The following is a 277,186-nucleotide window of genomic DNA, read 5'->3' on the forward strand; positions in this document are numbered from 1 at the left end:
GAAGGAAACTCGATACCACCGAGGAATGTATAATTAATCTAATTGCCCAGAACATCGTGCGGCGCTTGCGTCCGTCCGGCAGAAGTGTTCCCTGTCCATCTAGCCCGTTAGTCCCCTGCCCCCAACGTGATTCGGCACAACCGGCACAAGGAGGGGAGAAAAGGGCAGATGGGATGGAAAACATCAAAGACACAAACTGATTGGGCGAAAGAGCAGAACTCAGCCATGCATCAAATCTTGTAGCCCCGTCGAGCCCGACCGAACGGTCCCCGGAAACGGAACGGAACGAAACGGAACACTCTGGCACACCTACTGCTCGGCGTGATAGCCGTGAAAATGAGAGCGGCAATAATGGCTAATAAAGCACTAAATGCATTCATAATGCGTGATAAATCTCGTTTGCGTCAGCTGGCGGGAGGGAGGGAGAGAGAGAGAGTTTAAGAGGCAAAGCGATGAAATTACGTTTGAAGTCGAAACGTCGTGCGCGCCGGGGATGAAAGCGGAGTGAGCCTTTGTCTTTTTACGATAATATTTTATTCCTCATCTTGTGCGCACCAGCGGCAAGAACCAGTGGCAGACAGCGTCTTGGTGGAAATCGTCCTCGCCCTAAAGCGTTCCCTAATCAAAGATTTACTGCACACGATCTATCGACCATCATCAACACCAACACGCGAGCGTGTGTGTGTGAGAGTCCCTTTTTAGGGGAAGAGATTGCTAACCTTTCAGCAAGGAATCCTGATTTTGAAGTGGCCCAAATTTTTGGGTACGATTGAGTTTCCAGGCACCGTAGAATTTCCTTCCCCCTTTTCGTATTCAGTTTCCTACGATAGGGTGCTGCTGCAAGAAGGGAGCGAAAGGCTCATTCATTCGTTTGATGCGCTCCGATGACGCAGGGATTATCGTTCTATTTTTTTTTTCTCTGCCAAGGCTTTGATTTCCCTGCAGGTGACACACAATCGGATGGGTGCCATAAACCGATATTAGCATTTTTGCCATTCTTTAAGCACTTAAAAGAGCGTCCCCGGGTGGGATCACATTTCAAAGACGGTTGTTGAATCAAATCACTGCAAAAGGGCTGGGTACGACATTGCATGCTGATATTAAGCGAGCCCATACGGTTGGTTTATAGTCCACTTTGGTGTTGTTTTATGGGTAGGAGTGTCGGCAGGGATTTGTCGCTTGCTTTCAATTCCTGTTGGATGTATGCGGAACATTGATGTGAAAACTCCGAAATGTGTGATAGTAAGTGGAACCAATGGAATCAAATATGAAACGAGAAAGTATCGCTTCACTCGCTTTACAATGGATTTGCAAGGCCCTCTCTGCCTCCTGTTCGGCTGCAACGTTCCCGCTCTCTACTCGTTGGCGTATAATTTCCTTCCCCACAACTCAAACAACGGCGCTGGGGCAAATTTTAAGCCTCTGAAAAACGCCGACAAAACTATCCAGTCCAGATGCCAGCAAACCCTCTAATCGGGCGTATTCAGCTGCTTCAAAGCAAAACAGACTATAACTTTCGACGGGATTCGCTTGGATGCAGGATGCAGTAGCAGTGCAAAAAAAAAAAAAAAACGCAGCAACAGTCAAAACTCTAAATCCCATCCAGAACAAAGGCAGCCATCGGGGGGGAATGTGTTTGTGTTTAATAGGATAATGCTCCCCGCGCGTCTCCCAGTGTCACTGCTAATCGCGTCCCAGCAGGGGCTCATTTTTAAAATGACACTTTTGCGGATGCTTTTCTCGGAACAATACCATTCGTAGGCGATGCTGATTCAGCTTAAAGGGAGAAATATTTATAATCACCGATGAAAAGTTTCATTAATGTTTCCTTAGTGTTTGTACCACATCCGATGGAACCGATGCAACAAAAGAGCTCGTTTGCCCTTTCGAGCTATGATGTTTTACATCCATTGCGTACTGTTGCTATAGTACCATTCACTAACCAATTCCTTGGAACCGGCTCTAACGACACCCGATCAAGCACACAGCCCCAACGACGCAGAACGAACAACGGCGGACGTCTTTTTCAAACGTGCCAATCCTCAAGAAGGATGACCTCGGGTGATGGGAGAGGGGGGGGGGGAGTTTCCTCCTGGCAACAGTATGTGTGTGTGTCGATACTTTGTCCCCCCTCCTCCCTGTCAGGAGCAATAAATTGGAAGCGATTTGTCACTATCGAAGTTCATAATTAAAGCTTCCACGCTTCCGCGCGGAACTTTTTGCCCCATCGTCTGACCCGCACACACTCTGCTGCTGCGGATGAGGGGAAAGTTTTCATACGATCGGGAACAGCGAGGGTGTTTTCTTTTTTTCCCTTTTTTTTGCTGCTGCTGTTAAGCTGATGTCCGACTCCTTGGACGAGCTGCCGCGAACGCTTCGCCGACTCCGCTCTCGGGATGATGATAAAGTTTTGTGCGAAAAGTTTTAATTTATGCTCGCTGTTGAAACATACTGCATACTTGCTGGCGTTGACGGGCAGGGCAGAGCAGCTTCGGGAACAATGTACCAGCTCCACTTCGGAGAGCGCCAGGTGCAGGCAGGTGCGGGGTACGCGGCGAGCAGGATGTTTGTCATTGGACGGCACGGAAAAGCGCGAAAACGCGAAGTTGGGCCGGGTCCGGGCGCGTCCCAGATCCTCTAATGGACGCGTCAAATGACTAATGGACGAAACATTTGCCACCGTGTAGCGAAGCACTACTCAATCATTTTTCGCGGGTGAAACCGTGTGTGTGTGTGTGTGTGCAGGAGGGATAGTGGAGCGAGCGAGACATTTTCGGTGGTACAACAATCCGTAATGATCCGTGTTTTCTTTTGCAATGGGTCCACCTTCTGAATGAGGTCCCATTTGTCATCGTCGCTGGCACGTTATTTGGCCGGTGTGAGTGGGGGCCAGGCGCTTCATGCTGGCGGGGAAGCTTCTTTCTCCGGCCGGTCGCATGGCGCAACGGTGCAGATTAAGAGCTCCGTGCCGGACATGGCCGATCGTCATTGCCGAGCGCGACAAGAAATATCTTTATTGATATTGCCCATTTGTTCTGATCTCGCGTGATAGGGTGGCCCGCGCCATGTTTGTTAATGATGATTAGCGGGCGCTCACAGGAACACACATACATCGACTTGTGTAGGAAGGTTTTAGCGCGACGGTGAAAAGGATTGGACGTGGATTATTAAGCTTCTGATGGCACGCAAACGAACTATTTCCAGCTGCACAAATACGTCACACTTTCTTGAAGTGTTTTTATAACAAAAAAAAATGTGTGTATGTGTGCGTGTGAGTCAAGTTTCAAAGAAAATGATAAGCGCTTGTTTGTCACAGCAATGAAAGAACCGGTTGCAGCATGTTAGTTTGTGCAGTAATTCGCGTTAAGTTGTTCTTACTTTCTTCGCGTTTTGCTGCGTTTTGCCGCGGCATCGACCGGCAAAAGTGTTATTTATTTCAAAAACCTTTCATTTGCATCCTGCACCTGCTTTCCACTTGATCGGTAAGATGCTTTTTTCCTTTCCGTTTTCGAGTCGCTGTCGTCGTCCGTGTAGTGATGCAGCTGCTGCATGAACCAAGATGCTGAGGTTCCCCACGTGACGTGCAGCGTGCGTTCTGCAAATGAGAGCTTAAGGAAAGTTTAGCACTTTCAGTCCCTCCCCATCGCCCATTCGTCCTGTCCCAGCGCTGTATATTGTTGCATACTGCAGCCGAAAGGAGCTGCTTGCTTCTGCCCAGTTCCTCTATCTCGCTGAACGTCTTAAGGTGCAATCGGCAGCCGGGAGTATTTAGTACGATGACTTTGTGGGGAACTTTCGCCACAGAAGCCACGGGGCGCGCGCGGACGTTAAAGGAAGGTAGCTAGGGGATTTCAATAGAATACGAATTTACCAACTAGATTTGCGTTGCGAGATGAGTGCGCCAAAAGCACGGTTCCCTTGTCAACCGCAACTGCTGAGATGGCGGCAAGGCGAGCGAGCGGGCTAAATGAATGGTTTTGGGGCTAAAAGTTTTGCACCACTCACTGAGCTTTCACCATCAGTATGTGCGTGTGTGTGTGTGTGTGTGTGTGTGTGCATGATTTTCGTCCTATCTTTGCGTGCGGAGCATTGTTTTTTGAGGCGTGCGCGAGTGATTTGTCAGACAAGCGCTGCTGTTGGCGCTTGTCATTCTCTGCACCTTTTCCACCGCCGGACGCACAAAGAAAGGGAAAACCAGGGTGTGCGTATTGAGCGCATACACGCGTTTTGTGTGAAAGTTTGCACGACTGCCGAAATAATTAATATCCATTCATCATCGTTCGCCGGTAAGGCGTGAGCGATACTTTCGCACCAAAACGAGCGTCTTCAAACGAGGTAAGAGGGCAGTGGGGCCTGCTAATAAATCGTATTCATACGCGATCCCGTGTCGAAAGGACCGAATCAATCGATCAGGTTGGTGAAAATGTCCGACTCCGATGGACGATTGTCGATGGTCCACTCAATCATTTGATAAAATTAAACGCAGACCTTTTCGCAACAGTTACACCTCACACCGCTAGCCGGTACATGTCGTTCGTTTGTGGAGTTTACGTTTTGTTCGGTGGAAATCAAAAGTGGAAATCAACAAAGACACTCAGTCAGCTGGCATCGGTTCTCACAGGTCCCTCCCCACCCACATTTGCGTTTGATGCCGACAAGCGGGCCATTTGCCCGGTTCATGTAGTGTGTTGATTGCTGATTACCATGATTAACGGGCCACCGATCGTGATAAGTTAGGGGGCCGGTGGGTGAGTTTTGTGTATCGAATTAATTGCCCGTCGATTGGAGGCCGTAGCACCGGAGCTAGGCAGATTTGGGTGTTGCACAAAACCTTCTAAAACTAGACACAAAACCAACAACACAAACCGTCAGGTCAGGTGAAGCGTTAAGCGCGTTGGCAGCGAAACGGAACGCTGGGGCCGGCTAGAAACAACATTGGACCGCTTTTATAGCCCCCAACGGAGCAAGAAGAGGATTGTTTTAGTTGCAGAAAACCCGTATTTTGCACCCGCCCTTCGAGATGCGCTACCGGAAACAATAGCACAAACATTCGGAGAGGTGAGCTATTGCCCTTCTACGCCTAGATTTATGGCTTAAAGCACGGAACCCTATCTTTGCGCCGTCTTTAATCTCCCGCAAGGCGAGAGAGTTCTTTATAAATAAAACAACAGTCACTACTTGTTGCAGTGAACGGGCGGCAGCAGTTCCGCAAAGCGATTGCACATTTGCAGCCGAAAAGCCCAGGATCGCTTGTGCCCGTACACCAGGCGCGAAACTCGATCACCGAACGGAAGGATAGAACCTGAACGCTGGACACACTTGGAAAAACAATTTCCTACTCCTGCCCGTCGCATGCCCGGAACACGCCCATAAAGAGGAGGAAATTATTGCCAACCTGGTGCACCCGGTGCGCTCGGTTGCATTGCAATGGACCCGCCGGAGAGCTCGACCCAACCCAGCACACCCCGTTTCGCCGTGTTTAATGTTTTGTCGATACGTCCTGCACTGTCGGGCGGTGCCGGGTGTTCTCTTGGTATCTTGGAAAGATTTGGTATCACACACACACACACACACACACACACACACACACACACACACACACACCGGATGCAACCAAGGACGGAGAGAAAGAGAGAGAGAGAGGCAAAGAGGATAGATAAAATACGTGATGTTACAGTGAGCTGGGGACCATGGATTCCCTTTTCCCACAGTACAGCGGGGTGTGCTGGGCAACATTTGGACAGCGTGCCTTGTTTCTTTTTTTGTTGCTTTCCTTTGCCACCGATTTTCAATTTAAAACTGATTTCACCGGTGTCCCATTTCGGGACAACTGGCAAAAGTGGGGCTGATAATTTGATTTCACCGATCGCCCCCGACCCGGCCCGGCGTTGCACCAGTTGCACAACGGAAGCCGGTGCCGGTTTTCCCCGGGGAACAAATGAACTACTTCCCATTGTGTGTTTGTGAAAGAAGTCGAGGGGTCATGTCTAGCAATTTCATTGGCTGCGCTCTCCGTAATCTCTGTGCACATCGGGGTCGTATCGCATCGGTCCATCGGTTACAAGTCACCCGGCCCGGCCGCGAAAAAAGTATTGCCCACAAGTGCCCCGAGCACGGATTCTTTTATGTTTTCCGGTGCTCCGTTTTCGCCCGAAGACCGCTTAAGTGGAAATGATTTAATCACACATCTTGCTTACAATTCTGTCAATCGACAAATCGCGGCGCCCCGCCACGTCGTTCCAAGAAGCAAATTGCAATATCGTATCGCACGCGCTAATAATTGCATACCTTTAGGCGCCGCTTCGAAGGATAATGATGGGCAGGCGGCTGTTTCGCATTTTCTTTCCGTTTCTTTTTGTTAACTCGCTCACACATGACACATACAATTGAAGCAAAAAGTCGTCTTGTGGCAGTGTCTCCACGGGCCTTCACGAGCGGGCGTTTGTGTGCTCAGCTTCTCAAGAGCATGCTTGAAAGCAAAAGGCAGACGACCCCTTCACACACAGAACGAGAAGCACCTTCGAAATATGTTATTTAAATGAAAAAAGCAAGGCGCAGGGTACGGTGCTACGCAAAGGAAGCCTTCCCTTTTTTTTTTTTTTGGTTGCATAAAACGCCTCTACACGCCCTCTCGCCACCGCTCTCACGAGAAAATGATTATGATGATAGTCCTTAAAAATCACTTCGGATCGAATCTGTACACACCGCGTACGGGCGTACTTGCGGCCTGCTTCGCCCTGTGCGTTCGTCAAGAGTGTGCTTTGCGCAACCTTCGCTGCTTCCTTGCGCGTGTCTGTCTGCTGCCTTAGAACCTTTTTGCTCCCGCACCTGCCATCCACGTGCTGCTCGGTAGCCGGGGCGTACAAAAAGTACGCTGCACGAATCCGGTCTCCGTGACGAGTGGCTTATTTATGCCGTGCTCCATCTCTGTGTGTGCCGTGGAAAACTCTAGCTCTCGAGCTCTCGTTGAAATTGTCTCGAAAGATAAGTGCACAGAGCACGGCGCGCGGGCCCAAAACCCGGTTGTTGGCCATGGCAGAGCATGGAATCAGCCAGGTCACGGAAGGTTGAAGAGAAAATCGATGGATAAAAGTCAATCGCAATTCTCGATCGAAATCCACGACACACAATGCGGGGTACGCCAACCACCCGCCACGTTGCCATGCTTCGCGGGCGAGGAGTTTGGCCAATGCAAATGGCACACAAGTTCGGTGCGCACCAAGTTTTCTTTTGACAGGAAAAAAGGGGAGATTTTCGGGAAATTCAGTACCTTCCTTTATACTCTCGCTCGCTTTCTCTTTACACTTCTTTAAGGAGTGCTCTTCTTCTCTCTCTCTCTTCAATCAACTGGCCCTCTTATCGATGGGCCCCCGGGTGAATGTATGTGGGTGAATTATTGGTAGCATTGGCTTGAGGTTTTAGGTGAAGCTGGGAAGTGGATTTTCTCCAAAATATCCTCTTTAATTTTGCAAACGGCCTGTTTTTTTTTTTGTTGTTGCTACCCCGCGTGCAATGAATGCCTTCTTCTCCGGCACATCCCCCCGACGTACGCGTACGAAGCATCATTTGCTCATTGCTGTTTTTGCTTCTTTTTTGGGGACTGTTTTCTTAAAAAGGTTTTGGATGCTTTTTGCCTTTCATGTTTTGTTTTTTTTTTTCTTGAGCGAGGAGGTAATTGCATTTCCACGCACATCCCAGCTCCCGGGATTGTTTTATTTATGAATCGATTTTCAGTTCAGTTGTTGTTTGTTAGCGGGTCCCCGGATCGAGCGAATTGATTCCGGCAACACAAACAATCGGTAAGAGATATAAATTTTAAATGTGACTACACACACACACACGCACACACACACACACACACACACACACACACACACACACACACACACACACACACACACAGGCAGGAAGTAACAGGACCCACACCAAAAAAAAAACAACCGATTGGTAGACTTTTTGTGATGAAATTGTGATCGTTTGTCATACAATAAATTAAAACAACTAAATGCAATGAAAAACGGAGCGTGCAGTTGTGTTGCGACCTTATTCCGGTACATTAATCAACACGGAGACACTGTGGGGAGATCCTGGGCGGGGAAGAGGGGCACCAGCACCAGTGGGGCGGGTGAATTCAATGGGAATGTGTTAATATTTAACAATGATTTTAAACAACCGCAGCACCCGCTGCACGGGCCGATGAAAAATTGGATTGTTTTTCAAAAACCCCACAGCCAATCAATAATACTTCCTGCCCTGCCCTGCCCGCTGCGGTGGCTGTGTGTGTGTGTGGGTTTTGGGATGTGATTCATTATGCGGTCCGTCCCGGTCACCCGGTTGGCAGGGCTTGGGGGGAGTGAGAAGCTTAAACGAAGTGCACACAACGAGCGCACAATCATCACCCGTCTCCATACAAAACCACTGCCGGCCACAGGGCGCTCGGTTCCTTTTCCGGAGGTGGATTAACAAACGCCGCTGTACAGAGGCGTCCTCTTATCGTGCGACGGCCAAACAACCACGCCGGACCGGCTCGGTCTGCACGGTTCGGTGGAATTGAAAACTGTCTTGGCCTTCCGCTCGGCTACGACTACAGCAACCAATTGCCACCTTTCTCCCGGAGTCGGCAAGAAGCAAATCCACCGACCGACCGACAAACGCGGGGCAAATAAATCCAATTCGCTCACTCTCCAGTGATTGCGGGGCAACGTCCCGTGTTTATCCGCTTTCGAGCGCTTACTTCTCATTACCGCGAAGGTTTTTGCAACTGTGTCGCCATTCGGCAACCTCGTCATATAGCGATAAGCCACGGCACGGGGAGGTCCTGTGCGTTGGTTGGTGTTGGCTGTGACAGAACTTTTCGCATGTCTTCCATAGACACCCACCAAAGGGAGTGTGTTTGTGTCTCTTAATCCCACCGGAGCACCGGAGCAATCCCTCTTGTGGTGGCGGTGGCTGTGGGCGCTATAAATTCATCAAAAGTGCATAAATTTTATTCGATACTTAGTTTCTCGTTTCGTGCAGGACAGCAGCAACTTTTCCGCAAAACCCCCCCTCCGCACCGGGAGTTGCATTTCGGGAAACTGGGTGCAGCAGTCGTCGGTTTGGTGCCGGCGTCTTGGGTGCTTCTTTTTCATCCCGTGCCGGTAGCGGTGCTGTTGGTTGCTGTTGGTTCGTCGTACTTATCAAAGAAAGTTCAATAAACGATGGGTGGGTGGTGGAAAACTCTCACTTGTTATCCAGCACCAGTACCACCCGCGAGGGCTTACGGGAAAGTTTTATGCTCGACCGTGTTTGTCTGGCCGGTTCCTTGGGGGTTTGCCGGTGTGTGTGTATTGGTGGGCTGTGATTGCATTCGAGAAGTTTCCTTTTCCAGACAGATGGTGGCGTAGAAAATAGATTTTTATCGTTTTTTATAAGAATTGAAAAGCAAAACAGTCAAGGACTATTTTCAAAAAGGAGAGAAGATGCGAAATTAATGGTAGTAGATTTGGTGGTGGTGGTAGTCGAATAAGAAAATCAAGCTGAAGGTGAAGAACATGAAGAAGAAGAAATGAAGGCAAAGTAGAGAAAAATAGTGATAGAAATAGCAATAGTAGTAATGAAAACAGAAACAAGAAAAAAGATGAAAAAGGACACGAAGCAAACGAAGGAAACGAAACAAAATAAGAAAAAGATGAAGAAGAAAACATATGAAGAATCAAAAAAAGAAAGAAAAAAGAAGAAGAAGGAGAACTTGTATAACAAAAGAAGATCAAAGAAATAGGGATAAAACAACACAGAGTGGAAAAAATACTTTAAAACAACATTTTATAAAGAACAAAGTAATAAAAAGAGCACTTTCACTTGCAAGACCAAGTACTGAAAATAGAGAAAGGACACTAAAAAAAAGGAATAAAAACTTGTAAAACCCTCTAAACCACACCGCTTCAAACAGATTTCCAATGGTCACAAACAGTCAACTCGTAAAGAAGTGAAAACCCGAATAAAACGATCCCCCGAAACGACCCAACTCCCCCCGGTCTCCCCCCCCCCCCCCCTCCTCCCACTGGAGAAAAAGTCAATCTGTATAAAATGGCAAATCGGTTCAATAAATAAACCGAACACATACTCCAATTTCGGGCCAAACTATCTTCGTTTGCCCGGTCCCGATGAAACCGCAAAACCTGTAATCTATAGCCCACGCCCACCCGCACCCATGACCCATCTGGTGCTCCTGTTCTGGTGTTGCTGCACCCAGCCGGATGCTGCGGCGAAACGGACGGGATGCACTAAAAGCAAAATTTAATTGAACAACTTTCACCAATCACACCCACCGCCCAGCGGCTCACCTGGAACCGTCGGAAATGGGGTGGTCGCCACCTTCATCCGGTTGATTCCGATCGGCACAAATTAAGAACTACTTAGCTGTTCCAATTTGCCCAACATGGCCGTTCTATGTGTGGTGGGGTTCTGTTACCACCTTACCGTGTCCATTGATTATCTAGGATTTATCGAGTCCCGCACACATCCTCGCACATCCCCCAGGCACGGTTGTCCGGTTGACTCTTTTAATTGAACATTTTAATTTACTCCAAAAAACGTAAATGTAATTTATCTAGTGCCCTCCAGGACTAGTGCCGGGTACCATTGGGACGATTCGTGTGGTCAGGTGTCTGGGATTGGTGTTGAAAAGTGGCTAATTCTTCCTTGTCCACGCTGCACATTTAGCGTCCATGCCGGGTAAGGCAACGGACAACGAGTTGTAATTTATTCCCAGAGTCCCGCAAAAAGGTCATGTGTTTTAAAATGACTGCTGACTGGTCCCACTCCGAAGAGCCCTCTTTTTGGTGTTTCGAGCGGACAATGGTTCTGGGAAACGTGGGAAGGGAAAAAAGCATAAATAATGCAATTCCAGTGTGACGGATGGTGACTGTCCGTGTTCATACATAAACCATGTGAACTTTTTTGTTTGTTTGTTTGACGACATATCTCTCTATTCCGAGCCTGAGTGGGAAACACGTTTTCAATAATGGTGTGCGCCTTTTAAGAAGGGTCGGACAAAATCATCTTGACCGGGAATCAATAAGATGAGACGCGGAAGCGTTCAAATCCCACCGGACGATGAGGATATTACTTTCTCGTCAATCTTTCATAGCCGAAACACAAGCCCTGGCGGGCTGACCGAGCAGGCCACGATGATCCACCGAACGTGCAGTGCAGGGGAATAGAATTGCGGTGTCCCCTTGGCAACAGGCTCTCGCTGTCTCGCGTCCGCTCATCAATAATCGAGTAATTTATTCAATTAGGTCTCAGCGCCAGCCAATATATCCCCAAAAATGGATCCGGGGTCGTGTTCATCGAGGAATCGGATATCGGATGTCCGTCGGCAGCGCGCTTGAAAGATGAGCCCCGAAGACGATGTTGTTTGCTTTCAAGCAATGGACCAGCGTGTGGGCATGTGGCCTTGAATGCCAGGAAAGTGTCCAGCTGCCGGGCCAAGATTGATGGGATGGTGGGATTTGATGGTCTTCGACCCGGTGGTCATTTGCTAAACAGTTTGCTAATCGATGGACGGGTGGGGCATGGGATGGGATGGTCGTGTCAGCATTCTTCGCACATGATTGACACGTTCGAGATGAGTTTTGAGCGGCTCGGGGGGTAGGTGGGACATATTGGTTACAAGGTGTCTGCGGGGGATGCCGAAAGCGAGGTGAGCGATGTGGCGATCATAATTCTATTACATGGAGATTTATTTATGGTAGCTTGGTAGACTAATGGATACGGGTTGGTTCGTACACGCCCGGAAGGGCTGATCCAAGCAATCCCTTAGAGTTAGCCGGGTCAAGGTTTTGAGTTTGTTGAGGGTTGGGGAATCGTGCATAGACTCGTAACTGCTTCCCGATTCGATCTTGTATTATAGACGGGGTACATGGTACAGGGTACATGAAGTATTGCTGAAAGGCAGAACAGCAATGAACCTTGTCTTGCTACGGAATTTAGCAGTCAGGTGCCTCCTACGTATCAGGAGCGTATTTCTGCAGAACGGATACTCGGAGGGGAAAAGAACCTGCGGTACGAATCAGTAACGAGTGGAGAAGCTTTCGGATGATTTGAGCGTCCTCGACATCACAGATCTGGCACTGAACGCAGTGTACGTTCATGCAACGCTCGGATCAAAGCAAGCGCATGACTTACCAGAACTGCTTCAAGAGCGACGGGTGATCGACATCATGTTCTAGGATTTCATCATATCTGCTCCGGTATAATAAATTGACCGGTATAAATTATAACTTAAATGGCAACGGGGGATCGCTAATGATGACTGGGCAGCACGATGACGTTCTCAGAAGTCTGGCGTAAAGAGATAGAGGTACCGGTCCCTCTATGGTTCAACGGAAGAGTGTAGCAAATGTGCGTATAATCCAGCAGGCCAAGCAGAAAAGACGATTACCGAGCGAGAAGGTAAGTTTTCTCAGTCATACCCGGTCGTAGTAGCAGATACAGTTGCAAGATATGCAACGCCGCCAAGGAGACATGCCTCCACCGCCTTCAAACACGGGAATAGATACGTTCTCGCAACACCCGTGTTCCAGTTTACGCTACAGTCGCCACTGTTTATTTACAACCGAATCTTGCTGGATGTTGTTCTAAAAAGCACAGAATTGAAGCACGGAGTTTGCAGGCAGTGAGGGAACTCCCCTACTCGACATCGTCCGCCGGGATGCCCAGCTCGGCGTTGGTCCACGAGGACGGGTCCGGATAGTCGAATTCACCCTGCAAGGAGTAACGAAACACACAACATCATCCAGGGACCGCTGGCGCATTGCATTGAGACACCCGCAGTCAGATTACGTACCGTAATGTGTTCGTACTCGTGGAAGAGATGCCACAGCACCCACCACCACATGAATCCGCCGGCGACCTGTGCACCGACGCGGGCCAGCATCTCCGGCTTCGGGCCGTTCACTCGATACGACCAGCTGCCCGTGCGGAGTAGTGCGGCGATGCAGATTCGCGTTTCCAGCAATACGCCAATGGTCATTTCAAGGATACGCCGGGCGCCCAGAGAAGGAAAAACGGTAATTATAATTACATAATGCGGAACGCGGTGGCCACTGTGGCCGGATCACACTTACTCGTGGCCATGGCGCACGATCTGGTTGCGCAGGCCGGTGGGGTTGACCTTCGCAGCAGCGGCGCTGCGTTGCAGCAATCTTCCGACCAGCAGTGCCCGGGAAGCCAGCATTTTTGCACCGTGCAGCTCCCGAAAATTTCACGCAAACACGGTTTCTCGAAATTCCTCTCCTCACAAAAACAACAAACAAGTGACAACCAGCTGCCACTTTGACAGCCCGCGTTTGACGTTTCCATGCCCAAGGACCATTCGAGTGGCAGCTCGACACCGATCGGGCAGCTACTCGATTACAGTCCAGCAGATCGAGCAGTTCGTTGTGAAAAAACTGCAAAATATGCTCAAAAATCTCAAAAAACAGCACCCAAAATTACAAAAATTCATTCAAAACGTACAGTTTCCTTAAAACTTTACGCAAAACGTCTACATTTTGCAAAAAAAGTGTTTCAAATTTCGTGGCAACCGTCGCGTGGCGCTCCCTGTCTGGAGAAATTTGAATTTGACGGAGAAATTTGAATTTTGTCGTTGTGTTGAAATTTTGGCCGTTGAGTGTTGTGCGGATTGCATACCGTCGAGGGCGCTGCGATGTTTATAGAATTGCATACTTTCGAGCGTAGTAGTACGAGTTTTATCCAACAGTAGGCACTAGCAGCGTTGTTTTTTATATGCGATGCAAGTTGCATACATTCAGGTTTACGTCGAATGTTGCAAATTGCATACCCTTCAGCGTATAACATCTTTTTAGTACCAAGTGGCAGCGTTTTTGAAAAAGCCGTTGAATTCGAATGTTCTGTGCGTGTGTTGATGATATTTTTTTTCCAATATTTTGGACTCAAAAACCATCCCAATTCATCGTATTTGGAGGTTTGTTATCGCACAAATTGCGCAACCCTTTGAACACCCCTGTTTTTTTTTTTTTTGGGAATTGTTTGCGCCCATCCACGCCCCCTTATCAGCGGGTCAAGAACAGCTGACCAAACTAGAAAAATCCACCCCGAAGAAATGGTTGTTCTGCCTGTTCCTCTGATAATACAGCCAACAGCATTGGTTGGCCAAGTAAATTTCGGCTGTTTGGCAATCAAAACAAACCACGCCGGTATAAAAGCATCAACACGCCCAAACAAACCACATTATCAAATTTGGACAGTCCAACAGCGATTGTAGCCGGTCTTTCCCCGCTTACCGAGCAGTAAAACAACAACCAAGTAAGTTTGGCAAGTAAGTCCAAGTGAGAATTCCCCAGCCCCAATCAGCTCACCATTATTGTGTTCGCGCTCTTGTCGTTTGTTTTAGAAAATGAAATTCCTGTGGCTCATCACCTTCCTGCTCGCGCTCGTCGGCATGATTGCGGGTGACGCCTGCCCGAAAGGCTTCAAGTCGCAGAACAACAAGTGCGTTACGCAGCGCCCGGTGCACGGCGACTGCCCGAAGGGATCCACCTACAGCGCAAAGGTTAACCTGTGCGTCCACAACTAGAAATAAAGCTACCGTACAGGAGTAACATGCTCGCGGTGTTCTTTTCATGGCGTTGCTTGGTCAGGAAAGAAGTATGATCGAACGGTGCCGTTGGGTCAGCTCGTCGCTGGCAGGACAAGACATTCCATCCATTAACCACACTAACCCCATCGCATCAAACTGCTCCCGGCGCCGAACGTGCCGTAACGAAACTGCAAACATTCCATCAACCGCTCCCAGGACACTGTGACCTCGTGGTGAGCGGAAACTTTGCTGGTCCCCATTCGAGCGAGACACTGTTTGAGTTTCGGGGTATAAAGGTAAATTTATTCAATCACACCATGCTCTCCACACACACACACACACAAGCCCGGGAAGGATCAGCCCCATCACTCAGGTGTAAACGCACAGATTCTGGTTGAGGTCGTACTTGGAGTTGGGCGGACAGTCACCGTGCACCGGGCGCTGCGCTACGCACTTGCCTTGCTGCGCATTGAAGCCTTTGGGACACTCCTGCCCGTAAGTGCCGCACACCAGGGCCACCAGCAACACGACCAACCACAGCAATTTCATTTTCGGCTAAAATCACAGCCAAGCAGAACAGAGTTTGGTGGGATTATTTTACTAACTAAATTCCGAAATTCTTCAAGCGTAACACTTACTGCAGCTGGATGGATTTGCGATGCAATGGGTTAGATGGTTTGCAACCTCGATGTAATAATCGAACCCAGCAGCGAGTGCATTTTATTTTATAGCGAGCGAGGGCAGCTGGTGATCCCACAAATACACACAGCACAGCGCTGGCGGATCTCATAATCGCGGTGAAATTAATGTCAATGCTTATCAGCAGCCTCCGCGCCCGATGCCGTCAAATCAAATCCATACACACCAACTTCAAACACCGAATACTGCGCACACAGTAAATGGTGTGGGGGAGGGGGCAATATCGAATTTTAATTAATAATCTCGTGTCTAATCGTCCCACAAACTAGGATCTGGCACAGTGCGAACGAAAAAGCACCGAAAATGTGGGACGGGGCAGTTTGACCAGCGATAACGGGCTTAAAGCGATCCGATTTGGCAGCGATAAAACGCGAACGGGCTAATCCGGTTCGAGGCTCACACACACAGACACAAACACACACAATTGGCACAACCCGGAAAGCAGTTTGTAAATTTGATTTCGACAAATTTTCCCTCCCGCCCCATCCGTTGGAAAGCGTCTGTCCATTTTTGGGTAATATTATCCGTTGCTAACACACACACCACCACCCAACTCTCTCTCTGCCCCGTTGTGGATGTGTGTGTTTATGAGCTTTTTTAAAGGATCGTTTGGATCGTTTTAATCATGGCACTGCCCCGGAAAACCTTCCCTTACTGCCTCCCACTGTGTCTGTGTGTTCCGTAATCAATTTGAAACTAATTTATGTATCTCCGGCCTGTGGTATCCGGGTGGCGATGATGATGATGCTGATGATGACAGGAGAGCGAGAGTGGCATGGGGAAGGGGCAAACCCGATGAAAACGCAGCAACGCCGAGTTTGGATTAACTAAACCCAAATGAATAATGCAATTTTGGTTTTGCTAGCTCGCGGAAACAGGACGATTGCACACTGTGGAGTGATAGAGAGAGAGAAAGGGGAACTACGGCGATGATAGCTGATCGGTGAATGAGCACAAATACTCACTCCCCTTCCTTCTCCCACCCCCCCTCCCCTCTCTTTAGCGTCTGTCTGTTCAAAAAGCATTTTGTGATGAAATTTTAACCCGATCCATTTTATTGGACTGTAAAACGATTAATTTTATGAGACCGTAAGCGGAAAAACAATTTCCCTCCACACTCTCTTCCTGTACGTTTTTCCTCACTTCCCCATGTAATGGCACCACCCGAACAGGGGCATGGATGTGCAACGCGAGCGCCGAGCGCTACGGGAACCGATTACGCTTCGTAATGGGAATTGTTCGAAATAACCCTACCCGCAGTCACCTTTGGTGAGTTTGCTCCCACACCCCAACCTCACAACAACCATCCCATGCTGTGCCCGGGAGTTTCGGGCAATTTTCAAGCAATTGGCAGGATGAAATTCGCCAGTCAGTCTGTCTGTCTGTCTGTCTATCGGTTAGTCTGTCTGCCGGTGGCGTGTTCAGTCCAATACCAGGATGCTTTCGATTACTCCCACGGTCCAGGGTATCTGTTAATGTTTGACTTTCTGCTCCCCGACTTTCGGTTGGTTCGGATGGTGGTGATTGTGAGCTCGGAAGCTGCCTCCTCCTCTCCCATATCGAACGGGGCCATTAGGGCAGTGGGCAGTTGGTGCTACTTCTTCCCGGGATGAAACTGTTTGTTTACCACGCGTTTGAAGAGCCACTGCACTACTGCTCTGTGGAGTGTTTTAATTCATGTTTGGGCACGCTTTTTTACTGTTGTTGCTGTATCTTGTTGTCTAAGGTAATAGTCTAAGGCAGGTATGTCAAACTGGCGGCCCGCGGGCCGCATGTGGCCCGCGTCGATTCTGAATGCGGCCCGCGAGAGTATTTTGAGAATTGCTAAAAGCACTGCAAACCATAAATCTGTTATTACTATGTGTCAAAGTGTATTAAATTTTCCAAAGAAGAACAATCCTTTTATTGGTATATTTTTCGAAACTAACATGAATGTACCCATAACATCTCATAAACTTATTCTACACAAACGTACATATCAATCGAGACCCTTAAGAAACATGGAATCGAATGCAAACTCAGTGGTATTATGTTTCGATTAAATTCTGAATATTAGCATAATTTTGTGCACACTCGATTGCACATTCTGTATGGAAAAATAGATCTGCGTCAACTGTCTACAAACGAAAAAGGAATGAAAATAACTTGATACATACACTAGGAAACTTTGCAACAGTTAGTTATTGATTGCCGGAATCGCATCCACGGCTCAAAACCATTTCCAATCATAGCTATTCCTACTTCGAATCCGGCCAAATCTAACCAACAGTTCCGTTCGGTGCCTTCCGAAGCCTATAGAACCGTTTAGAGCCATTCGGAACCGTTGGAGTAATCGGTTGTCCCACCGAATTTGACAATCTCCATGCCCCCGACTGCCGAGTAAAGGATTCATTCGGCTCCGATTTTTTTCCGACCTTAGAATCTTACATCATTGATATTCAATTGGAGCCACTTCTGTTTTTTTGTCATAATCATGCCACCATAAATGTTAATAAAAATGATTGTAGCCAAGTTGGAATTATTTGTACCCAACATTCTGCAAGACGAATTAATGTAATTTCCAACCTCCCCAAAAATCAAATACAAAATGATATGATTACGCTTAAGCCTAAAGGATTTAGATTAAGAATAAAAATAATCGAAATGCCGAAGCCTTGCAATACAAAGCTAATAGCCATTACGGTAATGATGCGCGAATTTAATGCACTTGCAGGCCATTTTGATTTTAATGAAACGACACGACAATTTAGAGAGCGAATACGATTTGTATAACATTTAGTCGTTACCTATTAATATTATAATTATTACTACTATTACTATTACTAAAGCTTGTGTAACCATTACTTGCGGACTTGCAACTAAGAAATACAATACAATACAATACAATACAATACAATACTTCAGTGAAAAAGTGTGACAGATATTTCCTAGCAGAACTGCCGTAAGAGAACGCGAGTAATGAAAAAAATCCTATTTTAATAATAACTTTTAAAGTACATTAAACATTTTTTCTCATATAAAAAAGAGCACATATAAAAATAACATCGCGAAATTGTACATAAAAACGATTCCAAATAAGAAGCGAGGAGTACAAAAAGCCAATTTGTTTAACAACAAAAATGTAAAAAAGTATTTTACATAAATATTGGGGTATATTTTCCATTCTCAACTTTGCGGCCCGCGAATCACTGAAAATTTTGTACTTGCGGCCCTCTGAAGAAATGAGTTTGACACAGCTGGTCTAAGGGAACGCTCCGATCTGATTGGGGTGGTGCATGAGGTTTGAGTGTCTTAGAGCGCTTCGTTCTCAATTCGAGTGGATGATTTGTCTAGGAAGCTGATGAAGCCAAACAGTGATAGCGTCTGCGAAGAGTGCGTTTGTACTACGTAAATTGTGTTTAAAGAAGGGTTTGAGGGTTATATGTACAGTCTACATACGAAGCAGTCCGTTTCAGAAGAGTTTGAGCGAGAAATGTTTATGGGAGCTTCACCCTGTCATTCGTACTACTCGGTGGTTGTAAATCAAAGAGACAGTTACTTCCTGAAGTTAAGATTAATACTTCCTAACTTAATTCTAATTACATCTACCTTAGCTCTAGATGAGTTAAAATGTAGATTGATTTCGATTAGATTAATATCAATCCCATCTGAATCCTATATGAATTCCTACATGTTTTTGCTTTATAATGAGAGTTCCAATTTTGCAATTTTGGCAATTTTGGCTGTTTGGGTTGTGATGATTGCTTATCATCAATAATACTTGTGATAATAAAAGCAATAACAATACTTGTGTTTTGGTGGTTTAAACCTCATGTTGGAAAACTTTAATCGACAAAAAGAAGAGGAAAAACGAGGATGGGAATACAACGATCAAAATCTTGAATTTGGGCTGGGCGGACAAATTGATTGATTATTACATCCAAGATCTAAACTGTTCTTCTATAAACTGGAAAAACTTCAGCTCGTAGTGCCCGATATTTCAATAGTTGCTCAAGATTCTGCATTCTACGATGTGGTAGAGCCGGCACTAAAACCGCGATCTTGGCCTGCGGTCAGGAGTGTCCGAAAACAGCTCACGGTCTAGCGCCTTCCTCTGCCAATCCGTTATCCGTTGGCCTTAATGGCAGACGCCTTCACGCCATCCTGCCACCTCAATTGGGGCCTACCACGCCCCCGATGGTCCTTGTGGATGGAATAAAAAGAGTACAACGTACAACATGGCCAACCCCCCGTAGCTTGGTCAGCCCCCCGTAGCTCCTCCATTGTCCTTTCACACATACGGGACCAAGGATCCTTCCAATGATCCAAGGATGATGGCATGAACCGTCATTGCATTTGGTGAAGAATTTTAGTATGTACCTGCCACAACGTGGAAAGCAATATGATGTGTTGAAATACTGTAAACCTCTTCCATTTGCAACGTTTTCAAACAGAACTCTGTAGAAATGCTTGTAAAAAAACCCGAAAAACAATCATCGTTTGAAAAACTATAACCACACAAAACAGCTGATAGAAGCAGATTATAACAACTGTTAGAATTAATTTACTCGAGCAGCTGTAGCTGTATGAAAACCAATGGAAACAACATAAAACCGTCTTGTCGTTGCTGCATGATTGAAAGAACAAAACTTCACAAAAAGACGTTTCACTTCAGAAGGTTGCGCTACAGCGCAACGGTCTAGATTCAATCGACCTCATTTCGCCACTTGCCTTGCACCCTTTTCCCTGTGCCTGCGTTAGCCATCACTTTATGTAATCTAATAATTGTGCAACAATGGCTGACGGACGCTTTGGTTCTACCGCTTTGCCTTATCACTCCGTTCGCTCTGCAGCTCACCCTCTGTTATTGTTACTCGCGGCACAGTTGGAACTATCGCTCGTCGTGGCGTCAAAGGTTACGGGCTGGCTTTAACACTCGTCACAGCATAATAACCTCTGATAATGTACGTTGGTTGAGCCGTATTGGGGAGAGGATCGGTCGGAAAGAAATAAAACTGTTCAAAGTGTACTACAGTACGACTGGGTGCTTCGTTGATGATGGTGGTGGTAGTGCTAAGGATTTCTCGTTTGGCATCGGTTTCATCGCACATTGCACCGCACCACGATCCAACCAGCAGCTAATCGCTCCCTTCACTCTGTTCGCAGCCATCAACCACCACCACCACCAACCCATCATGGCTGCTACTGCCGGCCTGTCATATTTCTTCTGCCTGCCGCGGTAAAGATCCACCTTCCGATCCACGTCTTCGCGAACGTCTTCCACATTGTGCTTTCCGGGCGCGCCGGATGAAAAACTTTCCCACTTTACCCACACTCCACCCTTGGCGGCTCGCGAGTTTTACTATTATTTGCTTGTTATTGTTCACGCGTTCTCCACTTTCTGTGGACGGCAAGCATCGTGAGCGACCGTGCGCTTCCGGGATGAAGCGGTGTGGCGGCACTGACGCGTGCGGGGTGGAAACTTTTTAATCTGCATTATTTTAGTGGGAAGCAACTTCATCAGCGACGGGCAGATCAAATTTCTTCCTCCATCCCCGGCAAGAAAAAATGCATCCGGCCCGTTCGATGGCATTCGCTGTATGACAAGTCTTTGTGCAAAGTTAGGCCCCAAAGTTTCATCCCCAAAGCCGAAGCCCGAAGAAGCGGGTTGACTGTTTCGAAAGCCAGGAAGTTTCCAAAAGCCCCCCCCCCCCAACTACTGCTGATTCGTTAGGTCCCACCTAACGTAAAGGTAAAGGTACTCCATAGGGGCAATGGGTGCATGTAGTCATTATTTTCATATTCACCACTGTTTGTGTGTACCGACCGCACAAAATGGCAAGGGAGGAATCAAACGGTTCAAATGGTACCGCCGTGACCGCGAAACGCGAACGCGCGGATCAACTTTACTGGTGCGGTTTTTGTGGGGCGTTTTTGTCCCGGTTGGGATGGCTGCTTGTTTTTTTTTTTTGTTGTGCGCAGGGTTTGCCAGTGGTATTCAAAAACCCGCGAAAAAACTCTTCTGTTCCTTGCTCTTGATGGATGCGCCTGAAGGTATGCAATATAATAGAAATAGCATTGATTTATTTTTGATTTATTATTTTCTGATACACTTTCGATTTATTATTTTCTTCAAATTTAGTTTTCCTGAAATCGTTGTGACATGTGTCTTGTTTGGTGTGGACTAACTTGAAAAACAATTTAAAATTAATCTCTTACAATAATCATCCATTAATTTTTTCGATTAGTGTGCAGCGCCTGAATGTATGCAACTAACACAAACCTTCTTTAAAGCATACTTTTCTCATCGTTTTCGCGATTTTTTTGTAAAAACCCCTGTAAATTTAATTTCTTGCATCACAAAAGAACGAAGAAGAAAGCAAACAAAAAAACAGAAACTACCTCATCCAACCATTTCCACCGAATCAAACGAACTATGATGGAGGACAGCTCCCACGGGTCGCCCTTCTCCACGGGTGCCGTGCTGCTGTACCGATAGATTTTTGCATCAATTTGCATCCACCCCGGCCTAGCGGGCACGAGCGGGAAGAAAAAGGGGAAGCATTATTTTTATTCAGTTTCGGCCCGGCCGGGTTTGTTAGCCCCGCCCGCAGGATGATGCTGTGCCTGTTCCCCGTAGCCGGTGTACCGAATGTTTTCGGTTGCGGTTTTCTCCCTTATGCTTATTGCCCACCCTCCGCCCGCCCGTAAAACTCGCACTCGAACAAAACTAGTATTATTTTAGCAACAAAACAAGAGCATCATTAACTCGTTAGGGAGCGCGGGAATGGCGCCGCCGGTGCCTGCTGGAAAGCCGAAGGCAAGGTGGCGGCGTAATATTTATGCTTTACGTTCATTGAGCTTGCGCTTTTGCGCACGGGGTCGCCAGCCGCTGGGAGCGCGGCTCGTGTCGTGTCGTGGTGCGGCGTGGTGCAGACAACAACAGGTTAGTTAGTTAGTTAGTGAAGATAAACGGCGTGTGCAAGGGGATGCGGGCCCCCCCTTTCCTCTCGGGTGTGTTGAAACAACAACAAAAAACCCCCACTGAAGTGCTGGCAGGGATTGGGCCAAACTTTGTTTCGTTGGGTCGGGACTGACACTGTGTACGAGCTTAACTGAATGACAAAAACCTCGCTCCCGAACCCACAAACTGCTGTATCATTTTCTGTATGGTTGTTCATTTTATACTAATTATGTAAGTTTAAATTGGCAGCGTTATGGTGGTAGTTTGTGCCACAGCTCGTCGGCATCAGGCGACGGAGCCCGCTGGGGTCGGGCGCTTGGTGTGGGAGCGCTCCACTGCGAAGTTCCATCCCGTTGATCTAATCTAACGAGTTAAACGCAGAGCGCTGCGTATTGAAAGGGCTGCAGCATCGGTCGGAGCGGTTGAATACGGCCACTGTACGCTGCTGTTGTGTCTCAATTGTGAACTTTCCAATTGCATCAAGTTCAATTTGCTTCCCGGTACGGTGGCGATGTGCAGCTTCTTCAGCGGACGACGCGCCCTTTCCTTTGGGCAGTTTGGCTCAGAAGTTTGACGGCGAAAGTCGGTGCCCATTTTCGGTTCGCTTCAAATTCCATCGCCGTTACCGCTCTTTGGCAATGGGAGCACTGTGGCGGGTGTTGTTGATGGTGCTGATGTTAGTCGTCGCCGTCGTGCGAGGTAATGCCATCGTCGAACAGTGCCCAGAGAACTATCGCCGTGTGGATGGTGTATGTGTGCCCGCGGTTCGATCGTCCGATCGCAGCACCGGCGGCTGTGGGGCTGATCAAAGCCATGCGGCATCATCGTCGCACGGGTGCAAGTTTCCCAGGACATAGCGAGCGACACTGCAGCTAATGGAAATACGGATACGGTGCAGTGAGGAAAACAATGCAGAGAAAAGCCACCTAGCATCTAAACAAATCAAGCTAAAATTGTAAATGTGCTGGTTTCACCCTCTCGCTGGTTATAAAAACAACTAGACACCAGATTAAAACGATCGCAGCTGAAGTAAGGACAAAGTTTCACTCACTACAGCCAGCCCGGACAGAGGGCGTCACCAAACACAATTAAATAGTGTGTTTGTCTGTGCTGGCTTGTGTTTACGCTTCTGTTTGCAGTGCGATCGAAGCATCGCCATCGAACGCGAAACTTTGCACCCGTCAGCCGGTGTTCCTGTACAGTACAAACAAACTAATTTTCAAACCCCACCCCCTCCCCGCCCGAATGGAAAATGACCGACGCGCCCGTTAATGGTGCGATTCGGTTCGGTTCCCGGACCGTATCCGTTTGTTTACCGGATCAAACTCTAAACATCAAATCACCCCGGCCACCCTTCCGAACGACACCTGGGTTTGGTTGTGTTGGTGGTAGTAGCATAGCACGATTGAGTTGACTGTTTTGACTCGATTTGGCTCGAAAATGGGAAAAGTTTGTCGCCACAGTACCGCCGGTGTGATCGACAGTGATCATTGGCCATGGTGAGAGAGTAAGAGAGCACACACACACACACGGGGTGTTACCACACAATTTAATCGGTAGCAGAAGGCGCCCACCAACCTACCAGAACGTGGGGAAGCGGCATGCTTTAAAGCGAAATTGAAAGCAAACAAGTGCAACAGTGTGTCACTGCTACTACTCCTCCCAATGGTGCTGATGGTGAAACAATCCAATCAATAGAAAATACCCCGTATTTTTCCCTCAGTACTACGCTGTGTGAGTGTGCGTTTTGTGGCTGGTTGGAAGAGTTTTCCATGCCGGTGCTGTGATGGCATTGTTCGGTAACGGAAAACTACTCTCGAAACTCACGCTACCCCTCGGCTCGGCGCTCGGACTCGGACTCGTTGCACAATGGGCTGCACAGCGACGCAACGGGGGCAAGTGTTTGCGTACACATTTTGATTTAATTTGGGAAGAAAAGTTCCAATAAAAAAGTTAAAAATAGAATGCAGAAAGTTGTTTTTTTTGTGTGTGTTTCTTCCTGTACGTCATGCAAAATAGTTTTTTTTTTATTTGTACAACAAAATCCGAAATAAAAACCATTTCTCCACTACCCCTTGCTACTGTGTGACCATTGTGGGCAACTTTTAACCGGTTTCGTCCGGATGCTTCTTAGTGCCCGATAAGTATACCCCGGGTGTAGTGCAAACTAGGCGAACCATTAAGAAAAATCTCACTTCTTCAACTTTTATTCCTTTTTTTTTTTGTCGGCGATAGCTTTCTCCCACCATGTCCCGGTGCGGCTGGTGTGGTCCAGCCCAATCGATGTTCGTTCGATTCGATCCTAGAGTGTATTTACAAACTTTCCTTCGCCAGCCGGTTTTGTGTGTGGTAAACTTTCTTCGCTTTGCACTATGTGGGAAACTACATTCGAAAAAGTTCAGCTCCCTCTCTCTCTCTCTCTCACACACACACACACACATACGTATTCCACACAGTGTACAACAAGCACCACAAAATGGATGGTTTGTATGTTAAGGATTTGTAAACTCAATACGGGGCCTTAGTTTCCCGTTCCGCTCTGGGAATACGCACGAGATAATTTATAGTAGAGTTTACACAACAAAAAGCTGAACACATCAACACGACGGCAAAGAGGATCGTATCAATTGCCTGCCTTTCCCTGCGCTTTCCTAGTTACACACAGAATAATTGGGCACGCACGAAATAGTCACTGCTTTCCTCTTTTTTTTAATCCCGAAATTTTGGTTTGAACTTTGAAGCCGAACAGAAGCTGTGTTCGCTCCAAAATCCACATCCTGATAGTAGGATTTGCGAACGGCGCGCTGTGTGATTCGACCCCGGTGCCCATCAATCATGGGCGCCAGGGCAGCCTCCCCGTAAAAAAACCATTCATCACTCGGTGTAAATTCCCAAATGGGCTACTAAACAAGCGTTTAAATTTCAAAACAATGTATCATCGTCCCTCTGCGCCGGAGGAAGGCTGTCTCTCTCACACAGACACATACACACACACACACACACACACACACACACACACACACACACACACACACACACTCACGTGGATACAAACGGCTGGGGCGATGCTGCACGTGCATGCACAGCAAGCGCCACGGTGCATAAAAGGAAAAGCCGCTTTGCAAATAGATCGTCGGCTATCGCCTGTTTTCGGTCTGCTTTGTTTTGGGCATCATGGCCGGAAAACTTTTGCATCACGATGGCAGCCACTACTGTTTAGCCCTATGTTGGACACCTCGTTTGTAGGAGGAGTTGATGACATGATGTAGCCCGTGGCGCCGCATTTCAGCAGCTAGTAAGGTACTGGTACTGGAGATGATTGTTTATGATTGAAGCGTAGTTTACACCACAATTGGGATTGATTTGTTTTTCCTTAAATGTGTGTGTGTGTGTGTGTGTGTGTGTGTGTGTGTGTGTGTTACGGGGACGTTACGCTCCTGGCAGAGAGTTACGATTTTAACATGTTAAATTTAAAGCATAGGGAAACCCAGCTACATCTGTAAGAAAGGCAAAAGAAGCATTTTAATGGCCTTTTTTTCTTGAAGGGGTTTCAAAAAGCAACCAATTGTGATGCAAAATCACTCATACATGCTGACACAATGGACCAATATTTGGTTCAGTCGGGGTGTTCTTCATTTTCGTTATCTTTTTTTTTATTACTTTCGATTATGAACAAAAGCTCGCATGCTGCCGTCCATGCCGCCCGAAAAAACAAACCGGTGACGAGCCCGAGCAACTCTTAACAAATTGAATTCACATTATAATTTTTATGGCACATTTCCTTCACGTCCTTCGACCATATTTGCTCACAGCCCAGCGGCCAACGTTCGCCCTCCTTCTGTTCCTCCTTTGCCACTTGCCAGCAAGTGCGCAATGTCGACCGAAGGTCAAGCGATATCCTTTTCAAACATGAGTCACGCCCAGCCGGCGCCCACGTCCGGTCATCCCTCGAGGGCAGGATCGGCCCCAAAAACAAACGCGCGCGCGGACTCTTGATTCCGGAGCTTCCGGTACGGTGAGGATGGTTGGTGGCTTTTTTTTTTTTGAAAGGAAGCTGACCGACCGACCGGCCTTTGACGCTCCTTTGTCCTGTTATCGCACTGTCATGGACGGATATCCTCGGGTGCGACCTTCTGCTTTGGGGGCGATGTGGGTGAGATTTACATAGCTGCGTGTCATATTTAATTGTTTTCTCGTCTCAGGCTTTGAAATGGTCTGCATGTTTTGATAAAAACAAAAAAAAAATAGAAAAAACCGGTTTAATTGGGTTTATTCATTTTTAATTCAACCTTTTTTGCGTTGATTGAAGCATTTGCTTTTATCGACCATCGGCAAATGCTTCCGGGTACGGCTTGATATCTCGCACCTTCGAAGCGATTACGTGTAGCCGACAAGAAAAGCGAGTTGATGAACTTTTCCCCGATCTCGAGCACACAAACGACACTGGCGACACGATTTGTGGCAAATCTATTGCACCCGGAGCACTCTCCCCTCAAGAGTTACAAGTGAACCAGATTTGAAGTAGATCGAAAATACACGACACTTGCCGACCCGATAACAAACTTTCCTTTCAAAGCGCTTCCCACTGGCTGTGCATCCTTGCTCTGTTGCTGTGATTGTGGCGCTGTGCTAAACGAAGAAAAGGAGAACGACGGCCGTAGGAGCGTAAGCGCCAGAAGACGACGAACTTGCGCTGCTTCCGTTTGCGTCAAAGTGCATCACGTTGCAACAATATTGAAATAGATTGAGAAGTTTATTTCAACGCCAGCGTGTGTGTGTGTGTGTGTGTCCCACACCAGACCGGCAGCAATCATTTTTGGTTCACAATGTGTGCCCGGTTGTGCTGGGTAGCAGCTGGGTAGAATGGTACAGCGTCACAATGGTACCACTGCACTGCCCGACAGTATGAGCCGTAGTGTGCCGCACGGGAAGGAAGCCAAAACAAACATTCGCCTTACAAATGGACTGATTTGATGGTGGTGAGTGAAGATGACTGTCCCAACCGGTCGGCGCTGTCGTCGGATTTGCAACCATATCAAGACAGCACACGTCACTGTGGCATTGGGATATTGTGGCACATGCATATTGGGTGCATGTGCTGTAGTTTTGGCGATGGCAAAGTTGTGTCTGTGGCGGAAGACACACTCACACATCAGGAGGTGTTGTTTCTTGATTGAGAGTGTTTTGGGAAAAGGATATTGACAGGGAGCAGTGTGAATCAAATGCTGCCACGGGATGTCTTGATTGTAGTTGCTCTATAATGGAACCTTTAAGGATGATAATTGCATAATTTTAGGCGCAAATTTTGTATGTTGAGGAAAATGCCTGAAAGTATGCAATTTGCACTACGAAACGCCTGAATCGTAGGCAACGCCAGCAACAATTGTTACATTTTAAGGATCTTCTTTGGAGTTTTTTGTGGTTTCAAAGCTTTAAGGAAAACTAAACAACGTACAAATTGATTAGCACATGCATGCCCATCTGCCGCTGGCTGTTATCTTCCTCCCGCTGCTAATTATACACTTATCAACCATTCTACAGTACAGGAACTAGTTTTGAGCGTGTGTCCAGATTCGACGACATCCGATTCCTGTTCGACGTTTCCTCTCGCTGCGGAACTGTCTGACAGCACGTCGCACTCCAAAGCGCTGTGGAGTCATGGTGTGGTATGGTGTGGGCAGAACATGTGTGGCGCTGTGTCGGCACTAGCTGCGTGGCTGCTGCATCCAATTTCGTGGCGCTTTTTGGCTCCTTCGAAACAGAGCGCAGTTGTCGTGGTTGCTGCTTGTGAAACATGAGCGCTGCTGTGTCTTCTGCACGGAATGGCTGCTCCTACTTGCCAATGATGAGAACGGCAATGCCAAGATGGCCGGATCTAAGGAAGGATGCGTGACGTGTTTGGGTAGTTGTTACGCTTTGACAGTCTCCGCTTGTGCGGGACAATCGTGAAGACTCACTCCGTTAGCGGGAGAATGTCGCAGGCATGTCTTTTGCTAAAATGATAATCGTACAACTCGATGCGTGTTCGCTGGCACTGCTTAAAAATGCACAACCACACTCACTCACCTTGCACGATCACATTGATTTATACCGGTTTACAATTAGTTGAGCGCGAGGAATAAACAGGACAGTTTACGGCTGTTTAACTACCGCAGCTCGTAAACCGTGGCTAAGTTGGCGGGCAAAAATCAACTGCCTTCGGGCTCGTAAAACCCAAACAGGTGAAACGATGGCGAATCAATTTTTACACTTCCACACGCACTCGCCGGTCGGCTTCCGCCTAACGACTTTCCGATATTTCCGCATAAACAGCTCGTTAGCGTTGCGTGAGCGAGGGTCTTTTTTTCTCGCAGCAAACAGAACAAAAACGGAAAACTTTGTGCTGGAGCTTTTACTTCCTCTTTGCTCTGATCACCCAAAAGCCTCCGCCGCCAACGTGGAACCGTTCGAATCGATTGACCACGTTAACGTGGCGCTGCCTGTAAAGTATTTTGGCGACCACAACATCGCAACTGGCAGGTGAAAGTAGACTTTCTTATCGTGTTTTGCTTTCTCCTTTTGATGAAACATTAATGCCAAAGGGAAAAAAACAAGAACAAAAAAGGCACATTTTATCGCGTACCATCACCGTCCCTCGTAAAAGCGTCAAGTTTTCGATTTGATGTGTTTTGCTAGCGTCGTTTTATTTCGTCCATTGTACGAGGGGCGTTTAACAAAAAAAAAAAAAAGAGAAAATCAAACATCCTCCAGTGAAGTGAGCAGCACAGAGCATCTCTGCCACCGCATCGACGTGTCCGTAATCAGTGCCGTGGAAGAGCCGTGGGAGGTGCTTGTGTGAACAAAATCCCTACAAAACCCATCCAGAGTAATTGCAGTGACCTTGAAGGCGTTCTCATGCAGGACAGGAGCTGGTGCAGGGCGAGCTTTTTCATCACACCACACGGTCGCACGCGATAATGTAACGGACGGCACCGTAGCAAGGGAGAGCCTCATGTTATCCGATTTGCATAATTTTGTATGCTTTGTGTGTGTGCGTGCGTGTGTGTGTGAGTGGGCAGATTTGCGCGAGCGATCAGGCACGTACCCACGGACGCTGCAAAATTCGACACCACACCTTTTGCCATCCCCCCTCCCAATGCTGTATGTTACTAATTTGCGTATCCCGTATGGTTTTTGTGAGGCGGTTGTGAGGTCAGGGCTACCTTGTCTCTGTCACCGTGGCCAGTGTGGGTGTGTACTTTGTGGTGCCGGTACACATCAAAACCTCGATCTCGTGCGACCGTAAAACCAAACCAAACCTTTGGTAGGCTACCCACAACCGAGGGTCGTTACGTAGAAGTCAAACTGTTGTGTTGTGTTGTCCTCCCAAATGGTTGTTTTCATCAATGACATTATCGTTGCGTTTTATGATAATGCGCTCGTGTTGGGGAGGCTGGCTTTCGTGAGGCACACGCGCCGGGCAGGTGTCGCTCTGTATCTGTCCCATCGGAAAATGGCCAGCTAGATCGATCGGTTCGGTTCGGTTTGCGGCACACAAGAAAGGCAATAAAACAATGTTACGAATCTGTTGGACGATTTTAAAAAAAAAAACCGTTATAAACTAAAATGAGTGTCCCCCGTCGAAGCGCATGCATCGAAAAGCCCAACATAAAAATGTAACCACTATAAACACACAGCACCGTACCGCGCACGGTGTTTTACTGTTGTGCAAACAGATGCATCGTACAGCGTTTTGTTTTATTTATTTTTTTCTACTTTTCCAAGCTAGCGGCCACAGCGTCCGAACGATAATATTTATGATTTCACAATACTGTGCGCCGTAAAAAAAACACACACACACACACACACACACACCACATCGGACAGGCTCACCAGCGCTTTGTTTGAAGTGGTAAAATAATAAAGCGCTTTACAGCGCAGCAAGGACACATTAGAGAGCGAGCTAGGTTTTGGGTGCATTCTAACTCCCGTTTGCACTTGCCGGACCCCCCCCCCCCCCCACCCCCCGTAGCAGTTGGCCCCTGTGATAATAGTGACAAGGGACAGGGAGACGCTGAGTTTGTGTGATGATGCACACACTTGCACGCAACGGGCTTTTGATGGTTTTGACTTGATAATGACTTTGATGATTTGTCGTCGGTCAGCGAATAAAATGCTGTGCGAATAAAGGGACAAAAAACCCGAATACACACACATCCCAAAGTGCTGCTTCACCACTTCGTGTGCTGGTTGGAATGTTTGCTTTAGCTGCTAAGCAAAAAGCGTCGCTCTTTCGGACGGTGCATACGTTCAGCCCATGGTGCTGCACATTGTTTGCATTGCGCTATGCGCACCACCTGCAATCAGTGTTTCGTTTCGTGTATGTGTGTGTGTGTGTGTGCTTCGATGCAGTTTATGTATCAGAAAGAAAAAACGAAACGAAAACACAAACGAACAGAGAAACAGGTGCCTCATGTAATTGTTACCGTTGTGTGGTGGTGGGCTGAGCTTCGATCAATAAATTTTAATTTGTTTTTGTTTTTATTAGATTTTTTTTTAAATTTTTATTCACTACGAATAAAACCTGCCCGGCAAGCTGTGAAGCGTCCCACGAGAATGTGTCCGGTGTATGTGTGTGTGTGTGAGTGTGTTGCGGCAATGTGTCACTGGGAAATGTTTGTGTTTGCTGCAACACGGGTACGTGCTGTGGGACTGCACTTTTCATGCATGTGATGAACATTTGTTATCATTACCTTGAATCAATAACCATCCTTAACCCCCCCCCCCCCCCCCCCCCTCATGCTCCACTTGTGGACCGGTGACAACTGGTGCACCGAGAGCCGATGCATTTTGTTTCATTTTATTGCTCCACCGGGACTCGCGGTGCTATTGGAAATCAATAAAAGAATTGGTTTTTAACAGAAAAAGAGATGCTTGAGCTTATGGGTGGATAAAAGGATGAAGCATAAAAAAATTAGATTAAGAGAGCGAGAGCATACAGTTTCGAATCAAAGAGAATAAACAATAAGGGCAAAATGGGTCCTGATGCCAGTTTGTAAGCTAAATGATTCAAAAAATAATAAATAATTAACTTATGGTATAGCCATACAAGTGACTTAACTAGTCATAAATGATGAGAAAAATAAAAAAAATATTTTTCATTGTTTTTAGAGCATAAAGTTTACAGACGTCAATAAATGTAATGTTTTTAATTTTATTAATCAATGTTCAATGCTTCTGATTTTCAAAACAGAAAGAATGCCATGTCTGTTACAAATGATTAAATTATTATTAATAATAAAATTATTAAAAAGATTTAAAATCTCAATAAAACTAAATAAGCATAAACATTGCAATGTATAACAACGGTTGAAAGCTGTAACTTTCTGTCATATCCAAAAAGAAAGTAGATTTCTTACTGTTTTCTACCCGCCTGCGAAGAGATGATTTCCGATTTTCGTTTGTTTCAAGGCAATAGACACAGATAACAACCACTTCCGCGCTGCAAAATGAATCGTCCCGAGCAAACTGTCACCCCAACACTGGACCCAAATTGGCTAAAGGAAACAGTTTGCTTAAAGTGCTAAATTATGCAAAAAAAAACATTCAGCAAAGCGACTCCATACAGCTGGTAAGGTGTCGTTGACTAACTAGCCTGGGCCCATTTAATGTACCGTTCCGTTTGTTTTTTTCTTTTCCTATTCAACTGGCAAGCAGAAACAAATGAAAAACGATCATGAAGCAGCGGTCAAACACACATAAAAGCGCTCGGATCGTCCCTGCCCGTTTTTGTTGTTGCTCCAATCCAAAAGTACCAAACTTTCCTGCAAATATTTCCCACATTTTTACGACAAAACAACACCGGGAGGGGCTTTGAAGGAAAGGGGAATTTCGAATGCGAAAGTCCGAGTTCCACGGTTGCCCTTCCCTACCGGGGAAAAATAGCGAAATTGTAACGAAATTATTCGGCTAAACTTTCAGCGAAATTCTGCCACATTTCTTCTTCTTCCCACCCAGAGCGTCCGTGCGCTCTCGCGCTGGCAAGAATGCTGGAAGTGTTTTCCTGGCGGCTCGCGGGGAGGTTTTTTCCTTCTTTAGTTTTCTGCAACCGTTTTGTGGTCCATTTCATTAAACTGTGCAGGGTAAATTGTGTTACCGCCACAGCAAATCATATTAAAATATTCTAAACAAATGCAAGCAGCGAGTAATAAAAGATTGAGTTTCACTTTAAACTTGAGCAAGAAAGAAAGCACAAACGGAGAATAATGTTGCCCATTGTACACGACAAAACAGACTTCAATCGACACTGTCGACCAGTCACTCCAGGTCTGCCGAACCGAACGAAACGAAAATTGAGTGCTGTGGGTTTCCTTGTTTTGTGGAGTTTCCTTCCCCTTCTTTGCCCACCCTGCTCTGCGACCGCACCGGTTTGAACAATGCGGTGTGGCCGGAAATTTTCTATAAGAAACGTAATTTCCTTTTATTTGCATTTTAAATTGTGTCTCTAATTTCTGGCAAGAAAGGTGCTGGCAGGGACTGTTTGGTGCCAGGAGAGCTTCCGGGGCTGGGTTTCCTGTGTTGGGTACCGGTGCTGCTGTTGTGCCCGTGCCCATGCCCTGCTCAGCTGCCAGCACGGAAAGGCGCAGACAGGACAATGATCTTTCTCCCACGTGAGGCGGAAGTGCGTGTTTTTTGCCGGCTTTTCTTTCCCACCTTTTCTCCGTTGCCATCCCGCCGCGGCGGGGAATGCAAAATGCTGATTTTGCGGTTGCCGTACGGGGAGGAGAAGCTGCAACAAATCCCGGCTAACTCACTGACTCTCTTTCTCTCTCTCTCTTTCTCGCTGTTGTACGATTGCTACTTACATTTCCAGCACAAAGGGAAACGTGAATGGCACTGAACACGCGGAACAAACCGTGCTAATGGTGCTAAATGGGTACACGTCGAATGAGGATTGTTGATTGTGTTGTGCCTGTAACGAGCATTTGCAGCGGCGCTGTTCCATGGCGCAGAAAAAAAAGGAGCAAACACAGAACATGTGCTCAAAAGGTCAACGCGATTACGTGGCCGGTGCTTGATTATAATCGGCCACCGTGGTCGCCACCTTCGCTGTAGTTGTTTTTCTCTTCTTCTTTTTGCTGCTGCCGAGTTGCGTCTCGTCCAGGCAATGGAAAAAAAGGGTTGCATCGGTTAATGGCGCCCGGCACGGAAATGAGTTCATTACAGCAATCGGGGAAAAGGCTACGCTTTAAGGTTTGGGCGCGGCCAGACGAGGGTGTAAATTATGCATTTCGCTCGCGTTCCGGTGTGGTGAAGATTAATTTCAGAACGGTAAGGAATGCTGGCGCAACACGTTAGCGATGGAGCGAGCGATGGTGCATGCAGCGAGCGTTTGGTGTGGTTCGCTTTCTGGTTCCACATTCGGCTTGATGGTTTTTTAGCTTACACTCTGCCCACCCACCGATCCTGTTGACCTGTTGATCCGTTGCCGCTGTAAGCCGCTTCGAGCAGCAGCAACATCCTAATGATCATTACGGGGGCGGGTGGATTTGTCTACTTACCGATGATTTCTTGAGCAAAAGTTCAATGACAGCAGAGAAAATCGATCCATCCAGTATGGTAGCCGGCAAAAGACACACTCATACTCAATCACATCCCCTCCCCCATTTGCAGACATGTAGCAGCATGTTGATTTTTGCATAAATTATAATCTCATTTCCCTAAAGCAGCTTCCATGCGCTGGCTTCATGTACGCCTGGAGCCAGGGGGAGGGAATATTTATTCACTTTCAGCAGCGTTTCGTGCGCAACGAACCATTCCGCCAGCGCCAGGAGAAAAACCGAGAAGAAGCTGGATTTTCGGTGATCTTTCTACCGGTGCCCCGAAGCGGAGATTTACATGTATGAATGTGTATGTATGTGTGAGGGTTATGGCTTCAACAAAGGTCTTTCCGACGATTTTTAGCTCACTCTCTGAAGATGGTCCTACCGACGCTGGAGCTGGTCGTTAGACAAATCCGTCTCCGCCGGTGCCCACCGCCACCGCCGTGCAACAGATCAACGTACCGACTGTGAAGTACAGTGATGTAAATTAAACCAAAACATGCAGTTTTAAGTAGCTTACTCCCCGGGGGCTGCACTCGTAAGCGGATTACGCGTCGTACCGCATTCGGACCGGTCGAAGATGCGGACGGAAGACGATCTTCCCTTTGGTGCCGGCAGCATCCTGGTAAGCACCTGGCCGTGTAAGCGGCATGTTGGCAGTACAGCACTGCTTCCTTAAAACCGTCAAGGCCTGGGCGGACGGGAGGAGACCGGAGTTGGGAGTTAATTTGTGTCAATTTGTGCTCGGAGGTTTTGCAGCGATTTCTTCTGCATTTTCCATGTTTTGTAAATGGTTGAGCGTACGGTTGCAGGAACCCATTAAGACAGCGATTGAGGGCACAACCGTAAGTACTGGTTCGTAGTTCAAAAGAAAGCACTCCCCCTACCTGGGTTTCACCGTTTTCATCTCTTTCGGTCGTATGAGCCCGGCTAATGCTTTTCCATCCGCTTTTGATGCGCTGTGAACAATATTTTGGTTTGAAAATTTAATCACAGAGATCACTGAGGTAAACCAAGAGCCGTACATTTGAACAACTGCAGCTTATCGCTTGGAGAAAGTTTGCTGTGTCGGGTGCCAGTAGGGCAGCAGCAAAGAGAATTCGATGCTGCGGAAATAGTTTCCCATTAATTGAGTTACTTCCCAGCCGGTGCACGGAAACAATGGCACGCGGAACGGACCACTGCTTCGTATTGACCAGTTTGATTAGTTTTCCACTGCGATGCAACTGCAACAACTGACCCGAACTACAGCAACAAACAAACTTGGCAATAAAATGCAATTAATTTGCATCCACTAGCTTGTTGAGGGAACGGCATCTGCACGAGTTGATTTACAGCGTTTGATGGGTGCACCCAACCTGCTGGACTCGCGTTTAGCGGGAATGTAAAGTTGTACCAGCGGACCGTTTCGTTAGTGGAGCAAATAAAGCTTTTGACCTGGAATGATTGCTAGCAATGATTGTGGATGGAAGAGTGTTATGGAGCGGACGTTGCTTACGCTACGGGAAGGAAATTGATTGAATTGTGCATGCTTTTTACCACAGAATTCTCATGCAAAGGAATAAAAAAAGAAATTAAAAAAATTAAAATCTAAATTCCATCTAAATACAGTATAATTGTCATGCCAATTGCATACATATAGGCGTAATTTCAATTAAAAAGTGCTCGTTTTTAAGCATTCCATGCGTAGTTACTTGGAATAGTGCAACCTTTGGGACATATTTTTTAAATATTGAGATGACAATTTGGAAGATGCATTTTGATTCTTTAGCTTCAGAAGTTAAAACAACAAGCACACAAACGTTACTTTTTCATAAGAATAACAAAAGTAATTTAATTAAGCAATTTTCATGCTTTTAATTCACCTTGTTGCTTTTTCCCGTTTTTGTACAGAAGTATCTCACTGATGTTAATGAAACTTTGATGAGCATGTTGTGTTGATGAGCTCAGTCGATGACCAAAGAATGAAAAAAAAAAACACCGATAGCATTGAAATTCCATTCCATGCAGTGCTGTTGATTAAAATGAAGCGTAATGAAAGCGCGTTAAAAAAATGAATAATGTCCCGTCGGTGTTACTTTCCCTGCTGGTGCGTGTGCTTCATTTTCGTCGCTAGGAAATGAGATTGTTGTTTATTGCTGCATGTGGACAGTGTAATCAACTCGACGGTAAGCACTCGCAGCCGACGAAATGGAGCGCACGGGACGGAAGGAATTGATATGCAGCAAAGAGTGTGGCCGTTGTCTATATTTATTACAGCTTTATTCAGTGTTCTTTTTTGAAATTTAATGCAATATCCACCTCTGACCAACCCTAGGACCCTAGTCCATTATTCGGTGCCACTTTGCACGTTGCTTCGTTAATGGTTGACGAAATTTAAACCCTCCAACCGCATGGAGCAAAAGCAAGGCAAAAATATGGGAAGCAAACGAGAAAAGAAAAAAAAACACATCACCCACCTGCACAAAGCGACGGGTGTTTGCAAGGTTTGCCACAAAAATGAAAATGCAGAAGAAAGAGATGCAGATGAGTATTGAGCTCGGTTGACCATTGATCGGAAAATTGCTCGGTAATGGGCGGTGTGGCTGCGTGTGTCATTAGTGATCATATACTTTCATCCTGCGTTATTACGTACCTGTACCGCGAAGAATGTCCATTTCCGTTACATCCAGTTGGAATTGTTTTTTTTTTGTTGACAGCAAACGTTTATTATTGGACCCCTTACTGTCCGATAAAAATCAGATTCAAGTTGGCCCGCTCAAACGTAAATAGGAAGCCGTATGCTGTTTTCCGTGTACCAGCGAAATTGATTAAGAGGGAAAATGAGCTTTTGATATTAATTTTTCTCAAATGTCATGATTAAAAGCTCATTACTGTACTGTTTTGTCTTATACTCGTTAGCCGAGTATAAGGAATTGATCAATTGGTTTCATTTTTTCGTCTGAACTTGGGTTCAGACTCCTGGAATGAATATATTAATCCTGTTTCCATAAATAAGGATCAGAGTTTGACTGATGTGTCCATAGCTATATAAAAAAAAAAACCACCCAAAAATGGTCCGATAAATTTGCAAACCCCTTATGGCAGACCGTACCGCGTGTTCAGACCGACAGATAAATCCTTTTTTTGACTTTGAAAAGGGCAACTGTTTGGCTCAAAAACACGCAACGCTCTGAACGCAAACATTGTTACGTATGTGTGTATGTACCCATTTCCAACAGTTGACAATTTTCATTTTTAAGCTCGAAACACACAAAAACGAGCTAGTCACTGCAAAATGTACAAATAACTGCCGAAACCCACCGTCCCGGAGAACCGCACTGATACGCAATTGGGCAACCACCACCAGCATCACGGAGGTGATGTTTGCTGTCGGAAGCCATCGCCAGTGGTACACTGCACGCGGGTCGGAAGCTGTCCGTAAAGGGAAGGAGGCGAGGCAAACAAGCTGCAACAGTTTGATAAAATTTATTTCGTACCCCGGGAAATTACAGCAAACATGAAACAACAACCCCGGATGCACTTTTAATCCCTGCCTCCCTGCCTGTGTTCGTTGCACCCGCGGCAGGCACGACAGGCACCCGCTCACTGGCAGGCAGGGTTGGAAAGTTTTATTTTTATCACATCACTACCATCACGGTCGTTATAAAAGTGTCTTCACCCGGTGCACTTGAACCCCACACGCACAACCATGCCGTGGCCTAACTATCCAGCTCGACCAGCCTGCAACACAGTGCACCTTAAGGACATGTGTTGCGGTGTGTGTGTGTGAGAGAGAGATAGATGGGTGAAAGCGCACAGTGTGAGCAAACGGTGTGAGCACTGTCAATGGTCCCATTTTTATAGCATCACTCAAGCATGCGGGGCACCCAGCATCGTACTCCTTTCCGCCAAGCTATCATTACACCTGCATGAAGGATGCTTTCGACCCACTTAAAAAACAGGACTGAGCTGTGCGCGATATGAGGTGCAATTGCACCGGCACTGGCATCGATCTCGCGTCCGCGTCGGGCAGCAGAGGGGATTAAAAATGCATGGAAAATTTATGTCCCTTTTATGGGGCTTTATGGGGAAACTCCTCGCAACACTTACGCGAACGCACACAAACGCGGGGACGTGAGCAGTGCATGGGGCAGCAACATCCTTTGGCACGATGCATGTTGGGTTAGTGGGCAAGTACTAGTTTATTTGCAGCCTGTGTGTGAGTATATGTTTGTAGCAAAATCTTTGCAATTATGATACAGGTTATTGCAGTTGAAAAGTTGAATGGCTGTCGCTTAGTGCAATTTGTGGCACACGACACTTCAGTAGCACGAAGACGGGGAATTTATTGCAATATCGAGGGGCTGGAGGAAGAAGCATTGGTAGTAGTTTTCACGCGATAAGAAGAAGTGATTTAAGCTGTTTTAATTACTTGCGGTAAATATTACATCACTAGGACGTTAATGAGCGGAAACTGCACAACATTTACTTGTATGTGATGATAGTTAATGATGCCCATACAATAAATTGAAACAGCAATGTGAGCTCTGTTTTGCTGCTGTTAACATTTGTCGCCGACAGAAATGAACAAGGTGGATTCTAAAAATAGAAATGAACTAATTAGGATTAAGACTAGAACTAGGATGAATTCGGAAGTAGGATGAACTATAGCATAGGATTAGATAGGAAGGCCACGCCCACTTTATAGATTAGGACAGCTAGTGCGATTAGTAGTTTAAGTAGTATTAGTAATTAGGATGCGCGCGTAAAGTGCGTGGGCATAGAAGCTACATTAAAATAAGGGTGGGGGTATTCATGATAAGGACATAGGGCATAAGGAAACTAGGATTAGGAAAATTAGGATTAGGCATCGCTAGAGTAAGATAGCGGCGTAGAACGGCTACGCTGATATGAATGAATAAAGTCAGTTCCGTTCTTCCCTAAGAACAGTGTAGCGTTTGCTTACTCCGCTTGCATACGGGGTTGCGATTCCGTCACTGCAGACCTTTAATTGGGATTATTGCCCGGTTAAGGATATGGTGGCTCCAGAGAGGACGTAAACCTACACAGGAACTCAGAGTAGAGGATCCAGGAAGGACGATTTCCCTCGAAAGCCCAAGCCAGGGCAGGCCAGGACGGACGGACTGTCCCCTCGAAAGCCCAAGCCAGGGCAGGCCAGGACGGACGGACTGTCCCCACGAAAGCCCAAGCCAGGGCAGGCCAGGACGGACGGACTGTCCCCGCGAAAGCCCAAGCCAGGGCAGGCCAGGACGGACGGACTGTCCCCGCGAAAGCCCAAGCCAGGGCAGGCCAGGACGGACGGACTGTCCCCACGAAAGCCCAAGCCAGGGCAGGCCAGGACGGACGGACTGTCCCCGCGAAAGCCCAAGCCAGGGCAGGCCAGGAGGGACGGACTGTCCCCGCGAAAGCCCAAGCCAGGGCAGGCCAGGACGGACTGTCCCCACGAAAGCCCAAGCCAGGGCAGGCCAGGACGGACGGACTGTCCCCACGAAAGCCCAAGCCAGGGCAGGCCAGGACGGACGGACTGTCCCCACGAAAGCCCAAGCCAGGGCAGGCCAGGACGGACGGACTGTCCCCACGAAAGCCCAAGCCAGGGCAGGCCAGGACGTACGGACTGTCCCCACGAAAGCCCAAGCCAGGGCAGGCCAGGACGGACGGACTGTCCCCACGAAAGCCCAAGCCAGGGCAGGCCAGGACGGACGGACTGTCCCCACGAAAGCCCAAGCCAGGGCAGGCCAGGACGTACGGACTGTCCCCACGAAAGCCCAAGCCAGGGCAGGCCAGGACGGACTGTCCCCGCGAAAGCCCAAGCCAGGGCAGGCCAGGACGGAGGGGGCGAAATCTCTCGCTTAAAAGCTCGGACCGAGCTCTAGGACGCTAGGAGAAGCAGTGAAAGTGAAAGTGCAGTGAATAGAATTGGTGAAAAGGAAATTGGTGAAAAGTTTCACGGAGCAGTGTGTGTCCATCGATTTGGACAGAACCAGGAACCGAACCAGGAACCGGTGAGCAGCGAAGTGACGGAGAGTGATTAAAAAAAACTGAAGCCGCAGTGTAGCAGTGAAGCAGTGAAGCAGTGCAGCAGCTCGGACCGAGCTAGGACGATAAAAGAAGCAGCAGCAGAAGTGTGTAAAAGTGCAGTGAATAAAGAAACGCTTTATATCGAAGATACGGAAAGTGCTAGTGGCGTGCGAGCAGAGGAGGAAAATTGGTGAAAAGTTTGACGGAGCAGTGTGTGTCCATCGATTTGGACAGAACCAGGAACCAGTGTAGCAGCGAAGCAGTGACGGAGAGTGATTAAAAAAAAAAAAAAAAAAAAAAAAAAAAAAAAAAAAAAAAAAAAAAAAAAAAAAAAAGCAGTGTAGCAGTGTAGCAGCGAAGCAGTGACGGAGAGTGATTAAAAAAAAAAAAAAAAAAAAAAAAAAAAAAAAAAAAAAAAAAAAAAAAAAAAAACGCAGTGTAGCAGTGAAGCAGTGCAGCAGTGCAGCAGTGAGCAGTGTAGCAGTGTAGCAGCGAAGCAGTGACGGAGAGTGATTTAAAAAAAAAAAAAAAAAAAAAAAAAACAAAAAAAACTGAAGCCGCGTTGTAGCAGTGAAGCAGTGCAGCAGTAAGCAGTGTAGCAGTGTAGCAGCGAAGCAGTGACGGAGAGTGATTAAAAAAAAAAAAAAAAAAAAAAAAAAAAAAAAAAAAAAAAAAAAAAAAAGTGAAGCAGTGAACAGCAAGGCGAGACAGCATGCCTCAACAGCAGTCGCAGCCGCAGCCCCAGCCGCCGCTGCCCCCGCAGCTGCCACAACAGCAGCCGCAGCAACAGCCGCAACAACAGCAGCAGGCGCAACAGCAGCAACATATACAACTGCAGCAGCAGCAAAGGATGCAGCTGCAGCAGTCACAACAACAGCAACAGCAGAGCGACGAGATGCAGACCAGCAAAACGGCGAAAAAGGTTGTGAGTACTACAAACGTTTTAACTAGATCTAAGTCTACTAAGGGGTCCGACGTAGACCCGTCAGAATTATATAATGTTATTGCGGAACTTAAAAGGGAGAACGAAGAATTAGTGCGGATTAAAAGGGAGAAAGAAGAACTAGAGAAAAAACGGGCGTACGAAAGGGAAGAAGTTGAACGGTTAAAAAAAGAAAACGCGGAATTAATGCGTCAAGCCCAAGAGATGGAAGATTTCAGCTTAGGTGAAGAGGAGGAGGAAAATGTCACAACAAATCCTATCGCAAATATACCGAAAGCCGAACCGAGCCCGGATTTAATGGAGTTTATCAGGAGCATGGTGCAAGTTTTAAAGGAACGAACCGCAAGTCCTCCTAGGCCCCAGACAATGGACTTGCCAGAATTTGATGGCAACTTCAGAACCTGGACGCGATTTAAAACTGTGTTTGATAAATTTAAACGCGAGGAAGATTTTTCAGCCTTAGAAATTCTAAGAGCCTTACAGAAAAGTTTGAAAGGGGAGGCAGCTGAAAGTGTCAGCGGAATGCTTTTCGATGAAGCTAACATAGAAGCCATCATGGAGCGCCTTGAAAATGAATATGGCAACCCAAATATAATTTACCAAACGCTCGTTAAAGACCTCATGAGCATAGATAACCCAAACATGGATAACCCTAAAACTTTTCTTACCTTTATGCATGCAATCGACAATATGATAGGAAGTATGACCACGTTGGGTCGAGCAGATTATTTGCAAGATACTATGCTCATAGAAAACTTAGTGGGAAAACTACCGGTCGAACTAATGCGAAAATGGTATCAATACACTTTAAGTGAAAAAAGGGTTAGAACTTTAGGCGACCTTGCGGCATGGCTCAGACCCCAGGAGCAATTGGCAATCTTATTAAAGGCGAAGGGAGCAAAGGAAGCAGACCAACCGTCTTGCTCATATGCACAGCCCCAACAACGCGTAATTCAAGAGCCTGTCCAAAGGCAAAGAGCAAAATGTTTCATTTGTGGCCTTGGTCATAAATTAATTGATTGTCGTAGATTTCAATACATGCATGTTAATGAGCGTTGGAATGTCATAAAGCAAGGTAGAATATGTGCAAATTGCTGTAACCAAACAAATCATGAATCGCGAACTTGCTACCTTCCACCACAGTGCAGAGAAAAAAATTGCCACAAAAAACATCATACTCTTCTTCATAATTTTCGACCAAATACGCATACCGTTGAAAGATTAAATGTCCATAATCACAAACAATGTCTATTTCAAATATTGCCCATAACACTTAAACATAACGCGAAACAATTGAATACATTTGCATTCATCGATACGGGTTCATCGGCTAGCTTGATTCTCAAGCAAACGAAGGAAGCGTTAAAGGCCACGGGTCCTAAGCTACCTTTATCATTGTCGTGGACAAACGGGGTACGTCAAGAGGAGCCCGAAAGTGAAGTGATAAGTGTTAAAATTAAAAATGTCGAAGGAAAATTCCTAGATCTAAACGGGTTACGAACAGTGCAAGAAATGCGTCTGCCAGCTCAATCAGTCAACGCAGAACAAATTAAAACACGATACAAACATCTCGAAGATATAACGTTAGCGAGTTTTGAAAATGGTAGGCCAACAGTATTACTTGGGCTACCTCACGCACATTTGATATATGCACGACAAAGTCGCGCAGGCAAACCAGGAGAACCGATAGCTAATGAGACAAATTTGGGGTGGGTGCTATTTGGTGAAAACAATGAAATTCAAACACAATACACAGAAAAAAACATGGCTGAAAAACATGAGCTCTTTACCGTCATAGAGAACAACGAGCAAAAAATGTCCTTGCATAAACTTATGAGAGACTATTTCTCAACAGAAGAATTTGGGGTCAAACCGGGATCGGATAAATTGATCTCAAAATCAGAAGAAAGAGCTAATACGCTTATGAAAAGTACAATGAAAAAGGTAAATCTTGGTTACGAAATAGGTTTGCTTTGGAAGGATGATAAAGTTGTTTTACCAGAAAGCTATGAACAAGCCTTGAGACGCTTACAAGGTCTTGAACGAAAATTAGAAAAGGATAATGCGCTGAAGGAATGGTATCATGCAGAAATTGCATCATATTGTGAAAAGGGTTATGCTGAAGTTGTGAAGGATAATCATCATCAATTGCTCGGTAACAAAATAAATTATATTCCCCATTTCGCAGTGATAAATTATAATAAGCCCAAACCAAAACCAAGATTAGTTTTCGATGCTCTTTCTTTCATTTATTCTCTTTTACGAATGCGCCTAAACGTATGCAATCGCTAAGCAGAAGCCATGAAATAAGTGCATTATAGAGGACTAAAACGATATCTGAGGATTTTTTTCACAAAAAACTGAAACTTGAACCCTTTTTAAAAATGAAATAAAACTTATCTACTTCACCCTCCCGAAACGATCTGCTGAGAACCGGTCAGCTGTTTCCATTAGATTAAATTAAAGACGCTCCGCCCGATAAATGATCCACTCACCAGGACAAGTGGTTCACTTTTGCACCCTGCTCTGCTTCCGGGGCACGCTCGCTGCCCCGTTGGAACAATTGCAGGATGATCTACTGCAGCCGGTGTGCTATGAATAATGCAACTCACTCCAGCGCGACCGAAAGTGCTGCCGGGCACTCGCTGTTGTGTTTTTATTTCGGCTTATACTATCGGTTTCTCCCGGTGGCCACCACTTCCGTGGCGGTCATTCTTTTTGCTGCAAGCGGCCAGACAAGAGAGCAGCGCTGCATAATAAGCCACTACCGGCCGCGGTGGCCTGCACCTGGCGGTTGGTGTGCTGTCGAGGAGTGGCACGGTTTTGCTTTAAATGGCGAATTTTTAGACGGCGTAAGGGTAGGCCGGCTTGAACCGTTGGTAAAAACACGACTCAAATCTTATCATCGTCGGCTGGTGAGGGTGCTCGGTGGCAAAAGCCGAGCTGTGTACCTCAGTAATCTGACCGTTTTTATGGCGGTTGTACGGACTGGGGCAATTGTTCCAGCAAAACCCTTGACCATGTGGTCAGCCGGACCGAGCCTGGAGCCCGTTCGGTACAATCTGTTATCGCGGTAGCCAATGTTGCGCGTAGGGTCCGGGGGATTCTTCCATCCACCTACGCTGAGTGTGTGAGGGTATTCGTGGGCTTGTTATTTCGTTTTACCGGTTCCTCCTTAGCTCCACCAAAAACCGCACCGTACAGCGCCAGCCCGAAAACAAATTAATCCGCCGAGAACGGTCCTCGGGGCAAATGAATACGCTTCGTGTTTGAGATTTTCCGTCCAGCGTACTTTTGTGACGACCCTCGCCGATTGCCCCCGTTTCTCGCCACTAGCAGCAGCAAAATATGAAAAAAAAATATGGGAAGCTCGACCAACATGCCAGATGAACCAAACATGATAGAGAGTGATCGTGGTGGTAGGAGCGTGAAGCACTGTTCAGAAATAAAACATTTTTCAAATGATCCCACTAATCCCAGCGTGTTGTTGTCTACTCCTTTTTTCATTTTCCTGCTCTCTATCACTCTCTTTCTATTTGCCTCGTTGGTTATGAACGGGAATTTTATTATGATTTCGCCCGGTTGCGTTCTGTTGGAGGGTTCAGTGCAAAATAAGCAAGTCGAACAGAAAATGAAACAATACACGAAGCGTGTACAGTGGAAGAACAAAAACATAATCGGAAAAATGCTTCACTCCGGGGTGGCTGTGTGCTGAGTAGCAGCTTTTGTTTCACCATCCAGATCGACAGATCGGCTTGGAAAAGGGCATTTCGGGGCGTCGGCTGAGGCACCCAGCAAGCAAACATGAGACAAAAAAAAATCATGATTTTTTGACAAGGGTTTAACAATGCACTCATGTAACGTTGCCTTGCGGATGGTGGACTGTTTTGGGGAAGCAGTGTAGTGTGTTTGTGCAAGAAAATTACTAAAACAAATTGAACTACTCGTGTGGGTCTGGCTTTTGCAGGGATGTGCAATTGTTTTAGAGGCGATAAAATGTGTTTATTTATTTGTATCTTGCCAAGGGGATGGAGGGAGGGCGTTGAAAAGATGCAATCAATAAAATTGCGAAGCCAATGGGAAGCATGAAGCAATTTAAAATAAAATACAAAAACCGGATCTTGCTTATTTCGTAGCTTCACCATGCACTGAAGTGGGATAAACACAACCTATTTACATAATCGTGTGCTTCCTCTGAACTGTGTGGCGGGGAGGAACGAGTTTAATATCGCAAGTCCTTAAGATGCTCAGCAAATGTTTGTAATCGGCATACCGTCACTTGTAGGGCGTCATTACCAAGAAATGTGCGATTGTGTAGGCAATCCTTAGCTAGCGACCACGCGCAAAGTACAAGGTGGTGAAGGTCGGTTCCCCCATAACGAATACAATGCGTCCATGTGTTCGTAAATATATTGCCCCCGGTGAAGGAGAAAAATGACATCGGCTACATTTTTAATATGAGCAATCTTTACCCATCATCCGGGTAGATGTGCAAGATTCTTTCCAAGTTACACCACGACCCGTTAGTTGCTGTGAGAGCTGTGCGAGCAATACCGTTTTCACGCGCATCGTACGTATGGAAAGATGCTGACGATGCATTCCAGGAAAGGCAACTGAGCCGGATTAAAAATGACCCACCATGATATGAAGTTATGAGAAATAGTTCCCTCTGATAATCTTCGCTCTTTGTGATGGTGCTTCTATACAGTGAATGGTGAATGTACCTTATTTTAGAAACAAAAATGTAGCAAATTCTTTAGAGCTGTTTGCAAGTAATGTGGAATTACTTTAAAAACTAGTTTAAAGCAAATCTAATGCAACAAAGACACCCAGAGGTTTGTAATCAATCAATCCAACAATAAAACTTCTCCCAAGCTCGCAAGCGAAAGCACAAAGGCGCTGCTTGGTTGTAACCAAACACTGTCCTGGTTCAAGCATTGGCCTTTATTCCGGTTGTAGCAAATCCCCAACCGTTGGCCCTAATGTCTTACCACAGTGTGCTATTGTACTTCCGTGCTTATCTGCTCTCAGCCAAACTGCCGAACAAAGCACCTCCCCCAGCACGCCAAAAACCCACAAGACGCAACGGTTCTGATCTCTGGAGTGTAACAGCTTTCCCCCCCCCCACACTGCCTCACCGCTGGTCGGTGGTGTTGCCTGCATCGCTTGCTGACGGATTTGGTTCCATACACACCGACCGGAATTGGTTCCCCGCATACCAGGTGCTACCGGTGAGCAATAGGGAAGCGACGCGAACGCGGGCGAAATGCAAGCGCTACTGGAATGTAACTGCCCGCTCAGCCAGCTTCCCTTTAGGTGCTGATTTGCGGTGCAGCGCTTATCGTCCGATTGCACATCGACTATTTGCCCAAGCGGGGCCAGGGAATGTTTCCACCACGGTGCAATACAATCCATTTGCAACGGTTCGCTATGTGCACCATGCCGAAACCGTGCCAGAGGGAGAACCTTTTATTGGACAGTTTTCTTAATGCTGCTGTCGCCATTCTGTCATCGAATACCACCGGTGGGGTGGATGAGTGTTCTCTAGCCGGATGCTAGTCCCCAGTTTGCCCCGTAATGAGCACACGGGGTAGCGCTGGGAGAGCTTCCATTTCGACCCTGGTAATGTAATGGCATCGCGAAAGCGAGATGGGGCGCCGAACGTGCTTCTAAGAAATCTATCCGCGTGTGCGAAGTAATTCGCGAAGCGCTCCCTGATTTGCATTTTATATGAAAAGCTCGTGACGAGTCAGTTTGTTTTTTTTTTCTTTCGTCGCCCTGTGTTTGCGAGTTCGCGCGTCATGGCGGTTTGGGAAATGGTCTGACCGGACCATCATCATTGGACGCTTCATCGCTTTCGTTTGCGACAACGCGATCCATTTCGCTCGAAAACCATTCGCAATCGTTGGCTGGGAAATCAAAACGAAATCAGTGGAAAAGACGAATACCATTAGTAGTGTTTCTTAGCAGTCGAAGTAGTCGATTTTCCCGCATATAGATTCCGCCCTTGACAAAAGGGGTTCTCCCGGTATCGATCAAATACCGTTCACCGTGCGTGATACTCTGCTTCTACGAATCGGGCAATCCCGTACCATCGGTGTCGTCACCATCATCATCATCATCAGCAGCAGCGGCATGTTGTTGGAGTATAAATCGTTAGCGAGGGAGCACCGCCGCGAATCAAGATACGGAAAGCCATCGAACAAGGACACGAACAAATAAAAATGGCTAATAATAATGGGCGAGGATTGTGCGATAAGTAAATCGAATTCGCTAGCAGAGATTCCGTCAGCCCGGTGCTCGATGGCCAATTCCAACGACTCAATGATCGAGCCGTACGGAGAAAGGGGCAGCAAAGTACAAAAATACACAAACACACATATTTTACCTCCCACGTGGTAGCGTTCCGAGCGTTTGTTCAATGCATGAGGTGTTTTATGTATCTAGTTCGCTCGAAACGTAGGGAAAAAGCTTTCCGCAAAGGGCTCGTAGTGTTCTCGTTTTCCATGCACCATTCATTGTGAGTGAGTGTGTGTGTGGGTGTTTGAATGGTCAGTTTGTCGGTCCAGATTAGGCATGCTGAGCTTTCGACGGAAGTAACGAACCGAGCAAAATGGCAAAGGTATGGGCCGTGGAACGTGGGTGAGCTAGGAACAAAGACAGAAAAAGGCAGACACCTAGAAACTGTTCAGAGATGTATGATATTAAAACGGACAATGGTGGGGGGAAAGCAGTGGACTAAAGCTACATGAATTATTCAATACCTTTTCACACCTGGCCGGAGCAGCAAAGGCCGGTGGGCCAGTGATTTCGTGCGCCAGCCTTCGATGTCTCGATGGCACCATGTAGAACACTGTAGCAAGCAGATGAGCAGCTAGAGATAGACCTAGCGGGCGGGCGCGAAACGTGCAGCAAGGGAGCCAAGAGTGTTTCCGGCCGCACGGCACTGCAATAAAAGTATTATTTATTCTTCCCAGCCAGGGTCGGGAGGGTAGGGAGGCCGGCCTTCCTGTTTTCTAAGCTGATTGTTACTGCTTGTTTCGGTTCCCAGGCGCCGGGAGTGGGTCACGTCGACGGTCAACGGAACAAGCTACCGGCGAGCAACATTTGTCCTGCAAAGTTGCATACATTCAGGCGTAGTGTAGCGCACATTCGCAAAGCACACAGCCGTTGGTGCCTGCTGGGACGCGCAGTTCTGAAATGGACAAACTGCCCAACGAAATGATGCACGGTTTCGAGCGATTGGTTTTAGAGGCACGGCTTAGCGAACTCATTTTTGCACCAACCGAAACAGTGGCTGAGTCTCCATCAATAATGCAATTGCCAAACACAAGGACAGTTCGCAGCCGCGCAGTACACACCCGGGGTACGCGGAGACGCGCATTAAATGGAGCCGAAATTTACCTTTACAGCTGGTGCAACAGACACGGGCAGCCTTGTGTCGTGATTTGGTGCTATCATTGGCTATTCGTCTGCCCGATTTATTCGCTGCTGGACGCGTCCTCCGTTAAGCTATCAGTAATTCATCGAGCGCTTACCAGTCTCCAATATGTGGCAATGAATATTGCAAACGCGTAGAACAAAGCTTCTTGCTTTCTCTTTTGGATCGCTAAAAATGGGTGGAATTTGATTGTTTTCATGCATGTGGCAGCTTTCGTTTTGTTACTCTACCCCAAGCAAAGCGGAACCGGATGCCAATATGAGATACGGGTAGGAAATACCTTTTTCTCTCCCCAGCCATTCTTCGAGCTTGATTTATTTCTATTATTTTCATCTCATTGTTTCCCAGTCACTTTACGAGTTTTGTGTGCCTGTGTGTCCTGGTTTCATCGTTCGCATACCGGGATGCCGGGAGCCACTCGAGCAAAGTGTCTTCACACCATTCGGCAAGCTTAACGGTGAGAGCAGACACACTCGTCCGCCCAGTGGTGCCTGCGTCTCTTCGATACATTTCCGTCCCGTGCCCTTCCCCGTGGGTGTCTTGGATTCGTTCCGAGAATGGAATACTTGATCGCCCCTCATGTTTGGGCACCCGCTTTTCCCTCCCAGCCAAGCGACGAGTCCGGAACCGGAACGAACGTGGGCAGCGCAAGGGCGAAAATCTCCGGCCCGGGCTTTACGATATTGTCCAGCCGATGGTCACTTGAAGTGGATGAAGTTTTTCACCTACACCCCGCCATGGATGGAACAAATGGGGGAGAATGAGGCAGGCTCAGCTTTTCCGGCTGCTTCAAATGGCCCATTGCACGGTAACGGACCATGGTACGATGTGCCAGCACAGTGGCGTAGGGGGAAAAACATAAACGACAGTGCAATGGGGCAGGGCTGCAGCAGGGATACGGAGCTTACCGGTTCGGTTCGTAATGTTTTGCACTTTATTTTCTGGACCCGGCTGCATTTCATCGCCGGCGGGCGAAAGGGTAGGATGCTTGCTGCCAGCCCTGTGCCGGCTGCTTTCCTTTTGTCTGCTCGAAGACGGTGCAGCGGGATGAATTTCTTGAAAAAGCGGGGGTAGTAGAGCAGCAAAAGCAAAACAATCGTTGAAGCAAAACAAGGTGGAGCGAATGGATTCTTCGGACACAAATGTAGCTAGTACTGATTTTAGAGATACTATCATCGTACCTGGGTAAAAGAAAGAAAGAGAGAAAAAAACGACTGAATCAGTTTTGTCTTAGTGCACAGCTTTTTTTGTTGCTACAAGATGAGACAATGTACGGAAAAGCTTGTAATAAATTTTCATTCAATTCTATTACAAAAGCTTTCGGGAAATCCATTTACGAATGCCGCTCACAGTAATGCATTCAACTCTGCGCAAAGGGTATTGGGAAGCGAAACTAAATCATAGAACAATGCTCTCTATCTTGGGTAATTGACCCGCCCGTGTGTCCGGCTCGCTTCCTCCCGTCCTTGGGCGCCAAAGTTAGGCAGCTACGCTGTTCCAAATTGCAGTCGGTAAAAGACGGATTTGTCAACAGTGTGCTCTACCCGTTCGGTCTAAGATAACAACAGCCGACGGCACTCTCGTACCAATGCTTGGAATATTGTTTTCCCACCCGAATGGCAGCAGGGCCGACGAATAAAGTCCTCAATCACATTCTTTTTAAACAGTGGAATCGATTGACAAAGCAAACATCTTTGCTTACGCTGCCCCTCATCGCTAGCTAGTGCCTTGTTCCGTCTAGCTGTTCGGCATTTCGTCACTCCCGTGCGCTGTTTCGTCTGTTGACATTGGGAACCTCACTCCAGTCCTTCCAGCAAAGCAAGTGGAGTGGTGGGTTTTGTTTTAGAGCGGAGAATGACGGAAAATCCTACACTACGGTGGGAAGTGGTGCCAGATTTCTTTCCCGTTTTGTTTGTGTCCCCACTTTATCTACATTATCTCAAAAGGTTTGGCTAGATTCTTTCTAGGATAAAGACATGCTGGAAAGGAGGGAATGAACAGGAAAAAGAACAGTGTAAGCTTCTCAAAATGAATGACATTCTTGAGGAGGAAAAAAAAACCAGTATCATGCAGCTCATCCCCAAACCGTTCGTCATCGTTCTTCGAAAATGGCTTCTTTTTTGGCTTACGGAATTTTTCACACAGGGACAGTGCAAATTTTAACCGTCAATCTTCACTTCGTTATCGGACAGGAAAAATATCTTCTCAGGACAATTTATGCACAGCACATCCGAGTCTGTCGAGTGGAAGTTGGTGCTTAGGGCTGTTACGTCCAGAGGTCATTGTTTTGTCATTCGCCCAAGTGAACGTGTGTGTAGAAGATACTTTAGGTATGCAACAACAAAAAAAAAACCTTTACTTCAACGACACTGCAACGTTCCGTTTTTTCCTTACATCCGGGAAAAGATTGCACCTTGAGATGGAAAGATAAAGGTAGACGCTGGCAGCCAAATTCGAGCCACACCTTTCGTGCGACGTCAGAGGAACCAGACAGCCCAGATTCTTACAGCATCGTGTGGAAAAATCTGAAGACAGGTTCCTGCTGCCGCGTAATGCCCTGCAGCCAGGAAGACGGTAACTGCAGCCCAAGAACCAAGGTAAGCGGACGAGTACGCAGGAAGCGGGCAACAATGTTGATTGTTTTCGGTGCCCTTTTTTCCTGTGGGCGTGTGTGTGTGTGTGTGTGCACCGTCCGTCTTGTCCCTGATTTGTAGTCAGTATGCACCCGGCTGGCAGGCAGATTTAACACCCTTTTGCATCAGACCGAGGGTGCAGACCGTGCTCGAGGGTATGTGGCCACGGTAATTGAATTTATCAGCTCAACCGCCTGCCCTGCCAAAAAACGGTGGGTTGGCTGTTTGCACCGTGCAAGAAGGGTGGGTTGAGAATTCGGTGATGTTCGCGCTTGAGAGTGATGGAATTGGCGAAAGCAACGAGCTCAACGATCAAGCTTATGGGGCGTGTGTGAAGGGTGTTCTTTCCGTTCTTTCTTCTCCCTCCCTCGAGGTTGAGTAGTTGGATTGAGCAAAACGAGTGGAGCAGCTTGAAAGATTTATGACTGTACAGAAACGGTAGAATAAAACGCTCGAGTACGCTTTGCATAAACGCTAACAAGTGGATTGAAGTACTTCGTTTGCAACTAAACAAAATACTCTGTTTTTATTTTTAACTCACCTAGACGCGCCAACGATTGATACTGAAAGGCGATTATTGAGTTAATACCGTTTGAAAGTGGCGTTTGGAATTAAAAATAAATCTGCTTGAAGGTGAGAAAACAATAACAAGACCCATCCACAAATAGTACCAAAGTTTGTGTTTGGTTGCTTCCCAACTTGGCTTGTTTCACTTTGTCTGGTGACACGTTTTGCGATTTCTGTAATGGCTACGTTTCCATGGTCATGGTGTGTAGTGTGTAGCGAACGCGATTCCATTCCGATGTCCCTGCTAATATGGTTGATGTCTGAACCCGATTAAATGGTATCCTATTACGACGGTTCCTTTTAATTGTGTACACTGCCGAGCGGGGCTCACGAGCTTCCCCCTATAAAAGACTGCTTGTCGATGGTTCACCTTCTCCTTTCTTTCTCCCGCCGCTCCACGCTGTCCGACCGCAACCGACAAAACGCAAAGAAGCTTCATCTCGGTTTCGCCGCCACGCAGCACTTGGAGACGGCACGGATCGGCATTTGCCGTTTGCTAATTAGCTCTGTAAACACGTAATCACCGGTTCCTATGGAAGCCACTTCCGCGTTTTGGCAAAAATGACCCCCGAGATTAGGTGGCACTGGCAGCTGCCAGACGTGCCCGTTCCTAACCGTTTCGGTATTATGGCTGTTGGTGAAGAAAGTGGGAGAGAGAAAGACAAGAGAGTGTGGCTGGAAGCGAGATGTTCCTGCTGGTGCCAAACTTTCCTCTATCGATTGGCCGGAACGGAATGTCAACAACTGGCGCAACATGGAACTAGCAATAGTCGACCGGTGACAAGTCGTTACCAGCAATGAAGAGCCCGAGAGGGAAACTGAGGAAACGGGGAAAAGGGAAGTGAACAAATTGAAAACACACGCAATATGGTTGCAGCACGCGCGCTCTCCAATCGAAATCGACGCGAAATCGTAAATGGGAAAATATGACGCGCATAAAATTAACTATCAACCGCAGTAAAATGTTAATGTTTATAAAGTTGTCAACCGGTTCGGTGTGCCGGGGGGCGCTGCGTTTGGTCCGATGAAAGGCTGTGCCGATGTTGCTTGTGTAGTTGTGCCTCTTTTTTTACGGTGAACAAGCTGCCCACTTCCGACCGGCTTTGCTCCAGCTGGTGTCAACGGAAACGGAAGTTTGGGTGCAGTGAAAAAAATCGAAAACATTTCCCAACGGACGCTACCGGGAATGAAAAAGAAAATGTACGCGCGTGTGATGTTCTGGCTTTGGAACGGTTTTCGATAACTTCGGTTTCGTAGTGCGAGCTTTTGGCCGACGGCTTGAAATTGAAAGCTTCCAAGCAGTAAATCAGGCTTCCACGCGTCTGAATCGACATTCCGGCCAAACGTTGCCTTTTTCGCTTCCGATAACGATAACGATCTTCATTCGACCGTAGTTAGTTACGAGTTTGGACAAGGGGGAGGAACAACAAAACATACAAACATAATGGGATCGTAGCTGAAACAGCCGTTGGAGAATTTGTTTTTCGTTTAGTCGATCGTGAAAAAAGGGTTCAAAAACGGTCGACTGGAGACGAGGAAAACATAGTTATTTTACGGCGTCGCTAAAAGAATGTTATGTTTACGTTAGGCATTTTGAGATGTTTAGTGTTTTATGTTTCCAATTTTTAGTACTGTTTAGACAAAAATTGCATATAAAGCACAATTATTCTTCTTCATTGGTACAACAACCGTTGTCGGTCAAGCCATGGCTTTCAGTGACTTATTCTTACCATAGCAGGATAGTCAGTTCTACGTATGGGGGCACGGTCTATTACGGACTTGAACCCATGACGGGCATGTTGTTAAGCCGTACAAGTACCGACGACTGTACCACCAGACCCGCCAAAGCACAATTAGTGCAGTTTTTATTTGTTTGGTGAAAAAAAGAGGAAAAACTCTTGTTCATCAAACTAAACACAGCATTGTTTTAAGCCTATAATAACACTTATTGAGTGTACAAACCAACGCCTAAATGCCTACACCTTGCCTAGCAAAGGTTGCTTGTTTAGCCTATAGTTTTTTTGCTCTATTAACACTACAAAGCCGTCTGCGGGAAAAGGGCTAAACCACTGCTTTAAAGCCAGCCCATCTAATCACGCGCCTCAAATTAAAATAGTTGCAGCAGCCAATGATGGGCAAACTGTCGATAGACAACACGCCTGCACACGATTAGCATCATCTGGTTTCCTGTTTATTGAAACACACCCTGCCAAACGAAAGCCTTGCACGGAATGGCATGGTTCGTTCGTTTCGATTTCATCTGGCTTCGCAAATGCCGACCGGACCGAGGCTGCAACCATTGCCACCGCCCCCTTCCCCGTTGTGCTGTCATCTGCTTCGGGGTTCGGTTGAAGTGCCGCAAAAGGTGTTGTTTCTGTTTGCGATGCCAGGTGCTAACTGTAATTTGTAGCAATTATCCCAACCCGAAACAAAGGAGCTATCGATTAATGAAACAAGATAAGATTAGTTCCTTGGAGGTGTTGATACAAAAAGGGAGGGGATGCTGTGGGTCAGCTCGGCCGTAAGGAAGCGGGTACGAAACGCTTCCACTGTGCTAGACGCACCTCACCCGACCCGAACCGGTCCGCTGCTAATGGAAACGCATTGCACTTAACCCCGAAACAACAACCGTCAGCACAGCTTAAGCGTCTAGTTTCAAAACACTGCTGGCGTCAAGCGCTGTATGGGATTGCGTTTTCGTGTTCTGGCGTACCAACGAGTCGAAAGGATTATGTTTCGCTCTAACCGTACAGCTACGGCTCGGCACGGAGCTACCTGCAGCAGCCGGTTCGCACTGGCCCGGCAGCACGCTCGGAGTGTGCAGATAAATGGATTTATCGGTGTCTGATTGAAAACCAAACTCGAGCCCTCGCTCACCGGCGGATGTTCGGTGCATGGTGCTGGATGTGTTCCCCGCATGGGTTTGACCAAGTAATAGACGACCGCAGGAATTGCACGCAAATACACGGATCGATTAATTTCTGCCATTGTAATACGAGCGGGCCCGCCTTCCTGGGGACGGTTGGGACCGCCGGTGTTGGGTGTTGCTAATTTCATTAAATTGTTCTTGCGGACAGCATCCATTGACGTTTTTTGCGTGTTTCGGATAGGTGAGCGAATAGGCACGAAGCGTCGTTCGCGAAAATTATCTGGTGTTGATGATGGTGTGCGTGTGTATGTGTGTGTGTGTGTGTGTGTGTGTGTGTCTATGTGTGTGACAATATAATTTGCTGAAAAGTTTTCTGGGACAGGTTTCCGGCCAGTGGCATAGCGCTATGTTTTGGGCAATGCCTGAGCGTGCATAATTATGCCAATTAAACTTCTAACACGAACGGGAGGCCAAAATGTTTGGTAATATAATACATAAAACGTATTATCCAGGACTCGGTTTGAGATTGAACATTATTATGCTAAATTGTTCTCACATACACACACACATCCCACTCATTTGAGACTTGTTTTGTTTGAACGCTTAGAATGCAATTGGAAAGTAAATGTTTTAAATAAATACACTCATCGACATTTTAATTTATTTGCTCTACGCAAAAACGATCGCTACACTATCGCTGTACAAATTGTAACAACCCACCAAGCGAAATAATTGCAACCCATCATCGCGAGCCCATCCGCGGTAACGATGATTGTCATTGACAGTGTTGTTTGCTTTGTCGGCGGGAGGATGTGAAGGAATTTCTCGGCACCGGAATGGGCTCGAGCCGGTCCGCTCGGGGCAGGCTCGTGGGAACTCATCTCTCCGACGCGTGGGCTCGGCTTCGCACCGTAGAGCGAAGAGCGAACGTGCGCTTGAGTGAGGGCGCTTGCGCCATGAGAATGAGTGCCATGTAATGATGTTGGCTCGTGCAGGCAATTTTCGCAAGCTGGTGGAGAGCGGGCAGGGATTTAGCATTGGCTTAGCAAATGCTGCTCGCTGACTCGGTCGTGGATATCGCTCAAGGGCGCGCTAGTTCGGGAAGGTCAGTTTTATTAGGCTTAGAAATGGGGTTAGCACTGTTTGGATTACGCGGTAAGCTTTATTAAATATTCATCCACTGCAGCTGGATTTGGGTGGTTGGTGTGCGGTGGTGGTGCTCGGGTGCGATTTCGCTAATCACAATCAATGTCATTGGCCGGGTGGTGGGGTGCGTTTTACCGATTGGCTTTGATTGTAAGGGGGATGGACAATTTTACCCAAATTCATCCATTTAATTATGGAATTTATTTTCATTTTACAACTTAAATTATTTATATGCTGAAGTAATTATATCGAGATTGAGTTGACAAAACAAAGGACAGAACTGAATCAAATGTGAATGAAATACAGTACTTTAAATAACGGTTCGATTCTAAATCCTCAATACGCATTAAAAAAAAACACCAACGCTATTCTGCAAGATCATAACCATCAAAGAACATGAGCTGTTTAAATGTATTTTCCCCGCTTTCCACATTGTGCTCTGCACGAACGCACTCAGAGCGAGAGGGTGAGAGAGCCACTCTCTTTCTCTTCAAAACTCGCTCGCACCGTCTTAATGCTCACGAAAAATGCGCCCGTTCGGGTTTCGAGGGGAAGACCCGTTCTGCACGAAAGTAAGAAGCGAAGTACACCAAACAACCATCTGGCCACATCTGGCTTCGGGTAGTGGTGTAGAAATCGGTGCCAAACACCGCTTTGCGAACCGTGCCGTGCCGAATGCCAATCTAGGCCACCGATAGTGCCAGTACGTCTCGAACGGTGTGCCGAGGTAAACGTGTTGTAACACCCAAAAACGCACGTGTCCGGGTACGAAAGTGCGCGCGTTCGTCTCGGCGAGAAAAAAGCTCCCCTCCAACCCCTCTCGGTATTGGTGCGTGTAATGGGGAATGGGTTTGTCAAACATTAAATAGAAATAGAAACAGTGCAAAACAGTGCCGGCAATGGAGGAAGCGAGAACATCACGGTCAAGCTCCCGATGGAATGGAGACGCCTGGTGGTTGTTGAGTGCGTAGAAAACGGAACGACGGAGGAGAGTGAAAAAAAACACACACACATCCAGCCGCGTGTGTGCGTGTCAAACGGGCCGATCGATGGGAATCGAAACCCCCATTCGGCTAACCGTGGGGCGAGGTGTGGGCAAAAACCAGTGGTGGAGGGGTTGAATTTTTGGCAAAAATCCGGTTCGCCGTTTCCGAGTTGGCGAAACAAAATGATGCTTCACGAAATGAAACACAATTTCACCTTGCTCGGTGGGCGGCGGTGTTTTCCACACTGGTAGGCGCTAGGCTGTCAGCTTCAGCGTGGTACGTGTTCGTGTTGCGGAAGATTCCACTACAAAGTGAAGGTTTTGTGGCCACAGCGTTTTAGCGAGTGCGAATTAGTTTCAACTGCAAACCGGCCCTTTGCCCAACAAGTTTGCAGCACAATACGCTTCGGGAGTGGTGTTTTGTTTGCGTGTGCTATGTGTGTGTGTGCAGTAGCAGTGGTATAGCAGTAGTGTTTTTGGGGGTGTGTGCGTTAGTGAGATAATCACGGCTTCTGGCAGTGCGTTCTGCAGAGCGAATCAATGCAGGCAGGATTGATGCGCCCCGTGCCGAACGAAAAGTTTTGTATCGTTATGACGTAACGGTGACTTGTTTCAGGAAAATTGTTTGTTCCGGCAGGCAGGCTCTTCGCCCCATCCCGTCGGACGTGATGAAAGTAAGTGAAAACTTCCAGCAACACACACACACACACACGCCGACGGATGAACGTCAAAGGCAAAGCTTTACTTTGGTGGAGGCAAAAGTTTCCCGACCCACCTTGACAGGAGATGATATCCTGGCGCTGCTAGGAAAGTGCCGGCTTTTTTGGGAAGAAAACTTTCCGACACTGAAGCGACATTCCAACTGTTCAACACACACACACACGCACACACGTTTGAAGTCGAGCTCATTTCGTGTGTCACTCAGATACACCCCGCTCATGCCTCTTGCGGCCGTTCGGCACTGTCACGCTCCGCAACAGATTCAGGGTGCTCTGCCACGAAGAGTGTATCGGAAAGCTGAACACACGACCTTTGCTGCTTCCAGCAGGATAATCACCAGCATTCATGTGGTATGTCCCTTTGCCGCCCGGCAAGAGCTAAAGGGGGAGGGACGATGGCGGTGTAAAAGGGTTTTACTATTTGCATGCCTTCGGGCCATAGGCTCACCTTTGCCGTCAACGGCAACATGCACGACCGATGTTTAGATAGTGCGATGTGTGCTCGAACCAGGGCACAAGCGAGGCAAGTCCCCGGATCCGTTGGCCACCCGCCCTGGGGATGAAATTTAACACTGTGCAAGTGATTCGTGTAGTCTGGCAAATTGATACAACCCTTTTGTCCGTATGTGTGTGTGTGTGTGTGTGTCGTTGCCGACAGAGAGAAAGAGAGCCTTCCGTCCCATCGGCTCCGGTACGTCATAAACATATCATGTGCAATTTTATGCTAAATAGCTTTGTTCCCTTCTCGTTTTCGTCCACCCTGTCAAAAGTCGATACACCGGTTTCGGTTGCTCCTCGTTGCCGCACACACACACACACACACACACACACACACACACACACACGATAAGCTCGATGAGAAGAGGCGCTTTTACGGCCGCACGACCAAATGACCGGTGAAAGGATAAGTCACAAGGTGGCAAGTAAAGGGTATGGCAAGAGCTAATAGTAAGCACCACCGGGAGATCGTGTTTGTGGGTCACTTTTATTGGCAGCTCACTTGGCACGGATCACGGAGATGAGATTGGGGCTGTTTGAGGTCAGCTTTTTCATACGTTTTTTTTACTATTCCTCTATCGCCAGGTGTTGGGCCAGGTGAGTTTGAAGTAGGTGGTTGAACTGTGTCAGACTCACCACGTCCCTTTGGCAGGTTAGATGAAGCAGTTTATCCACTGCAAATACGACGTACTTGATGAGCTCAAGGTGAGATTTGTATGACCCAAGTGTTCAAGAATATTTGCACGTCTGTACAGGAGCTTCTAGCGTGCCTATAGATGCGCTTTGAAGAGCTGCTGTACCACCCTTCCTTCCCGGATGGCTTGCAAGTTCCAAACATTAAAGCCTGGTAAAAGTTGCGTCCGATGTTGGATCGCTTTTCCGTCTGGTTTTGCTTGCAACAGGGAAATCGATACAGCACAATCCAGTACCGTTCACTCAACTCACTGCAAAAACCATTCCCCAGTCCATATGGTTTGCAAATGCTTCGTCTCGTTGCGAGTGTGGCCATTACGTACGAACTGAGGGCACATGGTGCGATGTGAGTGTTGCCACTTTAAGCCTGTCTCTCTCCGTGTCTTGAACTTGAGCAGGCGCGTTTCAGGGAAGCTGAAGTCTACCCGTGGTCGGGTTTGGAACGGCCCAACGAACAAAACCACTCCGATACTGTAACGCGATAATATTCAAATTTCAAACACTGGGGAAGCAAGTGCGCGAGAGCAAGCAAAACACAAGCTAAAGTATCGTTAGAGAAAAACGAAAAAAAAAATGGGCAGTGTTTGTTGTGAAAGCCGAGAGCCGAACAGAAGCTTTCAAAAAAGAAACAAACCTCCCACACGAAAGCGAGAATCGATACGGAGAACGAAGGCAGCGAGATGGATTAAAAGAGATATAGTGTAGCCTTCGCAGCGATACACTTGACAGTGAGCTTAGGGAGAGTGTGGAGTGTGCGAGCGGTGGGAAAACCGGAACCAAAGAAAGCAATGGGTATGTAGTGGGATTTTTGAAAAAGCTGCTTGGCATTAGCAATGGTTCATTAGCCGATGATGCTGTGATGCTTTGCTCGGTCAAACTTGAAGCTGAAGCGTACAAAGCGCTGCCAACCGAACGGCGTTCGCGTCGCACTCACTCGATACTGCGCCCGGTTGCGTTGCGTTGGGTGGGTGGGTCTGTCTTTGCTTTCTGCACCACTTTTCCCCGGCCACCAGTGTGACACCGATTTGAGTTTATCGCATTCGTTGATCTGCGCCGGGGCGCAAAGTTATTACGAAAGCGTATTCTAATTTGCATTCGCTGGCAGTAACATTTAGCACAATCGGAGGCAAATCGTGCTGTTTCGCTTGGCTAAAAATAAACACCAATGGCAGCACAATGGTTCCAACCCTCATCGATACACTTGGTCCAGCGCTTGGCAGTGGGTGGATATTTATAGCACCGGTGGTTAAGAATCAGCGTACCGGAAGCGTCCATGGCTCCGGTACCGTGCTACAGCGGCAAAACTGTGTGAACTGAGGCGGTTTTTGTTGTTTCCTTTTGATTTTCTCACTTCCATTGTCTTTCCCGGGAAATAAACCGCTGCGAATGAGTAACGATTCCTCGAACCAGGGAGTGATTTGGTTGAACGGTTTTTACTTATGTTAGTTTTTCCTCCGCGCTAGAATGAATAAAGGAATGTCTTGGGTTGGATTCTATCAATTGTGAATTTAGAAGGTAAATTTTTGCCAAAACAAATAAAGAGAACGAAGAAGAGAGAACAGTGGCAAGAGTAGAAAGGTAACTAAGTGCTACACACCTGCACATCATTTACATTTTATTGAGCATTCCAGAAATTGTTGCTCTCTACCTTTTTTCGCTTTCTGGTGAATTTTTCCTGTGAAAAAATTCAATCAAACCTTAGAACAAAGGTGTACGCCGAGACTCAGCCTCACCTGATGCAACGGTTCTGCGCTGCTGGGCCATCATCGAGACGTCGAGAAAATTCAAGCGAAATGCAATGGTTGTGACAGTTACATCGTTTCGCCGGAACTCATGCTGGCCGGCGATGCAAAGTTGGCCCCGGTGGGAGCCGATTAGAATTCTCGGGAAAAATGTTTTTCCCACTTACAGTTGTCGGTTGCTCCGGGAACTGTCAGTGCTACCCGGAGTGCAACTGGCGCTTATCAAAGCTGGAACACACAGTGCTGGGAAAATGGACAGATAAAACAAAACCCTGCCTGTGTTCTGTAGTTTTCTTTCGCTAGATAAAAGCTCTATGACTGCAATATTCACTCACCCAACACACCGGCAGCATCTGTGTGTGAGAGTTGTAAAAACAGCGCATTTCGTAGAAAAAGAAAAAAAATCCGTCTGCATGAGATCTTGTGCGCTTTAGCAAGCTTAGAAGGGTGAAATCCGTTTTGTTGTGTCTATCTCTGTGCCCCTGTGCGTCGTTGTTTTGACTTATTTCCCTCCAGCTTATCCTGCCACGCTCGACCAAAAAAAACGGGTTTTAAGATTGAAAAATTCAAAAATCCCACGCACATTTTGCAAAACCCCTACAGCTCCACCGTTTCGACTGCTTGGTGCTTGGACGGACTTAGATATTCGCCCCGACCCGGAAGCCGGAAACAGCAACGGAAACGAAGAAAACGTCATAGAACAAGAGCCCGAAACCTCGATCCGCCACGACCACCAGCGGAATCGTTCGTTCGCTTCCGTCCCTGGTAATGTTGGTCGCACTGGGCGCTGGAAGCTGGCAGCGGAGCGCAAACAGGCGGATTTCTGGTTCAGTGTTTTGGGGGTGTTTTTCGCCGATTTCGCCGAGACAAAATAAATGACACACCAGGAACGCTGCTGCAGCGGAGGAGGAGGCACTGGGACGACCCGTGGAATTTAATTAAACTTGCAAATGTGAGAAAAGACGAGCATTATTTGAAGCGCTGTGGCGCCGTTCTGCATCGGTTGATAGTGTCCAACCGGCAACCGGAAATGAGTATACAATTTTGTTGTTTGGGTGTTTGTTTTGTTTGTTTGTTTTGTTATCGTTCGTTTGCCCGTTTGCCTTTTTGTGCAATTGAGATTTAAAGTACATTTTTTAGACATCATTCGAGGCAACGGAAGGTCAAGACATCGTACATGGCAACAGTTGTTGAGTGCGGCAAAAGAGATGGTGAAGATTAAGTGTACTCAATTTCTCTCCAGCGCTTCTATTTGTTTGAGAACGACGGACAATGATTCATAAAATTGTTGCTGAACAGCCAAAAAGCTTATCCAAACAGCTCAGCTTACCGGTAGGGTCAGCATTCCTTAAATTGATAACAAGCTTGTCTTTCCCGAACAGGGTTCATCAAATTCGTTTGAATAGAGGACGGATCAGCTAAAACAAATAGTTCATGTATACAACGTCCTTTTAATCTTGTCAAACAAAAACATGACATTTTTGAACAATTCTGTTTGCTCTTCAAATTCGTCGCTTCTAAAATAAAACCACAGCAAAAAAGGCCACTCGTTTGTCAGAGCTTTGATAAAATAGCGTAGCAGAGATTTATTGAAATTCAACAACCACTGTCACTCACCATTTTCCAGCCCTTCCAAACTCACCGCTTATGCAAAATTAATGTGCACTTTAACGTCCACGTTCATCGCCGGTACTGTCGAAACCAGTCAGCCGTGCGGTGAGCATTTGTGACGTCGCGCTTGAGCCTGTGCCGGTGATGCAAGGGCAGAAATCACAACCCTTCACAATCGACAAAAAAAAAAAAAACGAGCGTCCTCTTCCCCGCAGTACTTCAGATGCAACAAATTCAAAGCCCGCTACATTGACATTCGACCCAAACAACCACCCGTCAAACGTCGAAAAACTCCGACCAGCCCGAAACGAACTTGTTATAAATTGTGTCATCATTAGTGCCAATCAATCAACTATTCTGCTCAACCGAAGCTAAAACCCGGTTTGTGATATACAAAAAACTGTGTGGAGTGGTACATTGGAGGAATAAAACACATACTCGACTCACAAAAACAAAGCAAAAAATAAATTAAAAAAAACCCCGCTGCATCACATAATGTCAATGAGCGGTAGCTTTTCGGCCGTCGTCCCCATGTACGAGCATTGGTTCACGATTTGGCACGGACTGATTATGGCACCGGGGGGCCGCATTCGCACATCACAGAATCCCGCACACGTCAGCTTCAGCTGACAGCGGTTCGTCCCGGAAGCGCTGGAACTGGCTCTTAAAAGCTTCGGAAAAATGCTTCCCCGGCAATACTCCCACTGCCTACTGCACACCATTTTCCATCCTGCCATGTGAGGTGAATAGAGAAAAAATCTGTCACACCTCACTGGCGATACTGGTTTGGAGGCTCGCAGTGCTGCTGGTGGTGGTGGTTTTCATCAATCCCACGTTCCCACACACCGGATGGACGGAAATAACTCAACCCCACCACGCACCATGTGCTGCTTGCGCTTTAAATATGCTTGTTTCGAACTCTCCGGCCTTTGTCTTGTTTGTTCCACACCCACACACTCGATAAAACCACCGAAAGGAAGGAGCGAAAACAATGTTTTGACGCTTCGGCGGAGAAAAGCGGTCCAACGGTGTGCTTATAATCCACAGACACAATCAGGCATTTTTTTTTGCTGGCCTGTTTTTTTTTTCATTGTCACTAAAAATAGGATAAAACTCACGGGCAACAACCAAAAAAAACAGTTCCCATTTTGTTGTTCATGTTGAAAGAGAAAATGTAGCAGAATGTACACACCACCAAAAAAAAGCACACCATTTGACACTGGACGAAACAATTACCGGTTCCGGTTCGGTAAGAAGGACGGTCAGGTTGCTGTGGAGTACTTTAGAGCGGGTGGGCATTCCCTCATTCCCGGCTGGTGCGATGAAGCGAGTGGCGCTGGGAATTAATTTAAATCAATCCACTCCGCCAAAACCGGGCATTATGTGCAGGCACCACACGAGCAACCGTGTGTGTGTGAGTGTATTTGGTTAGTGTCCGATTTTCACCCCCCCCCCCCGGTTTGGAGTTTTCCACTCGACTGGCTCAGCGCGGGCGACTGGCTTAGCGCTTCGGAAGTGATTTATGAGAATGCTCACGAGTGGCGCTCGAGCGTGAAGTATTTCAAATACCCTCGGCCGGTTGTTCGCGTTCGCCCATTCCCACGGTTACGTCGCGTGCCGTCCTTATGTTTGCTTCCGATCTCGACCAGCAGCAAACGACCGGCACACAAAAGAGAGAGTGAGCGAGTACGCAAAAACAACACACACACACACACACACACACAAACCCCAAACGCAAACCGGTAAAAGAAACATTATCCAAGACATTGCACGCTCGGCAAAGCGGTTACGGGCGGTATGAAGAGTTAGAGTTATGGCATGTTACACCGCCCTGTACGTCCCTTCGCCCCATGAACTCTCGTTGCTGGTGTGGTTTTTCTTTTCATTTACCAACAAAAGGATGCCTTCAAGTAGCTACTACCATCGAACCCACAATGGGATGTAGAGCTTGAGTAAAAAAAAAACCCAAAATAAAAGAGAGCACGGCGTTATTACATTTACGGCGCCGAGGGGCGGTAAATGGAGCTGATTTGTGCACATACACGCACTCACACACTCACGCCTGCTGGCAACACAGCTCGAAAATCTCAACCGCAACCGGATATGGACACCGTTTTCCGGTTCCGTTCGCCGGCTCATCAAAATCCGTCCAGATCCGTCGAACGCGCTATTGTTTTGCGTTACTTTCGGCGCCCGCTGCATCAGCTCGAAACCGGCGTTCCGCTTCAGGATTTTAGCCATCGTCGTCGGTGGTCGGTGGTCGGTGTTCCTTGCTGTTGGTGAGCGCGCTGAAAAGCGAGCTTTTTTTCCAAAATAATAAAACAACAAAACAGTACACTTGCGAAATGCGTGCGAGCGATGCGTGGAAAACCTCCCGTGTGAATTATGCTTTCCGCTACCGGATTAGGCAAAACCGGGGCCAAGCCCAGGGTGGCGCTCGTGTGCGCCGTGCTTTCCCGTTTGCGCTGCCGTTACGCTGGCACGGTTCGTCAAGCACTGGAGCCATCATAATCATCGTCCCGAAACCAGCGTCGACATTGTTTCGGGAGATGCTCAACCTCTTCGCCAAACCAAACCATAACAGCGTGATGTGTGCCTGAAGGGTTTTTCGTATTTATTGTAGCGCGCGGGGATTTTCTCACGACTTTATACGATCCGTTTGACAGAGGCTATGTCCACCCCCTTCACGCTGCTCCTCTGTCTGGATGGAAGGTCGTAAATTACGCGCAGTGGTACGATCATCGCACATACACATCCCCAACCCTTATCCACCCTTGCGGTCGGGGGGTTAATATTGAACTCTTTTATAGCTTTTGCCGCTTTAGGAAACGGGTGGCAGGGGGGTTCGCTCTGCTATGGTCCGCCTCTCCCACTGCAAACTGTTAATACTCTCCGGGAGCGGTTCCCTGCCGCAAGTACGTTTGTGTAATTTATCTTGCGTGTAATCTCACCATCCATTGCGGACATTTAATGTTCACACACACACGAGTTACACGGGAGCGAAGGGGGCGAAGTTTTGCTCGGACGGGTTGAGAAATTGTTATATTGTGTACTTGTGCTTTCGTATTGCGCTGAAGCACGTCGGTACTTATCGCGCGGTATTCGCGTCCAGCAGTGTGTGTACGTTAAAGCTGAGCTTGCTGCCTTTAATCAATGCGCCAAACTGCTGACGGCAACCAGCACATCAATACGTGGGAAACAGTTTATCGTCACTTCAACCGACATTAGCTGTCAGTTGATAGGGCTCTTAAAGCTTCATCAATGGCTAGAAAGCAAAAAAAAAAGAACGTTTGAAAGCATTTCTAAACGTGTGGATTGGGTTACTTAAACGTCTGCTTGAATACATTTTAGTCCACAATTGGTCTGTTTCAGGAAATTATAGGATTTTAGTCCATATCCTGCTCCCCAATCACCTAAGCGTATATCATCGATAAAGTCGATGCTAAACCGCGTCTATGTCGTCAAGGACTTTGGAGTTTTGCTGGATGTGGTCTTACATTCTCCAACCATTTTAACTCCCTGGTCACTAGGGCGCGTAAAACGCTTGGAGTGTTGAAACGTGTGACATGTGATTTCTTTGTTCCTCTATGCTGTAAGATACTATTTTGCTCTTTGGTACGGTCCCTGCTTGAATGCTGTTCGGTTATCTCATCGCCGTCGGCCAGGGTCCGTATTGAGACGTTGCTGAGAATGTGCAGAGGTTCTTTGCAAGACTTGCTGCTCGCAGAGATCTTGGGGTTAACTCCTCTGCTCTTCCTTCTGATGAGGAAATATGTCGTTAGCTCGGTTCAATGTCCCTAGAATCCTGCCAATCCATTGCCCAATTTTCCTTCTTAGCCTCACTTCTTCTCCACTGTGTCGATGCATCATCGTTACTTTTGTCCTTCCCCTTACATGTAGCTTCTCGTGTCCTTCGTACTCGTCCTCCATTACTTGTTCCTATACGTCGCACAGTTATAGGACGAAGAGATATCCTCTGTTACTTGCTAAGCAAATGATTAACTCCACATCTCACTTGTTTGATTTTAATCTCTGCTTACATTCCTTTCGTTCCTGTCTACTATCCACTTGCTAAACTCTTTACTCTATATTCATTCCGCTTGCTAGCAAGTGCTACATTAGGTTTAGTATGTAAGTTTTGTCCAGTACATAAGACCATTGTTTAGCCACGAGGCAAACTTTGCAAATGAACTAAATATGGAACAAGAAATACATCATTCGAATCAATCGAATCGAATAAGATGCACCAATTACCCTGTTAATAGATATTTTGCGTTAATACTTCATAATAACTACATTCACGGAAGCTGGGAATGTTTTTTGAAATACACAACGTTCAAGTTCCTTTCATTCACGCTATCCCATACGTAATTAGCTTACAACATTGTTTAATTCATTGTGCTCTGGTTAACAGCGAAGGCATAACATGAATAAGTACTGGCTAGCAATTTATTATTTTGACGGAACTACTTCTTACACCCTTGACTGCGTTGCGTTCGTGCAAATATAGACGTATAGCGACATCATTATTTGAAGCATTAAATGAGATTTTGTTCCACGCAAGCTCATTAAACTAACATTCGCCCGAAAGGTGTGCCATTAATTAATCAGCGCATCGCATTGTAGTGCGAGATAAAAATGAACCCGAACCTCCGTAATGAGCGCCGGTTTAATGAAATGCCTCCCACCGGTCCGAACGATTGATTGCAGCAAGTAGGTAGCCGAAATCAATGAGCATCTGTTGAGCCGTAAATTAATTTACCAATAATTGATCAAAGTAATAAACGTGCCCCGAAGACGCGGTGAAAGTGTGCTGCGCGACGCCTGCACTGCTCGACGGGACGCTTCCAGTTATCAATGACTGGTGACGGCCATCGCTCAAAGTGAGTCGTGTCATGGTAGCCCAAGAAAGAGTGTACAACTCAAATTAAGCACCTTTAAAATTTCACAGAAAACTTTTCCACCAGCACTCACCCGCACACACACACACAGCGTTGGGTTTATTATCTTAACGGACCTTCTCACCCACACGAGCTGGTCCCGGAAGTGACGGGAGCGATGCGGGGAAGGGCACAATGTGCGGATGGAACTGTGCGAAACCGGAGCACGAAAAACAGAAGCTTTTCATAATTAATCACTAATCAACACTTTATTTGCGCTCGTACTTTCAGCCTTTCCTGGAGAGACGGAAGGGGGGAGGGGGGAGGGGGGAGGGTAGAGTGGTTTCCGGGGGCAGCCGTCGCTCGGGCAAGCCAATTCAAGCCAAACGCAAAGGGTAGGGGCCGGGGGTTCAATTAGGATATTAAGATGGCGCACCAAAAGCCTTCCGTCTCGGTTGGAAGGCGAGCGGGCACGCGCTCACCGCTCGATCGATCTTGTGTGTAAAGGATGAAAAAGGGGAGCGAGACTCGGAGTAAAGGGAAAAGCGTGGTTCAGCCATGTCATCATGAGCCAGCCGGGGCAAGTTTCACTTTACACTCAATTAATCTTACAGCCCGGAACTTTGACCCGGACCCGCTGCGGATGAGAGGGTGGAGAATGCTAACAAACCGACGTTTGGGGTGCCACGGAAACTAAAAAGGGGTACCGTGGATGCCCCTACCCAAGTGGTAGAACAAAACGAAAAGAAAAGAGAAAACAAACACCCTCAACCCGTGCAGCTTTCGCTCCGTTGCTAAGCGTTGCGCCGAAAGCGTGGCTGGAAATCTTATTAGCAAATAGAAAGAGCATGGCGGCGGGAGTTTCGCTCCAACAGGTTCACTCCCGGGATCGAGGTGCAGGCGGCATACTTTTGCATTGATTGATAGCCAGCACTGGACGACGTGTCGATTTATTACCTTCTCGTATTTGCAGCCACCGTTTTGTGCTGATTGATTGATGGCAGCAGCTCCCATCGCCCATTACACCCCTTGAGAAAGTGCTTTCGTCCAGCAACACAACCCACTTTGATCGTTCAGGTTTAGTGTCACAGTCAGTCGTCACTGCTCGAACTGCGCCGGTTCAGGATCAATTAAACCGGCCCATGTTTACTGTCTACCGGCTGTGACTTGCCGCAGGCAGCTGCATCAACACAAACTTTCCTCTACTCCCACACACACACACACTGTCTCTTTCTCCCTTCCTCTAACCTCCTCCATCAAAATGAGCACTTCAGCCTGCCCTGCCTTGGGCAATTTCCGGCTCCCGCTAATTTCCTGTCAATGTCTTTGATGGGTCCAATTTTGAGAACCGGACCTCGGGCGAGTTTTCCCCCGGGCCCTGCCTTGTTCGAAGCCATTGTGTTCGGGTCTTTGCGGTCGAAGGAGCTGCAGGAGTTTTCCCCATCGAAGAGAAAAACGGGAGCGCATAAATTCCCCAAACGATCGTTCCCGCGACCAACCTTGGCAAGGAGAGGAAACAATAGCGGACGCTTATCAGTTGCATACCTTCCACCGTATGAAAAGTGGCCGCCGGCCAACGGGAAGAAATTGAACATCGTAAACACACCGATTTCACTGCCACCGTTGCCTCGGTGTGTTTGCGTTTCGAGGGTCGACACTGTCCGGGGAGATGACCCGGACCGGACCTGGGTGGAAAATACAAAGCACCTTTTCGGGTGCGCTCGTTTTTGGTTTTTCAGCCGGTCCAATTTTATCGTACCGTGTGTCGTGCGGAGAGTGTGCTGGGGGGAAAGGCGAGAGGCATGCGGTTCACGGTTGACCAGTGGCCCCGGTTCCGTGGTTGACAGTCCATGTTGCGGTTTAGGTGGGTTGTGTTGTTGGAACTTTTTTTTGGGGGGTTTGTTGTTGCGTGTGTGTGTGTGTTGAACCTTCCTCCTTCCTTCTATTTCAACTAGTTTTCCAACTATCTATGAAGCAAAGCTGTGCTGTTGCTTAGTTGTGTCTCTGTCCGCTGTCGCGCTGTCATACTAACACTGGTTTTGGGCCGGGTTTTGGGAGGAGTTGTTTCCCCCCTTTCACTCGTGTGCGGTCGGGTTAACCCAATGCACACCTCAGCTACATAAATATTTGCCCTCCCTCCCTGTGCCGACCAGGTTTCGAGTGTGTGTGTGTTCCAGCGGTATGCTCCACCTGCAAGCCGGTACGAATTTCGAAACGAAGGGAGGGGAGGGAGCGTGTTTATTTTCACCTGTTTTATTTTCCACCAGGAGCCGGACTTTTTTGTGTCGAACTTAGTTGCAACCCAACCCCACCCCAAAACGTTGTGTGCATGATGTCGATTGGCCGCCAGCACTCTATCTCTCTCATACGGAACGCCAAAAAAAAAGGGTTTCAACAGACACACAGGGGAAGGAAAAATGCCACTCTCAAATGTAATAAAAATAAAACGGAAGCACGTGGAATTTCGAGCTTCCGGTGAGCGAGAAGGCCGGGCAACGGTGGGCAGCGGGGATGAAGTTCGGTTGCCACTTCGGGGGAGCAATCGGAAGCAATAAGGTGCGAACGTATGTACGAGACGCTCATTCGGTATTCATTCGTACCCGGGAGCTATTGGAGTTGGGCGTGCGTGCGTGTTTGTGTCTGTGAGTGCGGCAAAGCTCTCAACTCCCCCAGGCGTTAAGATCTTACAGACATCCGCCCAAGTGGCTCCGCACAGAAACCGAACCCAGCAGTTTGCCAGCTTTACCGTGGGACGACGCAGCGGCAGAATCGTGCCGAACAATCCCGTTTTATCCAATGAATGGGAATAGAAAATTACTCGAAATCAATTTCCATCGTAGCGGGGAAGCGAGACAGGGCGGCTAGTGGTCGTTGCCGCTACCAACGCGCGCCACGCGCTGAGCAAAACGCAAAAGTTTATCTTCGGCCCTGGTGGTGCGGCGTAGGATCTTCATAATCCACAGCATCATCGAACGACGCCGTTACGACGACGACGACGACGGCCCTCATGGTACTCGATGAAAATTAGTTCCTTTCTAGAAGCTTTCCGGCTCATCTTTGGTGCGTCGGTGCTAAAGCCCTGGGGCGTGGTGTGGAGGAGCGTTGGATATATTGCCATGCAGTGATTTTCCAATCGAACAAACGGTCGCTATCGAAACGAAATAACAATGAATATTTGCTGACGGTTGCTGCTGCTGCTGCTGTGAATGCTGTTTATTTAAATGCAATGAATTTAGATGCGCTCGAATGAATTTTCTCGAGCTGATAGAAGGAAGGAGCAGCTACGGCAAACCATAGTCTATAGCTTTTGAACGCACGGGACGGGCTTTTGCTTGGAATGGAGTCGATAGCTGCAGCAATTATGCGCTAAAGTCAATACGGATGGCTCGGTGAACAAAGTAAATTGTTAGCGTTTGCTGTAAACACAGCGCACGTTACATTATTGTATCGTGCTTAATAGGACCGATGTGGGCAAGCATGACTTTTCATCGGAATTGAGATGATAAGTGAGTTGATAATGGTTCGTTTAATCTATTGGCACAATTTAACTCTCATGGATTAATTAACTGGTGCTGTGTTGCTGGTGTACTCAAGACATTGCGATGTAATAATCAATGAGGAAAGGGGATTTTAAATAAGCGAGCCACATCATGTTGACTACGAATTGCTCCGAGGTGGAATAGAGCAGTTGGAGAAGCATATTTTTGCCTAAAAAGAACGAAACTTTCGTCTGTGACTCTATTAAACTAGTGTAAGAACGTCGTTTGCCTTTCCAAAAAAATACATAATTTATAAAGCACCATAAATGGAAAACGAGACGAAACATCATTCCCAAGCATGCTCCCTGGAAAATGGGAAAAGCTTTTTGTAACTATATGTTGCTGTATGTATGTGTGAGTGATATTTTTGCAGCCTGTTGCCAGTTGCCATAATCGAAGCAGAAAACAAAAAAAGGAGAGTAAAAAAAAAACAGCGAGTTGGCACACTGTTGTTGGCAAAGATTTCAAAATTTATGCGCCACACAGTTGCACGGTGGAAGATGTAGCAAAAAAAAAAAAAAAAAAAAAAACAAAAAGGAACCAACCGTGCAAACCAAACACACAAAGCACACAAGGTTTTGGTGCGGAAAACGCATACAGCCGACAGCCAGTGTAGGTAGTAGTGGAAAAACGCAAATGAATATCAACAAAATGAAGCATAATCCGGCCAGTGGTCCGGTTCGCTCTCTTGGCAGCGAGTTTGCCCAACACGAACACGAAGGTTCGGAAGCGCACAGAACCGAAGCAGCTGAGCAGTTGGAACAGATTTATGCACAACTTAAGACGGGCAAAACTTTGCCGCTTCACGCAACTGCTCACGGCTGCTGTAACACAGACACTATCGACAACGATGCCCATTTGCGCAAGACGGCGCAACGTCGGTGGTTCGAGGATTGTTCCGCGCGAAATGGCAAAGGCGGCGACAAACAAAAAAATCGTGCTCGCCTCCCTGGAGCTGGGGACAACTCGTGGGGAGTATGTGTCCCCCGTTGAAGAAGGAAACAAATGTGCATCTAGTTGCTGTAGCGCCTGGGGTAGTGTCCGATTTAGCTGTTTTCGTTTACGTCTGCTCTGGTCGCGCGGACGTCCTTGGGAATGCCATTATGGGTTGTCGTAGGGTTGTGTTGGCTGCAAATCGAAACAATACGCTCCCCTTTGTCTTGTTTCTTGTACCAACGTAAATCAGGTCGTTTGTATTGCTTCATTTAGCCCACCAAAACGATGGTTGTTGTTGTTCCACTTTAAGCTGTCTCTTCGGCGAAAGCCTCGGTACGCGAAAAGGGTGGAGCCCGTTTTTAATGAGTTGCAAAATTTCAGGTGAACTGTACAAATTTTTGGGGAAAACGGCATGCTATGAAAGGAAGAAGCAAAAGTGAGCGATGAAAGATGCTGAGTCAGTTTGGTGCGAACGGGCACCATTATGGCCGCACATAATTAGTGCTAGGGGAATTAGCGGCGGGATTTAGCGTGTTGTACAACGTCTGGAAGGTTGTGGTTGAGCAGAAACGGACCAACACCGAACCAGTGTCAACAACCGGGTTCGTCTCGTTTTTTTTTTGCACGAGCAAAGAGCTGCCAGTAAATTAGATTCTAATGTAATCCAGCGGAATTGAGCATTTGGGAAAGAGAGGAAAAAAATGAAACCCTCTAAAAAAACAAAGAAATTGGAGCAATAGGTAAAAAATTGGTAGCTGAAATGTCTCTCCCGGTGCTGCTGACATGATGCTGCCCGGGCGACGTCATAAAATCACTGCATTATCACAATTGGGATGCTTCTCCTGCTGCACCCGGTCGGTCGGGCTGCAGTGTTCCGGGCACACAGTGAACCAAAACTGCACACAAAAAGCTCATACAATATTCAAGTGTCGTTCGGTAAACCGGTAAACCGCCTTACACCAGCTGGTCGCATTGTTTGGCACTGCCGATGCAAGCATGCGGGAATAGATTTGTTCCTGCCAAGCAAACCTTTTCTTGTGCTGTTTTTTTTTGTGTTTGTTTGCCTTCATCTTCCCCGAAATCTTTAACTGTGTTGACGATCTGTGTTGAAAGCACCCAAGGACAAGAAGGGACAAGCCTGAATTCCGAATGTTGCGATCTTGCAGGCTCTCCAAGATCTCGTCTTTTTTCTTCTTGGAATGCTGCACAAAAAACCACACAGCGACATGAACCAGAAAAGTTAGTGTGCCGAGGACTAGACTGAGAAGTACCAACAAAAAAAAAAGGCCCTCCCAATGAGTACCATAAAATTGGAGACTGGCGCATTAAACCGACTCTCGCTGGGATCGCACGTGTATGTGTGTGTGTGTGAGTATGTGCACATCGCCGTGTCCACCGGTGCGTGGCACTCGGCACAAATGCATTGGTAAGGATTTTCTTTTCCCACTGTTTTTGTGCCACGAGCGAAGGACGAACAAATTTTTGCCGCCGCTGCTGCTGCTTGTCCGTTTTCTTCATGTTGAAATTCCGCAAAAACCATTCCCACAAAAAGGACATCCAGCCAGTCGGTGGTAGAGGACCGAAAAATGACCACCTCAGGAATTGGCATGACGGTGGTTCCCTTGCCAGCCCGTTGCCACCATACCGTGGCCGCTGGGCAGGCACGGTGGAAGCGGCCACACGCGAAAGCTGGGTTTTGAAAATTAGGTCATTTTGCTTTCGTTTCGCAATGGAGTTTCGCTCCGGTAACATTGAAGTTGGAATAATTTCTGCAAGCAGCCGGAATGTACACCACTGCCGGCGGGTAGAACTTTAGCTCTGTGTGTGTGTGTGTGTTTTTTTTCATTTCGCTTCTCCCACGGATCGAAATTGTGATTCCAACTGCGGACGTTTTCGTTTGTCGACTCAATCCCGGCTGCCAAGCACAGTTCTCAGGTTGTTTGCTAATGTTGGTGGTGATTTTATATACCGTGCTTAGCTTCAGTCGTGTTTTTCGTGTGTTGGCAATGGTGAAGATTTGATGTTAAGGCGAGATAGTTTGTTTGGCTTCTGCTAGCAACGGAAGAGTACCCACACTGTACCAGAGTGTAGGCTGATGATAACTGTAATAACCATTATTTTTGAAGGTCAGAAGACGATGCCCTTTTCGTTCAGGTTAAAAGATTTTGAATGATGTGGATGCTGTACCAACAGGGAATTTAAAGAATAACTGTCGAAATTATATCAAAACTTCTTTTAAGCTAGCTATTACCATTAGCTTAAGTGTTTCTTTGTAGTTGAAGCTGATGGTCACTAAAATATTTTTGATAAAAGGCGCTCAATGAACCTTTTTTTTTGTATATTTTTAAAGGTTTTGAATTGCCAGTAACTATTTGTACTGCAGGTTTGTAGTCATTTTAATGAGCTTATAACATCACAAACCCAAACGCTTTGGACGATCCAAAGGTTCAACTCATTCTGGGTTCGTTGCTGGTAGTTCCTTCTTCTAGCTCTACACATTATTTCCATCATTTTTACCAGGAATAACCTAGTACAGCGTTATGGAGCACTTCATACGGAGCGAGATTGCATCAAAAGCAACGTCTCCACCGTTCGTCCGCCATACTGCCCGACAAACACCCATTCTTCCGGCAAGCCTTTAATGTGACGTGAGACCCTTTGTTAGAGTGGAACAATATATTTGCGCGCATACACACTCACAAAAAGCCCTACCGAGTTCAAGTGTCGCTCACGAGCTCACTTCCCCGGATATGTACCATCCCTCCTCACAACCCCCCCCCCTCCCCCTTCAGGTCGCTGACTTCAAATAAAAGCCTTATCGGGCGATAAGGAGAAACGTCTTCTTTTGTGACGGAAGCGGGAAGGTCCGCATTCAAACGGTCGTCGCATCGCGATAGCACGGCATGGAGACAATTCGCGCGGCTTAGGATCAGATGTAAACAAAGCTTCCGTCATTTATCACATCCTTACTGACATCGTAACCGGAGGGAGTGAAGCTGTTGAGATGTGGGATCGCACGCGTGCCACGCGTTTGTTTGTTCGCGCTTTGAGGCATATGGATTTTTTTGCTGTTGTTGCTGCTGATGCTGCTGTCGTTGTCCCCGCGCTTCCAACGAATCACACAAACAATGTTGTGCTGAAGGTTTTTTTCCTTCTTGCTGCAAGTGCCCTGCGGCATTGCTTTTCCATCTCAATTCACTGCTGACCGTGCGCCAGCCGCGCAGGGAGGAAGGAGCAGCGCCGTGGATCATAAATTATCCTTCGCTAGGTGATCTCAACCGCTCATGCATACAAATCCGTTGAGCTGGCCGGATTTCTGCTCTTGCGCGGGATGACGCTATTTCTATGGGTAGACCGCAACACGGGCACCCTAGCCCTGCCCAGCCCACGCCATAAAAGAAGTGCGAACCGTTCGCAGAGCCTGTTCTTTTCGTTCATTACAGTTAGCGGCAAACCGGTGAACGAGAATAGCACCGGTGAAAGGTAGCTAAAATCGGATCTTAAATTTTAACGCAGTCTTTACTGTGATGGTCGTTATACAAAAAAAAAAAAAAAAATTATGCCACGAGAAAAACAGACCTTTAGCTCTCGAGGGAGCGATTTTTCTTTTCTTTTTGTAGTTATGAATTTGCCCCCATCGTGCCTAGAACAAAAGCACGAGCGAGAAAATATGTCCGCAGCAAGTGAAGGGTGAAATCAGAACAAAAAAGCAAGCGATCCGTGTAGAAGAATAATCCACCGCCTGTAGGGAGGGTTCCGTCTCTCGCGAGAAGGAGCAAAAAAGTGGGTTGCGTAATAACAATTATAATCATCATGCTTAAAGAGATCTATAGCTGGAGTATCTTTATGCACCGCTGCACCGTAAATTTAATTACTTCCAGCGCATACGCCAGAGCTGCATCATGTTAATTTAGTTATTTTTATTGCGAAAGAACGATCCGGATGGTACAAAATCATAAGCATTTTAAAGCAATTAATTAGGAAGTAAAAACTAAGTTCCGCTTTGTTAAGTTAAGTTCATGTTTTGCGTTAATAAATACTATTTTAAAGACACTTTACATTAAATGCATAATTGTACTGTACATCTGATTTAATGGATGTTATAGTTTAGAGGTTTGGGTTTTAAATGAAATTTTACCCTTTCCTAGACTAGAAGCAGTTTTTGTGTTTAATAAATATAATTTTAGATGATTTTTATTGTAGCAATAACAATAATATAATCAACTGACACAAAATTCGCATTCTGATGGCAATTGTCAAACGCCTAAAGTTATGCAAATGGTGTCGAAAAATCCATTAATTACAATACGATAGCAAAAGAAGCTTTTCTGAACACAAGAAAATAGACAAATGGGCAAATTATAGAATGAATTCTGCTATACACCTCTTTCACAAGCCTTATCCAATCCAATCACATTAATCAGCGGGATCAAAGTGACAAACTACGCTTTCAGTTCAATCCACTTTTAAGAGAAAAATCCCACGATCGTAGGTTCTCGTACGAAGACGAACCGTAAGCCTCATCCTTTGCTTCCGTTCAAAACGTTGGAAAATAGGAAAATAGGCTGTCATTTCCAGCAAGTTGTAACCCAGCTGGAGCCCTTTCCCGTTTCAGCCACACACGCACACAAACACGTGCAGGTGTTGGCTACCACGCCGTTCCCGGCGTCCACCTCGGCCGTGAACGACCGTAAAACCTGTTAATGCCGGCGCTGAAACCATGGTCGGCTGTGGCCACTTTTGAATATCCGGTCACCACCCTGCGCAGGCCCGCGAACCAAACATCCCATCAAAAAGTGAAACGTCAAGTGCGCAAACTTTCGCCCGCCCAACCGGCGGGACGTCCGACACCTGTGACTTTAGGGCCTCCCCGTGATACCGAGCGGAGCCTTTAATTCCTTCCCATTTATCACCTGGTGTGTGTGTGTGTGTGAGTGTATGGGTGTGTGACATGGTGCCGGGGTAAAATAAAGTGGAGTTTTTCGCTTTTCCGCTTCGCTGGTAACGTTGCTTGAGTGGGGCTGTTTGGGGCTGTGGCTACTCTTTTGCCTTTCTCTGCGACTCGATTAATGGCGGTAATGTCGAGGTAGGCAACAGAAAGACAGCCGTTTGGAACCTAGAAGTTGCCTAGCTGCTGCCAAAGCGCGGAAAACACATTTCGCCAACGGCTTGAAGTCATTGTACGTTTTATGGCTGTAGGTGTATGAGAGCTTGAGTTTTTTTATAATGTTTCACCCGAAATAGAACTTTCCAGAATGGGGGGGAGGCAAAAAAAAAACAACCAAGCGCTATCGATTGATTGATCTTGGTCGCGTTCCATCTGGCGGCTGCTCGAAGCGTTTTGCGCTTACGATAAGGGAAAGGCAACGATGATGATTTGATACATCGATTTTCCCATCACCTTCCGGGGCTCCTGGTGCGCATCGGCTCGATCGAACGTTTGACTCTGGCAAGAACAACCACCAACAACAGCAACCAAAACACAAGGAAGAATAAAAACGAAACCACGAAAACACTCACTACACTCCCCTGCTCGTACCTCGATGTTGGCGACGAACGCTCTATTGACGATATTTATTTACGAGCTTTATACGATCGATCGAACCCCGGATCGGCGGCGTAGGCTTTACCGCGATGTGTGATAAAAGCGCTCCCACCAGCAGCAGCGGGTAGAAGCGGTGAAACCGAAAGGCCAACCGCCACCAGCCAAAGTTGCGTCGGCAAAGCAAACGATGCCAATCGATGCCCCCGCGGGGCGGATACAAAAGAACGGACCAAACCCGTCACTCTCGCCGCACAGTCGTTTAACCGGCGTGGCAATAACTTTTCCGCAATCAATAATAACTACTTCCAGCGGCAACTACACCACTATCTGTACCGTGTTGGGTAGGGAGCGGCAACAGAAATGACGATGCTTCTTCACCGTAGGTGCACGGATTATGGGATTGCTCTGTTTGCCTTTGTGCCTTGTTCGTGTGCGGAATGCTTTTTGAGGCAAAACGACGGAATAGTTTCGTTCGGGGTTTTTTTTTCTCTCTTGTCGCCTTCTATTTGGTCTACCCACATCCTTGACATCAATTGGAAAAAAATGTGCTTTTCTTCTCCCGGGCACTTCACACGACGGATCATACTACTGATCGGTTTATTGTTGGTCGATGGCAAACCTGCTCGGTCCTTATCGGAAACATCGGATCACATGAATGGCGAGCGCGCGCGCTTTCGTTTTCCTCCGTTTCGCGCCCAACGGGACTGAAGAATATGGCCAGATTTACTTCACCGATTTCCAATCGGCAGCCAATTTTACGAGCATTTGCGCGTGAAAAATAGGCTCCTGCGCTGGATCTCCCAAACGCAAGGCAGATGCTTTTACGGGCAAGCTATCCGCACACACTGCCTCCTGGAAGCTTTCGGTACGGCTGCAAGCGTATTTCATACACGTCGTGTGTCGCTCACGATACGTGTCTGTGTGTGTGTATGATAGAGTAGTATGTTATTTTTCATTTCACCGTTCTGTTTGATTTGGTGCCTGCAAGTTGCAACGTCGTTTTTCCCGTTCTACACTGTTGCAAAGGGAGTAACCGGCACCGACACAAAACAGTTTTATGCAAAAGCAGTTGGCAGTAGCAGATATGAGCCAAGGAGCGGTTGAATGGAGCTTTTGAAAAGGCCCCCCGAAAAAAAAAATGGGTGGAAAAGCAAAACGATGGTGTCGAATAAGTGCCGATCACGAGTGGGCAAACAGTTCACACGTGCGGGAGAGTGTGTGAGTGGCGTGGCCGGAACGGTGCAACGCTTTTCAATCCGTCGCTGTGTTGCTTCAAAACATATTTTACGGTCGATTATGCTTTTTGCTTAGCCCGACATGATCGTAACGAGAAAAACAGCTATTTTAATATTGACAGAGTGCGAGTTGGGTGCGTGTTTGTGAGTGAGCACCAAATCGTGGTTATAAAAAGCACATGCTTTCATGCGCATGCAGTGGTTGAAATTCATTTCAACCATCAAAGTGAATTTTGGACCATTTTTTTGCGATGAAGGAACTCGATATAAAACCCGGGAAAACAACGAAACAATTTTAATTGAACTCAATTTTAAAGCCCCAAAAATGTTGACCCCACATTCACCCTTTTCGGATTTTAATCATCATGCGTGTAAGTGTTTGAACTTTTCCTAGATTAAATTGCAAATAAACAAAATCCTCCCTGTGCACACACATTGCGAGCATTCGCTCGGCGAGGGCTGGCAAATTCGAAAACTTTTCGGCATGAAAGCAATCCGTTTATTGGATTCTGTGTTTGGGCGTATGCTGTACGGACATTGCAGCTGCGAAAAAATCATGCACATTTTCTCTTTTATAATCAGCAAACAGGGAGGGTGCAAATGGGGCTGAAAAATGAAGAAGCAGTGGATCATAGGATTCGACGCGATAGCAAGGGCGCCTGTAGCGTGAACGATTTATGGGGCCAATAGCCGAAAGCGTCAATGGAAGAACACATAAAAGTGGGTGCCTTGCTGGTGTGTTGCTGAGGTTGGTGCCTGTTCAGCCCTTCGCCTTAGTGTATTGATCCATCATTCGCGTCGGGCGCTTATTTGAGATCCATCATGCAGCGCGTTTGTCGATTTGTGGTGCTCCATGTCATTGGCAACATTTGTTTCGCGTTACACTTTCGCACTTCTCCGAATGGTGGTACCACGATTCCAATCGTTGCTCATGAAAAAAAACCGAAAGGTAAAATGGCGGAGGCAGCTCAGCTAAAGCATAACACCATCAGCACTCACACGGGGCACCAATGCAGAGTGTGAATTGGCGTGACTGCTGATTAAATTTAATTCTATCCATTGATCGAACGAGCACTTGCCCCACGGGGACAAGCATGGCGAGACACGTTATTGCCGTCTGCCGGAGCGGTCTGTATGGTGCTGAAATTCCCACACCGTCACTTAAACGATCGGCACTCCTTACAGAATTCGGCCGGGGCTGCCGAGTAAGGCTGCACTGAGGTGCCATCTTTAATCCGGAAGTCATAAATTTGGCCGCCTCGCTCCTCATCCATCACTTTCATCGCCAGCAGAATGGAGATCGCTTAAATGAATTTATCATAATTTCAATTTTCCTTTCCTTTTCTCCTTTATTTAGCACCGCCAGGGGAAATTGGCCCTGCATGAAGTTTCTTTAGCATAAAAAGCAACATCATAAAGGCAAAGCCGGAGGACGAGGTGAAAAATAAAGGCTACAGCTACAGCTCGACCCCGGGAGCATCTTCGGCGCTGTAGCACAAGCACCGCTGAACAAACAGAACACGGTAAGTTGGGTGAAAGCAATGCACAAAAGGTTCATGTGAGGCGATGAAGTTCCTTGCTTCAGTGCGGAAAGGGTGGCATTTGAAGCGGAGGGTTCGAAAAGTTGGCCAGGAAGTTGTGTCCCACCGGGTAGGGACCGGGATGGCATAAGCGTATCTTTATGCAGGGCACTGTGCGGTGGGTGTAAGTAAGCGGAGGAAAACTTCATCCGAACAAACCCACCCAACGCTCAATCGATCGATCGAACGCGTTCCCTTGTAGCGGTGCAAAAAGCCAGCTGATGGAAAACTAATATTTCACACACACACACAAAACTCTCGCCACCAGAACTTTGCATCCCGAGGACGATTGCTCGAGTGACTAAATTGGAAAACATCAATTGATTTTGTTGCCTTTTGTGTCACTCTACCACCGGCACCCTTCGCTGCATGCTGCGCTGGATGAGGGAGCAAAACTTGCTCGCAAGAAAAACAATTGCGTTCAAAGCCCTTGTCGAGTGGGAAGCAAGAAAGCCAGCAGTGAGGCGTGTGTTGGGTGCCGGGTTCGCTGTGCTTCGCTACACAAAAGGCAAAGCAAAACAACGTACCCACATACTGTTCGACTTATGATTTTTCAGTCAGTTTTTCCTCTACCACATCGACGCAGACACACACACGCACACACGCCGTGCCGCTCCGTGCAGACTTTGGGGCGGGCGAAAGCAATCAGCAAAATGGGAATCGTTCAATATCCGTTTAAAAGTCGTTGGCGAGCACTTTAGTGTTGAGCTGAATGGAAGCAGCATAAAAAAAAGAAGAAAAAAATCGAAAGAAATCAATCTGTTTGATCCCGAAGCTGTATCACACGTGCCGGAAATTGGATGTCAGCGGCAGACACGATACGCGATGATATGATTAATTTGTTAATGTCAGCACGCTGCCTAGGTGGAGCTGAGCATGGCAAGGATAAATTTAAAAGTTTTGCCAAAACGGAGCTTCCTGATGAGAGGGTGAGATTTTAATTGGTTCAATGCTTTCGGAGATTACGTGCAAGTGAGGAGATCACTTTCTTATGTCAGATAGTAAACCGTCCAATAAGCTACGTTGGATTTTCCATGCAAACATTAAATTCCGGCTAATGTATATTTTCATTATTTTTGCCTCTTTAACGTGCGCTAAAAACTCTTCACAGGCGTTCGCTTTCTGCGAGCACATGTACGCTCGCTCACACACTCATCAACGCATATCGGGCGCAGCGCGTCATAAATATATGTTGGCATTCCATTCGTGCGGCTTTTCATTTACAGGGATTTGTGCATGCATGAAGAGATTTTTAAGCGAGTCGCCTTTATCATACCGCCGCGGCAAGGTTTCCCGCTTACACTCTCCTGGGCTACATTCATTATTCAACCCCTTTTCATCCCGACCGATGGTGGGCCACAGTGCAGCATCGCGATTCCGGCACACCGGCAGTTCTTTGCATTAAAAGTATCCCACTTTGCATGGTTTTCTTCTCGACGTTACGCGCCGGGCCACGGCTGCCGCTGTGCCACTCGAGCCACAATTATCGTGATGATGTATTATGTAAGTTGCAGCATAAATCGTACCGGTGAGTGGTGCAGGAAGTATTTCCCTCGCCTCCTAAAATGTGCCCCGCGCATACCCCCATGTGCGTAGAAGGTGTTGGTCGGTGAAGGCAATTTTTTTCGCTCACCCGCTTGCTCGCTCGTCCTGTCAAGGGAGGACCGAGATTTTTACTCCACTTTGATGCACATAAATAAATCCCTTCACTTTGCCTTCGCTTGCTTCCGTTTCAGGTGTGGATACCGTATGTGTGTGAATGTGTGCGGTTGTTATTTTCTATATAAAAACATATTCCATCTCACCGGGAGAAATATGGATGATCTAGCAAAGGTAGACAGTGCGCTTCCTCCCGTAACGGAGTGCAAAGTGGAGGCCATTTACGGTACCCGCGTGAAAGGGGAATGGGGCACATTTCCTTCGAACACAAACACACTATATCTATCTCTCTCATACTTGACGCCATTATAGCATTCATTTCCGGCACGCCGAGCCGGGGTGAGAATCGAGGGCAAGATTGAGGGTGTAATAAAAAAGAGTGTGTAATGAAATGAATATGAAGTGCTCATTTTTATGCCTCTCTCAAGCGGTTCTGGGTCTGTAATGTCGAGTTCCGGGCACCAGACACTCCAGCCACCGAACATGGCACACCATTACCGAGCCAGCAACGGTGTTGAACGAAAAAACATCACCCCACAAAACCTTCCTCCGTAGCTGTTGAGTTAAGCTTAGGCTGGCTGGTTTGTTAGTCGAGTTATTGAAACGGTTTTGGACGTACTTTGCTTTGGAATTATTATAAAAAAAACTATTTTTTAAAAAATTTAATAAATAACATGGCTGTTTATTCAACACGTTTCATTGCAACGCTTGAACAGATTCAGAAATGTGTTTTTTTTTATTGACGCATGATCGCACTCCCCACACACTAATGGTTCACAGGAGTAATTTAACAGCACTACAAAGCAATGGATCCCACTAAAACTATTGCGTGCTTCAAAGGCATCCAACCTATTTTGCATGAATTTCTCTTAATTTTCACGTGAAACCGGTGGCACTACATTAAATCGCAATTGAAACAACCACATTCACAAATGCAAACCCACCTGACCTACGACACACTGCACTTCTCCGAATGACGACGGCGGTAATTCTGTACCGCTTCAAACAACGCGCCAGACGGTAAGCTTGAACGCATCGCATCTCCCACCGCCATCAAAACGTATCGCAAAGTCGCCGAAATTCTCCCGAGCGGTGCGACGGTGCCGCCATCCGTCGATCCGGAATTATGTCAAGGCGGAAAGTATTTCTATAAATTTCAATGGAATGTTATGATTGCAAGATTCCTTCCCGTTTTTTGGGGACAAAAACCAAACACACACGCACACACACATACACCGGCAAATACATACACGTGCATACATTCCGATTGAAATCATACGCCAGACGCGTTGTGGAGAAAAAGCTCAGTCAGCCATACCGACTTCTTGTCCTAGCTTAGGGGAGCAGTTGTGAGCTTTGTGTATGTTCGTGTGTGTTTAAGAGAGAAAGAGAGAGAGAAGCAGAGATATATAAAGGGAGAGAGAGAGAAAGAGAGAGAGAGAGAGAGAGAGAGAGAGAGAGAGCGGAGGCCACAAGCAGCGAAAATGGAGCCCGGAAATTCAAGCTATCACATTCACCCGGTACGCCGCCGCTTTCATGCCAGTTCCTGTCTGATGGCGATGGACGGAAAAACAGCACCAAACCTCACACTTGCACACTTGCAACGAACAGAGCCAATATTTTTGGAGAGGAAGAAGGGACAAGAGAGGGAAAGCATGATCGCACCACGATGTTGTTGTGCGTGTCTGTTTGTTCGTGTGTATGTGCTGTTGAAGGGCGTGTTAGTGAGTGTGGTGTTTTCCTTCCCCAAACTTGCACTCTCCTCCACTGCCGCGCTGCCTATGTCTAGCAGCACACTTCTAGCGGCACTTCAAAAGCGATCGAAAAAGAAGTAGCGAAACACTTTTCAAACATGATACATCGGCGGTTTACGACGGGCTGAGTTTGTTTTTCTTTTTTTTTATTATTTTTGTTATGGCCCTTGGGCCTAGGTTTGCGCGGTGGCAATCGATTTACGAAGAGCAAACACATGGAGCACGTTTTCTGTGGTAATAATATCACCGCATTACGCCAACCGAATCGCTTGCCCGAAGACGGTTGATGCGTTTTTTCTTCTTCTTCTGCTCCTCCTTCGTCTATTTAATGTTTTGCAAACTGCCTTATCCCTGTGTTTTCGTGTTTCAATTTCAGTGTTGACAAAATAATGCTTTTCAAAACACCGACAAACATTATTTAAACCTAGCCGCCACAGCTGAACTCAAGTGGAACGAGACAACCTGAGCTTAGCGTTGCCGAACGGACAATTAAAATCAACTTACAAGTTTGATAATCATAAGCCACACTCTTAACACCTCCCCCCATTCCCCCCCCCCCCCCCCCGCCACAATTGACGGCAGGGTACAGCGGCTAATCTGCGGCCGAGCTTTGCCCGGGGCGGGATAAAATAACGCTAAAATATCGCTCTGCTACTGCAGGATTACGGGCGGCTAAGCTCCTTCGGTTGGCCCTAACGGGCTGGCCACGAATCCGGGTACGACTCAACCCTGCAGCACGCGACGGCCGTGCTCACGTCAGCCAAAAATGCTCACTTAGTATTCATGACGCAGTGCTGGCAGGACGATTGTTGAAGTTCCGGGCACGGAGAGTGCGGTCGTTTGTACAAGTATCGTGCAGAAAGCACTCGAAAAAGGGGTCCCACGCAGGCAGCAGCTCCCACGAAAGCAGCCGAATGTAGCACTCGAGTACAAATATTACCTCATTATAATATTTGCGCACTTATTCCTGCTCATTACCACTTTTTAAATAGCCGCCCCCACCGATGGGTCTGTGAGGGCATGGAAGCTCGTGCCAGTGTGCTAGCGCTGCAAACCGGAAATGGGTTTCCACGAACAAGCGCAGGAAGAAAAACAAACCATCCACCAAAAACTAGTCTCATTTATCCTACTCGCGTTTGTGTTATGAGTGGGTATCTTTTGCAGTGGAATGAATCTAACCAAAGAAACCGTTCCATCGCTTTTCAGTCGGTTAAATTGCCGCACCAACACAAACAATCGATTCCACGCTTTTATGCTTCCTTTCGCTAGGGTTACAGCAAACGGACGGTACTACACCGCTGCAACGATCCGTTGCAGCAGCATCGGTGGAGCGCTGGATGGAATTGGTAATTCCGGCCGACATGAACCTGCCGAATGGCGGACGGTCGTCCTTTTCTGCGTTAATTAATGGCCCGGAATTGTAAACTAAGGACAGAAAGGGTAGAGGAGAGGGAGGAAACAACATAATCTATGCAAACAAAACAAAAAACCTCCATCCCTCCGCCCCATTCCAGCGAAGCTATGAATAATAAATGCGATAATATTGTCGCAAAACAAATTTACAATTCACAGCGAATCGATGCTTGTTTTTATTTCTCCCTGTTTTTTTTTTCATTGGCTTCCCTTTTTGCATTAAAAACAAGCGTATAATAATGGAGAAATATACATTGGCATACATAAAAAAACAACATTCCTCAATTCTCTCGATAGATTACAATACAAATCAAACACCTACTGTCGAGTGCTTTGACCACCCAAGAGCTGTGTTTGTCTTTTGCCCGATTGGGAATGTATTTCTAGTCAATTAATACGCTGCTAGCGCGCACAGGCTCCATAATCCGTCTGGGCTCTATGTGCTTACAAAAGTATGAATTTGCACTGCTGAAAGCTTCCTTCCCCTTCTACCCCTTTCCAAACCGTTCCCAAGACTCGAACCGTTGTGATCACGAATGACTTTGCATCGAGTGCGGAGCGAAAAAGTGGATGAAAAAGCGTTTCTCCTTTGCCTGTGATAGAATTAAACCACAGTTGGCAAATCATAAATCTTTGCACTCTCGACCCATCATCCGTGCTTGTTCTTGTTGTTTTTTTTTTGCTGCTCTCCTTTCTTTCGCACAAAAAACCCGCTCGTCACATTCATCTCCATAATTCGCTCACTAGAAGCTCCGGCTCGATGCCAAACCATCGCTAGAGAACGTTCTCTACCAAATCCTTGGCACAGCTTTCGAAGCGATGCCGCTAGTAGAATATTGCTTTTGCACCATTTTCGAAAAGAAAAAAGCAAGTAAATAATGGACACAAAAATCCTTTCGAAACCAACTGCCCCACCCCCTCTTCTTCACCATTTTGCCAATGGAATCCGGTAAACCGGGAAAGGTTCTTTTCAAAACCATTTCAACACACCGCGGTCCGCCTGCAACGTTGAGGGCTAAAGCCCACATAGAAAGCAGCTTTGCACCAATGCCCATCAGGGACAGAACCAGCATGTCCTTTCCCGGGGTCTGCTCGAACGATACCTCCATCCCAGCCGATCGAGCGAGATTGTAGAGAGAGAGAGAGGGAAAGGAAAGAAATCCCATGGTTTATTTCATTGTCTTTGGAGCGTCGTGTGTCATCGTTAGTGTTGCTTTGTTTCGTATTCTGTGTCTTTGTGTGTGTGTGTGTTCATTTCACAGCGCTTCCTCTTCACCAAAGGGGCCCCCCTTGGTGGAGCTTTAGCGAGTAATACAAGAGCCTCCTCATCGTACCGCTCCGTTTGGTGGCCTGTGAAAGGCTGAGCCGTGTCTTAGCGCTTTCTCGTCACCCACGGGTGTTTCGTTCCCGGCGGGATTCTACTTTGTTCGACCCGGGGGGAGGCACGCGCGCACGAGATCGGGCCACGGATCAATCTGGGGCAGAGATAGATTTCTACATTTCCGTTCCTTCGGTTTTGCTGAGCGGCTCGGTGCCACTCATTGACAGGGCTCGGTGGTTGGTGCTGGTGGCCCGACTGCCGTGTGGATTGAGTTATCAATTTGAAAACATTTTCACTTGCCAGCCACACGGCTGCCCCTGTTCTAGCCCAGCTATCCGACCGATCCCTGCTAATCGATCGCTCGCCTTTGCCTTCCGTGCCCTGGCATTCTGGCAGTCGATGGCAGCCAGAGAATAGATATAATCAGTGCAAATAGAACGAGCGCAAAACGGGTCGCATCAAATGGAAAGAATAAATGTAATCATTTCCATTCCACTGGGCACCCGATAGGGTTCGGCAGGCAAACGGGCCCAAGCTTTTGCAGGGTAAATGTCGGTGAAGGGAAGCGGCTTTTGGCAAGATAAATTGTCTCACGACAGGATAGGGGCTGTATCGTTTGATTTGACGCCGGTGAAGAGACCTTCACCAGCCCGTCACTCCGTTCGTTGCACAGTTGGGTGAGCTTTTGCGGGCGGCCTGAGTGATCTGAAGTGGCATCAGATTAACAAATGCCAACCACCGTTCGATGCTCTGGCAATGAATTCGCGGGGGAGTTTTATCCTCCCTGCGGATGTTTGTGCACCGCGTGGAGGGTTGGGGTGGGAGTTATTTTTCCCAAGCCCAGATTTTCCCACCGGCTGGGAGCTGTGAGCGCACAATTAACTGTGAAGCTCCTCGAGGGACCAATTGAAATTAGCTGCGATTCATTGTGTAATGATGCTGGCGGGGCTGAGGGAGCCTATAGCAGTGGTGGCCTAACGATTGCAGCCTCAAGATTCCTCAGGCCACACCACACACTGATTAATATTCATCAGTCAGCCATGGCACGTGCATGAACTCGCCACCCTGGGGCGGATTTTTCATCTCAAAGAAAGGATGCTTTCAGCCGCCGGTTGTTTTAAACGTCTTCAAGGATGTGTATAATCACGCGGGGGTACGCTCGATGAGGCACCACCTACGAAATCTTCAAAATGTGCCCCACTTTCCTTCCGCCAAGGGGCAACCATCTCGTCTTTGGCAAAACGGTATACCCCTTTTCAACAAAAAAACACCCCTAAGCTGAGCTTATCCGTGTGCTGTTTTTGTTTTGCGTTTGCACACTGTCCCACACCGAGCGGTTGATATTAATCTTCATTATTCCGTCGTTCGCGCACTGCCACCCGGCCCATCCTACCTTCCAGCTACCGTGTCGCGTACGTGGGCGATTTCGATTAATTTATGCTAAAATATGCACACCAAATTACTTACTCGAGTGTCCCGCATCGGACTGGTTGTCGGTTTTGTTTGACGCACCATCCGCCTCATTCGGCACCCCACCCAAAACTCGGGATTGACGACCCTTTCCCGCCCTGCACGGGCTGGACAAACAAGGGAGTGATTTATGAGTACGGCTAGGCTAGTAATGGGAGGTAAGCTTTTTGTCGTTCATGGCACCGCAAACACTAATGAAGATCGCTTTCGTGGGGACAAAGGCAACAGCAACAACAACAACAAAAACCATCCAAGCAGCTGGCAGAGCTACGAACGAAGAATCCGTTGCAAAACGAGCTGATCGGAGCGGGTTGATAGATGGAATGTATTCATCTTGTGTTGTGCGTTTTTTTTTAAATTGTAAAGTTTTGTGTGGTTGTCGGGATTGGCTGGAAATTAATTCAAACGAACAGGGTTGATTACCGCCGTTCAAATTTGTTATCAATTCTGACCTAGGAAAAATAAAATTCAATACTGCCTGTTCAGCTTCAACATGTCATAACGGTTCTGTAAACAATATCCTCGTAAAAAATAGCTCTTATATACTTTCCCAGAAAAATCTACTTTTACATTAGCCCTTTCAAATCATCAAGCATAATCTATAATGATTTCGAATGAAAGCGAGAATATTAACTTCAAAGTGAATTTTTTCACAGAAAAAAATAATCACTTTACGGCAATATATGTATCGTTTGCGAGAATAAAATATGCCTTTTAATAAGTGAATGTTAAACGTAGACGGTTATTCAGTTCCCGGTAGCAAGGTTGAACGTGGACATTATTAGGTTAATAAGTAGAGTAGACTTTATCTTTGGATGGTCCAAGATTCATGCTCATCGATGTGCTTGGTGAACCTCTATGGACACGAGATTTGAACCAGCCCACTGAAGGATGCTAACGCTCTGAATGTGTTTTCGCGACGTATTCCTCGGACCATATTTGACGATAAGTTTGGGCATGGAGGCGTAGAAAGAACTACCAGCTTGATCAACTGTAAGATGATGGCCTAGACCATGACCACTGTAGAAAGAGGGACCCTATACAAAAATGTACAGTCAATACTAATGCTGATACAACTTTCTTAAAAGGAAACAAAATTGCATTAAATTTCACCCTTTACTGGGTCATTCCTAGAACTCTTTTCATAGTGTGTTTTGGTTTCGAAAAAAAAAATCAATAAAACCATTACTATTCCGGATTGAAAAAATAAAGGAGTAAGTGCTGCTTTCCTTACACTGCCCGTTTGCGTGTACCTTATCAGCTTTCTGGCAGTTCGTTGAAACCAGGAAAACCATTTAGATTCGATAAAACAAAATGCTCACCGAACACATCCCATCCCACCGGGTTCGAACCTTTTCAACCCAAATTGAAAAGCTTGTACGAAATGTGTTGAAATGTTAATCAAATGTACTAAAACCGTAGCCCGTTTTCAGGGAATTTGCTTCGATCTGTATCGCTTACCTGGCTTTAGCTGATGTATGTGGTTTTTTTTTATGTTTTACCAGTTTTACCTTATCCACACTACCGGGACATGGTGAAAAAAGCAAACAAATCGCTTTCCAATTTATGCTGAGTAAGGTAATAACGGTTGTTTTACATTTTCTTGAACTACAGTCAAATGAATAAAAAGAATGAAAAAAAATATACGCTCGCAAGTTCAAATTCGTAGAAGGTAAGCGTATGATTAATTCATTTATCAAAAAGCAGTTTCTATATTTATCGCTGCTAGCTTATTTCAAACTGCGAAAGCCATCACCTGCGTGACGCTTTCCGTTTCACCAGTGCGCCTACAACGTACCAGGCGCCTCCATCCAGCACGAGCACGCATGAGCTGCAGAGGTAAACCTGTTCACTCGTCGGCATTGCTTTTTTGCTCTATTTTGTTTACTATTGAACTAAGCCGCACAACGCACAACAGAAGTGACGGCGGAACAGCGAGCTCGTACCGTTTGCTTTACCGAGTTAAAGTGTTGCCACCGTTCGGTGGTTTTGCGTTTCCATTCGTGACGGAGTGTTGCGTTGGGGGTTGCTGTTTTTTCTATGTCAATCCGGCTCCGAGAACAGATGCTTTGGTATGTGATATTGCTGCCTGTGCGTGTATATGTCTATCTGTGATTTTTTTTCTTTATGCTTAAATAGAAAAATCTACGGAACTAGAAGGAGTGGTGTCATGAATACTTTAAGCCTCTTTTCGAGGTGTGTTTTGATCGGATGACTCTTGTAGCAATATTTATCCTTTATTTTTCATGAGCAGCATTCAATTCAGAAACAGGATTCTATTGTCAATAAAACATTATTTAAAAAGGAAAGCTTTGGGGTGCAGAATTCAATTACATTTGCATACAGAATGGGTGTTTTCCTTGTTTTTGTTACATAGAAAACATATCAGCAAAGTAAAACATTTCACTACACAGCATGAAGTGAACTTTTGAGTCGACCGTAAAACGATCTCTTTTTCTTGCAGTCTCGTTACGAACTTTTCTCTGCAAAAACAGCTCTCAACACAAACACCACACTTTTACTGCAAACGAGCAAAGCTCACCTGTAACGGTTTCATTTGTGCACCAAAGAAACCAACAAGCACTGCAAAATAACATTACAACACTGAACTGAAAACTGCTCTTTACACGTTTGCCTTTACCATGCATTCCATACGTTTGTTTTGCACTTTCGCAAATGCTCAATTCCTGCAGGGCCACAGCGCAAGCATTCAAAGACATTTACCTGCACGATAGCCCGCTCGATTCCTTTCCACATTTTTTCCCTGCAACATTTTTGCACCACCGTCCGTTCGGTTGCGAGCCGACCGGTCTTGCCCGGGCAGAAGGGGGCAGCAGTTTTAAATGTAATAACTAGAATAGTTCCAACACATCGCAAACTCCAACTCCTAGCATTGCCCTGCATCGCTGCACAGCTAAATGTTGGCCCTGGTGCATAAGCAGCATGTCGGAAAGTTCAAGCGCTTGCCGTTCTGCTTGCGCCCCGTGCGAAGCGGTTTGAGGGGGACGGTGGAATTGAAAGCGTATGCATCTTATCATCAGCTGAGATGAGCCATTTTGGGGGATTTCAGGGGTATAACTGGCGGGAGCAGCATTTCAAGCGCATGTAAGTGGGTAAAGACGGGTGGTGCCTCTTCCCGAGGCCAACATAAAGCTAACATGTTAACCCTGTGTCTGTGTTTGTGAATGTGTGTAAATGGATCACCCTCCCCCCATTTCCCCACACGTAACGCTGGCAGGTGTCGGTATGAAGGCACCAAAAGAATGCCCATTGTTAAGCGAGCGTGTGTAGAGCAGACTATGGGCGGCGAGAACGGAACAGTTTGGGCATAAAAAATGCGCACGAAGCTCCCGGCTCGTATGTTGTGGCATTACAAAAGGGGGAAAAGGAAAATAAAAACACGAGTAGCGCCCGGATCAAGCCTCAACCTTGGCCTCAACGCTACGCCCAGGCCACAAAAGGGCCTGGCACATTTGCTCACGTGCTCAAGCTTGCAGCCGGGCATTGTCGTTGTTGTTCCGCTACCTTTCTATACGCTTCCCGAACGATGGACGCCCTCGCCCATCGCCCGGTCCCATTGTTTGAGTTTTGCAACAACACGGGAGCAGTTTTAATTCCTCTCCCGTACAGTTTACACGTGCAGTTTTCCCTTTCACTCTCAACACGTCGTTTGTGCTTCGTCCTGGACCTTAACAAGGCAGAAGCTTTCCTCGCCTTCCAACGGAGGTGCGATTGGGGCACGCGGGAAATGGGTTGTGCTTGCTTTACTTTATTATTTTTTGCCAACCGTCACCGGTTGTACCGCCTCCACCTCACCCGCACGTCCCGGGAGTGTAATCTTGAGGCACACCAACCAGCCCCAACCAACCCGCGGAACAAGCACCCGCACACATTGTTATGTCAGTCAGTCAGCATGAAATGGGAGAAATTTCCAAGCGTTGGCCCAAAATTCAGTTCACTCACCCGAGCGTCCCACCGACAAATACTCGCCCCAACTGTTGGGATCGTTTTTGTTGCAAATGCAAAAGTTCAGTAACACATTTCGTTAACTGGAAAGCGTGTGCGGTGCAGCTTGCTCGGTACCGTTCGTGTTAATTAGCGTAATGTAGCTGAGTTTTCCACATTTAAATTGCCGGCTGGCAAACGTTTTGCATGCTGCAGCTTCCCAGTGCCCAGCGGAGTGCAAGTTTCGCACCACCGCAATTCGACCACGCTACACACAAAACCACTCCATGATCGTAGCTAATGATTTGCCGCTTTTGGGACCCACGCGTTACTGCTTTCCAGACCGGGCGCAGTGCCCAAACTTCCACAACAAGACGCACCAGGGCACCTCGCTCTGGGCTCCGGTGGTGGCGGGTCTCACCAAAAGAACATTGTCTAAATGACGGTCTAATGTGCGCCCATTTCAACCTCACAGCTACCTTCGCTCTCTCTCTTCCAGCGCTTTTGTGACATTTGTAAAGCCCACCGGTGCTTTCAGTGAATCTGTGTGTGTGTGTATAATTTCGAATTCGCCAGTAATAAATGTACTTACTTGTAATTATGGGTCTCCTTCTCCCCCCCCCGACTGGAGACGGCATTAACCGATCTTAAACGTTTTCCTGCCTCATTCAGCTTCCGTTGGCCCCATTGTCTTCACCGCTTGGTTCGGTGGTTTCTCCAGGCAGGAGATCGGTTGTGCTGCTCAAGTGTCGACGGCGTCCCAGCTCTACTGCTCTGTGCTGCTGCTGCTGCTGCTGCGTCCTATTGTGGAGGATGTTTTGTAAAGCGATTATTACAAACTGTTACCGGCTTAATGGCTACATGGGCAGCCCGGCGTCGGGCTGCTGCTACCGCTCACTCATCATCATTGCTACCGGGTGCTTCGAGCTGGTGCTCACGGTGAGCCAAGCATGATTCACCGTTCGTCCCCAATTGCTCGTTGCACACACGGTGCGTTGGTGGTTGCGCTTCGAGAGCAATTAAATTATCACAGCGCTGTGCGAAGTGCGTTGTGAGCACTACATTAATGTGATGTTGTGCGCTGCCGGTGTAGCTGGTGTCCTTCAGCTGGGCCGGGTGGAAAGAATAAAGACTTGCTAATCGGTGTTATTAAAGTGCAGAAAAAAAGGGCGTTCAACCCATTGCATTGCGGCAAGCGTTGAGCTAACAGGCTCAGGTCAGCGTGTTGTTTCTCAAGTACGGCGATTAAAGCTAATGGGCGATTCTAAACATTAATAAACCCATCGGGTGAAGTACATCGTATTGTTACTTTATGATTTAAATAAATAAAGCAATAAACAGAAGGATGTTTTACAGAGCAAGCAAGTGTAGGCCCGGCGTTTTACATTGTTATGAACGTACATTAAAGCTTCTCGAAGCTGCTGCCCGGACAGTGCTCGTTTATGTTGCTTCCATCACTTTTGTTGATGTTTTTAGTTCACATAACAAAGTGTTTATCTGTAAGTGGCTGCTATAACAACTTTTTGAGTTATTTTAGCACTTTTACAGACGTAAAAGGAAGTTTACCGACTCTATGATGAAACTTAATACGTGGTATACACCTTCCTATTCAAAATGATTTTTATACTACCGATTTACATTTTAATTTTAAATAGATCCTTGCAAAATGACGAATTTTTCATTTCAAGTGATAAAGAATATTTGTTCAGTTAATCCGACTCAATGAAAAAAATCATTTTAAACATAATTTGTATGGTTTACCTACTCAAACTATTGAAATAGTCAACAAACTCATAGAAAAATACAAAATAATCGCAAAAACATTCCTTTGATGTACTTTGTGATTAAAATTTTAATTAAAATGTTGAATTCAGGGATTAACATACATATGGTGTGGTGATAAATTGAGCTTAAATTATCGATTTGAGAGAATGCTAAGGAATTGAAAAGTTTAATGGCAAGCAATGTGGCTATCTGAAACTTCAAAATCAAATCTTGTCAAATTAAATTGATGCGAGCATTCATGTGATTCGCAATTGTTGTTTGTTGTTTGAATAGTTTATAGATGCTTTGGCTCCAACGGAGTTCTTTCGCCTCTTATGTGATTCGCAATGAAACAAATAATGTTCGAACTGAAGCTTTATCGGGCATTGGAGCTCATGCATCGAGATCCAGGTAGATGGCACAAAACCCCTGGCGACCTTCCACAATGACGTCAGGCGACAAAGAGCGAACTCACAGTCCCGAGCACGGTATCATCCCATCAGCCAATAGTTCCAATCGCACCAACAGCGCACTTCCACCGTGCAGTTACTGCGCTAGTGTGCTGAATACTGGATCTGACTTTTCTCGTCCGAATCATCGTCATAGCCGCTGGACTGCTCCTCGGATATTTTGAACTGTATCAGCACGATCAGATACGTTGTGATGGAGGAAGCAATCTGTTAAAAAGAAGAAAGACACACACACACACAAAAAGAGACAGAAGAGACGCATCCCAATCGATGGGAGCAACATTAATTATGTATTTCGACAGTGCTACCACCGGCATTTCTGCTTACCCCCGTCAGCACCGACAGATCGATGGGAAACAGCCCGTACGCATTGAACTCGAGCGGATTCGTCACCATGAACGAAATCAGATCGTCCACCTAGTGTTTTTGGTTTGGTTGCCGTTTTGGTGTACAACATTCGGAAATGAAGCCAACCCGCACCGGACACGCACCCGGAAACGAGGCAAATCAGTGGTCGGCGCGTTTTAATATCGGCGATTTTTAATTACGATACTAACCCACAACCACGTTCGTCCTTGCTTCCCTCCCCCGGACACTCACCTTGGTGCGAAAGTCATCGTCGGCCGATTTGGACTTCATGAAGAACAGGAAATTGATCACCTTTTTCCACTTGAGCCGCACGTTCTCGCCGCTGGTAAACAGCGACCAAAACTCGATGCCGTGCAGAAACAGCAGGCTGCAGGACGCGAGCGCATAGATCTCGGACCGGGACGCGGTGAAGCCGGACTTGATGTGGTTCAGCATGTAGTACAGCTGCACCGTGACGCAGGTGAACGCGGACAGCAGCGAGAAGATGGCCTGCTTGCCGAAGCAGTGGTTTATCTTGACCGACAGGTCCTGCAGCAGCTCGACCACCTCGCGGATGTGCTGGATCGAGTCGAGCGGGCTGATGGCGCGGATCTTGATGGTCGCGAGCGTGGTCAGCCGGTTCAGCTTGCCCTCGTGCATGCTCGGCAGATGGTTGCCGCCCATCGCCATGTTGAGCGTTTTGTACTGCGGCCCGTGGCCGTGGGTTTGCGGCTGCAGGGCGAGATTTTCCACACCGACCGGAAAATTGCTGCAACCGAGCGTGCACAAATGTTAGTCAGTGGAAATGTTGTGGTGGGGGTGCTGCAACACGGTGCTGCACGTGAGAAATGGGTGCGCATCCCGAATGCAATCGTGTGCAGTTGCGTGCGTGATTCTGTTTGAGCTGTGCCGGGGGTAGTGTGCACCTTTGCAGCAAAAAGTGAAACACACCAAACACCAGATAGCTTGTGATCAGGTGCAGCACACACACACACACACACAGAGAAAAAAAGAGCAAAGTTCACGGTTGATTACTTCATGCCTCTCAGCAGCAGCATGGCCCGGTCCGACAGGTACAGGATACAGCCGGCGAACTGGAAACTGAACAGAAGCAATCCAAACTGATCTTGATGAGATTTGGGTTTCGTGCAAGCATTAAAAAACGAGAGAGAGAGAGAGAGAGAGAGAGAGCAAAAGAAGAAAAAGCAGATTTCATTTCAGCAAGGTTCACTTCAAGTGGCTTACAATGTATGAAAGCATAACATTTTCATTCCGCTTGGAGGAGGAAAAACTACACAAAATAAAAACCTTCCATTTATTATGCGTTTGAACACGCCATAACTGGTGCGTTGTTTGTTTTTCCCCAAAAACAGCGGCCTTTTCCCCTATCTTTTGACAGCGTAACATCGACAGCTCGGATCACGTTCGCGGTGCGTTTCAAAAGCTATTCTCTTTCACACGAATCCATCCCATCACGGTGCAAGTCATGGTGCTTTGCTGAAGGCTTTTTATATTTCCATAGCAAGTGAATAGGACACACATAAAAAAAGGAGTAGGATAGTGCACTACTTTGCCACATCATGGTACCAGCTTGCCCCGTGGTGAAGCGATTAGAGAGTACGCACACGCTTACCACGTCAAAAAAACACAGCAAAAAAAAATGTTCCGACCATTGGATCAGGCTTTTACCGCCATTCATCTAAAAGTCAAATTCTGCGTCGACCGTCTAATGGGTCGACTTGCTCAATGATCCTTTCGGGATGCAGGAAAGGAGGAAAAAAGACTGCAGTAACCAGCGAGACAAAAGGACTTTTTGCACGATCGGGTGGGGTAATTAACTTCCCGTGCACTTTGCTGCAAAGGCAGGAACGCGCAGATAAAGTGAACCTATTTTTTTTTTACTTTTGGAGCACGTAGAATGAACGCTTGGACAAGGATTTTACTTAGCCGGCGCGCCCAAACGAACCTTGTACACAAATGTACACAAAAACGATCGCCACAGTGCACGAAAGTGCTTTGCCACGCAGGAGCTGCGATGCTCCGTTTGCCGGTTATGCTTATGCACAAAAACGCATCCGACCGTTCCCGTTGCCCCGTCGGGGCATCCTGGCCGTGTTACACAACTAAATACAGCTCTGCTTAATTGCCTATGAAATGAATGGAGGATTTAAGTGTGCTTTTAGAAACGATTTTTGATGGCCTTCCCACGGTGACCGTGCTCGGTGGAGGTTAGTTGAGTGATACCATTCTTTGCTATTGGCCGGGCTAGGGGGTTGGGAACGAGTTGGTTAGCATTCAAAAAAAAAGAATGTTGAAAGCAGCCAAAACTGCTCATTTGTTAGCACACGATTCCATGTCTAATGTAATCTCCGCTTGCCGCCCGAAACACCACCGAGTATAAGCACAATACTGATCGCTGGGCCGGGGTCGTTAAAATCACCGTTGCTAGGTTCGAGGCAGTATCGTGTCTTGTTTCACTTTGGGGAGTTTTTTTGTTGTTGTTTTTCTCGTGCATTTTATTTTCCAATAGCTCCCAACAATACTCATCCACTTTCGTACTCATGGTTACGGTTTCGAAACGACTTACCTTTGGCATACAGAAGGCGATCCAATAAAGCAACGTCCATATACGATTCCAATTAACTCCGATCAAATAAGTGAGCGCCCCGATGGTACTGCCGCAGGTCATGGTGACTGGGGGTGAAAGGTCACGTCACGGGCGTCCGGGAGTGTTCGATGGCGTGAAACATAAAGGAATCCAAAATAAGGGACATCATTAACCATGGGTGAATGGTTCGGAGCGCCCAGCTCGTTGTTACAGGCACGCTCGATGCGGCTTCGTACGATTGCAGCAAACAGTACAGCTCAAATCATTCTGGAAAGCAGGGAAGGTTATCAAAGGTTATCAAATATCACTTACCAATGCAAGCCAGGATGGACACGCGTCTCATTTTGACGTTTGGCATCGTGAAGGAAATACCAAACTGCGTTCGCAGCTTATCGTCGGCGATGGCGAAGGTGGTCAAAATTTCGTTCGCCATCGTGCGATGCCGGATGGCAAAGACGAGCGAAAAGACGTACGCAAATGAGTTGGGAATGAACTGTAACGGGAAGAATGTAGCATTAATTAGACGAAAAATGCAAAGACTTTAACACAAATGCAGACTTTCCCGAGGCGTTTTACGCACAACGACGCCTAAACCCCCTAAATGTATGCAATGTGCGAAACAATACTCCTCTTTTTAACGCAATTTTCTCTCTTCAAACTTGCTACAAGTTTTAGGAGACTGATCGTACCTAACAAAGCTCCCCATTTGTTCCAACTTTAAACTCTCCGTGCCTGGAGCAAAGCCACCGTCACCGGCTGCGAAACCGCCTCCTTCATCAAAATACCATTTTATATCCCGTTTCATAAAATTGATTTCCTGCGCTCCGGTTCCGGTTGCAAACATGCATGCCCAACGTGCAGTCAACGGGTCAGCGGGTGCCCCGGTCACGCTCGTCTGTACGCTCACCTGTATCCAATTAGCGGCGTTGGAAATGTCGGACGTGTTGCCACTCTGCCAGAAGATGCTCACCAGGCAGGAGGAGTACAGCAGCAGCACTGTGTACGTTGGCAGCAGCTGCTTCACGTAGCTGGCCCGCGTGTTGACCGGTACGGTCGGATCGAGCGGGTACGGGCACAGCCCGAACAGCTTCGAGAACAGGTAGAACGATTTGATCGGCTGCATCCTCTGCACAAACGGAGACCGTAAATCTCGACGCCCGAACTGGCACTGATGACCGAGACCATGAAATTAATGTTTCATGCGACTAAAGTTGGCGGCCAATTTCGGCGCCCCGGACCCCACTGTTCCTTTTCCTAGCCCTCCAGCGAGCTCACTCCGCAGTGTGGGTGGGTGTGTGTGTGTGTCCGTTGTGTGTCTTGCCGCTTCAGTTTCGGCGCTTCCTCCGCCAGAAGCGCCTAGAATGAAACGCTCGTTAAAGGAAGCCGTGGTTTGCGACATCGGCGAAACCCCATCATCATCATCGTTCGTCGTCGTTTTCGCCCTCCACACCCCTTCCCGCGATAGAGTGTGTTATTTTCCGATGCGCGTACAAACAAAAGACCTTCCCTCTAGATGGCTGTTCGATCAAGTTGCAGCCATCGTTCACGTTTCGTTTCGTCGGTAAGATTACCGGGCACAGTGACACACACGCCCGCACACACACACACAAACATGCATCAACGTTCAACCCACGCCCACGGGTGCGTTGTTGTTGTCCCAGGCAGAACGTGAGGACACCGGAACCAAATGCAATTATCTTTCAATTTAGATAATGCGTTTTTCCCGATCTCCATTTCCACACCGTTGGAGCGCTAGTCGTTCATGGTTTCAAGGGACGTGAACGGCGCAACATTGACAGCGGAACCCTGGGCGCCCCCGGGAACGGTGACGGGCGATAGGTTTCCATCATTCGGCCCGCTGCACTGCACCCGGAAGCGCCCAAAGCTCGAGCGGGAAAAGTCGTCCGACAAGCGCGGAGATTCCAATCTTATTAGCTGTGGTTTACTGTCAGGAACGATGGTTGCATAGTTCACTGGCAAGTTCCGTCACGGGTCGGATGCCCGCTTTCGCTTCGACAGGGCTCGTCCCAGTTCCAGTCCCAGTAGTGCACCTTGAGCGGAGTTCATTGCGCGCATATCTACTATCCAAACCGAGCACTACACTGTTGCGATCGAACGATCGAAGCAGGATGTTATTAAGAATGGAGGCTCTTCAGACATTCCTAAAAACCGATTGAAAATATTTAAACATTCTTCTTTCCACCAACCCCCTTGCTGGGGGGTTTTCAGTCCTTCCATCAAACGGAAATTGGCATTCCTCATCCGAGGGAACGGGAAATGAATTCGAAAGACACTCCAATCACCGGAAGGCGCGTAATTGAGTTTTGTTACTTTGGTCTTTGCCGAGGTACCGTTTCGCTCGGCAAAAACCTCTTTCCATCCTCGCTCCTCATACCTTCTTCCTCACCAAAAGTAAATAGATATTAACGATAATCAGCCAAATGAAACAAAGCCCTCAAATGAATGCTACCAGGGCAGGTCGATTGTCTCCCGCTTCGGGTTTGCTATTTTCCCACGACGACGAAGACGACGCGCTTTCCTTTCCAACAGCGAAGCCCCACAAATCGGAAGGATTAATCAACGGCCACGGTATGGGATAGCTTTATTTATGGCATTTACCGTAGCGGAAAAACAAGAAAGGCAGGACGCACAAACATCGCATCGGAAAAACTTTTTCCATTTGTCTGAACGGAACGGAGAGCGAGGAGAAAGATCCGTTATTTTGGGGGAGCGAAAGCAACGAGAGGAACTGTGTGTGTGTATGTGTGTGTTTGGGGCGGTGAGTTTTCACCTTCCTCAATCAGCTTCGAGCCGAATTCGAACAAATTTCTTCTGTTTTGGGATTTTAGCTGCCCTCATCCAGTCCTGCCGCTAGTCTGTTCTCCAGAACCTTACCGTGTTGCCTTATTCTTTCTCGCCCGGTTGGGAACTTCTTGCCGAAATAAGACTCTTTCTAAAAGTTTTCCTTCCCCATTCCTCCCGCGTGCGCACGTCGACCACACTCTTCAACCTTCTTTCAACACATTTCCTTCACCGTGCCTTCACCGTGCTAAAGCAGAGCGTTACAGAAACGCCGAGCGTAATTCCTGCGTACACCATTTAGCTTCATCCGCCGGTTGAATCCGGTCGGGTTGCGGGCTGGGCTAACTGTAATTGCAATCGGGAGGCAACGGAATTAGGAGCAAATCCTTTCAACTCAACCGAATTAGATGACAGCTTCTGTCCGGCCCGTTCCGGTTGCGCACCGTTGACGCTCGGTTATTATAATAGCGATGGATTTTGGCGTTTTGTGTTTTCATTTCCAGCGCTGGAACGGATTTCGGTCTTTGCTGATCGGTCTTAGCTTCAGCCGCACGGAATGGTTTCGCTTCTAACGAGACGGGCCCGACACGGGGCAACTGCAACATTCCTAAAAGGCTTTTTTCGTCTTTCACAGGCCAAAGCTCGGTGTGACAAATGTGACAAATAATGAACGAGTGAAGATTATTTGACCGCAAACGATTACGGTGAACTGAGAAACCGGGGGCTCGGGCAAAGGCAATCGAAATTGAATCCCATCAATCAGGGCGCTGCCGGGGCGAATGCTTTAACTTCTTGTGCTGGGGGGGGGGGGGGGGGGGGGGGGGGAGGTACAATTTATCGTATCGGGTTGACTTCCATTCCTTCAACTTCTCATTTGGCCACAGCAATTGGAGCAACGATTGGAATATTAATGCTAGCAAAAGGCTCCAAATTCACTCTAGGCTTCCATTCGTAAGGTTAACATCATGCTGAAACCCGAACCATTGCCAGACCAGTTGATGGAATGATCAAAGCAATGAATATTTTATACCTTCTTTTTGCATGCTTTCAGGACAACGCTTTTGTGATAAAGCATTTTTAGAAACATTTCATTGTTAGCAGTGAGACGCATTATGCACATGATGGATTTTTCTACATCAATGGAAATGATCTTTGTTATGCGTCGATGCTAAGCGTATGCGGGTCGGCCAACACAAAGCATTTTCCGGATCATTTCCCGCTCTAAACGCAGTGCTGAAATCATTCCGATAACAATTGATACGGCAGGCAGCAGGCAAAAGCTGCGCAACCGACTATAGCATCACATCCAATTGGCAAAACAGCAACGCCCTCCTGACGACGAATCATTTGAAAATCAATTTTACAGCCCCAGTTACCACCCGATGCTGCGATAAAGTTACAAAACACTCTCCATCGCCCAGCAATACCAGCCTACCACGCCTATCCGAATCAATGATTTTGATAAACACCACACCCGCATGGGCAGAACAATAAAATATGAAATGTGAGTTAAGCACTGGCTTTGGCCCGGCCAGGAGCGGGATGCTAAAAATTTCATCAACAGCTACCCAACTCCATTCGCTTGCCAACTGGCCGCGCCGGGGCAGAAATGTGATTCGCCATCCTGCGCTGGCTCGTAAATAAAGCATTTTCCCTTTTTGCTCCGCAAACTCCGAGGAATCGATGGCTGATTTATGCTGGCGTACTGAAAAATTCATTGCAACAGTCGTACAATTTAGCTGCCAATTTGCGCCCAAAATTCAGTGCAACGCGGAATGGCGGAACCCATGTGCCTGTGTACTGAACTGAGTTTGGGGGAAAATTCGGTTGAAATTGTTTTTCCACGAATTGATAAACATCACCCCGGGAGTGCAAGGGAGGGCGAGAGAAAATGAGACTTGTTTAAGTGTGTGTCGGCTAAGCAAAAAGAAAAAAATCAACGGAGGGATGCGTCAAGGACAAAAGGATGAAACTCATTACTGGAAGCGTCCTCTGGTCTTATCGTTTGGACAGATCAAATGCTTCTTCCCAAAACGGTTTCAGAAACCTCAGTTAAGTCAAGAAGGTGTACTAAACCCCTTTTCGGTACACCTTCCCGTGCAGTGGGAACCAGTTTTGCCCGACGCACCGGCAAGGGACCGGAAAAAGGGATTTGTGTGTCTGTGTATGTGTGTATGCATGACCCCTTAAAGCACAGCCCATGTGTTATGCGCCGCAGTAGCACTCGCTCGCATGATCCCACTCAAATTTATAGCGGTTTCTTATTGGTTCAATTTAAATTTTATTCCTCCCCGGATCAAAGGTGAAAGTATGGCTCGTTGCGATACCGCACCAGCGACACGTCGAAGACACACTCGGGGCCAACAGCAGGCCTTTAAATGTCTTTAGCATTTCGTGGCACCCGCTCGCTGAACGGTCTCGGCGGACAACGGCGCGGCAAGTGCTTAACAACTGTCGGTCGGTGTTGTGGGAAAGGAAACCCCCTCATGCGAAGAACAGCGCAAATTTCGGCTTAAAAGGGTACGCAACACAAGCCCGAGACAGAGTATGTAGATTTGTGTGAGTGCGTGCGTGTGTGTGTATGCTCTTCCTACTGCCAACTTAACACAGCACGGAAAAAAAACAATTTTCCGATTTACTGCGGCCTGTGACCGGGCTTTTTTATGAATGCGATAAAATCGGTTAATTTAATTCGTTGGTCCCTTTGCCGTAATCAAGTGCATACTTTTGGGCGTACAGTGAGTCGAGCTTAAAAAGCAAGCTCGTTATCGTGTAATTCATATTTTCTACAGCATCTTCCAGCACATATACAACAAGTTACTTGAATTGAAAAATAAAACAAAAAATCCTCGCTACTCCATATAAGCAGTGCAGGCTATTTGTGCCAGGTTTTTAGCGTTCAGCAGGATGCCGAAATACATTTTGTTGTCATATTTCCTTTTTTGTTTTAGAATCTTCCATTCCAATTCCACTGCTACTGGTGGTCCCTTTTGCTGCGATAAGAACAAAAAATGTAAATTAAAAGTGTACTTAAGAATATGAATCATTCAAAACGACCGACCAATTTGCCTCCGTCGCACGGTTGGATGGGTCACGGGGAAAAAAACACGGACAACCCTAAAACAACGCGCTGAGATAATAATAAGAAAACAAACGGCCGTCATGCAGACGGAGCCTCTTAGTCTTACAGCACATCCCGTAATTAATATTCCATTTCCATTTGCCAATCCCGTAATAAGTGTGCTTTTGTCAAAACGCATCACCAACAACGAGCTTTTGCTCAACTCGAGTGACGTTAGAGTGATGGGTCAAGGGTACACGAACAGGTGATGGATGTGCCTGTTCACCTTGTTCCTTCCAGCAAATGGAGGCCAACAGTTGATGACAATTTGATGGACATTTTGTGAATTAGTCAGCGAGAGTCGGTGTTGAAGTACGGTTTGATGAGGGATTAAGTACGCAAAAAAAAACATAAAAAAGGCCGGAAAAAGCCCAGCAGGAGCTTAAGAGGTGTGAAAATAAAGCAAACGATCGGCAGCCAAAACATTCCCGGAAGCACCTCTTTAATCCCAGCGGTGTGGATTTGACGAGCCGTGTTGCGCGTGATTTCACGACACGGGAACATAACACATCGATAATAAAATCACACCACGCTAACGCAGCCTCCGCCCGGGCCACGTGTCCAGGCATTGATCCGGTGGAAAATAATCGTCCCACTGACGTGCCCGTTTTGCACGGAAAGGCCAGCAGGCCGCTCGCATCGCGCACTAACTGGCCGACAAATGAAACTGATTAGGGATCGGATCGGAATTTATTACCAGCAACGTGGCCAGGCATGCCACGCTGCTGCAGTAGCGCTGGCTGGTGGCCGGCACTGACTTGAATTATTGATGAGTCACACCACCGCAACGACATTCGGATGGATCTACCGACCGGCATCAGGATCTCGCAGCTTATCCCTTTCCCCGAAAGGGCCCGACCCGATCCCATTAACGAGTCCTGCAATGCTCGGGGCCGATAGGGACAGTCCCGTCCCGAATACCCAGCTGGGACAGTAATCATTTTCTGATAAATGGCACAATTCCACATTCGGGTCAGCGCTTCAGCTCAAATCACTTCCGCTGCTTTCGGGAGCTCTCGGCACCGCACCACGGGCACGGATTGGCTGAGGCATGGACGGACCGGCTTTTACCATGCACCCGTGCGGCCATTGTGTGCGGCTCTCTGATGTGCGGATACGCGCCCGGAATTGGGAACTCCACCTGACCGTAAAGAAATAAGAAAACCAACCGACCGCATCGAGAGGACCAGCGCCAAGGACCCGGTTTGGTTCGCATGGCAAATTCCCAACCTACCTTCTCCCGTGTGGACCCAGTTTCGGCTGGGCTGTCGAAAAGTCGCATCAATTATGGGGACCTTCAGGATGCTGCTGGCGCTCCTCTTTCGCCAAGGGCTGCCGGATGTCTGTGTGTTGTTCATGCCACTGCCTTTAAAAAGATGTTCTTCAATAAGAACCTTGCGTTGCCACGTGGAAGCACGGACGACTCGAAACGCGTAACTGGAGGATTGCCTTTTATCCGAGCTCCTTCATCCGCTGCCCAAGTGAAGTGAAAAACCGCTTCGGTCATCATGTTGCACAAGAAATGGTGTGGTAAATGATTTCGAACTTTGTCGCCGAGGAAGGAAAGTCCCGCACACACGCACAGCCCATACATAGTAGACATTGAGGGTTGAGGTTGAAATCGCTATCGAAGGTTTCCGCTCCTTTCCAGGAGGGTCTTTTCTCGGTTTGCCGGTTCACAGAGCCGAAGGTCGACTTCTCCGGTAGAGGTCATCATAGCTCGTGTGTCGCACATCGTGTCCGGTGTTTTCGCAACGTTAGTAGCTGCTTAGTTTCTTTTTGCTGCTCTGTTTATGGTGAATGAAAGCGTTCTTTATTTTTATCTCCCGTTTCAGATACATGCCGTGTAGCACACATCAAGGACCCGAGCACTCGACGCTGCCACACTGTTAGGTACGACGAGCACTGAGCTAATCGAAGTGAAATGACTTAAAAAGCGAGGGTGAATAGATTCTGTGCAAAGTAAAAGGGAAAGGAAAGGAAAACTTTGCCCACCGACCGCTTTCTGGCATATTGAAAGGGTATAAATTAGAAATGCAATAAATTATCCACCACCAACGGGCGCAACTCCACCGTGGGGAAATCGGATCGCTCTTGGGAGACCCTCTTACATGAACCTCGGTCGGGAATAGGGTCCCAGTAGCGAATGAAGCAATCTTGTAATTTTATCCCTACAGTGCAAAGCGTCAAGGTTTTACGAGTCGAGCTCACTCATACCACTTGTAACCGACGGAGTGTGTGCATGTTTTCCTCTTCAACAGTGTGTCCCCGGGCGGTGATGTTGTGTGAAGTGTAAGTGCAAAGTGTTTATCGGGAAAGGTGAAGAAGGTTTCGCATCGTTTTTTTTTTTTGGTTTGTTGTCTTTCCCTTCAATTCAGCTTCTTTTGAACGCGCACGATAATTCCGAGAGCCTTCAAAGCGTGAGGATGCAACAGTGCCCCGCCAAGAGCCGTGCTGATGACGATGTACGTTCGCCATCGGTGTCGGAGGCGATAAGCGGTGAAGTCAATGAGAGCGTCTTTTGATGCGAGGATGAGAAAGCCGAAAACCGAAACAGTGTAGCACGTGGCCCGTATGCAGAAGAAAGAAGAAAAAAACAGTAGCACCAGTAGTGCTGGATAAGAAGCACTTCAAGTTTGTTTGAATGAATAGAAGCAGCTAAGAAGGGTACGATCAACAGAAGGCCGAAGTAACGGTAACAACAAAAAACGGTGGAAATAAAAAGCAATCCACAGAGAAGACGACCCTTTTCATCCAGAAAGGATTAACCTTGCGCCCGAGGCGTACAAAATCAAAACTTCAAGTGAAGCATCAGAAAACCTTACGGCTCCGGCGCTCTGGACGCTGGGGAAAAGCGGAAAGGACTGCAAAGGGAAGAAATCCTTTCATCCACCTGTCCAGGTGTAGGGGGGGGGGGGACCTGAACGAAAGCCAACCGGAGAAGGAAGGCAGGTAGGTACAAACCCGCATTCGATGGGAAAAGATTTGCTGTAGAGCAATGACGGCCGGGATGTGGTTGTTGATTTTTCCTTAATGGGACAAACCAGAGCACTCCAGTGGTGGTTCTCCGGTGTTGATCCCGTTGCGTTTTCACCGGCTAGTGGGATAAATGCGGTTCACAGGCCAGCATAGATGATGTGCACCCACCCCCCAGAACACTCTCCCCGGGGGAGCAGTTTGTTTGGCAGGCGCTTCCTTGGACATTTGTCATGTAGGCGTGCAGCCGGACCAGCCGTACGGGGTGCAGAAAGGTGGTGGGTTTGGGTTTTAAATATTTATCATATCTCCCCGGGCGTCTTGCAAAGGGAAATTCTTTGCGGCCGAGTGGCAAACTGTGCATTGGAACGATAAACGGACCCAGTTACAGGGGTAATGATTGAGGTGTGCTTCAATCTTTTATGTCCGCTCGTAGCATTTATCTTCACTCGTCTGTGCGATGCACGCTGGCGTCGGAGGCGAGTGACACTGGCCCCCAAAAAGGTCGTTGATAAATGGTCCGGGTTGAATCACATACCTGGGAATAGTGCGTACCACAATCCGCAAAGGAAACCACAAACAATGAATTGATGCTCGGGGAAAAGACATTTAAATTTATTTCCCCAAACATCACTGGGATAATCAAGGGAAAGCGTCGTTGATTTGTATTGTCAAGCGAGAATGGGGATAAATATGATAATGATACATCATAAGTGGTAAGCTTTTTGATTGTGCCGAACTGTTGAGGTCGTAGTGTGTTTTTCCGTGAAATTTATTTGGATAGAAGATAGAGCAGCTTTATAGCAGAAATAATGCGAAAATGTAATGCTCTTTACATACCTTCTGGCGCTCACTGCCTTACATTTCGAAGAACACACCGTACGATGCCTCGGTGCGAGAGTGTACTCTACTATCGTAAATTACCCCACAATCATGTCATTTGACACGATTTACCGAGAATCATTTCCAGCTCTCGGCGTGCAATTCAGAACTTCTGCCCTGACACTCGAGCCATCGATTACCAGCCCCGTAATGAACCGCTTCATTTTCGGAAAACATGAAACCCAACGATTGAGCTATTCAGTGGCAGCGCTTTTTCTTCTCCACCGTCTGCCAAGCAACGTCCACTTGAGTGACTTGACTTTCACTCCATTTGAAAAGCTGCCAAATTGAAGCTGCCGGCCTGAGGTTTTTTTTTGTCTGCTTGTGTCTGCCACATTCAGAATGTATCAACTCTCGACTTCACTTCTCCACTTAACTCGATTGATCCATTATTCAATCAGCCAAATAAAAGCTTAGTCCTCTCTCACGCACACACACATACTCTATCATCATCGCCAGCCACACCCTGCGACGAACGGCGGGCAGAGCTAACTAGGGCATACACAGACAGGGAAGAGTTCGCTTTGTTGTCAGTTGCTTGCAAACTCAGACCCTGCGCAGGGTGAAATTGTTCGTTTTGTTTGTTCATTCCGTTGATTTGTTGAAAGTTTAACTTTTCAAATGAGAAAAGCTAACACACGGGCTAGAAATGGGGTGCGGTTTTTTGTTGCACCAACACGCCCTCCCCACGAGACGGGATGGAGTGACGAACGATCGATTCTCGTAGTGCAAGCGCTGCACAGAATCATGTGAACCCCTTTGCTTGAGAGCCAGAGAAAAAACCCCCCCAATGCATCCCGAGTGACTGCAACGAATCCAAAAAGGAAAAGGAAAGGCTCCATTCCCACCGAGTTTCTGGTGCGGATTGAACAAAATGTTTTCCGTTTGCTGATAAGCTTGGAAAGCTTTTTGAAGCGCGTTACGAGTGAAAAAGCGGTACGCCGGTAGCGTGTCCCCTCCAGCAAGCGTGATTGCCCGCACGAGGAATGGTGTCACCATTCAATTTCGATGAGCACCAACCGGGACTGATTGGTTTTGTGCTGGACGTGAGTGAGTGAGTGAGTGGTTGCAGTGATGACAGGAAGCAGTCAGTCCCGGTCGCATGCTCGTGTAGCCTGCCCGGGGAGTTGAACATATTGCCGCTGGGCACGCGCGCGCTTACACAAAAACGAAGTAAATTGGCCCAGTTATGCTGTCACCGAAGCTTTCTAATGCCATTTTGCAGTGCCCGTCTGTGTTCGGTTCGTCTTGTTTCATTTGTCGTCTAATCTTCCTCACCCCGGGGGGGGGGGTGGGGGGGGGAGGTGTGGAGCACAAAAAACGACCCATTTAGTGCGGAAAGAAAGAGTTTCCACTGCACCACTGCTCGGACCACTTTCTATTTCGCTTCATTGCACGCCGTACCGTACGTACTTTGCGGAACCGGTACCAGCTCCAGTAACTGACCGACTAAAGTGGCCCTTAAAATAACGTTCACTTTGCGAAACTGTCCCGTCCCTTCCGGCGGCACGATTGCGAACGGGTTTACGCGGCTGGGTGTGCACTCCACTCCGCACCGCTTGATGTCGCACTGTGCTGCAAAAGTGTACACCGCAAACGAACCAGTACTTCCGACACATTGATGTGTCCATGCCGCTGGTGAAGGACATTGGCTTAACAACAACAAAAAATGGGGCAAACAGCCGAACAAGAGAGTGAAAGAGTGTGAGGGTGAAAAAAACCGGACAAATTCCACCATACGGAAACATCCTAAACGAAACCGGCGCTGCAGCCCTCGAGCAAACTGCGGCAAACGCAGCGGCGAAGGTAAACATTAAACATTCATATGTCTGTATGCGCACCGCTCCTCACACGGCCGTCCCCTGTCTGTCGGTTGATGCTGCACCAATCGTTCATTTGCTGAAATGTTGCATATCTGCACGGGATGTGCTGCTGCGCAGCGATGTCGATGCACGGGCAAGATGGATGGATTGAAAGTAAACCGAACCGACATGAGCGTAAAATTGAAACATGTGCAAAAGCGCTTGACGAACTCGGGACGACTGTTCAATCGAGTAAATGAACGGAACGGTACGGATCAGTTCTGGCGCATCGCGTGACATGTTCGGTTTGCATTTCATCTCTCGCGACACATTTTATGGTTTTTCGCTAACTAAACATCGAGCATGACTTTGTTGTCTTTTTCAGCAATGACAGCACGGTACGCTGTTTAGTTGTGCTCATCCGTTATGGATGGTACTTTGAGGCAATGGTTGGGGAAAATAAAACTTTTGCGGAACTGTTTTAGCCAAACAGTTTGTTAGCCATGGTTGGCTGTCAGCTTGTGGAATGGATGATGTAATCTGGGTTGAAAAAATAAAACAAAACTAAAACTTTATCATGCTCTTTTTCAGAGATGTTGCAATAATATTTCCAAATAGTACTTCATTTAAGCGACTTTGTTACGATGTTCATATTATAGACACAATCATTTTCATTGAATTATTAGTTATTCGAGCAAATAGTGATCTATCGCCCCTTCCTTACACATTCGTTCCTGTCTTTTCAAGGCAGAATGTTTGCTTAAGTGGAACTATTCGAAGCATTTAATAGGATAAGATCACCTATACTCTCTAAGATGAATAATTTAATTTTAATAAAACATGTTTAATTTAATTCATGTTTTTTTCAAAACTCAAGAATGCAATTTTAGAAGAATCTCAAACATACAAATCAAAATAACAATTAACTCACAGCAGTAAGTTACTTTATTCGAACATCACGCTAAATATTGTCCAACACATTTCACTGGCCTGAAGCACAAGACTGGCAATCTTCAGCGCAAAGTGAATGATTCAAATGAATAAAACGTCCCAGAAGTGCTACAACACGTTACAGATTAAATCATGTGGGCAGTGAGAAAATATCCGCTAGCTTTCACTGCAAATCCGTGCTACCGTATCGAAACAGCTTGCTGCGTTGGCTCAAATGATTATTTGATATTTCAGTACGGACAAACAGCCTTCTCAAAATAGAATTCACTCAGTGTAAATTGACATTTTCAAATTTGCTGCTGAAACTAATTAAAAATCTTAATTGACCCTTGCTGGCCCGTTTAGTCGAAGGCAATTACAAGCAATCTTGCTGCGTAATACAGGGTTTTCCACCGTTTTAGTCGTTTTTGGATTTTGTTGTTTTTTGGATTCGTTCAATGGTTTCCCACTTATTTCCAATTGTTAGTAATATCTCTTGGCATCCTCCCAGCACTTTAGAAACAAAAGATTCATATGATTTGGGGGAGTGTGTAAAAATCCAAATCTCACCACTTTCAACAAATCTTAACCATCCTTGTGTTCTCACGCCAGAAATAAACTATCGCCGGGCAGCCAGTAAAATCCTTCACCGAAAAAGATTTGAGCTTCAAAATATAACCCTCTCCGGACATACAACTTGCCATAAGAGTCGCATCTCGTGCTCACAAGTACAGACCGGGCCGGCATTTTTACGTGTCCTTTAAAAAATAAATCCTAATGAATCCCCACTACCACGACACCGTAAGGAGTGCTGCGTTGAGCAGAAGTTATGAAGCACTTTACTTTTGAGCCCCGAGACATCGTAAATGACACATTACGCTTCACAGCGCATTCCGCTCGTCAGTGCAACAGCGTCCGAACGAAGTTTTGGCCACTGCACTGCCTTTTTTAAGAGTAGAATTTTAGTGTTTTCTCTCAGCCCTTCTCAAACCTTTGGTCGCACGCTACAGCCAGCAAGGTCGTAGTCGGGGTCCGCCATGGAACTGGTGCAGTCGTAATTTAGTATTTCGCTGCTCGAAGGATTAGGGGCGCTCGGTGTGTATGCCGAACAAACAGCATGCTGCAGAGAAACTATAGCCGAAAAAAATAAAACGCTAGTAACGAATCCTCTCGTACCAGGCTGCCGTGCTGCGAGACGAATGTCCCAAGTGTAAGCTGGCAGGATTTGTGATGTGCCGGCTGCCGGCCGAAGCCCGCAGTGTCCAGCACACCGTGGCACACCAGTTAGAGACAGTGAATCGGATTATTTATTGGTAATAACTCATCCTTCTGGGACTTTTCCTTCCGGTGACACTGGCCGTAGAGGCCCCCGGAGGATCCTTGAAAGGCGAGGCGTCTGTGGCTTCCCCAAAAAAGAAGTGTAATCAATGTTTTTCTTCATCTCTTTCGGCGCAATCCAGTGGATTATGGCACTCCGGGCTGGGGTGCCAAACGGAGCACCAAGTACATAAAGCAGCAAAACCACAGCGTCCAACCAACAGCACCACACAGGCAAATAGGACGCGTTGAAGTACTGTTGGCTTGTAGTATGGGAATTGTCTTAGCGAGTATAATTAAGATAGATAATAACGATGTCACCGTAAAAGCTAAAACCACATACCACAGACCCTGTTACTGCATACCGTGCCGGTCACTAGGGCATGAGACCGCGTGGTTCATACTCTGTTCGGTCACTTTCCCGACCTCCCCCGGTTGCCGAAGGAGACACATTTTTTGGCACGTGATTATACGGAAGCGTGTCTAGCCGCTTCCCTCCTGTGGCTTTTAGGAGCTATGGAATTATTTATTCGTTTTTCGTTTTGTGTTCGGTGGCCATCGTCACAACCGGTCACGCAAATATCTCACAGGAAATCAACAGGGTTCTGCTCTGGGTTATGCATCTTAAGATCACTGCCGCTCCACGGGCCGCTCTGCCGCACACCATTCCAGGAACTGTCCGGCCATATTTGTGCGATAACTAATGGTTCTTTCAGCTCAACGCTGCCGAAAGCGGCACACCACCAGAAACGACCAGACCAGCCGGCCCAACAAAAACAAGCAGCCAAGGATCGCCGCCGCTTCCGGGAGTGTGCGGTTGCTTTTCTCCCCCAAACCGGAAACGAATGGTAAATGATCCTGCGATAGAGCGGAACGATTTATCTCGGCTTACTTTTAATGAGCTAGAAAATTAGATAAGTAATAGAGCCACTGCGTAATTAAGCACTTTCGAGCAGGCAATCATTTCCCATCGGCAGTCGTCCAGCGTTTGCAGCCGAAGAACGATCATGAATATGTGGTTAGTCGATGAGGATATGCTTTTTTCATACTCTTTACCCACTATATTCAGGTGATAAAGTGCCATAATCTTCGACCCTCTGCGAACCAGCACGATGGATGCCTTAAGGTGACAGTTTTCTCGTCCACCCAGGGCTTGCCGGCAGCCGACTCAGAGCTGAAGCAAATATAAACCTATCAATCAATGGCAATCCTTATTAGCGAAGCTGCTGGCGAGTGGAATTGCTTTTCCGTCCTCAATTACTGACAGTGTGTTGTTTACGGTCGGCCGGAGTTCGGGATCCGGCGATTGTTGACAGCTCGCTGTGGGCTGTTTGCTCGATGGCGGGGGGGGGGCTATCATCTCGAGGGAAATGTCTGATCGGAGTTGACATGCCGGATGTAAGAGGGCGAGAGAGACAACGAGCAATGAGAGAGCGAAAGACATACAGCAGGGCAAGAGCTTGTGCGATCTGTGGACAGTAGAATTTGGTTGTGTTTTGTTGGGACCGTGCCAACTGAGACCCGTTTGAAATGAACCTCCATTAAACCGAAACAGATGCTACCCACTTGAACCACTGTTTACAATCTCCAACGGAAATCAAAATGTCATCCTTTTGCACCTTCTCATCAACGGCGTTATCGCCAACAGGAGCTTTGGGGGAGATAGTAGCGCGGGAAGCATTTCCTTCCCTTCAAACCGACCGGATACTTGTGGTCGTGGAATGGGTCGAACGGGAGCCTGTGACAGGTATCTCCGGTCACACACACACACAAAAAACGTGACCGTTAAAACCTGGGACCAGAGCTGGGTGTGGTTGTCCACTAGGAAATGGCACTGCTTCGATATAGTTATCAAAATGTTTACCTTTCCAGTATGTGCGTGTGTTTGTGTGTGTGTGTGTGTGTGTTTACGAGCGACATGCACGAACAAAGGTAGCATTTATCTGCCAACCTAAGGATACAACGCACGCTTGACCTAAATGCCATCGTTTCTCTGTGTCTGTGACCGACCAGGATGGAAATAACTTTCATCATTATCCGGCAAAATTGGGAGCTCGAGTGTAGCACGAAAAAAAAAAACTCGATGCGGGAACGATGGGTGTTTTCATCACCAAGAGCCATTGCTGGCAGACAATTCAATTGGCGTACTTCTGGCCATACAAGTAGAAACCGATACGCATTCGGTCTGTCTGTCATTGAGCAAACATCCAATTTACATGCAGTTGACCGAGCAGCGTGAACTGTTACCGAGCAAGAGTATGCTATGCGTTGGACATAACGTTCTTTGTGATGCAAGAGGGAAAGAAACATACCGAGGGTAGCATACAGCATGCTGCGGTACTGTTTAAGAAATGACACCATTGTTTTGGAGTGCATTCCCTGACAGACATTTCTCACATTTCCAGCACAAGTCAGACCAAAGTCTAGCTACGCTTGAACGTATGTAGCTCCACTCATCCACTGTCCTCCCCATTTAGCGAGATCTGGTGGCGCTTTTTTACATGAAAGAAGTGTAAACCGATGCGAAAGCTAACCTCTCACTCACCTCGAATGCTTTCACGGTAAAGCGTCCGGTAATGCTCAACTTTTGACTTCATTTTTCAACTCCCACAGTCCCACAGTAAGCCCGGTAACAGTTTGCCGACCCCCGGCACTGTACCCACGTGCGCACATTTCCTTCCGGAGGGGGGTGAGAAATGACCCGTACATACCCGCCCCGTTACCGGTGCACGGCTCATGATGATGTTCCCGTTGATGATAGGAGTGATTATGGTGAAAGGCGAAACTTTTGCGCTTGACGAAGGTTCTACGCTCGATTCTGGTTACGGGTACACATCACACACAACGGCACGCGTGAAGCGATCCAACCGACCAAGTGGCGCGTTGTGTGCGGAAACCCAGCTATGAAAGAATATGTCGCCCCCCCACCAACCAACGGATGTTTGACAGGTTCGGGTGGGCGTTGGTTGAGGGAGTTTTGGTTCCATCTCGTCCCCGGATTGTAACTCGGAACGCCTCCGACATGGTGTGTGATATTGGTAGCTTTGCTTAACGACTATTCGCTGGTGCTTGACGACTTGTTTTGTCACACTTGTGGTATGGTTTCGATCGTTCGACAAATTATGGGACAAAAGCTACGGATGCTTTCATTAAGTTTTAAATGAAAAAGCTCTTAATCAATCGTTCCTGTTTCAGTCGATGGGGTTGGTACGTGTAGTTAGTAATGTATTTATTTATTTATGTATTTATTTATAAATCATACATTTTTCAAACATGTTCCAATAAAAACGGCACAGCTTCATTCCCCTCACAACTTAATCCCTTAAGCTGTATGTTTGGCTTGTCAAACTTCTTACTACACCCAAGACCGTCCTCCGTAGCCTAGACCTCTGCACTGTTTCGTTTGATCACCGATTCCTTATCGGGTCGCATCATCATCGGTCTGTTAGCATTTCCACTTTGGCTTATTTAAAAAGCTGTCCCACATTTATTGCAACCCTTCCCTGAAATGCTTCGATCGACCGCAAAGGCATGTTTGCGTTGTGGATCGTTTCGAAATATCTTCACGGCAAGGAAAACTCGCGTACCACTGCTAGCCAGTTGCTACGGCAGCGATCCGAGAATGAGAATGTACAAAATTCTACCACTAGCCCAGAAATACCTTCACCGAATGTACTGGCTGCTCCTGCCAGACTGTGTGTTGTTGGGTTGAAGTTTTATCTGCTTTCGTATTCTTCTTCTTCGAACCCTTATCATGCATTTCGTACCGTTCCACCTTCTCGACATACTTTCCACGCATCATTGATTGGATTATGCACACATTCCTGGCTTTCTTTCCCCTTTTCTTCCCTTGCCACCTTTACCCATCAGCATTTTTCGATGGTGTATCGATTTAACGGTAATTTGAAAATATGTCTGTTTGTGTTCCCTTCTTCTATTCGCTAAACGAGCGTCGTTTTCGTTTCCACCAGCACATCCTCTGCCCCGATACAATCGCACGCTTGCTGGCAGTCAATTTTGACCCACGTTACATTCAACTTATCAGTCGATAACGTCTTCAAGCTCCATTTACTCTTTCCCATTGTGTCACATTGGCGAACTAGTTTCTGCTTTTCTGCCAGCCCTTGTAACAGCGCCGACTAGGTATGGTGCAAAACTTCTTGCAGCTGGCAGCATGAAGGGATGTTCCTTGGCGGTCCTTACCCGAATCCCCCAAAACCAAAAACAAAGTTACAAACAGCTCCGAAAATTTCTCAATTCACGCTCGAAACAATAAATAAAATTACATGCTTCTTGCTGCTGGTGAGGCTCTTCTTGCGAAAGTTATTTCCGAAAACGGGTATGCTCCTGTCGGGGACGCTTTAGTTCGAGTGGCTGAGCGTCACATGCTAGAACAAGTGCGTAAGACAAACCGCCTCTCACATACACGTGCGTTCGGGGCAAATCGAACCAGACCACTGGTGGAAATTGCGTTCCACTTCCACCCGATCCTTCGCCACTGCAGCGCTCCATTCATAAATGCGGTTCGCGCGTCTATGACTGTGTAACGAAAGTCCGTACCGCCCTGTAGCGAACGTAATCGAGGGCGAATGTCACCGCTGCACGGTTGGCACGGTGGACAAAGCTCCGCGGGTGCGTCGTAGCTTCCACACCATGACAGCATGCGAAGAAGGGAGCAAATTGCGAAGACAGTTTTACGGGAAAATTTATTCAGCAAAAATGTCTACAGATGTTTCCCTCCCAGTATAGGGTTGGATCCGTTGGTGTGCTTATTTTCTTCCTGACAAGCGCAAAACAACCCACACACGCACAAACTCCCGAAAAACCCTCAACATGACACGACAAGCAGCGACCCCGAAAACAAAAAATGACCTCCCCCCACTTCGAACGATGAGAATCCAATTCTTCTCCCTGCAACCGACGCCTGCAAGGCGCCAGCGTACTAGGAGGGCCACCCTTCGTGGCCGGATTTTCCACGCAACTCGTCTAACGACTTTAGCAAATTATGTAACATTAATATAATGCGATGTTTTACGAGCCTGCCCTCGCACCGTGACAGAACGGGGTGGTGAACCATTCTCAAAGCCATTCCCACCCTCCAGCCGAGGAAAGGAAACATCGAAACGAAAGCTAATCGTGGCCCGGTGTCGTTTAAAACGTGAAGCACCAAAACAACTTTACAGTTCGTTCGTACCCCTGCATGGTGAGTTCACCCTGGGTGCAAAAGGCCCAAGCCGGGCCGCTCTCACAAATCGTTCGCCACGAAAACATGAATCCACAGGCGCGTACAACTTTTCGGCTCCAGCTACTACGGGGAAAGGTGTCCTAGACATGGCAGAAACCACACGACACCATCCACCATTATCAGCTCCATCGAAAACAAGCCTAACCTCGGGTTGAGGTTATGGGCAGACGGCATGCCGTCTGTCCTCTTGTCACGGGCAGCTCACACACCATGCTGCCATGTCGTTGATCTTGTTTAATTTAGCATACTATTGGTGGCAAATTAATTCTTCAACTTCGGGCCCCTTTTCGACCCCGATCGAATCTCCTTTGCGGGAGCGAGGGTTTGCATAAAACTTTCCCGGGAAAGTAAACGATCAATGCCACTCCCCCATGCCAAGGTGGTGCGGGTAGCAACAACATCCGGAAGCATCCGCAAAATCGACCTGCTGACTCGCCCCGTAGCAACAGCTGACAGCACTTGGTACGATCGGTTGATTAAATATGTTATGTCTTGTGCTTGTTACCCTAGTCACCCTTTCCTCCTTGGCTCAATATCCCACTTGGAGCAGCTCTCTGTCTCACGACAAGTTGCCCCAAGAGAACAGTTGAAAACAAAAAAACCCACAAAACTGACAAACGAGCCAATGGTGGTGAGGAAATTCCTAGAAACAAAAAGGATTACTCCCGGTACGTCTCAATTTTCATCGAACCAAGGCTGAAGGCTACAAACTGGTTACCACCAGCCAGGCAGATCGACGTGCTTCAAGTTCGGGGAGTTTCATAAACAAATGCTCCACAGCGCTACCGTTCAACCGTCCTTCGGCCCGTGTGGCAACTACTGCAACAGTGCTGTGTCTTTACGCAGGGAACAGAAAAGAGTACACCAGGCCGTTCGGGATAACTACTTCCCGGGGACATCAGAAGTGAATGCGGAATGGATTAAGTGGACATCCCACCCAGACATCTCTGCACAGACGACATCCCATGCCTAACGAGCGGTGGGTCGATTGGTGGCAAAGTCTCTGCAAACGTTCAAGTGTTATGTTACAGCAAATGTAACACAACCAGGACGTCTCATCTGATACTCATGTTGAGTGCGGCTGTGGCTGTGCGTGTGTTTTGGTGGTCGAAATCGATCGAACCGAAGACAAAGAGTGGCATGCTTCATCATATTACAGGAACCATTTGGAAGTGCCCGAAAAGGAACGACAGAACGCTAACGGTTTTGTTACGACTGTCCCGGAAAAGCGGCTTAAACGATTTGAATTGCTTTTTAGAGTATCCGGCACAACCGGCGTTCGGTTCTGTGTTTATACACTCGAAGGATTTCCTACCAGATTGATGGGCCAAAAGCAAAACACAAAAACGGAATGCTCAATCGATGTTTCTCTGCATTGATTTAAATACACACACAACCGTACCTACACTGTATCAGCTCGAAAGAGGGAAATGTTTTGCTATCATGTGACAACAATTAGTTTGAATGCTGCCACTGCTGGCATGTTGGTAGCTAGGATTACGATTCATTAGTAGTTCGAGGAGATCCTTTGCCGGGTTCGTTCGTTTGAACGAGCCCAACCCTGCCGACTGATGGTAACGGATATCCGTGTCGGTCAACTGGTTTTGATGAACTGAATTGATATCAATCATCGGAACGGGCAGCAGTGTGTCTGTTTCTAGTGGGTGTGCGTCATTAAAATCGGATTTTCTACCGTCTGCTTGTTGACATTACACAAACGTAGCGCTTAATGAATACATTCTATTGAACTGTTTTTTTTGTCTGAGCCAGCCGGCAAGCTCTTGCACCATCTATGATGGTGCTGTGACTAGATAACTCCACTAGAGTCGATAGTATTGGTATTGGAGCATTCACAAAGTCCCGATGGAAAAGTAATGAGTATGTTATGTAAATAAAATATTTGGCCTTTCAAACAACCTGAACTTTCAAATGCCAAGCAATTATAGCTACTGTATCTCGGTAATTTAAAATGTACAATTTTCCACACCATACCAACACATGACACAACAACTACTAATCTTCTAACTTCACAACGGCACCTAGGTCGGCACCAATGCTGGAAATCGATAAAATATAGACCGATCGTTAGCAACGTGCTTTCAAACTGACCTTCCCTCCCGGTGGGAATTGCTCGAAAAGGTGAGTACATAACCCGAACGGTCCCTTCCACCATGGGATTCGCTTTCCTGCCTGACTCACCTGTAACCAAGGTTCCAAGAGAGAACCTGGCTACCGGTGAGCCAAACCCATCCGGTTGCGGCTGTAGATTTGAGGAAATAAAAGCCATATTTATATCTTTATTATGCCGGGTAGCTGCAGGAAACCATCCTGGCTGGCGTTTATGATATTGTTGGTTTTCGGCAAGGGGTTTTGGAGGGACCGACGGTACATTAACGGCACGCGTCGCTGTGCGTGCGAGCTTTCGTGCAAATTTCGTCCGAAGCGTAGCGATTCATGTACACACGTATAGGAGTTTTACGAGCAGCATAACCTCCGAGCCCCCCCCGGGTGGGTTAACTGGCAGGCAAATAATGCTGTGTATGAAAGGGGAAATCCATGCGAGTGAAGAGAGGGAGAAGGAATTGCAGATTTCTATGAATACTTTATTAGTCATTAGGAAACTGGAAAACTGTGATTCAGCATGATTTTGACTTCCTCAATGTTATTTTCTTCTTCTCCCTTGCTTCGCTTCCCTCGAATCACGGCGAATGATTTGTTTTTTCGCCTAGCGTATATAACTTCTTGGACGATGTTTTTCTGTCCTTCCCCCGTTCCCTGTGCCCTCCTCTTGGTGGGGCGTTTTTTTATATGGTTGAGATTTATGGTAAGTTTGACGTATTATTGCCTTTCGGAAGCTAGGGAAACCCCTCTATCCGTCCGTCGATGCGGGCGCTGATGGGTTGCCCCGGGTGAAGTAATAAAATGCCCATTGGGTTTCCCTTTTTTTTTTTTTGACGCCGTACACCTTCCTTCGCCTGTTCGCGCGCCAAACCTTAACGGGTAGCTTGGGTCCCGGGCGATGTATTTCCATCGTCATAGTTTCCTATTTTCCCATAACTCACGCCGGTGCAAAATAAACACGCACCAAATGGAGGTCACGAACCTGAGCGGCTGCCCGGCTGTTTCGCTTTATACCGGGTGACCCCGCAATATTTTATCAAGCCCTACCCGATCACCCTTCCAACAAACAGACAAAAAAAAAACAACAAAAATGGGACAGCAACGTATTGGTGTATTGGTATACGTGTGCGGCCAAAGCTTACGTAACAGCCCATTTTAGCATACCCATTTGTGTTAATGTTCTTGCTGTTTGTGTTTGGCAACAGAGCTGAATGGGCATATCATTCACTGCTGTTTCTGCGTCAACCCCTGCGCCAACCCCTGTGCGGACGAATAATGATGTGAAATTTGATAGGGCTATATTTGCGATAATTACTTCAATCACACTAATGAGAATGATAATTTGATAATTTTTAACACACTCACCGAAATGGGCGCCGAGTGGGCAAACACCAATCGGTTGAATAAATATGTGCAAGCGTGTAGATAAAAGTGGTTGCACGAATTTCAATAATGAATTTCAATGCGGAATAATCGGTTTCTATAGTTTTGTGGAGATCATTAATTTCACTTATGTTTCGAAATGTAAATTCCTGTAATAGAATATTGGAAGGAATGTTTTAACTAAATTGTACTTACTGTCACTCTGATTAATTAATTGTGATCAATCATCATTGGCGATGGAAATCGTAAAATAACTCAAAACTCTTCAATGCTAAAAGTCGCAAAAATTCCCTTTAATTTCATGCAGCTTTGAACCCAGAAGTACATCCCAATCACTACGTAAGTGTGCAAGTAAATTAAATTGGGATGAACCATTTGATCCAGATATCAATTACGAATTCGAGGGAATGGAAGTGATGTGTAGTGGATGTGTATTATTTTACTACTTGAATACTCATTCACTTTTCATTAATTGGACATTCATTGGAAGCAGAAATCGCTTTTCTATTGCAAAGAATATGGTAACGAATAAAAATACACCATCTGTTCAATGGCAAAATAATCTTCAATAGTTGATGCTGGAAATGTTCAAACAAATTGATACATCCCGATCATTACAAAAAGAATTAAATTTTGCCACTCCTTTGATTTCCCCCGCACCACTAAATTTGTAACCTCGTCCCAACCATCTGTTCTTGCCTACCCCTTCAAACCCCATTGGCTTTTACGATCCTTGCCGATGTTCTACTCCGGTTTTTTGTTGTTCCCTTCGCCGGATGTCAAACAGATAATTTTCTATCATTGAATGAAATGAACCGGAAAATGCTATCGCATCCCAAAGTGAACACCCGCGCCGATAAGATGGCAATGAAACACATGAAAGTGAAAGGAAGCTCATCATCTAATCCGCAGTGGCCCGACGCTCTGTTCGGCGTTTCCCGGGGTGATGGAACATTTTCATGGCTATTCGATCCCTTTTCTGACTCCCCCTGCTCCCTCTCGCACCACCGGAAACAAGCGAATGTACCGCTACCAGGCACCGCCAAGGGTACGACGAGTCAAATGGCATTTCAATATCAAAGATCAATTAGCCGCGCCGTCGTTACCGAGCAGCCGGGTACCGATCGTATAAAACCTTTCCGAGCGTAAGCTTCAACCCACTCACACACACACAAACGCGCACACCGAGACCCCGAGACCTAAAGGCTACGATGGCAGCGACTAAATGGTCAATCAACACGGCCTCAATTATCGGGCTCCGGAATTGTTTCCCTGCCTCCCAGTGTCCCTTCTTCGCCGTACCAATTTCCCGAACCTTTTCCCCCCAAAAAACCCTAGTCGGTCATTATCATTTCCTCTGATTTGTCAGAGCCACATAGCCCGGTTGCCCGGTACCGATAGAAATTTGGCCCCACGAAATGCACAACGTAAAACCCATACACCGACACACCGCACTGTTCCGTTCATTTCGTACCTACCGATCGCTCCGAAATCGCTCGCCATAAAAATAAATTGGATACCGATAAACGTTTGACGTTTGCTCCTAGGGGCAGGGCAGGGAAGCAACCAAAAAAAAAAAACAAACTAACGAAACAACAACAACCACCAACAACCTCATTCCATCGACTCGGAACTCGGCGGTACTCACGTCACAATGGTGACGTGCGGGCGCTGCCGGCAGTTTTCGGACGATTTCCTACACCGATTTGTTGCTGCCCCGTTGCATCGTTTCGGGCCTGGAGTCGCGTAGCCGTACTGGCAAAGTGCGTCCACATTGAAGCACGTACTCACCCACCGGAACTGTGATAAGGAAGGCCTCTCTTCTGCCGGCGAGGTGGGCAGGCATTTGCGTGGGTAGTCGCTGTTTGTTAGCATTCACTATTGTGTCGTTTTCCCCCCAGTTGATTTTGGTAGCAAACGGCTTTGGCCACCATAATTAAATTCTCTCAAATCCAGAAGGACGCCCGAACGAAATTCGATTTTGGTTGCCTTTTTTTAACAGGAAACAAAGCAACGAAATGGGTTACAAAAACCAGTCAATAAATATGCTCCACCATTATCCGGCTGGCCGGATTTCCCTAGTGACCTAGTTACCAGCTTGTTTGTTCGCTGTTAACGGCGAACCACTTCCTACTGAATTTAAGAGACCAACAACTGGCTGAGTGCATAAGCGCGAGGAAGCGAATGTGGAGCTGCTTCTATCAAACGCATTTAATTTTCAAACGTAAAATGATAATAAAACGCTCACTCTTTTTGCTGATCCGTAGCAGCGAAGAGAGAAAATAAAATTTATGAAAATAAAAGATTCATAGAGCTTTTTCTTTGGTTTCGCTCGCTCAAGCCCTCCACTTTGGGCGGGATATCCAATCGCGAAAGCTAATCGTGATGAATAATTTGAAGCTTCCATTGGTGTGCGTTTGCCATCAACTTTTTACGATCATCGGTAGTCAATTTTTAGCTGTGCTTGCCACCGGTCGACCGGCCAACCGGTCCGTACCGTGCGCGACGTACCGCGTCAAACCGTCTCCGTTTTGAAACGTCATTGCCTGAGGATTCAATTATGCAAACGAGCTCCTTTGGGGGATACAATTTATGGATTATTTTGCTTTCCATTGGTGGGCCAATCACGTCACATCAGCTCCACTACGGGCGTACCGGCGATATGGATACATAAATTTAATTACCGGCTCTCCTTTCCGACTAACTGCAAGGCTGGATACGTTGGCTCGAGCTGGTTGGATTGGTTGGAAGTTACTTTGGTGGCTTTTGCGCTGGTAAATGGTTGTTAGGTAACGTTAAAGTGAGATTAAAGAAGATTGGTTTAGTGATGGAAAATAGGTATTTATATCATTTCATCATTGAGAAATGGTGCTAACCATTATGAGCGAAAAACTCAATTTACCTATATTATTCCACAGAGGAACTGCTTGCTACGTTTCCATTGTAATTGCAAAGCTTTTCTAGCTTTTGCTTGAAAATAGTCAAACAAGATACTTTGCTTGATCACCAAAACCGGAAGATTGACAGGAATGATTGTGCTTTAAAGCTCTGTAATTTATTTGCTCTGCTTCTTTCAACAAAGCATTCACGCAAACGAACATGTCTTAGGATACAAAATCAACTTAAATCACTGACACAGTATTTCTTATGTATGTATCCCAAAACAAAACATCCAAACCAAATTCTTAGGATCACAAACACTTGAAAATCATCATATCGCAACTCCAAATATCTTACTGAGATGATGCTTGATGGATTACACTAACGATGGGCTACGCATTCTTCCCATCAAAGTGAGACAACACGTGACTACACTTTAAACATTGACGTTATAACAATGCCCAACATATTCGCTCTCCTATTGCACAATATGGGGAAGAAAAAAATAAACTCAAACACAAAACAACTTCCCAACTGTTACTCCTCAAACGGGACAGGAAGCGGTGCAAAAATTCCACGGCGGAAAAGTTTTAATAGCTTTCTATTTGATTTTCTAGCTTCATTCTTCAAGCGTTTGCACGACAAGAAGAACAGTGGAACAGAAAATAAGTCTAGTTAAGAAAGGTGAGGAGGTTTTTTTATTTTATTTGGTGCAAAAAAGCAGGAAAATTGTTAAGAAATGAACTCAAACACTTCATGGATTAAAATATGCTAATGCACTTGCATGAGAATATATTTACCACTTTAGAGGCGGATGCGATGACTAAAAAAGCTAGAGAAATAGACAAAGCAAAGTGCGACGTTTCACGTTAAAAGCATTTCAAGTATTGAGCTCTGTCAACACACCTCTGCACTGCTTGTTCTAAACACACACCCAACGCTAAATAAATAACAGCACACCAGATTCGATCATTTGCAGTGGTAAACTCAATCGTTCTCTCTTGCGTTATATTCTCATGGTGAAAACACACCAACAACGGCTCTATTGTACCATTTTGTTGCATTGTCAGTGTTTCTTTCTTGCTTCCTGTAACGGAAAGCGATACTTTCCGTTTCCCTTTCCACCAAAACGCTCCTTCAACCACCACCCCAGATGCCAATCAATCATGATAGGCATTTTCTATGCTAATCAATCTCTGACATTTGCATCGTGTCATACCGTGCGCTGCATACATAATTCATACAAACACATCCACCGACATGGGTCGACCTCCTGCCCCAGGTTGCAATGCAGTCACTACGTCCTCTCTTTTCGTTCGTCATCTAGCTAGCTAGGGAAGCTCCAAAGAAGCATCCGTTTCTTGAGTGCAAACGTGCTCACTTCCAGCGCAGGCGGAAAAGAAAAGCCTGTCTCAACACATGCTCAGCCACACGGCAAACGTCAAACGACCCTGTGAACAATTTGCATCGTTCAGCTTTGCGTCTTGATTGAAAGCCCAAAAGATGCCGATGCTCCGCGCTCGTGCAGTAGGCACGATAGTGCGACAGCGCTTAAATCTTGACACACGGGTTTATCTTCGCAATCTCTCTGCTTCATAGACGGAAAGCATCACCGCACGGGCAAACTTGACCGTACCCCCTAGCGTCGCAAACGAAGATTATTTATGAATTTTGATTTCATCACCACACTCGCGAACAGGAGAATTACGCGATTTTGTGTGTGTGTGTGTGTGTGTGTGTGTGTGTGTGTGTGTGTGTGTGTGTGTGTGTGTGTGTGTTTTCCCATCGTTTCACCATACTTTGTGTGCATTTTCCACGCTGCTTGTTAAGTGTAGAATAATGGCAAGCAGGCTTTCGCCCCAATTTTGGCAGCCTGTCTCCAGCTGCTGCCACCGCTGTACCGCGGCTCGGCTGGTGATGATGAACGGGCCCCAACAACAACGCACTCAATCTGACGCGCTACAAAGCGATCTCGTTCGAAAGCGTTCAATAAATTTGCCAAATTTGAATTTTTATTATTAAAATTATGATGCTGATTACAGCTGACAGCAGCGGCAACGTTTCGTCGTGCGGGATTGGCAAAAAAGTTTCCCTCCCAGCAAGGCTTCCATTACGCGTACGCCCATGGCCAGTGCGTTTGCTATCGAGCAAGTCCTACTGGCAGCGTCAAGTCAACCTTGCCACCACCACCTCAGCATTTACGAGCCTGTGCCTTCGGTGCCAGGCGTTGCGTTCATAAAGAAAGCGCGTTTCGCACAATAAATCACGTTCGCAACTTTCACGCAAACGCGTGCCCTAGACATTTACAGCTCATTTGTATGTTCGCGCTTGTTTGCATCGTGCCACGGGGATGAAACCGCGGAAGATAAACTTTCTGGCTCGGCGATTGTTTTCGGGGCAAATTTGTCAGCGAGTGCCTTCCGCCCAACGTTGACGGTGACGTGCATTCGACGATGCCGTTCGGGGCACTGCATCGCCCGAGCCGAGACATTCTTCATCATCACAGTCAAAGTGAGTCCCTTTCCTGCGCAGGAAAACCTGCCAAACAGCCTCACTGGTGGCGTGCATTCCACCATCCTACCGCTCCTGTCCTGATAATTTATGGGCCACCTTTGCCGTGCGGGACGGTTTTGCGTTTGACACTGCGCGGCGCGGTTGTGTCTTAATTATGCTGACATTTATGTTCCACCATAAAAGCGTGCCCGCAAACGCGCGGAAGCATGGGCATCACTCAGCCGAACGGGGTGCGATGTGCTTTGGCACGATGGACAAAAGATTTCATTTCAGCGTCGGTAAGCACTGCCACCGGCTTCGGCGAGTTGCTGATGAAACGTTACCCACGACAACATATTAGACGGGACACACAAACTCCCATACTCGTAGCTATTGTAGGGCGGGCTACTAACCGCAACACCGGCACAGTAAAAGTGGGCGTACGGGAACATCTCTCATCGGCAACCAAAACGGTTGCCACTTCACCTCCGGATCTGGAGGATCTATTGCTCTCCGGCCGACCATTGAGGTCGTCGTTCCGGTGCGAGTGGGGGTCGGCTTAACCGGAAACCGGTGCTCATCCGTGAGTGACTACCACCGCACCACACAGCATTTTACACTGTGTAAGTGAGAAGGGAAGAAAGGAAACGATTCGTCTGGGCGGGTGCGCCCAAAGTGCCTAGTAGGTAGGTCTCAACAGGCAATAAAACGTAAAAAGTCTCCCTGCGCCGGGATGAAACAATCCAGTAGAAAACAGGCGACCCGGCACCCGGTCTGCAAAGCGGTTCGGGCATGAAAGTACACAATAGCAATAAACTGTGTACCGGCGATGGTGGGAATCGAGTAGTGTGAGTGTGAATATTTATGGCAAGTTCTTTGCTAGTCCTTGTGCCATGCTTTTCCTTGCCGTTTCAAGGCACGTCCCTCTCCGAACTAGGCGCCCGAGGTGAAGGTGAATGTCGCATAAATTTTTAATGGAATTTATGGTCATATTTACCCCCACTTGATAACGCTGGTTTTTGGACACATTTTGTTTTTTTTGTTTCCTCTCCTTGGGCACTGTGCGTAGCCAATACCAATCCAACTCACATACACACATTTATAAACAACGGAACTAAAGACGGCAATGGTGTTCCCGAAAGCAAGCGGATACGGGATGTTCGTGCCTGCGGCTCATGGGACGTTGTAGTTAGTACCGTTTCTTTTGAGGGTGTAATGATAAGGAAAAGCCTTTTTCACCTGATTTGCCCCACGCCCTCGTAGCCGGTTCGTTTGCATGGCTATCAAGGTTGAAATGGTTGCGGCTCGTTTATTCGAAATGTTATTGAATAAAGCGCGCCCGCACCATTGCTTTGGTGTACGTTGGCTTCCCATACCTGCCGTGGATGTGGTTTCCTCGCAAGCATGTCATCGATTTAACAATGCTTCTCCGGCAGGATTACAATTTATGTTATTACTCGACAATATTTTCAAGGTTATTGAGTTTAACCGCTCACAAAAAAAAACAAAGCAGCGCTCGTTTTTCGCCCATCAAATTAATGCGTTCCGTAAGCACTTTCCTCTTTCAAACGCGTACTTTTTCACACATTTACACCAAAGCATCCGCTTAGCGTAAATCGCACTTTAAAAGTAGCTGCATTACTTACCTTATCATCCACCAACACTAAACCAAGCGGGTTGATTCTAAACACGACCAGCGCGACCACCGATCCACCACCCCAACCATGTACCGTCCATTTCTTTTGCCAGTAATGGTAGCTTGGCTCCCGTTAAAACCTTCGTAAAATATTGTGTAAGCCTCCGGGCGCCGCGCTGCATTACAATAATGGGTATCGTCAACAGAGCTCATGAATAAATATTCAATATCGTTTTTCTATCGTTGGCAAATCCGTGCAGCGCACGCTCGTCGTCTACACGCTCTGCATTTACGATGCAATTTCTTCGTAACGCCCGGAAGGGAACGAGTCGATCCCCGGTGAGATGCGCCTTGAGTAAATAAAGCAAAGATGACGGGCCCGGTCCCCCCCCCCCCTCCCCCGATTCCCGGGGAAACCGTACCGAAGCAAAGGATGTACATTTTGCATTGTATCCACTGTCTGTACCGGCTGCAACCGGACGGTGCTGGACGCGACCGGCACCGGCAACACACAGCGACCCGTTCGGCTGGGCTGTGCGGCTGTATCGTGACGCGCAGGGAAGAGAGTAATGGATACGCTAGCCTAGCTGCAGCAAAAATTGCATTGCACAGTGCAATCGTCATCAAAAGCAGCTCACCCAGACATCGGGCAACAGCAATGGGCAGAAACCATTCCGGCGAGTACGTGCGACTGGCGGGACGAACCGTAGCGAGTCGGCATTCGACAACTATGATACACGTTCCGTTTACAATCAGATTCCTACCATTTCTCATACTCTGCCGTACCCAAGGTACTAGAGACTTGCTCGTTACGCTGTGACGACGGGCCACCGCCATGGCTCCTCGCTGTATTGTTCTGCGGAAGATGCTAAGTGCACTGCTCGTACGCTCAGGTCAGCTGCCTGTTTCGCACACCATCATTTATGTCAATTTGCTGAACGTTCATACCTGGTGATTTTTGTACCGTCGTCGCATGTGGATGAACTCCGACCGGGCTCATCCTTACGTAGGGTAAGGTTGGTGATGAATCGTACGGACTTGGACGGACGACTTGCTGAAGAAACCATAAATAACTGACTGCTTTCGGCTGAACTCGGATATAGTCAGTGAGCAGTTTCAGTTTGATCTGTGTTACTGTTGAAAAATCGACGCTATGAGTTTTGTTGTGCAATGAATTTGCGGAATGATGTGCAGGAAAAATATGTACGAATTTAGTTAAATTGTAAATGCACCGTAGAACGTTATGAGAAAAAGGCTTAATTAATTTATGCTTTATTTGTATCAGATTTATTTTAAGTACTACATTAATTTCGTATTGCTGATCGCAGAGCTCCTAAATGTATGCGATTTGTAAAACAAACCGAGCAATAAGGCAGCTTAATGCTTATTTACATAATTTTTACAAAAATATTTGTCTAAAACTTCAAAAAACAATAGCTACTTTCGCTTTTTCAATATTCCTTACCAAATATTGTATCACTTTGTAGTACCAGAAATCTACTCTAAACGATGTTGCACTGCGGCACAAAATCCAGTCCATAAACTCCACATCAACCGTGCCAAAATGACACAGCAAAACATACAAAAAAACATCCACAAAACACACGCCACGTTTATATTACCTCACAGCTGGCTTGCTACTAGCAAATGGCTACATTTGGCGCCAGTCACCACCATGGCAACCGCAGCAGCACAGATTTATAGACCGGCTCCGCCACACGCGCAGCCCGGCAATCGATTGACATCAGGCCGATACCGAACCACCGGCCTTAGTTTGGTCGAATAAATAATGCGATGATTGCTTCCGTTGAAAATCTGCTGAAATAATTGGTCCACGCTGAATTATTGAGTCTGGCAAGGGTGAATTTTACCAATTCATAAGCACTGACCGTGGAGCGAGCTGCCTCAACCTCCCGCCCAAAGTCAGGGCGAACCTGCACACCGCGAAAGCTCGATCTAATCGATGCTTCCGAGCGTATCCTGTTTTTGGCGTGCTCACCCACACATATGTGCTGTGCAGTGGAATGGGAAGCGAACGATGAAGAAGAACAAAAAACAAACCGATTGGAACCATCACAGCCACAGGAATGGAGACGCACCGAAAACGCTACGGTCGATGCAGCCGCTGGCACACGCTGCGCTTTGCAAATGACGATACAAAATTTATGCTTTGAGCGTAGGGTGGAATTTTCTTGCCCTGTCAGTCAGTGCTGCTGCTGCCAGTTGAGTGTGCGAATTTTGTGCGCGTCTGTGGCTCGTCTGGAAAGCAGTCACTCTACTATCGACACCATCCCGTTCCGGGCGTCGAGTGAAGAGTGCACTTTCTAATAACAGCGAATCGATTGGCTGCAATCCATCTGGATCCAACGAGTGCCACAAGCCAACGCAGAAAGCATTCGAATGACATCAAACGAAGCCCGGTTTTCCCTATGCAATACTGTTCTCCGCATCAACGACGACCACACACACACACGCAAGCCGGTGTAAGCGAAACGGCATCGATCAACCGGATATACCGAGCGCGCTACGTTTGATTTGGTTTTCTGTTTGTTTTTTTCCCTGCTTCTGATGTTTTCCCACAGTGCCAGTGCAGTGCTAGTGGCGGTTCTCTGTGTGTGTGTTTGTTTGATTGTTTGTGTAGCGTACAAGGAACTGCGATTTGCAACATTTGTAACAGTTGCAACATTGCTGCACAATGCACTCTGTTTGGAAGGTTTCGAAACCATACTTTTCCCGGTCACAAAACGGTGTGGTAATGTAGAGTTGGTGAAGCACTGGAAATGCAACTGACTGTGTAGGGTAAGTGTACCAATTGTGGCTATAGCACCAATTGTGGCTATAACGAACACTATTTTTGCTCTAAAACAGTCTATTTCCATTCTAAAACCACGGAAGGATTTTTCATTTCAATTATGAACATTTTAACACATTTGTGCTTCATTAGTTCCATGCTGGTCACTTCCGTTTGTTAAATATCACCCTTTTAAAATGTGTTGCCAAGATTTTTGGTATCTCTTACCATTTTGCTAAGAGCAGCACTGTATAAGCACCTAACCATAATTTTATCTCAAAATCATCATTTTGGTGCAAAATATTAAGTATTTAACGACCACACACTAAAATCTATCAAAATTTTATCGAAAATATGCCTTTTTTCTGTACGTCCATAATTGGTACAACTAACCTTCGGTGTACCAAATATCGCAATATGCTATGAATGCTTTGTTGACAACTGTAGTTTTGGTCGTAGTGCGTAGTTTACAAGTGATCAAATCGGGGTTTCTCGTTGTAATTTTTGCAATATAAGGTGTTATTTTGTGTTTTAAGCATCATTTTCTTGTAAAGTGTCCGAATGAGTAATCAGTGTAATAGTCAGTAGAATGAAATCGAATCAGTTTCACCAAAATAATACAGCCTTGAATGACTTTCATACGAAGAAAGCGAAAGCTGAAGCCGCTCGTGTCGCCTTATTGCCAAATGCGCTCTTGTTCTTCCCTGATCGATAGTTAGTGCTAGTCTTGGCCAGAAGTATCTTGGTCAGAAGATAGCTGAACTATAGCTACGATTCTTCATTTAAACAAATTTAAACAGACTCCCTGATTTGTGCTCCTCTTCGTATCGCGCTGAAACGGTAGCTGGCTTCGGTATAGCTTCCAGGTGATATGAAGGATTGTCAGGTGTGTGTCCTAGTACGGTGTCATCAGAAAAGTGCACGAAAATATTTTTTTAGGATTAGCCTCATCAATTGTGCGATTAATTGTGCGTGGATATCAATACAACCAATGACAGAAAATGAATATTTTAAAATGTTAATTTTACGTATTTAATGGTGGTTACATACTTATATTGGTGCAGTGAACTTATTATTACTTGATTTCAGTTAAAACAATGTCACAAAGTAGTTTTTGGTGTAAATTTCCACGAGTTTTGACTTACAACCACAATTGGTACAGCTATGGCGAATTGCTAGGAACACTATAGCCATAATTGGTAACTTGAGATGCAATTTTTAATCGAAATTTTCTATTGTTTCGCTAAACATTTAGTCAAAATAAAAAATACTCTCGTTTTCTACACATTGTAGGCTACATAAAAACATAAAGAAGTTTGAAATTTTATCCAATACTCATTGTTACAGGCGTAAAATCGGTATCTTGATGACATATTATAGTCATAATTGGTACACTTACCCTATTACACGGACATTGATAATCGAAGTAAAGCTTAAAAATTAAGCAGAAATGCTTTTGATTCTTCGTGCACCTAAACTGAACGAGTTTCTGGTAAATGTTCGTTGAAGAAATCACTATGTTATAATATTGCATGCACCAAAACACATCGAAACATGCAAAAGGACAAACAAGCTCTCGTAACAATTACCCTTCACTCGTTTTTGCGGATGTGTTTCCGTGTGTGAAACCAACTATGGAGCATTTATGGAAGTCCAAAGACGCATAATTAAATAAACGAGTAACGAACACTTTTTGGACGAATTTTTATTTGCCTTTCCTGCCTTACTGATGCTGGCTTTTTTTATTTAGCTGCCGGTGGAATGCCACCATTCCCCATGGCATCGGTACATGCTTTGAGTGTCGTTGAGCTAGAGCAGCTAAGGATCGCAAAGGCACGGCTGGTTGGAGAGTTGTGCTGGCAAATGTATGTTTCTCCGCTTGATGTTTGTTCATTTGAGCATTAAACAAACAAAAGGCAATTCCGTCTTTTTGCTGCGGCTTGTGTTGGATTGTGACCTTTTTTGCTCTAGGAATTTGTCCACCTCGTGAGCCAAACCTCTCGTTCTGCTATTTTCAGCAATGTTTCACTCACCTTGCGTTCCTTCAGCAACGCTTATTTTTCAGATGACTTGCCGTGTTCATTTCAACCTCAATCGTTGATTCAGGAAAAATAACGATGGAATTTCCCACCTAAAGACAAAAGTATGTGTGTCTGTGTGTGTGTGTGTGTTGAAATCATATAACCGCTAAACGATCACTGCTCTCTGGTAGTTGGAGCTCAACAGGGCTCCCCCAAAGCAACGTGCTTCAAATTCCATATTCCGTGAATCAGATTTAACGCAAAGCGTTTCCAGCCTCGCCCCCTGGTCAGTGCGCGGAACAAGCAGTTTTTGATTTCTGCTGATCTGGTACAATTTCGACGGTGGAAGAGACAATTCGCTGCCCCATTTTTTGCTTGCCTGTCTGTCACTGGGCCAGCGAATTCGGGGAATTCCAAGCAGTACCCCTAGAACGACAGTGGACAGAAGAGGAATCATATGAAAAGCGAGCGAGAGAGACAGTGCCCTTCAAATTCTGACACCTTGCGGCAAATCAGCGCGAATGGTGCACGGATAAAAATATGAATCACTCAGCATTTACCAGACCAGACCGGGCGAAAAATTGAGCAACGAAAATCGAGCTGTTGTCCAGCAGACTGAAAAAAAGCACAGTCACTCAATCGTATAAAATCGTCGCTTTCACGTTTGCGATTACATTTTGCGTTTATTTATTTTATCAATTCTATCGCTCCAATGCAACACAATCACGTGGAATTGTTTTGCCCCGGTAAAGAGAATTCCCGGTGGCAGCGCAATACAAAAAAACCACACGATAGAATTTTTTCCCCCTATATTTACGCTTGTTTGTAATCAACGTGTAGCAGGAGAAACGAGCATGCAAATAAACGACCGTGAGATTGATAGGTGTATACAGTTTTGCAGCTGGTGCAGCCTCCTACTGTGGCCATGTTTGATCTGCGTAGAGTGATTGGTACGGGCAAACATACCATTTGTTTCGAATTTAGAATGAACAAGCGGGGCGTGAGATTGACGCTGGTTGATTGTTTGTTGGTTGCGTTCGCTGTTTGAGCTTCTTACCCACAATGCCAACCGGCCACCGCCGGTCTTACTTCCTATCACGTACGGGTAAATATCAATGAACGTACGGGCGTAGTGTCGTATCCCATAATCCTAGCCACACATGTACACGCCACATGTAACCAGTCAACGCCAAAAGCCCACACAGCTACTGAGCTCTATCATCATAAACACGGCTCAAACGATCCTGAAACGACTTCAGCGAGCGAAGATGCCGCCACGGCAGAAAAAGCCAGCCGTAATCTTTAAATTAAATAAATTAGGGTTCATCCAGCAAAGCCACCAGCAGTGCCATTGCTAGCTAGTGGATTGACACGACGAACTGACAGCCCGTACTTGGGCCCTGCTCTGCCCTGAAAGCCGAGGTCGGCGAATGACAGTAGCGTAGGAGCGTTGAAGGGGCGAAAATAAAAACACTCTTAAGGTGACTTCCCCACACTGTTTTGCGTGCTCCAGAATATGTGTGCTCGTTTTACGGTAGCAAATGTACTTCGTAGCTCACATCATCGCAATTTGGTGTGGAGAGTGCGCGAGGTTGGGTGATGATGCTTGGGCTTTATGCTTACGGCGTGTCGCGCCGAATATTTGCGCGTTGAAGGTACGTGTATACGCTGCGTTACGTGTTTTCAAATGACTCGCCGAAGTCGTGTACCGTTTGCTCATTCGTGGTTAGCCGTGTAAGCTTTAAGTGGCCGTGCCAGAACGTTACCTCGTACGAATCAACCGTTCAGTAAGTAAACAACGACTACGTACGACTGTGCATCTGAGAGGTGAAAAAAATCCCTTCAAAAATCAGAACGCTGATCATTCCATCGAGTGTCTCATTTGTACCTGGTTGTCCTGCGGCCGCCTGGCATCTGGCACGGATGTGGGTCGGCGAGCTTGCTCTTCACAATAGTCGCTTCGCGTTGGTGAGACTTTGTTGCCATCGCAAGTGTTATGCCACTTGAAAAATTCCAACAGCCAACTGCAGCTGTCAGCAGGGAACGCATCACTTGACGCCGTCGTCGCACATTCACCACTTGAGGTCTCGGAAACTCTACCATACCTTGCTCGTCTTCTTTTTTACACTTTGAATTGCGGGGAACAGTGCAACGGTCTCTCCCACTGACCCTCTTTCTTTTTTTATTTCAATCTTGCTCAGCAGCTTCCGAAGCGAACCGGAACAAACAGGGTTACTTCAGAGGTAGCCTCTTTGATGTGGGTGAAAAACAAGGTGTCATTTTCTTTTTGCGCTCGTTCTCTCTCATACTCTCCGCCTGACTCGCTATTTCTATGTAGAGTATACCAAGCGTCTGTCATTTCCAGTGCGCAGGGTGATGAATAGTATGAGCAAGGACTCATCAGTAAAGGTCCAGCCAGACGGTAAGATTCTCAACTCACCTACAGCATTCAAGTGCTTCCACAGCTTCCGCAATTAAAGGACAGTTGTTAGCATGGCGATGAAATGGAACACCAAACCTCACAGAATCCCCCCTTCGGTCCTCTATACTCCTCCACTACCCGCCCACCAACAGCCAGAAGCATCGACTATGACCGCGCTCTTCTTTATCGAATTCCATTAATCAAACATTAAGCAGCAAGCAACAGGGCAGAGTTTGGCTGGGTCGTCCCCGGCACGCTCAACTTTGGTGGCCAACTTTCTAAGCGTCACCGTGCCCTACTAATCCAAGCTTTCGGCAGAGCCGTGCTGTAATTGACTTTAAAAAATGAGCTAGCTGCCAACTCTGCCCATTCCTATCGAAAGCATGTTCGGTGCAAACCGCAAGCACCGAAAATCCAAAGCGAACACACAATCGTTTAATCTGTCCTGCCGCCCTACCGATGGGAGGGGTGCCAGTGCTTTCGGAACTTTTCGGGCCCCATAATTCATAACTATATTAATTTGGTCCACGTTTGCTACACATTTGAGACATCGGAGAGAACGGGGCGTTGGCTGGCGGGAAGGATCCAAACGGGGTCGTGTGAGAGCCACTTCACGCTAAAGTCTGGCCCGTAAAATGGAAGTCAAACACACCCTCTTCGGGCATCGAATATCCACAGACACACACACACAGCCGGCCACATTCGCACACGCTCGGTCGGTCACGCTTCTGCCTGCCAATTGTTCTTCTGCTTGCGTAATCATTTTTGGTCCTTCTTGCCGCTCCCAATCCCTTCCACCACCGGGACCAATGTCGGCAACGAAACCGCGAGTTCGGATTGTGCCAAAGGACTTGTGTCGATTACGCTACGACACGGAGCAAAACCGCACACATACACACTCGCAAAAATTTGGGCCAGTGAGCAATTCAAACATAGCTCGATGATTACGTTTGCTCGGGTTTCTTCTCTTTCGGATCCAAATTACGGATTGAGAGCACAATGTATATAAAAAAAACGTCGTAGACCATTGATTGCCTCTGTTCTACGAGGCGGGCACATTCGACCAAAATGTGACAGTATGTGTGTGTCTGTGTGTGAATGTAATTTAGGTGCGTTGTCAACTGTCACGAGCACAACGCTACAGGGTGGAAAAAGGATTCCTGTTTGCTCCTTAAAATCAACTTCAACCAACCAACCAGACCACGGTTGGTCGAGGCCGGGGCGAGTTGGTTAGGAAGTTTCAAGATTTATTGAATTACTTTTCATTCCACTCATCGATGGAAGGAAACTTTCCATCCCGAGTGGCCCTTTACATCACCGCAACGTGGCTGTCCGTGGATGAAATGAATTCTGGCATTCTTCAAGATCTGCTGAAAATCCTTCAATGTCTCACAAATATTTATAGCGCGCTAAAGCACTCGCTGACAACTCTCTTTACGGAGGTATACTCACGCCAAAACCCGAAAACATCCCAATACCAATAAGAACCAATAAGAAAAAGAGCCACAACGAACCAAAAAAAAAGGTTCAACATAAGGCGGGCTAAAGGAAAGCGACCCGATTGAGCATAAAATATTCACCACCGTTTGTGCCCGGCTGCCGGCCGAGCGCGATGGTCCAGGATTTGGGCTTTCGCATCGGTGTATCCGGTTGAGTATGAAAATAAACACGCTCAAACACGCATTGCCGTCGTGGGCCGCCCGGTGAGGGGGAGATGGTGATGATATCTTTCACATTGACGCCTTCTTGTTTGGCCAAAGGTGTGAATCTGTTTGAGAATGGGTATGTGGTTTGGAAATGTGATTAAGGTTGTATTTGTTTCTTATCTTATGTTTTCATTATAGTGTTTGTCGATTTACTTTGGTCGAGGCTTTAGGTCATTACTATCCGGACAAAATCCTTCAACGTGGCTGTATATTGATGAAAACTGTTTTGTCAATTTGAAGTTAACCACCAGAAAATAAACCTAGATTTAGTTTCAATAATAAAAAATTCAATAATAATATTTTTAACAAATAAATAAAACTACTTAGTTGTACTATCAACGGGCTAAAATAATGAAAATGTCTCCAGAATAGCCTACCTTTAGGCGCCCACAGCGATTAACATTAAATTTCACTACACTACTTTGCGGCAACTATTTTTAAACTTGAATTTTTCAACGGAACCGCCTGAAAAAACCAATCAACCAAAATCAATTACTGCTCTTCCGGAATCGCTATTGCCTTTTTCCGCAATATGCCATCAAAGGTCCATTGTGCACGAAATTAGAATCACTGAACGTAATTGCCAAACAGGAACAGCAGTCACACCTTAGCGCACAAACGACCCGCCATTATGTTTACGCCGAAGCCTACTCTAATGGACGCCTGATGTTCTATTTATGTACAACGCCACCTTCCAGGCCCCAGCTGGGCGTCACTGCGCCCCCTCCTTATCCTTCCCGACTTTGCAGCAAATCGATCAAATATTGGCACAGTGATATAATCCACTGCTTTCTTCGGAGGCCTGAGGTAAGGTAAGCCGTACACACTCCGAACATCGAGCAGCGGACCAGCAACAGGGCAAGCGATTAAGCCGAATTGCCTTTTCTGTGTGGGTGTGTCAGTAAGAGTGGGAGAATTTCGGCTTCTTCCGTCCCCTCCACCTCTCTCTCTCTCTCGCATTCCAAGGCTAAACGGATGTTTGCGCATGGCGTACGAGAGCGATATTATTCAACAGTTTCTCAAAATCAACAGCCCTGTGCCATTATAAACTTGATTGAATTTTAACGATATCGACAACGGAGACGACCCTTGGTTGATCCGTCCACCTACTGCTTCTTCCTCTTAGCTGGAGAGAAGATAACAGCAACAACAAAAAGCAAGCCAACCTCCTCATTTTGACTCTTCACAAACACTCCAACAAAGTACTGCGCCCGTGCCTATCTTCCAGCTCCCATCGGCTGTCCCTGCCAAACCAGTACGGAAACTTCATTTCCAAACCTATTCAGGTGATTTTCGAGCGCTACAAAAGCAAGCCAAAAGCTTGTGCGAATGTTTCATGTGCTTCGTGCGCTTCGTGCGGGTGTTGTTTGCTGCGGTTGTGTCACCGGTGTAAAGAAAGATGACTGTCGCGTATTATTTATTTCAGGCACCATTTCATTCCCCGCTCAAGAGGAACCATCGAATGGGCCACGGTGGGAGACTACCAAAACTTATTTTTAATAGGACGCAAAACCAACCATCTGACTGGCGAATGAAAAACGCCAACGCCAAGCATCTCGAGCCCGGCAGTCGGGTGAGATAATGATGAAAATAGCAAATCCGCCTAGCCGCTGGGGTTGAAATTGAATGGTTTTTCGGGCGGCCCGAACTTCCTGCTTTGTTCTGCCTGTTCTCGGTTGCTTTGCGGAAAGGACGATTGTGAAAATGACAAAATCGTTCAGTGAAAATTATCAACAAACCTTTCATTTTGGCAAAAGCGGACCCTCGAGAGAGAGAGGCGGGTCGAGCAAAATCACCTGTAGTCGCCGCGAAGCTGCCAACCACCTGTTTCTTGTCTCTCTCTCTCTTCGTCTGCGCTTCTGACCATTTTTGCCTTCGATTGGCACAGTTTCAACGAATGATTTTCATTGGCATAAAGCGACACCACCACCACCACCACGTTTGCCCTCTCGTCATCCCCGCTGCCCATCACTCCCATTCGATGTCATCGCTATTCGCCCTCGTTAGCGACAAGCAGCCGGGTTTCGATTGTGATGATTTATTTCCTATTTCATCGCTTTGCCGTACGGAGCCCGGTGAAAGCACGTTTTTGTGTGGTGTGTGTTTTGGCCACGGAATCGAATGCACAGCAAACGGGGTAAAGCTGACGGATCTAAGGACGAGAGAGAGAGAGAGACACAGAGAGAGAGAAAATACCCCGTCGGTAGGGGAATCGCGTTCGGTTGCGTCAGTTGCAAGCGCGCACGGGTTTTATTTTTCTTGCTCTATTTTCCCCCAAACACTCGACAAATCATTACTGTAATGAGCTCGCCCGCCCGACTGTACCGTGATCGATTTCGGAGCAATCAGTGTGCCAGATGGTTTTCTTCTATTTTATGGGTGGGACAGGTTGGGGGTGCCTGTTTTCGGAGAATTGAAACTGATTTTATTTTGAACCGTTTGTTTTCAGTAGCAATAAAACAGGAATCCTTGTTGCAGAAGCGTTCGTACGTTTGTTAAACAAATTAATGTTTTATTTTTCTGAAACATCACCAAATTGCTCAACTGAAATTAAAGGGAATTTTCCCTCTTAGAAACATATCCCACACAGAAACACTCGACCCAACCAAAGGATACCCGTAAGTACGTGTTGGTCTTAACATGGATCGCGCTCTAATTCACTCAGTTCGAGTCATGCCACCTTTACTTTTATTCTACTTCCACCAAAACACGACCAATTGACTTTTGCTCCCCAACCGATGCGATAGAACGACGAAAGTGGAAACTCATTTCGCGGAATTCTTTTCCAATCAGCAAACGCGACGACACTACCTGGATCGTGTGCCTTTACCAGCACAGAAAATGGCACTGGAACGTCGACTACCGCCACGGGTGTGACAATTAATCAATTGCTTGGATTGTTTTTAATTTGAAAATCGATATTCAATTTCCCCGTTTGAAGTGTTTTTCCTGCGACCAGACGGTGCCACTCAATCCCCAGGGAATGTCTTTCCCAGCCTAGATCGTGGATCAAGTTCACCATTCGTCGCATGCAAACGAATGAATGCCATCTTCGTGGGAAGCAGGATGGCAAGCATAATGGAAGAGGGAGAGAGCAAAACAAGTAATTAAAATTTCCTTTTCCCCTCTCCAGTCGTTCACCTTTCTCGGTCTCGTATTCAATAATGACCGTTACCGTTGCTCGCTGCTGGGTGCGGGGCGCTGACAATGCAATAAACGCGTAAGGTGATGGTGGTAAAAACATACACTCAAATCGACAAACAAATGAAGCCTTGGTGGCGTGCTGGCCGTTCAAGTGCTGCGGCGCATCAGATCACCTTCTTTGATGGCCAGCGGAATGCTCAAATTACGATCTACCCCCGCCCAAAAAAGCGATTCGCAGAAGAGGAAACCCGACTCGAAGGATCTCGGGCGTCCTCGTAAATAAAGATTAATTGCATGCCGGCCGAAAAGGGACATTATTAATCGCACGAGACGGGCAGAAATGTCAATTTGCTCTGTCTGCCCGATCGTTGGACGGGTGCTTTATTAACTGCTTGGGGCGCGCCTGGCTCTTCCGTAGGTAATTGTTTCTCGTTATGATGCAAATTGGAATTGGAAAGCAGCAGATGCTGCACAGCGAGCGGGTGGAATGTTTGTAGCATTAGCATAATGAGTATAAGGTCGATAAGTTGAACAGACTGCAGGTTGTGCAACAGGTTACGTTTTGTACTGTAAATGTGTCGAGCTTTATTTCAGTGTAAAAGTTTTTAAAAACTATTTTTGCTTTTTTCATAGAAATAGTGGAATGTTTTTACCATTAAATGAAAGCGTAAAACCAAAACAAAACTGTCAGTGTGTCACTAATCGTATTTTTCCCCGATTGTCATAAAACATTCATTTGTACCGAATTATATCCGCAAATAAGACTCTCGAGCGTCCCTTGAATGGTGCACACCATCAATACACTAAAGCGTCAATAAAACCCTCACCGACAAGCGGAAGTGAAATTTTATGAACCTCATTGTGCCAAACATAAACTCTTCATCCACCAGCCCGCCCAGGCCAGCCAGGAGGCCACACAGGTGCAAGTGGAATGGTGAGATTCGCTTCCAGCCTACAGTGAACCAAACTCCCGTCACGGTACATTTAACCCTGTACCTGTACCGTACGTTCGCTGCCCAATGAACTCTCAAACATGCCTGAAGCGTTTTTCCTCCCCCCAAGACACCACTCCACCACTTACTCTGGGTGCCTAGATCCAGCTAGGCGCTATTGAGTGCAGAACTCAAAGTGAAGTGTTGCTGCCGTTAAGAGAGTCCGATGGATGCCGATGCTGCCTGAGCTGGGAGAAGCTAACGAGGGTGAAGATAAAGTATCGCCGTTCAATCTTTACCACCGCGGCCACTTCACCACTTCATCGGCAGACAGCTCGGTATCGTACATGTGCGCCGGGACGCACCTGCTGCAAGTAGTTCGGCCAAACCCGGCATCCAAAAAACCAACCCCATAGTACGGCCTTTTATCCACCCGGGGCGGGCGGGCGTGATCGTGATTGTTTTTGCTCTAATTCTTGCTCCCTTTTGGCGGGAGCTGGGGGTTTGTGCTAAAAAGGGGCCCTCACCTGTTTACGTGCCGAGCGTGCCGCGTAACGAGCCCATCCGACCGACCGGTGCGTCGTCTGGCGAAGAGAAATGAACCATCATTTGGCGTGTAATGAGTCAGATTTGTTGATGCTATTTATTCGCCCGATAGTTCATTGATTGGTCGTGTACGATAATGGTCGTACATTGAAGCACCCCGCAAATCGGCCAACGTCTGGCAGCACAGTTGATGGATCGTTTCGCTGGATGGATGCTGTTGGCCGTTGTTCCGTCGGGCTAGCATCGTTGAGGCGCTCCATCGCACGGAGCTAGACAAACCGACTGCAATCGATTGCGAAACTGGATGGAGTTGGTTTGGAAATTATGCAAAACAACGCGACGCTAATTACGCTAATTAAATAAAAAAAATACCCCCCGCGCTTTTGCTAAACTTCATCATTGTACCGGTTTTCAATCGAGAACAATAATTTCTAGCGCGCTTGCTAGGGGTAGAATCAGACGGTGATTACCATTTCAATCACTGTAATTATTTACTGGCCGCAAACAGCGTGACGGATCCGATAGCATTACATTAGTAAATTGTTCGAATAACATAATAGCATGTCGGTTTTTTGCTACCTGCGCGTGAGTGATTGATTGCTACACACGACGAGGGATAATGATTGCGAACCAATAACGTATTAAACTGGCACGAAACTGGCTGCCATAGGAACGGTCGCTTTAAGAGAATTCACTCCGCTATCGGGCAAAAGCTTAACTAAACGGCTGTTGCCATACCGCTCAACCCAAACTCCCGAACTGGATCCGCATCTTGTGTGGGAAACAAAAGTCTAAAGTTTCAAGCTGCTCGTACGTGGCACGGAGTACTCCTTTTTCCCACGACCGAAACGATCCTCCCCTCTCATCGTGAGAGCGTATTATGTTTCATCACTTATAAAGCTATTACCGTACCGTACCGTACCGTACATCCCGAAGAAAAGTCGAATCTAGTTAATGGAGCTCCGATGGCACATAGGGTAAACACACACACACACACACATACGGTGGTCACAGACTGGCAAGATCCCATACATATGTTACCGGTTCTACTTCTACTCCATCGAACCTTCATCTCTACTTGCTTTGACGCACACACATACACACACACACGCTAGCAGGGAAGAATGTACGCGACCTCGACCACTAACAGAGGATGGGATGCTCTGTTCCGAAACAATCCGGATCTAGTCACGTCACTGCAGAAAGGCGAGCTCACTTCATTCCAGCGCACGCAAGAAGAATGATTACTTCACTCAGTCGATCTTCAAACAGCAGGGACGTGGTGTTTCGTGCTCAATCATGCCGAGCTCAAATTTCAAAGCCCTCGAGCCTCGGAGCCATGCCCTAGTGCTGCACTCGCAAAGGGTAATTTGTGACGACAGAGACGCTCCCATCGTATGCTGACTCCGGTGCATCAGATTACCCTAGGCCTGGTTTAGATGCTCTAAATACACGTGCACAGATAAATCGTTTCAACGGCAAGTATAACTGCAGGTGCTGTTGCCTTCTTGCTCGCAATCGAAATCTTTAACTCGCTTTTCTAGCGAATTTTTTTCTTTCCTTTCATTTGCATTTCACAAACGCAACAAAATGGGACAAATTTTCGTTCGTGCAAATGTTCAAACACGTTGATGCGCTTTACGTGACGGTAAAGGACCGATTTTGCATCCCCTATATTCCTCCAGACTTTAGCAGCAAACTGCCAAAACTTTCCTTTTACCTCAGCTTAAAAGAAGCCACCGCACCCGATGATGTGATTTTGTGCCGCATAATATTCCTGCCGAAGGGATTTCCTGCTTTGCTTTTGGAAAAGATGCAAAGGGAGGGTGCAAATAAAATGTTTTTCCCACGCTATCATGCCCACAAAACTTTAGGCCGTGCCAAAGGAGTGCAAAGAAAAAGGATCACATTTCATTTCGAAACGATCGGCAAAACGATCGAAATAAAGAATAACAGAATGCCTACTGCTAGCAGGTACCTTTGTACTGTCTCCCTTGCAGTCCTTTTTGGGCGATAAAAATGTAAAGATTTTTCATCTTCAGCAGGCGCAAGAATGCGAGCTACCCAGTCTGGTACTGGTGATAAGATAGAATATAAAAAAAAATTGCTCACCAAATCTATTTTGCTTGAATAATCCTCTCCGGCAGCCGAACACATCGGAATGTGAATTTCCGGTGATAAACACTCGCCACTGGGCACTGGGAACCGGTATCCCAACAACAACAATAATAAAAAAGAACGAAAATTGCTAAAGCAACCGGAGCAATGGCATCCCAAACGATGACGACGACGACGACGACGATGAGGAAATAGATAAATGTTTTCTGTTTCTATTTCACCCCAGGCAGATTTCGTCCTTCCTCGAGCCTCCGAAGTGACCGATTGATGAAAACCCTTTCTACCGTCGAACGGCCGGTCCTTTTCCGGGTCTTGATGCGCATTCGTCTATCTCATTTCCCGAGACCGATGCCTTGGGGCTACCGTAAAAAAGGTAACCAACCACCAGCTCATTCATGCCCGCTTCTGCCCACACCCACTCAGTCTAGTCGAACGTGGCTGGAGGTTGCTTCGAAGCTATATCGCTAGCAAATTATCTGAGGATTATGCGTCACCTCGAAAAGGGGACGGTTGCACCCGACGTGGTACGTTTCACTTGCGCTGCTACAGTCTCGCTCGTGCAGTGGCAGACCTGGGCTCGTTCCACACGCCACTAGTGCCCGGGCAATCGTACTGCGACGTACCGGCACATCGGATGAAAAAACCGGCTAATGGAATCGGGATGAAACCCATCCCCAACGTGTCGCCGGCCTGCCTTCGTCACGGTGATTTTCTCAGCCTTTGGTGCAAATCCGATCCGAAAGGGATGCGTTCGATCAGCTCCATCACTGGGCACGCCTTCGCATTGCTCTACTTTGCCAGGACTAACGTTGGATAGATATTTCTACGAATTTGAATTGACCGCCGGGGCCGATGCTGGTGCAGGCAAATAATATGGCAAAGATATTGCCGACGGGAACAGACGTATGCTCCCTTGTCAAATAAAAGGTGCAAACAGGGTGCTGGGAAAGCTTTCAAACAGTCAGTCCTAGCTCAAGATTTTAGCCACCAGTCGGCATTATTAAGTGTTAAGATGTGAATAGTTTGCGAAAGCAGTCAGATTTGAATCATTGCCGGAGGGACATTAACAAGGGATCAAATCTTATTCAAAGGGATGCTTGTGTCTATAGGTGCTCTACAGGAGCCATATCGAAATTCTATGTCAATTGCCATAACATTAAAATGAGTATTTACCTGCATCGAATTGCATATCTTCAGGCGCTTCGTGTTAATTTCCATTCCAACTATGAATTCGCGTAGAATGTTTTTATGCAATCAGCATCATATTCAGCCCGAGCGTATGCTATTCTTCTTACAAAAGCAGTCATTTTTCATTACATTGCTGTTCCCTTTTCGGTTCACATGACTAACGGAAATTTTTCTGTTTCTTTTCAGATTTTGCACGAACTGCTTCATCATTTATGGTTTGAAAGTAAGGTAAGTTTTGTTTTTACGACTCTATTTTCTACTTTTACCCCGCTGTTTTTTTGCCACCTGCCATCTGCAAAAACTATTGTGCCGTACGGCCAGAAGCCCATTAAAACACCGGACAAACAAGTCATGTCCTGCACTTTACTCGCCCGGCCATCGTAATGACATATTCAAAGATGAATACAGCGCACCGCACACCCGTGTAATGAGACATTTCGTCCGGCGTTGATAAGAAAAAGCCATTAAGGTGGTTTAAAAAGAAATTCGGTTTCATTAAAAGTGACACCAGCAGAAATGAATGCGAAACAGGATGGGGCCACGTCAGCAGCAGCAGCAACATTACTGGACGGGTATCAGGTGTACTGTAAAGGAGCGCAAAATAAAACAGCGCTTCCAGTTGCCGCCCGCCTTCCACCGGGCCATGCGAAAGCCCAAAAAACTATGGCTATGGCGCTGTGGGTAGAAATATGAAAACCACCTTTCAGTCCCGGAGGTTTTATTCTGCACTGTGCGGTACGCGAAAGACGATCGTAAAATGAAACGCGACCCAAAAGACTGATGGGTCCAGCGTCGAGCGCTGGCCCGGCGAGGAACTAGCTAAATTTGTTGAAACACTTACCGTTGCCTGTTCCGTCAGTGACCGGGAAGCTGTCACTCGGTTGCGAGAAGGACTTGTTTAAGATGTGCCCTTCTCTGGTTTTATTGCACCATGCCGACTCCCACGGGGATGGGTGAGTGGTTGTAATTTGACCCAACCGGTCCCAGCCGCTTCCATCATTCGAAGGACGGGTTGTTTCTCACTGGGCAAAGCGGTGTGAGTGAGCATAAAACACGGGGCCACTTCACTTATAATTTAATGGCCGAAATTATAAACCAAGATTTGTTGTCTCCAATTAGTTGCAATGTCTGTGCAGTTTGTGATACACTCGGTACATGCTTCATACTTGCCTACATTAGAGAAGGTCTCCCCTCCTAAACGATGATAACAAACATTTGTGAACTCATTCGAAGAAAATACATTCAAACAAACATAACTCAATTAAACCGGCGAGCCGGCATTTAAATTCCACCGAAGCGCAGTCTCTCCCACTTGAAAAAACACTTTAAGAGCCAGCTCCTAACACCGGTCCCCTCGCCCTAGAGACCGGGGCTGCACGACGTCGACCTTACCGACCGCCAATACATCATCTCGGCGCACCGTCCTGGTTGCGCGATACTCGGTCACGGTCGATTGAACTTTGGCCAACTTTTGCACTAAGCCACGGGTGATTGACTTGGCTGGGAAATGTTTTCATCGTTATTTACATTGCGGTGGTACGGTTTGGCGCTCACCTCCCCCGGCAGTTCCCCAGCCATTTCATCAATTCGCTAAACGATCGTACAAATCGTGACGAGGTTTCGTGTGGTGCGGCGGCAGCGAATGGGGAGGGGTGCAAAACTTTTGCACCCTTCAAGGGCGATGGTTGGAGCGTTCACCCTCACGCAGCACACCGCCTGTGCTTGTCTGTTCCATTTCAGGTGTGCCTTTCATTTTCAAAATCTTCAAACTACTTTTCGCTTTTCATTGTGCTTGTGCCAGGCCGTGGGGCTCTTGGCTGGCTGTGCTCAAACCCCCCCCCCCCCCCCCCACCTGCCCCGGTTTGGCTGACAGGTACAACACGACCAACACAAACACACACACACACGCACACAGGTGAGTCGCGCTGTTCGAGGTGGAAACCTTCCGTGCGAAAGACTAATCCTCAACTCGGTCGACGGTGGGGCACGGCGGCTGCCGTGTGCACACGGGAAGGCTGCAAGCAACATGCACGATTGCCAGCCAGCGTGTTTGTGTGTGTGTATGTGCAAATAGTCACGAACCTTTTTTTCTGAAGACCGGCGAGAGGCCGGCGGGACAGGGGCGGCCGTTGAACTGTGGGAGTCATTTGCCGCTTCTCACGTGCCGACAGCGTTTAATTAAACCCCGTGGGTAAATATTTTCCCTAACTGCCAACCGTTCATGGGTTTATCCTTGCTGCCTCTATCTCTCATCTCGCCGCGTTTCGTTCCAAAGAACCATTGTTGTCGTGTGTGTGTGTCTGTTTTTTTATTAGCAGACATCCTCAAACACGCGCGCGCCCATGCAAACGGGGACTGAACACACCCACACCCACCCAAGCCAAGCGCATCCCTCAAGAACCGGTGTGTCAGATTTATGCTGATAGCGGAGTGGGCTCGTTTTTCTTGTAAGCGAAAGATAATCAACAAAAACCGAGCCCGAAACGTTCGAAACGTAAGTGAATCTACCCTTACTGGGCAGGGCTGACAGGGCGTGCTAGCGGGGTACCGGGGCGGATGTTTAACGAACCAAATGCTTCCGGTTTTTGTTGTTTCGCCTTTCGCCAATTGCCCTCACGCTGCCCTTCCCCCGCCTGTCGCTGCAGGGAGCTTCCGACTGTTAACATCTTGTTAAAATGCTCCGTATCGCTCGTCGCTGCCGGCACTGGCTCGTCCATTATGCCGCTCCGGGGTAAGTGGCTTGCCCGAGGATATTGCATGCTTTTAGCCAGCCACCGTAGCCTAAGGAAGCAGCAAGGCGATGTGGTGCTGCTTCGGGCCTTGTGTTGCTGCTATGCATCCTGGGAGGAGGGGGAGTCTCATGTGCCACTTAATTTACACACCTGATGGTGTAGTTTCTTTCGACGAATTATTAGGCTTTCACCGAGCTTCGAAGGCTTGATGGTCCGAAATGCGATGGCAAACTGCTAGCGCAAGAGCGAGCAGTGGCACTGGGAAGCTCCTTAGACCTTAAGTGGTGAGCGCTGCAAGGACACAGGTATGGACGAACAACGACTTTATGGACGTAATTACAGGAATAGTTTAACAAACACTTGACAATACAAGCAACAATCTATCAATGGGAAATATTAAGTGATTGTATGAAAGTGAACGTTAAATATTGCTTATTTATGACCACTACACATATCAAACGACGTCAAAATGTACAGCATGAGATACTAAAGGAACAACTAACTAACATTGGCACCTTAAACATCCCTTAAACTGCACGAGTTTAAGGGACTTTTAGAACGAACCCTTTAAAATTTAAACTTTGAAGTGTATTCTTCGATGCTTTCTTCTCTATCCTTTGGGAAACAACGTTTCCAACTGGTCGTATACTTTATTTTATACAAAAAAACCATCAAATTTTCACCAAATAACGCCGTAAAAAATGTCTCAAGTGACATTTGCTCAAATTTGTTTTCCCATATCTGCTCGATTAGTACTCGATACGCTTGAAATTGTGAATTTGCGTGTGATCAAATGTGTTGAAAGCGCCAAGATTTGGTGAGTTTGTAAGTTAGACATTCCTCTATGGATGGACGATGTCGTCGAGCTCATTTTTCATTCATATGCGCAACCATGGTTTTTAAATGAAAAACTAAATCGAATTTTGTGTGACGTTATTCTATAGAAAATTGGTGTTATTGAAGTATAAAATGGGAACATGACCAACTATAACGATAGGAAACATCATTTCCGAGCGATTCTAGAAGAAAGTAACGAAAAAGCCGCATCACAGTTCATTTTAAAGAAGGCTCCAGTTTAAGTTTCAAATTCCCGATTATTTGTGCTCGAAAAAGTCAATTTAGGTGCCTTCTTGTTTCACCCAATATTCAAGCAAATTAATCTTAAACGAATTGGACGCCAACTTCATCCAATAAAAGAAGGTCATTCGCACGCACAAACGAAATTTTGACACTTTCTACACGGTTTATCACACGCAAATCCATATTTTTTGGTATCTCGAGCATCATTCGAGCAGATCATGGTTAAAAATTTAGAACAAATGTCTCTTGGGTTATGTTGTTCCCAATTATTTACTTCATTTTCTAATTCCCCGTTTTGCAATTCACAATTCATTAACATGCAGCCGGATAGTCAGTCCTTCCAACGGGGGGACTGTCCATTGAAGGCTTGAACCCATGACGGGCATTTTATTAAATCGTTCGAGTTGACGACTGTACTACGGGACCACTCTAATTTTCCTTGAACATTAAATATGACTAAAAAGTGTAAAATATGGATTAAAAACTTATAGTTTCACGGACACTTTCATTCGATCACAATGATAAAGTTGTGTAAGTAGTTAAGCAAAACTGATGTGTATGATACTCAACGAAACGATTGTTTTTGATGACGTTTTCCAAATAACGAAAATGTATAGAAATAAATACTCGATTCAATAATTTAAATACAGTAAAATGCTTCAACGTAAAATCTAATTCATGTTTCACAGTACCACACGCTTGAGTGGTTGTATTCGCTGTGACTCACAGTACTGACACACTGTTTTTACCCTTTTGTGATTTAATGATCAATCAGAGTGCCAGCGCTGATGGAGGAGCATCGTTAAAGCGTCATATATGCTTTTGTGCGAGAGTTTCATCAAAATTGCTACCTGTTAAAAAATCAACCCATCCGAGCGCGTTTCCTTCAGCCACACATATTCAGTATAAACGTTTTTCGGTCTCATTTCTAAGAAATCGCACTAAGTGCATTACGATCTCTGCGAGCGCACGAAATTGTTTCATTACACCTAAACACGATTTATGATAATTAAACTCATCCGCAGCATATTAATTAGCAGTTTGCTGTCATCATCACCATCGAGACTTAATGTTTCAGCTGAAAAAAAGGGCAACCCACCCTTGCTTTCTAGGAACAGAAATAACAAAACACCATTGCTCCCGACCGCACAACTTTCCCATTGCGTCGTGGGCGTTCCAGAGCGGCAGAGATTTCGCTATTTTTCGACGTCACACACACACACACACACACACACACACACGCACACACACACACACCTTCAGTTTTTAATTGACAGTGTCACCCGGTTCCGACCTCAGCAGACATTACCGTCTGACAGGCGAAACGATTCATGGCGCTTCGTGACACGCATTCGGTGAAAATTCGTGACTGGCGGTGAACCCTACCCTTCTACACCGGCGGCACTCTACTTGCGCTGTCTGGCGGATCACGCGCGTGGCTGTTGGCTGTTGATTTCGGGACCGGAAAGACAAGCACACCGCTGCCTCCCAGCGTGTAATCAACGCCTCCCAGTTGGGGTCGACACAGGAACAGGCGCTTCAACCGTGCGAAACTCGATTTGCAATCAAATAATTTATATGCAAATGATACGAGTACATCACCGCCAACGCAAATGGGACGGAGGAGCGTTCAGCATACGCGCGGAAGCTTCCCGTGGCAAACATTTCGTACTTTGACAACAGTTTCTCGCCCCTCCCGTCTGCCCCGCGCCGCCACAGAGCTTTCTCTCGCACCATTGTTTCGCTTGTTTCACACTTGTCAGCAGTTGGGCGATTTTGTGGTGCTTCCAGGCGGAAGTCGAGCGAATCGGGCGGGCCCGTTCGGTCAGTGTGTGTTTTAACCTTTCAATTTGTGTGCGCCACACGCGCGCACAAGGTGACAATTTTTGCCGCCCCACGTGCCACTTTATGCTCACGTGGCAAATGGCAAATCAACACGGGGGGGCGTTGGTGCGCTGGCGAAAAATCATCAATCGGTCACGAACGGTTAATTTTGTGGATTTGTGCTGCAGTGCTGCTTTGATCCTTTGCCGAACGTAATTGATTTATAGCATTATTGCTTGCCTTTTTGGAAATAAAAAAAAAACAATCATACCGTAACGTGATAATGGAATTGGCATTCCTCTTGGAATACCACTGCACAAAAGCAAAACTGTGCCGGTGTTTGTCGTACAAAAATCCGAACAGTGATCGGGTTACGCTCTGATTAATTCTGATTTACACTACCGAAACGGGCGAAACAACCATCCTTGCTCACTAAATCTTCCGGCGAACGAGCTCAAAAGTTACATTCAATTCCGCTTTATAACACTGCGCCCATCGTTTGGTGACTGCGGGCTTTGTTTTTTGTTGCCTCCGGTCAGCGCCCCGCTTGGATGTTGCAAAACGTTACCTTATGCTTATAGCCGTGCTCTCGCGCTCCTGCAACGGCGTCGGCCTCCCCGTCCAAGCCCAGCACGGACGGAACCGTAAATCTCCGACACTGACACGTACGATCAGGTGTACGAATCTGCACCATTTCCATTACTCACTCACTAACGAGGTTTACTCGACACGACACGACAACAACGACTCCATTCCATTCATTCGTCTATCTGTCAAAGGCGCACCAGCGCACATTCATTTGCGATGGCCATTTGGCTGCCACTATGCTGCGGCGCTGGCGCTACCCCCACCGTTCTGTCGGTTCTTTGTGCGAGATTTGTAGTTCGCAAAACGAAAACAATCGCTTCAAAGCGCTGGCAGGAGCACGGGCACGGCGGGCACACAACAAAGGCAAAAACACATGCTGACGAGGAAAGAGCACAGAACAGAAAGAAAAAAATAACTCTGCTCAGCAGTAATATCCATCCCTCAAAACGAATGTGAAAACGTACGAATGTGCGCATAAAGGCGTCTGGGAGGCAAAACGTGGCAAAGCGCGCGTGTGTGTGCATGTGTGTTGTTCACATGTGCGAACGAGGTAAATAATAATCCCTGCAGTGTGTAACGGTGGCGAAGATGAGCCACTTCTTTTTTTTGCATTTGTGTTGCTGCTCATGTTGTTTGGCCCTTCATATCTTGCCCAGCCAAATGCTTCGTTATTCGTGGAAAAGGGGGAAACCTGTTCATTCTCACCCGGGAGCGAGAGAGAGAGAGAGAGAGAGCGAGGTGCTACTTCTTTGTGCTTGGAACTGCTCGACGCTACAACCTTTACACTGATGTGCAGCGTTATTAAATGATTCATTGTACGGGAACATACCGGGGGCTTGTTAGCCTTACCCGAACATGGTTGCATATTGACATGGAGTGTGAAAGAAAGAAGCTTACTGTTGCAGAAAATGGGCCCTGTTACTAGGAACAAAGCAGGCAAATCATTTACATGCTACCTATTACCACCTTAGGCTAAAAGGCACAGAAACCCTGAAAAGCAACATTTTAATACCTTTTTTCTAGAAAAGGGCCAGAAGACGCAAACAAAGCCGACACAAAACCACACACCTCATAGAGCTTCACTACGAGAGCAAGCTCAATGCGTAGCGAGTACCACTTCCACTTTATGGGAAGATTATGCATAAAGCAAAGCATAATTTATACGCTTCAGCTTTCCATACTTTCAAGCATAAATTCATACTAAAGAAGCTGGAACACACGCTTTACAGCTGCAGAAGCAAAACCTTCTAACCGATCGATTTTCTGCCACCAACCACGCATCTGTATTCAAAAATCATTAACTTTCCCTTTAACGAACATTACCTGTGCCATAACGTACTGGGCGCCTCCATTAAAACCAGGAGTAAGTGTGTGTGTGTGTGTGTGCGTGTGCTTTTGCCGCTCCCGATCACGTCCGAATATTTACGCGCACTGAAATTGTAATAATCGTGCAATAAATCACACCGTTAATGAACTGCCACACTCCTGGTACTCCCAACTCGCCGGGCCATTGAACCCCGCTGCCCGGGTGCGCTTTAATTTCTTATAATTTAAAGTCATAAATTACAACCTAATTTTTGCGAACCATTTACTTTACCATACACCATACACCATGCCGGTTTTGGCCGCCTGCTTTGGCCGCCTGCTGTATCGGTCGGCTAGATGAAACGCAAACGATTGGAGCAATGGGTTTAATACATTTTTCCACGCGCTTCCAAGCCGAACAGAAGCTCCCAGTCTGTGCCCCCGGAGCAGGGACGACGAAGACGAAGACGAACGACGGTGAACGAACGGAACAACCTGGTGCCGCTCGGCCAAACGGAACAGCCAATCATTTGACCCAACCTCAGTGCCGGGACAATGCCAGTCGCTCATGTTTTGCAAGGATTAATTTATTCCAGCTGCGTACCCATCGGAACGTGCGGTCATGTACACACGCAACAGCGCACAATATTTACGGCTCGCTCGTCAATGTGAGCCGACGGGTGAACATGGAGCAGGAGAAGAGGAAGAGCTGGCACTGGCAAACGCAATACAAAAAACACCCACCAACGGTAAGAAGTTTTGCTTTGCAACGGCCATAGCAAAGGGGAAGGAAATCTAGAGTGCCGATCTTTTGTTGCGCTGTTCTAAAACGTCGGCAGCCCCTTCGGGACATGGTGAAATGGTACCGCGAAATGGGGGAATAAATTCGAAGCACTTGTGTAGCCGTAATGGCGAATCGGTGGACGTGATTCGGTTTGACATTTGAACCATCCGAGCCGATTTTCGGTTGCGTTTTTGGTTCATTGCGTTTTTATTTTTGCGCAACTAGTCATTGGCATTGGGTCGTGGGCCGGCTTTGGGTGGGGATTCGTCAATGGAAAGTATTTACTTTCCTATACCAGTAGGCACACCGGGGAGGGAAGCTGATCCAATCTGGATCGGTTTCAGTTGATCGAATGCGGCGATAGCCTTTTCTGTAATTCTTTTTTTTTTTTTTTTTTGGGTGCAGAAACTGATAACATGATTTATATCTAATCAAGGATCGTGTAACAGCGAATATCGTGGAGAAAAAAGCTTTGCGCCCTTTGCTTCGCAAACGTCAATGGAATGTCAATCATTTAGTTTTTTACTTTTTGTTGCGTTGAAAAGGAAAAGGAACTGAATTATACAATTGGAGTGTTTTTGTACCGATGCTAGAAGAAGGTTTCGAGCATATTCCACGATGCGTACATAGCCCAAACAATCTTCGTGATTATTTATTTCGTGATTTAAAGCATTTTATAAGATTATTGTTTAGTTAATTAAAACAAATAAAAGTAATGCAGTTAAAGTATAGGGGATATAAGACTTCATAAATTGACTCATGCTTCAAGTTGATCTAGTCTAAAGGTAGATAACCCAGTTGAAGTAATAAGTTTTTTTTACAGAGTTTTCCTGGAAATTTCATAATTGTGGGACTCTTCCTTGAATCTTTCTTATACGAAGTGAACTTCATATGCTGTAAATTGGACTCATGGCACCCTATTTAGACAGGCTTCTTTGAAATTCTTATTGGATTTTCCCAGCAATTTGTCCAGTGCTATAGAGTCCAATTCCCATTACATTATGTTTTATTTCACTTAAGAAAGACTCAATAAAGTGTCCCACAGCTATGAGAACTCCTGGTAAACCCTATAAGTTGCACAAAAGATTGGGTAACATGTTCCAGGCTATCAGAACTTGGCTTTGACTTCATAGATATATGATCTGAAGGATTTCAATGTATTCTAATAAGTCTTCATGCACTCTCAAACCATTTCGAGCAAGTCAATTTAGATGAGTATGCAATAATTCACACAACTACAGTCGACTTTTTAAGCAACAATCTGCGTCGCAAAACGAATCTTCCACAATCGTAGCAAAATCTTGTACCAATCGCATTAAAACCACACTTTGGCAGCAACAGTCGAAGGCTCCACCTCAAAAACTCTGATCCAATTCAACCGTAGCCGAGTGCCCCGAGCACTTTAGCAAAGAAACATAATTTAAACTTTCCCATTCGCTTTCAACCGTGTTCCGTTTCCCTTTCGGAAGCGTCCCATTATCGCTTCGACAAAGACCGCCCGCCATCCAATCGTGATCGGGAACCGTCGCTTCGCCATTTACTCATTTATCGGACAGAAATGAAACAACAATTGAAATTGTTCTGTCATTCTGCGAAAACCACGTTACACGTTCCGTCCTTTTCGCCCCCATGCAAACATTTTCACAGTGTATCGACCGACAAAAGCAACGGTAAGAAAGTTGCAAGCAGTCTTCAGCAAGAAAAAAGCAGCAGCAAAACCCTTACCGTTGCTCGAAGAAGAAACCCATTTCTTTACCTTTACCGTCTTTCGACGCGTTGCCGGTCAAGGGAAAAACGAACCATCTCAACACCGTTGCCACCAGTTGCCCAGCTTGGTGAGCACTTTCCCATAGCAATTCAACCCAAATGGAGACAAATTTTGCGCAACTTCAAACCGGAAATGGCCGTAACCAGGGCACAGCCCAGAGAAGCCGGTGCTAGCGCTAGCGCTGATTCGGTTCCCGCCCCAACGACCCTTTGTCGTTGTGCATCCACCTGTGCGACACACAATTGCACTTCAAAATGAAGCCCCCGGTTGCTGCTGGGTGAGCAGAGTAGTACGACCGACGCCAGACATCGTCCCGAATGGCGAAGAGTGGATTTTCTTGGTCGGCATGCGAAACACTGCGTCGCTTCAGGATCGCCGTTCATTTCAATTTCTGCGATGGTTCTGACGTTTGCTCTACTTTCCCATCGTCGCTTCAGCTGGCGGTGTCGGCTGCATTGATTAAATCTCACGATCCAATTACCTTACGCGGCCAATGCACTGTGTGGACTGTTGGACGGTGTCTTCCAACCCCGGGACTACTTCCGCGGCCAGCGTTGCACACTGGCAGTTGCATCCGGTGCTGAGTTGTGTGCAGTAGAATGCAGCCTTCAAGAGTTTGCAGCTCTAATTAAATCACGGGCAACTGCTGCGCTTGTTGAGGGTTTGCTGAGCTGACCTGGGATGCTGTAGCTATTTCCATCTAATGTTTATGTCTTTTAAGATTTCTGTCCAACGTATTGTAACGATGATTTGCAAGTGATTTCAAATTAAGCTCGTTACTATTAGTTCATAGAATTACTAGATAATGTATTCCAAGCATGACTGTGCCAGGTTAGACCAATAAAAAAAGATTACGCTTTGTCTTTAAAAACGGCTTGAGCTTGAGCTTGAGTTTGTTTTACAAGAAAAAAAACTGCTCAAAACTGTCAACAATGCATATCACTGCAAAATAATGTAACATACCACGCAAACAATCCCTTCTCTTCATACATCTCCCTCCTAAAAGTCAATCGCTGTCAAAGTCGCTAAAAATAATCTCAACAATTTTGTTTTTTTTTTTTCGCTTCCAACACATTCTTTAAACTTCGCGCCATGGCCGCTTTTACCGTCAAAGATTCTCCTGCCTCTTGCTCGCTCCCCACGCTCCTCCCCAGCACAACCGTGCAACCCCACGTTTGTCCCGCGTCATTGTTTCGCTCGCTTTTCACGCCACTTAGCAGCGCGAAACAATGCCCAACAGCAATTAATGCCCTGCGCATTAAACGGCAACGATGCATGATTAATGTTTTAATTACAAGCAACGCCATCGACAGGACAACTTCCTGCAAACCCGTTACAGCGCACCGCCGCCCCATCATCACCTTCCCTTCTCGTCGCCTCTAATTGTGAGCAGAGAAGAAATGAAGATTAAGATGAAAATCTGCCGCAATGTCGTTCCGCCTGACGGCGTACTTTCGCGCAGCTAACGAACGCGCGCGCGCGTCGGACGGAAAGGATGCGGAGGCGAGCTTTTCTTTTATTGCAGCTCCCACCTCCGCGTGTTTTCATCGATGCCGCACACCACAGTACAACCCCCGGGCTCGCTTCACCCGTCCTCTTTCCCTGCGAATGGGTGGTGGGGCTTCCGCACCTCGCACCCACTCACCCTGTCAACTCTCTTTTCATTTGTGCTAAAAATCATCCAAATCATGACTGTCACACCGTTCGTCGCCATTATCCTTGGCGCGTGGCAAAGCCTTCCGAGGCCGCCAGTCGTAATCGTTTACGATTAGGATGTTAATCTGATATTTAAATACAGTTTTATATTCCCTTCGCGTGGGGGGTTTCCTTTTCACAGGACTGAGCCCTGTGTGCGAGTGAGACAGAGAGACAACCGAAAAGTCAACACGGAAAGACGGCCACCACGGCACGGTTCATTAAGCCCATTGGTCGATCAATAAAATTGCTTTTTCATTTTGGGATGAGCAGGCAGTTTCGTTACTTCATCAAAACCGGGAGATTCGGTAAGCGTAAAATGGTTGTTTGAAACTCATCATTCAAGATTTAAATGGATGGCGCGAGGTTGAAACAAGCACATTATATAATAAGACTTGAAATCGCTCCCGCTTTGCATAATTATCTTCTGCACCAACCAATCTCAAACCAGCCAGACAGCTCGTATTACAAAAAAAGCAACCAAATCCCACCTCAAGAAATTGTAATCCTCCGTGAAGCTCCATTGCTCAAAACAGCCACCGCAGTGGAGATAAATGAGTCCCCGGCATAAAGGGCGATAAATTTGACTGGCGCACTCTTGCGCTCACTCACACCTCGCTGTGCGCACCACTAATTGTTCGGATGATTAATGAAATTTTGTCACGATTGCCATTGTTTTTGCAAACCCGCCCCGTTTTGCACAACACTGCCGAAAACAATCCTACCCGTACACGGTTACGCATACTTTCGGGCTAAACAATCAACCTAACTGTTCCTGCGCGAATTACATACAACACCTTCGGGGCCCTTTTTGTTGTGCGTGGTGCGTGGTCGAGGGAAAGGGGTAAAGATGAAAGTTTTCTTTGTTTGTGATTAGATTTCCTCGACGTGCGCTACCGGTGCTGATCCTACACAGCACTGTTCGTCTCAGCATGGCGTTGGCTCGTCATGTTTCATGCCAAGAAAGCGCGGCAAAGATCCCGTCCATTTCCACCGCCCCAGGGCACGACGGTGGTACTAAACTTGTGAAACTTTCGCAAGCATTATTCAACAACACAACCTCCTCCAGGCTGGGAACCATTGCGCATCCGCACCAGTACCAGGTCAGTGATGCAAAGGGCACCTAGGCTGGCGTGTGTCTCGGAAACGGGTAGGCAGCAGTGAAGTAGTTTGATTTCGTCTGCCCACCCAAAAACAAATCCGTGCACCTTCGGCTGGAGCAAGTACGCCAAGTGGAGGGAAGCATTCAAGCACTCCTACACTTCAACCGTACCTCGCACGTACCACGGTGAGAAAAGCTAACAACTGCCAAACAGTAAACATTAGCTTACACCTACCGTAGCGCGTGCACACCTCCACCGGCGAGGCTGCTGCGGTCTCTTAACGTTTTATGCCGCCGCGCATCATTTAGCGTGCAAGCAAGCGTAACAACCAAAGCATTTCGTTAGCGCGCAAAGCTTATGTGCCCCAACCTTCCCAACCCGTGATGCGTATTGCTGGGTGGCACCTTTGCACCAAACATGCTTTCCTTTTTTTTTTTTTTGCTCCCGACGAGGTGTCGTGCCCTTGTGGAAACTCTTCCCACCGTGAGATCACTTCAAACGGGTTTTGGTTCACTGGCCGGGATCACAGTTGATGATTATGCTACAGCACAACGATCCTCCCGCGAGTAGTTGGTATGTGTGTGGGTGACACCCGTTTGTACCGTTTTGCCACCCACAGCCACCCACCAGCGGTTCAGGACGAGCGTTGCGTTGTAAAATATTCCACACCGGGTGTCACTCGATTCGATTGCTTGCGGGTCGGTGTTGGTGCGCCCCTCCCATCAATCATGTGGGAAGTTAAAATGCGTACAATAAAAGTGTTATTTTCCTTTCTTTACTACGCGACAGCGTTTCGGTGCGCCGAGAAGGATCATAAAACCACACGGCATCGTTCAGGAACTGCTCCACAAAGAGAACGAGTTTGCGAGTTGTGAAATGTAAAAAAATTCGACATTTTCATAGAAAGCTAATCGATTGTGTCAATCAAAATGCTCGGATATGATATAAAAACATGTATGTAGTCATTTTTTTTTTATTTGTTTAAATTTCTAGTAGAGAAGATTATTAGCCTTATATGTATGCAAACTGCAAGCAAATACTACAAAATATGTTGTACAAAGCGTGTCTACGTATGACCCTAATATTCAACAGTACGGATACAATCAAAGTGAAAGAAAAATATGATTTTCTGTTGTTTGCAATGCAGCATGATAAAACAGGTTGTGCTTCACACTTTTTTGGGATAATGCAATCAAAATAAGTGATATATACAAATATTTTCCTTCCACAACGCCACAAATGAGAAAAAAAAACCATTAAAAAAAATGAACCACTGTATATTTGTTAAAGGGCTAAAAAAACAACAAAAACGAAACAATCACTCAATGCTTTTATGAACAACCGATATGCGGTAAATATTGCCGCTCGCACATGCTGTATTCAGCCGAACAGCGTACTGCACGTTCCATGTTTGTTTCCGCGAAACATATTTCATCCCATCTTCTTCTACCTTTTTAATCACCAGATCCAACACACACGCTTTCATTGTTATTAATTCCCCTTAAAAGCCACACTTTTTCGGTGAAACGATATCCCCTCCCAAAAAAGGGGCTTTATTTCCATTCCAACGAATTTACTCACCCACCATGCGATTGATTTGAAGCCGTCCAGTTTCCATACTCCCTTAAGACAAAATCAATACGGCATCGGAAAACTTCACTAACGAACTGCAACCGGCAACGGGAGAGGGAAGAAAACAACGACTCATTTCTCTTCATTTCATTGCGAGGAAAATCCTTTCAAAATGGGAAAAGGTGCAACCATAACCATCATTTCACCGAGCCGAAGATGCACTGGTTTGGCGTGAAGCAGAAAGGTGGAGCGCCACGGGCAAAAGGAAGCAGCAAAACAAACAAACGAACAGAACGAAACAAAAACAAAACAAAAAACAGCGCACACACTACAAAAACAAACAAATAAATTTCCGCTCGCCCGACAACGATAACAAATGGTAATTTATCACGAATTGTTTTCCAATGGGTCCCTATTTATACAGAGGGATTTCATTTTTATGGTTATGGTTTTTGCAGCACGGCTGCAACTTGTGTGGTCTCCGCGCGCACTATATCTGTGCCTCTCACTCTCTCTCTCTCTCTGCCTTTCTCTGGCTTCCTCTCTCGGTCGCCGGAAGGCACAGAAATGAACGGCAAAAAGAAACGTCGCACAACAACCAAACCAACGCAACGAGGACACTTTGTGTTGCGCTTCCCGATTCCGCTTGCAATCATCCGTCGTGTGATTGTTGTTAGTCCGGGTGCGGGGGAGTTTTTTTCCACCCTGAAACCCTCGGAAACTATGTGTTGGACCCATAGTTTTGATTCAAGCGAACAGGAGGAACGTGCAAGAAACGATCACACAACAGCAACAAAAAAGGCGCTGCCATCCCAGATAAGGTAGATGACACGTGAAAAGAGAAACATTATTTGACCGGACCGGTCGGACTGGTCTGCCGGTCGGGCCGGGTCGCAAAATGCGCCGGAATGTATGCAATTCCGCCTGCCCAGAAACCAGGCAGTCAATTCGTTCGCCTGCAGCCCGGCGCACACGACATTCCATCGCCTTTGTCGGTGTCGGAGCGGTCGGGCAAGGGAGCAGGTCTTCCCTTTCGGAAGACATATTTCGCTGTTCATCCTTGCCTTCATCCATCCCAGGCGGAATCCCAATCCCGTATGCGGATGCAACACCGCCGCACACGTGAAGCGGGGAAGGAGGGAAGGCTATAAAAAAGCATACGTTTTTTTTTTTTTTTGTTCGAGCCCGAAAGCAACGAACAACGAGCAAAACCGGGAGCGTGTTTAATGTTTTCACAGTTGTGACCAAACACTGTGCCAAAATGCTGTGCCGTTTTCTCCATTTCATGCATGGCCGCACTGAAACATGCCAAATAAAATGCCACACACACACAGACACACATTCACATATACATAGTCACACGCATAGACACGATGTTCAATCGATTGTGATTGTGGTGGGACGGCGAGAGAGAGAGAGAGAGAGAGAGAGAGAGAGAGAGGGAGAGGGAGAAAGTGAAATAAACGAACGTCACGGGAATGAAGACAAATACACGTGGCGAATAAAATATGCTTTACGCCGGTTTTATGGCCAATTTGGTGTCGTCCGTTTTTGCACCCGGTTTTGGCGGTAGATCGGTCGGTAGGGTCGGTGTGTTGGCTGGTAAAAGACCGGGCCCCCGAAACGATGCACGTCAGCGAGCATGCATACGATGCTCTTCAAACTTCTAAATGTAATTACCCTTGTGGCAGTTGAAGCCCTCTTGAGACTCACGGGGAGAGTGCTACACTCTTTCACTCACTTTTCAACGCGCAACTTCAGCTCGCTGGCAAACGTAGTTACGTGATGTGTGTCTGTAGACCAGGTTCAATTGTACGCCGCCTGGCACCGTCGAGGGAGTTGATGAATATGGCTTGGTTGCAGTGCTCGGAGCAGGTCATGAGTTATCCCGATTAAATTACGTGCAAAACTTACGCAACTCAAGCTCGAAGCGTACGCGTGAAGGCGAGTACTACATCGCGGCACTGTGTGTAACCCGGGCAACCGTAAGAGACGCTGGGCAATTATCATCTGTCCCTCGTTGCTCGCCGCGCACGATGGTGGATGGATTGCTGGAAAAGCAAGCAAATGGGTGGCTGAGAAGCTTGCAGCAAAAATTAACTCTGCTATTAAAAACTAATTGTCAAATCTCCACTATCGCGGTGGGGTGAACTGCGGTACCAAGCGGTGTAATCATTGCCAAGTTTCATCGCAAAGTATTAATAGCTGAGACCGTGCTAGCTGTCTGACATGGGTACAACACTGCACCGGCTCACCGGGGCAACGTAATCGGTCACGTTAGATGGTCGATTTTTTTTTACTGCTCTTTTGTCACCTTTTTCCTGACCGGCGGCGCGGTGTGTATCTTTGTGTCTGGGTGGCTATTTTTTTTTGTGTGCTATCAAAAGATCCTGTGTCACGTCAGTGCCAGCGATCACGAACGACAAAAGGGGATATAAATGTTGGCGCTGGCATGGCAAAAAAGCAGCTAAAACGCAAGTGAATCCCCATCTAACGACGAGCTATTACTGGCGAAAGTTTACAAAACGTTTCACCGCACCGTGTGTCCCCGGTGCGGATATAAAACTAATTATCAACTGCTAGCGCTATTGCACTAACTTTTATGTTAACTCCAACACGGATAACAACATACACATAGTGTTATTTTTTTTTTCGCACCCGCCCCGACACTTTTAGCTCGCTCACTTGCTGTATGAATGGTGACCCGAGCTAAGTCGCTTAACCACGTGATATTTACCCCCTTTTTTGCGTACCTACGTCGTGCATCTCTGGCGGTAAAGTTTTTGCTTCATTTGCGACCATTACAAGATTGTCGGGCTGGGGGCTGCTTGTCTTAAACAAACCGGCTATCCGTTGCAAAATCCAGACTGGATGAGCTGAGTGTGGGTGTGGTTCAAAAGGGGAGTGAAGGGGGTTGAAAATGTTTCTAATGAAAATGACACCACTATCTCCCGGGCGGTTTGGTGTCCCGCTTTACCATTGTCGGCCACCCGTTTTCCGGCCAACTCGGACAAAAGTTCACCACGTTGACAATTTAGTGCCACCGTTGCCTGCAGTTGATGCATTTTATTTTTTATCTCCTGTGGTCTCTTTCTCTATCTCTCTCCGTCACTCTTGTTCTTTTTTTCCTCTCTTGGTGATCGTTGTGAGTATTTTTTTTCCCCCCAGTTGCACATTCGGCCGGTACTCGAAGGGAAAGTTTGATATTTTTTTTTGCTTTGCGTTCTCCCCCCTTTCTTGTTATCTTAACAAGAAAGAAGCAATGGGAATGAGCATCATAGGTGGGTGTGTATATATGTGTGTGGGGATTAAGTGTGACTCGCAGATCACAGCGAGCCGTGGAAACCTTGACGTAAAAGGTTATCAGCACGAAAAGTGAGATATAAGTTGAAACAGGGGGAAGAAAAAAGAACTCCACAGAAGCAGCTCAGTTCACGCAGTTGGAGACCGGACGGGGCAAACGGGGTTTAACACAAACCTTTGGAGCTACTCAAAGAGTCTCAGCGTAAGTTTCACGTACCTCGTGGCGGGAACTTTGTTGCTCGACGCTCCGCAAAAATGCTGTCGACGATAATGCGCTGACGATAAAGCCATATGCGTGGCGGGCCTTGCTTGTGTGTCTCTTTGCTCAAAGGAGCGAGACATGAGTGGATGTGGAGAGGAGAGAGCAGAAGATTCACAAAAGTTCTGCAAAGCCCTTTGTGCGAGGCGGAGAACAAATTTTGGCACGATAAAGTACTCGAGCAGAGAAATAAAATTAACATTGTTACGATAGTTTAAGACGTCACAGCAATTGTCGGACAAGATCGGTAAGCTGCGATATGGAAATGACATGTTTCGAGTTGCTCTGTACGGGGTTGTTTGCGTGAAGAATGGGTGAGTGGGTGTTTGCAAGGAACGAGCGAAACGAGATAGGTGGTATTGTTCTGCACGTCAGCTTGCTCGGTACGTGACAGGGAAGCTTGAAACAGCACAGCAAGCTTATGTTGAGCAGCCGCTACCCTTTGTCTCTCACACCGGAACGATTTTTCGCCACCCAACACAACAGTTTTGCTGCATTAGTGATCCTTTTATCAGTCATATTCAATTAAGGGTTGAGTTTTTGGGAGCGGAGAAGCGAGAGCAGTGATTTGATAAATGGAAATACACACATTTTCACTCTCAACGACACGTTTCGACCATGATTGATTCTTTAAATGACGAATCGAATTCTAAATGCAGCTAAATTGAAATGCAAAAGCAACGATGGCTTCTCGGAAGCATTCTTCGTCCCGCAATCAGTTTAATCCCGTATCCCCTAAAGGGACTGCTTGGAGCACCAATTCGAGCTGGACCAGCCCGATAGTATCTCGAACCAATCCATCTCATCGCTCAATATGAAGAGGAAAAAACACCTTGCAAAAGAAGCAAAAATGGATCACTTCCGATAATTTATCAAAAATGTTCGATATAGTTTTGAAAGGCTTTTTGATTGATGTGGCCTAGACGAGGGGAGTTTGCTTTCTCACCCGAAATGGATCGTTTTTTTTTCTTCTCCCATTCTATCAAACACACTCCCGCACACATAAAAATAGCGAGCTTCTATCCGATTGATGTCGGATCAGACGGTGATTTTAGCTTTCATTATCGATTTTATCTGCCGGTGGTTTGTTGGGAACCGACGGACGGGGGTTTTGATCTCCCTTTCCGAGGGTGATTCAATCTTTCATCGGTTGCGGTTTTGGTTTTAAGGGACGGATGTACTTAAACTTTCACTGTCCAATCACGGCAATTGTGGTTTGGCAGCCGTGGTCGAACAAACTTTTCCCTTCAAAGGCCCAGGTGGACACTATGCACCGGGCGTCTCCATTAATCGGGGTTTGCGGTTGCGTTCGCTTTAAGCTTAGATGATCAGCTCGCTGTGACGATTATGATGCGGATATTGGTCGTAATTCGGGATAACAAGTGTTTCGTGTTACCACCGAATTAAAGGCCAATCTATTTAATTGGTGACATTTATGGAGAATTTTCCTTTGCTTTTTGAATTTTGTTTGCATCGAGCCGTACGTTTATGCTGCAAGTTAACCGACGTACGTTGGTTGTGTATTTCGAAAAATACTATATTTCTACATCCAAGCTCTACTCATCTAACTCCTCAAAAGCATGTGTAATCTCACATATACAACCTTTCTAGCTCCGGTAGAACAACAGATTCGTGCATACCAAAGAAAATAAATGAAACGTTCAGTTGAAAAGGTAAAAATCCACCACCTACCGTAAATAAAAAAAAAATGTCACCCTTTACGCGAAACGGAAACGCTTACCGCTTATCTCTCCATCTGTGGGTGATTGCCACATCGAGCTAGCGGCTATTTGTTCTTCATGTGCGCGTTGTTTTTCAACAGTTTCCCTTTCCGTGCACCATTCGAGCAAGCCGACCTTCCCCATTTTCTATACTCACACACACACACACACACTTAGCCTCAATGAATTGTTGTCGCATGAAGGGAAAAAAATTACCGTGCCATAAAGATCAAAAACGTTGCATAAATCAGTAGCTTCACGTACAATAGATGAATTCCTATCATACATAACCGGCATACCGGGCCCACCGAGCAAACACGAGCTTCCGTAACCGTTATGTATGTTCGGCGGTAGGATGGTCGCGTAAGAACGCTTCACTATTGTAAAGCGGCTCGAGTTGCCCCGGCCAGAAAATGCCTTTGCCATCCGTTTTTTTTTTTACTCACCCCTTTGCCATTCAAGCGGGAATGGACGCCCTGGAATCGACAGTCGGCCCGGGCTCCGTAGCCGGCGTTTCGATTCTTCAAACCGACCGCACAAGTGTAGACCACATCAAGCCGCGCACTTCCCGCACTACTCGAGCTACTCGAGAAGCGCTTTTGTGCACAATTGCTCGAGCAACACGTGAAGCTTTACCGTTTGCGTGTGCATGTGTGCCGGTGGAAGGTGGAAGCGCTTTACTGACGCTTGCATGAGTAGCAGCCAACCATATGCCCGCCGGCGGTACTACACTGGCTTCTTTACCCACTGCTGTTGCAGCCATCTTGTCTGGCCATCCGTATGCTCACTGTAAACGGACCAAAACGAAGGAATAAATACCCCGAGAGACAAACGTGCTAGCGAATAAACAAGCGAGAAGGACTACGCCTAGCCATTCGGATATCTCCGCTCCGTGGCACCAACCGTGGAGTGGTCGAACGATTTTTCCAGCCCATTCATCATACAAGCCTGATTCTTCCTTTTCTTATCACTGTACCCATCCATTTTATACAAGACGCAATTTCACCCCCACTGTAGCGAGCGATATTGTAGCGTGTGCGGTACTGTTGCAAGTGGTGGCAAGTTTTGGTTTTGGACGATATTGTTTGCAGTTTACTTTTTGGATTAGCTTGTTGACTTTCGATTATTGGATTCGTTCTCTACTTTGTGTACGAAACTGTTACTTTTTGTTTAGTAAAATTGAACGTTAAAAGAAAATGATTTTGAATTTGCTAAAAGCATTACCACATAACACATTAAGTATGACAAACTGTCACAACGCAAATAGAATGAAAAAATAAGTACCATTCCACCCGTTTTGCTCTACTCGATAAGTGGTTCATCTAAGCCATCTAAAAGGCTCATAAAAATACTATACAAGCGCAATTTCGGGCTGCCCCTAATGAAGCTGGTCGAGCGTTCGAGCTTACTGCTAACGTTAGCTCGTGCCAACGCAAGGCCCCAAGCTTCGGCAAACGCGCTTGCCGCTTTAACGATCCGTATCAAAGCGTTGCACCGCAAAACTGATGACGTTGTGATAGTTCATAAAGAACGCTTTAATGGTGTCACAAAAGCAGATTTTTTGGTAGCTCTCTCGAACTCTCGAACCTCCTCCGTCCAGCGCAACTATCCCTTTTCCAGTCTGCACCGTCATTGCACAACCGAGGAGGAGCGGGATGGGAAAATGTCTGCCAAGAAATGATTGCACTATTTCATGCCAGGCCCCTTTTGTGCCAAGCGTAACGAAACGGAATGCATTTAGAAGAGGTTCCTCCCAAACTCAGAACCTTAACGCCACCGTAGTATCGAGCGAACGAAAATGCCGCTCATCTTAGCCGCTACAGCCGCTCCAGAACGTACGTAACGTAGCAGTAACGGTTCGGCAGCCAAAGGACGACCCCGTTCAAATGCACTTTGCACAACGGTCTGCTGTGTGTGTGTGTGCATCGAACAGAATGGAAATGTTACAAATGGAATTTTGATAGAGATGGGTGATAAAAATATCAATTTTACCATATGACACATAAATATGCACATCGTGGAGGTTGCGAGAGGGGAGAGGAGACGGTTGAGCGGTACGATTGAGATTCTTTTCTTTCCTTTTTTTTTTGCACTGCTCTTTCTCCGCACATTCAGTCGGCTCAACTTTATGTGCGAGTCTGTGATAAAGTTGGCCGCAACCGTACCGTGGCAAGCCGGCAAGGATAGTTTTGGGGGCAAAATCTGGTGCCCCTTGCAACCGTAGGGTTATGGTGTGCACTTCCCGCCAGTTTTTTTCCCCCGCACGGACACTTCATTCGATTGCAACGATCATCGTCACAACATGAAGTTCGATGAAACCGAACATCCTTCCGAGTGCGGTGCACAAGACACGGTTCAGCTGTGGGCAAAGCCGGGATAGGGAAGTGTAAAAAAAGGACGGTAAAATCCACACACACAAAAAACTCCCCATCCGCGCGGGCCCGGGTCGTACAACTTTGTGCCGGTAGTGCGTGATAGGAATTGCATGTCGAACTTCTTTTTTTTCCTCCATTTTACGGCTGCCCGAAAACCCCGTGCAGCCGGAGATGCTGTCTGTAGTGGTAGCAGTAGCACTGCCGGTAGTTCCGTTTTATGGCCACCACCACCACCACCGAAGGTTAGGGTCGGGCTGGAAATTGGTAAAGACACTAAAGCTGATAGCTATTCCCATTTTGATTATGCCACCGTTGCTACCCGAGCCATACCAAAGCGCTGCAACATTCTGCCACATTTTGTTCGACCTTAGAAACAGAAGGAGGAATGGTAGTTTTTTTCCTCTCCCTCGCGCTCTCTGGAGCGTCATATTATGATAAAGTTTCCTGTGCGAGTTCACGCTTCGGTCGACTGTGTGTGTGTGTGTGTTTGCAAAGTTTTCAGCTCCGAGAGTTGAATGGCAACCTTTGCATAATGCTGGCTTTATTGATTCAGGTGACGCGCGTCTATTCGCCGCACCGGTGCAGCCGTAAACGCCAGAATGTATGCAATCCTTTCTACTTGCCTTCTCAGCTTCCTTGCAAGTACGACCACGTATTCGAATCTGGCCGTATTTTGTAACAAGAATCAATACCGACTGCACTGCAAAGTAAATCCGTAATATTCTTCAATCAACCCCGTTCCGAGAACAAACAGGACCTCACAGTTGATCGTAAATCTATTTCAGCGCTTTCCCACGAGTGCAATCAAATCAGCACATTCTCATGTTTGAAGGCTCAAACGCACATGCTCCCCGAAGGCTTCGTATATCATTCACAAATAATCATTCCTCGGGCAAGAAAGACGATTCATTGCGATTCATGTCCACCTCTGCTGGACCGAGGGTTTCCTTTCCAGTAGCGCACGGCACCGACCGGCACGCCCTACTACTACGGCAGGCTAATGATGGCATATGGCTACTGCTGCCGTGCTGCCGTGCCAATTTAGTTTTCTGGGTCATGCTCCAGTGCCCACCATTTTGCCAGCTTCCGTTATCCCATAGCGACGCCTTAGCAGACGGATGTGGATTATTTGCTTGTTGGCAGACAGCAACACACGCCCACACACACACAGCTCACACGTAGCATTCTTTTCGCATGCCCGATCTTATCGGTTTGCTGCATCGGATGCGTCTATCTTCGTCATTCGATTACTCAAACAACAGCCTCCTGCCCGGTTCGGATACGACGCAACCGGAAGAGGATAATTTCCGATCAATAACGCACAGCTCATCGGCAGCTGGCTGTACGGTTACGGTTGCATCATGCCGATCCCAGTGCCAACCGAGTAACCGATCTGCCCGATCCGTCCCAAGACGTTGTGTGTTTGGATGGCATGATGTGCAGCCCCTTTCGCGATACCGTTTCTCTTGCAGTGGTGCGATGAGATGCAAAAGGAGGGCCAAACCAATCACAACTCCACCCACCGGAAGAACCGCACGGTACACACATTGTGGCATAGTGGGTGCGGTGCGGTTGACCTCATGCAGATACGGTTCAGCCACACAGTCTGTGCTGCTGTGCCTCCGACGCCACAAGCTTGACTTCTCGGTGCACTGGCGCTGGTGAAAATCTAACCCCTGCCATCTTCCAGACCACTGCCACCGGATAAGGCGATGAAATCTAATCAACAAGCTTATTCTTCACCCAAACCTGCGCCTCAAGCAGCTGTCTAGCTTATGCTGCTGACGGTACACAGCGTACAGGAGGGGCGCAGAAACTACGCTCTGAAATCGAACGCTGAAACGAACATTACTTATTTGCACCGGCTAACGACCCTTCATGTAAATGGGTTCAATTGCAGCGATTTCCACCAAGCTTGGCGGGGGACGAAGAGATATCTCATAAAAACGCTGCGCCAGATTGGGTGTGATGATAATCGACCCATCATCCTGGTCACGTCACCATGCGGCAGCCTCGGCACCACGTTCGCCTAGCACACGCGGAACGGTGGTGCGGCCATAATTACGGGCTACCGAAAACTGTTGATTAAACGTTCAAACCAACGCTTCGTTAGGGGTACCGGGCCTCGGTAATGAAGTTCAAACACCGCTACCGTACCGTTCTACTTTTGCGCTAGCGCACCGGCAGTGGAACGGCTGCAGTCTAACGCTGCGTACTCCCGGGGAAGATCTCTTTTTCCACACACACACACACACACACATACACAAAAAGGGACGATAAAATAGGAAGATTCCCGGGACTACTGGCTCAGCAGGAATAGATTTTAATCCGATTCGTTCGTTTCTGGCGAAAGCTGCTGCCACCATGATGCTATCGTTTCTTGACGTTGATTTTTATTTTGCTCTCTTGCTCTCTATTTTGTTCTTAGATCCCCTACAGCACATCGGCTCGATTCTAATCAGCTCGTGCTGGCAGGCATCGTACGTTTGGAGCAGAACGGTTTGAATACTGCGGTGCAAAGCTTGATGCCATCATTATCAACCACGTTGATGGTACCACAGATCGTTCGAATCGATAACGACACGCCCGGTAACGCGCGGTTTTTGTCGGACCCGGCCCAGCTCACCGGTTCGGGCCGCTAGCCGTGGGCAGCGCCCGCGAACGCTCGTCTTATCACACCCGAGCCAGCACCAGCCGCCACCATCCTGATCCTCATACTCTACGCCATCTTTCGATTCATCCAATCGTTTTGGGGTGAGCCGCTACCGTCACCTGGTTCCATTGGCCCAGGGCAGCGTACACCGGTAAGTCCTCGGCCTCGGCCCCCGGACAGCCGATTCCACCCGGTGGAGCCGCCCGGGTGGACGCGTGGTCCTGCCGACGACAGTGCGGACCAAACCCCGCCCAGGGCAACCGGTGAACCGTCCCGGAAGCGGTACAAGCGCGACGATCGCAACGTGGAGGACGTCGGCGACGTTGCGTTTAGTGCGGCGCCATGCGTCGCCGGAAGCCGACCGACGGCTTCATTCTTTGCGGAGTGTTCTGCTGGACAATAATCGCCCATCTCGTCTCGACATGTCTCGCCGCCCAGCTCGAGGAGCGGATGGAGATCGTGCGCAAAGTGCTGAAGGAAGTGCCTTTAATCGATGGGTAAGTGTAAGGGTTGCGGTGGAGTATCATAGGTGGGTTCTCTCTCAAAAAATGAAATGATTCACTAAAAACGGTATGAGTTTTTTGTTTCCCGCTCAACCACTTTACCATCACGATTGGCTCGAAGAACTTTAGCAACTTACGTTTAACTTTTCCTCTTCTGATGTGAGTGTATTTCTCGCTTTTGTCTTGCCTTTTCCCTCACAATCAGTCACAACGATCTACCCTGGAATATACGAAAGTTTCTCAAGAATCAGCTCCGAGAGTTTCGATTTGGGGAGGACCTCCGCGACATTACACCCTGGTCAACGAGTGCCTGGAGTCACACGGATCTGCGACGCTTGAAGGAAGGCATGGTTTCAGCACAGGTTAGTGATCTTCGGTGGGAGCGGGGCGGGGTGATATTTCTTGCCATGAACCCCTTTTAGCTCGGCACGTGAAACAACGACCCATAAAATGAAAACTTCAACCACGGCTCACCTGCTTCTTACCAGGCGTGTCTCCACCTAATGATGGGCGTTACTGTCTGTGTGATCTTCCCCTTTCCTTTGCGGCGGACCTCTGCAGCGGCTAATCACACTGCACCAAAGCATAAACCCGGGACGACATCACGGGCCGGCGCCGGCGGCGATTACTTTCAACTAGTTATCATTAAATTGGTCAATGCACGGAAACGAAGCAGGAAAGCACGGCGAACACTCGCAAACACCGTCCATCGTAAACGAGTGTGCCGGTGGTGCGAAAGTGGTTCCATTTCCCGCCGGCCAGCAAGGAAGCAAACAAAAGCAAAACAACGACCGTGCTATCGTCACTATCGTCACTTACCGTTGACACCGTTGTTTTACGTGATTTTTTGTCGTTCGCCACGTGCGCATCCCGTGCCGGAACGGGAGAAACCTGCTGGCAGATAATAGCACGAAGCGCAAACTTCTAACACGTTTGTCCCTGTCCCTGTTCGGTGTCGGTTGGAGTCTCGCCGGTAAGGCATCGAATGCCCGTAGCTGTCATCTACCCCATCATCGGCCCCGGTCATCATCACCTATCAGTGTCTTGCCCCGAATGTCTGTGCGTCCCGGATACTCGCTTTCCACGGCACGAGCCCAAAACGAGTCTGAGTGCGTGGAAAGCTTCGAGCAATAACAGTCTTCCGGAACTGGGGTTTTTTTGTTCACCCTGTTTTGTTATGCTCTTGTGTGGGTGTGTGTGTGCGCTCAAGACAGGAAACTAATTTTCCTCTCCCACAAAATCCTCAAAATCTTCCCCACTGCCCCGGGTGTTTAATGGAAATGGGTGGCGGAACGGCGAACACACGCGCCCACCGCACCGGTAAACGGTCGGCAGTGTCTGCGTGCCAGCATAATAATGTCTCCATCCGTATCAGCCGAACCGGAACAGGGGAGATGAGTGGGAGAGGAAGACGGGGGTTGGTCCGTAACATCGAAACCACCACCCTCGGGAGTGCTATCAGCTTTGTTCGTGTTCGGTTGCGCTGGCCATGAGGACGTGATAAAAACTCGCTCGTTTCGGACTATTTTCGAACGAATCTTCTATCCATCGCCTGCCCTTCTCTCCGCCCCGCTAAATGGTGTTGCCCCATTTCATGCTTCAGCTCCTCATTTAGCACCGACCACCCCGGCTATCGTAGTAACTTTTGACGGTTTGATGGATGTTGTCGAGCTGTGTACTGTTTTACTATCGTTTGCTTCGTGTCTTGTTGTTTTTTCGCTCTTTTCTTTCGTTTCTCGCCCTTTTTGTTTCGTTACGCTCGATCCATCGTTCCCAGTGTCCAAAGATAGGGAACTGCAAGGAAACTGGAGCAACGACAAAAAAAACCCTCACAAACAACAGCAAAAAACAACACAACATCTCTTACAAGACACTGGCGTTTCGATTTTATGGAATACCGTTGAAAAGCTAAAACAAGTTTTTCCGCTTTACACCGTGGCGCGTCCCGTGGGCCGGTTTTGGGCACGCTCACGATGACCACCCGGAGCACGGTGGGGAAAGGGATTTTGCACCGCATCGCTCTCGCTAACGGCGCTGCATCGCTGAACGGCTGACCGGTTGTAAAGTTGACGTTGTAAGCTTGTTTGCTTTTGCACGATGCTTTAAATTCGACACGAAAACTTCATCCTCTTTATCACCGCGTCGTTCCGCTGCGATCGAGCCGTGGGTACGACGCGATGGAGCCGTGCCAGTCGTATAATGAGTGCGTTTAATTTGTGCTGACTGGATGAACGAACGACGAACGACCGAACGAACGGAAGGACGGTTTCATTGGGAGAGAAGGATGGTTCTTCACCGTACCAAATCGAAGGATGGATGAACGTTTTTACACGTTGATGAAATGTGATTCAAGTGAGAAAAGTGAGCCTTTGAAGAAAATAATATCATTTAAACGAAAAAATTCAATCGCAAGCGTCAACATACCTACATTATTATTATTATTATTATTATTATTATTATTATTATTATTATTATTATTATTATTATTATTATTATTATTATTATTATTATTATTATTATTATTATTATTATTATTATTATTATTATTATTATTATTATTATTATTATTATTATTATTATTATTATTATTATTATTATTATTATTATTATTATTATTATTATTATTATTATTATTATTATTATTATCATCATTATTATTATTATTATTATTCCGAAAGTTATCCAGCTGGCATAAGCTTACATAACATACTTATTTCTATAATTAATGCTAAAGAACAGTGCTAACAAAAACGCATCAAAAAACATTAGAAGTTTAACTGTCAATCAACCAAATAAAATTAAAAAAACAACAACATGAACTGTGGATGCGTCATACTAAGCTATGTAAAAAGGTCCGTAAATTGTTTAAGTTTAAGTTCAAGTCGACATTGTTTCCTAGCAAGTTATAGGCACTTATCATTTTTAATAAAGGATCGTTAGATCCAAAATTAGTCGATCTGAATTCTATGTTGAATAATGTCCTGGTTCTTAACATTCTACTGGGGGCCTGAAAGTTCAATTTACTCAGAATTGACGGGGCGTCTAAAGACCAGGACAAACATAATTACGACACCACGGGAGACGATAAAAAAATGAACGAGTAAGCTTGCGTTGAACCGATTTAAGCCTATCTATTAAATATTGCTGTGTCGGAGTCCAAATAATACTAGCAAATTCTAAGGTAGGACGGACAATTGCACAATTGCGTGGATCTTTGAAGTCTTTCGCAACACGCAAAATGAATCCTAACAAACGGAAAGCTTTTGAAATTATTGCTTCATAGTGGTTCTGTAACGTTAGTCTGATATCTAAACGAACGCCTTAATCGCGGATCACATTTTTATGCGGCACTGATCTATCATCAATTTTATAATCGCAAATAATGGGAGATCTTTTTCTAGTGTAAAATATAACAGAGCAATTAGATATGTTGAGACGTATACAATTTGAATTACACCATGAGTTAAATCGAGTTAAACAGTTTTGAAGAGTAAAACAATCGGTTTGATCTGATACCGGTAGGAACATTTTCATATCATCTGCACAAAACAATTTTTCGCAATCTGGTATAACGTAAATTCCATTGTTCCATTAGCAGTGAGCATACAATGGAAGCTAAATTTTGTTTCATGACTCGATTGAAGTGCCTATCTACAAGAATTAGAGTATATCTTCAAGCTAGCACGTCAAAGCTTTCCTTTAACATAGGTTTGCGCATGAAATACCTTTTTGTTTGTTTTTTTGTTTATTGTATTTGCTCACAATCCAAGCATTAACTCTCTTCTTCGACACTGTCTCCCCTGTCGGCAATGCTTAAACCAAACAATCAAAAGTAAACAATGCACAACCGAACCCAATGCCAACCCTTTTAATTGAAGATAAAACGCTCAATCAGTAGGATAGTCATAAAAATTAAATGACTCTCTCACGCTCTATGGGCTTCGCACACCAGCACCGCTAGAGTCCAGGGTGCCATTTTGCCACTGCCAGAAGCCGGCCATCGGTGCGCCGTCTTCGAGCCGTCTTCGAGCAGTGGGCTCTTGAGAGCAGAATAAATAATTCATTTTGCATGAGTAATAAAAAAAGCCAACCATTCCCCTCGTGCATGAAACACACCTCCAAGATATGGTGAGGTGTTAGAAATCGGACGTTTGTCTCCGGGCGGAGTGTACCGAGAAGTGGGGCCCCGCAGCAGCAAAAAAGCGCCCCTTATGCAAACGAAGCCAAACCGCAACTACGGCGACTACCTTCTTCAATTTTTCCGGCACCGTCGTGGTTGGCAAGAGTAAGGTCAGAATTGAGTTTGTGTGGGTGTGTGTGTGTGTGCCGAGCGCGTTTGCCGCCTTTCGTTTGCTTTTGGGGCTGAAGGGCCCGAGCGGGACGACTTCTGCCCTGATTGTCCCCTTGAGACGACAATGACGGTCCAATCTTCTTTCAATCTCGGAACCAACTTCATCTCTGGTTCTTTACCGCTGGCTTCACTGAGTGGTTCTTTTTTTTTGTGCGTTGTTTTGCTTTGTTTGGCTTTCCCTTTCTCTCTGTTTGCCGGCCTGCGAAGACAGATGAAGGAGGTGAAACCAACTGCGAACAAACCGGGAACCGGGCGTCGAGTAAAAGGTCAAACACTGAAGCCCTCAAAGTTTGGCTGCGAAGGTGGTTTTGCTAATGTTATCTTTATGCTTCGTGATTGTCCTTATCATCGGAAAGTGTCGTGAGACTAACGCTCCAGTGGCAGAGAACTTGTCTTGTGCCAGGGAAGTTTGTCCTATTGCGAAACTCTTCAACTCACTCCATCCGCCTGCTATCCACCCTATCTTTCGACCGTACATTTGCTCCCAAGCTGTGCCCGAGAAACATGGCCAAACGGCATCTATTTAACCTCGGTGCGAGTAGTCAATTAACTCTAAGTAAATTTCTCACCCTGTCGTCGCACCGTGGCTTGCCTTGCTGTGTCACCCGGCATGGACAACACATCCGACATGACGCTTTGCTTTATGTTTTATGATTTCTTCCCCCTTCCCTCCTCCCCCACGACGAAGTCTCTTCCCTCCTGAGCGACCCGAACCGACGCGCGTAAATCATTTTACACGCAACTGTACCACTGTGCTGTGCTTCTTCACTTGCTGTAGCGCACCCGCGGTGCGGATATCGACTTCCTGCTTCCGATGCGGAGTACTGCAAAAATTTACGACCGCTTCGTGATTGCGTGCCGGGAGCATGAGCTGAGCAAATGTTTGATCTGCTCGTTTTCATTCCGTTTTTGTTCCGTGTCAGCGGCAGCCGGCAGGGGCCGGGCCCTGTGGTTTATGCGAGCGTCTCGTACGCAACCTGCCGCTGTTCCCGTACCATAACCGCTTCCGTTTATGGATGGTTCTATTAAGCATTCTTCGCTTGGTGCCGTTTTTGTTTCCTTCCAGTTCTGGTCGGCCTATGCGCCCTGCTCGTCGCAACATTTGGACGCAGTGCAATTAACGCTGGAGCAGATCGATCTCATCCGCCGGCTAGTAAACCTTTACCCGCAGCACATGGCCCTGGTGACGACGGCCGATGGTAAGTACTTTGCGGCAGCTCATTCCTTCTGCAAGCAATAACTCGACTCGTTTACGTGGCAAACGGCAATATAGAGTACATTCGTTTTTTTCGGTTGCGCTGATTTAAACGCCTAAATGTATAAAATCCACATTACACAATGTCCCTTCAAACGTTTGCGACAAGCAAACTAACGCTTCGTATATAATTTTTGTTGTTTATTTTCTATTATTTACAAATACAATCATTTCTAATGAGTTGTTCCTCTTTCTCTCTCTCTCTCTCCATTCACCAAACTCATCACAGGCATCGAGGAGAGCCATCGCTCCGGCAAGCTGGCCAGCCTGATCGGGATCGAGGGCGGCCACTCGATCGGCACCAGCCTCGGTGTGTTGCGCACGTTCTACCAGCTCGGCGCCCGCTATCTCACCCTCACGCACACGTGCAACACGCCGTGGGCGGACTGCTGCAAAGTTGATGAGCCGGGCCGGGTGCCCCACATCGGGGGCCTCTCCCACTTCGGCACGCTCGTCGTGACCGAGATGAATCGGCTCGGCATGATCGTGGACCTGTCGCACGTCTCCGTGCCGACGATGCTGGATGCGCTGGCCACCTCGAAGGCACCGGTCATCTTTTCGCACTCCTCCGCCCATGCCATCTGCAACAGCTCGCGCAACGTCCCGGACCATGTGCTGAAGCGAATCGTAAGTGCGGTGCCCCTGCTGGTTTTGTTTGCGTTCTCGATCTCGCGCGATCGCTTCCCGCCCTCGGGCGGGTGGGACGGATCCAATTAAAAACCGGTCCCCGGCGCTAATGAACTTAGCCAGCCAAAGCAAATTAAAATGAAAATCCATCCCATATTGCGCCGGTAGACGGTGGACACTCGGTCCACATTGAAATAATTTAGCACACTCTCTCTCTCACACAATGGCACCCTTCGCCCTAGCCACGCGCTTCATAATCACGTGACCACTCACCCACCCCACTAAGCGTCTCGGACTTTGGTCTGGCGGGTATTATTTTTCCCATTCTATATTGTTGGATTTTTAAAACGGCATTTCTTATTCATCGGTACTACTACCGCTGCTGGCGGTTGCTCCTGCTGTTGCTGCTGCTGCTGCTGCTGGCCTTCCATGAACCGCGGCTAGCCAGACTTGCCAGACCAGTGACGATCCAAAATATTTGCATAATTTGATGAAATTTAATATAGCCGTAGCCGTTGCGCTCGCGCAGGCATGTGCTTCTTGCGTTGACATTCCCTCTGTTTTAGCGCCTCCCCTCCCTGCTCGTGCCAGTGCTGCGCAGCAAGCGTAGCGCTCCGTTCTTTTGCCACTTCTTTATCGACGGCATCGAAATCGCTCCACCATCGGCTCTGCGCCGGTCGCAAAAGAATAACAAGAAATTAATTAAAAATCAGCACAAAAATATGAATATTTCAGTGTGAACGGGCAAACCGGCCGGGCCGCTTTGGTCCATGCGTTCATTATGGATTTCTGCTGCTGGGGAAAGGTTCGAAAACGGACACCTTTCTTCAAACGAGAGCGTACGCAAAGAAACAAACGAAAGAAGCAAAAAAACACGCAGCTATAAAAACAACAACAAGCGACATCACCTACGTCCGTTCTATAATGCACTTTTTTTTTGCTTTTTTTTCTCCTATTTTTTGCAACCCACTCCGGACGTACTCGGCATCCATCGGCATCGACCGACACACCGACACCGGACACAATGACAACGGGAACTACGGGAAAAACCAATTTCCGCTCTCAATTTGCCGTCACTCGCTCAACCGGTGTGTGCTGGACAATACTTCTACCCTGCCGCTTCTACCCGCGGACAAACGCGTTCGTCTCAAACCACCCTGCCCCACCGAAATGCAGGCCGTTAACGGTGGTCTCGTGATGGTTGCATTCTATCCCCATTTTGTGAGCTGTGGTGAAAAGGCAACGCTCAAGGATGTAGTTGGTGAGTATGGACCGCTCGTCCACGAATGCTTCTAATGCACAGCCCAAAATTGTGAAACCCTGTACCCCCTGGTATAACCCAAAACCTCTGCCCTTTGCCATGGGAGGGAGCGATGGCAAAAACGACGGCTAACCCGGCTGTTTTGTGACCGGATTTTGGGTGAGGTAAAAAAAATCAGAAAAAAACTCACAAAAAACACGCCCACTAGAAGAGTCATTAAAATGGCTAACGTATGGTGCAACTCAATTTCCGTGCTCGTGTGTACACTGAGGAGGGTGGGAGTTGAAATTGGATTATAAATTTCAGATTCTCAACGCATTCTGAAGCATTCTGGACACCTTAACGGCAAACACTCTCAAACACAAAACAAGAACTTGCACAATAACGCAACGCGAATGTTCTTGCTCGCTTTCCCACACAGCTCACATTAATCACATCCGAGATGTGGCCGGGGTCGACCACGTCGGTATAGGGGCCGGATACGATGGGGTCAATTTGTAAGTAGCGACACTGTTTGACTACCCGCTGCACTAGCACTCACTAACACTAACCGCGTAACGCACCGTACGCGCAATCCCGATCCCGCAGAGTGCCGCAAGGTTTGGAGGATGTCTCCAGGTATCCTTACCTGTTCGCAGAACTGCTAGAATCAGAACGGTGGACCGAGGAGGACATAGCGAAGCTGGCCGGTAGAAATCTTATACGGGTGTTTCGACAGGTGGAGCAGGTAAGTGGCGGCCGCCGAGGTGTATCCTGCCTCACCACTTGTTTCTCAGTTAAAAGGGGTTTCTCCTCTCTCTCTTCTGCTTCCACTCTGGGCAGGTACGGGATCAGCTCGAAGCCCAGGGAATGCTTCCCATCGACCAATCGATACCGCCGGAAGACATTCTCGGCCGCTCGTACTGCCGCTACTCGGGGCCGCGTACGTGATGAAGTGCGACCGGTTCGGACGACCGTGCCCCTTCCACTGCTTCCACCACTCACCATCGAACCAATCCACCAGAACCGTGTGCCCGCGACTGCGGTAACACCGGCTGAACCCGGCTGCCGACCGCTGAGGCTGACGGCAGATTAGAGCGCCCTGGGAAACACCCGTACGCCAAACTACTCGGGCAGCAGCAGCAGCAGCCGACGAACTTCCGCGCATGGACGAAGCGAAACCCGACCAAATGGTTTCGCCATTTTATTGCATATCACACAGATACACAAACCGACACACACACACACACACTCACAGTAACTCATAGTAATTTGGTAGTAAGTTACCGACACAGCGACACAACGGGAGGGTTACGAAGGAAACGCTCGCACTACAAATTGCAGGGTACGATAAGATCTCGCAATCCGGTTTATTTGTCCCCTTCCAGACAAGACTTCACTCTCTCCAACAGTTCCAAGTGGGGGGATGACAGTTTTTGTTCATCCATCAGCATCAAAATTGTAACAAAGTAAGAGCGACAAACGGCCACCAAACCGTTACTGAACGCAAAGCGTCACGAAGGTAGTTTGTCTTTAATAGTTCTAGCCGTTGTTCCGTCTCGAAGGGATACGCTTCCGGCAGCATCGAACAAGGTATCGATTTGTTCCGCGCAGTAGCCGCACACCGATCGACGCTTTGGCAGAGGAGCGTCTGCATCACGATCAAATCTTCAGCCGTTTCAACGGAGTTAGCTTCAATTGGTAAGGTAGATGTAATAGTATCGTAGCAGCAAAAAAACCGATAAAAACAAACCCACATGTACATACACTATCATGTAGCAAGTGATAAACGACACTACAAGCGGAACGAAACGGTTTAGGGCGGATTGGGAGCGAATCGCTACAGCGCAAACTGAGATCCGACGGTACGGGGTTGGTTTACAATGGTCCGGTCAGCAGAAACGCTAAGGTTTAAATTCAAGCGCTCATTTATTATTCCCGCGTTCGCTTCTTACCGGTGTAGAACAATCAATCAGCTGTCCCTTGTCGAGCAACGAACAAACCGATCGATCAAACGGCCCACACACAACTCCTCACACAAACACTCTTCCCAAAACACTCGTTTTCTTCGTTGTGTTCTCCACGTTGGTCACAGCACGAGACAGGTGGAGATCAAAACTCGTCAAATCGAAATGTGATAAAGTTATATTGAAAAGAAAAGCCCAGCTTAAACAACTACACTTGCAGCAAACAGCAAGCGTACAAAGCGTTCCCTTTTTTCCCTTTCCTTGTACCTTGAGGATCATTTTTTTAATGCTTCCACTATGCCCCTAATGTTCAGTTCATTTTTAATCACTCTTGCTATCTCTCTCTTTTTCATACAAACACATACACAGACACACACACACATAAACATTTATTGCTCCAATTTGTCTGCAATTGTGCAACCAATGCCACAAACGCTTGTTACAGAAAATGGCACAATTCATCCATCCTCCTACACCACATGTTCCTGTAAATTGAATGCATAGCGCCAACTAAACAGTTTGTACATAGGCATAGTAGTGTAATAAATGCAACGATACGCGTAACACTTCCTTCCATCCTCGAATCACTGCTCACCGTTACATCCATTAATGCTTTCCCACAACCTGCAGTGAGCGCGAGTTTCCATTTACATCCATCATCTTTAACTATCAACCCATCAAAACAGGTGACCCACCACTAACGAGCGCTTGTATGTGTATGTCTGTGTGTGTGTGTGTGTGTGTGAGTAATAAAACACATTAAATCACCACAGCTCCATCCTACCGCAGTGAAGCAAAGAACAAAAACATCCACTAGGTAAATTGCGGTTGTTTGCATACTCCCCGCTCTCTTCCGGACATCCCGGGGCAGGATCAATGGACAGCTGATTGATTTATCACGGCACAATGGTTGAAAGCAGATTTATGCACCACCATCATCATCACCACCGCACAATGCACGGTGAAGAATCGGGTCAAAAGATTATGGCGGTTGTTTTCCCTTTATTGTTTGTTGCTTTTCCCCCTTTTGGGCATTACACAGTTTCAAATGGAACTGTTATGGCTGCAAATGGGTTGCACCGATCATTACTGGCACCGTTTACGAATCAGGTGAAGGAAAGCTGGATTGGCGGTAAACATTGATCAGCTTGTAGGTGAGGTCTGGTGAAAGCCCATGCATTTATAAATTCACTCATATTTTGTTGACAGCTTAAAGCGCAGCTTGACGCAGCTGACCGACCAGCCCATCCAGCCCGTCGTTGGCGAGTTGTGTCTATTAGGGTGAGATTAAGGGGAACGATTCAGCTCACCAATCCGTTCAAGATTTGTAGCGTAAAAGGGACAAAGCACTTACACGCGAACAAAATAACTAAGCAAAGTGTTTTGTGTACAGTAGCGTATTTGAAGCAGAAAGCAACCACACTGAGCAGAACGAAAACTGAAAACCCACGTTGTATTATATGTACTTTACTGTCAAAAACGATCGATATGAATTTAAACTAGTAGCAACCGTACAAACCCAATGTAACTCTCCAAACAAAAGGCGCTCCCCCTTCCTGTAGCCCGATTGTCTGCCACAATCAGTTCGATACTCGATATTAGTGAACGATCGAAAGCTCACTACAGCCGACCGTGCGAGGAACCCTGTTTTTTACGCCACACCACCTTTGACGACCATCAACATTGCCATCCGACACTTCCGCTCATTTTCATAGGTTCTTTTTCCTCCCCCTCAACAGGATGCCAAATGAAGTTCGGTTTTGTAGTATTATATATATATTTATCCATAAGGGAAAACGAGACCAAGAGCGTAAGAGTTGGCAACGTTTGCGGGAGACACAAAAGTGTACAAAAGATTCATGCAAAGTAAAAAAGGGGACACAGCTGAGGGCGTTGGGGAAACGCGGGAAAGATTAAGAATATACCAAAGCTAACCTTCTTCGCGATTCAAGTGGAAATAATGAACAAAAGGAGGAGGAGTAAAACAATATATCTAGAGTGGAAAGCGAGAGATAGCGAATAACACTAACTAAACAAAGAAAACAAAGCAAAAAGATTACAACTGTTGGGAAAGGGAGGGTAACGAGAGGCTATAAGTAAATTGTTTAATAAACATTTAAAAGTCACATCAACAATCAAACTTGCGTTGAATTTCTCTTTCACTTTGCTTCACTTGCTGGTGACACTTTCAGGGCAGATAAGCATGGTACGCGCGGCAGCAAAGTGATGTGAAAATCACGCAAATGATTTTCATCGCTTCTTAAATAGCACCAACTGCACCCTGTTCTCTCTCTTCCCCGTCCTGACATCCACCAGCAAGCGGCATTGAAATACGGCAGCACGATCAAGAAAAACGGTACCGGAAATGCAGCAAACTTATGCGGGTCGGCCAGCACGCCCATAAATCTTGGTCGAAAATGTATCCGAACAACCGATTCCTGTCTGCTTCTCTCCCCCCAAAACGATACGCCTGCAATGGACGACGATGAACGATACCCTTCGCTCTGATCCTTTCATTTCCATTCATTTTCCTCATCAATCATCGTCGCCCCCGGGTACGCCCTTAGAGCGGGGCCGAATGCTTCGAGACACCGTATCGGAACTGCCATCCATCGAACGCTGCTGGGACGGAGGGTAGCTTCCCTTAGCGCCATCGTACCATCGTTCCTCGTTTGCAGCTTGCTAGCCTGTTTGCCTTGGGTCGAAACGTGCCGTCGCCTGGCGTGATGATGGTTCGACGTTGTAAATACGGTGGAAAACCGTCCAACGAACCATTTCTATTTAGCCCCGGTCGATAAACGGTGGCATCGTGTTTTTGCATGATCATGAATCCATCATCATCATCGTGGGTATACGTGGGTTTCCGTCTGGTGGGGCGCGATTTTAAGGAGCTGTGCGTGAGAAGTCATACAAAAGCTCGCCAAACACACAGCGCAAAATGGTTCCCGTTAAAGCCCGAACTGCCGCAGCTACTGCTGAAGCCAGCAGTGTGAGTTGTAACTCGTTCCGAACCAATCAACCGGTCACAGGAATCAGGAAACAGAAATTTGCTGGAAATTTTATCAAAAACCATTTGTTTCGCCCTCATTCCCATTATTGTCACTTACACCGCAGTCGCGCAATTATTTTATGCCGAGCCGCCCAGTGAACCGTGAAACAGATCGAACCACCTACCGACAACCGACAACGTATTGCTTTCCATTTCGTGTAGCACCGTACATCTGACAGGAAAAAAAAAACATCATCTCTCCATTCCCCGTTTAACAACCTTTCAACAACATCCGTTTCTCATTTGTACCGTCTTTTTTTTGCAAAATACGGCCTTAATACGTGTAATATCGGGAAACGGGAATTCCCCAATCCGATTCAATTTCTTCCCCATAATCAGTCATCTTTCGACCGCACGGGAAGACGGTACGAGATGGGCTTACGCTTCTTGTTGTTTTGAGCTCGCTCTGCCGAAAGCACATCACCGCCATCCCTGCTGCGATGGATCACGCCTTCAAAGGTGGAGAACCAACGAAGGCCAGAGCAACATTTTTGCTCATACTAACACAAACCGTGCCCCAATACCGATGCGAAGCGTAAATAAATGAAGTGGAAACGTGAAAATGTGCACAAGAAATCCGGAAAATCCGGCACGGTTCCGTGTTGGTTTGTTGGCGTGTCCTTTAACCATCCAAACCAAAAGCCATTCATACGTCCAATATATCCTATCCTAGAACCAAACACACGCACACATAGAACGGTGGCAAAAAGTGGTAGCAAAATAGCGAATCTTTCCCGACGGTTTTTGGTTCTTGCTTTCGGTTAACGTAGCTTGGGCTCGCGAGCACTCGTAGAAGAGTTGAAACACATTGCTCCAGCACTGTTTGAGCTGTACAATCTACACAGGCAACAGAACCGTTGCACAAACCATCCGTCTACGGTTGGACTGCCACTGCTTCCTGTGCCGCTAGGATGCCATGTATTCGAAGCATGTAGACGCCATGTATTCGAACTAAAGGATCGTAGACGGATTTCGAAGATGTGAAATTGTGCTACAACTTGCGGGACCATACCATCTTTGCGGGGGGAAACGCTTGCAGGGTGCTAAAAGCTGGCCGGATTCGGTTACTGCTAGGTGGAGTGTGCTCATTACTGGAAGCTTTCAATGGATTCTACGTGCCCGTGCCCGAGTACCGAGAGTGTACAGAGTGTTTAGTTTTTTTTTTTGTTTTTGCTCGTAAATGCTTTCTAGCACGAGAAACACACACGTTCCTGGTTGGGCCGCTGTGTCCAGTGCTCCTGGGCTGGCATGACACTGAAACATAGCCGGGCTTTATGGGCTCGCTATTATATTTTCGGTAATGGAAAAGGATGCTGTCGGTGTTTGAAAGTTTGTTCACGTTTTGCTATTTCCAGCATTAATGTTACATGGTTGGCAAACAAGGAGGCCTAAACCATATGGCTCAGTATTTTATTTTTCGTAATTACACTAGAAATAGTACAGGGAAATCGTACAGCGAAAATGGCAATAGATTATTTTTGATTGAAAATAAACACCAACAACTTTTTCCGAATCAAATTTTATAAAATCCAAATTTAATACATATCTATGCAGTCGCTACGTAAATGTGGGAAAATGACCAATACTCATCTCGATCAAAGATGAATTCGACGAAAAAACACATAGAAACTGTTATAATTTTTTTTATCAAACAGTGAATTAATGAGCAAAAATATGTGGAGTAACGGATTAACAAAGCAACATTGATACGGTTGCATAGTTTTAGGCGTATTTCAACGGACATTTATTTTTCTGATTGTGCATCGGCTTAGTAGCCATTAGCTACGAAAAAAAAGTCCAAATAATACTTTGATGGTATAATATTCATTCGGATCAACGCTTAATTCCAAATGCAACATCTTTTTATCTTCTACGGATATGTACCTGGAAATGACTGTGTCAAAATATCGTACATCGCATCCAATACATGGAAACATGAAATGCATCCACCATCAAACATTGGAAAATCTCATCCATTGTCCGCGTGTGTGTGTGTGTATGTGTGTGTGTGTGTGTGGATGAGTCCTTTTTTTTCATTTCAGAAAATACATTTCACTATTTCCAAGATTTTGACATTCCATCCTCACAAAACCAATCATAGGTCAAAACTCATCCTCTGATGCTCTTCAGCGAAAGAAGAAAAAAAACCCACGACATGACACTTATGACGTATGACATGAAGCGTTGCTGCATTCTGTCGAGGCCACATCGCAAAGCCAACAGAACCACGCAAAATCATTGGATTTCTTTTATTTCCGAAACCATGACAGGTACTCGCGGTGCAGCGAAGGTGTGATCAAATGAAAAGCAGGATATACTGTCTGCCGCTGGAAACGTCATCTCCGGTGCAGCAGCTGTACTGCGTGCGTTACTATGGAAGCTGCGCTGCAGGGCCGGGTATTCCCGTACACGATAACCAAACCATCATTCATGCCCGTCGAATAGTTATTTCTTTCTCATGCATATTTAAATACCGTGCAAACAATACATTCCGTATCACAGCTGACACTTCCATAACTATAACCATCTACGTTGCCAGTTTCTTATCATTTCTATCAGTCAATCATTTACCCCCTGCAAAACCATCCATTCCGTTCCTAATGATCGTCATTTGTAGGATAAACAAAGGCTCTTTGCCAGCTACCGAACCTTACTGACGCCCGCCCGTCCGGGTGAACCGAAACCATGAGGTGCAGGGTGTAAAATTTGTCACTCTCAACACTTAAGGTTTCACCTAATGTTACGACTGCGGCTGGCTACGGGTGCTGATGCTGGCGCGACATGATTGCGAAACGTTTCCCCATTGTAAATAGGCCAGCACTAACCAATGACGATGTCATTTTTCGCCGCTGCAGAGTTGTTCGCCCCGAAAAGGCACGGCGTTGGTACGCGCTTCGGAGCGTGCAGCAAGCGGGACAACCACTCAACGTGATGGTGTAGCGCCCTGTCTTTACATACATTCCCGAACTCAACCGGGCGTGTACGTGGTGTGTGTGTGTGAGTGCATGGGGTGAGTGTGAATACACGATTCCGAGGACCCGTAACATCAGTGCCACAGCGCTCCGCAAATCTTGCAAGGAGGCTTCTGTGTTTCGACTTCTCCCGGGATGATGGCCATGCCGTGCCGCAGGGATGGTACTCCGCGGAGGAAAAACATACCGCAGCCGAGCTGCCGTACCATTGGGTCGTGGGTACCGAAAGCAGCTGGTGCATGAAATTGCACATTAATCTAAAAGCTTTCTCGTTAGCTGCAAACTTACACGCTTTTCGGGGGTAGAGTTTTTTTTTGCCCTCTTCTGTTTGGTGCAGAGCCGTTTCGTTCCGTTTGTCGCGCGTCCGTGTCACCGCACTCTCTCTCGCACTCGTGATGCACGTTTTCCAGGGCACGTGTATCGAGCTCGTAAATGTCTCATATTTATTCAAGAATGCTCTAACTAACCGGCTCACTTTGATTTGTTCCCTAGGAAACTTTACTACCACTGCAGCTACGGGCGCGGGAAGTTATGGCGCGTCGTGCTATACGTTCGAGCAATGTGACGGCGCTCGTTCCCATTTCCCATGGCAGTGTCAATGCGTTGCTGGCTGCGAAAGGATACGGTTTCTAGGTTTCATTACGAAATTCATGAGCAATTTATCATGAGCATGATACACATCTCGGCGGCTAATCTAGCCGTTGGCGGGAAACGATTAATAATTATGTAATTTTCCACTTTCACGACAAAATGCATGAAACATGAACCATTTTTATAAAAACATTCTAAAATTGGCGCTCAAAATTCCGAGCCAATCAGGTGCTATCGATACCGGTAAATACATTGTTCATGCTAATAGATACATCACACCAGCAGCAATGTTTAACCCACTCTAAGGTGCCATGAAAAATGTATGAACATTCACTACATGGTTCCTTTTTGCTCCCGCTATTATCGCAGCATGTGACGATACGTCTCAGCACCCGGTTCCGAACCTGACCAAAGTAAAAACCCTTTGAACGGGATCGAAGTTATGCGCTCAGCTGTATGAATTATGCGGCGGCTTGCAAGTTTTACCGTGCGGCAAGTACCAACGGCTGTAGAAAGATTACACTCACACACACACACCACCCAGGAACACAGCGCCCGACCGACCTCATCGCCCTCAAAAACTGTCCTTCCAGCAGCCGAAGCGTGGCGAAAACTTCATAATTCTGCCAGCAGCATTGCGATCCGATTCCGTGCCATCTTCCAAAGCCCGTTTCGTTTCATTTCATACATACACACACGGTGCGGACACACACATGGCTGGGAAATGGCAGCGTACACGGGCAAAACTTTTGCCAGAACATATGACCAACCCGCCCCGCCGGTGCATATTTCGACCGGGACAGAAAAGACCGAAGCAAACACATGCCGTTCTCGGGCTACGTGTAACGCGGACGCCTGCGGTGCGCGTGTACCGGTTAACGGGTGTTAAGGCTGATGCAGCAAGCATTAATATTAAATTTGACAACTCTCTCTCTCTCTTCGAAGCTCCCTTTCTTTCACGCTTTCTCTCTGCGCAGCAACGACAAAGTTTTGCCTTGTGCGAAACGAAACCCCCGTTACAAGCGTATTGCCAATGTCCACTCGGCGGCTTGTTTTTTCCAGTGTCCTTGCGCTGTACGCTGATCATATCTATCATCGGGAGGCTCCTTCGCAAGGTACGGATAAGTTGTTCCCACTTGCAAACGCAAAGCGCACACCGGCTAACTACTAAGTAACGAAGCTCAAAAGTTGCCAATGGGAAGAACATTTCGAGCATAATCTTGGCGAAACTTTGGCTCGATGGCAAGCGTGAACCAGCATGCAGAGAAACGTTCATTCATTATTAATATCGTATAAACGAGTCGTTTGATTGCTATCTAGCAGCGAATGTATGCGACTCGTGTTTGCTGGATTTACTCTATTCTTCTGCTTTGTTGGAACGTTTTGTGTTTCACCGCGGTGCACTAAAATCACCACCATTCAGCATAATCGTTGTTTTATGCCATGCAAAGCGCATACATTTAGGCGCACTGTTTGACACGCTACATACCTTAGTCGTAAATGGAATTATTTATTAGTCTTAAGCTTTGTAACGCTTCCCAGCTTTCTAGTAGCAATATTCCATTAATGCAACACTGCTTGCTCTTTAGCAACATTATGATTAAACTTTATAACTTTTTTTTCTTGTATTCCCACATTTTCCTCATAAACTCTTCCATACGCTAGTTACTAAATGTTAAAACGTCCACAAAAGATAAGTCTCGTTACTGCTAGCTACAGCATTGTAAGTGGCACAGAAATACAGTGTCAGTGATGAACTCAATAGCAAACAAAAAGGCCCCATACCGGTCACGATAAACTCCACGCCAGCGAAACAATGTTTTAACCACAACGAACGAATCCAACGCTCCGAGCGCCCCATTTTTCCCAACCCGCATCCGCAATGTGCCAACATTAACAGCAAGCAGCAACAACAACAAAAAATCATCGTCTTACACGATGGAAGTTCATAAATATAATAAATTACAGTTGTTTTCTGCAAACAATTATCTACCATCTTGTCGCTATGTTCCACACCATGGCGTGAACAGCTTTTGCCGCCACGTTAATGCGTTTCAGTAGGGTCTCACAAAGCAACACACATACACACAGACAAAAAAAAAGGAAATGTGCACACTTTTTCGTTACGGAAAGCATTGTTGGGTTGGATATTTTTTGTCCCTCGCTTTGTGGCTGCTGTAGCCCTGTTCCACTAGTGGCAGCAGGGGATAGGCTTGCCAGGCCAGCGCGCTGAACGGCGCGGCAGGATAAGAACGGTGAATTATTATGTCTTTGAACGGTGCTCTTAGCAAACATTTAGCGTCGGGTCCGCAGGCTTGTTTCGCACTTTATTACCGCCTGCGAAGCGTTGTCCACGAGCGCTGGAAGCTAAGGAATGAACAGGCAGAGTGCTTATTAGGTTGCAGAAACATCTTCTTTAAAAAAACGCTTGTGTAGTAAAATAATCGAAAATATTGAAATATAAAGATCTAGAGTGAACAAAAAGTTCTAACATAAAACTCTGCTTAAATTTCGTTTAACAGTGATTAATAATTTAACCTAATATTCACATTCCTTGCTCACCAACGCTGCAACTAATTTGCAAATCGTCACTAATCTTAGTTTCATAATAAGCTTCACCCTACTGAACATTAAAAGCCCCGCACTTCGGTTATTCGCGCTCGTTATTCGCATTCGACACCATCGCAGCGAACGCATCTTGCCGCGCCTTTGCCGCTACACTACCCGTGCTATTGTTCGGAATTTTCATAAAACTTTCCGCACGCTAGAATAATATGAAACAAATGAGAAAAACGGCAACTCCATCATCAGAACTCCCCTTTTCGCTGTGTGTATATACAGTTTTTTTTTTGCTTGCTGTTCCAACCACTCGTTCATTGTTTCAACCCACGCTTTCACCCGCTTACTACCCACCCCCCTGCTTAATGCTTTAGTTCTGTTCACTCCTCAAATTCCTCGCGCAAAAGTTTCACAATCTTGACCTGCTAAACCACCATCCCCTGTACCCCAGCTTTGCTTTGCTCCCCCGGCTGCGCGAGCTTTGCCCTTTGATGCTACATTTTTCGCCCGATTTTTACTCCTTTACCCGTACCACACCCCCCCCCTCCCCCTCCCCATCCTTCCCCCTGTATTCGGAACCCACCTCCGGTATCTGGAAGATCTTGAACAAGTTTTCGTTATTATTTATATTTCTAACCCAATCATCATACCAACTTTCTTTCAAACAATCTTCGTTAAGGAAGTGGTGCATTTGTTTCTGCATTCTTTTCGTTGGTTTTTTGTTGTTGTGTTGTTAGTTGTTTCTTCCCGGTTCTTTGGTGTTCTTTTTTCTGCTTCGCGGGCCGTTTGCCCCCGCACTTTCCTTAACGAGTGGTGCTAGTGCTGTTTATGTTCCGTGAACTGTCCGAGCAAATAATTTTCGGCACAGAGCGGTGGATTATCTTTTACCGAGCTGCACAGCCCGGTTGTCGCATTAAGGACGCTCTGGTGAGCTCCAGCTATCACCGCGGTACATAGACGGGTAAGATTATGCTATAGAGTCGCTACTGTTTCTAATTAGTGCCAGTGCCGCGCGGCGGGCGGAAATTTATTCATTTGACAGCCTCATTCTACAATTACCATTTGCTGTGCTCAAGAAGTACTCCTTTGAGTGAACTAAACTTGATTGGTTTTATAATAAATAAGGAAATACGGTTCATCAACTTCACTACAACGATAGTTACAATCAGCCTAGTTTTACGTCAATAAGGAGCCTTTTTATAATAAATATTAAAAAGAAAGTTCATAAAGCAATAAGAGCTCACCATATGATGCTCCTACCATGCAATAGGACATTTGTTTTCGATCACTTTCATTTGCGCTGCACAAAAAAGAAAAACCTGTACTAAAAACCTACTCTTTTATGGATAAAACAAAATCTACACAAACGCACTCGCTGTTGCTGTGCTCCATCAAAAATCATTCCCGGCGCTGCTTTACGTTTTTCCTCCGCAATATTCAGCATTGCAGGGCAACAGATGGATGAAATATATATGAAGCTCAAAATAAATGTCATACCATTTATCAAAGACAGACCCCGCCGGGAGATGCACAAACACACACACACATAGGAGGGTCCGTTGCTACGCCAACCAACGACAAAAAAAAACAAGCACACAGTCCGTAACGAGAAACTTTAAGACACACAAAAAATCTCTCCACAAGTGAAGATGAATTGAAAGCTAGCGCACTGGAATCTGGACGCTTTTTCGTGGCGCAATAAACGTGAGCAGGGGACTGGGACGACCTACACAACGGGCAACCAAAGAAAAAAAAACAATCCCCCTTTCCCCTGCATCAAAGTGTCACATCCTGCCCTCTATCCTTACGGTCGGGTAGGCAGCCGAGTGCCACAAAGAAAAACAATGCGAGCTGGAATGCGTTTTTCTGCTTTCGAATGTTTTTCACCCCTCCCAAAATTTGCACCCCTCCCGACGGCACTCTTTCCTTTCCCCTTCCCAAACGCTTCCCGCTCACAGTGCGGGTGAAATATTTGATCCAATCAGAACGCGCGCGCGCGCCTTTTTCCACCCCAACTGACGGGAGGCCGGTTCCGTTGCGAAAGCGCCCTGTGTCGCCCCACATGATAAAGCGATCGCTGTACATCAACGTACGGAGTGCCGCTAGCACAACGGGTCCCAGGGAACCACCTAGCAGTAGGCCACCATTGCTGCCCCAGGGTGTGGAATGTCATTTCGCAACTCATTATGCTTTCGTGCATAGTGTAGAGGAAACATACGCCGGGACGCCAAGGACTGTGATCTAGAAAGCAAAGCCAGTCTGCTGATCCTACAATCATCAGCAGCTGGTTGATGTTCGCTCGGAGGGAAAACGACACGAAAAACAAAGAAGCAAAACCCGACCACTGCTCGGAAGCAATTTCCAGACATCACACTCACATTTTTAACTGACACAAGAAATCAGTCTTCCTCAGCGAGCGGCAATTGCTTGAGGGTTCTTTTTTGTTGTTGCGCCAGCGTCACCAATTTTACGCTCAAGCACTCCTCACAGAAGACACACATACATACATCCTGCACATTCAGAAAGACAACCTTACCAACTCAAGCGCGGTCATACGGTCATTCCGGCTCGTTGATTTTGGACCAACCAGCGCCCATCTACAACCGGTGCCTTTGAGCGCTTGCGAGCCAAAAATCTGTTGCAATTCGGTGCAATCAAGCGGTGCAAGTGATTGCATCCATCATCATGCGCCCGAAATGCACCGTACACAGCACGGGTACGGGTTTCCTTTCACTCGGGTAAGGCGCTAAGGCAGGGTTAAGCCGGGTCTTTCAACTGGACACCGGCAGCCACAGAAACCAGACAAAATGAATAACTCGCCGTCCGAAGATGATGGAGTCACGTACCGGTGATCGTCTTTCGCTGTGGATGGGTTTTGCTACGTTGAAATTGCCCCAACACACACACACACACACGGATGCTGTTGGGACGTGCCCAGGTGGGGCAGGACATACATGGTCAGTGCTGGAAAAAAAACACACACACACATACATGGACACTCACCCATCGGGAGTCAGGCCAAGTAGCAGCCGGCATTGGGAGCACCATCTCGAGCACCATTGCCGCTTACAAATGTCTTGTGTGCCGGTGACAGCAATGGCTGTGTGCTGCCGAAACGGGATGGCCGTGCGCTTTTACCCGCCAGTGCTTCCAAGTTTATCGTTGCATTCAAAGTGCGCTTTTCGACGGAATGACCCGAGATGGCAAATAAAGACCGCGTGCTGGTTATTTCTGGAACATGTTGCACCTCCGTCAGGCGATGATTTGTATGCGTGGCCGGTCCGCGCTCGATGCACTCAGCTGGACGCTGGTTAGCCAAGCTGTAGGAAATAATTTAATTTTGTAGCACAAGACACTGGCCTCATTGGATTGGCGCGACGGTAAGACGACGCGCTCATGTAAGCCAATGTATATTGACGTTTGGTAACCGATGGTGGGCGCGATGGCGCACACAATGCTTAATGTGAAATCCTTTGTGTGTTATCAGAAAGATGTTCCTTACAAAACAGATCCATTGCTTTCAAAACGCTTCATTAATATCCTGTTTTAATGTAAAATCCAACCCCAACTTCTATCAACACCACAACGTTGGTATGATACGGTCTGCTTAAAGCGTTTAAAATGAGCTCCAAAAATGCACTAGGTAATATTTTCTTTTCTCTACGTTCTCTAGTAAGTTGCTCATTTTCAACCAACCTTCAAGCACACAACAAACACTCGAAACAACGCGACGACCACTCATGCCTCCGCACAGAAACCCCGGGGCGGAAGGGATCATCCGACCTCCGGCGGGAAGCCCTCTTGAGATGCAATTTACCAGTCTCGGCACGTTCGGCTGATTGTGGATAATCGAAAATCATGGCCTCGGATATCACGGGGGAAATCCGTTGGACGGTGATGGCAGGTCGTGTGAGGTTCGGCTACTGCTGCTGTGGCGGTTTGCGGCTACCGTAATAACAATACTAATGGCAAACCGGCCCCCGGTATTGTTGCCCGATCCGATTTTATAACCCCATATACTTGGGGCCGCCTTTTTCCTGACTTTATTTTAACCACATGATTGCCCACTTAATTGGCAGCCGTTGGAACGTGGACGTGGCATGGATTTTGTTCGTTTTTCGATTTACTTTTTACTTCTGATTCGAGCGAGGGGTGTTTTTTCCAAGGGAGTAGCGGATTGGGTGTTCCACGACCCTTTGCGATATCTGCACCGCACACACCCACCGTTGAGCTGCCCCGGCATGTGGGCTGCCAGGACCAAGATCGTAATTAATGTTTTTATCGTCATTTGATACATAAACGATATTTCTAGCCCTCGGGCTGGTTGTGGTATGGCAGCCATCTCACTCTCTCGCACTCGCACTGTTGGTTGAGTCCCTTTTTTTTGGTCACATCGTTACAATCGCACTCCAAGAATCTTAACGCACGAACTGTTGTTGGGAGCACAAAGAAGTTAATTTCCCTCGGGACGCACACACGGGACACACAGACACACACATCCACGACTCCGTTTGCACGTACGGAATTACGATCGAAGCGATTTACATATCGATGACGACGTATGCGTTTCTATCTTTGCTTTCGCTCTTTGGGGGAAAGGAACAAGTTTGGCAGAAGAAAATATGTCCGCCAAGATGATGGTAACCGCAGTGGAAAGATTGCGGCACAAGTTGATCATTGATTTATCCACCGTACGTGCAGCAAACTGGTACCCAATGTGTCACACGCTTCCCGTTTCTGCCCGGGAGCAGTAACGTGCGGCCACTGATAAGCCACAAAAAGCAGTGCGCGTTGCTCGGGGAAACTTTAACCTCTCACGCTCTGTGTGCAGAGTTGTAATAATTTGTTGAAAATTATGATACTAACAAGCAAAAATTGTAGAATCTGCAAAGAGTAAATTAAGGTCACACATCTGGATGGGGAAAAAATTATACCATTAAAGCAGCATGCGCGCACGTGTGTCATATTCCTCTTAAGCTTAAGCTCACATCTGCGTATTAATCGAATTTGTCGAGCGGTTTATGTTATGCAGTGTCCATCGATGAATATGGAAAGTAAGCACATCGATAATGTGCATTCCACACCGTAACGATTCGATCGTGAAAACATGTTATCCCTCCGCACGATAATACTGCGAAGCGGGTGCAAATTAATCCACTCTCCATGGTGGTCGGTACAATGAATATCGTAAATAGTTATGATAATTAGACTCAACCACGTGTCGAGACCGATCGAACGAACAACGATGAGCTGGTGATGGTCTGAAGTGTGATGGCGCAGCGCTTAAATCAACGCCAACCATTTTCATGGATAATTGGGCAATGGGTAAGGGGGAAACACAACAAGCTGTACTGTACTGTAGTGAATAAAACGAAAGAATGAACATCATTTCTCATTTGTACCGTAAAAAACAAACACACACACACACACACACACATGATGAGCAATTTTCATGCAAATGTGCAACACGATACACCCGCGAAAACGGTATAATTTCTCTTGTTTGAAGTGTAATGCAGTCTATGGAGATTAATAACCATATCTGTTCATGAAATCTTTACCTTGAAAGCTTTTGGTGTTGAAGCTGTTTATTAGCAAAAAGGCTTAAACCTTTTCCTTCTTCCCCCTCCCCCTCCCCCAACAATGTAAGCCATCCAGCGTACAAATAATGAAAAATCACACTCAAACACATGTAGCAAGGACGCGTGATGTATGAGACTGACCGAATTGCGTGCAATTAATAGTTACACTTAAACACAACGCTACATTACAAATTTCAATGAAAAGATCATTTATTTTAATTATCCATTCGAAAAATGATTCTAATTAAATGCAAACTGTACAAAAACCCACTTCCCGTACATGATGTGATGGCGCGAAAAAGAAAGAAAGAAACAACCACTCACATGTACAACCTAATTGCGTCGCATTCAGCATCGACAGCTGTGCAAAAACGTCCCGATTGCACAGCGCGCTAAACTTCTGCATTATGTACATTGCCACCGCACGCACTGAACCTGATCTCCCACCTGGGGCTTTGAGAGACAGGAACGAAAAACAACAGCAAGCAGCAAGCCCGTTGTCAATTCATTATGTTCCCGACAGCTTTAATGTCCCACGGGGGCAGGGTAGGCTGCCGCTGGCCCGGTTTTGCCGGTTTCAATTAAAATCCACTCACGAAGCATCGCAGCAAAAGTGAAGCCCGTCGGGACGTGTGCGGGATTATGGGCGGCCTGTAACGAGCATGCAGTTGCTGTACTGCACTTTCTGCTTAGATTGAGCACAGCCTCCAGCCGGGCTTTGGGAAACCTAAAAGGTATCCACTGATACCGCTATCCGTGCACAAGATGGCACAAACGCTGCCAGGTGAGAAGTTCCTACCCACCGACAAACTCGCACGTTGGTATGCACAACAACTTTCTTGGGTGTGACAAAAAAAAAGACAAAATGAAACACCGTCCAACAACTTCCTCCTGCAGCACGAAATGAGTTGTCTAGGTGGAATCGGTTGGCAGCGAAGTAGTACATCCCCGACAGAAACTGCACACTAAAAACGAATAAAAAACGGTCAAAGACGAACAATAAAGGCTTTATTTCAACATAAAAACACGAGCACAACGCCACAACGCAAACGACCCCACGGGGAGCGATCACAGATTTGCCCACCATGGCCCGGTGCGCGAGCAGACCATCCCTCGTCGCACAAAAACCGCCGGTCGCTTCATTTAAGTTGGACGCTTTTTTCCCCCCACTGAAGTCATTATGCATCGGGTAGTGTGCAACCAATACGCCCACCACGCTGCCGGCTTTCGGGATTTCGTAATTGCATAAAGCCAAAGTTTTGTGTGACTAATGCTGGCAGCAGGTCGAGCATCATGCACATGCCATTAATCCTGCACCTGCGAGCAGAACGGGGTTTGTTTCTTCTGCCTTACTGCTGCCACCCTTCCACGAATTCAATTGCAAACGAGCCGCTTAGCACAAAAAAAAACGGGCTTGTGATCGTTTTATATCCTGAATCGTCCCCGTTGCTGGGCTTGCAGAAAGTTTCCCCGTGCACGTGTGTGTGTGTGTGTGTGTTTTCTTCCCCTTATCTCCTCACTTTAGCCCAATGATGGATGAAGCAACACTGGAACGGGGCAGGACCCAGTTGCAATCCCAGCCATCGCTGACTTTCCTCCGCTTCTAACGGTGGCCGGGTAAATGGAAAGCAAACAAAACAGATAATTTCGTTCCCACGCCCAACCATCAACCACTTGGGCATGTCACCTGGACGGGTTGCAAGCGGACGTGCACGAACCGGCGCCCCCAATGCTTTCAGTTCGCTGTTTCTGAATTATTTCCAAACACTGGCCAGAGCAAAAAGCTACACACTACCAGAGCCAGAAAGCCAGAGAAACTAGTATCCGGCCAATATCGTAATCCGGTTTGCCTTCTTATACACCCGAAAAAGACAGCCCCTCCTACGCTGCACCGTACCATACGGATAGAAAGATAAACAATCCTCCCACATACGCACCCCACACACACACAATGAAAGCTTAACTGGAGAGCAAAGTCTGCACTGTAATCCTATCTCTTGGGCAAATCGAGTACCGCACGAGGCTACGCCGGATGTTTCGTGCCGTAAAGAACTTCAAAAAGTTCTTCCCCTCCCAACCCGGTGAGCTTGCTCTCTTTTTAGTGCAAAATTTTGACACAATAAAAAGTCCCACCCCAGGCGTCCCCTTTTGCAAAGGCGGCACAGATCGCTCTGCTAAAGATGGAAAAGATTAATGCGGTAAGATTCGGCCCAAACTGTGTGATGAAATGCCGTACATGCCGTGGGAGGGAGGGAGAGCTTACAGTTACAGCCCCAATACAAGTAAATCCAATCGAATTTTATGAACATTTTTGCATTTCAAATGAAGCACATCGTATCGGGGGCTGTTTTCTCGAATCAGGGGGCAGCGGGGTGTTTTGGTGGAAAAAGATAAGGTAGTGCGGCGAACCGAAAAGAAGAAACAAACATAAAACAAGACAAACATCCCGTGGGACCGAATCGTGCGTCGATTGTCTACTTGGAAGGTATGAACGCACTCTCCCCAACATCCTGCGGGATCTCAGGGGCCAGAAAAGGGTTTCGAAAAACCCTTCCCACGTGAACCCCTCCCCCCCCCCTCCTCCGTTTCTAAATTGAAGCGGAACACAATCTCACAATCCGGATTAAATGAAAACATACTTTACTGTGCCACCTGGAATCTTCGAAAGCAGGGGAAGGAAGAAAGAAGTTTGTTGAGATCATTCGGAAGTGATCGTTACGGTAAACTGCTGATCCGGAAGACGCCCTGACATTGATTTATTGCTGGACCGAGAAGATGGCTTCTGATAAACAAAAACAAATCCACACACACACACACACACGCACACATACACAGAAACAATGGGCACACATTGCTTTCCACTTTCCAGCCCGATGAGCCGTGGAAGATTGCATCTGATCGTTAGACTATTGGGAGCTAAATGGGAAGGATGTTTTGCATGCCGGGAAAGGCTTTGCTTTGCTGATGCCTGCCACATTTAGCTAGCACACGCAAACAAGATGTTTGTTCTTTTGAAGCGAACCAACAGGCCCACCCTAAACCGGTTGATTAGGGCGGGGAGGGATGTTGAGGAGTGGGTTTTTTGTTGTTGTTTTGAGCTGCTCGGTATTGACAACCCCGTGAGGATTAAATCAACATGCGGCGTAACTCACTCACAGATGCATATGGCAGTTCGGTGCTGGTCGTTCCATTGTTCTATCAATCTCGTGCTGGCAAACATTTGGCTGGCAGTGTTAATACAGCAGCTTCATTATTTGCTGCTTGCCCTCCCGACAATCCACCAGGCGTCTCCATTCGGACGAACAAATGCTCTTTTCTTTACTGACGAACCGATACTACAAAATAAATTTGCATTACCCATACGGCAAGCCAATGGTGCTGAGTACGATTTCTACCATATTGTACGAACGCCACATTCCTTACATACTGAAAATGGAACACACACAAACGCTACGAGGAGAACAGAGAGAAGAAAAAAAATCAAATATCCCTTTATGAACATTTCCCACTTGTTTATGTTATTGAGTTTTGCGACGCGCACTTTTTACTCGAGTTGCGAAGAAATTTAACCATGTGGCACCTTACAATAATCGCGTGAAAATGTGTTTCTTCCCACCCTGCTCCCCCTGCTGTGTGCTAGTGTGTTTGCGCCCCGCCACCCCGTACCCCATTACCTCAGTAATCGTAAAACTCACAAAATCGCGCTCACAAAAAACGCTATCAGCATCGCCTCGTCTCAAGCACAACCGAAATACGGTACGGATGGTGAAGGGCGGGGAGTGTGGTAATAAAAAAAGGTAACTGTAATAGCGAACGATGATTTCATTTCGTGATAAAGGTGTTACACATTTCACACCCTTCGAAACGCGGGGCTGCGCTCCGGTGCTCCTCCGGTGTGCGTTCGGAAGCTGCTTTCCAATGAAATGCGATTATTTAGCCTGGAGCATTTGCAGAAACGGAACGTGCAAGGGTTAGTGCGGCGGAACAGGGCTCACTGTACGTAACGAACGAACGGGGGTGCAAGGTGTTGAACGGTGGGAAATGAGAATTCAAGAAATGGTAAACAATTCGCTAAACGACATTCGAACGCAGCCCGGCATCGTTCCGGCACGGGCGCGAAGAATTTGCGCCAACGAAAATGCTCTCACTTACCGGAATACGCTTCAACAATGGTTAAGTGACGGATAAAGGCTCCGAAATTGCCGCGAGCATATAGACGCACGGTTTCTTTTCTTCTTTTTTTGTGTTGGATCGGGATTTTTGGAGAACCTATTCCAAGCAGCAGCAGCAACAGCAAGCTTCGAACCGTTCTAATCCTTTTCGCGATGGTGCGATTTTTGCTTGCGCGACAAAAAGAGCCACCAAACCTGCTATTTTCCTATTTAGCACAAATCTTTACACTTCATCTTGCGACACAAGAAGCGAAGAAGGTTTCGCGTCTGTTTTCTTCGGCTGCTGCTGCCATGCTGCCTTGAAGAACGGATTCCACACCCACACCACCCAGGGGAAGGTACATCCCACCCGACACCCCCACCGTCTCGCCGGCACAGCTGAATGGCATATTTTGTTTTTCCGAAAAACCCCGGCACATTCTCATCCGACCGTTGACGCTAGCCAGCCTGCCAGCCAGCCAGCTCCATCATGCGGAACTCGTTAAAGTGCAGCCGAAGGATTCCGTTCCCGGGCGCGTTCCGTTGCGCCCTTCACAGCGCGAACGAACACACGGCTTACGGCAAAGGAAACTTTTAATGAATCTCGGTGGCGGTACTCCCCCAAATCTTTGCCCATTTCGTGCGCGATCTTTCGCTTGCAGTTTAGCGCGCGTTGCCCGCCTGAAGGACGCCACGAGCAGGGTGAAGGGAAGAAACGAGAGGGTTCGTCGCATTCTCTGTGCGCACTCAGTCATTTTCCATATCTGCGGACCCGGGCGGTGACGATTCCTCCAAACTGCCTTCAGTCATCGGTTGGGCCGGGCAAGAAATGGAGCAACAACAAAAAAAAAAAAGAAAGCACACGAAAAACCCTGTGCCGCACGCTCTGGTGCAGCATGCTAATGGGTGAAACTCGACGAAAAACCGCCCCAAGGTGTTTCTTATTACAAATAATGGGAGCTTAAATTCTTATCCGGGAGCAGCGAAACTCGCGCAACTCGATTAAGTTTTCAGCGGAAAGCTTTCACGAATCCGGCGTAAATTCGCTTTGACGGTAATTACTTTGCAGCCGGATATTTGCCAATGATAGAGAGATCGTAACCAGTGTCGTTGTTGTTGTTGTTGTTGCGTTACAGTTAGCCCTTTTTCGGCAAGGACGGTGCCACTGTGCAGAAGGTTGCTTGGTTATGGTGGTCTAACATTTTTTAAACTATTCTATGAATGTTGTTCTGCATTTTTTTTAAAAGATTTATAAATAATTTTGTTTGTGGTATTCATTTTAGAAAAGCATTTTACTCTGATATGGAATAAAAGCTTTACAAGCACATTATTTTTATTATGAAAAAAATTATCCACCATGAATGCTTAACGAGACCCAAACCCAAACTTTAGGGTTACTACTTAACATTTAAATGTAAACACAAACATACACAACGTTTGCATTATAAAATATGGAAATAAATTGTCGATTTTTCATGGGTTTACCTAATCCTCCTTGATTTCACATTCAATTATAGTATCCCATAAGTCAGCAGACGAAATTTGACACCCCTATCAATGGAACTCTAGCCTTGATGACCAAAACAGTGTTGCAACTTCGTTTAGAAGCGTGCGCGATCAAAGAACTGAACCCCGTAGCGCCTAAAAAGGGACTCCGTGCGGCAGTTTGTAGACGTCGTATAAGCCTGTTCCGACATGTACAACATCTTGGCACTATTAGACAACAATCAGAGCAGCGAAATAAAATCCGGCTCCGCATGGCCGACGACCCTGAGCGACTAGAAGTCCGAGGGACAAGTGGCTACATTGTTGCGTTAGCTAGGCCAGGAGGTTGCATGCAACCGGCCAACATATCAGTAGAAACACAAACATATCAGTAGAAATCGCGTCAATAACCTTCACACCAGCAAGCAATGACGTAAAAATTCCATTCTATCATTTCAAGCGAATTTAAGGCTGAATTTCGACAACCTTGTACGCGAACTGGTCCAACTGCGTCGTATCGTTTTTTTTTTTCAATATGATGAAAAATCTCGACTCCAACAATTGTGTCGTGAAACCTGAGCAAGTAGATCTTAAAAACATGCCTACACGCATGTCTTCGTCCGTCATGGCAAACAGTCCGAATAACTGACGAAAGGTCGTAGATTTATGTTCGGGTGTGCCACAAGGAAGCAATATTGGCCCGCTTCTCTTCATATTGTTCATCAACGATGTTACCCTCGCACCTCCCGACAGTGTTAGTCTTTGTGTAAAAATTTGTGCGCCTATTCACAACACAGGTGATTGTACATTCCTGCAAGACTGCATCGAAATCTTCTGTTCGTGGTGCAAGCGTAATGGACTGACTATCTGCATCGAGAAATGCTACTGTGTGTCTTTTAGTCTATGCAGGAGCCCAGTCACTGGTACCTACTTCATGGACGCACTGCAGTTAATCGACAAAATCATGCCAAAGACCTGAGCGTTCGGCTTGACTCTAGTTTGAACTATAAACAGCATATCGATGACGTTGTAGCCAGAGGAAATCAATTAATTGGCGTGGTTATCCGGACAACTATTGAATTCCGCAACCCCATGTGCATCAAAGCTATCTACAACTGTATCGTTCGTTCGGTTCTGGAATATTCTCGCGTATTCTGGAGCCCAACTACTGCTTCTTCAATTGCTCGACTTGAGGCGATTCAACGTAAATTCACGCGATATGCCCAACGCCTACTTCCCTGGCAGGATCGCAATAATCTTCCTCCGTATGCTGTGCGGTGCCATCTTCTAGACCTTGAACCACTTTCGGTTAGAAGACGCAATGAACAGTGTTCTTTCATCGCTGGATTGCTAAATGGCTCTATCGACTCATCGCCTTTGTTGCATCGAGTCGACATCTATGCACCATCCCGAACACTTAGGTCTAGAGAAACTATACGGCTCGCTCAACCCCGTTCCAGAGCTGGTCAGTCTGACCCTATGTTCCGCATGTCGGCTGTCTTCAATACTGTCTCTGACTGCTTCGACTTCGACATCTCGACTCAGTGCTTCAAGGAACGTCTCCGGCTTTTGCCGTGGCCGCAGTGAATTGCGATGCAAATCTTATTTTTGTTATGTATTTTTTTTAATGAACTGTTACATCTTAATAAGGCCATACGGTCCGTTGAAGATTAAATAAATAATAATAATAATAATAACCGGGATAACAGGTTGGCGGACAAATGTACCAGACCTTGAGCGGTTTCGAAGCGAGCGGTAGGCTAGAACCGCAAAGCAGACTAGATTTAGCGCTGGATAAGTAAGTAACTATTCGCATAATTAATTCATAAAGAATGATTCTTCTTGCTTTGCTTGTCTTTTTCAATTAAAACAGGATGAATTCAACTTGTTTTCTTCATTTTTCCAATACCTAGCACTATCATTTCTGTTCCCATAATTACAACCTCCATTTCACAGCGTTGCCATTTCTTAGGAACTCAACGAATTGAATTTCCTGTTACCTGAGCCTTATACAAATGGAACTGCTCCAACACTGCCTACGACATTCGACAGTTCACCGCACCGGAAAAAGGGAAAACATGTAAAGTATTATTTTTAGACGCCAGGAAAAATAACACCTGAAATCCGACCGCTTTAAGCAGCCGCCTCTTAAAGTGCCGCTGCCGCCTCGGGTGCACCCCACGTAAGCAATACCGGCCTGCCCTGCGCTCCCACACTTTTTCCACAGATACAACTTTTCTATCATCGCCCGACAGAAAGGGGCCGCGGGTGAAAGTGAAATAATAGATTTTCGAAAGCTTAGCGCATTTTCGGCATTCCGACCGAACGCGGTGCCCGAAAAACGCGCCGGACCCCGTTTCGCCGAAACGTATGACAACCGGTGATGAGTACGCTGAATGAATAATTTATTAGCATCCGCATTCACACCCCGAGCCCGTACGGTGGCCAACATCGACGTGCTTTCGATGGGGTTCTTTTTTGTTGTCTTTTTTTATTATTTTAGTACGTCTCACGTTCCAAACCGAAACCGCTCCCGTCCATAACTCACACGCCGCAGGATGGGAACGGGCGAAGATAACTTTATTATAGCGCGACCTGTCTCTCTGTGAGTGTCTGTGTATGGGTTTTGTGAGCCGTGTGCGAAAACGGTACCGTGTGGCCGGGTGTCACTCGTGATGTCGACGTTACGACGATGGGTTGTGGGTTCGCGCTAGCCCAAGCTCTCCCTTTTCTATGACGCGCCGCACACCAGAAAAGACACAAACTTTGCACCAACAGTGTGACGAAACAATGATGAATGGTCGCCGTTCGAGGTGATTATATGAAAAAATAACCATTTCCTGTTTAGCTTCTTCTTTGCAAACGGGGTTCGGGCGAGCGAGCGCAACATTTCCGCACGAAATTAGGGACACGAGCGCGAGAAAAACCACACGGATAGGGGGGGGGGGGGGGGGGGGGGCTTTGAGCTGGCCAAGCCGTTCAGCAGACCAGACATGGGCTTAATGGGTAGCACACAACAAAAAACGACAAGGGGACGAGCTCGCTTTTCTGGCATAAAAGCATAAGCACGTCCAAGCGCGTCCACATTAAAACCTCCCTTCGCACAACACAATGAACGTTCCGCGAACACTCTTCCACCCTATCTTTTCCAGGTCACAGCTGGCGGCGACTCCCCGCTTAACCGTCCCGGGGCAGTCCTTGAGGTGCGGTGCTCCAACGCTCTCGCAACTCGCTGGGATGTGTCACAATGTTTCATCTCGAGCATGTTTTCCTGTCGACGCACACGACGCCAGCGCCGAAGCAAACGGGACGCAAATAACGAGCTCAAGACGCAAGGCATCACCTAATAAAGGAATTAGATTATAATTAAGAAAGTTTATCCTTTTCACCCCGTTCCGCTTGTTGCGCCGTGCGCTCGCTTCTCGCTAGCTGAACTCACTTACTTTAATCTCTCTCGCTCACACCCTCTCTCCATCTCCTGTTTGGAGGGCGAAACGTCGTTGGGTCAACGGGAACCATCATCAGCAGCAGCAGCAGCAACAAAGCACTAATTTCTTCATCGAGGCTAACCGGGCAGAATCGTGAGCTGGACGAACAGGGGCAGGTCCCGGGCAGTTCGCAAGAAAAGAAAACTCGCCACCGAGCAAAGCTGACCAGACCGCTTCGAAAGAAACAAGCAGAAATTGATTCTAATTAGAGGAATTCATTTCTTGCCCCCGGGTACGGGGCGCAGATGGGTGTGAGCAACGCCCCCGTAGGGGTGGGAGGGAATCAGTGGTCCATGAAAATGCAGCTGGTTAAGAAGTTAACGTTTCATTTCGCTTGTAAACAAGGGAGGAAAATGTCGGAACATTTCATAACGGTGATGGGTGTAATAATTTGAAAACAAATTAAAAATAAATACATAGAACCGACGCGAACTTTTGCCACGATAATTGGTTTGTAAATTCATATAAATGTTATCGGTGCTTAGTATTGATTGCGCTGTTTCAAGAGCTTTTAAACGATTGATATTTTAATGGTATTTGTCTGATTTTAATCAAAGCTTATTACGTACATTTGCTAATTAATTTGCATTTGCCTTTCTTGGCACTGTAGGTACTGAGAAGATTTTCTTGGAAAGAAATAAAATATGACAAATTTCAAAATAAATCAACTCTTCCCACTCAACCACTGTCAACTGTCTCATCAAACCGACTCAACTACAATGCACTTTGGTACATACTCATACCGAAGCACCGCCGAAGCACCGCCGAATGGTGACAATCTACAAAATAATATCGCTCGAAGCGCAACCATTCGCATGACAGCCCTCCCATTTGGTTGAAAACCTTTTCTAGACCGTATTTGTTTTTCCCAACTCCCATGTGTACTGACAAATGTGCACGCCTCAAAAAATAAGGAGAATCTCCCTTTTTCTCAAGAATGCACTTCCAATTTCACCCCGTGACAAAGCTTCTTTTCGTATGACGAGCGCAAGGATGTGCAACTGCAATGTGGACAATGTGACACAGTGCAAACGAGCTCGCCCAAACCATTCGCTAACAATCCTTCACAGAAAGTGTTTGCAAGACGTCACCGAGAGGCACAACTTTACAGTGACAAAAATGTGCAATTGCTTTAGCCAAATGGCACACTATCCCGTTTGCTGCTGCGACGAAAACAAAAAGTGAGTAACTATTTTCCCCCAATGAACTTACTGTACGATGCGATGTATTGAACCGATGATGGAGAGGTACAGAAATAGGACATCGGTCCATTTTGCTTACGCCATTTTAAAAGGAAAACATTCTGAAATGCTTCAATTTTGCTTCGATCATAGCTTCCGCCCCCCTGGTTTGCACACTCAACTTGCCCCTCCTGAGCTGTGTTTGTGTGGCTGTATTAACGATGCAAGAAGTTTGCAAAAATAGCACTCTTCACATTCCACTCTCAAACTCCACTTTCCCCGTAAAGGTACAACCACAAACCAACCAGCAGAAAAATCCTCCAAACACAATCAGCCCTCAGGTGATGCAATAAACTGCACCCTATCGCATGCCAAAAACCCAGCCCCGACCGGCTAATGGTCAAATCAAGTGCAACTTTTCAATAAACAAACGGAGCAATGAAATAACCAGCCCGGCAACACACATACCCCTCCTATCCATACACAAAGGTTAAACACAGGATCCCATTACTCGAGCCTAAGAAAACACAGACCGTCCTTTATGTGTGTGTGCACGTTCACCAGCATCCCCCTTCACCAGGGGGCGATTGTTTTCGGTGACAAAATGCGGTGAAACCAACCGTACACAACCGCTCTGCTTCAGTGCCTGGGCAGCAGCAACCACCGTACTTCCTTCATTCGGCAAACTATAAATGCCTTCTGGTGCACCATAAATAACAATTGCCGGAAACCTCCGAAAAACTCCACTCTTCTCAACTGTTCATGCATTATTTCGTGCTTGGTGCAGGTCTGTAGTGCCGATACGATGCAGCTTGGCAGTGCCAAAGGCACTCGATGTTTACCTGCTTTTCTTACAATGCAGTAGACACTTGGCCCACGGCAAGCGGCACGACCAAAAATCTTGCCGTGAATTGAAACTACCCACGGTTGGGTTAACGTTGTTTACGTTGAGTTGCGGAATAAGCGGCAATCATGCAATCGACGTTGCACTTTACGTTCATCTGTGGAAATAGAAAACAATAATATACTTCTTGCACAAAACATTTCTTATAACGAGGGAATAGCTGGTGAAAAATCAATCTAAAATTAAGCCAAAGGATTATTTACTGATTGTGAGAGCAGTTTGGTTAGAAGAGCTTTCCCTCGCATGGTTTTCCTTACATATAGATCAATTATATATTATTAAACGTCTCTTTTTTTACTTTCAACGTACAATTAAAAAAAAACCCAATTTTTAAAAAAAAAACTACACTCCACTTATCCTTAACCGGGCAATAATCCCAATAAAAGGTCTGCAGTGACGGAATCGCAACCCCGTATGCAAGCGGAGTAAGTAAACGCTACACTGTTCTTAGGGAAGAACGGAACTGACTTTATTCATTCAATTCGGCGTAGCCGTTCTACGCCGCTATCTTACTCTAGCGATGCCTAGTCCTAATTTTCCTAATCCTAGTTTCCTTATGCCCTATGTCCTTATGATGAATACCCCCACCCTTATTTTAATGTGACTTCTATGCCCACGCACTTTACGCGCGCATCCTAATTACTAACACTACTTAAACTACTAATCGCACTAGCTGTCCTAATCTATAAAGTGGGCGTGGCCTTCCTATCTAATCCTATGCTATAGTTCATCCTACTTCCGAATTCATCCTAGTTCTTGTCTTAATCCTAATTAGTTCATTTCTATTTTTAGAATCCATCTAGTTCATTTCTGTCGGCGACACCACTAAATACTAAATAAATTTGTGAATGGTATCTTGTGACCTGTTCTACTGTCATATCATAACATTTATTTAAAAAAAAGTTATACGATGCTTTATGTATGCCTTAAGCATACATCAAATAAAAAGCTAAAACGCTATTATTTCACCAAACCAAAGTAATTTCCCACAATGAACAGCAGCAAATCAGTTCCCGTTCTGCACAATGCACAATCCACAAATCTTTATCCCTGCTCTAATCGGTGTCAATTCACTCAATGATCCCGTTTTCGGTTCGGCAAGATTTATACGTCCCACAGTACCAATCGTGCGAGCACTCCTGTGCTCTCCTCTAATCTTATCCACGTACGCCGAACGTTAGATTTAATTAACTTTCTTCGTAATCATTACGATTGCTGTACCAGCAGTCGCAGCAGCAGCAGTGCCAGGCCTCGTACCCGGCAAGCAGGGCTTATTATTTCACGGTTCAACGATAAGCCCAAACTATTGGCTCGCTTTACGAGGGGCACGGTTGCCCCACCGCCAATTCTATCAAGTCAGATCACGTACCGCACACGGTGGAGCAACTTCTGGTTCTGCCGACCAGCCGTACAGACATCTTCCCGCTGAACCATCTCACTGGCTGGCCAGTTTTATGCTCCACTTAACGAGTGCATCAAAATGACAACGGCTTACGGAAATGGGGGCCCGTTCGTTTGTGCCCTTGAGCCATTTTACCCCCTGTCACCGGGTGTAGTAAATTGTAACTGTACGATTTACGACCCATATTCGCGATCGCTGTACATCGTCCAGTCGGTTGAAGCAAAATTCTTTCCCGTCTTGGTCATTTGTTCTTTCCATCCATCTGTAAATCCGTCCGATGACTGCTGATAGGCGATAAAGGTGATCGTTAGCGCAAGGAAACGACATCAGGCGATGGAAGAATGATGCCGCATTTAAAGCACACACTATTCTACCACTATCCTCCTTGGTTGCAGAACCATTTTCATTCATCAGGTTCTTGGATGCAGCTCCTTTGTCACTGGTCGAATGCAAACAGTAAAAATTAATTAAAACCAAAGTGCCGAGATAGCTCGGAGCTGGTGGCAGCAACTACGATAGAATTGAATGGCATTGCCACCTTCTATCAGGTTTGCAAGCAAATCAGTTAAGATTGATACGAGAATGAGGCTCATAAGATATAGATTGAGTTGATCCTAATAAGAATCTAATTGGTGCTTTTGAACATACGCATTGTTTCTCATGCTTTTGCAAATATATAATGGCATTCTCGTACGAATCTCTTAGTTTCAATCCTCTCGTGACCAGTGCAAGACTACATCGAGCTTTCCATCTTGAGATGCTGAAAAAGTGTACACAACATTAAACTCGCTTCCGAGAACCTTCTCCATTCGATCGAACCACCTCATATCGATAGCTAAACGGTAGGTAGTCATCACTTTCATATTACACTTGCACCGATTCTGCTGCCGTCGCAACCCTCTGCCCACAACCAAACCACTCAAAACTCTGAACAATGGATCACTTTAGACGCCCTGTGACGCTACTGTGTTGTCGCTCCAGTACGGTACAGTCAGACTGGTGTACGGTCAAACGGCCAAATGAATCTTCATCATCTTCACGGGCACGGTTGCGAAAGCGTCAACGTCAACGAGGCTACTTACGCGCCTCGGCAACGGCACGATAAAAACCCATCACCATGCCTGCTACCATCCCGAAAACCGTACACTCTTAAGCGCATCAATCCATAAAAGCTGCCGCACACTGGAAACGATGGTACACAACCGTTGATCTTCGGCACACCATCACCTAGTACGGCAATGACAAAGAACTCAGGATAACGAAAATTTATTAGAAACCGGTTGAGATGCAACCGGCTGCATCGCGGGGATACGGTACGGAGCGTCATCTTATCAGCCCGAGCGATCCTGCAAGTCAGGAAAGACCAATCAGTTGGGCAGAAAATTAGACGATGATAGATTGTGCGTGCACCGGGCGGAGTGTGTGGTGGTTGCTTCCTTTCTGGCGCGGGCCTCAAACCCTAATGGAGCCCAAGCCCGGCCCGGATGACAGGCAATCCTTTTCACAAACACATTTCTCATTAAAGTTGATCGATGCACTGCAGTAAGCGAGGAGGAAGATGGTTTGAATCAATCGATGGCAACGTTTGACACATTGGCAAGATGGTTCAACAGCGTCCGTTTAGGGATGGTAACCTTTAATTAATCCACAGTGCAAGTGTGTGTGTGTGTGTAAAAGTAGGCTATGTTCGCACAAAAACGCCTGCAGCTATGCAATTCACTTGACAAATCACACTTAGTGAGTGTACTTGTTTGTAATTTTGAGACGTATGAAACTTAAACATACTCTCACTTTATACTACATCAACACTAAACCTCTTTTTGGTAGAAAAGTCATAATAAACACTCACATCGCATGTAATTGGCATAACAACCAAGCTCATGGAAACCAGGTGAACAATCCAAATTAACCAAAAGCATGTTCATCAACGCAAACGAATTCGTTCTGTTCGGCTAATATATGTATTAATCATGCCGCTTTAGTCAGCTCCTGCTCTAGTCCACCGTTTATCTATACACCCGGCTCGCCGAACCGAGCCCAGCAATGATTAATGCACACGGAGTACATCATTAATAATTTTCTCCAGGTGATACGTGCGTATAAGCCGATGGCAATGCCCGCCGCTCAATCATCCCCACTATATTATGTTTTATTCAATCGGAAAGTGAATGATAAAAATGGCTCATCAAAACGTTATCAGTGGCGGGTGGATCCCATTAATTGAGCCACAGTACACCGACCGCTGTCGGACCTTAAGTGTCATCACTTCGTTGCGCAGTGCTCACAAAGCCAACACAAACAAACAAGCGCGCGCGCGCTCCAAACAAACCAGCAAGCCAAATGCTGTTACTGTTTTCCCTCTACTTCAATCTGCTGCTCAGCTACGCCGCCGGTCTGGTGCCGTTCCGGTACAACTTTCGCAAAAGACGCTTCGACACATGCAAACCGTTCGTGCCGGTTGCAACCATACTGCTGCTGCTGTTCGCCGCGGTACAGTACAGGCTCGGCCGGTTGCCGGAACGCATGAAGATTCCCAAGGTGGGCATGCAGGACATCATACACGCGGTGGAAAACTTGGTCCTCAATGGGAACTGTGTGCTGATCGCGGTGCAACAATTGCTCTTTCTCGAAACCTACCGGCAGCTTCTTACCGACCTGCTGACGGGTGTGCGGGCCCTGGCGCGCCGCACCACGGTCGCACTGGGCGAGCAGGTGCAACTGCTCGTTCAGCTTGTGCTGCTGCCGTGCGCCACCTACACGCTCCACGTGTCCGTCTACATAACGCTGATTGAATGGGCGGAAATCAGCATCGTCCAGGCGGTGCTGTTCATGGTCAGCCTCATACCCAACATAGCACACGTGAACAACTTTTACGCCCTGCTGTTTGTGCAGCGATTGACGCTCGGGGAAATCAACGACATGCTCGCCGACCTGTGGACCATCTGCATACGGCCCGGTGCGAACGAATTGCTTCCGCCGTCCAGCCGGCTGCAACTACACCTGCAGCAGTACCAACAGTGTGCCGGCAGTGTGCAGAAGATACTGCCCTACTACTCCCTGTCGGTGGCGCTGTACTTGTTAATTTTGTTCCAAGAGCTCATGTCGAAGGTTCATATCTCGGGAGAAAGCTGGCTACAGTTTCTTATCACTTACAGACTTACATTCAATGTTGCCTTTCCGCTCGTTCTCGGTCTCGCTTCCTTTCGTTTAAGTTCTTCTATCAATTTACCCACTTCTACACACTCTCGCTTGGGAATCCAAGCCCGCACATACTCGAAGCAATGGGTACGATGATGATTCTGGTGTACGGTATGTATACGGCACAGCTGATTGCCGAGTGTTATGCAATTTCGGAAAAGGTAAGACATACGCATACGCTTTCGTTAGAAAAAGGAATCATTTTCCACTGTCTGTAACACAGAGTCAAAAGATCAAATCGACCGTTCATCGCCTATCGCTGATTCCCGGGCAGGATCGATACTTCCACGCGACTATCAACACTTTCCTGCTGTCGCTTAACCACTCGATGCTGAAAATAAACATTGCCGGCATGTTTACGATGGACTTTGAGCTGCTCACGGGGGTTTGATGCGTTCGTTCCTTGTATGCTATCGGTTCTGGAATTGGTATTGACTCACCGAAGCTTGTTTCGTTCCAGATGTTGGCAGCCATCTCTAACTTTGTGGTGCTGCTGATGCAGTTTCACATCGACTACAGCAAGAGCAAGATATCATATTGGCATGGGAATAACTCATCGAAACCGCTCACTGTTAGGAGTTGAAAAATGCAACCGGAATTGTTGCTACTGCCTTAAGAAACATGTTACAATAAAATCATCATACTAGAAAATTGTAACACTAACTACCAGCAAGTTTTAATAATTGCACAGTCAAATTTACGTCATGTTCTTTATTTTCTTTCAATAAACTTTAAAAAAACCCTCAATCTATAAATGACAAAAACTCAATAAAATGCTGCAGGAAAAGCTCGTTGAAAATTATTAAATTGCTATTATTAGCTCTGTTGTATTGGGACAACTTTTGTTGTTTTTTAATGAATTTATTTAGTGTTTAGTTTTTTAATGATTCATATTTCGTATTTCGCATTTAAATATTTATTTATTTATTGAATTAGTCTTCTCGTATCAACGAGCCTACATACCCATACTTAAAACTAATGCCTTACTATCATCCTATAAAAAAACTAATTTATGTTGGTCAAAAGGTGCTATGTAAAAAAATCTTGAATTCTTCCAAATTCTTATTACAATCTCTACTCTTGCCTAAAGCGTTATAAGATCTAATCATGCTGGACAGTGACAGTGGACAGATTCAATACGCACTGTTTCAAGATATATGCCTTAATTAATTTGGGGTATTTTAGGCTTACAGGATAGTGTAAAATGAGTATTTTTGTGCAAGTAATATCCAATTCTATTGCTAATTGTAATATGTTGAATCATGCAAACATGTTCCTTATTTACTCTTTCAATTCAATAGGAAATATATTCACCACTTCAAAATGCATCAGCATTGGTACATTTGCACTATTTCTTCATGAATGTATAAACATTCCTAGGAGTGATGCTTAAAACTAATCCTACAGAATATTTCAAAGCGAATAAAGAAGATGACTTTTCTCTCCATTTAAATTACAATTCACTTCACCTCATCAACACTTCATCAACTATGCCAATGGAAATGGTCTTCAACACTCTTTCTCCAGACCACATCATGTTCCCCCCAGAAAAAGAAAAAAAAATAACCTCCAACCAGCAAAACAACCGCTAGCTTTAAGCTTCATCATCGCCAATTCATTTCATTGTTGCTAAGTGAACTCATTTAGCTCCCACTCACGCTTCCGTTTTGCCGATAAAACTCACAATACCACAACAACAAAACCCCAAGCGCCCAACAGCCGCCTAATGAGCGGAAAGGCTTTCGACGGGACGGGCGCAACTTTGTGAAAACGCACGGGGACGCACGTTGACGGCGGCAGCAACCACTGCTTAAGCCATCCATACCGCACGGAACAGTAGGCGACCTAATGGACTGACCACAATCATCAGTCACTGTTTGTTCACTGCCCGGTGCCCGGTCCGGGTGCGCTCGGTGGAGAATGCCTGTGGTGACACTACGTCCGTTCCTCATCGTTCGTGCACGGCGACGGACTTCCATTTCCATTCCACCGGCGCGCGCCTGGGTCCTTTCCCTTCACCATCTACTTATTGCTTCTAGCATTTTAATTAACTATAAAAAGGAAGCATTTTTACACTTCATTTTCTATTTGCCAAGTTAATTAAACTTGATTTCATCCTCCTTCGTTCGTGCTCGGAACGTTCTCTCTACCCTACCGTTCATCGGGACGGGCGGGAAAGCGCTGGCACCGCGAACAAGTGACACTTTTCCGTGCCGAGACTTATTTCTGTTCCTACATTGCTTCGTCTCGTACACTCCTTTGATTTACTTCTCGGGCACTTCATCACTAATCGAGTGCTGTTCTTTTCTTGTCCGCTTCCCTCATTCGAATCCATCATCGCTGCCATCTCGACCATCGTTACCGCATCTAACTACCACCACCACCACCACCACCAAAGCAACGTGGCGTGGCTGAAGCGTCCGCAGCGAAAGCATGGAAAACCAGCATCAGAAATTAACTTTTCACCGGTTTGCATTTCATTTGCTCTTGCGGTTCCAGTGCAATCTTTTGTGCCTTTTCGATGGCTCGACAGCACTCGACGCAACTCGTAGACGTAATTCATCGTGTGCCGTGCCGAGTTCCGCAAACGGCCATCCCATGCGCCCGATACTCCCCTGACCGCCTATGCACACTTGGATCTTGGAAAATCTAATTTCATCCACCGGCTTGAAGCTTCGTGTCGGTGGCTGTCGTTTCACAGAGCGTGGTGGCCGGATCTTTGTCGAATGTTCCACCTGTCGATTTTGTTTGCGTTCGTGCGGGCAGCGGGATGCATTCTTCTTTTCGACGTACTGGCGTTGCATGCCTTACAAGCATTTCATCAAGCGAAGCAAATGGGTTTCAGAGTTACGTGTTACTGTGTGCTTATTTTTGGGAATGCAAACCGTACAACCGTGCTCCATTTTGGATACTTGGTGTTCGTTTTTATTGCAAAATGCACTTGTAATAAGTAATAACAGTCCATTTTGTTATGGGATGTTTATGGGAATTGCTAATAATCCTAAATAGTTCCACTTTACTGCATCACCAGCTAATAGCTTTCCCAATTTAAATTCAGATCGTTTATAGCCATAATGCTTTCAGTTCTTTTGGTGAATCGACTGACGAAAACAGTTAATTTGAATACACAATTTATGGGATGACTTTCGTTATAATTTTTATTTTTTACTAATGGAAAAAATCAATTCACACGACAACTACACTCACTGTTCACTCAAGCTACGAAAATAAAACATAAAAATCCATCAACTTTTGTACTTCACTCTTTTACTTCACTGCAGATGCAACTGACTTTCCAATGAGGGGTATGGATTATGTCAATAATAGTATCGATGTTCCGTAGGTTCGGTTTGCGGTGTATTGTTTCAGCTCCATCCCCGCTCCAAACCGTGAACCATCATAAAGTACGCAAGAGACTGTTGGTGCGCCTGCAATCAATTATGGTCGGACGTTTCGGATCAACCACCAAACCCGGGGGTGCCCACTCTTCATCCCACTGGTACGTTTACACACACACACACACACACACATACACACAAAAAAAAGCTCAAGGAAGGGAAGCTCATTATCACTCCCCCCTCAAGCTCACCCAGTCTCCTCTTAACCGCATCCCTTCCTACTGTCGCAGACAACAACTACTACAACATCGACTACTACTACCACCTAGCGGCTCTCGGGCCAATCCATAACGAGCAAACCGTAATTAACCCGCGTTTTACTGCCCACGGGAGTTCATTTTGCCGTCCGGTGACTGAAAATTGGACAATTCGGTTGCGTCCCCCACCCACCTCAAAACCGATGACAAGTGTTGGTCGATGTCGACCGGCCCATTTCCCAAGCCCCAAAGCCGTCACGGCAAGCCCCGACAGGGATTGAACTTCGATAAGGGATCATTGAAATGGATGGCTGCTGCAATGGTTGCTGCAATGGCCGCACCACCACAGCTGGATCGCGGCCGGAGCACTGTTTTAAATGCAGCAAATCCTGTCCGCGACTGGTACTGGTGCGTTGATTTCGGCGAATCCGACTGCCCTCACCCCCTCCGTGGCAGGCACTGGTTGCTGGGGACGTTGTGCTTTTCGGTGCCTCGAAGCGTAATTTATTAACCGTACAGCATCATATCACGACCGATATGCGCGCACGTGTTTGTTTGTGGCAATGCGCTTCCTTTATCGTGTGTGCGTGTAAATATCGGCCGGCCTTGTCACATGTTTGTAAACAGCATAATTGAATTCCATCTTTTTAATCATTCCTTCAATGGTTTGTGATTTATTTGAGGAGGTTTTTCGGTTTCCTCCCGCTACAAAACGCCCATCCCGGGTGCTCTCATTTTCTTCCCATTAGGTGGCGCACCACCCAAACGCCCATAACCCACCCGGCTCGAACTGGGAGCGTGCGCCTACGCACACAGACGCCGCTGTGCCGTCGTTGAGTTTATTAAATTAATTAAACGTAACCGATCCGACCGGTCGAACATCACATCCATGGTGCGGAGCTTGGAGTAGCAGAAGGAACCAGCAGCCGATGATGAAATTTCATCGCGACAGTGAATGTACGGGCATGACCGAAAAGGGGGGCGGAATATGTGTGTGTGTGTGTGCTTTTTTAACCAATTCAATAATGCTCTGTTTGCAATCCATACGAGCTCAGCTTCAACCCCCCTTGGTGGGGTTTTGTCACATAAAATGATTTTTTAATGATTTAACGTACGGATTGTGGATTTGGGGAACGCAACGAGCACGCTTGAAAGGCCTGAAACATTGATCGGTTTACCGAGGCTGAAAAGCGAGACAGGAGCGCAAATGGGCGATGCTGTTCGTTCGTGTTTTTAATTCCATTGAAAAAAATGTTAAAGGAAAGCACGCAAACCAAACGGCAGACAATCCATATCCATGTAACGGTGCAAGCAATGCGGTGCAATTGGTGATGCTTCATTAAAGTGGTGGAATTAAAGCTGGCTTTAAAGTTTGCTGTAGAGTGTTGTTGATGTATAAAACGTTCGAGTTCATCAACGAACTGCATTTGAAGTGTAGCAATTTGGCTGGAAACGGTTTTGCAGCCCGTACAGATTTCTAAGAAATATAGTTACAAATCGTTTCTAAAACATGATATTGATGCTTGTACTGATAATTCCTAAAATTGACCATGTAAAGCTAGCTACCTTGAAATTTCGACACAACTCTATTTCGTAGTATTGCTGTTTAGTGTGAAAGTGTTTCATCTCCATTCTGTTCAAAAAGCTTTCAAAGCAAATTTTGCTAAATAGTTTAGCTCTTTTGTTTATTCCAAGAAATGCCACAGGCTTGATAGAGCCAAAGGTGTACCGAAAAATACATCCAGCATGAACTGAACCTAGAAATAGTATCGATATAATAAAATTTAGGATCAGATAATCTTTCTGCTTGCAATCAAACTCAAAGTTATAAATAGCGACGTCCAAAGTACTGGCAATCTGCTCTCAGAAACCAGCCCGAAGTTATGCAATTTGTAATACAAAGTGCTATTTTGTATGGCTTTGCATCAATTCTTCAACTTGCTCATTTCATCTAATTTGTGTCTCTCCTTCCCACTCGTAGAACCATGTTTTAGTGAATGTTTGCACCTTCAAACTTCAAACGCCCTTCAAGCGGATACAATTATGTAACCCCATGCTAGTCTTTGACAACCATCAAAAGCCTTACACTCAAGCCTCAACACAAATTCCTACCCCATCTGCACTATCCTCTACAGCAAACATTAACCGGCCACAAAACACATTACACCCCTGCAGTGCAAACATTTGGGCACCCTTTTTCCTTCATTCTAATGCTGCCCTGTGAACATGTAACACTGACGACAAGCCATCACTTCAACGGACCTCATTGATCCTAGCAACGATCGCTGCCGATGATAATAGTTAATAATGATGACGCTGATAATCGAACATCTTTTGCCGTTTTGTGCTACGATCACCCCCCATCAACACCGAAACAATGGGGAAAGAATGCTTTCAACAATTTGCTTACGCTCCCAATGGACCCAACAAAAACACCGCCCACCAGGCGCAAGTGAAGCGAAAAGCTTGCTCCGGTGGCTGATTCTTCTCTGCTTTTCCCCACGACACACAGCTTTGTTTCGTGAATTTTCGTTTTCGCTTTTCAATCTACAGCCGTTCGGCGCTGTGAGACGTGCCGATTTCCTTTCCAATTCTTTTTTTTTTCTTTCCTCCACACCCAATCCTATCGAAATCGGGTTCGGTTGAAATGTTGCGCTTCCCAAAAGGGATGCGGAAGGTTTTAATGAAATTTAATCAAAAGTTTCCCAATTTCGACCCTAGTTTTGGGGCTAGTTTTTTGTTGCTGTCCTTCTCTTTCACTCTCTTTCTATCTCTCTTTCTCTAACACACACTTTTGCCATCTCTCGCCAATTCGCTCGCCGCAGCATTTTGTTTCGTTAAAAGTTTACACCCCGAGCAATGGTCGGCTTGAAGTGCGGGCTGGCCAACCTAGCCTGGCAAGTACCAGCTGCTTCCTTCCGGTTCGATTATTTCGAACCTTCTTGCCAGTAATGCCTGCTGCTTAGCTCAAATGGTGTAATGTTGGTTTCGGTGGTTTTGCTCCGTCTTTTTTCGGGCTTTGGTCGATCGATTCCTTTCATCCATCCTTCCCCCGAGTTGTTATTGTTTTGCTTCCGTCGAAGGAGAGAAGGGTGAAGTTTCATGGGAAAGTGAGTATTTTTTTTATATTTTGTTTTCTGCTAAGTTACTTACATCTTTACCAAATACCAAAAAACAAAAACTTTTAAGAGGAAAACTCTTTCACTCCAACACAAAACAAAAAAAAAAGACGTCTAACATTTCTACCCCATTCGATAAGCCCTTTCAATCCGACCAAATGTGGTTTATTCATTATTTATTCCCTTTTCACGCTATTGTCCCGGAATGAAGTGTCCATGCAAGCCGGGTGGAACTAATGTTGAGGTTTTCTATGGCATTAAAATTCCAAGCTGCATCGGAATTCTTCCTCGCTTGACGGATAGTACTAGCGGAAATAGTTTACAAATTGCTCTCATAAATAGTTCGACGAACCTCCCCAGACCCAACCCCAGCCATTGCCATTGCCTCTGTCAGCACACGTTCTCCAACTGTTCTGCTCTGTAGCGAAAGCTCTGTTGTCGGAGACGGACCACAACAAGCGCGACAGCAAAACACTTCAACAGTCAGGCGTCCAATTAACACGCCATACCATACCGCTAATCACAGGCCCTAACTAAGTGGAGCCGCCTAATGATTGTTGTTTACTTAGGGCCTACTTCCAGCTTCTACCCAGCGGCTGGCCTGGTGTGAGAAAGAAAGTCTCGCGAGACTGTCAAATACACGCGGTGTTTGCGGTGTGTTGCTCATCAGATCAAATAGTTCCGCCGTTTTCACGCGTCCTGCACCCCCCCCCCCCCCCCCCCTCCCCAGCTCCTTCCGAACTGGCACACGAACAAAACGACAAATGCAACAAATTGGTAACGGACGCTCAACACCGACGGACGGACTTACGTACGGCGCACATCATACAACACATCCCAAGCGCACGAAATTATTCTCACACGGACATTCCAAACGTTTGGACGGGACTGGTGGTGTGGTTCGTGCAGCGTCAACACCGTAGCGTGTCGGACTACAAGTTGGGTGGGGGAATGGGAGGAGGTTAGAATACCAGCAAATCCGTAAATCTAATCAACGCGCCCGCTGATAATCGTCTTTTGGGGTTGGAAGCGCCGCATAGCACGGGTAGAATCCTGCACAGATAGGAATTCGTTTTGAGCAGCATCATAATTTATGCTTCCTTCTGCTGCTGCTGCTGCTGCTGCTGCGAAGTGAGAGAGCGGGTAGGGGGACAAGGCCATTTTGACCAGTCTGCATCGCTTCCAGGCAGGTTCAATTAGCGATCGTTGCAGCTGCAGATCCGTGCGGTCCAGGCGGGACCAGTGTGAGCTTTCCAATTGGTTTGCACCGATGCTTCCCCGATGCACTTGCATAAGTACCGAATTTGTTCCCTAATCCCTTTATCGCGAACCGTTTATCGCGCCCAGGTGGAGGAGATTTTTGAATCACGCGCTTAACGCCCTTCTGCTAACGCTTTCGCTGACTGTTGACGGCTGCAAGGTAAGCTTGCCAGCTATCGCAACCTTGCCGTTGGTTGGTATGCAGCGATTCGGCACGACATTCCTTTTGTGCGAAACATTCCGATCGGTGTCGTGGCGGTTGACAGGGTACATTTACCGCGTACTGTTAGAAACATCCCGGTTACAGGCTACAATATTGTTTCGTTGGTCCAGTTCTATTAATTTCATAGATTCGGTGTGATTCAAAATCAGTTCTTACTCCTATAAACAAGGCTACGAATCTAATGTTGCTATTTTGTTTTAATCCTAGTCACATGAACTGTGCCTCAACCGATTCAAAGCTCTATTATCAACTCTACCCATAGGTAAATGATGTAACACGATTAAAAAAAATCGATTATTCCATGCGTGCCCCCAATGCTCCAACGACGTAAGCGCTACATTTCAAGAAATTTTACAAACTCTTCCCAGTGTCCATATCGGTCGTTACCAGTGCTTACGTTTTCTAAGTTGATTCAAGTGTTCCACCGAACCAATGAAAACAGCTTCGCCTGCTAAGTATTACTGCCACCCATCCCAGAACACTCCTCGGTAGCTCTCATGTAAGTACGCATCGAATCAATCCCGGAGCGGCAACCTTTGCGTCAAACTCATCATGCAGGTGACACCAGTTTTCGCCGCTTGTTTGCTGCTAGCCATCCTGTTCGTTGGCCCTACTGGCGCGCGTAAGAAATGGTCACGATACTTTGCTTTGTTTCACTACACTGAAACGTGTTTTTTTTTTTGTTGTCTCCTGCGAATTTTCATTCCAACCCTACAGAATGTCCCGCCAACTCGGAATTTACCTCCGATGCACCGTGCGATTCCATCTGCGGCGTTCCCTGCGACTTTAAGGGCGTGCACAACATTTGCATCTGCATGGACGGTTACTTGAAGGATCCGAAAACGCAACAGTGTGTGCGCCAAAACCAGTGCTCCATTCCGGAAGACATACCGGTTCTTCGCCAAATGCCTGCGTTCAGCTTTGCATGCTTCACTTGATGCTGGGAGTTGGGCCACTAAACGTGGGATGCTGTTTGTTCAATATGATACGAGATGGATTCAGGACGAGCTGTCATATTAAAAATGTTATAATATAAAGACTTAAATTAAACATTAACCTGTTTCATTGTTTTCTTTTATTGAGGCTCTTCAAAACCATTTGTAGTTCTTGGAACAGCTTCTTAAATCTCTTATGATTTTCGAAACATTGTTTTTCAATGGTAGCCTTTCGTTGTACTGCCGTTCCATACACGCTAAAAAACAGCTACTCCAATTTCATTCGCTCCTTATTCCGTCTCAACACAGTGTACAGCTCCTAAACGGAGTACTTTTTCCCCGAACCTGCGCATCTGTGTACACAACTGTCAACAGGTCTGGCAGAACTGCTTGACAACCCGGTTGTAAAAACAAACCTTGCCGCTGAGATTCGGCACTAGATCGAATCACCCGCAGTCAGTCCCCATTCTTGTGTGTAGTTTGTGCCCGTACAGATCGTTACGCGAGTGCCGCCACCATGAGGACGTCGATCGAGCGAGTCTGCATTTTGCTTGTGCTGTTGGCACTGGCCACCAGAATGACAACGGCCGCGCCCCAATGCGATCCAATCTACGAAGAGTTTACGGATGATGGGTGCGATGACAACTGTCAGGGTTCGTGCATACCAATGAAGGATTTCTGCGCCTGCCGCATTGGCTACAAGCGCGATCTGATCAGCGCCAAGTGCATAGCCGCGGACCAGTGCACACCGGTGCCGGAAAGCATCACCCTGAGCTGCCTGGGATAGTGGTTTTGTGGTGCTATTGATCGGTGGACGCAGTAGCTCTAAGTGTCAAAACAGGCAGTGAAAAAGAGAAATAAAACAATGTAACAATAACCTGCGAGTACGTGTTGTAACATTTCCAAACTTTTGCGTTTTAAACATCTAATTCTATGTTAGAAAATGCAACAAAACTTATCAGCTCAATCGACTTCAATGCCTTCAGGCATTTCGAATTTCAAAGCCTTTATTGAGAACCTAGTCGACAACTCAACAAAATTGGTTTCGTTCTCAAAACACTTTCGTCCGTTGCACTCAAAAGTGGTCAATTACATTGGTTTTACTATTTATTTAACATTTTTCTAATACATTTGACGCCAACATTGCACAACAATCTCCTCCCCTATCGTTGCTCACAGAGGACATCTGGAGGTTCGTATGCACGGTCCATTCTTGTACTCTCGGATGTAGCCCAGCTTGCACGTACAGGCGTCCCGCTTCACCGACGTTGGCGTGATGGTGCAGATCCGCTCGGCGCACGTTGGCTGGCACTCGTAGGTGAAGGCAAACTCGGCAAAGTCTGGACACACTTGTATGTTGGGCACCACTTGTCGGGTGAACGCTACCGAAGCAACAAAAAATACAACAACAAACAAAGATCGTCAGAAGGAGCAAATATGTTACCCAAATTCTCAGTTTATTTTTTGCGACAACCACTTACCAACGTTACACCAAGCGAGCAGCAAAAACAACGTGCACAACTTTCCGTACATATGCATGGCGGAAGCGCTAGCAAATGAACCAGACTGGCAAGACGCATCGCTAATGCAGTACATTATAAGTCGACATTGATCCTGCCGACAATGTGTGCCCCGCGTGCTTAGCCGTACGGCTGAAAGCAGCTGAAACAACAAATGGTTTAAAATTCTCGCGAATCAAGCATTGTGCTGATGCGGATTATCTCGCGCGTTATAAAAAGCGAGCCCCTATTCTTGGGCAATTGTTTCCATACGGAACCGTGTACTTAATGAATCGGTGTCTGTACCATCGCTGTGTAAACATTAGCCTCATATTGTTTGGCTAGTTGGTACAAAGTACGCTACGTTGTGCATAAGCATAACAATGAACTGTTTAGAGCTGAACGTGGAGATAATTGTAAGTACACAGCGTTCTTGTTTTGAGTCAAACATAGTTATTATTAAAATGAAAAGGGTTCGAAAAACATTAAACAAATATTACAACAAAATTTTTTGATCGCTAAATTGCGTGTGTCCCATAGTTCCACCAAGGGCGTGTTATGCGGTTTGCATAAGCAAAGGCGCTCGGAAAGCTTTCAAGCGACTCTTCCATGCGTCGAGCTTTCGCTTGGCGCAAGCACTGCTTCATCCAATTTACATTATGCCTCACAGCGTGTCTTCATTTATTTTATTTATTGATTAATTTCTATCGCCCCACTCATTGCAATTATGCAAATATCATTCACATAATTACCACAACAAAGCCACCTTCATCATCGACGCATTTGTCGCGTAACAAGCGGTGTACAAATAAGAACCACATTCTTTAACCGCTCGCCAGCCAGGCAGGCCGTTCAGGGTCAATGGCAACTCGGTCGTCAAATCCAATGCCGATTGTGCCCGGTCCGATCCGATCGATCCACCTTGACCCAGTGCCCCACGCACGCGCTACGTTGGCTCGGTTTGCTCTCTTTCGAGCCCGCTCTTCCGGGGCAACCCAGGGCTGTCGATCGCACAGCTCAACCCGATCGGTGCCGCGTGCATATATCAACACCTGTCTCGGCGGCACACGGCGTACCCGCCGATCTACCAACCGGCGCCCCTTTCCGCGCCCGCGCGCACACACCGACAAAATGCGCACCGCAGCAGATTTCAACCCTAGACGGCTTAATGCTGCGTGTGGCAAGTTTTACGACTGTACCACACCATGTAGTGAAGTGAGGTTTACGTTGTTCCATTTTGTCTCTATCTCTCTCTCGCTCTCTCTTTTACTCTCTCGCTCTCTCGTATACACTCTTCTCTATTTCGCCATCGCTCATTTTCCACCCGGTGCCGACACTTCCTATTTTTCCAGCAATTATTTTTCGACCCGCAGTGAGTCACAGACACAGCCTTGCCGTTGTTTCAGATGCGGTTTACTATTATATACGGCCGATGCTTTGTTCGGTTCTGAAGGTGCACCAACACGGTTAGTATTCTGCTATTTTTTGGAGAGAAGAGGGGACGGTTGCTTACACTCGCCAACAGCGTCGTCCTGGTTGAGAAACGAGCGTTTAGCTGCTACCGATGGCGTACCTATGGCATGTTGCTGTAATGTGCTGCAACTTCTTCCAATTGTTTGCATTTAAACCTCTGCCAAACAGCTTAATCGATGTGTGCTGAAAGTGTTGAAAGCTTGCCGTACCCAATTTATGCAAACCGCTCCGCACACGTCAATGATTCCAATTTGCTTATCATTGCTCAAACGAGAGCATCTCCGGCTGCTTTGCTTCAGCCTAGAGTTTCCCAAGCAGATGCCTGGACAGCGTCCTTCCGGGGGGAACTCAAGTTCAACGTTCCCGCTAAACGAAGGGGTCAATAGTCCTGCGACGAATGCCCAATGCCAAATATCGCAGCATAATACCGGCCCAGCTCTAGCTCTCCCAACTTGCATCCGAACTGACCTTGGACACTCGACATTCACTCCCGCACACTACGACACACTCGGTACTTTCATGTGCCGCAACAGCACACCAGCTCCAGCACACCGAACAACAGACCCTCGAACCGGTTTCTCCACTGTCCCGGGGGCCCTACGTCATGCGAGCTTCTAGAAAATGGTTCCCATTGCGTAAGCTCACGCCGCTCGGGAATCTCCAACGCATTGGCACCGGCGAGACATCCGCAAGGCGTACCGGAGAAATTGCCCCTTTCGCTAATGGTGTTGGTGATTCCCGTGAGCGGAAAGTTCTCCTCGTTCTCGTTCGTTAGAAGAAGTGTGTTATCCTCCCGCTTCCTCCTCCCGGCTTGGGCTGATCGGAGAAGAAGATGACTAACACACCGCTGGGATGTTCATCAGACTCAACCAACACTGTTATGGCGTCAAAAGACATCCCCCGTCGCGGCCTCACCCACACCGTCCCGGGAGAAATAGTGGTGATCATTAAGCCTCACGATGAAGAGGAGACTCGCCAACATCTCATGACGCAGCAGTATTTGCGTTCGATCTGATCGAGTGATTTTACAGCGCCCCACATCTCCCCTCCCACCACCCTACCCACGCCGCACCACATTAACGCTCCACCGCACGACAGGGAGGGAGGATTTTCGCGATCGCACGGGTACGCGCAACCGAGGCGCGATCTACACCGCCCAGTTCCCACTCGAATTCGCTCGCGATCGGTCGACAGTTTAAGGTACGTGCGAGCGCTCAGCGTGCCGTGGGGTTCGTCGCTTCTGCGAGAGCGCAAGTTTCTTGATCTTGCTACACACAAACACAAGCACACACCCATAGAACGATCGATTAAGCTGTTAGGAGTTTTGATCTAACGGAAACGCAAGAAAACAGAGAGAAGAGATTGATTACAACGTGTTTTGCAGCTGTGTTATTTTGTGTTTAATTAGCCTCTTCTCACTGTTTTTGTTTTTTTTTTTTTGCTGCTTGTGTGGTTCAGTGATTTTCCATTCTCCAAGTGCACGGCAATGTGGGCGGCAAGAAGGGCCGCACGGAATGGTTGTGTTTAGCAAATGCGCTACAAAAATTCCACTCGAACCGGAAACGGAAAGTGTACGGCTAACACACCTTGTGTTGTGCACCCAAAGGGCCGACTAATAATAGCTAAAGCCCAACTGCTAAGCCCACCCACCAAACGAATGGGCGGGCAGCAAGGGCAGTGGGTGCAGTAAAGTTCTCACGCAGAGCGTGATCAAGTGTTGAAGAAACAGAAATTAAGTGCCGAGCAAGTGCGGATCGATACGGAACCGCGAATACCCTGCCACCGAGTGGGCACGCCAAAGAGAAGGGAATGTTGAATGAAACGCTGTTCGTAGTGCCTGCCGTGTCGATTGATTAGCGTGTGCTCTTCGCTAAACGATACATCAAATAGCCGTTTTTGTTTTGTTTTGTTTGCGGTATCGCGTACCCCGGTGCACCTGCTGTGCGCTAACCAGACTCACTAAATAGGAGGGCGAGCGTCTTTTGCGGCACGTACGGGGTCAATCGATCGTGCCAAATCAAGTGCAGCTTCCAGCTGGTGGAAGTGCAAATATGATTTTTAATTTCCCCCCAACTCGACCTGGTTCATTTCCACCAGGTGCTTTCAGGTGGCATCATCCTCCCACTCCCACCAAAACAACCGTTTCGCCCCAGTGCCAAAGCGAAAGGAACATCCACCCGTATCATTGACTATTGGCATTTTGGTTCATTAAATCTGCACAGGGGGGAGAAATTATTATCTACCGCAGGTGGTAGGGTAATGGAGAAAAAAAAACACAAAAAACCATTTGAAAATTATTCAACTACTGCTCCGATGCACGCCCGAAGTGAAAGGAAAGTGGAGTAATAAATTTTGCCATTTGTAGGTGCTCTGTTTGTGGTCGAAAAAAAACGAAGGAAAAGTTTATAAAGTTGTAGCCGAAAAAGAAAACATACCTTCAGCGCCCGCCTTTTTGCCCACATACCAACGCTGCCGTGTGTGTGTGTGTGTGTGGCCAAGTGATTGTTTGAGTGAGTGTGTGTGATAGTGTAGGTGTGCTATTTTGTAGGTGTTCATCGCACATTAGCAACGAGCAGCGTGCAGGCGTGAAAACAAAAGGAAAACACACCGCTCACAAAAAGCCGGGTAAGCTTTCCAAACCAACCAAGTGTTGTTTTAGTTGGGGCGCGGGCAAAGGTGCTCCGTTTTCCAGGGTTACTTGCTTGCGAAAAAAAAAAAAAAAAACAAAACAAAAACGAAGAAACACCTCGTCCGAGCTGAGCGGGCGAACCTTTCATCTATTTTTATTATCTTTTACAATCAATCATCGCACTAATTAGGTGGTAGAAAGGGGTAGTTTCCATTGTTTACAACATGTTTTTTTAGCTTGTTTGGTATGAAGTGAAGAATATGATATTTAGATTGATGCGTCGTCGCTTCAAAACAGCTGCCTAATATACCTTACGCAAGTCATAAATGTTTCATTAAAAGTCCCATCAGTCGAGCGATGTTTTTCGAAAATCGTCTTACCGTAAGCACCATGTCATATAACACACACGCACACACACACACATACACAGAGAGCTGGGAAGCGGTAGCTACAAAAATTCCGAAAGGCTGCTTCCGAACTGCCGGGGAGCGGTGGACCGCTTCCGCCATCGGGCGCACAATTCACGGCCGTTCGAAGTGGCCAACCTTGCGCGGCGGCTTTCTAGTGTCTCGAGCGCACGGCCGGGCAAAGAGAATCAATGAAGGCCGCGGACGGGGCTCGCTCGCACACAAGCGCGCGAACGAGACCCGGTTGGCTGCGCAATAGGCCGAGTGCCGTGCGTCATACACTTACCGCTCAGCTGCGCGCAGAGTGCGTCGAAGAAAATCCACCATGCTGGGCGCATCTCATTGCAAAACCAAAAGATTATCGACGAAAATCTATCTCACACACACGCGCACACACACACAGCGCGTACATTCAAAATCGTTACAATAAACCGGATTGCTTATCCGCACACACACACACACACACACACACACACGTACACTCTTGATTTGAGGCGTTACTACGGCCAAGCGACGAACCCGATCGAGGTGGCAGACATGGGCATGGGAGCATGGGCATTGGTGCCGCCACGTGGAGACACAATCGTGTTTGGGTGCTAAAATTTGCTGGAATGGTTCCACAACTTCTACTTATGTCATAACGGGACTGTGGGCGAGCGGCACGAGATGCCAATAATTTTTAGCGACCGGATTTTTTGCTCCGTTCGACATTCTAGCCAAACCTGTTTCTTCGGATTATGTGTTACCATGGGGCGGGGGTTTCCCTGCCCCGGTCATCGAACTGCGACCGTGGACGGTGGGCTGCCCATGAATTTCGATTTCGAGGTTACGCCCGTGTTATGCTGGGCTATTTGCTTGGCAAAGCCTGGAAAACGAGGCTCGTTTAGGTTTCGATCTTGTTTGCCGGACGCCGAAATTCGTAACGAAAACATGTTTTGACCATTTTTACTTCGTTCCTGTACTTTGCTCCCGGACAGCGCCGAATGGAGCGTGGAATGCTTGCTGCGATTTTACTCTGCGTATCGTGTGAGATAGAAAAAAACACACAATTTTGTTTACCATTTACTATGAAATATTCCCCAATTCGCTGCCGAAATCGCTCACCTTGATTATTTTAAATAAATTATCGTTTAATCACCTCTCGGTACGTTCATTAAGCGTCTAATGGGTGCTCACATCATCAACACACAAACACACCAGGGAAGGATCTCTCTAGCCGGCTGTAAGCACACAGACTCGCGCCAGCTTCGGTGGAAAAACAATTAACGAGCCCACCGCCGGTCGCGGCTTTGTCCTTTGCGCTGCACCTCCCCGCCATCGATAATGCGCGGGCAGGTAATTAAAATTTGTCGAGAACACTTCCGGCTGCTGGATATACAAATACATACACACACCGGTACACGGAACGGGAGATTATCGTGGCCATCATGCCCGTCCCGTCCCGGCAAAACCTGCAATTATTAGGTCGCTCGCGGTTGATTAGCGCACTTGCTGCTAGTGACGCGATTTTGTACTCCCTCCTCCATGCCTTCCCCTCCCTGCCTTCCTCTCACAGCGTACTCTCGCCGAGGGTCGGCACTTGGACTCTCGGACTGATCAATTTTTCAATGTCATAACCCCGCGCGACATCAACAAGCTGCAAGTGCCTGCGTCTGTAATTGTGGCCGTTTGTTGCGCTTTGATCGATCGCACAAAGCTCGCATCCCACTGCAACACGAACACATCGCAACATGCACCAATCTGCCGATCGAACCGAACGCTGTGACAATGAGCCATAATTAAGCAACGGCATCCCGAGTCTCGAGAGCGCTGTCTCGGTCTTGCCGTTTAATGGCTCCTCGGCATGAACGCGCTCCTGCTGCCCTGGGCGGTGGCGATGGGAAGTGGTACTCATTGCCACCCTATGGATGAGTCGGCACCCGCTAAGTCGTTCCACGGGTGTTGATACTTCCGAGCTACGCCAAACAACCCCACACGACCGTTTAATAAGAACCTGCCAACAGGGGCAACCCAACGAAAAGTTGGCCAACAAAACAAGGCGGCTACGGCGTTGCCGTTTTGTAATGGCGTTGCCCGATGTGTGGCTCTGTGTGTCCGGAGATCGCACCGAGATAGGCACGAAATGGTGCCACCGTACGCCTAGCTTCACGACTTGCACAAAATAATTAAGTAACATTGCCCTCCCGTGCCCTCGCTCCGGCAAATGAGCGCCCTCCGGCAAATGGTGTGCCACAGGAAGCAACACGAAAACAATAGCGAATCAATCGATGCAACAAAATCGGGGTCAAATGCAGCACTTGCGCACCGCCAATAGCCGATAGCACGAGCTACTGGCCCAGCTCGGGAAGGCAGAAGGATGCGGCCAGGCTCACAAAACCCCAAGCCCCAACAATTGTCCGGTCCTGGGTGGAGGCGTTGCCGCAACATAAACGTTACCAAGCATCCCATCAATAGTTGCGCCCGCTTGCCCCGCCACTCATTGCGCCCACAGCAGTGGCAGCGTGTGTGTGCACTCGACCAACACATGCCCAACATCGCATAAAATAAGCCACACACTTTTCACACCAGCACGCATCGTTTTGCATGCGACCATGCGACACGGATGCTGCTGCAGATGATGATGATCATCGTTGTCGTCATCGTCGTCGTCGGTGCCGCTACAACCCCAAAGCGAGGCAAGGACATATGGTAACTGCCCCGCCCGTCCGGTGTATCCCCAATCACCCGTGGCCCGAATTGTAATTAACCCAAAACCGCCGAACGCAAGCCTACTGCAGCCCGCTGCACTTGCATTCGGCCGAAAAGCATGGGCAAAAGGGGCAACGCTTCCAAAGAAGCATTTGGGGTGAGGCAATGTGCAACACATTTTGCCCCCCAAAACCTATTCACCCGACATTTCGATGGCCGACGGCAGTCGTAGCAGCCGTATGTGCAAAACCTTCTAATCCTCGCTTCCCTTCCCCCACTCACGACCGGGCGGTGAGCCACGCACGCTAGCCCCGAAACGCATTTCGCGTTTTCATTATTATCATTAATAGATCCTATTGTGATTTCGGATGATTACAATGAACTGTTTAACAATGTAACCGATTGCACCGCACCACCGCCGGTGGTGCAAATGGCTCAATTAACGACTACCCATGCAGTGCTACTGGTTTCATTGCTGCCGGCACTGAACCGCAGGATCACGACCACCCCGTTCGGTGATGACACAATTTTGATGCTGTTCCGAACAAAGCGCAATATTTGGCGCATAAACATATTGGCGTAATAATGTTCGTCCGCCCAAGTCCATTGCCGAAGCGGATAAAGGAATAGAGCTAAGCTGTTCGGGGATCGGCCATCAATGGTTTGTTGGTAGGCTTTTAGGTACCAATTTCGCCCCGCTAATATGGACTTAGTCGTAATTGTAGTAATAATATTTCGAAATTATTGTACAGTTTTACATGGGATGGAAAATCATTAAATGCACAAACGATTAGGGATGGAAACTTACCACAAATGATCCCTGTTTGCAAGCTGGTTCATGTGTTGCATTCGCAGAATTTGCTATTTTCCGTATTTGCTAACCTTCCCGAAGCAACAATAGTGAAGTGGTAACAGGTTTCATTAAATAACCCTCGTTTAATGACTTTTCCCCATAATTGTGACCTTTTCTTCCCGTCGGGCACGTGTGAGATGCTTCACCTTCGGTGCAAAGGTTGCAAAAAAAAAACCCTCGATAAGTCGATGCTCTCGATACGCTCATCGAAAAGCCACTAATGATTTCCTAGAACCAAACCGTACAAGAGTCATTCGCAAAACTTGTAAGAAGCCCCCTTTTTCGTTCCCTTTTTCCATCAGCTCCAACTACTACTAGCAACCGAAATGATGCTTAATTTAATCGAATTGTACAAGATTTCCGGTTTACCTTCTTGTTTTGTTTTTTTCGTGTGTTTGCTCCCTCATGACTTGGCGTCATCGTGACGGCACATCGTACGTACGCGCATGGGGATGAGGTTTGTTGTTCGATTTTTGCACCCATCATCATCAACTTCATCATCTCTGTCTGCTCGCCCTGTAACGGTCTTCGAAGAACGCTCATTACCGTATCGTACACACAGCCGGAGGGCCGACATGGGACAAAAACCCAACGGTCAGCGAACATGACGTACACGGAACCTTTCGGGCTCGATGCGCTCGCGTTCCAAAAAATCAATGCCCGCACCGAAAGTAACAAGTGGCTCTCGATGGAGACTTCAACAGTGCGATTGACGTCACAAAATCACCCTCCAAAAAAACATTGTTCAAGAAGTACGCGCCCCAAACCGATCAACCAGTGTGAATTGAAGAATAAATAGTTGCTCTCGCCGGTGCCCACTCGCTGAGCAAATCGTGGGGTTTTTTTTTCGGCAGCGAGGAATGATTTTTTAACGTTTCTCCTCGGCTCTATCTGACACTGAGCTGACTGTTTGCCCAAGGCTAGGTGCCTCAATCGGGTACTCAAACAGTGGATGAATAATTTCATATTTCAACAACGACGCTGTCCGGCCTTGCGCCTTGGTCAACGCGCCAGCAACAGCCAATCCGGGGGATGGGAGCTCTGTACTGGGAGCTTCTGTTCGATTATTTCTGTGCAAACCAACAAAATTAGCAGTCCAAAAATCGGTGGCAAGCCGAACAAACTTTGCTACAACCAAACGACATTGCGGCCCAGGTTCAAACAAACCAAAAACCAACCAACCATGACCTTCACGATTACCCCATGCGCGTATCATCGCCTTCGACAGGGAACTCCAAACTTTGGAGCGCTTGTTTGCTAGGTGCACACACGCGCGACGCACACAGAAAAAGTAAGCGTTTTGCGTGATTATATTTCACTATTAGAATTCTTTAAATTCCGTTACGTACAATGCACACACACGCACGCACACCAAGCTGGCGGGAAAGGTGATTTTATGCAACAAGTGCACACAAACGCTCTACTGCCTTGTGCCAGACGGTACCGCTTCTAGCGGCGAGGCACTCGGTGCCCTTTTAGCAGTTCGAAAACCGCTCCAGCACGGGCTGATGCATACCAGCAGCTACACACAAAGCGGCAACCAATATCACCACTCACCTCTGCCATCCGCCAAGAACTAATATGTTTCGCGAGCGCATTATAAAACATGCAACGATCAAGTGCTGCCGAGTTTACATTTAATGACTAGCGTACTAACACTCCCCGACTGAAGAGCGTGTGTATGTATGTGAATGTGTGTGTATGTGTGTGTGTGTGTGGGTGTGTGGGTGTATGTTTGTTCTCGCTACTGGTGCATACATACATGAACATGAAAGCTTCTCATCCGCGAAGGACATCACGCCACCGCTCGGCGGGATTTACGGTTGGAGCGTTTGTTCAGCGAAAAGGAAAACCTTCCCATTCCTCTTCCTCTCTCTCTCTCTCTCTCTCTCTCTCTCTCTCTCTCTCTCTCCCTCGCTCTCGCTCGGCCGGATGTGAAGTGCAGCCGATACATCAAGTGATGTGTGTGTGTCAGTGGTACGGATGCGGATGATCAATCGATCGATAAATCGAATCAATCACGAACCGTTGAGTCATCAGTGCGGCGAACGCATTTTCAATTTCCCATCCCAATGGCACCGCCGGTTGACACCGCGCACCGGGGCGCGAAGGTGGGCCGCATGGGGTTGTGCTAATGTGTCGAGGCGACGGGTTTTGCAACGTTGCTCTATTTTTCTCCCTTTTTTTTTTGTTTGTTAAATCATAAAAAGCCGCGATCGGCCGAGTTGGATAAGTGCATAATTGTACCTGAAGTCAATTTCCGCTACAATAATACATAAAGAGAGGTCGAGGATGGAGGAATGTAGAAAAAAAGAAGAAGAAAAACCACGTCACACCAAATGACACAAGTGTTTGTGGCACGTATCGTGTGCATTGTTGGTGGGCCAATTTTTTTTTTGTATTGATTTTCATGTTTGCCTCCGACAAAGAGAGGAACTAGCAGTCTTGTTTTTTAAATAAAAAAGCAGGGTGACCCGCAAACACGCACCGGATAGTGTGTCAAGCGCAAACACACACACATTCGTTTTTCTCTTCCCGCCATCGTCACTTGTCGAACAAATGGCAACGAAAATTAAATCAAACAATAACACCAACCGGCGAAACCTACAAACAAACATCAAACAGAACGCACCGCACGCCCGCCCACACCGATAAGCAATTGTAGGTTCGTGGGGGGGGGAGGATCAAGTGGTGCAACAGGATGAGATAGATACAGAAAAAAGAGGCGAGTGGCACGGTTTGCACGGAACAGCGCGAAAAATACCGGCCCCGTTCCGGGAGTGGAGCTCGCACCGGGAGTGGAGCTCGCAAACGGTTTTGGATAATTGCGTTCCCCTTTTTTCCGGCATCGGTGATTGCATACGTGCAGGCGTGCTCGGCCTTCGCACACGGCTAGATTGAAACAAATTAAGTTTTAATCTTCGACAGCATTTAAAACCGTCACACTACACCCGCTTGGCACCTGTGTGGGGGAGCTTTGGGAACGGTGCAGCGAGCGCAAGTTCGGGACGGTAGGATACGGGCACGATGAATCAAACTCTCCGAAATGGTTCAAAAATCATTAGCGCCAGTTGGCCGTTTAGCAGAGGAAAGGACCCAGCAAAACGGGACAGCTGCGAAAGGGATGTAAGCTGTGATGGAGCGAGAAAAGGGAGAAAATGGTCATGGGCGCGGTGGTAGTTAATTGATTTCGGCTCTGCTATCAGATTAATGGATGGATGGGGCACTGGTGGCAGGCTAGAAAAAATAAAATGAGGTGTAAAGCCGCACTATCTCCCTACAGCATGATGCAACGGTGTTTTGCGGTACCATATTTGCTGAGTTTTCCTGTTGTGCGGAAAAATGCAGTCTTGTTTTTGGTTTGAAAAGCTCTTTAAGCAGGCGCCACGCTTTGGTTGTGGAAATGTTTCGTTCGCTTAAACGCGTTGGCAATTATTTGCAATGACCTTTCGCTAATCATTGAGCATCAACAATTTCTAGGTTTGTAATTCAACATCGAACCATTCTCAACCACAAATGGAAATCAATTTCAACAGCCCCACGTCGCTTCGCTACACTCTACCTAGCGCACGTTTTCTATTACCCCGGTTCGGGTGCCGGCCATTAGCGTTCAATTAAAATGATTATTTTATGCCGAACCTTGCAGGTCAAAGTCGACTTCATTGTAAATATCTTTTCGCCACCATCGGCACAAAGATGGGCACCCTGCCCCTGCCGCTCGGTTCTCATCCGGCCGGTTCAACCATTGAGTCCACCGGTGTGAGGTTCCCTTCGGTGTTACCGACCCATTCGGTGGTGGTATTGCTGGTGTTGCAAGGGCCTTTATAATAAGGCTTCAAAGTTTTCATCAGAAACATCAGCTTCCCCCGAACGAACGAACTGCCGGCCCCCAAGGTTGCGCCCGGCCGTTTTGCTGCAACTTTCGAACGGAGCAGCGGGGCCGTCGATCGTGCCGTTCAAGGACCCCCGGGGCTTCGGACTCGCAAGGATGATTTGTTTGCACTGCGGACCACTTTTCTTACCACCAACTCGACCATCACTACACGCGCAAAGAATGAATTGAAATGCTTGCAAGCTAAATGGGCTTACCTTTCGCGGTACGCACCGGAGACGCACTCGCCGGTAAAACGTTCCTCGGAAGGGGAAGAACAAATGTACTGGAGGCGGTAAAATCTCATTCACCCTAGCCGCCCAGCCTTGCAGGAGAATTGCGCTTCGCTGCATCCACGCCAAAGACCCCGAATGGAACTGTGCATTCCGCTGCATGCATTACAATATTAACTCATAAATCGATCTTAAACTCCCCCTACGGCACAAACGGCCTTCACCCGGGCGAAGTACGTGGGATGACGTACAAAAGGGCAGCCCAGGGTTCAGTGACACGTTCAAGAAAATTTTCCGTAACGAAACTGTACGGCTTTGCGGCTCGACTTTACTTAACCCATTGCACGACGGGAGCAATCCAACAGTGTTTTCAATAGCCTCGACGGGAGTTTGAGGAATAGAAGGGGGAATGTAAATTGGCTTGCAATGTGAATTCAACTGCAATGCAACGAAAGCTCGCTGGGGTCAGAGTTGCAGTTTGTCTGTTTTTTTTTTTGTTCTGTTCCTTTTACGCTTTTGCATCTTCGCTTGCTAACCCACGTGCCTCGCGCGGACGGTGATAAAACTTTGCACCGACCGAGGCAATCATTGCAAGTGCACCGCCACGCCCGCAACGACCCATTGCACTTGCACCAGGGGGGGGGGGGGGTGAATTGTCAACCCCCACCTCGCCCCTTTCGAACTCTTCGCTGCAAAATGGAGAAAAGTTCAAGTTCGACCCGAGAGGTGAACACAAACAAATCGTTCCTCTACACACATACACACAGACACAAATAAGGTAAGGTACGCGCGGGGGCTTAGGATGTCATTTGCATATGCATGAGCCTCGGTTCGCGGTGGGAGTTTGTGGGTGACAGCCAGAATGGCTTCGACCCGAAATGAAAATGAAAACGTAACGTGAAAAAAGAAAACACGAAGGTAGCCCCTGATGTCAAACCACCAAAATGAGGCCACTCTCTCAACCTGCTGTGCTTGGAAGGGAAGAAGAGTACTTACCGTCGGCATGGCTCAGCCCACGGCGTGATCGCTCCCAAATTCCCACGTGCCACGACCCGTGGCGGGAGTTCGTTTGGTGTGTTAGGGTTTCGATCCAATCTGAACCACATTACACACGCGCATCGTAAGCAGCCCCATGTATGATGCAAACGTTATTAAACGGGAGGACATAATGAGGTGTACTGTCGGCGGCTGGCGACCATTTGGAAGATATTAATGGGCGTCCCTGAAACGAAAACCCCACCGGGGAATGGTGAATGAGCGTCTCTTATTTAATTGTAAAAAGGCTATCGAGACGTTGCGTATAAAGGATGGTGTTGTGTATTGAACACATCACTACCAGTTTTGCTCAAAGGTTCTTTGCAAAAATTGAGCATTATGGTATTTATGTAGGGGAAGGTAGGTAAAGACGGACAAGTTAAGGGAAATGGTAAAAATCTAAGGATATATAGGTGCAACGACCATGAAAATATGCATACATTATCTTACAGTCATGTTTTATCAGAAAATGTGTTGAAACTTTTAAGTTTCCGTCGATTTTTGCGTTTTTTTTTTATGGATGAAAAACAGGATTTTTTTCGTGCAGTTTTGAAATGTTCGGGTAAGACGGACACCTAATATGGGAAAGACGGACACGATGAAGGCTAGGATAAACACCTTTAAAAAACGTTGAAAATTGAAGAGTTTTACAGTATTTTAACAAATTCTATCGCTTTCCACGTCCTGGTACGATTATAAACCAATTCTTGGCCAATTGCAACGACGATTGATTCAGTCGTGAATTTAGGAATTGAGAGCACCGCTTCTAATAGAACGTAGAATGAAGAATCTAAGGCATCTTTTTTAATATCGGGCACTAACAGTGGAGGTTGCACCAGCTTACAGAAAAACAATTTAAAACTTCGCTTTAGAAAATTATTCCGCGGAAAATCCGTAACCACAGCATATATGAGGGACTTGTTAATAGGTCCAGCCATTTCTTACATTGAAGATAGAACTTTTTGATATCTGTAAACCCATAGAATCTTTCATCTACTCTTGAACAATTTGATATCTGTACTTTATTTTTTTTATAAGAGTTGTCCAAGTTGTGACAAAATATTGGAATATTGGAAATATTTGGATTGGTCGAGCGAGTAATATCATAACGCATGACTGCTATTTTGACCGGTGTTTCATTTATTTCATTCATTTATTTATTTATAACTTTTTCTAGTTGCGTAATGGTTTATATCTTCAAAATACCCATATTTATAGTGTTTGAAGAAATATATTAATTACCAATTGATATAAGAAGTAAAAAACAAATTCGGTGTCCATCTTTCCCTGTGACAAAGTGTCTGTCTTTCCCGCTTTGGAGTCAGGATGTTTAAACCTTCAGAAAACAAGATTTTTTAATTCTTTCATTCTCATTCTTTCACCAGTTTTTAGCCTAACAATCATGACAAATTGTTTATATAATAAAACTTCCGAAAATATAAACAATGCAAGTTACAGAACTTAAAATCCGCAGTAACAAATTAGATCCACAAAGGTGCGCACGATTGAAAATTTGTTTTGTTCGTGAATTTAACCAATTTTGCATATATTACACGAAAATTGTTCTCAAATGTGTTGTTTTACCTTCAGTTTGGATTCTACATTGTTGAATTACACGAAAATTACCTTTTTCATACATTTATGAGAAATGTCCATCTTACCCACAGTGTCCGTCTTTACCTACCTTCCCCTATTACAGTGGCAGTGTAGAAATGCAAATCTGCATTTAAATGTGCATAGCACATGCCTCTCTGCAGCCACTCTGCAGCATATAAAGCTGTAAACATATTACTCTCTCGGTCCAGTGTCTAGCGCTACATGTTTGGCGAATGGAAAGATGCTGTTTTACTAGTTTTACTCATCGAGTGTTTGGGTTTGTTTCTCCTTTTTTCTCTAAAGTAAACATATACAGAGCTAGCATGAAATGAGCTAGCATGATGCCTCCAAACAGCACACTCACACCCACCGTCCTGTTTAATGAGCTTCGTAAAGTGCAAAAAATGGTACACCACGTGTTTGTGTGTTTGTATTTGTATGTAAACCTAGCTAGAAACTAGGGCAAAGCTGGCTAATCATTTCACTCGACATGCAATGACCACGGCCGGACACAGTTCCGGTAAAGTGACCAAACCGACTGCTAGACAGTAACTTACCGGTACCGGTGTGACTTCTGTTCCTCCCAGATCGCTCCTGGATCGCTCTGGTGGCAGAGGAACCGCAAGGAAGTGCTCGAGACTTACCGACTTGTACCGGGTGTTCACTCGGGCATGGAAAACTCCATGCACTTCACACACTTTCACAGACCTGTGTTGCCTTTTCAAATATTCATTCACACAACACCACAGCCATACTCAGTGTGCTGTGGTTAAAAGAGTCTCTTACACCACTTACACGGGTGCAGTGGTTTAGTTGCAATGGGAGAGCCCTCCGCTTTACTCTTATTAGTCTTCTCATTAAACATTACCTGTGTATTGTGTTCCCATTATTAGAGACCATTGCTTAAGTGTATTAGTTTGAGTATAAATTTAGCTCGAGCGTTTTTTTTTTCACGCAACACGTGCCGCGAGTGTGGTGGAGGCTCACAGATTAGAATAAACAGTTCAACCTTTCCTGCTAGATTTAACACGAAAGTGCACTCAAAAAATTGCTGTTGCTTGTTGCTTTGCTTCTTAAAGCACTCGTGAAAAATGTTGCCCACTGTCGGTGCAAAAACCAAAGCCACACAGCAGCAATGCATTTCTATGCAATACGCTTATCCACCAATTGCCATTGCTTGCGCATGGGAAGGAAGGAAGCAAGGCATTTTTAAAATTACGTTTTTCTGCACAATTATTAAAGAAGGATTCATCCGGCAGAGCACGAGCTCTGTGTGAATACGAGGAGATTTAAGGCAGGGCAAAATCCTCATGTACGTACAAACACGGTGCAGTAGGATTCATCTGAGAAATAGAGAGGTTGGTTAATCGTAGGCTTTCCATGCTAGGCGGGGACAAAAAAATGAAGCCATGATGGGGTGTATTTTTTATTGTGAAATGAAATTCTTTCTCCTCTTCCTTTTCATATGCATGCCACAGACGGGGCTTATTGCTAGCATCTATTTCTGTGAAATGGAATAATATTAACAATAATGAATTAATAAAATTTCCAATCCGTAAGGTTTCCAGGCCCACGTTGTAAATTGTTTGTTGAATGCTAGTACAAGGAACTAGTGACATGTCACTGGAGTTATCATGAATATTATTGATCTTGGCTTTAACGGGCCTTGCAATATTTGATGACGGTATATGAAGCTAGCTTCAATAATCCATTTACTATAGTGTACATGAAAGTAGTTCAGACGCACTGAAGATCTTCTTTACAGAAGCTGAGTGATTCTGTGATATTGTCAAGCTCAATAAAGTCACAGCCCCAATCAAAATTGCTCGCAAAGCAATATCGAATCCTTTGACTCAATAAACGCACCTACGCTGCATGATTCAGGACGTATGCTTTTGCAATTGACTGGTAAAGTTCCGAATGTTTGCTGCTGTTGTTCAGTAGTTCAGTTTCAATCAAGTTCAGGGATATTGAAAACCGGCAGTACCTTAACGACCCTTCTGCTGCCTGCCTGCCGGTGCCTAAGTCCAGCTAGACTGTCGCCCATCGATCGCTCATTGACGTCAATGGAATGTCCGCGCTGTGTACCTGCAGCCCTGCTAGATGAGTGTACACTTCCGTCTTTGCTGCAAGGCCTGGCCTGCTACGAGGTACGACCAAGCGCTTGGATTCTGTTTGACGGCGGCTAATGAGCCTGAAAACTGGTTTCCCCTTGACGACCTGTGCACCCGAGCACACGTGTGCTTCTAGGGAATTGTTGTTTGCAGTCGTTACAAAGCACTGGCATTTCACGTGTCCGTGCCTGGTCTACCGAGCCCGTAACAATGCACACTTTTCCAAAATAATTTTAATCAAGCAATTGTTCTGCAACCGTTTCGTGCTGCCCACGGTCAACGATATGCACCGCACGCACAGGTACTGTATGCGTCTTTGCTAGGATCGGCCAGCTAGATTTAGCATGGTCTGGACGCCGCCAGTAGCGGCCGGTAAAAAAGAATCATGTGCCACATTAAGTGAAAACTGCTGTCAATTAGCTTAACCTCCGCCGAATGGAATGATGCTATCCATCAAAAGCCACGCGTGGGTCACGCAAAGCAGATGGCCTACGCGCACGAAAGCCACCTTTTGTACCGCCAACTCACTATCGGTGGTGGTGCTGATGGCGGTGCACACCGATGAACACCTGACGCCTCGGGGTGGACATGTTTTTGAGGTTCGTCACTTACGTGACGCGGACTTTTGAACGCGACTATCAAGATTACGCCCCTCTCCAGATCGAGCACAGCGTGGGTAATGGATTAGGCGTGCAACGATCACACCTTGCGGGATGGGTAGTAGTATATCATCAGCAGCGCTGGCGGAAGTTGACCCGCCTGTTACGTGTGGTGAGCGCGCATGGGAGAGCTCGGCAAAAAAAAAACACGGGCAATTACCCGAATTAATTCGATAAATATGACCAGTCGAGGCGGGAAGGTGACGGACACCTTCCACCTTTCCTTGGAAGGGTCAATGTCTAACATCAGCTCACTCCGAACGGTAACCAGTGGGTGACGCCTGCTCCAACCCTGACCATGGCCAGCGCTAGCACAGAGGGCAAGAGAGGGGAGAGAAGATAATTACCCCGATGGCATAGAACCGTCCCGATATGCCACGGCACGCCGAAGCATAGATTGATCTGAGCCGATGCGAAAAAGACGCAAATTTGAGACGCCCCGTGTGACACCTGCCCCTTGCACCTGCGCCTCGCTGTACGGTCAGCTAATTACGTGGCTTGCACACTGACACACTGTCATAGGTGCTTGGGTGACGGCATTTACATAACCGGTACCGTAGCCGTATGATCATGACATTGAACTGTTGCCTTGCTCGATGAATGAAACTCCTTGCACGCGCTGTGTGCCACCCCGCGTACAACCTGAAATGGTTGGCGGAAGGGAGACGTTGAATAGCAAACACATTTCAGTAGTTTTCCAACATCCCTTCAGGCTCGGGCATCCACAGTGGAAGTCACTCCACTGTTTGCATCAATCAACCAACTTCACCAAAGTACAGCTAATCGAGCTACGGTCGAGGACTGCCACCAGCGTCCCTATGCACGGACTGGCACCGCACAAAGAACTCCAACTGCAACATGCAATTTCCATTCGATCCGTGCAGCACCATTGCCGTGAGCAATTCGTGAAGCACGCGGCTGCGGAAACACGATTTAATTCAATTAAAAAACTTTTTCCCCTCTCTCACTTGCTTGCCGTTGCCGGGAGCCAAGGGAGCGTTGATGTTTCCGGTGGTTGCAACTTTCTTTCTCTTTCGCTGGGCGTCCTGCCCCATCACACACAAGAGTACAGGCAAACCCCGCCCGTCAAAAGTACTTCCGATGCCGCGATGAAGTGCGATCGGTGATGTGCATCAGTATTTGTGTTTTAAGTTGCTCCTCTGCTACACATGTACTAGAGTGCACTTTGAAGCGAGAGATGTGGATTTGCATATTGGTGGAATTATGGACCGAGGGGGAAATATGGCTAGAACGGCACACTTTGAAACCTTTTCTGATCATCAATGTTTCTTGCTCCACAAGCTACCGTATCAAACTGTTGGCGAACTAATAAATTGATTGCATGTTCTTATTGGGAAAAGTTGTCACGAAAAGTTGATGGTGTCCCAATATCTTTGATGAATTATGCATGCTGGGAGTTGTTTTTTGGTTTGTAATAAAGATTACATAAACATATTGCAGTGAAATCTAATGAGTGTATCAACTAGTAACTTTTATTATCATAGTTATCGTACTGCTTCGAATTGAGGACACTTAAGACATTTTGGCAGTTCACATTTTCTTACTAATTCAAATTTAATCGGCCACAGCACTGTATACCTCAGTTAACTGAACCTTCTAAATTTCAGGTTTTCTAACAAACCTTCTAAATTTCAGTAAAAATAGAAGATTTCCAATTATTTGAATCAAAAATGCAAAAATGCATAAAATTACAACGATATATTGACTCATTTTACGAACAGTTTCGACTTCATGTTTCATACTACGATCGTTTTGATTGAATTTTCGGATATCCACCAAAGTTCGTCAATAGTCATGACTTTAACGCACACACTGCATATTTTTTGTTTGTTTTTAATCTAAGATAAGATCCGGACACTCAATTCTGAGGGCTAATGTCCTCCTGGTACGACAGAACGACGGTCCTGTTGCCAACGAGTTTTGAGAGCGATTTTTCTTTTGTTCTCGTAGATGAATTCAACCGAAGTACTGTTGTTCGAATCGACGAACCTCCCCGTTCGGCCATTAAGGCATTTGTGACATCTGTCTTCAAATGTCGTTGAGTTATTACTATCAATGAATCTTTGTTCTTGTTGCTATCCTTGTCTAAACACATATTTTTATGCAATTTATCACAATTTACTTCGGTTGCCCGAAATCAAAAGAGAAAATCATGCTTCAAATTTCAGACGGTATTAAATATGTGTTTTAATGAATTTAGTGGGCTGGAAGCGTTGAAGCGTTTAATATAGAAATTAGATCCTATAAGTTCTGACTTGAGATGAACTACCATTCATAACATTACTGTTTACGCGTTTACTGTTTACTGTTTAAACAACAATAAACAATCTGAATCTCATAAAAAGATTGAAATTGAAACGCATCAATTCCAAACGCCCATTTCAATCATTTCAATTTAAATCGTTTTTATATCAATCACTCCATCAGTACAAGAGCCCTTCAAAGGGTCTTGAACCTGCCCGCTCCATTGCATAGCCACAGTGCAACCTCGGGTTTCTAGAAACTTTTCCCACCCAAACCCCTCCCCAGCTCGTCCTTCGAAACGGTGCAAACAAGGCGGAACATTTTGTACATTTCTCAGCCTCAGTGCAAAAAGAACGCGCCTACAAACACCCAAAAAGGTACGAAAAAAAAGAGAAGGCAATACACTTTCTCACCTAACTCATGCAAACTAACCCAACCGAATGCGTTCAGTTCGGTAAGTTATTAGCCCCTGGCCCTAACAGCAACTCCACCACCACCAGCTCTCCATACGCGTTATGCAAGGTTGTTCGGAACGGTTCTATCTCTCACACGCTCAAAGTTTAGCGTGCTGGGCCTAGCGTGTTGCATCGTCGGGCATTTGCAAAACTCCTCGTCCCGGTCAGCGTTACCGTCCGCCGGAGTTGCCAATCGACCGGGGTGCAACAACGACCGCGCACAGCGATTCACGAGTTCAGGAACTTTCTGCGGCAATCGTTGTGTTGTAAAACAATGCCACATTCTTGTTCGCCGAGCACCGACCCAACCAGCATTATCGCGCGATTTTTATGTGTATCTATCATTTTTCTCATTCTAACATTCACAAAATTTTTCATTCTGCCTCGCTCTTCTGGGTGTTGGTCTGTATTTGCTTGCGACTTGGCTGTGTCGCATCAACGATTCGCATGTTTCATTTAGCTCATCCCTTTCCATCGTTGGAGAGAAACTCTTGCGTCTCGCTTTTCTGGGACTTGTCCAAATTCGCTTGCTACACCAATCGTTCACGCAAGCGTTCTCCTCTCGCCCGCTCTTTGTATCATTGTACAGGTACTCCCCGATATACGCTATCAATGCGTACCGGAGGCAATAGCGTATCTCGAATATTCAATAGCGAAAGTCGAATTTCGAGGTTTTCAGTCAAATTATAACTAATATCCGTATAACTTTGCATGAAGTGGTAGGTTTTAGACACTAAATTAGTTATTTGATCTAATTTCAACTGAATTTTTCAATTTTATACCATTTGAAATGGTTTTTAATATTCAACCAAAAGGGAATTTATTTTGCATTTGACATTCGATTTCTAAAATTAGTACTACTTGTTCAAAGAACCGTCAAATTTAGAAAAAAAGCGTATAGCGAAATCGTGTATATCGAGTATGGCGTATATCGGGGAATACCTGTATAGCCACACGAGGAAGGAGCTGCTTCGCGTTCACATGAAAATGTGGTAGTGTGAAATCAAGTTTGCAAGCGGTAGGACGCGTCGGTGTGTGTCCGTTTTTTCTCTCGTGAAACCAGTACGGAAAAACTATTTGGTAAGTACAGTTTTTAATAAAGGGTTATATCAATCTTTATCAAACTGAATTGTATTGATAATTGTGATATAAAATCAATTTCGTTTTTTTTAAAGAAATCGTAACACACGCACGAACGGAAGTGAGCACGGACCACAACAGAAGCAATATTCAATTGGTTGGTAAGTATTGTGCTTGACGTTAAATTGAACAGCTGTTGGCAAAATAGTTAATATTTCCTTCTATCCCTAGGAGTGCCGAAAACAGAACAGGAGAGGAAAGAAGGCAGGAACGATTCGATCCTCCAACGTGCTAGCGCCTGGTAGAGGAGAAGCGGCAGGAAGGTAGAGACGAACATCCACCTCGCTAGTGCAGCACGTGGGAGCAGCAAGAGGGAAGCAAGCAGGACGCGTACACACCATTCGACGAAGGCAAAGCTGGAGGAAAGGAAGAACGAGGAGAGAAGGCAGGCAAGACGGGTACGTGTGTATCCCGCACCGGTTTTTGGCAGTGTGAAATGTGAGTATTGAAAAGTGTATGTGTGAGTAGAGGTAAAGAGGTAAAATAAAGAGCGAATGTGTGGAATGGGAAAATGAAAGAGAGTCTGTGTTTGTTTTGGGAGAGAGGAGAGAATGAAAGAAATTGAACAATAATGTAGCATACAGAAACCACATGTATGATACACGCTGTCGCACCGTTGCAGAGACGTGCTCTTTAGTGCTGCTAATGAGCACGATTTGAGAACGTTTTGAGCCCGTTTTTTCTCATACAAAATTGTAAAATGTCGCGCGATAATGTCGGTTGGGGAGTGGCTCCACTTGCCGTGACACAAACTTTCCGTGTACAGCGGGGTGTCTCGCTCGTGTGGTAGAATGTTGTTGATTTTTGCACCGTGTGTGCGCTTAGATGGTTGGGACCTGTTGTTTACCGTTTGTAAGGTAGCTTAAATGAACCAGGCTATATGTTGTAACATACTTATCAGGTCTATTCTATCGAATCATCCCGATGAGTTAAATAACTTGCATGTGGAAAAGTTAACTTTGGAGTCCATTGGTTCGAGTGGAATAGAATTGAAAACAATATAAAATAACCCTGGGTATATGATTCTCAACTTCACTTTCCCAAAACCGTGCAAAAAATCGCAATTATTCCGCGTAGATGCCGTTAAATCATTTACTCCCGAGCGCTTTTCATCAGCTAGACGCGCTGATACACATTGCGAGCCAATCAACACTATCGATATCCCACATCCACTCTACAAACACAAGCACCAAACCATATCAAAAACATTGAATAAACCTTCCCGAAAACGCTTTGATTTCCGTCCGTGCATCATTCTGTTCCCGACACCGATCGCCGGGTGCAGCCGTTGTATATGTTGCCCGCACCGAATGATATTTGCATTAATGCAGTTAATGCGGCTCTCTCTCTCTCTCTCTCTATCGCTCACACACATTGCACCCTAGGCAAACATACAAACATCGCGTCAAGCTTCATTAATGGCAATTAAATTGATATTTCCTCCCGCTCGCGCACACGCATCAAATGAAGTGCAAACGTTTCGGTCCAGCAAACAATACGACAAAAAAATGCACCCGATGCACTCCCCGACGGGAAGGATAATCAGCGATCAGTTTGGTAGGAGGTTTGTTGCTGTTGCGTTGCAGGTGAAGCTGCGAGCGGGCCAACCATTCCATTAGCGGCGTTAATTTACACAACACAAACACGAATCACTCATATACTGCACGCCGACAGCGAACCGCAGCCCATAAATTGATGCGCAGTTAGCGAGCGCACGAATGTCAAATACGTTGGACGGGGCAAAAGTCCGGAAAAGATGATGACATGATTACAGCATTCTCGGACACGGACCGCAATAGTTCTGCCTAGGGATGGTGGCATAGTTTCCTCGCGCGAAAACAGCAAACACAATCACTTGCCAGCTGTGACTAATTGAATATTCTTTCCTTCCCCAAAGCTCCACTGACGACGGCATGGACGCAGAGTCGGAGGGCATTCCGCCGGTGGCGACCGGCAGTGGCCAACCGTCCACCACCGACACAGAGCTCGATCTGGCGGCGAGACGGAAAAAGTTCATGTCCCAACCGTCGACCGTGGCCATCCGGCGCCAGCAGGCCGTCTGCGTGCGACGGGCGCACAAAATCTACGGCACCAAAAAGAACCCGAACGTCATCCTGGACGGGTTGAACATGACCGTACCGAAGGGCTCGATGTAAGTGTGTCCCCGGAGCGTCCCCGGGTGTACGTTAATTAGCTTGTGATTAATGTTGACCCTGCTCGTTTTGTTTCCCCATCCAGCTACGGACTGTTGGGCGCATCGGGCTGCGGTAAAACGACCCTGCTCTCCTGCATCGTTGGCCGGCGCCGGCTCAACTCAGGCGAAATCTGGGTGCTGGGTGGGCGGCCCGGGTCGCGCGGTTCCGGCGTGCCCGGACCGCGCGTCGGCTACATGCCGCAGGAGGTAGCGCTGTACGGTGAGTTTACCATACGCGAAACGCTCATCTACTTCGGCTGGATCTACGGCATGACCACGGACCAGGTGGACGAGAAGACGGACTTTCTGTGCAAGCTGCTGCAGCTGCCGAACGCGTCGCGGTTCGTGAAAAACCTGTCCGGCGGGCAGCAGCGGCGCATGAGCCTGGCGGCCGCACTGCTGAACGAGCCGGAGCTGCTCATCCTGGACGAGCCGACCGTCGGCGTGGATCCGGTGCTGCGGCAAAGCATCTGGGACCATCTGGTGGAGATTACCAAGTCCGGCAACACGACCGTGATCGTGACGACGCACTACATCGAGGAGACGCGCCAGGCGCACGTGATCGGGCTGATGCGCGGCGGCAAGTTTCTGGCCGAGGAGTCGCCGGCCGACCTGCTCGCCCAGTACCAGGCGGAATCGCTCGAGGACGTGTTTCTGAAGCTGTCCGTCCTGCAGAACATGGGCAAGCGGAGACGCTCGTCGATCGCGCAGGAGGTGGTGGAGCACGTGCGCATACCGGCCATCAGCAATCCGGCCCTGGACCTGTCGCCCGAGGAGGACCATGGCGAAATATCCGGCGAGTTCGGCGACAACATCTCGATGTCATCGCGCGGACCGGACGCGGTGACGCCGGAAATACAGGCGCCCCCGTTGCCGCCGGAGGAGGACACCAAGACGCCGCTCGTCGAGTACTTGAAGTTCATCAAGCCAAACCATATGCGGGCACTGATCTGGAAAAACTTCCTCTGGATGTGGCGTAACGTCGGGTGCGTAGTGATGAGGGTGAAGGCGAGTCGGAAAACCTTACCTAACTTCAACGATTTTTTTTTGTTTCAATCTGGCACAGTGTGATGGCATTCATCATTGGACTGCCGGTAGCACAGATCATTCTGTTCTGCTGGGCGATCGGGCACGATCCGGTCGGTTTGAAGCTGGCCGTTGCCAACTACGAGCTCGAGGAGGCAGGCTACAGCTTCCAGGACTGTCCAGTCTATCCCGGCTGCAACTACTCACTGCTCAGCTGTCGCTACATGGAGTTCCTGAAGAATAGGAGCGTAGTATTGGTGAGCAGAGAGCCGAGAAGAGGAACTGAACGCCCAAGTACACTAACGAACCCGATTTCTGCATTTCACAGGAGCTCTTTTCTTCCGAAAGTGACGCGTTACAGCAAGTCAGCAGGGGCAACGCATGGGGCGCACTGGTGTTTGCTTCCAACTACTCCGACTCGCTAGTGGAGCGTACCGAACGAGGTCGCGATGTGGACGATTTCACCATAGACTCAGCCAATCTGGCCGTGACGATGGATATGTCAAGTAAGTCGCTACGAACATACAGCATCAGTTCTTGGAGTACTCACAACACTAACTTTGCTGTTCTTTCACCAAACAGATCAACAAATAGGAACGCTTCTGTACCGAGACATCCAGTATGCCTACTTTGACTTTATCGAAAACATACTGATCGACTGTGAGGTGAACCCATCGAACGGGCGCATACCCTTCCAGTGGAACAAACCCGTGTACGGCGATCGGAAGCCGAACTTTACCGACTTTGCGGCGCCCGGTGTCATTCTCACGTAAGCCTCTCAATACCTTGTTCTACTTCCGCAAAACTCATCTTATCGCTCACTTTCTTTGCAGCATCATTTTCTTCCTCTCCGTTGCGCTTACCTCCGGCGCCATGCTGATCGAGCGCAACGAAGGCATTCTCGAGCGTTGCCTCGTGTCCGGCATCACCGGTATAGAAATACTGTTCTCCCATGTCACCACCCAGTTCCTGGTGATGTGCTTCCAGACCGCGCTCGTCATGGTGTTTAGCTTCTCCGTGTTCAACCTTACGAATCGGGGCGACATCGTGTGGGTGATCCTGCTCACCATCCTTACCGGGCTGTGTGGCATGTGTTTCGGTAAGTGCTGACCCACACAACCGTATCACCAATGTTTTTTTCCCGCCTAATACTTTCCCTTCCTTCCGCACAGGGTTCGTCGTATCGTGCTCCTGTGATAACGAGCGCTCCGCCACGTACATGGCGATGGGCAGCTTCCTGCCGATCGTCATGCTGTGCGGCATCATCTGGCCGATCGAGGGCATGCATCCGCTGGTGCGCGTGTTTTCCGTCTTTCTACCGCTCACCAAATCGACCGAATCGCTGCGCTCCATACTGCAGCGCGGCTGGCTGATCGAGGACCCGAACGTGTACATCGGTTTCGCCTCCACTGCCATCTGGATCGTGATCTTCCTTACCATTAGTATACTGCTGCTCAAGTTCAAGAAGGGATAAGCTGCGCCGCTTGCGCTCAGCAGAAGCCCGAAGGTTTCAGGGTTGCGTAAGACAAGAATGAACACATACAACAACAACAACAACAACAACAACAACAAAAACACAAGCCAGGGCATTGAGATCGAGCGAGCTTAGCTAGTGAGCTCCGGACACTATCAATCCCGGGCATGGGGGTGCTTAGTCAAACACACGGGGGTTTTATGTTTAGGTTAGTTACTTTTTTTTTTTTTTGGCTGGACTAGAGTACGTTTCATTTCACCGGCCATCCTTCCCACGGGATAGATGGGTAGGTAGGTCTATCCGGCAGCGGAAACGGGCACGGTACTGAACCATTGCACTCAAACGGTTGGCTTTTTGTTTTGTGCGGCGCGTGAACACACTCCCCGGACACCGAGCGGTAGGCACCGGTTGTCTGTATTTATAACATTTCTCGACCGACCGTTCTCCTCATAGTGTGCGTCTTCAACATTCACGCGCTCGTTTGATGTGCGTCTAAAGCTAGTGTTTTTGTGTGCAGCGCGAGTTTTGTAGGTAGGTTAGGGCAGGAACATGGAATTCAATAAAACCAAACAATTATTTTAGCGTAGCGCAACCGTGTTGGACAAAGTGGCATCGCATCCCCGATCGCACCGATTGCCATTCCCCGTGCAGCGATTTCATTTCTTTGCTATGCTCACCACGAAACCAGCAGTGAAATTGCATTCCACCAGTCTTACCTGCATCCGAAATAATTCATACCCCCCAAAAGTCCATTCATCCGGCACGCAAATGCCACACACAATCAGGCTTCAATGCGTCGCTTCCGGTGCACACACACACAGATTTAGGCGGAAGCTTCATATTTCAGCACATTGCGGCACATAATTAATTCCACGCGTCAATCGCCGGCGAGATGTGAATTCAATTAGAAATCCACATTACCACGGGCTCATAACTTGTCCCAGCAAACGATACGCAACAGACACCTTCCCCGATAGGGCCCGACGTGCCCGAGAAAAGGCAGACAATGTCGCGAGTGGAAGCCTAAACCACCCGATGGCGGTCGGGTACCATTTTCCAGCTATTAATTTACATCTGATTGAGCAATTGATTAATTGCAGTAGCAAACAGAGCGGAAAGCCGAGCCTGGTGCGTGGGCCGGTTCCACGCGTTTTGTTGACCATTGCCGAAGGGAATTTTGCAAAACTCCTGGCCTACCGTGCCGTGAGCAGTATACGATGCATCCATCCTGTACCAGGGTTCGTGTGTGTGTGTGTGTGTGTGTGTGTGTGTTGAACAACTTACGATGAATATTATATCAATGGAGCTAAATGTGAACGAAGCGCACCGGGAGCGATGCTTCGTTCATCTTTAGTCCGGTTCGAAGCTACTGATCGCTTTCCCGTGCTTTTACCCTTGGTGAGTCGAGCGAACACACCGGCCGTTGGTATAAGTTTGTTTGGTAAATTGAATTTACGTTAGCAAAATCCAATACATTACCCCACGGCTGTCTGAATTCCAACACTTTCACGCAGCATCGTGCTTCCGTTCAGGGGGTTTCCCCCAAAAACCCTTACATCGTGTTTCGGCGAACGCGAAATTTTGAACCGCGCATAAGTTGTCGGTCCATGCTTTCATTAAGTGTAGACCACGGAAACCTCAGGAATCGATTAAACAGGGTGTGTGTCCCCCCCCCCCCTAGTTGTGGTTGCCCGCCCTGGTTTTGCCTGTGACATGGTACATCCTACTACTGCTCCACCCGTGCGTCTCGTTAGTGGTTGGCGCTACGAAAGCTACACCACAAACGGCACACGCATGGAACGGGCTTTCCCATGCGGCTTGCGCTACGGGCACGAAAGGTCGTGAAGCTGGAATTCTTAGCAGCCACGGGTGACACAGCCCTGGTGGCGCTCCCGGAACCCGCACCAGCCCTGCCAAACCAGAGTTGTTAAAAGCGTTCGCATTTATTAGTCAGCAGTTTTGTGGTTTCACTGTAAAGAGCTCAAATCAATTAAATTGCTTCCCGTCATTAGGCTGCGCGTACGGGGAAGACGGTGTGCAGTGTGGGAGCAGCAGCAGCAGAGCCTGATTCTTAATGTGGTTTGATGAACAGACGCAACGCGCTAACGTGTTAGTTATTATTACAGCAGATTTTCAAACAGGGTTTTTAGGCAGGCTTCTTCACCAAACTGTTTATCAGTCCCACACACGCCACTCGGCGTGCGCTTTGCTCTTTATGATCCCTTTTCCCACGACTTTCTGGGTCCGTGAAACCCTCTTCCCTGCGAACAGCTTAACCACACGCTTCGATTAATCGGAATCCTCTTGAACTGTCAATCAAGTTAGGCAAATTGCAAAAATGGCACTTTTTCACACACTCGGTAATGTTTTGGCCTAACCATTCCTCAACCGTTGCTAGGGACGCTCATCCCTTATAAAATGGACGAGTTCCGGTGGATCAGCCACATTTGCATACGCCATGGTGTCGTTTGGTGCTGCAGCTTCTAATCCACGGGACGCGGAAACTACGCCACAGTGGGACATCTTCAAGCTGCAGCGTAAGATCCTGCTCATCTTTGGAGTCTGGCCAGCGGATCGGTTGGTGCGCTCGTGGTATGTGAAGGTGCTGATTGCCATCAATCTGGCAACGCTTGCCATCTGCATGGTGGGTGAGTTTCTGCACGGGCTGTACGCTTACCAGGAGGGCGACCTGAGCGAATCGATCGAAAGCATCTGCCCAACGGTGGCGCGAATATCGGGCTTCCTACGGATGGTGTTTTATCTTGCTAATGAGGAGAAAATCCACCGCGTGCTGAACAACATCAGCAAGACGCTGCAAGGTAAGCTGACTGTCACGCCTGCACATATGCAATTGGAGCAACAGATTAGAAAGCGTCATCCAAAGACCAGGGAGCTAATGCTGCGTTTCCAAATTCAGACGAGCATCCGCGGGAGCACACCATCACCAAACAGCTGACAACGCTGGGGCAACAGTTTACCTTCTACCTATTTCTGATGATGTTTTTTGCCGCATGTCTCTACGGAGTTACACCCTTTTTTATCATGATCTACAATTGGGTCCAGGGACAGAGGCCGCTCGTCAAGCTTCTGCCGTTTAAGTTGGCGTAAGTTACTTGTGGAGTCCTATTCTTGCAACCATTTTTCAAACATTCCCACATCTGTTGTAGCTTGCCCTTTGACTCCCAGAACCTTTTTCACTTTGTCGTAACCACACTATTCCTGAACTACGCTTCGGCACCCACCATAACCTCCCAGTCGGGAAGCGATGCACTCTTCAGTGGAGTTTGCCTCTACATTTACGGTCAGTTTCAAGCGATCCGGCTGGAGGTGGAAGCACTCGCCGAAACGGTAGACAGGAACACGCTGAAAAGCTCCGTAGCTGAAACGCATCGCATCAATCTCGAGCTGAGACGCATCAGTAAGCGCCATCAGGCAATCATTGACCTTGTGTCGGAGGTGCGGTCCGCCTTTACGCCGAATGTGCTGCTCGTCTACACGGCCACCGCGATCATCATGTGCATCGTGTGCATCGCCATGCTTGTGGTAAGCGCAGTTTTGGCGTGATTGAAGTCGCATTGAAGTTCTTTGCAAACGGTCCTGCTCCCGTTCCAATACAGGTGGAAGGAATCTACAAGCTCACCTACCTGCCGTACGCGTTTGCCGAGCTGACGTTACTGTTTCTCTACTCGTACAGCGGCACAATCATCCGCGATTCGGTACGGTGGTGCGAAAGGCCTAGCTTGCGAGCAGCAATCTTTTACCATCGAGCGTTTCCTAATTCCCTTTTCCCAGAGTGAAGCCGTGCAGACGGTAGCGTACGATTTCCCGTGGTACCGGTACGACCGCAACACTCGCCATCTTATACAAATGATGATGATTAGGGCGCAGTACGGATCGAACGTTGATGTGCCTTTCTTCGAAACCTCGATGGCAAGCTTTTCGGCGGTGCGTCATGTGAACCGGGATGATGCACAAACGGCTACCGCGAATTACACTACTTCTCTTTTCATTGCAGATCGTTCGTACAGCTTCATCGTACATCACACTGATGAAGTCCTTTTTGTAACTTCGCTTGGCAACGTTTGTGGTTTGATGTTTCATCATTACTGCATTCACCGTATCGTATTCGTCGCTTAGGAAGAATTGAAAAATCTATGCCATAAGTAGGTTACCGGTAGTGGCACACCTTGGCATTGATGCTATCAGCCTGCTACCAACACTTTCAGCATATCGAGGTGTACGTTGGTGCACATTTTACGACTTCACAATGACGTGCTGCAGCACAGAATGCACATGCGAACTTTAGTGAAACGCCACACACACACATACACACTGGAGACGACAGCGTGCAACCACTGCTCGCGTGGCACAGTGGAAAGTTAATTATGCCTTTCTTAATGAGTCTAATAAAAGATGTTAATTGCTAGAAACTGAATGGCACCCATTCCCTGTTTCATTCAGTGCTTTCATCTAGAGCTACCATCGCTCACAAGGACGTCCATCTGTAAGAAAGGGTTCCCCTACAAGTACGCTAAATGCCAATAGTATAAACACACGGCACAGTATAGTATACCCTACTGCATGCTTGTTCGAGGCATAACAATATACATCTTAAGAACACTCCTCTACATTACGCTGGTTAAATTTTTCGTTTAACTTACAAAACTACTTAACCCCATTCTTTCCCCAAAGCCTGGAGTGAAGAGGTGTTTTGCATGCTAGTATTTTCGCTTGCGGTTATTGTGCACAAAGCCCCGACAAAGGAAGGCACCAAGCCGCATACCAAGAAGGCTGCTCGACAAGTACGAACCGGAGTACCCCGCTCCGGAGGCCTTTCTGTTGCGGTTGTCCATTTAACACAACCACATGGAAAAAAGCTCCTCCTCCTTTCACTTCGTCCTGATCGTCTGTACGCAAAACGCACCTGCCCCTGTTTATGGGAAAACATTCACCGCTACATATGGTGCCACTACTTAACCAGATTACCTCAACAATTGAATCAGTTCAGCTAGAAAATTGAGTTCCGCTCAGTTCCGATCGCGCACCGTCCAACCGGCCCTCCCATCGACCCCAATCGTTTGAAGGAATTTTCCTGCCATCTGGTATAAAGTGGTGAAGAAATCTCTCAGTTAGCTTATTCCTACACTATCCTACCACATCTCGTTCGTTCGCTTTTCATCGCTCAAAGAAAACCTAATTTGCAGCGGGAACATTTTACTGCTTTGAAGTGGGGCTATAAAATAAACACCCGGCCATCCTAATGCGGCCCACAACTATGGTTGCGGTTTGTAAAGTGGAATCGAAATTGGTGCGAGACTTGTTAGTTTTCGCGGTGCATCGAGTGGTCAGGATCAATTATTCGGTAGAATGGGCAAGGGCTAGAAAACACTCCTTACACCAGAAACAAGAAATTTCCATTTGTTGTTCTGGTTGTGATTGGTTTTAAACGTCCAATCTTACCTACACAAAGCATATTTTCGAGCAAATTAGATTGAGGTTACTGCGGTAGCATCATCTTTACTCCCGGACGTTACGATGTGGAAGCAACATAAAGAGATTTTGTAATGCGGATAGCAAACTTGCAGGCGTTTTTTTTAATAGTGTTGATAACATTTCTTCAACATTTCTTTTGATGCCCGATTAAAGGCAATCAACTGCGTGTAAAAACGGCCCAAACCATCCGTGCAATAAAACGCTCTCTTCATCCCATTTGCAGCCTACTTCCACCATACGAAATGATTCTACATCGAAAACAGCGTTCGAAAAACTATACACATCAATTTCCTCACCTTCTGGTCACCGGTTCGTGGAATCAAGCAACATCTTTCATTTCTTCGACGCATTAATCAAGGAAAGTTTCAGCACCCAAACCAAGCAGCAAAACCTCTCAAATGGCCAAAGTTGTGTTCGATGGTCGCGGAATGAAAAAGCTAAATCGTTTCCGTCACCAACCACCGCCCGATATGGTGGCGATAGACTGGGGGAAGACAGACCACCACACCACACCGTGCATTCTTACGAACGCTAATGAGAATCATATATCTACTACACGCGTCACCAGCTTTTGGCAAAGCTTTCGGAGCGAGCCCACACCTCTTTCCACACAAGTCAAACAACTTTCACCTTCAGTTGGGCGAGCAATAGGGAAGAAAGAAAAACACGAGGAAGAGAAATAAAATCATCGCTCTTGCACGTTTGCCCACCGAGCTGGCGGGCTGGTTTGCCTTCATCTTCTGACTCTACAATAAAATACGCTTTCCTTCGCGCCCCGTCTGCAAATGGTGCGAAAAGTGTCCTGTTCTTTGTTGCGGTAGACGCTGCGCAACGTGCCAGAAATCTTCAGCCATTCATTCACCATTACGAACCACTTCTTTTTGAATCGAAGCAACACGCAGTATCGCTCCGACGAACCTGCTGCAGCACTGGTGGTGGTGGAGATTAACGGAGCACACCGCCATTTCCGTTTGCCGCCCTGGTTACATCTCGTGAGGCAAGGCATCCTTCCGGGGCGGTGCAAGAGAGCCTGCTCCCACAACTCGTTAAGATCGAACCGGAAAGCGGGCCGGGGAGGACCATTAGAATGTTATTCCATACCCTTCGTATGACTTTCTAGTCTCGCCAAAACCCCTCTCCATAACGTCGGTAACGTCTCGCTTCCTCGAGCTGTTGGTGGTTCGATGAGATGCGAAAATAATGATACGGTGGCGAACGGTGTCGATGCCACGAAACGAGGCAACGACTCACCCGACCATCCGAAGGTCCTGGCACCCCAACCCCAGTTTGGCTTCACGATCGCGCACCACGGTCGTGGCTTTCGCCACGGTAAAAGCTTTGCCCGCTTGGCGTGGCAAATAAATGTGCATATATTTAACCGACAAACAGCGTGTGCTTAAGCTTCGCGGAAAGTCGGGTGTCACCATATGCCGAGTGTCACGGCACACGGTGCAAAAAGCGCCCGACCTGAACAGTTGATGAAGCAGTAATCACAGAGTGGGTCATTGAAGATGAATGTAGTTCAATCGAACAGAGCATAACATAGAATCAAGCCTCTGCGACTGCTCGCACCACTCCCAGATCGCAGAAACTGCTTGGAAGAAAAGCCTAGAATCGAAAGCAAAAGAAAATACTATTCCACAAAAACCATACACGATCGCTCCACGTGGTACGACGACCTACAGCCGAAACAGAAACCCAAAAAACACCTCCTTCGAACTTCTATCTTTGCTCTCCCCCTCTCTCAGATGACACAAGAAAACGCTACTCCCAAGTAGTTGGAAATTGAATATCAACGGCACAAAAACACTGTTCCGTTTGGGGCTGGACGGCTCGAAGCTGTGTTCCATTTTTATCATTTGCAGTGTAGGAGCATCTTCCAGCATCTTTAATGTGTGTGTGCGGCTGTGTGGCGAAATGAGTTTTTACTACCGGTTGTCCAGTTTCAATTATCCGAACCTGACCAGCAGACCCATCCACCCGTACTGAATACTGAATCCAAACGACTAAGGCTCATCGCCAACCAACCTTCAAGACTGCTTTCTCGCCGCTTTCAGTCCACCAAGAACACCAATCCGGTCCTTTCACAGCCATTCTGGCACGGGGGCACTACCATGTAACCGGACCGCGTCGGTATTGACCGTGGGCACACTGTGAGCACTCTCTTGGGTAATAAAATAACATCGCCAGTGTCCTTCCGGCGAAATGTGCTTTCTCTTGCGCGTGCACACTCATCCGCCACACACACACGAGCAAGTGAGTCGCCCGCTGCCGTTGGGTTCGTGTCGCATGATTAAAATCGGATTGCCTTTGATTAATTATGAGCCCAGCACGAGGGCACGAGGAATCCGGGAAATAAATTAATCAACATCCAGCTTCATTCCATCCAGCGGCACTAACTTCATGCCCGATGCGGGAAGACGCTACTCGCGTGCGGTGAATTTTGCGATGCAAAATCGCATGCTTGCTCTGTAGCTTACATCGAACGCAGCTCGCACGTGGTAGGGAGCAAATGAGTCGCTTTATATGCAGCTGGTTAGCAGATTTGCTGGAAGTTGAGAAATTACTTACGGATCGTACTCATACTACTCGTCAGAAACTGATATTAGTACTGTAATGTATCAAATGTTGCATAATTTCAGGCGCGCAGGATAGACGCGTACCTTTGCTACGGCTTCCTAATTATATGCAATCCTCATTAAACATCACTCAAGTCTACAGAAAAAACGAGCCAATTTCTTGTAATTTACATTTCATCTTCAATATTTTATAAAGCCTTATTCTGATGTCATTAAGCAAGGCACATGCATGATGTATCACGGCCATAGAAGTGCTTTTTTTAGTGCTTAAACACACCATCTTGAAACACCCGAGCAGCACTCATCCTCACACATGCTTCAGGTGTTCTTTCAAATGCAAATTTGGAGCTCATGAATATGTAACATCGCTTGCTGCGAAATTGTTCCCCACTCTCTCTCTCACACACACACTAATCAACAACAAAACCGATCAATCTAACGCTCATTAAACAAACGAATTACCGTGCACCGAACAATGTCAGCTTGTGCGTGTATTTTTGTGTTTTGTTTTTGTTCTATTTACCCCCATGTTTCTTAAGCTGCCATTAATCTTTCGCCCGGAATTACTACCTCCATGGTGCAGCATTCACCCGCCGCTCAAGCACAGAAACCTAATTGATTGATGAATGCTGATGATTGATAGAATGCTTGCGAAACTGTTTCGCTTGCATTGCTGCAATTTAATTGTGCGCCATTCACATCACGGCTCTAGAAAGTCGAACACGCGTAACTGCTCAATCTGTCACAATTTTAATCGAAACATAGCCAATTCCTTCCAGTTTCTACCGGCTGTAATGGAAATAGAACCAAACAACCGGAAGCTTCGCTGCAGTAGCTTTTTTTTTTAACAAGCGTAAAGCGTAAACCCACAGAACCACGGATCGGTGGCCACCATTTCCAGCACTGCACACAGCTGTACAAATATTGAACTTGCCGAGATGTTTCAGCCCCATTTGCTGGAAAAATTTCCTCAACGATAGAGTTCTGCTCCAGAACCCGGCGGTGCTATGTGCGGAGGGTTGACGTAAGTAAGTAAAACATGAAACTTTCGTGCTAGGGCACCAGTTTCCTGGTTTGAACTTCGCCTTGGAGCTTGCTAGTAAGCGTTACCGTATTTGCATTAGGTACGCTTGGAAATCATCGACGCGAACATTGCAGAACCGTGTTAGAAGGTTGCCGTGGTGCGCCTGCAATCACTGCTGGGCAAGCTGATTCAGCAGAGATATTTAGGAAAAGAAGTGTAGCACAAAGCCCTATACCATGCTGATTAAACAACTGCACTGATAATCGCATACTCTTGAAGTCATTTGCTGGATGGGAAGGATAAAGATACGGCATTACTCCCAAGTGGGCTGAAAATCCAAAACCTCAAGCTAAGGCCGATTAGTATTGATTGTTCTACATCTGCCTGCTTTCTCACCAAATTGCACAGGCTTTAATAATGCACACTTGAATTATTTCTACATATAAATTTATTTATTTATGGTTATTATATAAACTGTCCATTCTTCTAAATCGCCACATAAAATAGGCTCGTTGAATTGCTTACCCCATATAAGTGTACCAACCTTCAGTGAGCAATGATTATTACCGTTGCTCCAGTTACGGACGCTCGCCCTCAAACGCCCGAAGACTGCGGCATGTTCAAGTTCCAGCGTAAGATCCTGCTCATCTTCGGCTGTTGGCCACCGGATCGGCTCACACGTCGCTGGTATGTGAAGGTTCTCATCGCCGTCAATCTGATCACGCTTGCCATCTGCATAGTGGGCGAGTTTCGGTACTGCCTGTACGCGTATCGGAACGGTAGTCTGATCGAAACGATCGAAAGCATTTGCCCAACTGTTGCCAGATTTTCTGGCTTATTGCGTATGTGCTGGTTTCTTAGGAACGAGCATAAAATTGAAAGCGCTCTAAACAGTGTCGTCTATTTAATTAAGAGTAAGTAACAGCGAACGTTGCACCATATGAACACTTTTGTAACAGTTAAAATTCGAAATGATTTTTTGAATAGTCCACTTTCAGTAATGCAATTGTTTTCCTCTTCTTTTCTTGCCTCACAGATGAACATCCGCGTGAAACTGGCTACACGAATCGGATCACGGCCCGAGATCAAACGTTAACTAAAGTTCTTTTCCATTCAAGTTTCATCACTGCGATACTGTATGGCATCATACCGTACGTTATGATGGCTTACAACTGGTTCCAGGGCCAGTATCCTCTTGTGAAGCTTTTACCGTTCAAAGTTGTGTAAGTAGATGTCACAATGCCAAAACTACCACCTACCTATGCGCACAAGTTTTTGTTTGTTTCTGCAGGCTGCCCTATGACTCGCAAGATCCTACGCTCTTTATATTGACGACAATTTTCCTGAACTACGCCTCGGCACCTACCGTCACTGCCATGACGAGCAGTGACACATTGTTCAGTGGAGTTTGCTTCTACCTTCAAGGCCAGTTTCAAGCGATCCGGCTGGAGTTGGAAGCACTCGCCGAAACGGTAGACAAGAACACGCTGAAAAGCTCCGCTGCTGAAACGCTTCGCATCAATCTCGAGCTGAGGCGCATCAACAAGCGCCATCAGACGATTATTGACGTCGTGTCGGAAGTACGCCACGCATTCACCCCAACGATTCTGATCGTGCACATCTGTGCGGCGTTCATGATATGTGTTATAAGCATGGCAATGTTTCTAGTGAGTGCGGAACTCACCGGCAAGCCGAATGTATCCTGTTTTCACTTACTGTTTTCACTACCGCCTGCAGGCCGAAGGAATCAACAAGCTCACCTACATGCCGTACACGTTTACAGTGCTGATGTTGCTTTTTATGTACTCGTACAGTGGCACGATTGTGCGAGATTCGGTACGAGCTGTAGTTTAAAATTGCAACCAACTGGAGCCAGTGCCGATTTCTATTTTCCATTCGTTTCAGAGTGAAGCCATCCAAACAGTGGCCTACGGTTTCCCGTGGTATCGGTTCGATCGTAACACCCGACACCTCGTCCAGATGATGATGGTACGGGCGAAGTATGGATGCAATGTGGACGTACCGTTTTTTCAAACGTCGATGGCTACCTTCTCGGTGGTAAATCCATGGATAGAATGCTGTTTAAAGACTTGTGCAATACACCGTTTGCCTTTTCGTTGCAGATCGTACGCTCAGCTATGTCATACATCACGTTGATGAAGTCGTTTTTGTAGGAAAACGTGTCAGCAACAGCAACAATAATGATGACATTAAGCACAACTGAAATATTTAGAATGCTTAGAAGCTGAAAGGATACAACTAGCTCAATATTTTCATTGCTTAATATACCAAGAACCTGTTAGGTACAAACATTTAGATCTGCCCAATGTTACTATAACGAATGTTAACATTTGAAATTATCTCACGTGATCGCCAAAAAAAATAAAAATTCTTCACACACGCATCTTTATAGCATTACTGTTCCCTGCAATCACACAAGCGTATGATGCTCAAAGCTCTAGATCTAACTTCAGAGCTTAGCTGAATGTCTATACGGCACCCATTGTTCGTATTGTCCCCAGCAGCTGCCTCACCATTTTCTAACCTTTGTGACGCTTTTGCCTGAGTAACAATTACGCGCTTTGCACATACCATCATTCATAGGTCCATTCTTTATTCATCTTTCATCTACCATCTACCGGGAATGACAATCTACTAAGCGCACAAATAACGTTAGTATATTGCAGAGCACAAGAAGGAAAAAAGTCCGTGGTACTAAAAATAAGCTCCGATTATACTCTCCCATCCTCCCACCCCCCACCCCTCACAACTTCTCCTCGAGCATGATTACGACATACATTAGCATTGCATACGCACGCAAAACCACGCTCCCATCGCCATAAAGTAGTTGGGAACGGCATCGGACAAAAGATTTTAATTATATGCCTTAATGAGTCTAATAAAAGAAGATAATTATCTATGCAAAATCGAGCGCCAGTACCACGGCCGCTGAGCAGCATCACACGGCTAGCCCTCCGTTCCGTGGGCAGTATGTGGAAAAGGAGATAAAACCATAAAGCCTGGCAATCGGCATCAAACGAGGATTGTCGAGGGATTGCAGCATTCCTTTTTTCCTCCTCCACGGTGGCGCTTCACCAGACGACCCGACGGAACGCACAGGACTGTTCGCGCCGTTCGGCCTTTTATTGTAGTGTTCCTCTTTCCCACCCAACCGGTCCCAGCAGCCCGGTAATTGGTTTGATCAGTAGACGGGGCTCGCTTTTTGCTCGCTTTCTTTTGCAGATTTTAAACGCAACTAATTTCCACCACAATAGAAATTCATTAGGAAGGAAACATACATCATGCCGGGGTGCTTTACGCTGGCTGACGCTATGGTTTAGTGGAAAGGAGTGGAAAAAGCTCAGCAAGAAAACTCTCACTATCAGCCCAGTTGCTTATCGGTACCATAGTGCACACACTGTTTAGTTGTTTTAAATTAATAAACTAAATCTTCTTTTCACGCTAATTGAATGCTGCACATTATTGAATTTACTCTTCAGTTTATGTGTTTTTGTTTGTATCCTTTTCCATTCACCCATAAAACAAAGCAAACACCGAACAATGTTAACCAGCGGTAATTTATGCAAACCATGTTTAATCCTTAAATTCCTGCCCCCTGTTCCCGTGCCGGTGCATCCGAGCTAGAACAACAACCGCTTGTTGAAAGATTATTCACACCGTTGTGGGCATGTGGATAGGGATAGGGCGAAAAAATAGTGAACAACCAGTGCCCATCTGTCTTCGGATCCCTGCTACCACCCAGTCCGCTCAACCTCTCGCAACCCCCCGTCGAGTGGTTCATATTCATTAGGTGCAATCATTCTTCTCGGTCTACCGGCATCCAGCCAATTACTGCCATCCCTGATAGTTCTCTCTCTTACTCTCTCATTCTCTCTGTGTTTGCTGTACACCAGCACCACCCTGTCGCAGCGATCCTGTCACCGATAATCTTTTGTTGCAATTTGTTCGACACTGCTGAGCACCGGTCGACATCTTAAGCTCCCGGTAGTGCACGCCGACTGTAAATTCTCCATCCCATCGGCCACCCCCAGAGTACCGCAATGCTTCCAAAGATGCATCACAATGTCTGACCCTGCAGGGGCAGTAATGCAGGAGCGAGGGGGACAGGGAAGGGGGTAGGTAGAGCCGGTCCAGTGCATCCCTGATTTGCTAAGACGATAATCCATCGGTAAGTTACGGCACTGCTTACGCTACAAAGCTGCGGCACCAGTTCCGGGGTGTTCGCCGAGTCAGCAGCAAAACCGGCAGGGAGCGACGCGCGCGTGTGTAAATTGTTAATAGCGGCCATGATAAGTGTGGCCAGTCCGTGGCTCTCCCGCCTGCGACGCTAATGGGGCCCGGCACACAAAGCGTATGGGCTGCATATTCCGCTGACCAGCGAACCATATAAATATTTCATGTTTCCGTTAATCTCCACCCGGTGGCCGTGTGGGAATGTGCCGCTGCCTCCGGGACGCACCAGGGTTGTCCTCTTGCTTCACACAGTGTATGCGCAAGATTGAGTGAGTGTCCAGTAGTGTGTACATGTGTGTGTGTATCGCTTCACCTCACAAAGGAAATGCCTTGTTTGCTTTCAGGGCCCGATATTTACTGAGCCGACCATCAATCACGCCACCGGGCGACAGGATCTTTTGACTCTCGCTTCTATGACCTCTATGCCACTTCGCTACTAGCACCTACACCTCCCGTACCACACGGCCGCGTGGCGACACGTGCGTGCCCCAAAACAAACCGCGTGCACACAAACACTTCCAAGAAACAGATGCCACACATATCCTTCAACTACCGCACCCTTTTGCACTTGGGGCCCTTGGATCGGCCCGTTTGGGTTTGGTTGTACCGCAAGCGTAACCGTGCGTACGCGCGCACACTGGAAATGCAAGATGATGAATTATGTTGACGTCCGGGCTCCCGGGAGTCCACCCCGGAATCAGCAGTCCGGGAGTCCGAATCCTGGCAATAACAATCATAACTGAGCCGTAAAATGGATAAAGGAATAAATATTCATACCTGATTATCATATAAATAAATTCATAAATTCATCAAAACAGCAGCAACCACAGGCTGGCTGCTGGCCAGTACGGGAGAGACGTTAAATAGGCATCAATTCCAACAACTCCCCGGGAAGGTGGGCGCTGGAACAGGTGCAGCTGCAGACATGCAACACGTTCTCGATCGGCAGGAAGTGCATGCCCGTCGAACTGTGTGCGGCCGTGAGGCCGAGACCGTTCAATACCGTTTTTAATTGCTTCTGGGGCGAGGCCGAGCAAGAACTTGAGCATTCTGGGTGGAGGGGGGCGTAAAGTAATTTAATTAAACACACCCAAGATGCTCTTCGTCGGCTGTGTTTGCTCGCCGTGAAACCCGAAGCGATGCATATTGATTGGTAGAGTAGAGACAGCGTTCGGTAGGAGGTTTGAAACACGACACTCCTGACGCCGCCATTGCTGAAATGTAATCGGATGCTTCAGACACTGTGCTCCAACTAACGACGACGAAATGCGACCAAAGCTCGACAGTTTGGTGCACAGGCACATTGTTGTGAGGTCGTAAATCATGGTTACTTCATGGCTGGAAGGCTGGAACGGCGTTGACTCCCGACTTTATAGCATCGATGTTTAATTCCCAATCAGACTCAAGGATCAAACTTCGCAAATGTGAATGAAGCATCAAAATGTTGACATTCATTTCACAGATCTCCAAAATCCAAGATGTATAGTTTATTTGTTTGGGGTTTTGAAACTCTTCTGTCATGTAGACATCAGGACATCAAGTAAGCTTAATACACTAACAATTAAAGGAACTATACCCTTACATCACTTTTGCCCACTTTGATCTTTATTTCACCAAAGCATGCAAAACAATGGTCTCTGGTATGATCTTTAGTAAGTTTAACCTTTATGGCAACAATTTAAAATTCTCTATCTATCCCATGAATGTGTTCAGCAACCAATAGCATAACATTCCCAGAAGGCAATAAAACCAAAACCTTTATCCTCACCATTCGATCCCGGTCATCAAATCGTCTCAATTCTTCACCACCACCACCGCCGCCGAACACTGGCAGCCATTTACTCAATCACGTCGTACCCAAAAATTCTTCAATTTTGAATGGTCACCAAGGGCCTCTCTCTCTCTCTCTCGAGAAGGCAGCAGGACCTCGGTACCGGCCGTCAATTCAGCTGGCTGGCTGGTCCAAACCATCCTACGGTCGTCGGTCGACGAGGCACGGCAACACTTCACCCCCCTCAAGCAAACACTCCATTTATCCTTTTCCGCTTTATCGGAACCGGATCCTCTGCCGAGCTCGACTCGACCGCACGATCTTCCGGTCCCGGCAAGATGGGGTAAAGTGATTTTAATTAATTTCATTATCACAGAATGAAACCTCCGGGAGTCAACAAGGATGGCCAGCGGGCCAACCCTGTTACCGTAGGCTCCACGGCCACACCGTAAAAAGGTAGCCGGCAACGGTGCACCGGCCGGAATGATGGACGGCTGGGAGTTGCGAGTGGGGCCCAAAATTAGGAAGAACCTCATCCTACCATGTCTCGGTGCCACTGTGCGTACACTGTCGGCCATTGCACACACACATACACAAACGTACGCAAACACGAGCATACGGACTAGTATAGCTCTGGCGTAAGTAAATAGATACATCAACGACAAACATTCCCAGAGCGGTGCTCGTACCAGCACCGCCGGACATGCCGTCAGGAGTCTCCGGAATGAAGCATGGTGCGTTTTATGGTGGTGGTTCTTTTTTAATTAAAACTTCCGGTAGCCCTGGTCAGCTGAACGGAAGCTGTCCAAATGGAAAGATGCTGTGACGAAGGGGATGCGCACTGTGAGATAAACCGTTGTATAATGTGACGCTGGTGACGCTGGCCAATATCCTGGAGCAGTGCTATCCACATTTGCCGATCGAACAATTTTAAGAAATGGTATATAAAAAGGATGAAGTTGGCGAGAGTGGGTACAGGCAGGCCTTGACCGCCAGCGGTTGTTGTGCCAAAAAGAAGAAGAAGAACAGCAAATTAAATTTCAGTGTTTAGGAATAATTTGTTGAACTGAAGGATGATGTTTTATTTATACACCAAGCGATCGGTATTTCAATTCGTCATTAATTTAATATGGTTTGCTTCTACAAATCCCACGTATCAATCCTTTTTCATTTATGAAACATTGCTGTAACATTCCAATCATTAGACAACATTCGATGCCAAATGCAAAGATTGTTCTATTTCTGAAGCGGTTAACGTAAAACGTTACATTTAGCATAGTTGTTTGGCACTTCCGACGTTCCAATTATGAATTATGAGTTAAAAACGAATCATTATTATTTCATTAATTATTCGGACTTACTCGGAAAGATCGGAAGATAAAACGGCAAATTGTAAAAAAAACGTCATGTAAAATAAGTTATAATAGAAACTAGATGCTTTGTTCCATCTTTACAGAACTGAAGACGATATAAAATGTAAATCCCTTCATTGTATCACACAAAAAGTCACTTCATTCATCCGAATCACTGCCTGCATATGCTTCACCTTGTTGTTTGTTTGGGTCAACTTTTGCCTGTACACAAACATCCCCAAAGAGTAAGTATGATTCAATTTACATTCTATTCTTTGCCTCCACTTCCAGCACGTACCCCGTGTCGCCACGGAAGGAGTTTCTATAATTGAGCTCAATATAATTAGCAAACATTGCCAGCCTTTCTCATCAAAGGGCTTTGGACGGTGAGCGTTTTATTCCTTTTACGAGAATCGCGCTTCACCATGCAAGCTTGTGTACTACGCTGCTTGGTTCAAAGGGTTTACGGTAGTTGGACTGAACGACGGGCTATCTTCGACGCTTGCTGCCAATTCTACGCACCAAAGGGACTTGTACGAGGTAGTACGGCCCAGGTGGAGGGTTGCCAAGAGCCCAAGGCGAAGGAAGCCGAGCGGTGAAGCTGGTTCGGTGTTTAATATTCTGTGTCATCATATCTATTATATTTTAAAATCTAATTTACATATTACCACAACAGTCGCACGGCAGCACGCAATCGGTTGAAGATGCTGGTCAGCAGATGCGGATCGTTCCCGTCTTCCGCACCATTTTACTGCGCTGCCTTCCCGTCCGGTACCATAAGGATGTACAAACATTCACTCTTGTGCGAGTGCATCCTTTGGGGGACATTCGCCCCCGGTCCCGTTTCCAAGCTGACCGACCTCGAGTCTAGGTGGGGCCAATTGTGGTCTTGTTCAGGTTATGTAGCAAACGTTTCACCCACAACACCTTTCCGGACGCTGCGGCCTTTAGGTCGTTGGGTTTGCGTAGAAATCCAGCCCCTTTTCCCCCTTATAACTGTAACTAGGCGCTGGACTAGTGCTGATCTAATCTAACCTTCATGCGGAAACCGCTGTTCCAAAGGATCCATGCCAAAGTTGTCTAGCGCATTTGGAGGTAACTGCAGCACCTAGCAGGGAGCAGCGTACCCGTGCGTATGTTTATCCTGCGGCGATGGAAAGTTTCCTACCGGAAACTGTTTCACCAACTTGCCCGGCATCTGCATCTTCTGAAGCCGTTCTGCTCGTCTCGAGCCGTTCGGCTCGGCCTTCCCGCCAGCTAGCAAACGTTATTGAAATTCCGCAACGCTACACCGAGCACTGGAAAAACAACTACTCCTTCGATGCAGGCAGTCGGGATGGTGAAGCTGCATGTACCGCTGCTATTTTGTGCATTATAATTTTCATTACACTGCACGGTCGAAAACATCTTTTCCGCCAGTATTGGCGGCAAGGCAGGCTAGTCGTTGCATTTATTATTGATTATGCGCAGGGTTTTCGGTAGTAGCTGGCTGCATCATAGTGGCCAATCTCTCTGCACCGACTGCTGACGACTGGGACGATGGTCCTGGCTGACCGGTGGTTGATGCTGTTGGTAAAAAAGTTGTAGCCGATACTGTTTGCTGTTAGCTGTAAGGAATTCTTTAAGGCTAATTCAAATTCTTTTCACATTTCCTTGGCCGGCTGCAATGTTAGTAGAGCCACTTATGTTCGTAAAATTATACGTCATATTTACGCAATCAAACTTCTGCTTACGCATATTTCAGATTCAAACCTCTCATGCTAGAACAGAATTCATTAACAAAGTTTGCTTACGGTTTCGGACACTCCTTCGTAATTTGGACCGTAAAACGGTAGCTACGCCCGATAAGCAAGCTAATACGTTGATAAGCAAACGAACGATTATTGTTAGTAAGAAATTTAAAATGCAGTTTTTTACATTATTTATTTACGGCGTGTAAATAAAGTAAAAATAACGAATAAATGTTATCGTTACAGTCGACCAATCATTATTTTGCATGTTACGTAGTTTTACTACTCAACACTAGATGTCACTACTAAACGTAGTTCAAGCTTTGGCAGAAAGCTTTTTCGTTGAGCAGGCTACAGGCGACGACATTTGTTTAAGTGTAAAATAATATTATTTTATTTTGGCGATTTTGATAACCTCATAATATGTTCTTTCACACTCCGTTTGGCGCATCTGCTCTATCCGTTATTGTTTCTCTCGTTAATAATATACGTTTTCCCTGACCGACTTTCGTTTACTAAAAGAGCTGTAAACGTAATGAATTGACTACTTATTATTTAAGTGTTAGTAAAGCTATCTCTGGCAAACTAGTTATTCAAGGAATAAAAATCATAATATACCGTCGCTTCAGGTAGTGATAACATAAACCAGTTAAGATTTATATAACTACTTGTCTTATACCAATAAATGAAGGAAGTCAAGAAAAAACAGGGAATACTTTAGCTTTAAAAATAGACTTCGAAAATTGTACCATTTGTTAACAACTTCAAATGAGCGTCATGAATAGTTTAGAACAGTTCTTTCCAACCTGTGCTAAGTGGCGTTAACGGTCGTGGTCCGCGTAAGAATTTATTTTAGAAAAACAATTTCCCACAATTGTATGTAAGATTTCTAACAAGCATGCCAAGAATAAGATTTAAACATATTTTTGATAAAAAAAAACTTTTAACTAAGTATACAAAATGTATGTAGCCTCAATGGATGTGGGATGCGGCTAGTGTATATTCAAAGCCATGTGGTCAGCGAACCTTAAAATGTTGGAGAGCACTAGTCTTGAACACTATCAGATGATAACTGCTTCTTTTTTTTTTTAAATATCTGACATGCTAACTTCAAAAAGACAAACCGTTATCCACCCTTTCTATCTTTATTTCGCATTGGTGCGTAACGTTTTTGTACCATTTATTTACCACTCTAGCATTGATTTCAGAATACCTTTTCTTCTAACTTCAAAGAACAGCTGCATTGAAAGTAGCGTTACATTGGTCTGGGATGTAAATATTCCATCCATTCTGTACTCGCCGGCTGGGACTGATCTCGGTGCATATTCCTCCTTCAGCGAGACCAGCCCACTATAAGTTCTATTCTGAAATTCAAAGTCGTGCATTACACAATCGGTTTGCATTTCTTCAGATAAAACATACCCCAAACGGACAGGGATGTACTATACTGGACATCAAATCTTGCATCACTCCGTACATCCAGCGACGGGTAGGGTCATTCTTCCGATCACGCATTAGTTCACATCCCTCTGCCTTAATGTCGATCAGAAACGGTTGATACTTTATAAATTTGTAGTGCAACTGGAACTGTATCATCAGGTAGTTATATTTCTTTGGCGCTTCCAGCGATACGTTTAGCAGTGGCCGTTGATTCCTTCTAAATATCATACGACACTCGTGCAGGATGGTTTCCTTGTATGGCGCATCAATACACAGTAAACGGTGAACCTGTATTGTGTACGATCGAGACAGGTTTTTCTGCTCCTCGTAGTTAAACACATTCTGGGCGAATACGCCGGCGCATGTCCAAAGCAAAACGCCAAGGAGTACCACAAATCTTTGAAGGTATAACATCACTACTAAACCATCAGCTCAATCGTCAGTCCATTTTTATCGTTGAAATTGTAGCTTCCCAAAGGGCATATTTGGTGAATTCATTTTAGATGTTGTAGTATTTTTCCATTATTGCCTAATTTGGGCTAATTATGGAATATTTAGTTGCAGCTATTAAATATGTCTCGCTCGAACAGAATACTAATTGAGGAATCACTACAAGTTCCATTTTCTGTTAAAATCTTAATTCACTCTATATCAGTCAGTGTGATCTACTGGACATTTACAGACTCAGTTATAAATTGGGTAAAACTATTATGAAACTTATCCGAAGAAACACCTAATACTACTACGAAATAGTGAAATGTACAACAACAAAAACTAAGATAATTTTATAAAAGCTACAAGTATTCCATCTAGTTAATGGTTGAAAATTATATAAAAGTACATAAGCGTGGAGCCGGTCTCGTAGTACAGTCGTCAACTCGTACGACTTAACAACATGCCCGTCATGGGTTCAATCCCCAAATAGACCGTGCCGCCATACGTAGGATTGACTATCCTGCTATGGGAGGAAATCAATTAGTCACTGAAAGCCAAGTGGTACAGGCAGGCCTTGACCGACAACGTTTGTTGAGCCAAAGAAGAAGAAGACATAAGCGTGACCGGTTGCTCACCTGTTCCATACAATTCATGCTGCATTTGTGTGATGCCTTAAGAGAACTAAACTCACGTATAGCTGAATTGAAAGTCGCCAAAGTTAATTTATTTTTATGATCATTTAAAAAACTACATTTTCTTCATACAAATATCCTATGATAAGACAAATGTACAGAAAACCAAAAAAACTATTTTGTCACTGGGAATTTCAGATTCATAAAACCTTGAAGCTACATTAGTTTCAACGATATAAGAGAACCATTTTCGATGAACGCAGTTAAGATTGGATCTTTGCTGCACTGAACATTCGAAGTTATAAATGAAAGGTCAAAGACGAATATTTGAGATGAATATCAATTAAATAGCCCCTTACCACTCTAACATTGATTTCAAAATACCCCTTCTTCTAGCTTCAAAGAACAACTGCAACGAAAGTAGCGTTACATTGGCCTGGGATGTAAATATTCCATCCATCCTGTACTCGCCAGCCGGGATTGATCTCGGTGCATATTCCTCCTTGATCGAGCCCATCCCGTTGTAGGTTCTATTCTGAAATTCATACATCAAAGTCGTGCGTTACACAATCGTTGCATTTCTTCAGATAAAACATACCCCAAACGGACAGGGATGAACTATACTGGACATCAAATCCTTCAACACTCCGTACATCCAGCGACGGGTAGGGTCATTCTTCCGATCACGCATTAGTTCACATCCCTCTGCCTTTATATCTATCAGGAACGGTTGGTACTTTTTGAATTTGTAGTGCATCTGGAACTGTATCATCAGGTAGTTATATTTCTTTGGCGCTTCCAGCGATACGTTTAGAAGTGGCCGTTGATTCCTTCTAAATATCATACGACACTCGTGCAGGATAGTTTCCTTGTATGGCGCATCAACGCACAGGAAACGTTGAACCTGTATTGTGTACGGTCGTGACAGGTTTTTTTGCTCCTCGTAGTTAAACACATTCTGGGCGTATACGCCGGCGCATCTCCAAAGCAAAACGCCAAGGAGTACCACAAAGCTTTGAAGGTGTAACATCACTACTGAACCATCAGCACAATCGCCAGTCTTATTAGTTCAAATCGTTGTCAATCTGTTATTTTTTATTTTGGTATTTGATCATCATTTCCTGAATTGTGCTAATTATGACAAAAAAATCGTGGCAGCTATTAAATGTGTTTTGCTCAAGCAGAATACTAATTGAGGAATCACAACAAGTTCCATTTTCTGTTACAAACTGAATTTACTGTAAATCAGTCACTATGCGCTATTGGATATTTGCAGATCACAGTTATTATTTAAGCAATTTTTTTATGAAACTTTTACGAAGAAACCAATTACAACTACAAACCATTGAAATATATAAAAGAATTTTACGATAATTTTATCAAAGCTACAAGTATTCAATCGAGTAAATGTAAGCAAATCGCATAAAAGTACACAAGCATGACATGTTGCTCACCTGTTCCATACAATTCATGCTGCATTTGTTTGATGCCTTAAGAGAACTAAACTCGCGTGTATCTGAATTGAAAATCGCCAAAGTTAATTTATTTTGATCATTTAAATCATTTACATTATTTAATTGAATCATTTAATCATTTAAATATATATATTTTCTTCATACCAATACCCTATGTTTAGACAAATATAAATATAATGCAAAAAAAAACATATTGTTAATAGGAGTTTAAGATTCATAAAACCTTGAAGCTACATTAGTCCTAACGAATTAAGAGCACTGTTTTCTATTCAAGCAGTTGTGTTTTTGATCTTTGATGCACTAAACGTTCGAAGTTGTTAATGAATGGTTAAAGGCGACATTTTATTACATGCATTTTGGGTTGATTATCAATTAAACAGCCTCTTACCACTCTAACATTGATTTCAAAATACCTCTTCTTCTAGCTTCAAAGAACAGCTGCATTGAGAATAGCGTTACATTGGTCTGGGATGTAAATATTCCATCCATCCTGTACTCGCCAGCCGGGATTGATCTCGGTGCAATTTCTTCCTTCACCGAAACAACTCCGCTGTAGGTTCTATTCTGAAATTCATACATCAAAGTCGTCCGTTACACACTCGGTTTGCATACATTTCTTCAGATAAAACATACCCCAAACGGACAGCGATGTACTAAACTGGTCATCAAATCCTGCATCACTCCGTACAACCAGTGGCGAGTAGGGTCTTTCTTCCGATCACGCATTAGGTCACATCCCTCTGCCTTAATGTCGATCAGAAACGGTTGATACTTTATAAATTTATAGTACAACCGGAACTGTATCATCAAGTAGTAATATTTCTTTGGCGCTTCCAGCGATACGTTCAGCAGTGGCCGTTGATTCCTTCTAAATATCATACGACACTCGTGCAGGATGGTTTCCTTGTATGGGGCATCAATGCACAGGAAACGTTGAACCTGCATTGTGTACGGTCGTGATATGTTTTTTTGCTCCTCGTAGTTGAAGACATTTTCGGCGTTTACGCCGACGCATGTCCAAACCAAAACGCCAAGGAGTACCACAAAGCTTTGAAGGTGTAACATCACTACTGAATCATCAGCCCAATTGACAGTCCTATTTGATCGCTCAAATCGTTGACGGAAAAGAGCATATTTGGTCAATCCATTAGTTTTGATTGTGGTATTTTACCATTATTTCATGCCTTGTGCTAATTATGGAATAGTTTTTAGAGACAACTATTAAAAGTGTCTCGCTCATAGAGAATACTGATTGAGCAATCACAGCAAGTTGCACAAACTGAATTTACTCTAAATCGTGACGCACTATTTGAGTCCAAATCAACATGGATTTTACCCTGGCCCATCTACTAATGTCGTGCAATTGTTGCATTCAGGTTGATGCTATTTACACCGATCTCCATTCGGCCTTTGATAGGGTTAGTGTTTTACTTTCGATCAGAAGCTATTGAAACTTGGCGTCTATGGTGATCTAGTCAAATGGATCGTTTCTTACCTAACCAATTATACTTCAATCATCTCATATCTCATGATAGGAGATAGCATCTCGCATCAGTACTCTAATGTCGCAAATGTCCCTTAAGGAAGCGTACTAGGTCTGATACAGGTTTAATTTTATTGATACTTAGGAGATCCAGAAAAAAAATGATCAAGGGGTTATTCATGTTTCAACTATAGACTAGATTCATCGATGCTCCTTTAACTTGTTGTCCTCGTTAAATTTTCGCGTACCGGAAGAGTTTTAAAACTCCGATGCTCCCGTCTCTTCTGTGCCAACGCCATGTTGCTATGTATGACAAAAAACGTTCAATGATCGTTTCAGTGTTGTCGATCTGCCCTTTAGAGACCTATTATACACGTCAAACGACACTTGCCGTTAGAAGCACTCGAATTGAACGAGAGAAAATTTGGTATTGCATTCGCCGTTCGAGTCGATGAAGGTTTTGTCGATATTTTTGTTCATGTTTCAGTGTTTTGGGCAGTTTGTCGAAGCATTCGGCGGGCGTAGTATGCGTAAACAATCGGATTCAGCACTACTACAAATATAATTATTTCTATATTTTTGTTGGAAACCGGATGAATATGAGTGATGAGAGTTTTGGTAAACTACTGCTTAACTTAGTTACAAATATAGGCAGTGGCATAAATTCTTGGTATGGTTTTATTTGCGTGTTTCCGACAGCTCAAGCAACCAATACGGTGCCAATTTTTGCTTCATCGACTCGAATGTTTCGACAGTAACTCGAATGGGAACGGTACTTGCGAAACGATACCAAAATGAATAAAATAAACGTGCAAGTGACTTTTTTTTATTACTGATCGCTGTGTAATAGCGCTGTTATCTATCTAAAGGAGGTAAAGTTCTAAAATTGCTCTGCAGTAAGCAGTAAGAATTGTTGAGGCCCTATGTACATGATTACCGGGGGTACCCGGCATCCGTCTTGGATTATGTAACATTTCAATTTATATTTTGTTGCTGCCGGGGGGGGGGGGGGGAAGGTTAAAGGTTCGTCCAGCACGGGGCCCCAACGTCCATCACCCACGGGGCCCTCCTTGCTAATACAGTACCATATTCTATCAACTGCTATAGATAATGGACTACAGATTAGCGGGGCCTCTCATTGACGGCCCCCCCCCCCCCCCCCCCCCCGCGATAGCTTACTTTGCTTACCGTTCAAATCGCCACTGTACGGAAGCCAGATGTTATTATCGGAGTAAAAAAATAGATAAATCCGACAGTATGCGGCATTTGATACTCGCAGAATCAGTAATAAAGTTAGATAAACTATTATGAAACTTAAACGAAAAGGAAAGAGGTGTTACCCGGCCAACCATTGAAGTATACGAAAGATATTTTACAATAATTTCATAAAAGCTACAAATATTCAATCAAATAAATGGATGACAATCGCATAACAATTAAATGACATTGTTACCTAGAGTTCAAGATTCTCAAAAAATTGAAGCTTTATTAGTTTTATTAGAATTAAGAGCACTATTTTGTATGAAAGCAGTTGGCTCTTTGCTGTCCTAAACACCCAACGTTGTAGAATACAGCTTAAAGCGACATTTTATTACTTGCATTTTGTGATGATTATCATTTAATTTGCCCCTTACCACTCTAACATTGATTTCAAAATACCCCTTCTTCTAACTTCAAAGAAAATCTGTAACGATATCAGCGTAACATTTGTCTGAGTGGTAAATTTTGCATCCATCCTGTACTCGCCGGCTGGGACTGATCTCGGTGCATATTCTTCCTTGAGCATAGCGATCTGGGTATAAGTTCTGTTCTGAAATTCATACATCAAAGTCATGCATCACACAATCGGTTTGCATACATTTCTTCATCCAAAACATACCCCAAATGGACAGGGATGAACTAAACTAGATATCATGTCTTTAATCACTCCGTACATCCAGTGCCGGTTAGGGTCATCCTTCCGATCACGCATAAGATCACATCCCTCTGCCCTGGCATCGATCAGAAACGGTTGATAGTTTATAAATTTGTAGTGTAACTGGAACTGTATCATTAAAAAGTGGTACACGTTCGGCATTTCTAGTGATATGCTTAGCAGTGACCGTTTATTCCTTCTAAATATCATACGACACTCGTGCAGGATGGTTTCCTTGTATGGCGTATCAATGCACAGGAAACGTTGAACCTGTATTGTGTACGGTCGTGATATGTTTTTCTGCTCCTCGTAGTTGAAGACATTTTCGGCGTATACGCCGGCGCATGTCCAAAGCAATACGCCAACGATTAAAAACACGATTCGAAGGTGTACCATCACTACTGACACTACATCACATGCTAAAATGCCACTCCTATTTGATTTATCGAATCGTTGTTCGCTAATGACATATTCACCTCATTATTTAAATTGTAGTAATTATTTCACGATTTTTGTTTTTTTTGTACATCTCAATCTCGGCGCAAATCATCACCACTCAAACAGAACAGAACAGAAACAACGATTGCTTTTTTCTAGAAGAAGCTAATGAAATTGTATGACGGTCAATATGCGATATTCATATGTTTCGACGTTTAGAAAGTATTGTGACTATTGTACCGAAATACACACAAACATACAACATATCTATCTTATACGTACTTATCACTCCAGTGTAGATAGTTCTACTCCGTTGCGTCTTGTCTCTATGATGATTAATTGTTTGGAATATTCCTTAAACACCACTTTTAAATTTCAAAGATATCAGGTATATGAATACTTTTATTAAACATAATAGTCAACCATCATTTCTTTTACACCTCCTTACCACTCTATCATGGAATTAAGTATACCTCTTCGTCGGACTCCGAAGAATAGCTGCAGCGAAAACAGAGTTACGTTGGTCTTAGTGGAAAATCTTACATCCATCCTGTAATCGCCAGCAGGCATAGATTTGGGGGCATATTCCTCCTTCAGCATGGTCAGCTCAGTGTACGTTTTGTTCTGCAATACAAGCCAAACGTTTCAAAATTACCATACATTCATCTTAACGCTCGAACAAAAATACTAACCCCTAATGGGCAAGGGTGCACAACGCTTGGGATCATATCCTTCAACACTCCGTACATGTAGGTAAGGACAGGATCGTTATTTTGATGACGCATATAGGCACATCCTTCTACCTTTCCATCGATTAGGAAGGTTTGATACGTGGTAAATTTGTAGTTCAGCTGAAACTGTACCATCACGTAGTGATACAACTTTGGCACTTTGAGCGACATGCATAGCAATGACCGTTGATTCCTTCTAAATATCATACGACATTCAAGCAGAACGGTTTCTTTGTACGGCGCTTCGTTGCATACCAATCGTTGGACCTGTATCTTGAACTGCCGTGTGAAATTTTTCTGATCCTCGTAACTAAAAACATTCTCGGCGTATGGAGCAGGGCACAACAACATCAAAATACCGACAACCCAAATCAGCGAATGTATAACGTTGGAAAGCATTGCTGAAACATCAAACCACTTGAAAAATGCTTTCTACTTTGGGCGTCTATACTTTGTTGCGTTGATCGTATCACTGACGGTGCTGTACATTGGTCTGTGTTTTATTGTTAAACCTTGTTTATTATAATATAATTATGATACTGAGCTTATTGTTATTATGTTACGATCATCTATTAGATACGAATCATTGACATGACATTAGATTGGGCAATATCAACATCATTTTCTATCCCAATCAGCTAATTACGTCCATTTATCTATTTATAGCAATTGAAATGTATAGCAGGTTTACTGAATTTAGGAAACGGATAATGGGAAAATGGGTTTCCTGCTCTGCTCGATCAAGCAATGTTTTATGAAACTCTAGCCCAAATAGTACAGTTCTACTTCAATCATTAACTCTGAGACTGTGTACATAATGTTTTTTCATTAATCAATAAATAGTATATAGATTAATTCAAAATTAAAAAAACACTACTGATATTTATTGTAATATTATTGAACTCAAACTTAAACAATTTACGGACCTCTTTACATAGCTTAATATGACGCTTCCACAGTTTATGTTTTTTTTATTTTATTTGGTTGATTGACAGTTAAACTTCTCATGTTTTTCGATGCGTTTTTGTTAGCACTGTTCTTTAGCATTAACTATAGAAATAAGTATGTTATGTAAGCTTATGCCAGCTGGATAACTTTCGGAATAAATAATAATAATAATAATAATAATAATAATTACACATTACCACGTACTTATGATGTAACAATGTGTGTGTATTACCAATCCAGCATAGATCCCAACACTCCTTTACGTCTGACTGCAACGTAAACTTGAAAATTAATCAAGGTAACATTCGCTCTGCTTGCGACCCTTATATCCATCCTGTAGTCCCCGGCCGGGACCGACTTCGGAGCGTATTCCACCTTAAACATAGTCGTCACGTTGAACGTTTTGTTCTGCAATTGAAAATTCGTGGTAAGTAAGATTTCAGCAAAAACACGTACGGGCTCATTTCAACGATCATTACTCCAAGCGGACACGGAGCTGATAAATCCGGAGCAACTTCTTGCATAACACTATATATATAGCTAGGTACTGGATCGAGTTTCGACTCCTTCACAAAGGTGCATATGTCAATTTCACCATCTATTAGAAATGGCTGATACGTCCTGAACTTGTAGTGCAATCGGAATTGAAGTAACACGTAGTTGTACAACCCAGACACTTCTAGCGTTACGCGCAGAAGCGTTGGTTGATTGCGGCGTAAAAATGCTCGACAAAGCGTTAGAACAGTTTCCTCGTACGGTGCGTCAAGACAGACTAATCGCATCACCTGCAATTGGAACGGACGAGTTTCATTTTTCAACTCTTCAAAATCAAACATTTCTGTTGCAAAACAACAATGAAACGCCCATCGTGCAAAGATGAACGATAACCACAACTGAGGATAACACTTCATTCCTTCTTGAATCGACTGGTTACCAGTGTTATTTGGGTTTTTTTGTGAACTGAGCTAATCCGGCTTGTGAAGGTGACATTTATCAACTTTGTTCGTTCTGAAATACTCTCAAAGCTTATCATTCTATCATCCAATGCTGGAAGGACAATTACTGGACATTTACAGCTCAATTACAACATGGTTACCACGTTCCACCACACTGGCTGCTCAAATTCCATTCCAAACATGTAGATTAGTGTATACAAGAGTCGTTCTAAATGGAAAATCACATTCCGTCAAATATACGGTAAATATTTCATGATGTCACCTACACCTTTTTTGTTTAATAACAATAGACTTCAATCAGTGAACAAGCCTTATTTGTACAACAAATCGAGCCTAGAACTCTTAATTAGAAGTGTGGTAAAAAATAGGAAAAATTTTCCTCTAAGAATGTTTTCAAAAATGATATAAAATATCAAAAATGAACTTACTGTGTGTATTTCAAACATTAAATTCAGTTCTTTACATCCATGTAGTATATTATCATTCCAGCGCTGGCAAAACACACACTAGAAGCGTATACCTATAGAACCTTAAGCACTAATAAGAATATCATATTGCATAAGAATGACATATTTCAGTTTCGTATCTAATGTATATTTGTTACTGCCGATATCACTGCTACCATTCCAGAGGTACTTTTTTGCGTCTCATCGAAGTTGCGTGCTAGAACTCCGAGTCATTTGATGATCTCTAACCAAATACACAATTTGCACTAGCCATTCACAAAGGAGTAGTATTTAATAGATTTGCAAATGAATCGTGGCTGCGCTGTTACTAGTTGTACGATTTATACCACTAATGAATAATGCGAACCATGGTGTATAGATTTCTGGTTACGTTTTCTACGTAGATAAATTACCATTCTAACATGGAAGCGATTACGCCTGCTCGACGAACTGTAAAGTATGTTTCCACTGCGAATAGTGTCACCTTGTCATGGGCAAAAAACTGTATATCCAACCTATAATCACCCGCCGGTATCGACTTTGGAGTGTAGCGCTCTTCCAGCCACCAGACAATGTTGTACGTTGTGTTCTGTCGAAGAAAATATGAAAAACCGGGAAGATTTACAAGACGCGCTACATCACTTAAAGTACAGCCGCTATATGGCCTAAAGAAGCCGCAATGCTTACTCCGTGTGGACAGGGATGGGCAAGTTCCGGTGCCGTTTTCTGCATGATCTCGTATACATAGTCTGTCAAGGGAATGATCGGCCGGTTCTTTACATACTCGCATCCTTCCTGCTCCATATCGATCAGGAATGGTTGGTAGCTGGAGAACTTGTAAAACAGTTTCACCTTCACCCAGATCCAGTTCAAAGTTTCTGGTGCGACAACCGAAACGTTCAGCACAGCCGGATGGTTCCGTCGCAAAACCGTTTTACAGTAGGGCACCGATGTACGCTTGTAAGGCATACCAACGCAAAGGTATTTGGTGATTTTGAGACTGTACGGTTTAATACTGGTTGTGTTACGTGTAACAGAAACCTCGGCGTTTGCCACACACTGTCCACTGTAGCTTAGTATTGTTGCTAACATGATACCCAGTCCAACGATGTGTCTATCCTTCATCATGTCCAAAGCAAACACAGCTCATTTGAGCTGCAAACACATTTATACACCACAAATTTGTATCCTTTGTTTCCATCATTGGTTTTACGGGCAATTAACGTTGATTTGACAAAACTAAGAAAAATTCACAAAAATATTGGCGCTATATAATTATCCTTGATTAAAAAATTATTCTTTAAGTACATGATTATCTCTTTGTCATCATCTTTTCTCGTACGGTTTTTCTCAATAGTAATACATATAACGAAAAAACTTGTCGAAGTACACATGGATGTATTGCGTTTCAATGAATGACAATTTGAATTAGTGTGGAATCTCGAAAATTGCTTTAAAGTATGGCCACTGTGTACACCTGTGGACATAAAAATAGGAACTTTTTTTCTGACCGAAAGAGATAATTCTTTTCATAATTTTTTGGTAGCCCTGAAAAGAGCTGATTAAGTGGTGGTTGGGAGGAGGTGTTGCGGTGTTCCACAGAGCAAAAACACATTCTAACGGTCAATGTGTTGACCATTATTGTCTTTCACTGCCTGGCAGCGAGTAGCCATATCGCGGATGAGATTTTGGCATCTTTCTGGAGGAATGCGTTTCCACAAATCCTTGCAGCGTGCCCATCCGCTGATGATGCATGCTGGTTCTTGAGCTGGTCCTTAAGAATTGACCACAGATTTTCAATTGGATTGAGGTCAGGACTCAACGCAGGCCACGGTAGAACTTGCACATCTTGGTTTGCCAAATAACATCTAACTGTTCGTGATGTGTGCTTTGAGTCGTTATCATGCTGAAAGATGTAATGCTCTTCGTCGCCGAATTTTTGTCGAGCGTATGGCAACATCTTACGACTAAGTATTTTTCTGTACCCTTCCGAGTCCAGTGTCCCGATGATACGGAACAAAGGACCCGTGCCGTGCCGGGAGAAGCAACCCCACACCATTGCGTGGCCGCCTCCGTGACTAAGGGTTTGGAAATGATTCATCAGCCTCGGGGCCCCAACGGTCATTCTTCCGGGGGCCCTTGTCCCTAATACATTAGAACGTCGCTTATCCGGGGGCGGATAAACCGGCGGGCGGTTTAACCGTGCGCATAAATGTGACAGCTGTTCAAGCGTACAGCGAACATTTGCAGCAATAGCCAAGTAGGCAACCAGTTTTTTGTACAGCTCAGTAGTGTCTAGTGGTGTTTTCGAAATTCATTTTTGTTCATGAACAGTTGTCAAACCTATAGTTTTTTATTGAAATAATATTCTACTAACAATTAATCGATTGATTCAAAGTAAATTAATCATAAAACTAGTGAATTTTATAATTTTGTTATGAATTTTACATTTCTTGGATCCGTGCAAATCGATTAACCGGCAACCGTCCGGTCCCGAGCTACCCGGATAATCGACGTTCTACTGTACTCTGTCCATACGGCATACTATTGAATGGCGATCTACGGGGCCCCTTAATCGGCGGGGCCCCAGGCGATCGCCTAGTCTGCCCACCGTTAGATCCGCCACTGGGTTTATACCACTAATGAATAATGCGAACCATGGTATTTCGTTTAAGGGTGTATAGTTTTTGAACATCCCAACCATGCACTAATTGTCATCTAGTATTTAATGTAACTTGCTTGGATGATCCTAAATGGAAATGGAACCGGAGTTTCTGAACTGAAAAAAATAAATTATTGCTCAATACGATCGATGTAATTGTTTGTATATTGCGAGTAAAACTATCAAAACACACTACTCCTTTGAGTAGACCCTCAATGGTGGTATTAAAATTCTTTATTCAATATACGTACAGCTTGATAAGATTGTTCCGTCAAAAGATAGTCCATCTTGTCCGACATCACGTCATCGACATCTGTTGCGGAGGAAACTCATACTGTCAGCATTGAATAGAGGTCACGCTAGAAGTAAAATCACACAGTTACCAAGCAGGCTTCAGATCCGGCAGATGTTCCGAGGAACTCAAATCCCTACAACCACCTGTTCATCGAATTCAAGGTGGCCTAAGACACCATACACCGGAAAAGGCTACGAACGTCATGCAGCTGAACCCATTGCTCAGTGAAATTGATCCAGCGGTTATACACTTATCAGTATTTATTCTTGACATTTTTTTACTTTCCATTGGTAAATCTTATGCACAAAGTGTGTATATTTGTGGTTACCTTTACCACGTAGATATATTACCATTCTATCATGGAAGCGATTACGCCTGCTCGACGAACTGTAATGTAAGTTTCCAACGCGAATAGTTTCACCTTGTCATGGGCAAAAAACTGTATATCCAACCTATAATCACCCGCCGGTATCGACTTTGGAGTGTAGCGCTCTTCCAGCCACCAGACAATGTTG

The 277,186-nt window shown here is 46.4% G+C and overlaps 12 protein-coding genes across 16 annotated transcripts; 8 read left to right on the forward strand and 4 right to left on the reverse strand.

Moving 5' to 3' along the window:
* Positions 1 to 12,563: 12,563 nt before the first annotated feature.
* On the reverse strand, positions 12,564 to 13,328 carry LOC120952237 (NADH dehydrogenase [ubiquinone] 1 beta subcomplex subunit 2, mitochondrial-like). Its single transcript, XM_040371459.2, has 3 exons — positions 13,113 to 13,328; positions 12,833 to 12,956; positions 12,564 to 12,750 (listed from the first exon to the last, which is right to left on the reverse strand). The coding sequence occupies exons 1-3, from the start codon at positions 13,220 to 13,222 to the stop codon at positions 12,676 to 12,678; spliced, it is 309 nt and encodes a 102-aa protein (XP_040227393.1). The 5' UTR covers positions 13,223 to 13,328; the 3' UTR covers positions 12,564 to 12,675.
* Positions 13,329 to 14,207: 879 nt separating this feature from the next.
* On the forward strand, positions 14,208 to 14,609 carry LOC120949493 (uncharacterized). Its single transcript, XM_040366822.2, has 2 exons — positions 14,208 to 14,313; positions 14,402 to 14,609. Exon 2 carries the CDS (start codon positions 14,405 to 14,407, stop codon positions 14,582 to 14,584), a length of 180 nt encoding a protein of 59 aa, XP_040222756.1. The 5' UTR covers positions 14,208 to 14,313; positions 14,402 to 14,404; the 3' UTR covers positions 14,585 to 14,609.
* A 41,444-nt stretch (positions 14,610 to 56,053) lies between these two features.
* Positions 56,054 to 179,447, forward strand: LOC120950966 (dipeptidase 1). Of its 3 annotated transcripts, XM_049605356.1 has the most exons (12): positions 56,054 to 57,090; positions 79,172 to 79,337; positions 103,905 to 105,021; positions 142,789 to 142,830; positions 167,140 to 167,861; positions 168,073 to 168,229; positions 173,285 to 173,417; positions 173,703 to 174,100; positions 175,277 to 175,361; positions 175,783 to 175,858; positions 175,950 to 176,088; positions 176,184 to 179,447. In XM_049605356.1, exons 5-12 carry the CDS (start codon positions 167,707 to 167,709, stop codon positions 176,289 to 176,291), a joined length of 1,251 nt encoding a protein of 416 aa, XP_049461313.1. In that variant the 5' UTR covers positions 56,054 to 57,090; positions 79,172 to 79,337; positions 103,905 to 105,021; positions 142,789 to 142,830; positions 167,140 to 167,706; the 3' UTR covers positions 176,292 to 179,447. The 3 variants fall into 3 exon arrangements, with proteins under 3 accessions (XP_049461313.1, XP_049461314.1, XP_049461315.1); XM_049605357.1 differs by lacking the exon at positions 79,172 to 79,337 and having other exon boundaries at positions 56,054 to 56,260; positions 104,247 to 105,021; XM_049605358.1 differs by lacking the exon at positions 79,172 to 79,337 and having other exon boundaries at positions 56,054 to 56,260; positions 104,331 to 105,021.
* Positions 92,028 to 97,654, reverse strand: LOC120951933 (gustatory receptor for bitter taste 66a-like). The gene is made up of 7 exons (XM_040370945.2): positions 97,054 to 97,654; positions 96,459 to 96,639; positions 96,126 to 96,232; positions 94,574 to 94,659; positions 93,791 to 94,307; positions 93,518 to 93,607; positions 92,028 to 93,397 (listed from the first exon to the last, which is right to left on the reverse strand). The coding sequence occupies exons 1-7, from the start codon at positions 97,267 to 97,269 to the stop codon at positions 93,275 to 93,277; spliced, it is 1,320 nt and encodes a 439-aa protein (XP_040226879.1). The 5' UTR covers positions 97,270 to 97,654; the 3' UTR covers positions 92,028 to 93,274.
* Positions 179,448 to 206,864: 27,417 nt separating the features above from the next.
* Positions 206,865 to 208,522, forward strand: LOC120949989 (uncharacterized). Of its 2 annotated transcripts, none has more exons than XM_040367670.2 (4): positions 206,865 to 207,779; positions 207,884 to 208,030; positions 208,093 to 208,254; positions 208,330 to 208,522. In XM_040367670.2, the coding sequence occupies exons 1-4, from the start codon at positions 207,012 to 207,014 to the stop codon at positions 208,450 to 208,452; spliced, it is 1,200 nt and encodes a 399-aa protein (XP_040223604.2). In that variant the 5' UTR covers positions 206,865 to 207,011; the 3' UTR covers positions 208,453 to 208,522. The 2 variants fall into 2 exon arrangements, with proteins under 2 accessions (XP_040223604.2, XP_040223605.2); XM_040367671.2 differs by having other exon boundaries at positions 208,093 to 208,263; positions 208,330 to 208,421.
* Positions 208,523 to 216,524: 8,002 nt separating this feature from the next.
* Positions 216,525 to 217,122, forward strand: LOC120950264 (accessory gland protein Acp62F-like). Its single transcript, XM_040368167.2, has 2 exons — positions 216,525 to 216,688; positions 216,784 to 217,122. Exons 1-2 carry the CDS (start codon positions 216,619 to 216,621, stop codon positions 217,002 to 217,004), a joined length of 291 nt encoding a protein of 96 aa, XP_040224101.2. The 5' UTR covers positions 216,525 to 216,618; the 3' UTR covers positions 217,005 to 217,122.
* Positions 217,123 to 217,431: 309 nt separating this feature from the next.
* Positions 217,432 to 217,881, forward strand: LOC120950281 (uncharacterized). The gene has a single exon (XM_040368192.2). It carries the CDS (start codon positions 217,519 to 217,521, stop codon positions 217,786 to 217,788), a length of 270 nt encoding a protein of 89 aa, XP_040224126.2. The 5' UTR covers positions 217,432 to 217,518; the 3' UTR covers positions 217,789 to 217,881.
* A 214-nt stretch (positions 217,882 to 218,095) lies between these two features.
* Positions 218,096 to 218,612, reverse strand: LOC120950881 (uncharacterized). Its single transcript, XM_040369267.2, has 2 exons — positions 218,483 to 218,612; positions 218,096 to 218,383 (listed from the first exon to the last, which is right to left on the reverse strand). The coding sequence occupies exons 1-2, from the start codon at positions 218,595 to 218,597 to the stop codon at positions 218,175 to 218,177; spliced, it is 324 nt and encodes a 107-aa protein (XP_040225201.1). The 5' UTR covers positions 218,598 to 218,612; the 3' UTR covers positions 218,096 to 218,174.
* A 2,475-nt stretch (positions 218,613 to 221,087) lies between these two features.
* On the forward strand, positions 221,088 to 245,198 carry LOC120950306 (ABC transporter G family member 20). Of its 2 annotated transcripts, XM_040368247.2 has the most exons (9): positions 221,113 to 221,173; positions 222,339 to 222,598; positions 241,816 to 242,070; positions 242,157 to 243,098; positions 243,179 to 243,395; positions 243,467 to 243,644; positions 243,721 to 243,907; positions 243,972 to 244,237; positions 244,311 to 245,198. In XM_040368247.2, exons 3-9 carry the CDS (start codon positions 241,832 to 241,834, stop codon positions 244,610 to 244,612), a joined length of 2,331 nt encoding a protein of 776 aa, XP_040224181.1. In that variant the 5' UTR covers positions 221,113 to 221,173; positions 222,339 to 222,598; positions 241,816 to 241,831; the 3' UTR covers positions 244,613 to 245,198. The 2 variants fall into 2 exon arrangements, with proteins under 2 accessions (XP_040224180.1, XP_040224181.1); XM_040368246.2 differs by lacking the exon at positions 222,339 to 222,598 and having other exon boundaries at positions 221,088 to 221,173.
* Positions 245,199 to 246,645: 1,447 nt separating this feature from the next.
* Positions 246,646 to 249,042, forward strand: LOC120953441 (odorant receptor 22c-like). The gene is made up of 6 exons (XM_040373354.2): positions 246,646 to 247,431; positions 247,530 to 247,716; positions 247,780 to 248,155; positions 248,230 to 248,328; positions 248,405 to 248,557; positions 248,628 to 249,042. The coding sequence occupies exons 1-6, from the start codon at positions 247,071 to 247,073 to the stop codon at positions 248,676 to 248,678; spliced, it is 1,227 nt and encodes a 408-aa protein (XP_040229288.2). The 5' UTR covers positions 246,646 to 247,070; the 3' UTR covers positions 248,679 to 249,042.
* A 5,172-nt stretch (positions 249,043 to 254,214) lies between these two features.
* LOC120950504 (odorant receptor 22c) lies at positions 254,215 to 256,200 on the forward strand. Its single transcript, XM_040368591.2, has 6 exons — positions 254,215 to 254,622; positions 254,745 to 254,931; positions 255,000 to 255,375; positions 255,446 to 255,544; positions 255,614 to 255,766; positions 255,832 to 256,200. The coding sequence occupies exons 1-6, from the start codon at positions 254,265 to 254,267 to the stop codon at positions 255,880 to 255,882; spliced, it is 1,224 nt and encodes a 407-aa protein (XP_040224525.2). The 5' UTR covers positions 254,215 to 254,264; the 3' UTR covers positions 255,883 to 256,200.
* Positions 256,201 to 265,516: 9,316 nt separating this feature from the next.
* Positions 265,517 to 266,362, reverse strand: LOC125906637 (uncharacterized). The gene has a single exon (XM_049606294.1). The coding sequence runs from the start codon at positions 266,350 to 266,352 to the stop codon at positions 265,906 to 265,908; it is 447 nt and encodes a 148-aa protein (XP_049462251.1). The 5' UTR covers positions 266,353 to 266,362; the 3' UTR covers positions 265,517 to 265,905.
* Between the last annotated feature and the right edge of the window lie 10,824 nt (positions 266,363 to 277,186).

The sequence above is a fragment of the Anopheles coluzzii genome, chromosome 2, assembly GCF_943734685.1.
Source record: "Anopheles coluzzii chromosome 2, AcolN3, whole genome shotgun sequence".
In the NCBI taxonomy this organism is placed as follows: domain Eukaryota; kingdom Metazoa; phylum Arthropoda; class Insecta; order Diptera; family Culicidae; genus Anopheles; species Anopheles coluzzii.

Bases quoted from the DNA above. Each gene is read 5' to 3' on its own strand.
- LOC120952237 (XM_040371459.2), bottom strand. From the start codon at position 13,222: ATGCTGGCTTCCCGGGCACTGCTGGTCGGAAGATTGCTGCAACGCAGC. The intron at 12,957-13,112 runs GTAAGTGTGATC...CCGCACGGGCAG, and splicing joins ATCGTGCGCCATGGCCACGA to CTGGTCGTATCGAGTGAACG. The intron at 12,751-12,832 runs GTACGTAATCTG...TACTCCTTGCAG, and splicing joins ACGAGTACGAACACATTACG to GGTGAATTCGACTATCCGGA.
- LOC120949493 (XM_040366822.2), top strand. From the start codon at position 14,405: ATGAAATTCCTGTGGCTCATCACCTTCCTGCTCGCGCTCGTCGGCATG.
- LOC120951933 (XM_040370945.2), bottom strand. From the start codon at position 97,269: ATGCAGCCGATCAAATCGTTCTACCTGTTCTCGAAGCTGTTCGGGCTG. The intron at 96,233-96,458 runs GTAAGTGATATT...TTTCACCCCCAG, and splicing joins GTCCATCCTGGCTTGCATTG to TCACCATGACCTGCGGCAGT. The intron at 93,608-93,790 runs GTGAGTGTCCGG...CAAAAACACTAG, and splicing joins ACGATGACTTTCGCACCAAG to GTGGACGATCTGATTTCGTT.
- LOC120950966 (XM_049605356.1), top strand. From the start codon at position 167,707: ATGCGTCGCCGGAAGCCGACCGACGGCTTCATTCTTTGCGGAGTGTTC. The intron at 168,230-173,284 runs GTTAGTGATCTT...GTTTCCTTCCAG, and splicing joins AAGGCATGGTTTCAGCACAG to TTCTGGTCGGCCTATGCGCC. The intron at 175,859-175,949 runs GTAAGTAGCGAC...CCGATCCCGCAG, and splicing joins GGATACGATGGGGTCAATTT to AGTGCCGCAAGGTTTGGAGG.
- LOC120949989 (XM_040367670.2), top strand. From the start codon at position 207,012: ATGCTGTTACTGTTTTCCCTCTACTTCAATCTGCTGCTCAGCTACGCC. The intron at 208,031-208,092 runs GTAAGACATACG...TCTGTAACACAG, and splicing joins GTTATGCAATTTCGGAAAAG to AGTCAAAAGATCAAATCGAC. The intron at 208,255-208,329 runs GTTTGATGCGTT...GTTTCGTTCCAG, and splicing joins ACTTTGAGCTGCTCACGGGG to ATGTTGGCAGCCATCTCTAA.
- LOC120950264 (XM_040368167.2), top strand. From the start codon at position 216,619: ATGCAGGTGACACCAGTTTTCGCCGCTTGTTTGCTGCTAGCCATCCTG. The intron at 216,689-216,783 runs GTAAGAAATGGT...CCAACCCTACAG, and splicing joins CGTTGGCCCTACTGGCGCGC to AATGTCCCGCCAACTCGGAA.
- LOC120950281 (XM_040368192.2), top strand. From the start codon at position 217,519: ATGAGGACGTCGATCGAGCGAGTCTGCATTTTGCTTGTGCTGTTGGCA.
- LOC120950881 (XM_040369267.2), bottom strand. From the start codon at position 218,597: ATGTACTGCATTAGCGATGCGTCTTGCCAGTCTGGTTCATTTGCTAGC. The intron at 218,384-218,482 runs GTAAGTGGTTGT...TTGCTTCGGTAG, and splicing joins GCTCGCTTGGTGTAACGTTG to CGTTCACCCGACAAGTGGTG.
- LOC120950306 (XM_040368246.2), top strand. From the start codon at position 241,832: ATGGACGCAGAGTCGGAGGGCATTCCGCCGGTGGCGACCGGCAGTGGC. The intron at 243,099-243,178 runs GTGCGTAGTGAT...AATCTGGCACAG, and splicing joins TGGATGTGGCGTAACGTCGG to TGTGATGGCATTCATCATTG. The intron at 243,908-243,971 runs GTAAGCCTCTCA...CTTTCTTTGCAG, and splicing joins GCGCCCGGTGTCATTCTCAC to CATCATTTTCTTCCTCTCCG.
- LOC120953441 (XM_040373354.2), top strand. From the start codon at position 247,071: ATGGTGTCGTTTGGTGCTGCAGCTTCTAATCCACGGGACGCGGAAACT. The intron at 247,432-247,529 runs GTAAGCTGACTG...TTCCAAATTCAG, and splicing joins CATCAGCAAGACGCTGCAAG to ACGAGCATCCGCGGGAGCAC. The intron at 248,156-248,229 runs GTAAGCGCAGTT...GTTCCAATACAG, and splicing joins TGTGCATCGCCATGCTTGTG to GTGGAAGGAATCTACAAGCT.
- LOC120950504 (XM_040368591.2), top strand. From the start codon at position 254,265: ATGATTATTACCGTTGCTCCAGTTACGGACGCTCGCCCTCAAACGCCC. The intron at 254,623-254,744 runs GTAAGTAACAGC...CTTGCCTCACAG, and splicing joins TGTCGTCTATTTAATTAAGA to ATGAACATCCGCGTGAAACT. The intron at 254,932-254,999 runs GTAAGTAGATGT...TTGTTTCTGCAG, and splicing joins CTTTTACCGTTCAAAGTTGT to GCTGCCCTATGACTCGCAAG.
- LOC125906637 (XM_049606294.1), bottom strand. From the start codon at position 266,352: ATGTTACACCTTCAAAGCTTTGTGGTACTCCTTGGCGTTTTGCTTTGG.